The sequence below is a fragment of the Lissotriton helveticus genome, chromosome 6 (genome assembly GCF_964261635.1).
Source record: "Lissotriton helveticus chromosome 6, aLisHel1.1, whole genome shotgun sequence".
NCBI classification, from domain to species: Eukaryota; Metazoa; Chordata; class Amphibia; order Caudata; family Salamandridae; genus Lissotriton; species Lissotriton helveticus.
The window spans coordinates 26,178,996-26,467,353 of record NC_136067.1 but is presented as its reverse complement, the minus strand read 5'-3'; the positions used below and the strand labels follow the sequence as shown (position 1 = coordinate 26,467,353).

At 44.4% G+C, this 288,358-nt stretch overlaps 1 protein-coding gene across 1 annotated transcript; it reads left to right on the top strand.

Annotated features, from left to right (window-relative positions):
* The first annotated feature begins 63,783 nt into the window (after nt 1-63,783).
* Nucleotides 63,784-197,520, top strand: LOC144762175 (solute carrier family 22 member 7-like). The gene is made up of 8 exons (XM_078647334.1): nt 63,784-64,185; nt 98,362-98,465; nt 112,524-112,687; nt 156,338-156,506; nt 159,042-159,165; nt 175,760-175,869; nt 175,980-176,194; nt 197,342-197,520. The coding sequence occupies exons 1-8, from the start codon at nt 63,784-63,786 to the stop codon at nt 197,518-197,520; spliced, it is 1,467 nt and encodes a 488-aa protein (XP_078503460.1).
* The last annotated feature ends 90,838 nt before the right edge of the window (nt 197,521-288,358 follow it).

Genomic DNA, 288,358 nt, shown 5'->3' with positions numbered 1-288,358 from the left:
TGAAGTCGTGGGCTAAGTGCCCTGACGAAACACGTGTTGGCTGGGCGTTGAGATTAAAAGAAAACGTGAAGAAAAACATCACTCAAGACTACATGTGCAATTGATTCAGTTCTTTATTTATTTCGGTGGTTAAAAACCATCATAAAAATCCATAACATTACATGTCCACATATAAACAGACTGAACATTACAATATTAAGACAAGTTTTAAAAGTTATCATTATTTACAGGTTTTAACCAAAAGAAGGGAGCAGTAAATTCATATCATCCTCCATCAACCCCTTCTATTTCTTAATTTGACCACAATTTTTAAAAAACTCATAATAGAACATTATGAGTTGCTCTTTGCAGAAATAATAAAGCAGTTTTGGCCTGATACATTTTTGATTCCTTTAAAATGTCCACCAGGAATCTTCGACGCGGCATTTTATAAAAAGAACAAAATAATACCTAATGAAGGGTGTCCTGCGGAGACCTATTGTCGCAGCCACAGGCACCCTTCTGCTCAATTGTTAATGTAAAACCAGACGGGTAAGCTAAAATATTGTGTAACATATTGAGCCTAAAACGAGTCATTAAAAACCTCACATGTTGGCTGTAAATTAAAAAAAAATATGATTCCATACCCATTTCATTGCTTACAAGCGAGTGGGCTACTACCGAGGATTTATTAGAATCAAGTTCATTCCTCCTGTATTCGTAGTTTTGTAACAGCTGCTTTTGAACATAATGTTTGCAAGAGCTATCCACGTTTGAAGGGTCAGAAAATAACATTTGCTTCAATAGACTCTAGGGTTTCTTTAATGTATTTTAACCAGGGGATTTGCAACCATCTGTCTCTCCGGAGACAATCCTTAATGATCTGTCTTGTTAATTCAGCATTTGGATTTAGCCAAATTCTAAGCCAGGTCAAAATTGGCCTCACTCTAATCAGGTCAGATATATATGGAGTGCCCAGCTCTTTATGTTCGATTGCTGCCGGGATGCTCTGAGGTAGCTTTAATAGTTTCTTTAAAAATTTGTCTTCCTCCACTTGTATCTGATGAGCATCCCTAAAACCCCACACCTCTGCCCCGTAGGTGGCTTTGGAGGTACTGACCGCTCTATACAGTGTCATCACCTGTTCAGGAGACCAACGTCCCATCCTTCGTGCAAAGTTTAGTATGGCCCCGTTTGCTGAAACAAGTTTCCTGGACCTTTCCTCAATCAGTGGGGCAAACTTAATCTTTTCATCAAACAGGAGACCCAGGTATGGAAAGGTGGTCACAGTGTCCAAAACATGAGTTCCTGTTTTGAACACCAATCTCTTGTGCGGTTTTTTCCCTGCCACCATGATGAAAGACTTGGTTAGATTGACAGCGAGATCCAGATTCCTCATGAATTCAGCAAAACCAGTGATTAGGCGCTGGAGACTCACTGCGGTTTAGCGAGGAGGACCGCGTCATCCGCGTACAACAGTACCGGTATATGGCGCGATCCCACTCTTGGGCAGTCAGTTCCCAGTGTCAGCAGGGCACTCTCTAGGTTGTTTATGTAAAGAGAGAATAGGAATGAAGCCAGGATGCACCCCTGCCTCACCCCGCCAGAGCATGGGAAGGGATTGGTATTCACCCCCCCGCGCTATAGCGGACCTTGGCAGTGGTGTTCCAGTGCAGTTCCTTGAGTATATTAATCAAATCAGGATCGATTCCCAATCTAAACATAATTGCCCAGAGTTTAGCTCTATTAACATTATCAAATGCCGCTGCCAGGTCCATAAATCCCATATAAAGGGACCCGTCATCTGACTTGATATATTTAGCTGCTAAAAGATATAGGTTGAGACATTGGTCACTTGTAGACCTGCCTTTCCGAAAGCCATACTGGGTGTCCACCAAGGTGTTATGGGTACCAGTCCACTCTATCAGGCGGTTGAGAATTGCCCTGCCTAATACTTTGGCTGAGACATCAATCAGCGAGATTGGTCTGTAACACTGTGGGTTGTCCCTACAGCCTTTCTTGTATATGGGGACAATCACTGCTGTTGACCAAGATCTTGGTAAACCGGATTTAATTGCGGCATTAAGTACACGAGTCATAATCAGTGCCCATAGATCAGTATTACTTAAAAATAGGTCTGGGGGAGTGCCGTCCAGGCCTGGTGCCTTATTACTAAGCATGGGCGGATCTAGCGGATCTCGCGTATGCGAACTTGCGGATTTACGGATTCGCAATCCGCGAAGATCCGCGAACTCTAGCGGATTTGCGGATTTTCCCGTTTTTTGTGTTTGCGCGCGTTCGCGCCGATTTTGGGACAAGTTCGCAATTGCGAACTTACTTTTCAGCTCGCAACGGCCGCGACTATGTTGTTTCTACGTCTGGTTTATCATCACAGGTTCACAGCACCCTCTGTTTCACCACTGCCACCCTCTGGGACACCCATGCCACCCTCTGGTACATCCTCACTGCCACCCATTAGGTTTATTTATCACTGTAGATTATGGTGGTTGAAAAAAGCAAGCACACCTGCCCTTCTTCAACTGCCATCAATTAATTTGTGTTTCATTAATATGTCAGTAATTTTGAAAGTTCCAGTCTGGCTGGCACCTGCTTCCTTCCTTATCTGTAATTTGCTTTTTGTTGCAGTGAAATTTTTTTTTCACAGGACCTTTATGGTCTACTTGTAGCTATTCTATGAGCCTGCTGTTTGGGTCATAGCAGGGTCATAGAATAGTTGCAAACTCTGGAGGGGCCCATCAGGAAGCACTACCTTGAATGTTACTAATGTTAAGTTTGAACTTTTGCACCTGCTCATTGCTTTCAGTTTAGCTAAAATCGTTTTTTTCTGCAATTTCGCGCGTTTTTTGGGGCGCGAATCCGTGCGAGATCGATTTCGGAAGCCGCGAATACGTGCGAATACAAAATTGTTTTTTTTGCGACGTGTATGTTCGCGTGATCTTGCGCGTGTTCGCGAGGCGCTTCTAGCTATACGTTTGCCAAGTTACCCTATCGGTCGTACACGGGCGCGGCCATCTTGTTTGCGTGACGTATTCCGTTTCCGGCCGCTATGTGTAATCTCGCAAAGTGTGCTGCTCGCTAGTACAATTTCGCGCGTACTCGCAAGGAAAATCTCGCGCGAACTTACCCACGCGGTCGTGAACGGGCGCGGCCATCTTGTTTCTCATTCATTGCTATGGTTCTGGGCATGCTTTCTCTATCCTCTCTCAATCTCTGCCATCCTTTGCTTGTTTGAAGTTTTTTTGATCTAATTTTACTTATTATCTATCCCTCTATTTTTCTAGCTCTATATTTTTGTGTTTTCTGCAGCTTTTAGTTACTTTTAAACTACTTTTTTAAACTCTTTTCTTTTCTTCTTCACTATTCTATTTCTTGTTTATCATTTAACTCTATTTCTGCCCAGACCATGGTAAAGGGAGCCGGGAAGCACCCTGAGAAGGGGAAGGGTCCCGCACCCCGTGCCCGGCTCCCGTGCGGGCGTTTAAGGGGGGAGCAAGTGGTCCCGCGGGAGATCTTCAGCGCGGAGGAAGTGGCGGCACTGATCTTCCATGTCCAGCGCTGCCTCCCCAAGACGATCCTGGGAGGCGGCAAGATCGCGACTGGCTATGGCATCCGGGAGCGTCGCAAGCGGTGGGAGAAGGTGTGCCGGGCCATGTACAAGATCTCTGGGGTCCGGCGCACATATAACCAGGCCACCCACCGCTGGACCGATGTCATGGACCGGGAGCGGGACTTGCTGGACGCGCTCGGCGTAGAGGTCCCCGGGCTTGGTGAGTAGTAGTAGTAGTACATTTACTACTCTGTTTTATCCTGCTCTGTTATTTGCAAACCTTTGTTCTTTACCAAGAGCAATAATGCTGCCGATTACATTGAGGTAAATTATATTTCAAAATCTTCTATGCATTTCAGGTGCACTGCTCTCCTTCTCAGTAGCCTTGCTTGCTACTATGCTTCTTTGTTTTGTATGTTGTGTTCAGAAGCATTTCATTGGCCTGAGAAATTATGTATGAGTGTAGTGTAAAGATAAGAACTGCGTAATGCTAGACAGTAAGGGTCATATTTTCAATTACCGGCGCATCCCTGCAAAGTAGCAGGGATGCGGCAGTAATTGTGTGCCATGCCACCACCACCCATTGGCCCAAAACGTCACAGAAGCCTTACGCATCTGTGCCGTAAAGGCAGCGCATTGCTGGAGTTGCGTGCCAACGATGGCGCAGCTCCAGCAATGCTCTGGGGTACCCTATCTCCCCAATGCTGCATCAAGCCGTACGTCGGCTTCAAGCGCGCAGGGTTTGAGTCATGCATCATTGTCCTAAAAGTGACTGATTGACATCTTGTAGATTTCCCTCAGCCACTTTTAGGATTCGTTCCTGCGCAGGTACGTCCTCCCTTGCGCCGGAACGCCCCCCGATGGCGCAGGGCTTTACAACGTGATGCATCGCCCATATGCCCACATGTGTTTTTTTTTAATATATACGCCGCACCAACACCATGGCGAGTCTTTTGTTCTGCCGCTGCGTCACAAAAGGCACGCAACAATGGAGGAAAATGAGCCGCAACTTCCGCAAGGGACTTCTAAATAAGCCCCAACAGACTGAAGTCCAGTCCTTCCTTTAGACACATGGCTATAAGAAGAAATAGTGGCGGTGGTGGCGGGTGGATTGATAGTTTGAGTACTCACTGATATGCAAGCAGGATGGACTTTGTCGGTCACTTCGCGTGCTGCGCACTGCTGCCTGCAGTGCCAGGCCTAGGCAAACCTCTTTAGTAGTCTGTTTATTGAGTTACATAGGAACTTTCGAAGTCAACGTTCCGCAAATCAGGCAATACGAATAACGTAGTATACCACATGAGATAGATCCCGTGGAATAGTTGTCTATCTATTTGCTATTTTTCCAAAATATTTTGTTATTGTTCTTTTGAAATGTTTGATTTGGTTGAAAAATCTCATCCATGTTTTCTGGTTTTTCTTTCTTTCATGTTGTACATCAGCTCCCCCCAAGGGCAAGAGGACACAGGAGGAGGGTGCTGAGGATGCAGGCCAGGATCGGGCAGGCGAGGGCTCCTTTGCTGGCCCCAGTAAGTTTACATTTTAATAAACAGTACCTATTTTTTCCTAGCGTTCCTCATTCGATTTTTTCTAAATCGTCTTTGATCTTCTTGTAGACTGGATATAAATTCTTATCCTGCCTCGAATATGACTCCCTGTGGTATTACTAGACTATTCTTATTAGTCTGTCTGTGTAGCTAACTAAGATTGGACATTTGGCAATTCCATTGGACTCCCATTCTATTCAGCAATACCTCTATGCACTGTCTCCTTACTGACTAGATAGTGTGGCAGAGTCATTCAGCTCCCAAAGTCACCGATTATAGATCCCCAATGATCTCTAGATTATCGTACGCAGGACAAGAGAGTAGTACGGAGTCACAGCACAGTCAAGAAGTGTCAGAGGCACTCATGCTTGCAAAAATTCCAAAACCTTTAGCTCATCCCCTCTAGTCTGGAGGAACAAAAACCACAGAGTCTATTTAAGTTTAAAAGCTTTATTAAAAGTAAACACATTTATTAAAATCTACTTTGTCATAAAACTATTTAACTGAAAACGGAAAAGTGGTTAGTGCTGACGATTAATTGGACACATTTCTTGTGGTCGAGCCGAGCTCTCACCTGGTTTGAACTTGATCCTGGTCGTGTTCTTAGGAGTCAAGCTTCTGTCTGTTAGGAGAAAAAGTGGTGCGTGTTAAAAATCAAAAGCAAGCATTCATCAGTTGTGCATAAAAGTGCAGCAAGACAACAGCCTTCCCTGGAAAATGGGACATTTTTACTATGGAGTAGACAGTCACAAATTATTAATTGTATTCAGTTTTTTTAACATTTCTCCTAGACCAAATATTATATAGTAGTGAGTGGTGTATTCTAACATTCTTAAATGTACTTTGTAGGTGTAACATCTGGTGACGGGGCCAGCGCGGAGGTGGCTGTGTTGGGCGAGGACTCGGAGGACTCTGGGGAGGAGGCGGTGCAAGAGCCGGCGGACGGTCCTGTGGGGGTTCAAACGGTGGTGGCGGAAACAGGTAAGCTATATATTCCTTACTTATTGAGATTGAAGACTGCATAGTGTGCTTTCTGCACGGGTGTATTACAATTACAAATCAACCAGGTAGTAGCCTCCTCGAAATGTACTTCGACTTAGCTGTGAAGTTTTTGGTGATAAGAATCCCAATAAGTTCTTAGACGAACGTGATGGATGGGATGAACGAAAAGCGAAAGAAGGGTGTAAGTAAGTGGGACGCGAACTTGTATGATGGCTGGCAAAGAAGAACGATATGTGTTTGCTTGGCCCCCGAGGTGGCTGGGAAGGAAAGAATATGGTATGGTGCATGGCTGGGTCAATGATGAAGCAAGGATGGGTGGAAGGACAGCAGCCTGGGTGGGTGAAACAGAAACTGTATGTGTGCGTATACTTTGACTGAATGGATGCCTGGAGCATGGTATTCTCTGACTCTTAGATAGCACATGTGTATCTAGAGAGAGTAGATGGTCGCCAGGTGAAGTAAGTGTTACCTTGAAGAGCATGTACCACCGCACCCGCACGTCCGTTCCAGTGCAGGGAAGGCAAGGAAAAGAAATTGTAAATGTGTCCAATACTACCATGAATAGTAGCAGTACTTTGTATTGCGTTTGCAATCACAGCATATATCTGGTTATTACGGTGGACACTCCGTACCTCTCTTAATAACTTTAGTTTACTTGTAGTACGTCATTCATGTGTGGGTGTATCACTGTTCACTCAATATTAAGCAAAGCACCTAAAGTCATCTCATATGTCATCAAATACGTCCCATGTGAAGTGATAGATAATCAAATTAGTTAGCTTCTTCATTTTCCTTTTCTAGTACTCATTTGCACTGTAGGGTGAAAGGTAAATTAATTAAGCAGTAGCCCTTGTAACAGAGTATTCTCAGTGCCACCCGTAATAGAAAAGTAATAGCTTCACCACCTGCATGTACTGTACCGGTACAGTAACGCAAGTCTGTCTCACTCATCATGGTGTGCAACTTTTTTTCTCGGGTGCAAGTTCACTGTGCTGTCCATGTCATTCTGCCGGCTTGCATAAGATAACGTACCAATTTCCCTAAACAAGAGAGAAGAAGAAGAATAAGACTGGTGTACTGTCATAGTCGACTGTAATGGCAGTCCATAGTGGTCATAGAATTTGTTCATTAAACTACCACTAATGTTAGTGCAAGGATGCAGAAGTGGGAGGTTACATAGATACTGTCCTCAATAGTTATGTACTGTGCTTTCAATTTGCTACTTGTACTCTGTGACCCAACTTTCGGCTCAATCACTTTGTGTTATTAATAAGGAGCATTGGTTACAGACTATGTCTTTCTTTCTTCATATAGTTGCTCCTTCCAAATCAACAACACGGAGGGAGCAGGCTAGATTGGCCCGGCAACGGAGGCTGGAGGCCACTGTCGCCGAATATCGGCGGCTGGTGGCCCTGGAGGAGGAGGAGGACACGCAGTCGAGCGGGGCAACAACGACATCCTCGACTGTGACCACTGCATCCTCCTCCGTGACTAAGCCAGCGGGACCGAGCCGGGCTAAGAAAGACGACCGCCACCGCCAAGCAACCGAAATACCAGCTGCCCCCCACAGTAGCTGCAAGGAACGCCAACGCCGCCTACGAGTCCGCATGTCCAACCTGGAGCAGGAGGTCCTGAAGTATAAGAACTTGGTTAAGGGCCTCCGCTCCGAGCTTGCCACCCTCCGCAAGGAGTATGATGCCCATGCCGCATCATGCACCAGCACCAGCACCCTCCAGTAGTGGAGTGTCCCTTGCCCTTTTTTTATAGACTTTTGGGGGGTGGGATTTGGGAGTTGGGATCGTTTTGGGACGTTTCAAAGACAATCGTTGGGGTTAGGGTGGGTGAGGGAGATTATTTTGTTAGGGCTAAATAAATATATTTTTAAACTTTATCTGACCATACCTGTTTTTTACTGCTTTTCAGTCTGGTGGGTGGGGGGCGGGGGTGTAACAGTAACTTTGTTTTCCTGAACAGTCGTAGGACTTTAGTAGTACAACCGTCAATCTCTTGTCTACTCCGAAATAATACTCCATTATACTACCTCCCACCAAACGCTTATCTTACCTGTAATTTGTGTTAGAAATTAGTGCTAGGCCCAGGGCTGGCTCCAGGTGAAATGGGGATTAACGTTGTCAATCCTGGGCGGGTGACATTTCCTCATTGCGGTGGTACTAGTGGTGTGACACAGTGGCAGTTGCATGCCTATGGAAAAAAAGAAAACGAAACCTTGTTTGTCCTCCTTACTGTAGCATTACAACGGTTACGGTACGATCGAGAAAATAGCAGGTGACAGTACACTAGAACAGTGCCATAATGTAGCCTAACAAATGGTAAAGTATTTGCTTGCAAGTATAACTAGTACTTGCGTTGAATTTATTTGACATTGGCTACTACTACTAGAAGATATAGTACTGAAGCTGAGTAAGTCTAGAAGATATCCTCGTATTCCTTCACCAGCCTGTTGCTATGACCTTATCCTCCCCAGCAAGTGTGTGGAATTATTGATGTCATTTTAGTCAGACATCAAGCAAAACAACACAGCCCGGGGGAAGAGGGTTAGGGTTTGTAAAATGGATGGGAATGGGGGTTTCTTTTTGGGTAGGTTTTGTTGAGAGAAGAAAAAAAAAGCAGAGCATGGACAAACAATAATTGAAGATACAGACAATCTTTGGTTACAAACTAAAGATAAGCACATGCAGTCACACTCATAGAATAAAAGACAACAATGGATACTGTATCTGTATTGCGTATGTTGTTGGAGTTGTCCTGTTGAATTTGGTAAGTAAGTTGCATGCAGCAAACAATTCCTCTTATTGGCGGCACTCCTCCATTCCAGCTGACGCTTTGTCCATCAATGTGGCTGGTGACCACTGACAGAAGACACCCTGTCCACTGCCTGCCTGGCGGATGTTGACTGAAACCCGGCCTGTAATTATTGAACGGAAAACAGGAAGTGCTATTACAATACCACTGATAAATAAATAAAAGGTATGTACGCTGTGTGGTTCAAAAAGTGACACTTTGATTTCCCTAATAGACAGTACAATGTTTTTGAAATTGCGTGCTCTGTCTGAGTCACCTTTTTAAGGATCAATAAGTATGGCCAAAATATTATAGCGGATCTTTCCCCTCAAGGTAGGTGTACTGTAAACTGTGTTTTAGAACAAAATTTGACCTTCGCAGGGTTTCTGTTCTCACACAGAACTGTGCACAGAGGAGTGGAACCTCGGCGAATTAGGGTGTCCCAAAACTCACCTTAGCAACCACCTCACCCCTTACCGAGCTAGCTACAGTGTCTCATTGGGCATCTCAAACTCCCAATGTTTAGACTAACCAGAACATGAACTTATAGTACCTCAGGGTACGTGGGACTCATGAACACTCTTTCGTTATATTATCATTACAAACCAGAACATGGAGTAAAGAAGACACATGTGCATTTGAAATGTTTATTTACTAATGCCGTCTTCTCAGGCGCAGTATCTTAGATAATACAAGTATACTTGTTATCAGTAGCAAAATTATCAGCATATTTACTAAGACATAAAAAGCGAATGGTGACAGCATGTTAACATGCTGTAATGAATAAGAGTTAACAACACTTATATCTCACCCTCCCTAACACATATATTACATTATTAGCTAAGAAGGTCTCTTTGGGTTGTTTTAGGGCGGGCCCATACCTTAGTGTCCTAGCATGAAGGAATCACATCAGCATACACCAGCTCTCTCTGCATGTGCACCGCATCAAGTGTGTTCTATGTGTTTCGCGCAAAGCTATATCAAACCCGCCTGAAGCCAGAGTTGGCAAAGGCTGCACTTGTGTTATGACTATGAAGACGTGGAGATCAGACCTCATAACAATTCCATATCGTGTTGTTCCTGAAACTTCAGCACTCTTCGTGCAGACATAGTTTATTAAGCAAAGCTGATATCAGAGCAATAACATATTATTCTCACATAAACCACGGCAAACTACTAGGTTGAAAGCTAAGTCAACAATTAAGTGTCGTGTGCAGAAGTTGCAAGAAAGAAAAATGGCGTTTAAACCTCAAATGTACCTATGCTAACTTAACACGATATAAGGATATACAGGAGCTATATGACACCCCCCCATGATCGGAGAACGGACTAAATATGATAACAGAAGTGCCATCACATGAGAGCAGAACTCAACAGTAAACGAGCATGAGTCGAAACCAAACTTTAAAAAGTAATGCTAAAAAATAGCCCAAAAATATAACGTGGCTCAAGCCAATAGGCAAACGAAAACAAAAAGTTCTTGACAAATAAGTCAATAAAATCAATGAAATGCTATTAATCAGCACGTCAATCCGAAGCAGTGTCTATGACAAAACTGTATATGAAAAGTAAGTAGCAACAGCCTCCAATAGGAAGTCACTGTCCTCATCCGAAAACAGTTCAGCCATCCAATTTAAAAGATGAAAGGAACATACGTGTTCTTCCAGCACCGGATCCTCTATAACCATCAGAGGACAGCTCGGTGGGTTTTCAAGAAAACTCAGTTCCAAGAAATTCCGTGCTGCCGACAACACATCCCAGGGACCAATTAGTCCATGCGCCACTGCTAAGGCCATAATCCTCTCGTCAGAACAAACCAACTCGTGAGCAATGATAGGACTCATCAGTTGATTAAAATCGACGTCAGGAGAAACCGGTCCGCAGAGACACAAATCAATGGCCCACTGGAAATCACAGGTCAGGCAGTGAAAAACAGGTTGGACACAGGTGAAATAGGAGAATCGAAAAGATAATCCAAATGCCGTGCTCAAAGTCGCCAACGGCAGTGTGCCATAATATTCAAGCATGCGATTGCGGAACCGCGTCAGCAGCAGTTGCGCGTGGTCTTGCACAGGATGGGCATCCATATTTAAAAAGACAGAAAACCACCAGAGCGCCAGCCGCTAGCGCAAGTAAAAACGGGAACCCTCCAAACAAGGATGAAAAGATTGAATGGAAGAAAGCAGGGATGACTCCAAAAATTTTCTCAAAGGAAGTAACGAGACCACTGCTAACAACTTTAAAAAAATGTGATAGGCCCTTTGTGGAGGATGCGTTAAAGATAGTACGAACCATTGCTCCGAAATGCAAAGGCAAATCAGTATTTAATAGAGCCTGAACTTCTGTACGTGTGTTAGCAATGTGAAGCAAGAAAGTTTCACGGGCCGAGCTCAAGGCCACCTCTTTCTGGGACAAAAGAGCTCTTATTCTTGCCATGCCGCTGAATTCTGCTCCCAAGGTTGGTATTCTTGGCCAGATGGAAGAATCTCTATGTTCATGTGTGGGAGGGTAAAGCACATTTCTGCAGCAAATAACCCGCTCACTTACTGTAACTATGAAAGGGATACCTTTAATTAACCCACAACAGTCTTCATTATTGAGCATTAAATAACTTCCATTCCCTAATAATTTAAACGTGGGGATGATAGCAGGAACAGGCGTGCCCTGTAAAACGCAAGCCATATTCGGCCTGTCCTTGTTGCATGAACCGTGTAACTGTATGTGTCGACACATTAAAGAATGATCTGGCGTCTCAGTACACTCCTCCCCATTCAGATAAACCTCCTGGTCATCCTTAAAACATCTGTACGTGTATGGGAGTGACCAGACTTCATGAAGGAAACCGCTACCCAAAGGTTCATAACGACCTATTGGCACATATTTCATACAATTTGAAAATTTATATAAAGCAAAAGGCAGTGTTATTAAACCGTGGATAAGCCACGTTGCAGCAGAGGCTTCTGCCACGGAAAAAGGCAAAGATTCCAACCTCTCAATATGTAACATAGAAAAGGAAGCATCACGCATTGAAAGCAAGCGTTGTTTCTCAGTCAAATTAAAAGGGGCAAATAAAGAAGAAACGTTCATGTAACCCCAGGGTACTTTACCCATTTTCAGAGTTTGAAGGGTCCACGCAAACTGCATGATTGATCGTAATTGATTCTGACCATGGTATAACACAGATATTTCATCATGCACAATATCGACAACTGACGACACAATATTATCCAATGTGTAAATTCTAGAGGAAAGCACATTAATGCTATTGTCAACAACTGCAAGCACCTTCTCAAGATTAGCCTGATCAATAGCCCTAAGGCGTGTAGCAGCCTCAATCTGTGATAGCTTCCAAATTTCATTGTAAACCCCATATAACCACCTTTTCGACCTGCCACTAGCCGGGCCTTTAATGAAATCATTCAAATCCACTTCTGCATTCAATTTGGAAAGGTGATTCTTAACCGCAGGTAAAGTTGAATGCTTCAGCCAATTTTGACACAACTTGCCTACGGAATACGAGGTGACAGTATGACCTAAGTCAAACCGGGGATCAGATCTAACAGTCTTAAAACCGTCAGTTAAATTTAAAAATCTACTTTGACAAGAATCTGCACTACGGTGCCAAAGCAGCCAACCCTTAGGATTCATACTGGAAATGTTAAAGGAGGAATTGAGAAGCAGAGTCTGTAATTCTCTAATCGACAATTGAGTAAAATTACTCCAACCATCATATTCCTCCAACTCCGGGAAAGACGGAGTGTTTAACCTTTTAGATGTAGCCAATCCAAAGCATGTGGTCTGGGAAATTGTTTCATTTAAAAACAACATATGATTCGGGATGAGACATGCACGGTGCAAAGCCTCAGTGCCTTGTACCTGCCAGGCCCTTGAACCCCAAACCGATTTAAGGTCTATTGTTTCCTTCCATAGGTCATAGCCTCCAGTAACTAATTGATCTAGGAAGGCCTTCGAATACAACAATTTTGTATCGGTAAGTCTAACCTTGGACAGTGGCTGTTTGTGAAATTTAAAATAAAAGGACCCGGGATTGGACTGGTTAAAGTCAGTGAAATAAGTATACTTTTTAAGAAATGTTTCTGAACTCCCTTGTGTAGGTGCTGGGCAATGTTCCCACTGAGTAAAATTAACAGCATCCCTTCGGGAAGATGTTTTGTGTAAAAAGTGATTGCCATAATGTTGGTAACAGAACAATTCACCATAATTAGCAGATTCTAAATATAAATCCTCAGCATCAAAGGCAGCATAGTATTTTAAATCAGAAAACAAACTTTCCACAGCATTAACATCCCAGTCATCAGAACGAATGTTTTGTTTCACCACATCCCCCATATTCACTCTAAGTACATTAGGAACATTAACGACTTCCGTGGGGCCATGAATCTGAAACCGAACTGCATCCCACACGATTCCATCAAGGACAGGCCATGCTGTGATGTTAACCAAAGTCAAGTCTCTTTTTAATCTGTGTGTAGAATGTGAAGAGGAAAGTGGGGCCAAAGTTCCATTTAAATGAGTAATGCATGTTCTTTCCTCGACATAATGTCCATTGATGATTCGAAAAAAATAAAATACAAAACCAATTGACATAAAAAGGTAAATCGAAACAAGGAGTAGCCAAATGTAAGTCCAAGGCGGTATCAAAAAATGTTTTTTAAACAGGCTTGCATAAACTGCAACACGAGAGGGTTCCTTTGAGGCAAGAGAAACAGAGTCAAAAGAAAATCTGGAGTCTGTGGCTAAACGTGCTTGCAGGTCAGGTATGGACAAATCAGTGGGATAGGCATAGTCTGTCTCATCAATGTTAGTTCCAGGTAAATTATTTAATAAAGGACTGGAAAGAGCAGGTAATTCGATGGCCACTTCAGGTTCATTATTAGAAGCAGTAGGCATAACTGAATTCCTCACAATGGAAGGACAGGAAACAGCCGGTGTCATGCTAAGAAGAATCGGCCACTCTGTGTATCTTGACATTGTCAATTGAAATAAACCTGTTTTCCTTACGACCAGGAAGTGGTGGTAAAATGACTGTTCTTGTGCCCTTCACTCCAACGACGGGAACCGGAGCTCGATAGGAAGGACCAAATTCTTTTTTGTTATCGATCTTCTCCCGAACCAGTTCGCCAACTTGGGGTAGCCAGCCAACTACCGGGATCTGCAACGCATCATCCGACGTGGAGGGCAAATGTTCCTTTGCAAGACTGTCTCTGGTCTTTTGTAGATTCTGTAAAACATTGCAATGTTCATCTGCGTCAAAGGAAGTGGCGCGAACCACATAGTCTAGACCGTCAAGGTCAGGGACGTACATCTTGATTCCAAAGAGCATTTCGTATGGGGTCCGCCCACCCAGAGACCTTCTAGGGAGATTATTAAGAGCACGCTGCACGCCATATAGATGAGCCAGCCAGTTTCTGCCAGTGCCTATAACCCGGGCTGTCAAAGATTGCTTTAAATCACGGTTCATTCGTTCAACTACACTATTACCCTCAGGTCTGTAGGGTGACGAAAACTTGACTTGGACCCCCATCGAAGTCATGGCATCCTTATACGCCTTAGAGGCGAAAGCCGGACCCTGATCCGAATGGAAGGTACCACAGGCAAAAATCCCTATAAAGACACGCAAATCTCTAATGACAGTCCGTGAATCAGCGCTGCGATGTGGCCAAACCCACACAAAGCGTGTGCATGAGTCAACTGCTACTAAGATGTACTTATACGCAGTATCAGATGAAAAAGGACCGCAGTGATCTAAATAAACACAACCTAGCGGTTTATTAGAAATGTACAACTGAGTCTGTGGCGGACGCGTAGCAGTCGAAGGTTTAATCTGCTGGCATATGTCACAAAGCAGGACATAATCACGCGTCTGTTTGTACAGTCCCTGCCACCAGAAACGGTGTTGTAATTGAGTTACAGTGGCTGAGACGCCCGCATGCGCAGACGCCACACCTTCATGTGCCGCTGTAATCAATTCTGCTCTGCGATCCGAGTTGGGAATCAGCCGTTGCCCAACATCAGGAATTGTCACAAAAGGAACCTTTTCGGGACTTAAGTGGTATTTGTACTTCGAAGGGAATCCCGCAGGATGTTTACTTCCCTTCTCAGAGGCAGCAATCGCTGCCAAGATGTCGCTATCAATCTTGGTTTTTGACCTAGTAACCGCTGCAACTAAGTATGTAGATACTGCTGATTTCGCTGCTTCATCAGCAAGCGAGTTGCCAACAGCGTGAACTCCCACACGTTGATGACCGAGAGTATGAATCACATAAACGAGAGGCAACAGAGCCTTAAGCTCTGCCACTCGAACCCAGATCATTTTGTGTTTTATTGTGCTACCCTTGGAATCATGAAAATCATTTTGAATCCAAAAGAACAAGTTTTCATTGTAAGACTGGACACAGTAGTAAGAATCACTTACAATCAGAGTTGTAACACTTGGATCCGCGTACTCTAACGCTAGTAAGAGTGCACGAAGCTCTGCTAATTGCGCGGTGCAGTCACCCAGGGGCAACGTGTGCACTTCCCTGGAAATGAACTCATCATTCAACATAGCACCGACCACAATGGCACATGCGGAAACGTAGGCATGTTTAGAGCCATGCGCAACCTGCGCCGACCCATCAGTGTAAATGATGCAATGGAAGTCCTCCAAAGGTCGCATAGCCAGAGGAGCAGGATGAACAAATTCATACTGCAAGTACTCTTGCGACCGTAAGGAGGCGTCAAAAATAAACGTGACATCCGTGGATGTCAATGACGCAGCCCACTGAATCCACCGAGAGTGCAAAGCTTTTGAATTTGGTACACTGGCTTTCGTGACTGCCTCCAAATGAGGACAGGGTGTTACCACCAACATGCGTTTCCCCTGCGACAGTGCCCGTTCTTTAAGAATCGCCATCTGTACAGCTGTTAAAACTTTCTCCACAGTGGGAAACCGCAATTCAGCCGAAGTGTACAAGTGTGACTTGTAAGCAATAGGTACTGTGTCACCTTCATTAAAAGTCAGGTACGTGAAACCCACCGCCCCTGGAATTATTCTTATCACCAGGTTGGTGTGGTTATCACGAGTCAGTAAGTATTTAGAAGCGAGCAGATCAGCCTGCAAAGATTGCAAAATGGCCGAATGCTCAGGCAGCCAGCATGATTTTGAAAAAGTTGGTTGTATCAAAGCATACAAAGGCTTGATACGCTGGGCATATTCCGGAACATAAGTTCTGCCGAAATTCAAGAAGCCCAGTAAAGACTGTAATTTTTTCAGTGTTGTAGGAGCGCGCAACTGTGCGCATTTCTCCAGGAAGTGAAGAGCCAATCCTCGACCTTCATTGTTCAGCTCATAGCCGAGGAACAACACTGTGTGTTCTGCAATGTGCGATTTTGCAAAATTAAACTTGTAACCCATATCTGCAAAGTTACAAATTATTGAATTCACTCGACACAGATGCATCCAAATTTCGTCGTCTGTGAGATAAATGTCATCCACATAAGAACATGCATCTGGATCGATATTCTCCAATAGAGTGACTATTCTTGAGGTGAAGACACCAGGACTATTTTTGTAGCCCATTGGGAGTCGCCGGAAGCATTTTTGCACACCAGCGGACGTAAAACTTGTCCATTGGGAGCTAAAGCTATCCAGTCTGTGGGCATAAAAACCGTTGGATATGTCAAGCGTTGTCTTGAAACGCTTACGCACTAGACTATCCACTAGCGCAGAGCCGTGAGTATTCTGTACTGCACAGTTACGGCAATGCGAGTTCAAATGCCGGTAATCCAATACCAAACGATATGATCCGTCAGGTTTGGTCACAGTAAAAAGGGGATTATTCATTGGTGACACACACGTTTCAATAACTCCCTGATATTCCAATTGTTCAAGGATTTCTGCGACGGCAGCTTTAGCTTCACGCCGTATGGGATATTGAGGCTGAGGCTGCGGCTCAGACCGCAAAGGAATTTCGTGGCAAGGGGACAATTTGTCCCAACCACATTGGCTGCGGTAGAGAGCCGGTGCAAGAGCCCGAGCCCACTCTTCTGCAAAATGCTGCGCATGCTCAGTCGAGACAGTGTGCGCGAAACTGGGAAGGATTACCTCCTCCCCTCGCGGCGCTGCGAGCACAAAAGGTGGGGGCCAGTCAGCCTCGGAAAGCAAAATGTCGTACGTAGACGAAAGGTTCTCCCAAAATACCCCTCTGACAGTACGCTGTATGTCACCTTCAATTAACAGGACAATTTCAAAAAGTCTTTCAGGGGGAGCTAATCTCGTATCGGCTGTTTCTATTACAACAAACACTTCAGTCGCTGTCACCCTCAGTAGTGGACGGAGCGCCTCTCTGACTATGGTAATCTCCGCCGCGCTGTCCAGCAAGGTCAGAGCCCACGTCAGATTCCGAAGCCGCGTTCTCACTATCTGTGGCATATCTATGCGCTGTTAAGGCTGCGACTTTCTTTTTCGCAAACTGCGGACGCTTAGGCGTAGAATCCTCCTGCTTCACTGCGCCGTCCGTCTGGCGGGACTGACCACGTCCTTGTTGGCCACCACGTCCACGTCCACCCCCTCCTCCAGTGGTCTTCGGGACCGATGTTTCCTGAAAGGAACGAGGAGAGCGTTGATCAGAACCCTGAAATCGATCAGGTGATTTAATCATCGCGCGATCGCGCAAATCATAAACTTTTTCTGTTGGCGCAGGTGCTTGTACTGCAGGAAAAGAATCCTGAGTCTGTGTATTCTGCTTCCCCTGTGTCTGTTTCTTAGGCCAATTTTGTTTTTTGGACTTGGGCTGGACATCTGTCACTGCAGATAGTCCCTGAGGTTGTTTTTTCTCCTTTACTGGAAAATATTTCAGACCTCTACTTGTGCGGCCAATTGTCTTATAAGCGGCCACCACAATCTTTGCTAACTGTCGGGGTTTGTCGGCATCGGGCAGAGCAGCCAAAGCATTCGACACCTGAAAGTTAACTGCATCTCCTTTAACATTGGAGAGAATGAGATCACATACAATCTCAAAAGAACCACACAGGCGCATACCCAATTCAACCGCTGCCTCTGGACCGTGATCATTCTGAACACGTCTAATGATGTCAGGCAGGGCAGTCATAGACGGGGTGCCGAAGCACCTTGTATAAACTGCCGCAAATGTTTTTCCCCAGCTTTCACAGTCAACAAGTTCAGGAGTTAAATCCTTCGGTAGAGTAATCGTTAACATTCTATGTTTATCAGCAGGAGTAGAATTCGGAAAAACCGCCTCCAGTTGATCAAACTTCTCTGCTAGCCAGAACGGGAAGTCATCGTTGTCAACTGGACGAGCACCAAAAACCGAATTAACCATCACTGGATTGAGACGCATTCCGCCTCGATCCATGGGAACGGCCGCACCCCCCTGGGGACCACCAGGCAGGTGGCGACCGATGTATTGCACTAATGCACGAATCACGGAAATGGAAACAACATGCAGCCTACGAATTTCCTGCAGGGTACAAGCGCCGTGATTCGGGTGCGGGGTAAAGCCACCCAACGCAGGCCAATTTGTACCTGGAATTGAGAGTGGACCTAACCTCGCTGCGGACAAAGAGTGGGGGAGGGCGCCATCAAACCAAACTCGATGCTGCCAATGATCAATAGGTATTTCCAATGCCCTGTACGGTGTATACTCAGCCGGGACATCCGAGGCGGTGTAGGAGTGGAACAAACCAGAATTAGCGTCCACAGCCGGAAACGTAACCCAAGAGTAAAACAACTCGTAAGGGAACGCCGGATCTGCACATACCACGAAAATCACAGCCATCCCATCTACTGGGACCTGGTACGTCTGAAGATGGTTGCGTACCGCTACGCGACTATGCTGTGCAATAGCCACCGCCGCCATGACAACACTGGAAATAAGAAAACACAAAGAATACTTTGTAGCACAACTGGGTAGTAATTCAAAGAAACCGTTTAAGAAAATATCAAGCTTGAATAAAACCTATTTCAAAAAATAGGTAGGTTTCACCGACACCCCGCTTTCCGGAAACGGAGGTGAAGGGGTTAAGGTATGAACGATATACTACTCGAGTGTCATGATATAAGACCACCGAAACCGTTGGGCGCCATGTCGCAGGGTTTCTGTTCTCACACAGAACTGTGCACAGAGGAGTGGAACCTCGGCGAATTAGGGTGTCCCAAAACTCACCTTAGCAACCACCTCACCCCTTACCGAGCTAGCTACAGTGTCTCATTGGGCATCTCAAACTCCCAATGTTTAGACTAACCAGAACATGAACTTATAGTACCTCAGGGTACGTGGGACTCATGAACACTCTTTCGTTATATTATCATTACAAACCAGAACATGGAGTAAAGAAGACACATGTGCATTTGAAATGTTTATTTACTAATGCCGTCTTCTCAGGCGCAGTATCTTAGATAATACAAGTATACTTGTTATCAGTAGCAAAATTATCAGCATAGTTACTAAGACATAAAAAGCGAATGGTGACAGCATGTTAACATGCTGTAATGAATAAGAGTTAACAACACTTATATCTCACCCTCCCTAACACATATATTACATTATTAGCTAAGAAGGTCTCTTTGGGTTGTTTTAGGGCGGGCCCATACCTTAGTGTCCTAGCATGAAGGAATCACATCAGCATACACCAGCTCTCTCTGCATGTGCACCGCATCAAGTGTGTTCTATGTGTTTCGCGCAAAGCTATATCAAACCCGCCTGAAGCCAGAGTTGGCAAAGGCTGCACTTGTGTTATGACTATGAAGGCGTGGAGATCAGACCTCATAACAATTCCATATCGTGTTGTTCCTGAAACTTCAGCACTCTTCGTGCAGACATAGTTTATTAAGCAAAGCTGATATCAGAGCAATAACATATTATTCTCACATAAACAACGGCAAACTACTAGGTTGAAAGCTAAGTCAACAATTAAGTGTCGTGTGCAGAAGTTGCAAGAAAGAAAAATGGCGTTTAAACCTCAAATGTACCTATGCTAACTTAACACGATATAAGGATATACAGGAGCTATATGACACCAGCAATGCTCCCACCAAGACCCTTACTAAAGCCAGTCGCAAAAATGTAGAAGAACCCCAATCAGATCTCCAAAAACGATGCCTAGCAGAAAAATGGTTACAAAACGTACTTTGAAAGTAACAGTAGGCCCAAATACAGACCGTGGATTATATTCAAACCACTTGCAAGCAAGCAAAAGTATCCATAGCCAGCATCGCTCCAACAGTGCTCTACAACAACAGAACTGCGTTGCAATAGAACCCCCCGAAACACATGCAATCCTGCTGCTAGGGCTAACCCTAACGAACCCTAACTTACAAAAAGTGCCAAAACTGGTGTTTCCTTATGGATTTTGTCCAACAAACTTCTATCCGGTATTAGACCTTCCCAGGAATGCCCCAGGCAAGACCCGCCAACCCACCCGCAAAAAAACACCCGACAACACCCCCAAACAGCGAAAAAGCTAAATCTCATACTTACAATGTCTCTCGGCCTTCGGTCCAAACGCGGCGCTGTGCAGCTAGGTCATCATCATCATCAATCATCATAACTCCTGTTTTCCACCACGGATTTCCTGAAAAGCAAATGCAATCAAGATTAGACTGTCGCAGCAGTTCTTCGACAGAGACCCCGGCCGCAACCCACCCACGAACAGCAGGAAGCCCCCCAAAACGCTACATTGAGCAAGATGTCAGAAGAAATAGCAAAAAAAAAGGCTGTTCCTTATGGATTTTGTCCAAAACACTTCTATCCGGTATTAGACCTTCCCAGGAATGCCCCAGGCAAGACCCGCCAACCCACCCACAAAAAAACACCCGACAACACCCCCAAACAGCGAAAAAGCTAAATCTCATACTTACAATATCTCTCGGCCTTCGGTCCAAATGCCGCGCTGTTCAGCTAGGTCATCATCATCAATCATCATAACTCCTGTTTTCCACCACGGATTTCCTGAAAAGCAAATGCAATCAAGATTAGACTGTCGCAGGCTCGCAGCAGTGCTTCGACAGACACCAAAAATTACCCACAAACACCCGGAACCCCGCCAAAGAGCACCTCAAAGGCAAGCAAGTCAGCAAAAACGGCAAGAAATTTCCACCTCATATTTGGTACAAAACACTTTTGTCCATTATTAGAGCTTCACAGCAATGGGCCCAAATCCGTCAACTCACCCGCAAAGAAGTACAACACCCCCACAAGTGCTGAGTCTTTCTTCATTGGGCGTAATCCAGCACTCTGCTTGGAGGGAAATCGCAGTCTGGAGGAGGAGGATAGAGGAGCATGTTCTTCAGAACTTGTGAACCTGAGGAATGTAGATTGCGGCACCTTCAAATCAATAAGCAAACAAGTGAAGACAGTTCTGATGATGGTCTTGTTTTTGGGATTAGGTGATTAAAGTTTGAATTAAATTAACTGTGCAAAACAAAGAAAGAGAGACACAAAGCACACAGGAATAAAAGTGAAAAGGACGAAAAAGAAGGTTCTTGATTGATTGTCTCATTTTCAGGGCTCGGTGTCAGGGAATAAGAACAAGATTTCGTCATCATACTCTGCGAATTCAGGCTGGATGAGGTCAGTGCCACCGAACAGAGAACAAATCCCCTCATCTACGTTGCCGTCCTCCTCGTCTTCATGCTTCATGCTTTCTCGTACTTTGTAATCTGGTGGTATGAGGTGCTGATTCATCTTGATCATTGTCAGCCGCTCCACATTTTTGGGCGAGAGGCGGCTCCGTTTGGGAGTTACAATGCCACCAGCAGCACTGAAAACACATTCAGAAGACACACTTGCGAATGGGCAAGACAAATAGTTTATAGCCAGGTTGAAGAGCTGTGGCCACAATTGTTTTTTGCCATGCCAATACTGCAATGGCTCATCATTAAGAAAGACCTCTGTTGAGTCATTCAGATAGTCCTGCACCATCGACTCAAGGTCATCAACGGTTCCTCCACTTTGCTTACTTTTTGCTGTGGCTGTGACATTTTTTCGAGAACCATACCCAAGCAAACTTAGCCAATCCTCTACAACAGCCACTGTTTTTGTTGTGTGTGGTGCAGATGATCCAGTTGCCGGTGTCTTTAACGGCTGAGAGGTCACTTGTGCCCCAGCCACAGGTGCAGAAGTGGATTCTTGTGACTGGGGATGGCCTGCTGATGCTGATGCTGATGTACTGGCTTCTCCTTCAATAACCTGCCGTTCTTTTTCATACCTCTTGGCTGACCAGGCTAACCAATGTTTGTACTTTTGAACATCTGCATCAGCAAAAGGAAAGAATGCTTCGCCTGCCAGCGCCTTTTTATAGCGTGGATCCAGAATAGTAGCACAAATGTAATGCTGATCTGACTTGATCTTTTCAAGACGTTCATCACCACGTAGGCGCTCTAATAATTTCTCAGACAAAATAAAATGGTCTTTTTTTTTTTCATCTTTTTCAAACTCAGAAGACACCGCCATCAGTTGGTGCTCCAGCATGCCCAAATTACAGTCCTCCTGGCTGACTGCACGCGTGAAGAACTCAAAAGGACGAAGCATGTCTGTCAGGCTTTTAACTATGTCCCATTGCGCCGCACTCATCCGCAGGTCCTCCTTCTGAGATGTACCCTCTGTGAAGAAATAGTGATCGAGTACCGTATACTGCTCATACAGACGCTCAAGCATGTAGAAGGTTGAGTTCCAACGTGTTGCCACCTCCTGGATGAGTGCTTTCACTGGCATTCCACGTATAAATAGCAGTCTCCGCAGATGCTTCCGGGCCTTAAAAGAATGGCTGAAATGGTTGCACATTTTGCGGCAGGTGGCCATTACCTCGAACGCTGTACTCTGTTTATCCATCAAGAATTTTTGAACTACCAGGTTGATACAGTGCGCCAAACACGGCACTCTAACATGGTCACCCTTCAACATGGCCTTAACTACATTGGCGCCATTATCCGTGGAAACATAACCAATCTTGAGTTTTAGGGGGGATAGCATTTTCAACACCTTTTTGTTAAACTCTTCCAAAAGGTTTTCTGCTGTGTGACTTTTCTCCAAGCCAAACATGGCTAGTGTTGCATGTTTCCGAGCAGCTTTGAAAACTTTGTCCGGGTCAACACCTGCGTTTAGCTTTGCTATAACACCTGAAAAAGAGACCCAGTGTGCAGTGATGCACATGTAATCAGCGCCTGCGCCACTGGTCCACATGTCTGTTGTCAGATGTATTGTGTGAACAGCACTCTTCTGCAAAGCTGCCCCAATCGCCTCCAGCACATCTTCATGTAGTGCTGGAACCGCAACTCTGGCAAAATAGAACCGGCTCGGAACCTTCCATTTAGGGCAGAGCGTTGCCACTAATTCAAGAAAACCTACCGCTTCTACAAAAGAAAAAGGTAGAAGGTCCACAGCTAGCATTTTAGCCAGCTTAGTGTTATACAGTCGCGTCAGTGGGTGGTTGCGTTCATATGGCACGTCTGAAGTAAGCATTGTTCTAATGTTGCCCTGGACCAAGCATTTACGGGCTGATAATGACTTCGTTGACCCAATTTTGCTCGCTGGTGAACTTTTGTGCGTTGGTGTCTCACTCGCTCCAACACTCTTAGTGTGCCTCACATTGGGTGTGCTGCTGACAGGGGTACTGGGTGTAAGGGAAGTGTTTGACACGTCTTCTTCCTGCTCGTCATCATCAGATGAAACATCAACGTTTCCTTGAATTTGGCCTTTCTTGATCGCATCTAGGTGCGCAAACCATTTGACAGTGTGCTGTCTCCTAAGATGACCTCTCTGGCCTCCGGTACCATAGTTGGTACCTGGCTTACCACGACTAACTGCTTGCTTACAAATGGTACAAATGGCAAACTTTGGATTTTTTGGACAAACAGTAAAGAAGTCCCAAACTGGGGACTTGAAGTGTCTGTGGGACATGGAGGAGGCGGCGATACTGGTGGTGGTGGTCATGAAGCTAATGCCAGATGAAGTGGAGGATCTGGATTGCCCAACTTTTGTACGTTTTGCACTTTCACCGCCACTAATTAAGGTCGAGGTTGACGGAGGTCTCTTCTTGCCAGAAAGAAATATGGAAGCGGGACGAGTTGGTGTACTACTTAACTCCAATGATTGTGGTGTTTCCAGTGCCTCCTCATCGACAACATTATCATCATCATCACACTCAGCAGCTCTTCGGGCTAGGGTCAAAATGTCTGTTTGCTGCATGCCCGCTGGGGCTGCAGTGACCTTTATGATGACTGGGTCGTCGTTGGCAGAGTCTTCATCAGCAGCAGTATCCGCCACTTCTTGTTGAGACTCATCACACTCCATAACTCTGAGACTTTGGACGAGCTTCCTTTTAGGCTTAACTACCTTTGTCGGATCATGGTGTGCCTCACTCTCAGACGGCTGTGGTGCTGGTTCCCAAGTTTGATCCGTATCATCAGAAGGAGGTGTGCTTGAAGAAGATGTAGACACCACCCTTGATCTCTTCCTTGCTAGGGGTGTGGAAGACAATGAAGGATCATCAGGAGGAGTGGCTTCCTCAAATGATACCTCGCCTTGATTGTCGATTTCCTGATGTGCCCCTACTTCGGGAGGAACAACTATTGTGGGCACTTGTTGTGACCCTCCATGCACCTCTGCTTGCGCATCTCCTTGCGCTGCCTCTCCTTCCACATGTACTTGGGCTTGTACTTGCACATGTGATTGTTGTTGCGGCTGTGGTTGTTCAACACTCGTCAGATGAGCTACAACAACCTGTGTTGATTGAGGGACATTGCTGCTGCTTTCTTGCGATGAGCCAACATCACTGGTCGATGGTGATTGAACAACTATACTGGCTGCCTCTGCAGCACTCAAGGGCTTGGACTTAAGTTGGCGTGGTGGTGGTGGTGGCACTGAGCCCAATGGAGCGGGGGTGCTGCTGCCAGCTTGGTCCCCAGCAGATCCCGCTGCTGCTGCTGCAGGCATACTTTTTTTTTTACTCCCAAAAAAAGGGGCGGGCAGCACACCAGTGTCCTTGGTAACTTGCTTCTTCTGCTCCTTACTGGCACCTTTCTTGCTAGAGGAGCTACGGGTTACTTTTTTGGGGGCCATCTTCTTCAGAGCAGGTCAGCACGGCAGCAGTTGCACGAGTTGCAGAGGGTTCTGTGTCCAGACGTGACGTCGCGTGACGTTATGCTGCACACACACACCGCTGCAGGACTTCTTCCTGGCACTGGTGGTTCTCTTGAGTCTTTTTGTGCACCTAAAAGCAATGGAAGACAGAGGAACATCAGTTCAGTTATACACCCCAAAAAATCGACAAAGCACAGAAAAATGAGCACAATCCCATGCCATCCTTGATGTTTACATTGAAGACACCCCACAGAAAGACTAGGGAGTGGGACATGCAAGTATGCGACACTCAGTCACTACCCCTGGGCATAATGGATGAAAAGTAGGCAAAATAAGTGCAGGCCTCAGACACTGCCTCTCCTCAAAATGGCCCCTCCCTTACACCCCAAGCACATGTTGCCTGTACCAGCCAGCACTCAAGATGGCCACCACCACCACCCACATGGCCAGTCCACATCAACAGTACACCCCCAAAAAACAGAAAAACAGCCAGAAATCACCACAATCCAATGCCATCCATGATGTTTACATTAAAGAGAGTGAGACCACACCACAGGCACACTCAGTCCATGCACCACCACCCCTGGGCAAAAGGCCACACCAGCACCCCCCCAAAAACGACAAAAAACAATAAAATCAGCACAATCCCAGCCCATCCATGGCCTCAATTATGTTTAAATTCAAGAAGACACCCCACAGAAAGACTAGGCCCATGCAACACTCACCACCCCTGGGCAAAGGGCCCCACCAGCAGGCCCAAAAAAACGACAAAAAACAATAAAATCAGCACAATCCCAGCCCATCCATGGCCTCAATGGTGTTTAAATTCAAGAAGACACCCCTCAGAAACACTAGGCCCATGCAACACTCACTACCCCTGGGCATAATGGATGAAAAGTAGGCAAAATAAGTGCAGGCCTCAGACACTGCCTCTCCTCAAAATGGCCCCTCCCTTACACCCCAAGCACATGTTGCCTGTACCAGCCAGCACTCAAGATGGCCACCACCACCACCCACATGGCCAGTCCACATCAACAGTACACCCCCAAAAAACAGAAAAACAGCCAGAAATCGCCACAATCCAATGCCATCCATGATGTTTACATTAAAGAGAGTGAGACCACACCACAGGCACACTCAGTCCATGCACCACCACCCCTGGGCAAAAGGCCACACCAGCACCCCCCCAAAAACGACAAAAAACAATAAAATCAGCACAATCCCAGGCCATCCATGGCCTCAATTATGTTTAAATTCAAGAAGACACCCCACAGAAAGACTAGGCCCATGCAACACTCACCACCCTTGGCCAAAGGGCCCCACCAGCAGGCCCAAAAAAACGACAAAAAACAATAAAATCAGCACAATCCCAGCCCATCCATGGCCTCAATGGTGTTTAAATTCAAGAAGACACCCCTCAGAAACACTAGGCCCATGCAACACTCACTACCCCTGGGCATAATGGATGAAAAGTAGGCAAAATAAGTGCAGGCCTCAGACACTGCCTCTCCTCAAAATGGCCCCTCCCTTACACCCCAAGCACATGTTGCCTGTACCAGCCAGCACTCAAGATGGCCACCACCACCACCCACATGGCCAGTCCACATCAACAGTACACCCCCAAAAAACAGAAAAACAGCCAGAAATCACCACAATCCAATGCCATCCATGATGTTTACATTAAAGAGAGTGAGACCACACCACAGGCACACTCAGTCCATGCACCACCACCCCTGGGCAAAAGGCCACACCAGCACCCCCCCAAAAACGACAAAAAACAATAAAATCAGCACAATCCCAGCCCATCCATGGCCTCAATTATGTTTAAATTCAAGAAGACACCCCACAGAAAGACTAGGCCCATGCAACACTCACCACCCCTGGGCAAAGGGCCCCACCAGCAGGCCCAAAAAAACGACAAAAATCAGCACAATCCCAGCCCATCCATGGCCTCAATGGTGTTTAAATTCAACAAAACATTTGTATCATGCACCCCTAACCAACCCTGGTCCTACTGGATACTGTGGCTACCCACAATATAATTTATTTAATGTTCTGAAAAAGTTCCAAAATTTTACTTGCAGCAACTGTAATGCCCCAAACAAACTTACTTGTGAAAGTTGATTTCTAATCCAAAAGTGATCCAAAGACAGTCAAAAAGGCCTCAAATCCAAATATCCAGCAGCACCCACAAAAAGTATTCCTTCCAGCTCCAGATCCAAATGAAAGTGACCAGGAGATGGACAAAGCACTGGGAGGAGCCTGCTGGACAGGAACAGGAAGTTGGAGACTGTGGGGCACTTCCTTCCTCCCCCCCCCCAAAAATGGACTCCTTGCAAAAAAAAGGCCATGCAAATGTCAACCTGAGGAGTGATTCTGATAAAAATCATAATTTTCTGAAGGTTTATCCTGTTTGCTGGTGATTTTCTTGTGCGAAATTGCAAAATCTCTATTTCGCAAGTGCGAGATTGTTCCTTTCCGCCGCAACTACGTGTTCGCAATTGCGAACTCTCGCGAGGTGTGCTGTGCAAGGTGGCAAGCCGCGAGTACGTATTCGCGGGCGCTAAACTCCCGCGGGAACACGCAGCAAGATCTAAAATGGCACGTCACTCGCAAAGAAAAACAACTCGGCAAACGCTAAATGACGGAAAGTGAACGCCGTGCACCACGCCGCGCGTCGCAACCAAGCAAAAAATCCGCCGTGAGCGGATTCACGGATTTTCGACAAATTCGCGAGAGTTCGCGGATTGCGAATTTGCCGAAAATCCGAAAAATCCGCGATCGGAGCGGATTTTACGCCCATGCTTACTTATTACGCGTCAGCCATGACACTGCTATTAGAACTTCCGACAGAGAAAATTCTAAATCGGTTGCCCTGGGTCCCTCCCAGCTCCCATCCACAATAACTACCTCCTGTTGATTATACAGGGTTTTAAAGTGGTTAGTCCATTGGTCTGGTAGAATATTGGTACTGATTACTGGTGAGCTTGAGTCTTGGTAACAGGGCCTATTTATAATTCTCCAAAATTGGGCGTAATCCCTATTTTCTCCTGCTTCTCTAAGGTCTGCCCAGACTTCCTTTTGAAGAGCACTCTTCCTTCTCTTAACCTGCATTTTGTAATTCTGTCTACAGTGGGCGATTTCATTCTTGTCTCTCGGAGCCCTCTTTAAACTCTGTTTTAATTCTCTTAGTGCCCTCGAGCAGTTTGTGTCAAACCATCTTGGTGAGGATAGTTCCTTGAGCGGCCTTTTACTTTTTAATAGCCCATCCACTATTTTGGTTAGAGATTCATAAGCCAGAACCACTCCTCTACCTTCTATCGCAAGATCTAGGCAGGTCTCTATATGTTCTTTCCCTTTGCCCACTAGGTTGGTATAGAAATCTTGCGGGTTGATCATTCCCCACCTTATCCGCCTCCCTTGGTCCGTAGGTTGGATGACAGTGCTTCCTCCCATGTTTTTTGCTGGTAGATCATTATATTTAATTTCCAGAAAGAGGGGATTATGATCGCTCCAGGGACTCCACTCCGTTCTTGCTCTTATAATCTGGTCTTTCGCAAAGGCAGAGATTACTATAAAGTCTATTATAGACGCACAGCCTCTACCTTTGAATGTGGGTATGGGAGTCTCCCCTGCTTTCAGCGGCACCAGATCCATTGTATGGGTAAGCGCGAAGCTGTCCAGAAGCTTCATCAATAGTGTGCCCTCCTTATTGTGTTCAAAATGGGGACCCTCTTCTGCAGGGCAGGAGGACCAATCAGGAGAGATGGGGAGTAACTTGGGGCACAAATGACAGTTAAAGTCCCCCATCAACAAAATAGTTGGTTCAAGCCCTCCCTGCCTTAGATCTGTTTCCTCGTTAAGCCTACTCTCAAGCTCAAGCAGAGTAGGAAAGTTTCCATCACTTGAACCCGGGTTATAAAAGTTTAAAATCAGAAGTCTCTGCCCCTGCCCCTGCAGTAAAACTGCCTGTAATGTATCTGACGCCCAGTCCGGTTGTGACCAGTTGCCCTTTACATCTAGATCTGCATATATTACTAAGCCTCCTTCTGCTCTCCCAGAATTCGCTTCTTTGGCTGATCTAAAAAAACATTTATAGCCCTCCAGTTGACAGGAGTCTGAATCTCGCGCCCATGTCTCTTGTAGAGCTATAATATTAAAGCCCCTTATGTATTCATTCCACTCCTTGTTCTTAAGTTTGGCCCCTAAACCTGCTATATTCCAAGACAGGAAAGTTAGTTCGGCCCTATTCGCCTTCCTGCCCTCTGTGCTGGGTGCCTTTATTATACCGTCACCTGTTTTTATGGATTCTGTGGCATTTTCAGTCTCGACCCTCTGTTTAGGAGGTTCTTCCAGCCTCAGTTTTTGCTCTTTCCTTGCGCTGATAGCACTAAACTCTATTGCAGGCACTAAGAATTCCCCAGTTGCTAAAGGTATTACGGGCTCATTTTCCATCATAGGTAGTCAGTCATTTTCCTCAAGTGACTGCAAAGGGGCAAATCTATTTCTCCACTGAGAGTAGTCTTGTGGCGGTAGAAACTGATCGGGGTAGCTTGTGGATCTGACTCTTTGTGTATGCTGTGGCATTACAGGGTGCCACTCAACGTTCTCAGCGTTGTTAACGTTGTTGCTACTCCTGCTCCTTGGGTAGAAATACCCCAGCGGGAGCGCACAGATTGTGCTAGTGAGATTTCTGTTGGGGTTCTTCAGGATATAGTCCACAAGTCTAGTGTCTCTAAAATGTATTACTGTGCAATCCCCTCTTATGTCCTTCTTTCTCCCACCAAGCCAATTAACTCTTCTCACATGGACTATCTCTCCTCTTTCCCCATTATTTAATGGTCTGTGTATATTCAACCACTTGGAGATCTTCGCATGTAGTTGGGAATGAGATTCTTTGTCTGAGGCCCTAATTTCCGGGACCCCTGCCAATACTATAACAAAGGGGCGGGCATCTGGAGGAAGATTTATGTGTGGAGGGGGGCAGTCTCTGATAGAGAAGGGGTCAGAGTCCATGTAGGATGAGCTGTGGGGACCATTTCTTGGGTAGTGGTCTATCTGCCCCAATTGCATTAGTGGTTGTGGGGGGGCTTTATCTATGTTTTTAGTGCTCCTCTTTTGAATGTATCCCCCTCTCTGATCTTGGTTTGATCCCCCTCTCTGCTCTTGAGGAACTTTCGGCGCATCGTGTATCTGGGGAATTGTGTGTTGGGTATGGCTAACACAGTTGTTACTTGAGAGTGTGTTTTTGTCAATGTTGTCATTAGTGTCCACATTGCTTGGTTGGTTGGGGTCAATGGGGGGTTTCTTGGTTGTGAGTTCTAGTATCTTACTTTGTTTAGTCAACTCATTCACTATTTTATCCACCTTGCTTATAATGGGTTTCAACTGAGCAATTAAAAAGGTTTCTAGACGTTTTTTGAGGTCTCCTAGGACTTCCTCGATCCAACCTGGTGGATTTATATTTGTGTGCACGTTATCATCTACCAGGATAACCTCTTGCCTATTTTCCTTAGATCGGGCATCCCTTGTGGGTACCTTATTTTGCCTCTGTTTTCCCTTAATCCTCCCCCGACGTGTTGGTTTTCTCTGGGGGGTCAGTTCACTAAGGCCTGAAGTTTCTATCCCTGGGGAAGGTGGAAGTTGTGCACAGGGAACGGCCTCTGTTGCGTTATTTGGGGAGGCTACATTCCCCGTCATATTTGGGCTATCAGCTAATAACGGGTCTCTACAGGGTGTTGGAGTAGCTACAACGGGGTTAGGTGAGGAAGATAGGCTCCTTTCCATACATTCTATTTCCCCGGATACCTTCTTTAGCATCAGGTCAATAGCGGTGGGTTTTTACCCTTTACTTGGGGCTAAGTCTTTTGGTTTTGCCAATGTTTGTTTGGGGGTTTCAGATTGGCGCGCTTTACTCATCACCGAGCGTGTTTTATGGTGGGTGGACATGTTATGGTCTAGCTCTTTTCCTCTTATCCTCCCCCTAACAAAAATCACGAATCCTTAAAATGAGTAACCCAGTAACTCAACATTAACATACGATTTCAAAGACTTGGGCCCCAGACCCCCTTCTTCCTACGGCGGGGGGATCACAGAATCATTTAAAGTCTTGAAACACAGGCTATCAGTCCAAAACCACACTAGACAGTACCTGACCCAATTTGTCCGTGCCAAGGGGGGTGGCCCGTCCCGTCCCTGGTCGTCCCCGGACGGCCACAGACGGCCCGCCCTTTGCCCGGGCTTCGCCCTGCGCTGCCCGCGCGTGTCCCACGGGAAGGGGACTGGCGCTGCCTTTATACGCCTCCTGGCACTGTTGAGGGCGTCAGCTGGTGGTGGGAGGTGCCCGGCGGAGCCAAGCCCGGCCGGGAAACAGGCGGAGCAAGGCCCGGCCCTTTGCTGCTGGTGCTGTGCTGCGGCGGAGCTGAGCCCGGCCGTGAAGATTCCAGGAACCAAAGACAACCCCCACAGGACTAAGCCCTGGCGCTGCCTTTATGCACCTCCTGGCGCTGTTGAGGGCGTCAGCTGGTAGTGGGAGGGGCCCGGCGGAGCCAAGCCCGGCTGGGAAACAGGCGGAGCTAGGCCCGGCCCTTTGCTGCTGGTGCTGCGCTGCAGCGGAGCTGAGCCCGGCCGTGAAGATTCCAGGAACCAAAGACAACCCCCACAGGACTCGGCCCTGGCGCTGCCTTTATGTGTCTCCTGGCGCTGTTGAGGGCGTCAGCTGGTGGTGGGAGGGGCCCGGCGGAGCCAAGCCTGGCCGGGAAACAGGCGGAGCAAGGCCTGGCCCTTTGCTGCTGGTGCTGCGCTGCGACGGAGCTGAGCCCGGCCGTGAAGAATCCAGGAACCAAAGACAACCTCCAATTGATTCATTGTTTGCGTTGGTTTTGTATGTAATGAATAGTGACACTGAGGTCAAACTGAATAAGGCGTGTGCACAGATCCCCCTTTTGAGTCCTGTGTTTAATGAGACAGAAAATACCATTCAGGACTGTCTCATTCCTCCAGAAAAGTGGATGGAGCACTATAGCTGTCCTTATGCGGAAATAAATGGCTTATCTTCCCCCTCACAGGGCGAGTTTCTACAGCCGGGTAAGATTATTTTTAGTATTGAAGAAGTCTTGGCGGCTATTGAGACCACAGCCCACGGGAAAGCCCCAGGCCCGGACGGGGTCCCGGCAGACTTGTACAGAACAGACCCTCACTATTGGGCAAAGATTTTAACTTCTGTTTTTAATGCAGTCACGATAGTGGGTCCTCCAGTGTCCTGGGGCAAAGCAGTGATCGTCCCAATATTTAAGAAGGGTTCAAGTGAGGATCCGGCGTGTTATCGGTCGATCTCTCTCTTGGACTCGCCTGTTAAGATTATGGGTAAAGCCATCCTGGCGCGGCTGACTAATTGGTTGGACGAGAAATCAGTTATTTCAGACCTGCAGTATGGGTTCAGGAAGGGAAGAGGTACTGTTGGTCAATGCCTCAACTTGCACCTTGTGATAGGGAAGTACACGGTCGCTAAGCTGGGGGACATTCATCTAGCTTTTATGAATTTGTCCACTGCTTTTGACCTTGTAAATCACCAGAAATTGTGGACTTTCCTATTTGACACGGGTCTGGACCCTGCTTTGATATCTTTTTTAGTGTCCATCCATAGTGACACCAGCGCAGCTGTCCGCTATAGTGATAATTGGAACCTGAAGGATTCCTGACCTGTAAAGCGAGGGGTCAGGCAAGGGTGCATTCTTGCACCCTTGCTGTTTACACTCTATATAAATAACTTGGGGGAGGCCTTAATTTCATCATGTATAGACATTCCGAGAGTGGGTCACAAAAAGATTCCGGCATTACTCTATGCTGACAATACTGTGCTGATCGCCAGGACGGCTAGAGGTCTGCAATCACTTCTAGACTGTTCTAACAATTTTATGGACTCTTTGGATTTGAAAACCAATTAAAAAAAATCGCAGGTTATGTCACTAGGTGGTGGGAGGGCGAAAAGGGCACCTTTTTTTCTGTAAAGGGCAGATCCTCACGAAAGTTCCACCTTCCCCTATTTGGGTATTGTATTTGATGATAATAGATCGTGGGTAACGCAACGCTCCCTGAAAAACAACACACTGGCAAGGGCGACAGGGGCCTTGTTAGACTTTGCAAAACGTTTAGGCTTTAAGCCATTACCGGCCATTATGGAGATCTATAATGCCAAATGTTTGCCCATGGTGTTATATGGGAGTGAGGTGTGGGGCTATACGGATTCAAGTATTTGTATTTGTATTTGTATTTTAGACTTGTAGAGCGCCTTATCACCCCGGGGTCTCTAAGCGCTTGAATTGAGATCCAAAGGTCAGAAAATGTCTTTTTTAGAAAAGTTTTATCGCTACCACAATCCGCAGCAACTTTTAATGTGCATGAAGACTTGGTGGCAGGTTATATCTCTGATCAAATAGCTGTTGCCCCGCTACTGGGGTGGCTAAGAATTTGGGCGCAGGAAGCCCCCAATTTAAACCAATTAATCATCCAGGATTGTCTGACCCTAGACAAGGCCATGGCTATACCATGGATCCGTAACATCAAAACACAAATGAATATAATGGGTAGCTTGATCTATTTATAAAACGTAGCTCCCTAAGTAAAACCGCCATAAAGAATGTAAAACATAAATTTTTAAGCAGATTGATGGCCCAGAGGGAAGAGGAGGAATTGGCGAAACCACCTGTTAGAAAGTTTGTTATGTTAAGTACGGGAAGAGAGATTCAACCATATCTTACATTTATAAGCAAGCCTTTCCATCTCTTTGTCTTGCAAAGGTTTAAACACAATATGTCACCATGGTTGTTGTCTTTCCCCTTGGGCTTCGCCATAAGTGGGAACTTGGGCCCATGTCCATGTGATAACAAATCGGAACAAAATGTTCTGCACATGATCCTTTTCTGTAAGTTTTATAAATTTCTGCGAAAAAAATGTATCCTGCCACTGTTTAGAGGCTGTAACTTTAAGCAGGCAAGACCAGCATTGGCCTACTTACAAATGCTTGGGTCCGCTGTGGTCTGTTTTGGGGTGGCAAGTTATATTATAGGGGCTCTGAGATGTCGTAAGAAAATACAGCTACCATAACCATGTTTTTGCGCCCGTTTTATGTATCGGCCTGTTGCACAGTAGAATGTGTTTACAAGTGACGTTTACTAGATGAATTTCAGAGTCTGTATTGATTTTAGTAACAAATGTTTTATATTGTACATGTCCTTGTTAATTGTCAGCACTTTTTATTTTATAAACTGTTGTGTAATTTGTGATATGAATTCTGACAATCTATAATGAAATACTGTATGTGCTTTGATGGTTTTAAAAATGTTTTTAACCGAATAAAGCAAACTTGAAACTTGACTCGCTACCCCAAACCCACACCCTACACTTGAGGGGCCACTTTATTCACAAAGCTCCCCCTCTGTGGGGGAAACTCATGATACACCATTGCAACTGCCACTGGTGTCCTCATCAACATCATATACTACTGAAGAGTCCTCCACAGAATCAATACAGTCAGCTGGAAATGTAGTAAGTAGCGAGAGCCTTGATCTCACCCACCAGCACTCACTCAAAATCATACCCTTCAAGCACCAACTGCCTAGAGAAGCAGAGAGATTCACAAGATAATCACACTCCACTAGGCTGTGAACATCACGCATTATTTCTGCAGGCATTCCACGACCCCAACTTGCCTCTGGTTTGTGAGCATAACGCCGAGCTGCTTCATGAGCAGCTGCAGCAACAGCCCTCACCTAGTATCATAGAGCTGTTACAAAGACACCTCTCCACAACGCACTACCCATTATTGTGGGTATATTTACAAAACCACCAGTTTAAAGGAGAATAGTATTGTCAAATTTGCTGCCACCAATTGCCCACCTCAAAGATAACTCTAGGAGATGAGCAGAAAGCCCACACAATACCCAAGACTACAGATCACGGTACACATAGAGAACGGCTGTGTTACTACCCTTTCTGAGGATACATCATCTTCTGTTCAGGTCTCAACCCTAACGTGTACAGTCATCTTGACACTAATCTCAGCCCTGGGAATTGACACAACACACTTGCAGCAGGTGAGGCTGACAATAACACCCGGTGGAGTTACACCCTTCCTCCTTTCTACACACAATGCTGAAGAATAATGGCAACATCACTTCAACATGTGATAAAAACAAATCACAGCTCAGGAAAATCGTATCATGAAATATTGTAAAGACCTGCATGAGCTCACACAATATATGCTGCACCCATGGCCCAGGGAAGGTACATTCAATAATGCGGTGCTAGATCACACTGCAACATTCCTGGAGGGAAAGTACTCAGGTAGCAAACTCAAAAAACGAATAGTCACCCTTGCTACGTGGAGCGCCTTTAGGGACAATGACACACCAGCCCCAGTACCCACAGCACCTCAGGCCGCCTATGATGCAGGTTGCAAATATCCAGGACTGGTTATCAAGACTGTCCTAGAAACTTTATCAAATGACCAGGCAGGCATAGGCCATGACGATATCTCTGTCCCAGACCCCTTAGATGATTCACGAGACAGTAGACCAGAGATTACACAGAGCCAGCTATCCCCAACCCCAGTGATGCAGGGATCAGCATCAGGAAGGCCAGGCCAGATTGACACACTATTTACAATAAAACTGACACCTGCATCCAACTCTGCATCCCACCAGCAAGAATAGGACCAAGAGAGCGATGGGGCCTCTTGCAGTTCACAGCACAGCTCCCACATGCTACTCCTCAGACCTAACCACCCAATCCCCACATCCCTCACTGATGATCACAATCCCTCAGGCACAAGCACTATACATTATGGCCCATTCCGATCCCCTAGCCAGCAGCATTTTAATACACAGACACACTATAACAGAATGCAGCCCCTTAACACTGGTCCCAAGTGAGAGGAAGAGCACCTGCTACAATTCAGTGAAGAAAACAGGGACAGTGAACAGTATCCCTCTGAGGTAGTAACTGAGGGAGATATTAGCAGGAGGAGGACAGAGCACGACGAAAGAACGGGTAGAGAAGCAGGGGACATGTCACATGAACAGTGCTCAAGAAGCCCCACTGGCAATGCAATAACCATCCAGCGACTGTCATTACAAGTAGGCAGGTTAGAGGATAGAATGACTGAAATGATGGGTGGCTTGGGCCAATTTAGTAAGAAGAAACAACAAACACTCAATGAATTGGCCAGTGCTGGAAGTCTAGCAGGGTCACACAGTGGTGGGGTCCCACTATCATGCCACAGCAAGGGCCATGGATAGACTTACATCAGGAAGCCCAAAGTATACCCATACCACAAGGCAACACAGCAGCTTCTCTTACAGCCAAATTAAGTACACCCCAAGCTCTGCCAACAGTTATTAACCATACCCCAGGTGACACCACAACCTCCACTCGTACCCGAGGCATCTCCTCCAGTAGTAACATCACTCAGGCCAGTAACATCACAGCTAGACATAGACAATTTGGACCTGTCAAACATGCCCGAATGGGCAGAAAACAGGAAGAGAAGGCAGAGAAAAACAGAGATAGAAAATATTGCAGTGTCAGGTAACCATGGGCGATCTGATGACATCCCGCAGGAATATGATGTAAGCACGTCTGCACACCACCAGATCTAGAGCACTGCACCGCACGGCCCCTAACAGGCCAAGACCGTCATTGACCAATGGCCTGATGCCAACTGAGATAGTAATACTTGTGTAGAAGGGTCTGACTATTATGTCAATCCATTCTCAGATAACTTGGCAGACTGGACAGAGGCTACTGCACCTCAAATGAATGTCTGGCCCCGAGAAGGGTCTTTTGAGCCAGAAGAAATGGCCACTGCTGAAGAATGTATCTGGCAGGGGGCAGGAGATAATGATTGCGACTAAGAGTGCAATGCGCCAAGGCCTAAAGGTCTGTCAGAAATATGCACTTAGATATGACCACATAAGACCCACAGGGGTAACACACCAGCTGCCCCTGCTGTTCAAAAATGTCAATGACCCCCCCATCTATGACTCTTGGTCCCTTATGGACAAAGAAAATCTGAAGAAGGAACTCCCACCCCTCACAGAGGGTGCGGGAAAGTGGATACAAGTCTTTGAAAAGCACACTGCAGGTGTGTCATTGGCTATTAGGGATGTGAAAAGTCTGCTCACCTCCCTGATTGGAGAGGATGCAGAGGATATGTTTACACGCATCAACACAAGACTACAAAATTAGATGTTAGTCCTTTCAATAAAATAAGATCAGCGCTATGGAATGAACTAAGCCGGAAGTTTCCCGATGTCCCAGACATCGGATCTCTAATGTCACAAACAAGGTAATTAGCAATTGAAAATGTAGCTGCTAAATTAGTACAGCAAAAACTAAAAGAAAAGAGAGGCTCTAGATGCAGTTATGGAAGCTACACCAGTGAGTCAAATAACTGCTGTCACAAATTTTCCACAAAGTGCCCAGAATATACAAGGAGGTAACACACAGGTAACAGCACAACACATACAACCACAGCTACCTCAGCAACAAATGCCTGGGTACCAAATGGTGCCGCAGGCACAAGCTCTTGTACCACGGGGAGCTACGGTACTGCCCTCCATCAATTCATTTTCACAGGGCACCATCCAGCAGTACCAGGCTGGAGGATATTCAAGTTAGGACAGCCCACAGACAACCCTATTGTGTCCCGTGTTGTCGTATCGCAAAAATATTAGAGAGGACCCAGTTGTGCATGTCACGATTAACAACAACACGTATAGTTTCTTGATTGACACAGGTGTTAAATTCTCCTGTGTCAGGGAGGGAGCACTGCCCATCTCCAATCAGAGCTCAAACACACTGGATTTCTCTGGGGCAATAACAAGGGTCCCTTTCACTAAGCCAGTACCAATAGAAATAGGAGGTAAATGTATTCAGCAGCGTCTACTTTACTCAACACAGTCCCCAGTAAATCTCTAGGGACGTGATCTCATGGCCAAATTATATATGAGAATATATTTCAATGAGAACGGTACAATGATTTTGTCCATTCCTGACATACCACCAACCAGAATGATGGCTGTCAAACAGATATTCCTCAAGATATGCAATATTTTCCGATCATAGGTCTGAAAAATGCCTTTTTCAGTGTCCCATTGCACGCTGACAGTCAGTTTTTATTTGCACTCATTCAGAAATAGACAGTTCACATATCAAAGATTACCTTGAGGCTGCTGTGAGTCCCCCAGTGTGTTCAACAGCGTTGTCAAAGATGATTTGTCCAATTTCCAATGTGACAGCACTCTGCTACAATATGTCGATGACATATTTATTTATTTATTTATTTACTGCATTTGAATGGCGCACAGCTACCCAACAAGGGTGTCCCGGCGCCGATGACAAACCGAGGCGTTGGAAGAAAGGTGAATAAAGGACAGGGTGGTTATTTCTGGAAAAGTCAGGTCTTCAGGTTCTTTCTAAAACTGGCATAGCTGTCTTCTTTGCGGATATGGAGAGGGAGTTTGTTCCAAAGAGTGGGCCCTAGAGCAGAGAAGGATCTCCCACCCATTTTCGCCAGTTTAAACCTCGGGTTCATAAAATTTGCAGAGTTCTGGGAGCGCATTTCTCTTGCCGGGATGTAGGGGGTTGCAAGGGATTGTAGATACTTAGGTGCGGTGCCGGTTTTGATCCTAAACATATAGCTCAGGGCTTTGAACCTAATGCGGTTATCTACCCTGAGCCTATGTAGGTCTTTCAGATGTATTGACACACTGGATGTTTTTGGAATATTGCAAAGTAGTCTTGCCGCTGAGTTCTGGACCAGTTATAGACGTTTAATGACGGTTTGGTTTGAGCCCAGGTAAAGAATGTTGCCGTAGTCAAGACGGGATGTAATGAGTGCGTTGACTATGGTCTTTTGAGTGGCGAGGGGCAGCATCCATAGGATCTTTTTTAGCCATTTCATGATGGTGACATACTCCTCTGTAGCACCACAGAGTAAGAGTGCCATCAGGATACAATTGCTCTACTTACAACACTAGCACAGAGAGGTTACAAGGTAGACAAACAAAAACTGTAATACTGTCAGGAAGAAGTGCAGTGCCTTGGTCAGATGATTTCAGCATCAGGGAGAAGAGTTACCCCAGGAAGAGTAGAGGTAATGATGAACACACCGGAACCTCAGCCAGTCGAAGACATGCAAATGTCCCTAGGATTAGTGAACTACGTCAGACAGTGGGTCTTTGACAATTCTACAGTCACTGCACCACTCCTGAAAGCTGTCAAAATGGTTAAAGATAGGCATAACAAGATTGACTGGACACCTGAAATGACATCAACCTTTGCAAAATTGAAAGATGAGATTACAAATGCACCAGTGTCGGGCTCTCCTGACTATACAAAATAATTCTATCTGTTCACTCACATTAATGGACAGGTCATGACAGCAGTCCTCACCCAAAAGTACCCCATGGGCCACAACCCAATTGCACACTTCAGTGGCATGTTAGACTCAGTGATGGAAAGCCATTATCCCTGTGAACAGTCATTATCGACTGCAGCATTCGCTGTTGAAAAAAGTACCCCCATAGTTATGGGTTCCCCTCTGACACTGTACACTGAGCATGCTGTCTTTGCAATAATACAAAAGGCTAAAACGACTCTTACCACACAAAGAGTGTCAGGATATGAAGTCATACTGTCATTGTCATTCTTGAAGGTTATTAAATGTCACACTGTGAATCCAGCATCGTTCTTTGCTCATCCCATTGCCAATACTGATGACACTCATGATTGTGCCACATACTGTCCAGACGAGTCAGGAACAGCAAAAGAGGGCCCATTAGTAGACAGTACAGTCTACTTTGTTGATGGTTCCTCTACCATTGATCAAGAGACAGGGATAAGATACACAGGAGCTGCAGTGGTCAGAGCACAGCAGAATGACTCCTCTGACTCTCTAGACATTGTACGGCAGATATCATTACTATCACATTACTCAGCACAAGCAGCAGAGTTAGTGGCACTGATTGCAGCCCTCAAACATGTAGCTGATGAAAGAATTACTGTATACTCTGATTCTGCATATGTCACCACAACAACACAGTCCAGCATCTTGAGATGGAAAAGGCGTGGATTTCTCAAAACAGATGGCACACCTGTGATGCACAAACAGTTACTTGAAGAACTAATAGAATCATTGACATTGCCAACAGAAGTAGCTGTAGTAAAATGTGTTGCACCCACAAATGGCCAAGATTTCGTTTCCAGAGGAAATGCCTTTGCAGATTGGGCTGCAAAAGCTGTCGCTAGAGGGCCCCGACCTGTACTATCTCTATTCTCAGCACAAAATGAACGTGCCCCCATTCTGCTTGAGCAAGATGCACCCTCCAGTGCAGGAAGGTACACAAAATACAGTTGATGACCCAAGTGAGTCACCACTCTCAGATACTCCTGACCCAGCACTTCCATACACTATTCAGGATACACAGCAATATGATCTCATTGCACAACTGCACCTCCGAGAGATACAAGAGAGTACCCCACCTGAAGAAAAAGAGTTGTGGAAGAAGGGAGTACAGCAGGATGTTTCAGATTTCATTTACAGACAGACAATGACAGGCCAGCCTGTCATGCCACATGCACTATTGCAAATAGCACTCACTCAGTTACACCTTTCCTACACATGTCCCTTGTGATATCATGTCAACAACTTTGCAGACAGAGTGGTTTATCCCCAATGCATAGGAGCAGATACAACTCATCGTTCCTCAATGCCTCATTTGTAAACAGTATTCACCTAATCCAGCTATGAAAACAATTGCATCAACAATACTAAGGCACAAGGGTCCTTTTAGAGAGCTCCACATTGACTATGTAGACATGATTGACAGATGCCAGAACTACAGATACCTCATTGTAGTGGAGTGCCCTTTCTCACGGTGGATTAAAGCTGGACCATGTGTTCATTGTGACGCAAAGGCTGCAGCTACCTTCCTGCTCCGTGAGGTCATATGTCGCTGGGGATTACCAGATGCCATTTGCAGTGACAATGGCAGCCATTTTTCAAATGCCATTTTGACATAATTACCACAATGTTGGGACTAAAACATAAATTGACTTCAGCCTATCACCCCCAAAGCAATGATATTTGTGAGCACCTCAACGGCCTGCTCAAAGCCAAGATCAGAAAGATAAATGCCCAATTGAAAAGAAATGGCTCCATTGCCTTCCCACTTGCTCTGTTTACACTCAGAAACACTCCCAGTTCTGATCATGACCTCACACCTCACCGGCTTGTCACTGACAGATCAATTAATGTGGTTGTTCTCTCCACCAGACCTAAACCAGACGCTGAACTTTCTTCTGAGATTTTAAAAGCTGAATAGTTTGATTATTTATGTGCCCTAATGCGTGCTTCAAAGTTCCTTTCCATTCAGATATCAAAGACAACGGACAAGGGACCTATTTCTGATGAACCTCCGCGAATCTGCCTTGGGACACACATCTTTGTAAAGAAAGCAGTCCGGAAGTGGAGAGACTCCAAATTCAACAGCCACTTTCAAATCGTGCACTCTTCACCCACAGCTGTCTGAGTAGGCAAAATAGATGATGGATTTGTAAACGCCACAGGGTGGGATGACAAGTATATTACATTTACGGTTGTCACTGACCCATTGGAATTTGAAAGGGGAATGGCGGTTTACCCTGATATGAAAGTGCCTGCCAACATGATGCAGGTTTAGGAATATCACTTTAAGAGACTAGGGTACCTCACCTTCCCAATGCCCCCATCAAAATGCCACTCACCCGCACATCTCGGAGCTGACCATACTAATGACACGTGCCCTGTCAGTGGGGACCAGTTCTGCGCCTAAAGGCCAATATTTATTTCAAGAGCAGGTGGAATGGCCCACATGACTTGATATGTAAGGCAGCCTTCTTAGGAAGCCCAATTGTAGCACAAGAGCACATACATTATATCAATGATGATATTGGGAGGGAGTGTGCTGAGATATGGGCACAGGAAACAAGAAGATACACTTTCAATGAGGGTACAACATACAAACCAAAAAGAGCATACAAGCTAAAGTTCCTTTCCTTTGCTTCCTAGTTAACGGAACAGTTCCTGTGGGTCGGAACACTAATTACAGCAACACACTTTTTAATTTGGACCTTCAGAACGGCACCTCCAGCCTCATGGACATCTATTGGGTCTGCGGAGAGCACATCTACCTGCAGCTGTCTCCCCACTAGAACGGACTTTGCACGATTGTGATGATGCATGAACTGCATCTTGTTGTTCCAGCAGTGAACATTTCCCACATCCATACCCACCTGATGACAGGTGATGTCACCCTGCTCCACCACCGAAAAAGAGAAGTCAAGAAGTATTTCGCGCATGGCCCATTTCAGGATATTCCACATGAATTCCGCCTTTTCAATGATGCTGAACTTTTCTTAGGGGGAGCTATCCCCCTGTTCCAGACCAAAGCCAATGCCCGCCGGCTTCAGGTGACCAGGTATGAGCTACTGCAGCTCATCAAAAACACCTGTGATGTGAGGTACTGGGTTTTTAAGAACCGGCACAGAACCGGTAACCCAGCGGTGTCAGGGAATCAACACCCAGAGACCTCGGGTTCTCCTGAGTCAGACCTACAGAAACTCAGAGTCTTCGAGGTGAAGTCAAAGATTAGTTTATTGGCTGCAACCAAGGTAACAGGGTCCTAGAAGTACAATACGGGTATATTCTCAGGAGACTGCACACTTTCACGAAGTCAGGCTTCTCTCTTTATACATGATTTTCAGCCTTGGGCAAAACATTCCTTGAATTCGTGGTATTTCATTTATAGTTACTGGTTACAAAAGAAAAGCAGAGTCATGATGACATGTACATATTTCATGTTGTGCTGCCCATAACAAATCATCCGGCAAGGCTCAACATTTCATCAGATATCGCTGGACCCCCAATAAAAACGGTCACCTCCCCATCATAAAGCAAGTAAAGAAAAGGAGTGGAGAAAAAGATGTGAGCGAGATATGGCAGGTGTGCGTGCTCAAATGGTTTTATGGCCGGTGGAGCCTAGATGCTATCTTGCTCGGCCACTGGGAGGGAACTGTCCTAACGAGTTCGGCCTGGGGCAATGGTTCTAACTTGTACTGAGGTCAGGGAGAAGTCAATTAAGGAGTATGTGTCCTTGTGGAATCAAATTCAACTGGATTAAGGCCTATGTAAAGGGCAGCATGTAAATGAAGGCTAAGGGTTCAGAATGTAAATGACGATTTCGAGGTGGAATCGTCACTCGAATACGCCGAAAAATACATGTACATGATGTACTCGTCATTCTCGGACTTTTGATACCAAATTCGTCCTATTTCAACGAAGTTTTTATTCTCGAGTCCAGTACTATTATATGAATCCAGATTTTCAGAACCACAGACCCTCCTTTTGCCCTTACATAGGCAGTTAATCTATCCTCATGTTAGTCTGAGTCCAGATCTATATTCCTAAAGTCATTGAGATGTTGCTGTAACATCATTCTAGTGCTGAGTTCATTTCTTGACACAGGCTTCCTTACACATGATGTAGCACAGATGCCACATATTGCAGGAGCACACTGTATGCATAGACAGAACAGGAAAAGAATGGCTAAGACCATCCCAATGACCATCAGAATTTTCCATCCCCAGGCAGATATCAGTTCCCAGAACCATCCCATTAACGACCAATCTCCTTTATCCACATGAATAGATTCGGAAATCTTATGCAGTTTGGAGATGGCCCTGTACACTGTTGGAGCATTATCTGGGATGAAAATGCAACAACTAGACTGGATCAATTTGCATACTCCACCTCGGTCCGCAAGTATTACATCCAAAGCGACCCGGTTCTGAAGGGTCATAAGTCGATCCGACTGGAGCTCAGCAGTCAGGTTACTAAGGGCACCAGCAGTTTCAGTCACGGTGGATTCAACTACCCTTGTCAATTGCCTTATGTTCCTGCTGTTAGCCATGGTTCCCCAGAACGGCAGAAAACCCATTGCAAAGTCACCAAATTCTTGACCTGCAGTGTCTTCTTTACTCAAAACACCTCTAACTACCCTTGTCCGATGGTAATCCGCCGCTGCTGTGTAGGTGGGAGGTAACAGGAATGAAACAAAACATGAGCCCGAGAAGTCAGGGGGCAACCATGTATAGGCTCTATCATGACAGATGAAATAAGTACCCTTAGCGGCTAAAAACGCAGGGGAAGTCTGAGATCCAAAAACATACGTTTCTGTACAGACACTCTTCCCTAGCTGAGCTCTGGGATTCTTGCCAATACCTTGCAGACACAGGTGACCTTGATGGGGTACGATCCAGATAAGGGACGGTCTCTTGGCTTGCTGTTTCTCACCTAATGTAGTGCCATATCCGGTCACGTTCCAACCTACATATGCAAGTATCTCATCATCCGGGGTATCTTCGTAAGAAGTTACTTCCTTGATCATGTCAACTATACCTTTGACTAGGGCGCTAGTCTTGAGGTTGTCTTTTACAGAACGTAGGGGTTGGATTTCTCGTGCATATATGAACATTGTCCTATATGCCCAGACTGATCCATTGTGACTAAATGGAAGGACCAAATAGGGGATACCTTTATCCGTGGTGTGGGGCATGAGACCACACACCCAACAGTTAGTTGTGTTCATTACAAGTTGGTGTTGGTGTAATAACTGAACGAAGGAGTTATTAATGAACTCTAATCTCCTATTTGATTCGTGGTCAGGCAGAGGGTGGAAAGAATGAGAGGAAACAGTAGGAGGAGGTATGGGTGATGTAGTGGGCGCAAATGTCACATGAAAAGAGAATAAAACATAGCTTATCAAAAAGACCATTACGCTGAATAGCATAAAAATACACACTATTATAAAACTTTTCTTCGTCATCGTGTTAAAAAGTCTCTGCTTAAAGTTCATTTGTTTGGCAGGCCTCTCCACATGAGGAAACTCCATCCTCTCTAAGGTGCTGCCCGCGGTGGTAGGTTGCCTCTGCTAAAGGATGCTTCCGTCAGTCTAGGGCAACTCCCTTGGACCAACCAGAACCAGCGACCTAACGTCGTCAGCTGCACCCAAAAGTCTTTATTCAACCGCGACCCTAGCAGCGGAACCCGGATGGCGGTTCGAAAAAACAAAAATAAGCAAGTTACCTAGATGGGAGATCTGCACTTTCAAAAATAGGATTTGGGGAAAAAACACATTTTTTTATTAGTCCACAGGTTTTTCTCTCGGATCATAAAAGAAATCACTTTTACTTTAGTCTGTTTTTCTTGGTCGCAAATTGTAGCGTCTTTTCCCGGGTACTGTCTGGTCCAGAAATAGTAGCTCAGGTTCCACAGAGTTCAATTGTTCTGGTGGTGGCACAGTTTCTTGAAAAATGTTCTCACTTTCACAATCAGGGTTAGCTTTTTTTACACGTTCATCAGTTGTGCGCTCTGAGTCAGTGCCTCCTTTCTGGACCCATTGGTCATGTGGCAGAGGGAAGGGTATCTTCTTACAATGGATCCCGTGGACCCAATTGGCCTTCCCCTCCACCCTAACAGCCGACCTTGTAGACAGGAGGACGAGGTGAGGCCCGGTCCATCTGGGCTAGTCGTTTCTTGTTCTTTGAAAGTTGCGGACTAGGACCCATGAACCGGGTTCAATGGAGTGACCCGGAGTCTCAGAGACCGGAGGCAAGGTGTTGTGGACCTGTTGATATAAAACACGCAATTTAGCCGTCAATTCATACAAATAGTCAAGCAAAATAGGGTGTTGCAGCTCGCTAAACTTCGTGGGCCTAGGCACTCCCCATATGTTGGCTGGCCGACCAAAGATTATTTCATAGGGGCTGAGTTTCACTCGCGAATGCACAGTCATTCTGGTGGATAGGAGTGCTAAGGGTAAAGCGTCAGGCCATTTAAGACCTGTGCTCGCTTGGATTTTGGCCAATTTAAGTTTAAGCGTGCCATTGTAACATTCCACTAATCCAGCTGATTGGGGGTGATTTGCAGCGTGGAACTTCTGCCTAATGCCTAGCCCTTCACACACTCTTTTCATCACACGACCCACAAATTCACTTCTGTTGTCAGACCAGACCATTCTCGGCATTCCAAACCTGGGGAAGAACTCTTTTACAAGGGCTTTCTCTGTGGACAAGGCAGTATTGTCTTTTAGGGGATAGGCTTCTACCCATCTTGAGAAGGCACAAACAACCACGAGCACGTATTTTAAGTTGTTGCACCTCTCCATGTGTATGAAATCTAGCTGCAAAACCTCGAACGGATACGTAGGAGGTGCAAAATGACCAGCTGGAGTTGGGGTTCCCCTACCAGGATTGTGTTTCAGACATACCATGCAATTCTTGACTACGTTCTCTGCACACTTGGGAATCCCTGAATTCTTCCATACTGGGGCCAACAACTCGCAAATCCCTTTTGTGCTGATATGGGCCATTCCATGAGCCATTGTAACCACTGCAGGCACATATGCATCGGGTAACAACCATCTCTGTTGCTCTGTCAATTCAATCCAACAACCATTTGCATCCATTCTCCCTATACTTTCTCTCCACATGCTTAACTCTTTCTCCGTGGCCTCAGCTTGGATGGACTTCACACTTTCTATCGTGTCTTCACATATTCCAACATCACCAGTCCATCTTTCTGGGCTCGCAACATACATTCGGCTCATCACATTCTTTGCAGTTTCCTTAGCGGTTTCATCAGCAAAGGCATTTCCACGACCAACATCATCAGTCACCTTCTTGTGTGCACTACATTTCACAATCGCTATTTGCAGGGGCAACATCAGTGATTCAAGAAGCTCATTCACCAACTGACCATGCTGAATCTTAGCTCCTTGCGAAGTCAGGAACCCACGTTCTCTCCACAATCGTCCAAAACTGTGAGCCACTCCAAAAGCATACTGGCTCTCGGTATAGACAGTCACTTTCATTCCTTTAGACAACACACATGCTCTCGTCAGTGCAACGAGTTCTGCGGCTTGAGCTGAACCATGTGGTATTCGCGCAGTTTCAATGACTGTGTGCAAAGTTGTGACAGCATATGCTGTAGTCACGTTACCATTTGGGAGCTTAAAGCATGAACCATCCACCCATAATGTACCATCACATTCAGCAAGAGGAGTGTCGAACAAATCAACTCTCCCTTTCGTCTCTTCCTCTGTTCTAAGAAAACAATTGTGCTGTTCTAAAGCATCTGATTCCTCTGCAATTGGTAACAATGTGGCTAGGTTCAAGGTACTGCACCTTTTTATGTGCACATGGCTCGCTAGCAGCGTCAATTCGTAACTGGACAGTCGAGCACTAGTTAAGTGCTGTGTCTTGGTCCTATTTAACAATGTGTCTACTGCATGCGGGACCATCACGATTAGTGTATTATTCATTACTAGACCAGCAGACTGTCGAATGGAAACAGCTGCTGCCGCTGTGGCCCTTAAACAACTTGGCAAAGCTCGTGCTACCGGATCCAAAGTTGACGAAAAATAGGCGCATGGCCGCTGTCTATCTCCGAATAACTGAGTCAGCACAGACAATGCACAGCCTTCCTTCTCGTGGACATACAATGTGAAAGGCTTACTGTAGTTGGGGGTACCTAACACAGGGGCCGAACGTAATGCTGTGCGTAATTCGAGAAAACTTTTCTGACATTCTTCCGACCAAGGAATGGGATTGGGTGTATTTTTACACGTTAATGCCACCAATGGTTTGGCTAATAACGAAAAATTTGGAATCCACTGTCTACAGTACGATGTAATGCCCAAGAAAGCACGTACTTCTCTCTGTGTTCTTGGCACACTCAATTTTGCAATTGCCTGAATTCTTTCTGGGGTCAGTTTCCTTCCCTCCTTCGATAAGAGATGACCTAAGTAGGTCACTTCTTGTCGGCAATATTGAAGCTTGGAAAGTGACACCTTGTGATGCAAATCACATAGATGACGCAATAATGACAACGTGGCCATTTTACAAATTTTCTCAGTATCCGCAGCGATGAGCAAATCGTCCACGTACTGTACGAGAGTGGCACCTTTGGGCAAAACCATTGTGTCAAGCTGACTTTTCAGAGCTTGACTGTATATTGAGGGGCTTTCACAGTAGCCTTGAGGAGAGCGTTTAAAGCGGAAGCTTCGACCTCCTAAACTAAAGGAAAAAATATCCCTGCTTTCCTCAGCAATCGGGATACTGAAGAAAGCATTCTTCAGGTCAATCACCGAAAACCAGGAGGCAGAGGCTGGAATCATAGTCAATAATGTGGTAATGTCGGGGACAACTGGGAATTGTGGCACAACAATTTTATTCACCTCTCTAAGGTCAATAACGAATCTGTACACAGGTGGCTGAGAAGGGTCAGTTCGTTTTAAAACAGGCAGAACAGGACTATTGCAAACATTGCCTCGTGTTTCTTCAATCACATCCTTTTCAATTAATTCGTAAACGATCGCTAGCAAAGCTCTTTCACCCTCATTAGATATTCTGTATTGGGGAATTCGTGGCATTCTGACATTCGACTTCAATGTTACAACATATGGTGGAATTTCTAAAAGACCTACATTATTTGGACCAGTAGCCCAAAGAATATCTGGGAGAATCGACAATTCTGCTGGAAGTGCATTTCTCGACAAATACATGGGAGAAACCACTTTCTTACCTAAAGTAAGTTGTACTCCTGAAGGAGAACAGTACAAAGTCGCATACAATCTTTTTAGCAAATCTAATCCTAGCAAATTTTCACCACAACCTGTTGTCAAAATAAGGGGTGCTTCGAATTCACAAGGACCAACAGAAAGAGATAAAGGGTCAGAAATCGGATTTCTAACTGGGGCGCCAGAAATACCTACAGAAACGTTCATTTCGCCAGACAAAGGTGCGCCAGGGAGTTTGGAGTGCATAATAGAACTCTTTGTAGCACCAGTATCCAACAAAAAAGGTTCTGACACACCTGATGTAATCACCTCAACGTAAGGTCCACTCTGATCTACTGGAACTGAAACGACTCCCTCTCTTCGTCTATGGCTGTCCTAGCAATCCTCATTTTCCCACTGCTCATTTTCTGTGTAATACTCATCAACGTAGTATTGAGCTGTCTTGTCAGATACGTTATTTTGCTGATCAAACCTGTTCATAGAGTTTTGTGGTGGAAGGGGACGCGCGTCCTGAGGGGCGTTTCCACGCCCTCTACCTCTAGGCGGTTGCTGACTGCCACGACCTCTTACACCAGAAATTCCATTTGCACGTTGTGGTAGGGCAGGACAGTTATACTTGTAATGACCCTCCTGTTTGCAATATAAACACTGGTTAGGACCTACGCGGGGTTGAGTGTAATCGAATCTTTGCAAGTTTCTCTGATATTGTTGAGGCTGCTGAAAAGTATTCTGGTAGTGATTCTGACCATTATTATTTTGATTACCACCACCACGTGGCGGATAGGCTTGCTGTAGCAAAACCTTCATTTTGAGTTCTCTAGTTTTCTTTTCTACTTTATCTTTCTCATCTTTGTCTCTATTCTCGTAGTACTGTGCGGTAGCTAATATCTGGGCTGAAGATGAGACAGCCCAAGAACTTTCTGAATCTTTTAATTTCCTACACAATTCTGGAAGCAGATTGTGCACAAATTTATCGACAAACAATCTCTGACCACCTTCTGTGGTCATATCTTGACCGCTGTGGTCAATGAATGTTTCTTCAAATCTGGTGAAGAAATCTGAAACAGTTTCTTCTTTCTTTTGCTTGCATGCAGATAACTTATCCCAATTTACGCGTATTGCAGGCATTATCGTTTTCATGTAATCTACTATTCTACCAGGTAGTTCTGCTATCAGAGGCTCAGGCTTGGCACCACCAACTTGTCGTGCATCTGCAGCAGTAATATTAGCCCACGTGTCACCTAATTCCTGGTCATGATCTACATGACGAATTTTACCCCATAAAGGCTGTGGAACAACGTTCCCAAATAACATATCGATATCGGCCAAATTCATTATACATGACCCAGCAGTTTGCGACAATTCTTTATAGTACCCTGCAGGATTTTTACGCGGATCTGGTAATGTTTGTTTGAGTGCTAAAACTTCAGCTCGCTTCCATGGGACATGTACCCATACACGGTGAAAGTGTGGCAGGACAGGTGGGACAGCGGTCGCGTCACCCTCTCTCCACTGTGGGGGATCTTCTCTCATAGGGTATTGTCGTGCCTTTTTCCTACTAGATGCACTAGATTCCGATGGTGACCCAGAACTGTTTCCCTTACTTCGATATGATAATAACATTTCAACTGCCTTTTCCACGTCGGGACCTACAATCATACCCTCTCCAAACTTAAATCGTACACGACACATCTCTTGTGGGATGCATTCTTGATCATTGTCTTCTAAATCCTCGCCAAGAAAGACACACATCTGTTCGAAAACATATCTCTGTGTCGCTGCTTCCCATTGATGGAAGACTTCCATGACAGACTGTACATCATATTTTGCAGTGTCCATGACCCATTTCCGAGCTAAACTATTCAGGGAATCTCTCTCTTGATAATCAGGCAGTTGACTTCGCAACTGTCTTCTTCCTATGTTAGGGGTCGTAGCAGGCGACCCGAAAAGAGGTAAAAGAAGATTAGTAACACTGCTGGCCATTTTCTGCCGAATAGAAGGTGAAACTGAAGGAAAAATAGGTGGAAGAACGGGGTGTGATAAGGTAGGGGTAGAGATAGCAGAAGAGGTATCAGGGGAAATAGAGGGGGCACTAGGCAAAGTTGTAGAGGGAGCATTATGAGACGTAAAAAGTATAGTAGGCAAAATCGTAGAAAACACAGGTGAAACAGAAGTGGTCGGTGGGCCTGGAGGAGGCTGCACCGAAGAAGTAGGAGCCAGCTGAAGAACAGCTGGTGGGTGCTGTGGAAGAGCAGGAGGCGCAGCTTGTGCAACTAAAGGTTGCGGGGGTGCTGTGGCCTTCTGCGCATAGGGGGGTGGTGAAGTTAATAATTGCGACATTAATGGGTCTTTTTCACGCTCTTTTGCTGCCTCTTGCTGAAGAGACGGCAAAACTGGATAACACTTATCTATTGCCATTTTACGTTGTCTGTGCAACTGCTCATTTATCTGCTCTTCTTCATTATCTTTAAACTGCACGGCAGCTTGCATTACCGAAAGTCCTCCTTCTCTCTTATTTTTCTTAGCTAATTTAATTTCTTTTTGTTTGGCTTCTTTGCGCCATAAGCGGAAAGAGTCAAACATCGCCGGCCGGGCTTTCTTTTTGAAGAGTTTAACTTCAAGGTTGTCTAAGATTTCAGAATCAAAGCTACTATATTGGGGCCATTTTAAAACACCATCTTTCCTAGTGTATTTAATCCATACTTCGTTGTAAACGATGGGGCCTACCCCATGTTTAACATATAGCTCGTAAGTCGGAGTTCCAACTGGAGGAACCGGACATGAGTCCTCCAATCGGGAGTCCCTATTATTACTACCAAGACAAAACAAATTCCCAAGTCTAAGACTAGGCATCCTCGCTCTCTAGTCTAGTTCCAAAACTTCAAAGGATTTATCGATTACGATATTTCTCGTGAATACACGAGTCCTTCGGTTATGGTGCTTGCAAGTACCAATACAAAACCTTTTGTATCCCAAAGATACCACAAAGTAAGTCCAACTAAGGACTGGGAGACGCTCCACTTATACTTAACTGAAAATATCGATGGCGTCACCAGAAGACTCGTCTCAGTGTTTCGCTCTACCGAAAACTTCAAGGGTCAAACATCAGGGCGATAGCCAGGGCAGCAGTCCTTGTAGCCGTCGGGAAGCGGGGAACCTCGCAGCAACGACCTTCGGACCACGTCGACATGCAGGGGTCGATGAGGTGGTGGGCCCTCCTCCGGAATTTTCACACGAAGCTCCTCACGATCTTCAGGCTGACTGGTAGCACTGGAATCGCCCCACGTTGGGCGCCAACTGAGGTACTGGGTTTTTAAGAACCGGCACAGAACCGGTAACCCAGCGGTGTCAGGGAATCAATACCCAGAGACCTCGGGTTCTCCTGAGTCAGACCTACAGAAACTCAGAGTCTTCGAGGTGAAGTCAAAGATTAGTTTATTGGCTGCAACCAAGGTAACAGGGTCCTAGAAGTACAATACGGGTATATTCTCAGAAGACTGCACACTTTCACGAAGTCAGGCTTCTCTCTTTATACATGATTTTCAGCCTTGGGCAAAACATTCCTTGAATTCGTGGTATTTCATTTATAGTTACTGGTTACAAAAGAAAAGCAGAGTCATGATGACATGTACATATTTCATGTCGTGCTGCCCATAACAAATCATCCGGCAAGGCTCAACATTTCATCAGATATCGCTGGACCCCCAATAAAAACGGTCACCTCCCCATCATAAAGCAAGTAAAGAAAAGGAGTGGAGAAAAAGATGTGAGCGAGATAGGGCAGGTGTGCGTGCTCAAATGGTTTTATGGCCGGTTGAGCCTAGATGCTATCTTGCTCGGCCACTGGGAGGGAACTGACCTAACGAGTTCGGCCTGGGGCAATGGTTCTAACTTGTACTGAGGTCAGGGAGAAGTCGATTAAGGAGTATGTGTCCTTGTGGAATCAAATTCAACTGGATTAAGGCCTATGTAAAGGGCAACATGTAAATGGGAGCTAAGGGTTCAGAATATAAATGACGATTTCGAGGTGGAATCGTCACTCGAATACGCCGAAAAATACATGTACATGATGTACTCGTCATTCTCGGTCTTTTGATACCAAATTCGTCCTATTTCGAAGTTTTTATTCTCGAGTCCAGTACTATTATATGAATCCAGATTTTCAGAACCACAGATGGATTCAACGTTGTGAAAGAAGAACTACGACCTTTGCGACTTATGGTTCTGGAACACCGCTTTGTTTTAAACCAGCTAACTGCGATGAATGGTGGTGTATGCGCCAAAGTGGGGAGGTCATCCTGCTGCACTTTCATCTTGGCCAATGATGCGGATAATGGAACACTTACAAAGGCCTTTCAAGACTTGGACAATCTGGGGAGACAGATGCATGAGGAGGGAGGTGCTGAAGCAGATATTTTACCTAACTGGTTCAACTTGGACTGGATGCCTTGATGGCTGTCTGAAGTACTAAAATATATATTGCCTATATTTTATGTGTTATAGCTGTTGTGTTTCGGGACACAGATATTACTACATTGTATTAAGAGATTCAGCTCTAAGGTGATTGGGATGAATTATGCACACTCAGGAGTATACACAGGAATACGCAGGGGACAAGGGGACGGGGAAGAATTAGCATTGTTAAATATAGTAGAGCTTACCATCCCTGACTCTCACACATTGCAGGTTACTCTTGATAGTCACTACCAGGCCCAGGTGCACAGTAACCCACCACTTGCCATGGGGAGAGACTTGGTACATCCATATGAGACAATGTGTGACCAATCAGGGGGACCACATGGAGACCTGGAAACTGCCCTGAACAAAAGTCCAGAAGAGGCGCTTCTTCATGACTCACCCTGGCCAATCCCCCCGCCCCCAGCTAAATATGCAGTACAAATGGTGTTAAAAAATGAACAAGAGGAGGGAAATGAGAGAGGGACCAATTTTGCCACTTAACCCCTTCGCTGCTAGGCTTTTTCCCCTCCTGTGCTAAGGCTTTTTTTGGCGTTTTGTGGTAGTGTGCGCTTAGGCCCTTGTAACTTTTTGACCACATAAGGTATCCACGCCAAATTTGCGTCCTTTTCTTCCAACATCCTGTGGATTCTAAAGGCGCCCAGGGTTTGTGGATTCCCTTGGAGGGGTCCCCGAAATTAACCAAAGTATAGTGATTTTTTTGTTTTTTTCAGAAAAATTGGAAAAACGGGCTGCAAATGAAAGCCTCTGGGTTTTTCCCTGAAAATGTTATCAAAAAAGGGTTTGTGGGGCTGAAATCTCCATTTTCTCAGCTTTTAGGGTATGACAGTCTTTTGTCAGAGAACAGACATTTTTCACACAGTTTTGGCATTTTTCTGGGACATAGCCTACTTTTGCTATTTTTAGAGCTTTCCACCTCCTTCCAGTTAATGGTAGAAATGAGTTTGAAAGCAATAATGGATCCTGGAAAGCTGTACATTTCCGAAAAGTAGACAAAATTCTGAATTCACAAAGGGGTCATTTGTCTAACTCCATGAAGGTTTCTTTATAGAAACTAACAGTTAAATATTGGAATAATTGAAAATTTGTTGAAAAAAACAGACTTTTGTCTCAACGTTTTCACCTATAACTTTTTCTAATTTTGACAGCTCTTGGAAAGCAATATACCGTTACATCCGTTAGCACTTCCTGGTTGTGGGGATATTTAGGACTTGTAGTTTCCCGACGAACCCAGATCCAAAAACTGAGCAGCAACTTGCAATGATATTTTTTCATTTACTGGGTGTAGAGCACTTTGTCTTGGAAAATGTATACCTGGAAAAATCTGTATTAAAGACACCTATGTATTTCTGAATTGGGTACAAATTATAGAGTTCAGAAACAGTATATAATTGTGCATTTTCAAATTTGGGAATACTCATACTAGCATGAGAATTATTGGTCATTTTTCAAAAAGATTTTTTTTTTACACAATGTCTTTCATTGAAAGGGAGAAATGCATAAAAGCTCAATTGGTAATAACAGTTGATTTACAAATCTTAATTATCCAAGTCTCCCGATAAAAACGGTACCTCACTTGTGTGGGTCGGCCTTGTGCCTGCGACAGGAAATGGCGCAAAATGCAACGTGGTCACACCTAAATTTTGCAGTCACAAATTGACCCTTTTTTGGCAAAGGGCCTACCTGTAGTTTTTGCACCCTAGCTCTGCTGGCACCTAGGGAAACCTAGCAAACCTATACGTTTTTGCAAAGTAGACACACAGGGAAATTCAGGATGGGGTGACTCGACTGCCTACCACCAGGTTTTGTTACCCAGAATCCCTTGCAAAGCTAACAATTTGTAAAAAAAAACACATTTTCCTCACATATCTGTGGTGGAAAGTTCTGGAATCTGCGTGGATCAACAAATTTCCACCCACCCAGCGTTCCCCCAGGTCTCCTGAAAAAAATGGTACCTCACTTGCGTGGGTAGGAATAGTGGCTGCGACACGAAACAGCGCAAAACGCAACGTGGTCGCACCTCAATTTCCCAGTCAAATCTTACGCTCTTTGGACAAAGTGACTACCTTTTGTTTTTGAGCCCTAGCTCTGCCAGGACCTAGGGAAACCTAGCAAACCTATACATTTTTGAAAAGTAGACACTCAGGGAAATTCAGGATGGGGTGACTCAACTGCCTACCACCAGGTTTTGTTACCCAGAATTCCTTGCAAATCTAAGAATTTGACAAAAAAAACACATTTTCCTCACATTTCTGTGGTGGAAAGTTCTGGAATCTGCGTGGATCAACAAATTTCCACCCACCCAGCGTTCCCCCAGGTCTCCCGAAAAAAATGGTACCTCACTTGCGTGGGTAGGCATAGTGGCTGCGACACGAAACAGCGCAATACACAACGTGGTCGCGCCTCAATTTCCCAGTGAAATCTAGCGCTCTTTGGACAAAGAGACTACCTTTTGTTTTTGTGCCCAAGCTTTGTCAGCACCTAGGGAAACCTAGCAAACCTATATATTTTTTAAAAGTAGACACCAAGGGGAATTCAGGATGGGGGGACTCGACTGCCTACCACCAGGTTTTGTTACCCAGAATCCCTTGCAAAGCTAACAATTTGTCAAAAAAAACAAATTTTCCTCACATTTCTGTGGTGGAAAGTTCTGGAATCTGCGTGGATCAACAAATTTCCACCCACTCAGCGTTCCCCCAGGTCTCCTGAAAAAAATGGTGCCTCACTTGCGTGGGTAGGCATAGTGGCTGCGACATGAAACAGCGCAAAACGCAACGTGGTCGCACCTCAATTTCCCAGTGAAATCTTGCGCTTTTTGGACAAAGAAACTACCTTTTGTTTTGTGGTGGAAAGTTCTGGAATCTGCGTGGATCAACAAATTTCCACCCAGCCAGCGTTCCCCCAGGTCTCCCGAAAAAAATGGTACCTCACTTGCGTTGTTAGGCATAGTGGCTGCGACATGAAACAGCGCAAAACGCAACGTGGTCGCACCTCAATTTCCCAGTGAAATCTTGCGCTTTTTGGACAAAGAGACTACCTTTTGTTTTTGCGCCCTAGCTCTGCCAGCACCTAGGGAAACCTAGCAAACCTATACATTTTTGAAAACTAGACACCCAGGGAAATTCAGGATAGGGTGACTCGTCTGCCTACCCACAGGTTTTGTTACCCTGAATACCTTGCAAAGCTAAGATTTTGACAAAAAAAACACATTTTCCTCACATTTCTGTGGTGGAAAGTTCTGGAATCTGCGTGGATCAACAAATTTCCACCCACCCAGCGTTCCCCCAGGTCTCCCGAAAAAATGGTACCTCACTTGCGTGGGTAGGCATAGTGGCTACGACATGAAACAGCGCAAAACGCAACATGGTCGCACCTCAATTTCCCAGTGAAATCTTGCACTCTTTGGACAAAAAGACTACCTTTTGTTTTTGCGCCCTAGCTCTGCCAGCACCTAGGGAAACCTAGCAAACCTATATATTTTTGAAAACTAGACACCCAGGGGAATTCAGGATGGAGTGACTAATCTGCCTACCCCCTGGTTTTGTTACCCAGAATCCCTTGCAAACCTAAAAATTTGACAAAAAAACACATTTTCCTCACATTTCTGTGGTGGAAAGTTCTGGAATCTGCGTGGATCAACAAACTTCCACCTACCCAGCGTTCCCCCATGTCTCCTGAAAAAAATGGTACCTCACTGGCGTTGGTAGGCATAGTGGCTGCGACATGAAGCAGCACAAAACACAACATGGTCGCACCTCAATTTCCCAGGGAAATCTTGCACTTTTTGGACAAAAAGACTACCTTTTGATTTTGCGCCCTAGCTCTGCCAGCACCTAGGGAAACCTAGCAAACCTATACATTTTTGAAAACTAGACACCCAGGGAAATTCAGGATGGGGTGACTCGTCTGCCTACCCCCAGGTTTTGTTACCCAGAATCCCTTGCAAACCTAAAAATTTGACCAAAAAAACACATTTTCCTCACATTTCTGTGGTGGAAAGTTCTGGAATCTGCGTGGATCAACAAATTGCCACCCACCCAGCGTTCCCCCAGGTCTCCTGAAAAGAATGGTACCTCACTTGCGTGGGTAGGCATAGTGGCTGCGACAAGAAACAGCGCAAAACGCAACATGGTCGCACCTCAATTTCCCAGTAAAATCTTGCACTTTTTGGACAAAAAGACTACCTTTTGTTTTTGCGCCCTAGCTCTGCCAGCACCTAGGGAAACCTAGCAAACCTTACATTTTTGAAAACTAGACACCCAGGGGAATTCAGGATGGGGTGACTCGTCTGCCTACCCTCAGGTTTTGTTACCCAGAATACCTTGCAAACCTAAAAATTTGACCAAAAAAACACATTTTCCTCACATTTCTGTGGTGGAAAGTTCTGAAATCTGCGTGGATCAACAAATTTCCACCCACCCAGCGTTCCCCCAGGTCTCCCAAAAAAAAATGGTACCTCACTTGCGTGGGTAGGCATAGTGGCTGCGACATGAAACAGCGCAAAACGCAACATGGTCGCACCTCAATTTCCCAGTAGAATCTGGCACTTTTTGGACAAAAAGACTACCTTTTGTTTTTGCACCCTAGCTCTGCCAGCACCTAGGGAAACCTAGCAAACCTATACATTTTTAAAAACTAGACACCCAGGGGAATTCAGGATGGGGTGACTCGTCTGACTACCCCCAGGTTTTGTTACCCAGAATCCCTTGCAAAGCTAAGATTTTGACAAAAAAAGCACATTTTCCTCACATTTCTGTTTTGGAAAGTTCTGGAATCTGCGTGGATCAACACATTTCCACCCACCCAGCGTTCCCCCAGGTCTCCCGAAAAAATGGTACCTCACTTGCGTGGGTAGGCAAAGTGGCTGCGACATGAAACAGCGCAAAATGCAACATGGTCGCACCTCAATTTCCCAGTAAAATCTTGCACTTTTTGGACAAAGAGACTACCTTTTGTTTTTGTACCCTAGCTCTGCCAGCACCTAGGGAAACCTAGCAAACCTATATATTTTTGAAAACTAGACACTCAGGGGAATTTAGGATGGGGTGACTCGTCTGCCTACCCCCAGGTTTTGTTACCCTGAATACCTTGCAAAGCTAAGATTTTGACAAAAAAAACACATTTTCCTCACATTTCTGTGGTGGAAAGTTCTGGAATCTGCGTGGATCAACAAATTTCCACCCACCCAGCGTTCCCCCAGGTCTCCCGAAAAAAATGGTACCTCACTTGCGTGGGTAGGCATAGTGGCTGCGACATGAAACAGCACAAAATGCAACATGGTCGCACCTCAATTTCCCAGTAAAATCTTGCACTTTTTGGACAAAGAGACTATTGCAAAACAACCTTGATTTTGGGGGGGGGACACCTGAGTTTTCGGCCCAGGGGTTTCTGGGTAGGAAAACATTGGGGGACCCACGCATGCCATACCTCCCTGTACTCCCCCGGGTGTCTAGTTCTCAGAACTGTTTGGGTTTGGTAGTTTCCAAAGATGCCCGCCAAGCCCCGGGCCAAAACCTCAGGTGACCCCCTCAAAAAATAAGATTGTTTTGCTAAAGGTAATTTTTTGGTCTCCACAGTACGAATTGGGCCTTTTCCTGTAGCAGCCACTATGCCTACCCACGCAAGTGAGGAACGATTTTTATCGGGAGACCTCGAGGAACGCTGGGTGGGAGGTAATTTGTGTGAGCCCAGTGATGCCACGCTTTCCCACACAAAAAAGTGTGAAAAAACTGCTTTTTTTTAGCTAAAATTGAGGTTTGCAAGGGATTCTGGGTAAAGGAACGTTGGAGGATTCACGCAAGCCATACCTCCTTAAAAGCCCCCGAGTGTCTACTTTTCAGAAATGTGTGGGTTTGGTAGGTTTCCCTAGATGGCCGTCTAGCACGGGGCCAAAAACCCAGGTAAACCTTCTTGCAAATGCTTGTGGACTTGACATTGTCACCATTGTCAAATCCACCAGCTTTTGCAAGAGGAGTTACCTGGGTTTTACACACTCATATCCTACGGTCATCTTTCTTCTGCTGTGAGTTTCGACGACAGCTATCAGTTCTGGAGGGAACGATTGAGGAAGAGGTCTTTGAACTGTCTCTTGAATTTTACAAAGGAGGTGGTAGTCCTGATATGGACTGGAATGGAGTTCCATATTTTTGGCGCATTTTTCAGCGAAGGACCGGGCTGCGATGTTTTGATTGCTTGTTTTCATAGGGATGAGGAGTAGCGTGTTGGTCTTCCTGAGGTTCCTTGCCTGGCCGACTTTCTTGAGGTTGGAGGCCAGGTATTCTGGCTTCCCTGTGTGAAGGGCTTTTTGTGTTAGGCAGGCAGTTCTGAAGCTGTCCCGCATTTTGACTGGGAGCCATTTTAGTTCTCTGACTGCGGGTGAAATTTGATCGTATTTTTTAACTCCGGTGACCATTCTAGCTAGTGCGTTGAGAGTTGTTCTGAGGGGAGCTAGGTGTGATTCAGCTGCACCTTTGAGGATTGCATTCCTGTAATCAAGTCTGGACAGCATCAGTGATTGAGCCGCTTGTTTGAGATCCTAGGTTGACATGAAGGGTTTTATTTAGTTGAGAAGTTTCATGTTGGGGAAGGCGTTTTTTGCTGAGTTCTTAATGTGCTTTGTCATGTCAAGTTTTGGGTCTAGGGTGATTCTTAGCGATTTAACAAAGTCAGCCAATATGAGATTGCCATTGAGAGCATCAATAGCTTTTAGCCAGTCTAGGATTTGGGGTTCTCTTCTTTGTTAGAAATGAGTAGGATTTCTGTTTTGTCTTGGTTGAGTTTTAGATGATTTATTGTCAGCCAGTTTTGAACTTCTCTTAGAGTGTTGTTAAGTCTTTGAATGTCATTGATGGAGGAGGTTTTGAGGTAGATCTGAGTATCGTCTGCATCAAGGTGGAAGGGGATGTTGGCTGTTTTGAGTATGTTTGTGAGGCGTTCCATGAATATGTTGAAGAGTTGTGGGGAAAGTACTGATCCTTGGGGAACACCCCTGCTGACGGGGTGTAGGTCAGACGTGAAGTTTTTGATTTTTATTCTTTGGTTGTGGTTGTGGAGGAAGGAGGAGAACCAGTGTCCAGTGTAAAACCATCTCATCCACACCTACCCTTTCTTTGAGGACCTTGATGAGTCGATTATGGTCCACCATGTCGAAGGCTGCCGATAAGTCCAGGACAATGAGTAAGCAGCCTTGGTCTGCATTGAGTAACTTGTGGATGCCGTCCATGACGTTGAGGATCGCGGTCACAGTGCTACAGCCTTTTCTGAAGCCCGATTTGTGGGGGTCTAGAAGGTTGATGCTGTCCATATATTGAGTCAGTTGTAGGAGGACGCACCTTTCTGGGATTTTGGCTGGGAGAGGGAGATTGGAGACGGATCTGAAGTTATTCAGATCATTGGTGTCCAAACCTAGCTTTTTCAGTAGTGGAATGACTTGTCTGACTTTCAGGCATTCTGGAATGTCAGTCGTTCTTAGAGAGCTATTTATGATTTTGCTCCAGAGCGGGGCTTGGGAGAGTTTAAGTTTTTGGGCCATTTGGGCAGGAATAGGATCAAGGACATGGGAAGAAGGTTTGGAAGAGCAAATTAGGTTGACTATCTCCTTTGCTGAGATGGGGATGAAGGATTTCCTGTTTTTAGGGGGATGTTTGCGTGTGGGGTCTTCTGTTCCTGGTGGTGGGATCATGAGAGGGGGACTGAGGTTGTTGCCGTTGTCCAGTGAAAGCGCAATCTTGGTGATTTTGTCGTTGAAGAAGTTCGCGAAGTTGTCACATCGCTCTTTGGAGGTCTGACCTGAGGATGTAGGGGGCTTGGTAGTTTGTTGCCTAATAAGGTTGAAGAGTTCTTTAGGCCTGTTTTTATATTGTTTAGAGCATTGCAGAAAAAAGCAGATTTTTCTTTCTTTATGCGGTTTTTGTCATTTGCGCAAACTGATTTGAGTTGATCGTGAAGGATTTTGGAAGGTTTGTTCTGCCAGAGTCTTTCTATAGCTCTAAGTTGTTGCCTTCAGCGTTGATGTCTGTGTTGAACCAGGATCTGAATGGAGTGTTCCTGACTCTTTTTAGTCTCAATGGGGCAAATTGGTCCAGAATGGAGGTCATATTTGTGTTGTATAGGGCAGTGAGTTCTGTTGTGGAGAGATCCTCTGTGAGGATGGGAAGGAGAGAGCTAACCTTTTCTTCTAGGTCAGCCAAGGAAATCTGATTGAGGTTTCTTACCCATTTGGGAGGGTCATGTGTAAGGGATTGGTCTTGAGTCGTTTGGTTGATGTGGAATAGGATGATGGTAGTTGGCCAAGTCAACAGGCAGGATGTGGTTGGTGTCTCTTTGGGCAATAATGGCATCTAGGTTTGCTCCTCTGTTGTGAGTTTCCTCTGAGCAGTTTATGAGCATGCAGTTGGTGGAGGTCAGCTCTTTTTTCAGATTCTTCATTAGGGGGGCCCTAGGGATGTTCGTGAGAAAGGCAGGGGATCTTAGGTATCTCGGGGGGTGGGGTGGTAGTCTCTCCTGACTCCTGTCATCACATGTATCTTGGAGTTTTGGGTGACAGTGGAGGAGGTGTCATATCTGGAGGCAAGATCTGGCATTTCATTTAAGGACATTGGAGCTCTTGTTCTTTTGGGACTCTGTGTCTGGTTCTGGCAGGGGTTTGGGATCTATGTAGGGTACAGAACCTTGAGATGCCCATGTTGTGTGGGGCCAGAAAAGGTGGGAGTTTGGCTGGGCTTTTGGAGCAGGGCGAGGTTCTGCGTGATTTCGCTAAGGCCCTGGATTACAGTTTCTAGCTCGGTTTCTAGCAGGGCGAGACGGAGAGCGTTTCCTCAGAAATGGAGTAGGGGGAGTTCTAGGCGGAGTCGTCCTGAGAGTGGGGGGTTATCTTTGTTGAGCTGCCTTTTGTTGTTTGTGTTGACCGTATTGGCTCTGTGAGTGTCCATGGGCCCAGGGTGTGATGGGTCATGCTGTGGTTTCTGTGTCATCTTGCGAGTGGGAATAGAGAGGGCATATCCCGCAGTCATCTTTCTTCTGTTGTCTCCCTCTCATCCTGGCAGTCTACACCTCCCCTTGAAAGGGTCTTTACTCTGAACAGGCTCATATCCTGCAGTCATCTTTCTCATGCTGTCTACTTCTCATCCCGGCAGTCTACACCTCCCCTTGAAAGGGTCTTCACTCCGAACGGGCTCATATTCTGCAGTCATCTTTCTTCAGCTGTCACCCTCTCATCCAGCAGTCGACACCTCCCCTCGAAAGGGTCTTCAATCTGAACAGACTCATATGCACAGTGCATTGTATCTTGATCGGAACTGTATTTCCTGATGTTATTTTCTTTCATTTATTTGGATAGTGTTTTGTGCCACTCTAAAGGTGCCTCAAAGTGCAAAGGGGGGAAGGAGAGAAGGGGAATCATGTTTCAGTATTCACTGCCATCTTTCTGCAATACAGGGTTTGTTTCCCTTGCTTTTTTCCCTACCCTGTGTCTGTGGCTTTTGAGTAGCATAACTGTCCCACTCTCACTCTGCAGTCTCTGTGCTCTCCCTGTGACCTTCCTGCCTTCCTCTCCTTGCCTGCCTTGCCCTCTTCATGCCTTGCATATGTCTCCTTTCCCAAGCAATCTGTGACTCTCCTGCACTCTGCATGCCATCAACAGTGTCTGCCTCTGCCATAATACCTATCTTCCTTAGTATATTTCTCCTTTGCAGAGCGTATCTGCTGTCTGCGCCACCACCATTTTTCTACCCTACTGTGTGCCATCTGAGCAATATATCTAGACCCTAACTGTAACCATATGAAGACCTCATTGACACCACATTGGCTTCACAAGGTACACGTTTTGATTGGTTCCTTGGGTAAAGCCCCAGCCACACAATGGGGCTCTTTTTATTGAGATAAGTTTAGCAAGGCTGTGTGGTAGAAATGTTGGGGATCCACTCAGATCCAAAACGCTCCCCTACAGAAATATGAGGAAAAAGTTAGGTTCTTCTAAAGTTTCATGTTTGAAGTTACACCACCTAGATTTTCCTGGCTATCTAGTTTTCAGAAATATCTCAGATTGGAAGGTTTGACTCAGCACTTCCTAAGCTCAGAGAACAAATACCACAAGTACCCCCTACCCACATTGTCAGAAGGAGTGAAAACAAAAGCAAAACTATTGATGTTCCTTTGTTGTGTTCTAGGGCCTTTCCTGTTGCAGGTGGTTGGCCCAACCACATAATTGGTAAGTGTTTTACTAGGAAAAGTATGGGAATGATGGTTGGTAAGAATTATGTAGATCCCTTTCCAGCAGCTGATCCAAAGCCACACCTACTACTGGAACCCCTCCTCAACCACACACTTCCTCCATCTATGGGCAGCTCTATCTTTCTGCTCTTCTCTCATGCTTCTTATGTGGCACTTCCTGCTTGTGACCCCTTACCCCTCCATCCATCAAACACTGTTTTTTTATGTGTACTTGTGATGAATGACTTTCACATTTTGATCTTTAAAGGGTGGTCTTACATAATTTCTGCACCAGACATATTCGTCTAGTGACAGTGTGGTTTAAAAATGCAAATAACATACCATTTCCCATCCTCTGCTTACAGTGGTTTGCTGGTGGAGATAAAGTTCCCTGAACATTCACCACTCTCCAGTTCAGGATGAAGCTTGAGGAACTTCTACAAGAAGCTGGAGGCTTTGGAAAGTTCCAGATTTTCATTTTGGTTCTCTTATTCATTCACCGGGCCACTCTGTCTGCACACTTCTTGCTGACCAACTTTCTGGCGGTGGTGCCTCCCCACCGATGTGCCTTCCAAAACAAGGATGTGTTAGGGAACCTCACAGAGGAAGAGCTGCTCCTCATCAGCATCCCCAGGCTGCCTGATGGCACCTTCAGCTCCTGCAAGATGTTCAGAGACCCCCAGTGGCACCTGCTGGAGAACTCCACCTGGGGACAACCCACCAACTTTACTTGGGGACCACCCAACAGCTCTGTGATTCAGACTTGCCAGCATGGCTGGAAATATGACCACTCTCAGTTCATCTCTACAATAGCCACCCAGGTAAGAGCTGATTAAACGCTTACTGTTGGTATATAACCAGACTGCGTTTTGAAGCCTGGGAAAAAAGCCATGATGCGTAATATGTCAATTAAGCATCGGCTGAAAATTCGTTCCACTCGCTGAATTTGTGAATTTTTGGCAATTTCGCGGTCTGCAAATCCCGCGAAATTGCCCCAAAATTCAAAATTCACGAGTTGGCGAATTTTTTTTGCTTGGTCGCTCTTCAAAAATACAATCTTGCGCGGGTGGCGTTGACTTACTGTGATTCTGAGTTCGCCGAGTTGTTTTCCTCCCGGTTTGCGTGCGCTGCGCCATTTTCGATCTTGCTGCGTGATCATGCGAGACTTTTCAACCGCGAGTACGTCATGGCGTGATCGCGTGAGACTTTTCGACCACGAGTACGTCATGGAGTCCCGCCATCTTGCACTGCGAGACTTTGAGAACGCGAATACGTCATAAGGGCCCGCGATCACATATCGTGAGAGTTAACAATAGCGAATACGTGGATGCCACGCGCAGCTGACATCTGGCGGGAGATTTGAACGGCTTGCTTTCCCGAAGTCACAAAAATTCGAAGCCGCGGTGAAAAACATCTTGCAAACTCTCAAAAAAAAAAACATCCGCAATCTCTTGAAAGTTCGCGAAAGTTAGCGAATTTTGCAAACCGCGAGCACGCTTTCGCGCGCAATCGCATACATAATGTCAATGCGCTATTGTAGAGCACTAGAAACAATGGAATAACAACTGAAAAAATAAATGAATACAGAGAGCTTATTGGCTTAGATTATGCACTCCAAGGAGTAAAAGAAACAGCTAATGAGCAAGACTATACTCCAATTAGAACTAAGGCACTCGAACCGCGCTCCAGGAAGACTTTGACGCGCTTGCATTACATTTGTCAGTGCTCTCGCGCTTTTAAAACTTTAGGTTTCTTTTTTTTGCAGCGCTTTGCGCTTTTTAATAGTATTTCGTTTTTAGGCTGTAAATACTGTTTTGGGACCTGACACATAGCGCTTACCCCCACATAAAAGATAATAAGCACCGCTGTTGGGAGCGGACTCACTTAGCTCTCTGGAACACACTTTAGAACGGCGTCCGCCATCTTGGGTGAGGCAGGGGCTCCTCGTGGTGATACTCGGCCAGCGCACTAGCTTCGCAGACCGGACTCCACGCCCTACTTAAGGTGAGCTTCTAGGTTCGCTCTGCCTTGAACTAAGGCACTCGAACCGCGCTCCAGGAAGACTTTGACGCGCTTGCATTACATTTGTCAGTGCTCTCGCGCTTTTAAAACTTTAGGTTTCTTTTTTTTGCAGCGCTTTGCGCTTTTTAATAGTATTTCGTTTTTAGGCTGTAAATACTGTTTTGGGACCTGACACATAGCGCTTACCCCCACATAAAAGATAATAAGCACCGCTGTTGGGAGCGGACTCACTTAGCTCTCTGGAACACACTTTAGAACGGCGTCCGCCATCTTGGGTGAGGCAGGGGCTCCTCGTGGTGATACTCGGCCAGCGCACTAGCTTCGCAGACCGGACTCCACGCCCTACTTAAAGCTCGCTATGACGAAGCGCAGCGGAGTCGCCGGACTCACGCCGGAGTCCAGCCAGAGTCCTGCCCGTCTGGGCTCGTCCGGGCTCAGACGGGCTTAGGGCATGGCACTCTGTCAAATTTCCCACCACCGCGTATCATCTATTCACGAGATGAGTTACTTGCACTACGCATTAATTCCCCGGAAATTCATCCTGTTGGCAATTTAGGTGTGCGGATACCTCCTCGACGAGGATCGGACGTAGTGCTTCACCCCCCTCCAGACACAAGTACCTTACTATGGGGCCTGCTTAATTGCAGGTCACTTCCACGTCATGCCGTAGAAATTAACATGCTTATTCAAGAGCATGAACTAGACATCTTATTTCTGACGGAAACGTGGATTACTCCCAGTTCTGATGCAGACATGGTACTTGCCCTACCCCCAAGTTACCTTATTGGTCATTTGGATAGATCTGAGGGACGAGGGGGCGGACTTGCGGTTATCTACCGCGATAACCTTAAGTGTAGGGTCTGGAGGGGCTTGGTGGCAGATTGTGAGAGTTGCCACTTTTCCATACAGGTATCACCAACGATCACATTGGCGGGCCTGTTGATTTACCGACCCCCTGGTAAGGTCGGTAATTTTGTAAGCTCGGTGATGGAAACGGTAACACTCTTGGCAACATCCACATCTTCCTTTATCGTGCTAGGGGACCTGAACCTGCACTTTGAGGATACTGCGGATATGATCGCGGCAGACCTCAAAGGAGATTTATCTGCTTGTGAGCTCCGGTTAGTCAACACAGGAGCCACCCATGTGAAGGGCCACTTGCTGGATCCGGTATTTTCGAACATCCCTCGGTTGAGGGCCAGACCAGCTCTTCCGCTTCCATGGTCAGATCACTCCTTAGTGCCGATGGAATGGCAAATCAATCTGCCCCCAAAACCGACATCTCAAGAGGTGGTGGTGGACCGTATATGGTCCAGACTACCGATTGGTGACTGGACTCAGGCCCTGGCAAACTCGCAACCCGTATTTGAGGCAGACCCGATTAAAGGAGATGCTGACCTCAACCGATGGTTGGTTGCCTCGCTTGATGGCTTCATACCGGTGAAAACCATACAGAAGAGGGAGAAACGAGTGGGCTCCGCCCCGTGGTTCACAGCTGAGCTCCGCCGGCTTAAGAAAGGATGCAAGAGACTGGAAAGGGCCTGGAGGAAGAAATTTGATGCGGCCAGGCGTAAGGACTATTGGACAGCGATGAGAGCCTATAAAGCGGCCCTCCGCCTGGCAAAAGCACAATTTTTTGAGGAGCGAATACAACTTGCCTCAAACTCCTCCAGGGAGACCTTCAAGGTGGTGCAAGAACTGCTAAAAGTTCCTGAGCCAGCAGTCACCCATGACCCTGAGAGGTGTAAGGAGTTGGCTAATTTTTTCCACACCAAAATTGTAAAGATACTCGACTCTCTACCCCAGAGTGTTATACCTCATGGGATGCAAGAAGAACCTCTCCCTACGAGGATAAGAGAGTGTCCTTTCTTCCTTGACACGTTTGGCCCAGTCTCAGAAAGTGAAACACTAAAAGCTATAGTTTCCATAAAAAGCGGTTCTCCCACGGACTCTGTCCCTTTTAAAATTCTAAAACAAGCGGCAGTCGCTGTGGTTGGGCCCATCACGAACCTGATTAATGCCTCCTTCTCTCGTGGTTTGGTGCCACCCACGTGGAAAAAAGCTGTGGTCAAGGCTCTTCTAAAAAAATCTAACCTTGACACGGCTGAGCTGGCCAATTTTAGGCCCATCTCTCTGTTGCCAGGTCTCAGCAAAATTGCCGAGAAACTTGCTAACCATCGACTGTCCAACTTTCTTGAGTCGAATGGTCTGCTCCGAGACTCGCAGACCGGCTTCCGTCCCGGCCAGGGCACCGACACGGCCCTCCTGGCGGTCGTTGAGGAATCGAGGCGTATCTTAGATTCAGGGGGATCAGTGGCAGTGATCCTCCTGGATCTGAGTGCGGCATTCGACACCGTTGACCATCAGGTGCTGACCCAACGGCTATCAAAGGTGGGTGTGGCGGGTGTCGCCCTGAAATGGCTTAGTTCATTCCTGGAAGATCGCTCCTATCAGGTCTGGGAAGGAAGCAACAAGTCTCCATCTATTTCTCTCCAGTGGGGGGTGCCGCAGGGCTCGTCCCTGAGCCCTACATTATTTAATGTCTATATGGCCCCCCTGGAGGATGTGGTGACCCCGTATAACATCAAAATCATCAGCTATGCTGATGATACTCAGCTGGTGGTCGCCCTTCCTCAACTGGTGGAGAACCCTGACTTGTTGTCCTCATGTCTGGCGGACGTCCACACCTGGATGAGCAGTTCGGCTTTGAAGCTGAATGGCTCTAAAACAGAGATTATGCTGCTCGGAAACAAAGCGCCGCTATTGTCACCGTCATGTTGGCCAAGCTGTATGGGTGACTTTCCAACCATGAAAGAGGAGATTAAGAGCCTGGGAGTCTGGCTGGAGCAAGATCTTTCCCTCAGAACCCACGCTAAAAGAACTGCGGGAGTTTGTTTTGCCCTGCTGCGGGCTGCGCGGAAAATCTTCCCGCTTCTTCCTTTTCCATCAAGGAAGTTGCTGATTCAGGGTTTGATAACATCTCGCCTTGATTACAGCAACAGTCTGTTCCTAGGCGCCCCTGAATCGACTTTTAATAAGCTGCAGCAGGTGCAAAACGCGGCAGCTAGACTCCTTATGGGTATCCCCCGAACAGAATCCGCTAGACCCGCTCTCAAAGCACTGCACTGGTTACCAGTGCGGGAGAGAGTACAGTTTAAGGCACTGTCCATCGCCCATAAAACACTCCAGGGCGGTGGGCCTCCTCTTTTGAGGAGCTTGGTAGTGCCTTATAAAGCGAATAGAGCACTGAGGTCGGACCAGAGGTGTCTCCTTCAGGTCCCGAGAGTAAAAAGATCACGCACGGGCGGGAGACGATTCTCTGTGCAGACAGCAATGCTCTGGAACTCCCTCCCCCTAAAACTCCGTACTGAGACTTGTACCCTGCGTTTTCGCAGAGGGGTGAAAACACATCTGTTTCCCTTGTGAGTCGCTATTATTATTCCTTGATCCCACGGTTGACGCACTGTTCAGAGCGCCGGGATGCCCCAGGGTAGCTGTGCGCTATATAAGTTTTAATAATAATAATTAGTGGGAATAATGGCCAGTGAGTGAGAGTATGCTCCGATGAGTAAAAGTCATGCCAAATGAGTGAGACAGTGGCTCAATGAAAGGGATTTACAATCAAAGCATCATTTACTGCTTCAAGGAATGAAAAGCAAAGCTGAAATCCAGAAAGTGAGACTCACACCCTATGACTGAGACTTTGAACCAAAGAGTGACTCTTACATCCAATGAATGGGAGAGCCCTTCTTGGACAGGGGCTCACAACCAAAGCATGAGACAGTGTTCCAAGGAATGAGCTCACATCAGAAGAGTGAGACTGAGTTCCAATGAGGGAAACTGACACCTGATGAGCTACTCTGTGATGCAATAGGTTAGTTCTAATTCTCCAAAGAATAAGTTCAAAGCTAAAGACTAAGACAGTGTGATAAGTTTTGAGAGTCACACACCACAATTGAGATGTGAACTGACAGAGATTAAGAAGTGTATAGGGGGCGTAACTTGCATAGAGTCAACTTCTCATTAATGCCCAAGTAAATGCCATATACACCTCCTACTTCCACATCCTGAAGATGCTGAGAAAGCTGTTCAAATGGCTTCCCACCAGCACCGCAGAACCATCACCCAGGGACTCATCAAAAGCAAACTGGGCTAGGGGAAAACTGTATTCACCGAAATCAGCACACAACTGGCTAAGAGACGCAAACTATACAAAAATCAGCAGGTAGAATCGCACTTGACCTATCACATTTATGTATATTCCTCCTCATGTCAGAGAGCTCCACTAGTTTCCTATATATAAAAGAAACTCTGTTCAGACTCCTCACTCACAACTTCAAAGCCCTACACTACCAAGACCTGGCCTACCTCAACAACAGTATCAGACTCCACATAACCTCCAGACACCTCCCATCAGCAGAACTCCTACTTGCATACATCCTACGCATGCACAAAATCAGAACCGACATTCAGTTCTTCTCTTTCATCACTCCTAAAGCTTCAAAGACCTTCCGAGGGCCATCAGAGTATCCTCTTCAATTCTTGAATTCCACAAGAAATTGAAGAGGTGGCTCTTCAACTAGTTCTACTAGGCTGGTCCTATGCTAGTCCAATGCTAGGCCATTATTGCTCCAAGATAGGCTGCCAGGTAAAAGAGTGTACAAATACACATAACACAAATAAACATAACAAAATATAGCATAACATAACAACATAAAATAACATAACACAACACAACATAACAACAACTCTAGCTTTTTGCTGACACTCAGTTTGACAAACATGATCTTATCCTGTGACTCCCCAAGCCCTGTTTTGATAATATTCCAAACCTTATTGAATTGATTATATGAACTGGCTGCCAGACCCTGCTCAGCTGCACTTCCCCTACTGTCCACACATTGTAATGACATACAAAATGTGCTAATAATGACAGGGCGAGCTACCAAGACACCTTACTATAAATTACAAAGGAAGATTGTTATCATTTTGTTTTCTTCAAATATCTAGTGACCCTGAGCAACATAAAATTAATCAGCACAAGGCCTTATGTGGCAAATGGGCCTAACAGCCTACTGAAGGTAGAGCCCTATGTTGTCTTGGCCAGGCCCCTACTATGGTGTTCCTGTGCCTTATGTTAAATCCTGATGTTCATTTTTGCTACAGGACTCAAAATGTGTCAACACAAATTGTGTTTATTTTCACTGAATACAAGTTGTATCAGGAGTTGCATTACATGGGCAGGATTAAGTCATTTTGCCTGATTGGACATTTCATCATAATCTGTCTGTGTGTGGGCATTGCCATGCCTTCTCCTTCCACACCACTCACCAGTAACTTAAACTTGGATGTAAAACTATCTACCTCCAGTGTCCTTGTTAGTGTCTGGCGTCTATACTCCAGCCTTATATACACATAATCTAATATTTCAGGTACTTAAAATTAAAGCATTGTGTCTGCACACTGTTCTACTTTGTCCAAATTGGGGTTCTGAGAGAAAGGTACTCCCACCAGCTATGGGTTGCTATGGTGCATACAGTATAACATCTCCCCACAAAAAATGAGAAGGGAGAGAGATGTTTGGAGACATAAGCCAGAAGGGACACTATTTTGAAGACAATCAGCTGTGCAGCAGCTATGCAGGAAGGTAATAAGTATCAAGAATTACAATAGGCTAACAATATAACGCCAAGGTCAACTAGAATTTATTTTTGATAGACCAATATATTATGGATATGTGATATAAAATCTTTGGTTTTTATGCCTTGTTCATTGTAATGATATTCCTTGTTGATAATTTACCTGTGATTATGGAGATACTTTTAATACATATGAGTTTCATTTGTTTAGCACTCAATAACACTTAGGGCCTAATTTAGAGTTTGGCTGACATGGTGCTCCATTGCAAATGTGATGAAGTACCCCGTCTGCCAAACCCTTGATCCGTCTGTGCTACTGAGAGCTGGATGGACCTTCAGATTTCCGTTTGGTGGTGCCCCCATTGGGTGCATCAATGGAATGCTTAGCCTGACAGCCTGCCAGAGTCCTGACTGACAGAGTTAAGACATCACACTGCCCACTCTACTTAAGGTGGACTGTCTGATGTCCTTTTTCATGTCTCCCACCAAAAGGGAAAATGTGTGATCCTGGGCAAACAATTAAACTAATGACCTCGAGACACAGGGAAAAACTCTATGGGTTTGGGGGTTATTAGCTATTTGTTTTTAAAAAACAAACTCTCACTTTGGGAGATAGTTCATTCTGAATGAATGAATATTGTTCTTATAAAGCACAAACATTGCCCAAAGGCATCAATGCGCTGCAGATGGAGCCAGAGGTTGCAGGAGGCACAGAAGGGAACCTAACAATTAAGTGGTAAAGAGCCAAGTCTTTAGGGCCTTAAGGAAAAGAGAATGATACTCTTGTCCAGAAATCAATAGCAGAAGAGTATCCCAAAGCTTAGAGGCAGCAACAGAGAAAGCTCCCCCCCCCACACCTGGCTCTCCTGAAACTGGGAACTACCAGCCAGGTTTTAGTGGTAGATAGTAATTGTTTTGTAGGAACATACAGTTGAAAAAGCCTTTTGATACCTTTGGAGCCTAAGAAGAGCTTTGTGGACGAGGCAAAGGGCCTTGAATAAAATTCTCTGGCCTAGAGAAAGGCAGTTTAGGTTGCGAATGGATGCTGAAGCAGGGTGAAATTTAGGAAGATCCATCACAAGTATGGCCGCTGCATTCATTACAAGCTGCAGTTTGTGAATGGACCCCTTATCGATGTCCAGATACCGGGCATTACAATTGTCCAATCAGGAGAGAACCAGAGCAACCACTGCCTGCTTTTGAGAGGAAAAGGAAAGACACAGAAAGATCTTCCCTAAGACCCTGGTGATGCCAAAAGGAGTAGTGACCGTTCTGTTGATATGGGGGTCAAAAGAAAGAGAGCTGTCAACTATCACACCAAGATTCTTTGCTGCTGGAGCTGGACAGGGGCATGGGCCAAGCATTTCAAGCCACCAAGAGTGGGCCCACATAGATTGTTTACTACCAAAAATCAATCAATCAATCAATCAGTGGTTGGTAAAGCGCACTACTCACCCGTGAGGTTCTCAAGGCGCTGAGGGGTGGGGGGTAGGGCAGCTCAGGTCAGTTAAAAAGCTAAGTCTTGAGTGCACTCCTGAATGCCAGCAGGGTTGGTGTACGTCGTATTTCCAACGGGAGAGAGCTCCAGGCCGTGGCCGCGGTGTAGGAGAAGGCCCTGCCTCCGGATCTGCTACGGCGGATGGGGGGGACTTCTGCCAGGGCGAGGTCGGCTGAGCGGAGGTTCCTCACTGGTGAGTGGAAACTCAATCTGTCGTTGAGGTACTTGGGCCTGATGTTGTTGAGTGATTTGTAGGCGTGTGTGAGTAGTTTGTAAGTGACTCTCTTCTCGACAGGGAGCCAGTGGAGTCTGTGCAGGTGCGGGGTCATGTGCTCGTGGTGTGGTGTTCCTAAGATGAGCCTTGCGGCAGCGTTCTGGATGGTTTGGAGTCTGCATAGCAGGGATTTATTGATTCCTGCGTAGAGGGCGTTTCCGTAGTCGAGCCTGCTAGCAATGAGGGCGTGGGTGACCGTCTTTCTGCAGTTGGGGGGGATCCATTTGAAAGTCCTACGCAGGAACCAGAGGCTATTGAAACTGGTGGAGGAGACGACGTTGATTTGGCGCTTCATGGAGAGGGAGGAGTCCAGGATTATGCCAAGGTTTCTTGCATGGTCCGTAAGGGTGGGTGACGGACCGAGGGCTGCTGGCCATCATACGTTGCTCCAGGCGGAGGGGCTGGTCCCGAAGATGAGGACTACGGTTTTGTCAGAGTTGAGTTTGAGGCAGCTGTCCTTCATCCACGATGCAACGTCCTTCATTCCCTCCTGGAAACTGAGTCTGGTGTCTTCTGAGTTCCTGGTGAGGGAGAGGATGAGTTGAGTGTCGTCAGCGTAGGGTATGATCTTAAGTCCGTGTTTCCTGACGATGTTGGCGAGGGGTGCCATGTAGATGTTGAAGAGGGTGGGGCTCAGCGAGGAACCCTGGGGAACTCCGTAGATGATGTCTGTCGGTTCGGAGAGATAGGGGGGAGTCTGATTTTCTGAGTTCTTCCGGAGAGGAAGGAGCAGATCCATTTGAGGGCGTTTCCCTGAATCCCGGTGGTGTGGAGTCTGGTGGTTAGTGTGCTGGGTGAAACGGTGTCGAAAGCTACGGAAAGGTCCAGGAGGATGAGGGTTGTGGTGTGTCCCTGGTCTAGTAGCATGCGGATCTCATCAGTGGTGGCGATCAGGGCCGTCTCTGTGCTGTGGTTGCTCCGGAAGCCGGATTGGGACGGGTCCAGGATGCAGTTTTCTTCGATGAACGTGGTCAGCTGGGTGTTGACGATTCTTTCCAAGACTTTGGCGGTGAAGGGCAGGAGGGTGATGGGTCAGTAGTTCTTTAAATCTGTTGGATCGGCCAAAGTCTTTTTCAGGAGGGGTTTTACTTCTGCGCGTTTCCATTCCAGGGGGCAGGTGCCCAAGGCCATGGAGGAGTTGATAGTGTGGGTTAGTTCTGGAGGGATGACAACGGAGGCTCTGTGGAAGATGTGAGGAGGGCAGGGGTCCGTGGGGGCCCCGGAGTGAGTCTTCTTCATGGTGGCAGTAATGAGGTCGACGGAGGCGGCGGAGCAAGTGGTGATGGTCGGGGTGGTGGAGGTAGTGGCGGTGAGGTAGAGGGCGTTCATTGAAATTGTGGTAGAGGGTCATGATCTTCTGGTGGAAGAACGTGCTCAGCTTGTTGCAGAGGTCTAGGGAGGATTTGATGTCTGTTTCTTTGCAGGGGGGTTTGGTGAGACGTGTAATGATGTTGAAAAGCTCACTGCTGTTGGCGGCGTTGGCATTTATCTTTTCGTTGATGAAAGTTCTTTTGGTGTCCTTTATCAGTTGGTGGTAGACTCTCATGGCGCTTCTGTGGTCAGAGTGATGATGGGGTCTTCTGGTTTCTCCAGACCTTCTCGAGTCATCTGCAAGTGCGTCTGGCCTCAAGGAGCTCGGTAGTGAACCAGGCTGCTTAAGGAGGGCGTCTGGTGGTGGCGTGCCCTAGGGGGGCAAGTTTGTCTGCGCATCTGGTAATCCAGCTGTGGAGTTCCATGGCGGCGTGTTCTGTGTCAGTCGGGAGTTCGGGGGGGTCTTGAAGGAGGGTGGAGTTGAGAAGGTCCGTGGTGCTCTTGATCCAGTTGCGTCATGGGGGGTGAGGGGCTTGTTTGGGAGCGGCGCTGGACGTAAAGGTGAAATGAATGCAGTGGTGGTCCGTCCAGAGGTGCTCTGAGGTGTGTGTGACCCGGATGTTGGACCCGGCGGCGAAGATGGGGTCCAGAGTGTGCCCAGCCTTGTGGGTGGGGGCACCTACCAGTTGCTTGAGTCCCAGGATGGAGAGGTTCTCCAGAAGCATGATGGAGTCGGGGTCCTGGGTGTTCTCGAGGTGAAAATTCAGATCTCCTAGCAGAATGTAGTCCGTTGAGGCGATGGCGTAGGTGGAGGCTAGTTCCTTGATGGCGGCAGTGGACTTCGGTTTTATCACCATTGAGTTGAAGGTAGTTATCTACCATCCAGTAGGCCACAGCCTGCATGCAATTTTTTTAATTTGCTGCGCACCCCTCTTTGCTAATGGTGATTGACAAAATCATTTGTGATTCATATGCATGGGACAGAGTCTCCAGCCCAAAAGATCTAAGGACTTTGGCCAGAGGAGGGGCATAGATTTTAAACCAGGTTGGGCTCAATGAAGAGCCCTGTGGGACTCCGCAGAAGGTGTAAGTGGCATCAGAGTAAAATTGATCCAATTTTACTTTTTGTGACCGGTCCGTGAGAAAAGAGGACAGAATTTCTTTGAGACGGCTAACCAGCCTCGAGGGTGAGATTGTGTCAAAGGCAGCGGTTACGTTTAGGAGAATTAGTAGAGAGATGAACCCAGCATCAACTTGAATGCTGATATTATTTATTGTAGAGGTTAAAGTAGTTCCTGGGCTATGGCCACTCCTAAATCCAGAGTTAATCAAAAAGGAATGGACACTAGTGTCTACTGAACCATTGGTTCAAACTTGACAACCCTCATAGGCAGCCTGATTCAATCGATGCGGTGTATCTTTTATCCGCCCCCTTCAGGTGTCATGGCATATTCATAGGGTAGTCAAGAAGCGTGTGGTATGCCTGCCTCACCCAAGGCTACCTCTGGTCCAGGTAGAAGTGTCCAGGAATAACAGGGAGGGTAAATTATTATAAAAGGCAGTGTATCTCCAAAGGTTTTTTAATGAAAAAGGGGATGACACTGTCAATTAAGAATTGTCTATATATATATGTAATCGAGTAACTAGATTACCATATACCTATGTATATATGGATGCGTCAACATGTTTCAGCTCTCTAGGCCCAGCCGGGTCTGTAGAGCTTTCGTCAGGACAAAGAACAAACAAAACATAAATGAGGTACTCACACTAGTCGTGTAGGTTCCTTTCGCTATTTTTAGCGTTTCTTATTTAGTCACCTGAAATATAGGAGCACAAACACACACAATCTAATACAGTATGGTATGTTGGTTATGGTGATTAGGCATAATGCTTTTCTTGAAGCACACATACTAGGATTACTAGTGAACTTATATGCACCTAATTTTTAGCTACATAAATTTGTTGCGAAGGAAAGGGCAATAGAGAACAGGTTTTCACAGTGTATACAGAGGGCATGCTGCTTATACGGTAAAGTATTAGGGTTTTTTTTTGACAATTAAACTCTAATACGCATCTAGTTGGAATAGCGCGCAGTGGCATGTACGCGTTCTATTATCTAGCAGTGAAGACGCGCAATAGAAGTCAAAGCGGTACCTTAATAGGTTCTTTAGAGAACTTCAACAGGGGTGTGAGAGTCGCTAGGCGTGGTCTTTGCTGAAGGAATATTACCAAAAGTTAGAATATTCTAAGTTGGAGTTCTTACCCGTGTGCTGGCATCTTAGGCAATGGTTCTTACCCACGTGGACTACGTTCAGGTCCCTGTGCTGACTCTGCCCCTGGTTACAGGCGGGGCTCAGCTTCCTGGCCTTATGACAGCAAGGTCGCAAAACAAAAGAAGGACTCCAATGTATTTCCTTAGTACCTTCAAGATGGATTTCACCTCTGAATATTGCACGAAGGATTCAAAACTGCAGATTTTTGAACATGAAGTGTTCGTTTTTTTGAAAAATAATAATGAATATTTTGATTGTCAAAATAAAACGGTGAGGGACACAAACAGCGTTTTTTTGAATAAAAGTTTTGTATCAATATGTGGATTATGCTGTTAATGATCCAACCAATTTTGTTCAAACAGATGTATTGTGCACTACTCTAGACCGAATTAATTGTTTTCTCATGGGAATGTTAGTAGAACTGACTCCATGGAATGTTATCGTTCATCCCTGATAGGTGGGTGCCCAAACGGTCCACCCACCTTTGTTCCTTTTCAAAAAAAAAAGAACTTGTTCTGCATTGTTATTCTTGTCTTGCAACATTTCGAGTACTGTCCAGCTTAGGTCGTCACAGGTATGTCCCGCCTCCACAAAATGTGTGTAAAGTTTTGTGTTATTTCTCTTCATTCTCACGTTGCTCCTATGTTCTCCAATTCGTAGCTTAATTTTCCTACAGGTCATGCCTATGTATTGGCGTTTACAGGGACATGTGACCATGTAGATAAGATGAGACGAGTTGCAGTTCGTGTGATGTTTTTGGGTCCATTTGAAAGTATCTGTAAGTTGAAGAGTTTTAGTTGGTTTTGTAAACTTACATACACCACAGGTGCCACATGGGTAATGTCCAACAACAGGTTGCATCCTAGCATCTCTTATGACAGTGGGTGTTTGTTTCATTCTAGGTCTCGTGTGGACCAGGACCTCTTTTATGTTTTTAGTTCTCTTGTTTGCAAATCTTGGTTTTGGCCAATCGAATTGTCCGGAGGTAATTATCTGCCAGTTTTTCCTGATGAGTTTCTGTACATCGTAGGTAGCAGGACAATAAGTGGTTACGCAGGTCACCAAATCTTTTACTGGTTCCTTCTCGTTCATTTGTAAAAGGCATTCACGTGGCTGATGTTTAGCCCTTTTCATGCACTTTTTGATCACTGATGGTGTGTAATCCCTTTGCTTTAATTTCTGGCTCAATTCCATTGCTTGTATCTGATAATCACTGTTCTTGCTGCAGTTCCGTTTGTGGCGTAGATATTGACTGAAGGGGAGATTGTCCCGCAGTGGCCGTGGATGGTAGCTACAGTACGAGAGCAAGCTGTTTTTTGCTGTGGGTTTTGTGAAGGTTTTTGTCTCCAGCTTCCCATTCTCATGAAAGATTGTTAGATCCAGGAATGCTATGCTTTGGTTACTGGAGGTAAACGTGAATTTAAGCCAACGGTCTCTTGCATTTAGCCATTCCATGAATTTTATCAGGTCTTCTTCAATGTCCCAAATCAGAAGGACATCGTCAATATATCGTTTCCAGTATATGATACTGGAAACGAAGGGATTAGTAGTGTTAAGTACCCAATTTTATTCAAGTTGACTTACATAGAGTCCTGCCACCGAAGGAGCGCAGGCACTCCCCATGGAGGTTCCATGGCTTTGTAAGAAAAGTTGTCCATTGTACTCGAAGTAATTTTCTTTTAAAACTAGACGGCAACACTCCATGATGAAATGGCGTGGGGTTTTGTGTGGCCAATCTTGGCTAAACAGAAGATCTTCCAACATTTGTAAGGTATCTTCCTGGGGCAAGCTGGTGTATAATGCCTCGACATCCAGGCCCACCAGCAACATTGTGTTTGGATTGTATTCAAAGTCCACAATTTGTGTTAGAAGATCTCTAGTATCTTTGAGATATGTAGGAGTTCTTTGGACTAACTTTTTCAAATACTCATCTACGAATTTAGAGAGGGGCTCCAACAAAGATCCGATACCCGAAACAATGGGGCGTCCTGGAGGGGGTGACCTGTTCTTGTGTGTTTTTGGTAACGAATAAAAAAACGGTGTTTTTGGGCTTTTAGGTGTCAAAAATTCTGCCTCTTTTTTCGAAATCCATCCGTTCACCTCTGCCTCGTGTACCATGATAGCGATGGCATTAGTCAATCTGTCGGTAGGGTCTTCCTCAATTTTCTTGTAGAAGTTCTCATCAGATAGGAGTGATAGACATTGCTGGTTGTATCCTTCTTTTGACAGGATCACTACACCTCCTTCCTTATCTGCCGGTTTTATGACAATTTCGTCATTATCCTTCAACTCCATCAGTGCCAGTCGTTCCTTTTTGTTCAAATTTTGATATGTCTTTTTCTTAGACCCTAAGTTGTCGATTCCTTTCATGATTGCCTGCTCAAAAGTTTGTATCTCAATTGGCACTGTAGTCGATGGAGGGCAGAACTTAGATTTTCTCTTAAGGCTTGTATCACCTTCATTGTGTGGACTGTTAGATTCGTTGAAGAAAGCTTTTAATTTCAAAGTTCGACAGAATTCAGAGACTTCGCATTTCAGTTTGAATCGGTCCAATGTGGGTATTGGCACAAAGCCTAGTCCTTTGTTGAGGACAGTCATTTGATCATCAGTTATATTGATGTCTGATAAGTTCACAACTAGTGAGTCTTGTTGCTTGAGCCTGGGGCTGACGACATGCTGCGGGTCTGTACGTTTGGTACGTCTTGCCACGTCAGGTTTTTCTTTTTCCCTCGTATTTGATTTTGGCCTCTCCCTAAAAAAGGCTGTTGTGGTTGGTTCGTGGCATTAGATAACGAGTGGTTGTCTAATTGTTGTTGAGGGTGGATGTTCGGATTGTAGGGATTCATCCAACCTGTGAAGGGAGGCATGAACGGTTGGTAGTATGGTATTTGGTGCCCATGAAAGAATGCGGGTCGTTGCCATCTATTGCCTCTTCATGGACGATTAGACCTGAAATTATTCCGGCCCCTTCTTGGTGTTGATTCATCTGAGCTCCCGTCTGAACCGGCAGACGAATTCCATCCAGTGGATCCAGTGTCTGAGCCATTATCTGTTGTTAAATAGTCTTTTTTTGTATAGGGATGCATACACTCTTGGCTGAATTTCTTGACATCTTTCCCTAATTTTTGGAGTTTATTCTGCATTAAGTACTCATGTGTTTCATCCATTTCTTTCGTTATTTCTTCTAAACGTTTTTGTAGATTAGTGGATTGATATTTTTCTTCATTTCATTCTCACACTCTTTTATTTCTACCAAAAGTGTGTCTGAAAGTCGTTTCGCTGTCTTCACTATGAGTACCAAATAATCAAGGGTACACTTCCAAGAGATGGAAGACCAATCACATCTGAACGCGAGGTCATGTAGAAAGATTCTCGGGGCATTACTGATCCACAAACCTTTTGGTGCCGTTTTTGACCTTAAGTACTCAGTCATTATGATCCCGTGTATGGTGGTGCGTATCTGTTCGCTTTTCTTATTGGTCAGTGAGTCCCAGTCATCTGTTTGTGCTAAGACCTGGATCAAATCAGTATTTTGTTAAATCCATGCTGAGAGCCATCAAGCAAATGATGTTGATCCAGGTAGGAGATAGGCCGATAAGTTTTTAATTCAGAGGTATCTAAAGTAGCCTTTCTTAATAATGGCTTGACCACCGCAGTTTTCCAAGTGAGAGGGTATTGTCCAGTGATATAGCTACATTAGGTATGGAGGTATGGTGAGGAACAATCATCTCCCTTCCTAATTTCATGACCTTCAGGGGTCAGGATTCCCGGGGGGGATCCAGAGTTTATTCCCACTAGAAAGCAGTCTGTGTGTTCTTGAGAAAAGGAGGGGAAGGCAGATAAATTAGCTCCCCCTCATGGAGTGAAGGAAAATTAACGAGCACAGGGTTAATAGTAGGAACTATGACAGATGTCTACTAAACCGTTTTCACCTTCAGAGGAACCCTCAGGACTGCGGTTCCCCTGCAGGTGCTGATCTTTAAATCTGGCAGGGTGTAGTCCTTCAGGGTGATGGATTTCATGTCCTCCAAAGAAAGGAGTAGGAATGTTGTCCTTTTCTCAAATGAGAACTTGCCTATGTACATGTCTGTGGTGACTAAGGATATCTAACTGGATGTGTCCCTTTAACCCCTTAAGTGCTGCCGTCGGCCAACGGTCGTCACGGGCACTACCTCCCCAGTGCTGCGCACGACCGTTGGACGTCCAGTTCAGCACCGGATAATGGACAGCGCAGCACTGGGGAGGTTTGTTTACTAGCTTTAAAGGGGTTAAAGAGGGGTGTGTCTCAGAACTGCTGAATGAATCTAAAGAAGATAAACCTTGATAAAATGGAAGAATGACATTGAGGGGCATATTTATGAGCCCCTTGCACCACCGTAGCATCACTTTTTTTGATGCGCTGGCGGCGCAAACCTCAAAATCCAATTTATGAGGTCACACAAAGCCACTGTGGACCCGATTCCAATCTCATTCGGAAAGCATGCCGGTTAAATCAGTTCTGGAATACTTTCCGTATAACTTGGATCAGGAGAGTCCGACCTAACGAGTACCAGGCATCTATATGCATCCGGATACAATTCAGTCAGACTCCCATTGACTTCAATGGGAGCCTGTGTTCCGAACATGAACATAGGCTCCCATTGCAGAAAGGGGTGGCTGGGGCAAGTCGTGCACCATGTGGTGGGCACCCCATGGTGCCTGCCACATTGTGCATGGCTGGAAAGGGGGGAGGGGCCTGATTATGAGGGCACCGGGTGTAGCGGGCCTGATACAGGCCCCCAAAGACCGATCGGGCAGCCTTTTTGTTCCAGGCAAACCGATTCGGAAAGCCTGTCCGAGTCAGTCATCGTACTCACTCACTCGGATACCGAGTCCATAGAGCTGTATGAATCGGCTCCGGAAAGGCTTGTCCTGTCCGAATGTCTTCTGGAACTGATTGGTTCAGCCCGGACTTTTTCCAGGCATCGTACTTGTCCAACCGGAACTGGGAACGAGTCGGTTGGAAACAAGGGTTACAGTTATGTTTCTGAAAGCTGGATGCGATTCGAAGCCGGAATCGACCCCTTTGTGTGGCTTTGGAAAGCCTCAGAGGTATGTGTTTCTTTACTCTGTGCTCTGGAGGCTTTCCATGGGCATTGAGGTTGGTGTTAGCATGCAACAACCAATGATTGTGATGCTTCCCCAGATTTACAAGAGCATGTAAACCTGGGGATGAGCAAAAACATTACGCCTCCCAGGGTAGCAACAGCGAGGAGCAATAACTGAAATTCACCTATTTTTTCCTCTTTCCTTGCGTGCTGCAATATCCAATGAAAGAGGAAAAAGCCTTCCAGAATGACACCTTCCTGCACAAAAACAATCCTTCCAACAACACATACACCTTTGCACCAAGCCCGTGTGGGCGCTGGGCTGCTGAAACGGCACCAGCGCTGGGAGAAGGTCATGAATGCGCTGCATTGGATAAATAAGGTGCGTTCCTGCACTATCACTTTTATGTAGAGCAGCGCAGCAAGGGGCACTTACTGTGCTGCCCTACATCAAATCCCAATAAATGAGGCCCTGAGGATCTTAGGGGTTTACTTCACAATTTGGTTATGAGGTTAGGGAGGTTGTTTGAGGCTTTGGGTGAATAGGGTTGTTTCCTGTGTTTCAAGAAGGAGGAAGGGATGAGTGACATGCATATTGTGTGTACATTTTAGTGCTTCATGCCTCAAATTTGCTATTTTAAGCACTGTAAATAACAGTTTGTATGTTTTGAGCATAGAAGGGCAGAGGTGCTGCAGGAAGCGATTTGCCAAATACACAAGTGAGTTGATATTTAAAGGCATGGAATGTGAGGCAATTGGAGGCCTTGTGGGAAGGGGGGTTGTTCTCTGTGTGTTTTAACCAGTTATGGATGTGTTCACCTGTGAAATGGTTTCAGCTACCCTTGGCCCAGCATGGTCTAAGCCTTCTACTGTTGATTTATGTATATGTTCCACCGGGCCTGTAGTCTGAAATAATCCTTCGGATGGGGGCCTTCTTGATGGAGGCTTCCTTGGCACTCACAATCGGAGGGGCGGCACTGCTTTTATGCCTTGCAAATGCAAAGCAACGACAGTCTCCGCATAGGCCCTCTGTGCCACAGCAGTATCTCCTTGGGGTAGCGCTCTGGCCAATACAGAGGACCTGAAATCATCAGGTGTGGGAATACTAGGTTCAGATTTGCTGGGGGCATTTCTGGCGGTAATAGTGCAAGGGGGAACCACTATATGCAGGGTAGCACATATTGCACTATTCCTGTCTTCAGGAATGTGTTTCCTGGCCGCAGACCCAGAAGCAACTCTACTGCCAGGAAAACAACCTTCACATACTCACTAAAAGAAAGATGGAGAAACTGAGACACTGACAGGACATCTGCCAATTCCTGGATGATGTATTGTCACCTCCCTCTTCTCAGTGACACAGTGACCTCGGTATTCTCTGGAGTTAATGTGGCTTTATCAACACTCAGTCATAGATCACAAAAATTGATGCTTTCTTGGTGGTGAAAAACCACTCTCCAGAGCAGTGTTCTGTCACGACACTGTGATATATTAACGAACATGTGCTGTACTAATTACATTATTTATACCATATTTCTTACTTTTTAATGTTTAGTATACCAATGTAACAAGAGAAGCTATCTACATGCACAAAATATTAGATAGGATGTCCCCAACTGTAGATTGCGAGGATATTGCAAGTCTGCCTATTTCCAATTTTTTTTCCTGTTTTGTATTTTCTGCATGTTGGTGTGTTTTTTGTTTTCGCCACCTTTCCACTGAACCTGTCTTTCTTTTCTTGTTCGGACCCTCTTTTTTTAAAATTTCTAACCCATCTCTTTTCACTTTCCTGTTCATATGTCTTTGACTCATTTGCCCCCACCTACTACCTCGCCCCCGCCCTCCCCCCTTTGGACCACTGGTGCAAGGGCAATTATTCCTACTACTGGAGTGCACATGCTATGCACTTGAGACTTGATTTTTTCCCCCCGGTTGCTCTTTAACTAGGATATTAGAGGTGGAGTACTTGGCCAGGGGAATTAGTGATCACTCGCCTCTGCGTGTAACTATGACCTGGCGTCTCTTTAACAGGCAGGAGGTCAAGCGACTAGACAAGGCCAGCAAGCTGTAACTCAAGGAAAACAGGGGGACAGTGCTGAGTCCGATCACTCTGTGGGTAGCTTATAAAGCTACAATTCAGAGAGTGACTATTACAGGTGAGATGGGCAGTAATAGGATGGCTGCCCTGGAAGGGGAGCTAACATAGCTAGAAAGTGAACATGTCACCACCACTGTGTCCCACTTGAAAACTGAAATGGACCCGAAGAGGGCCGAGTAGCTGGACTGTTGCTCATAATTTCAGTGTAAATTTGTGTGTCATTTCAATGACTATGCGTGACACTTTCTAGTGAGCAAAAATCAAGCAACAAAGATGAGAGTAAAACAAATGTAAAAAATGACACCCCTTTGAGCAAGGACAAACTCTAAGAACTGCTGCAAAGCTTAAGATAATTGTTATACAGCTTTCATTTATCTGACTAGCCAAAATTGCAGCAAATAGATAAAACGGTATGGAATACGTGTATAATTATAATCAACTGAGTGCCTTGCAGATTCCCTCGATTGCCGCTGGCTATATGCACAAACCTAAACTTGCTTACACTCAGTTTTGCCAGTCACTGTCTTTGTTAGAACAGATTCACAATTGCTTCATTAACCTTTCTGCTTCTCAAATTTGCTTGGAAATGCACCATTTGCCCACTACTTTTTCAAAAATTTCTTGGGGGAGAACCCCACACCCCCCTAAGATGGTTCAGGCTTGCTCGCTGCGTTCGCTCGCGTTACCGTGTTCCTAAAAAAATATTGACAAAAAGGTGTGTCACCAACATGAAAGGTTTGGAAAGCTGTGGTCTAAGGGCTGTGTGCTTCGATCAAGGATGACCCGCTTAGGTTTTCTCTGCTTCTGATGTTTATTGATAACAGCAGGCGTAGACTGTGCTTGTAATGGTGGAGGTACGGCCTGAAGCTTATATGGAATCTTACTTGGTGCAGGTTTGAAATCTATGAAAACTACTTAGTCAAGATAGAGGAAGTGAACTATGGATTATGTTGGCTGAACTATGGGTGAATATCAGTGCTTTGCGTATCAGTTCTGGGATTGTACAAGACATGCAGCATGAAATGCTATGTGCAAAATATCGTATGGTATTGTATTTGTTTTATATAGTGCTTACTCCCACAGACAAGATGTTGATGCAGTTTTTGCTGGGCAGCTCACTGTTCTGGAACCTAAGGTTAATTGTTAAAGCAGTAATTATGACTTTTTGGGTATTGGGATTAGATATTGTGCCCTCAAGGAAACCATTCCAGCCACATGTGGTTGTTAGTGAGAGTGCATGAGAGTTGCTCAGATCATAGTTGAGTGAGAGAGATTATGTATGGTGAATTTTCAGGGGAATGTCTTTTTAACAGTGGATTTTTGGAGCACACAAGCACAAGTAAAGCCTACGTTATATACAAATCACAAGATACACAAAGCGAATTCTCTCGAAAATAAACAGTGGGGCTTTTGCAGTTCTTGTCTTTATTTTCATCACATTCCAATCCCTTTGCCAACGCGTTTCGCCGTGGTTGGGTTAATCTGCGGCTTCGTCAGGGCTGGAAATCATACAGAATATTGCATTTGTAATACACACGCCATTCCCTTAAATCCATGTTGTTAAAGCCCACAACATTGCAACCAAGTGCAAAGGAACTATTCAAAATGTGCATTGTACTTATATTTTAGTATCATCTCTTATTATCAAATCTCAAGTCACATAACATACACACATAAACACGAGGCTAGAAAGACAAGCATATCCAAGTAATCCCCACAGTTTTGTAGATTCTCTATCTTTATTGAGTTTAGGGAAGTAGGGTGTTCTCTTCCCAAATTTTGGATGCACCAGATGATCTATCTTGAAAAGGATAATAGTGTTCACTACTATATGAGCTCTGACTAATCCCATACACCCACAAGCTTTGAATGTCTTTTTAAGATGGAATTATTGCTTACCTGCAATTCTAGTTCTCCTTCAGGGGCATCTTCAACATAATATGTTGATGGAATACCCAAGCCTTGGCTTAAGTGATTCAGGGGCTACTGGGGTAGAGGTATCAGGAATAGGATGGAAGTTGACAGTGGGACAGGGGTAAGGCAGAGGTTGTGCTGACGAACAAATGCTGCAGGAGCTATGAGGACACTAGATCCACAGCTTGGTTACCATTATGGGGAGATAAAGGTTTTATTGGAACCTACGGAAAGATTGTTTTGTTTTGTTGTTGTGATTTTGCTAGGGGGTAAATAGTTTGTCTTTGAAATGGTACTAAAATTGGAAAGACAGCCGCCTTGTCTTTGTGAGGTGTTTAAGTGCTGGTCCTCATACTGGGGAAGCTTTCCATGCTTCCTATGTTTGAAACTAAAACTGTGTTCCATTATTTACAAAAGGGGAGCAGTTATTTCTAGCACTTAGTTGCAGAAATATCCTTAGTAATATCCTGGTACTATGCCACATTTAAGGTGCCTATGGAACACCCTTGTGACTTATAGAGCCTACAACAGTAAAAAGAGAGGGTTGAAGAGGTTTGTAGTATACCAACTAGTGTGACAGAGAGGATATGGTGGAGGCAAGGTGCTCTGTTGGCACTAGGCTACTAATATCTGCCCGGGCTCAGTGAAATATGCTGTCAAGCTGTGGTCTGACAACACCGGGGCAAATGAGCAGTGCCTGCACATTGTCTGCTTCCTATTCTGAGGATTCCTAATGTCACTTCTAGCTGGGCCCTACACAAATGCCTCAATTAAAGGGCCATCAGCTATCCTTTGATTGAAGTCTCATCTTGGCTTGGAGCTACCTGGGGCCTAATAACTAGATGCCAATGTAATGGTGGCAAACAAAACCACTCTAATTTTTATCATTTCACTAGAACTTGAGAAATTATGATTTGGATGTAAGCTTTTGACTTAGATCAAACCCTAAATGCAAGAGGCCTTCATGCACTGAAAACAATTACAAATGTATCTGTCTGAATTAATATTTACATTATTAGCAATTTAAATAGCACTTACCTGCCTGCAATGTTGTACTTTGAAACGCAGGGGGGTATGTGGACCCCCCACCTCCCCCTTCACCCTGGGGGCCCGCAACGGGTCCCCAAAGCAAAAACCGTATGTCTTTCCGTGGTGGGATTTCCGCCACGGAAAGGCATTCCCCAAAGCTCATCTTAATATGGCTGGCAGTGTCTGATAGACAACGCCACCATATTAGACCTTTTCTCCCACGGTCGCGACCGTGGCGGAAAAGCGGCGGACGGTCTTCCTATCCGCCGTGGACCCCCCCAGCCATCCTAATGTGGCGGGGTGTCATTTCAGAGAGGATGGCGGACGGATTGCCCTCGCCGGGCCAGCGGTGCCTACCGCCAGCCCGGCGGGGGCAATCCGTCCGCCATCCTAATCGGCCCTTGTAGGAACTGGAATCACCAGTTCCCCGGGGTAACCTGGCTTGAGCGGTTAGGCACCCGAAGCTTAGGTGTTAAGTTACTACACAGCACACACATCCACCGAGACAATAAATGCATGCAAAGACTGAGACCACACCAGAATGTTTGATTCAAATAAATACGTTTTATCTAAGGTTAAGATCAGGGCAATCAAAAATCACAGTGGTAATCACTCATTAACTTTCCTTAAAAGAGCATATCTTTCATTACCTAGTCATGGATTCATAAATAATTAAATATTAAATATTAAATAACTGTAGGCCTTTCAGGTAATACTGCATTAGACAGGATTAAAACATTTCATTTAGCATTCAGAAAATCTTCCAATGAGCATCTGCATAACATTCTATTAGGTATAAATCAACATCTCATCAGGCAAGAAGAACCACCAACTCATTAAGTAAGGATGAGCATGTTGTTAGGTGAAACACTTCAGGAAGAATAGGTAAAACATTTCATCATTCTGGCCTGGCTACAAGTACCACTATCTCTTGGGATTTAGGCAACAGGCTCGATCTAAATCGGCTCTCCTCCAGTCTCCTTATGGGGGGGGGGCAACAACAACAGGGCCCAGTTCTGCAACACCCGGCTCCGTAAACACAAGCCCCTATGCGAGGGGGCAACAGAGTAGGCCGGATGTACCCTTCAGGCTCTCGCCCAGTCCAGAGGACCTCCTACATAGATTTTGATACTCTCAGGGGGGTGGGAGCGCACCAGACACGCCCCAACGTAATTACCTCTTGCATGATGGTTCATGTAGTTCATGATTTCTCGCTCAATTCAAAGTGTTCATAGCCCGTGCTCTATTATTAGTTTCAATTCTTATCCCTAGACACGTGTTTCATGATTCCTCAATCTTCAGTAGGGAAAAAAAGCAAAGTTCATAGGTTGCAGGGCATGCTGCCTTATCTCTCAGGACCAGTTCCACTCACAGCATGAAGGTGCAGGCTCCCGAGCTCGTCAGCTCACAGGAATTTGATACTCTCAGGGGGGTGGGAGCGCACCAGACACGCCCCAACGTAATTACCTCTTGCATGATGGTTCATGTAGTTCATTATTTCTCGCTCAATTCAAAGTGTTCATAGCCAGTGCTGTATTATTAGTTTCAATTCTTATCCCTAGACACGTGTTTCATGATTCCTCAATCGTCAGTAGGGAAAAAAAGCAAAGTTCATAGGTTGCAGGGCATGCTTCCTTATCTCTCAGAAAAAGTTCCACTCACAGCATGAAGGTGCAGGCTCCCGAGCTCGTCAGCTCACAGGAATTTGATACTCTCAGGGGGGTGGGAGCGCACCAGACACGCCCCAACGTAATTACCTCTTGCATGATGGTTCATGTAGTTCATTATTTCTCGCTCAATTCAAAGTGTTCATAGCCAGTGCTGTATTATTAGTTTCAATTCTTATCCCTAGACACGTGTTTCATGATTCCTCAATCGTCAGTAGGGAAAAAAAGCAAAGTTCATAGGTTGCAGGGCATGCTGCCTTATCTCTCAGGACCAGTTCCACTCACAGCATGAAGGTGCAGGCTCCCGAGCTCGTCAGCTCACAGGAATTTGATACTCTCAGGGGGGTGGGAGCGAACCAGACACGCCCCAACGTAATTACCTCTTGCATGATGGTTCATGTAGTTCATTATTTCTCGCTCAATTCAAAGTGTTCATAGCCAGTGCTGTATTATTAGTTTCAATTCTTATCCCTAGACACGTGTTTCATGATTCCTCAATCGTCAGTAGGGAAAAAAAGCAAAGTTCATAGGTTGCAGGGCATGCTGCCTTATCTCTCAGGACCAGTTCCACTCACAGCATGAAGGTGCAGGCTCCCGAGCTCGTCAGCTCACAGGAATTTGATACTCTCAGGGGGGTGGGAGCGCACCAGACACGCCCCAACGTAATTACCTCTTGCATGATGGTTCATGTAGTTCATTATTTCTCGCTCAATTCAAAGTGTTCATAGCCAGTGCTGTATTATTAGTTTCAATTCTTATCCCTAGACACGTGTTTTATGATTCCTCAATCGTCAGTAGGGAAAAAAAGCAAAGTTCATAGGTTGCAGGGCATGCTGCCTTATCTCTCAGGACCAGTTCCACTCACAGCATGAAGGTGCAGGCTCCCGAGCTCGTCAGCTCACAGGAATTTGATACTATCTGGGGGGTGGGAGCGCACCAGACACGCCCCAACGTAATTACCTCTTGCATGATGGTTCATGTAGTTCATTATTTCTCGCTCAATTCAAAGTGTTCATAGCCAGTGCTGTATTATTAGTTTCAATTCTTATCCCTAGACACGTGTTTCATGATTCCTCAATCGTCAGTAGGGAAAAAAAGCAAAGTTCATAGGTTGCAGGGCATGCTGCCTTATCTCTCAGGACCAGTTCCACTCACAGCATGAAGGTGCAGGCTCCCGAGCTCGTCAGCTCACAGGAATTTGATACTCTCAGGGTGGTGGGAGCGCACCAGACACGCCCCAACGTAATTACCTCTTGCATGATGGTTCATGTAGTTCATTATTTCTCGCTCAATTGAAAGTGTTCATAGCCAGTGCTGTATTATTAGTTTCAATTCTTATCCCTAGACACGTGTTTCATGATTCCTCAATCGTCAGTAGGGAAAAAAAGCAAAGTTCATAGGTTGCAGGGTATGCTGCCTTATCTCTCAGGACCAGTTCCACTCACAGCATGAAGGTGCAGGCTCCTGAGCTCGTCAGCTCACAGGAATTTGATACTCTCAGGGGGGTGGGAGCGCACCAGACACGCCCCAACGTAATTACCTCTTGCATGATGGTTTATGTAGTTCATTATTTCTCGCTCAATTCAAAGTGTTCATAGCCAGTGCTGTATTATTAGTTTCAATTCTTATCCCTAGACAAGTGTTTCATGATTCCTCAATCGTCAGTAGGGAAAAAAAGCAAAGTTCATAGGTTGCAGGGCATGCTGCCTTATCTCTCAGGACCAGTTCCACTCACAGCATGAAGGTGCAGGCTCCCGAGCTCGTCAGCTCACAGGAATTTGACACTCTCAGGGGGGTGGGAGCGCACCAGACACGCCCCAACGTAATTACCTCTTGCATGATGGTTCATGTAGTTCATTATTTCTCGCTCAATTCAAAGTGTTCATAGCCAGTGCTGTATTATTAGTTTCAATTCTTATCCCTAGACAAGTGTTTCATGATTCCTCAATCGTCAGTAGGGAGAAAAAGCAAAGTTCATAGGTTGCAGGGCATGCTTCCTTATCTCTCAGAAAACGTTCCACTCACAGCATGAAGGTGCAGGCTCCCGAGCTCGTCAGCTCACAGGAATTTGATACTCTCAGGGGGGTGGGAGCGCACCAGACACGCCCCAACATAATTACCTCTTGCATGATGGCTCATGTAGTTCATTATTTCTCGCTCAATTCAAAGTGTTCATAGCCAGTGCTGTATTATTAGTTTCAATTCTTATCCCTAGACACGTGTTTCATGATTCCTCATTCGTCAGTAGGGAAAAAAAGCAAAGTTCATAGGTTGCAGGGCATGCTGCCTTATCTCTCAGGACCAGTTCCACTCACAGCATGAAGGTGCAGGCTCCCGAGCTCGTCAGCTCACAGGAATTTGATACTCTCAGGGGGGTGGGAGCGCACCAGACACGCCCCAACGTAATTACCTCTTGCATGATGGTTCATGTAGTTCATTATTTCTCGCTCAATTCAAAGTGTTCATAGCCAGTGCTGTATTATTAGTTTCAATTCTTATCCCTAGACACGTGTTTCATGATTCCTCAATCGTCAGTAGGGAAAAAAAAGCAAAGTTCATAGGTTGCAGGGCATGCTGCCTTATCTCTCAGGACCAGTTCCACTCACAGCATGAAGGTGCAGGCTCCCGAGCTCGTCAGCTCACAGGAATTTGATACTCTCAGGGGGGTGGGAGCGCACCAGACACGCCCCAACGTAATTACCTCTTGCATGATGGTTCATGTAGTTCATTATTTCTCGCTCAATTCAAAGTGTTCATAGCCAGTGCTGTATTATTAGTTTCAATTCTTATCCCTAGACACGTGTTTCATGATTCTTCAATCGTCAGTAGGGAAAAAAGCAAAGTTCATAGGTTGCAGGGCATGCTGCCTTATCTCTCAGGACCAGTTCCACTCACAGCATGAAGGTGCAGGCTCCTGAGCTCGTCAGCTCACAGGAATTTGATACTCTCAGGGGGGTGGGAGCGCACCAGACACGCCCCAACGTAATTACCTCTTGTATGAAGGTTCATGTAGTTCATTATTTCTCGCTCAATTCAAAGTGTTCATAGCCAGTGCTGTATTATTAGTTTCAATTCTTATCCCTAGACACGTGTTTCATGATTCCTCAATCGTCAGTAGGGAAAAAAAGCAAAGTTCATAGGTTGCAGGGCATGCTGCCTTATCTCTCAGGACCAGTTCCACTCACAGCATGAAGGTGCAGGCTCCCGAGCTCGTCAGCTCACAGGAATTTGATACTCTCAGGGGGGTGGGAGCGCACCAGACACGCTCCAACGTAATTACCTCTTGCATGATGGTTCATGTAGTTCATTATTTCTCGCTCAATTCAAAGTGTTTATAGCCAGTGCTGTATTATTAGTTTCAATTCTTATCCCTAGACAAGTGTTTCATGATTCCTCAATCGTCAGTAGGGAAAAAAAGCAAAGTTCATAGTTTGCAGGGCATGCTGCCTTATCTCTCAGGACCAGTTCAACTCACAGCATGAAGGTGCAGGCTCCCGAGCTCGTCAGCTCACAGGAATTTGACACTCTCAGGGGGGTGGGAGCGCACCAGACACGCCCCAACGTAATTACCTCTTGCATGATGGTTCATGTAGTTCATTATTTCTCGCTCAATTCAAAGTGTTCATAGCCAGTGCTGTATTATTAGTTTCAATTCTTATCCCTAGACACGTGTTTCATGATTCCTCAATCGTCAGTATGGAAAAAAAGCAAAGTTCATAGGTTGCAGGGCATGCTTCCTTATCTCTCAGAAAACGTTCCACTCACAGCATGAAGGTGCAGGCTCCCGAGCTCGTCAGCTCACAGGAATTTGATACTCTCAGGGGGGTGGGAGCGCACCAGACACGCCCCAACATAATTACCTCTTGCATGATGGTTCATGTAGTTCATTATTTCTCGCTCAATTCAAAGTGTTCATAGCCAGTGCTGTATTATTAGTTTCAATTCTTATCCCTAGACACGTGTTTCATGATTCCTCATTCGTCAGTAGGGAAAAAAAGCAAAGTTCATAGGTTGCAGGGCATGCTGCCTTATCTCTCAGGACCAGTTCCACTCACAGCATGAAGGTGCAGGCTCCCGAGCTCGTCAGCTCACAGGAATTTGATACTCTCAGGGGGGTGGGAGCGCACCAGACACGCCCCAACGTAATTACCTCTTGCATGATGGTTCATGTAGTTCATTATTTCTCGCTCAATTCAAAGTGTTCATAGCCAGTGCTGTATTATTAGTTTCAATTCTTATCCCTAGACACGTGTTTCATGATTCCTCAATCGTCAGTAGGGAAAAAAAAGCAAAGTTCATAGGTTGCAGGGCATGCTGCCTTATCTCTCAGGACCAGTTCCACTCACAGCATGAAGGTGCAGGCTCCCGAGCTCGTCAGCTCACAGGAATTTGATACTCTCAGGGGGGTGGGAGCGCACCAGACACGCCCCAACGTAATTACCTCGTGCATGATGGTTCATGTAGTTCATTATTTCTCGCTCAATTCAAAGTGTTCATAGCCAGTGCTGTATTATTAGTTTCAATTCTTATCCCTAGACACGTGTTTCATGATTCCTCAATCGTCAGTAGGGAAAAAAGCAAAGTTCATAGGTTGCAGGGTATGCTGCCTTATCTCTCAGGACCAGTTCCACTCACAGCATGAAGGTGCAGGCTCCTGAGCTCGTCAGCTCACAGGAATTTGATACTCTCAGGGGGGTGGGAGCGCACCAGACACGCCCCAACGTAATTACCTCTTGTATGAAGGTTCATGTAGTTCATTATTTCTCGCTCAATTCAAAGTGTTCATAGCCAGTGCTGTATTATTAGTTTCAATTCTTATCCCTAGACACGTGTTTCATGATTCCTCAATCGTCAGTAGGGAAAAAAAGCAAAGTTCATAGGTTGCAGGGCATGCTGCCTTATCTCTCAGGACCAGTTCCACTCACAGCATGAAGGTGCAGGCTCCCGAGCTCGTCAGCTCACAGGAATTTGATACTCTCAGGGGGGTGGGAGCGCACCAGACACGCCCCAACGTAATTACCTCTTGCATGATGGTTCATGTAGTTCATTATTTCTCGCTCAATTCAAAGTGTTTATAGCCAGTGCTGTATTATTAGTTTCAATTCTTATCCCTAGACACGTGTTTCATGATTCCTCAATCGTCAGTAGGGAAAAAAAGCAAAGTTCATAGGTTGCAGGGCATGCTGCCTTATCTCTCAGGACCAGTTCCACTCACAGCATGAAGGTGCAGGCTCCCGAGCTCGTCAGCTCACAGGAATTTGATACTATCAGGGGGGTGGGAGCGCACCAGACACGCCCCAACGTAATTACCTCTTGCATGATGGTTCATGTAGTTCATTATTTCTCGCTCAATTCAAAGTGTTCATAGCCAGTGCTGTATTATTAGTTTCAATTCTTATCCCTAGACACGTGTTTCATGATTCCTCAATCGTCAGTAGGGAAAAAAAGCAAAGTTCATAGGTTGCAGGGCATGCTGCCTTATCTCTCAGGACCAGTTTCACTCACAGCATGAAGGTGCAGGCTCCCGAGCTCGTCTGCTCACAGGAATTTGATACTCTCAGGGGGGTGGGAGCGCACCAGACACGCCCCAACGTAATTACCTCTTGCATGATGGTTCATGTAGTTCATTATTTCTCGCTCAATTCAAAGTGTTCATAGCCAGTGCTGTATTATTAGTTTCAATTCTTATCCCTAGACACGTGTTTCATGATTCCTCAATCGTCAGTAGGGAAAAAAAGCAAAGTTCATAGGTTGCAGGGCATGCTGCCTTATCTCTCAGGACCAGTTCCACTCACAGCATGAAGGTGCAGGCTCCCGAGCTCGTCAGCTCACAGGAATTTGATACTCTCAGGGTGGTGGGAGCGCACCAGACACGCCCCAACGTAATTACCTCTTGCATGATGGTTCATGTAGTTCATTATTTCTCGCTCAATTCAAAGTGTTCATAGCCAGTGCTGTATTATTAGTTTCAATTCTTATCCCTAGACACGTGTTTCATGATTCCTCAATCGTCAGTAGGGAAAAAAAGCAAAGTTCATAGGTTGCAGGGCATGCTGCCTTATCTCTCAGGACCAGTTCCACTCACAGCATGAAGGTGCAGGCTCCCGAGCTCGTCAGCTCACAGGAATTTGATACTCTCAGGGGGGTGGGAGTGCACCAGACACGCCCCAACGTAATTACCTCTTGCATGATGGTTCATGTAGTTCATTATTTCTCGCTCAATTCAAAGTGTTTATAGCCAGTGCTGTATTATTAGTTTCAATTCTTATCCCTAGACACGTGTTTCATGATTCCTCAATCGTCAGTAGGGAAAAAAAGCAAAGTTAATAGGTTGCAGGGCATGCTGCCTTATCTCTCAGGACCAGTTCCACTCACAGCATGAAGGTGCAGGCTCCCGAGCTCGTCAGCTCACAGGAATTTGATACTATCAGGGGGGTGGGAGCGCACCAGACACGCCCCAACGTAATTACCTCTTGCATGATGGTTCATGTAGTTCATTATTTCTCGCTCAATTCAAAGTGTTCATAGCCAGTGCTGTATTATTAGTTTCAATTCTTATCCCTAGACACGTGTTTCATGATTCCTCAATCGTCAGTAGGGAAAAAAAGCAAAGTTCATAGGTTGCAGGGCATGCTGCCTTATCTCTCAGGACCAGTTTCACTCACAGCATGAAGGTGCAGGCTCCCGAGCTCGTCAGCTCACAGGAATTTGATACTCTCAGGGGGGTGGGAGTGCACCAGACACGCCCCAACGTAATTACCTCTTGCATGATGGTTCATGTAGTTCATTATTTCTCGCTCAATTCAAAGTGTTCATAGCCAGTGCTGTATTATTAGTTTCAATTCTTATCCCTAGACACGTGTTTCATGATTCCTCAATCGTCAGTAGGGAAAAAAAGCAAAGTTCATAGGTTGCAGGGCATGCTGCCTTATCTCTCAGGACCAGTTCCACTCACAGCATGAAGGTGCAGGCTCCCGAGCTCGTCAGCTCACAGGAATTTGATACTCTCAGGGTGGTGGGAGCGCACCAGACACGCCCCAACGTAATTACCTCTTGCATGATGGTTCATGTAGTTCATTATTTCTCGCTCAATTCAAAGTGTTCATAGCCAGTGCTGTATTATTAGTTTCAATTCTTATCCCTAGACACATGTTTCATGATTCCTCAATCGTCAGTAGGGAAAAAAAGCAAAGTTCATAGGTTGCAGGGCATGCTGCCTTATCTCTCAGGACCAGTTCCACTCACAGCATGAAGGCGCAGGCTGCCGAGCTCGTCAGCTCACAGGAATTTGATACTTTCAGGGGGGTGGGAGCGCACCAGACACGCCCCAACATAATTACCTCTTGCATGATGGTTTATGTAGTTCATTATTTCTCGCTCAATTCAAAGTGTTCATAGCCAGTGCTGTATTATTAGTTTCAATTCTTATCCCTAGACACGTGTTTCATGATTCCTCAATCGTCAGTAGGGAAAAAAGCAAAGTTCATAGGTTGCAGGGCATGCTGCCTTATCTCTCAGGACCAGTTCCACTCACAGCATGAAGGTGCAGGCTCCCGAGCTCGTCAGCTCACAGGAATTTGATACTATCAGGGGGGTGGGAGCGCACCAGACACGCCCCAACGTAATTACCTCTTGCATGATGGTTCATGTAGTTCATTATTTCTCGCTCAATTCAAAGTGTTCATAGCCAGTGCTGTATTATTAGTTTCAATTCTTATCCATAGACACGTGTTTCATGATTCCTCAATCGTCAGTAGGGAAAAAAAGCAAAGTTAATAGGTTGCAGGGCATGCTGCCTTATCTCTCAGGACCAGTTCCACTCACAGCATGAAGGTGCAGGCTCCTGAGCTCGTCAGCTCACAGGAATTTGATACTCTCAGGGGGGTGGGAGCGCACCAGACACGCCCCAACGTAATTACCTCGTGCATGATGGTTCATGTAGTTCATTATTTCTCGCTCAATTCAAAGTGTTCATAGCCAGTGCTGTATTATTAGTTTCAATTCTTATCCCTAGCCACGTGTTTCATGATTCCTCAATCGTCAGTAGGGAAAAAAAGCAAAGTTCATAGGTTGCAGGGCATGCTGCCTTATCTCTCAGGACCAGTTCCACTCACAGCATGAAGGTGCAGGCTCCCGAGCTCGTCAGCTCACAGGAATTTGATACTCGCAGGGGGGTGGGAGCGCACCAGACACGCCCCAACGTAATTACCTCTTGCATGATGGTTCATGTAGTTCATTATTTCTCGCTCAATTCAAAGTGTTCATAGCCAGTGCTGTATTATTAGTTTCAATTCTTATCCCTAGACACGTGTTTCATGATTCCTCAATCGTCAGTAGGGAAAAAAAGCAAAGTTCATAGGTTGCAGGGCATGCTGCCTTATCTCTCAGGACCAGTTCCACTCACAGCATGAAGGTGCAGGCTCCCGAGCTCGTCAGCTCACAGGAATTTGATACTCTCAGGGGGGTGGGAGCGCACCAGACACGCCCCAACGTAATTACCTCTTGCATGATGGTTCATGTAGTTCATTATTTCTCGCTCAATTCAAAGTGTTCATAGCCAGTGCTGTATTATTAGTTTCAATTCTTATCCCTAGACACGTGTTTCATGATTCCTCAATCGTCAGTAGGGAAAAAAAGCAAAGTTCATAGGTTGCAGGGCATGCTGCCTTATCTCTCAGGACCAGTTCCACTCACAGCATGAAGGCGCGGCCGGCCGCCCCTGTCACGTGGAGATGGTGGGGGTGGCTTCAGGCCTAGCGCGGCCGACTGGAGATCACGGCGGCCCACCTCAGGCTCCGGAGGCCGCCGCGGATACTCGTCACTCGGGGGCCGGGCTCTGGAGGTGATATGTTGAGGGCAGCGCTGTTAAGGGGGCCGAGCTGCCAGGTATCCTACAGCGCTCAAACCGCACAGCGCCTCGCGGGTCCAAGGAGCGCTTGAAAGTTCCTCACAGGTTTCGGCAGGTGAGTGCTTGAGGCGCGATTACGGCGCTTCTCTGAAGGCACACACAAGAGCGCTTTAGGCGCGATTACATCGCTTGATGGCCTATTAGCACTACAACCAAATTAGGCAGTTCTTGGGGCCAGAGCACTCGTAAGATATAGCGCTTGGAGGGGGATTACAGCGCTTCAGGCAGCAACAGTCTCTCGGCTCACAGTGCTTCTCAGGGCATTGCAGGGGAGCACTGAGGAGCAGCACAGTTCAGTTTCAGCAGAGGAGATAAGGCAGGACAGCGTTGGGGCCACAGGGCAGACAGAGGGGCAGAATTGGCACAGCCCAGTACCTGGCTGATACCCAGAAGTCCCGATTAGCGCACAGGAGTTTCTTCTTGGCGCTTGTTGGTTCTGGCGCCCTTGGGTTGAAGTTACTTGAAGAGAAGGGGGGGGTTTGAGTTGAAGGTTGGTCAAGCTTCCTCAGCAGGTCACTTCAGGTGGTCCCTGGGTTCTCCTCCCGCCGGGCCAGATCAGTGGGTTAGATCAGTGTTCTTTACTCAGCTTGGTGGGCAGCGCCTAAACCCTGTCCACCCCAGTGGTGTAGGTTCCTGACTAGGCCCTACCGCCAAGTCTCCTGAGTAGGGTCCCCCAGGTCAGTGATGCCCCAACTGACTAGAACGTTTCGCTCCCTTTTCTTTTATAGTGGCAGTTGGCAGTTGGTGAGCACTCCCCTATTCTGGAAGGTTCCAGGAGCTCCCTCACTCTAGCTATGGGCAGGCAGGCAGGCTGGCATTGCTACAATGTTTAGTGGTTCCAGCCAGCTCCTGGCAACTAGAGTGTGTCTAATAAGACCACGCTGCAGTAGCAGGGGTCAGTGGCAGCCATTTTGGGGGAAGAGAGCACCTGCACCTTAGCATTGATTAGCAATGGGAAGGTGCCCAGAGACCTAAGGCCAACAAAAAGAGGGTGGAAAAAGTAAGGCAAGGGCGAAAAAAACAGGGAGAGACCACCCTAGGGCTGACAGGTCTAACAGCCCCTAAATGTGGTACCAGGCTCTTCTGCCTTAGTGTCTGAGACTCTGGACTGTCTGTTCAAAAACAACATTCAGTGAAGATGGGGAGATACACTACACCTGCTCTGCTACATTAAGACATGGAGAGGATACTATAGCTCTGTAATTTATCTGAAACAGTCTCAGAGGGAATCAACTGGAGAAGAGAAATCCATCTCTGACACTGTCTCCTTTCTCTTTCAGTGGGACCTCGTGTGCGAGCATAAATGGCTCAATAAGGCCTCGGCCACCTTCTTCTTCATCGGGGTCACCGTGGGAGCAGTTTTGATTGGTTACCTTTGTGACAGGTACAGTATTGTATGTCCATTAGTTCCAAAATGTGTTTGAATTCTCCTACAAGAGGTGGACCACTTACTGATACTGATTGCAAAAGAGTTGTGCACAGCTGTGTTTGCTGGGGTTTTCCTGACTTTTTTAGGTGTATTTTAGGTATGCAGAAAGCAGCTTTCTGCCTGTTGGAGTGTGGCTGAGGATCATTTAGGGAAAGGTGTTCAACAAGTGGACAGATGTTGCTCTAACTCACTGGTAACCTTTCAGCATGCTATTGATGTTGCAGGTTCACTCAAATGTTATGTTATGTTATGTTATGTTTTGTTATGTTATGTTATGTTATGTTATGTTATGTTATGTTATGTTATGTTATGTTATGTTATGGTATGTTAGCTAATATATATAAAGCGCACGGCCACTCCTCCGAGTGTCCCTGCGCTGAGAAAAACATAGACCACATAACGTCGGCCTGAGCATTCCATTGCTATGAAGCTCACAACTGAAAGAGCCGCGTTTTCAGACTCTTCCTGAAAGTAAGGAGGTCCAGGCTCTGTCTAATGCAGAAGGGTAGGCTATTCCACAGCCGAAAGGCCACTGCATGAAAAGATCTACCCCCTACCAGGGAGAGCTGAACCCTTGGGGTTGAGATCAGAAGCTGGAAAGAAGATCTCAACGTACGCTGTGGAATCTAAGGTTGGACTCTATCCCTAAGGTAGGGGACTCCAATCTTGTGGAAAGCTTTAACCTTTTCCGTGCTCATGACGAGCTCATGACGAGCTCAGCTCGTCATGAGGCACGGCGCTCCGGTGCTCATGACCATCTGAGCTCGTCATGAGCCGTGAAACGCTCACACGTGGGGATAATTCCCCTGCTGTGCTGAGCGTTTCACGGGAACGGGTGTGGTCATGACAAGCTCAGCTCGCCATGAACACATGAGCACTGTGCCTCATGACGAGCTGAGCTCGTCATGAGCACCGGGGCGCTGTCCGCGCCCCCCGCCCCCAGCACAGCGGGGGAATATGCCCCTCACGGAAGGGGTTAAAGACCAGGGTTTTAAAATTAATTCTTATCCGCACTGGGGGCGAGTGTAGTGACGACAGAGCTGAGTAGTGTGGATTCTGAATCAGGTGACTGCATGCAGTTAATTTTCATTGGCCCGCAGCAGTCCGCCTTCAGCCGTGGGTGTCACCCGGCTTTGAAGTGGGTGGATTCAGAATTTTTATAGACAACTCACACCACTACTGGAGCACGTGAGCACATGGCACCTTGGCCCAAAGTGCCCATGTCAGGTTCGATGGCTACCTTTCTCCAGCCAGCCCAACATTCACATTAGAGGCCTCTCTCCACCCGCACATTAGAGACTGGGGGTTGATCAAATCCGTAACCCCTGGTATCCTAATGAGCTGTGAGTTGCCCTGCTCAAGCCAATCCTGGCACTGCTTTCACGCTGTGTGACAGCAAGGGAGAAGTCTCTGGATTTGCTGAGAGATGCTGCTAGACCAGTGTGCTGTTTGATTATTTAATTGCAAAGCCAGGAGGCGACGGCAGAAGAAGGATGGCATAGAGTGAGGTGGAGACCTCTGGACAGTTTGAAAGTAAATACTTTGAGTCAGGGGGAAGATGGAGGAGATCGCTGATTTTACCACCAGGGAAATTATATCTGGATAGTAACAAACATGTCCTAAATCAGATAATGGTGTGAGGGTGGGGTGTTATTTGCCGAGGGGCATGGCAGTGTTGTGGCACATTGTGCATTCAATATCCTACTCATTTTTTATGCCTGCGTAGAGTTAAGATTTCACTCATTTGGTACTGTACAAGTTATGTGTGTCTTCCTCCCAAGCTGAGTTATCAGAAGTTAGTTCCCCTCATTCTCTCAACATGGTAAACTCTGGAGCGTCAAGTTGCTAGTTCACATGCAACTTAAGGTATAGCAATTTCTTTTGGAAGACCAGTGTACATTTTCTGCTTTTTATGGGTTTCTGGTTGCTTCTCCTTTATCATTCCTTCTGCCCCAGTCTTAGACTTGAGCTGCGGATTTGCAAGTAAAGTACTCAAGGCATGCCAGCCTACGGATGTGCAATAGGAAAGTCCACTGAAGTCTAATACATGTTAAATGCAAAAACATAGCAAGCACTAAAAATACTTTAAGGGCCCAATTATGATGTCGGACGGATGGCCACCGAAGGCCTGTCAGTGGCAGTCCATCAGGCATGTGGTTCCGCGGTCCAACTCCTTCATTGTGATGTGCGGCGGTCAGAGGCAGCAGGTGAAGGGACCAACCGACGCTTTCAACGTGCTCAAGGAGCCTGCCCAACGGCCGGTCGGAATGTAATACCCTACAATGGGTCAGTGCCTGTTCAGACACCGACGGCCTTTCTATGGTGGTCTGGCCGCCACAGAAAGGCAGTCAGAAAGGGACTTTGGGGGGCCCCTAGTAGATCCCCCATCCTCCTGGGCCTCCACTATGGGGTCCCGGGAGCACCCATGCTGCCCCCCATACATCCATGCCCTTTGTGCCAGGCATCATGTGGTGCCTGGCACACAGTGCCGTGGTGTTTCCAAACATGCATGTATGCATTGCGACTTAAGATGTAGGCCTTTTGCAAAAAGTCAATGTTCCAACTGCCTACACGGCGGTCTGATCATAATTTGGAGGTTGGGACCGCTGCCTACTTATCAGGCGGTCCTCATGCCGAATCTATATTGCTCAATGAGGGCCTTTGTGTTAATTTGCAATTTCAATGGACCACAGCTATGAGCCAAGCATTATTTTTATGCCCGAAAGCACTGTCCACTTAAAGTCCTTTTCTGTGTAATTCTTCTCTAAAAAATGTTGGACCATTGGAGCAGTCAGCACTTTTTGCTTAATTCCTGAACGATGTTGAGACAATCTTTGATTAATTTGTTGACTGGTCTTTCCAATATATAATTTAGGACATGGGCATGTTATGGCATATACTAAATGCCAACTTTTGCAGTTTGTGAACTCTTTGTGAGTCCACTTGATGGAGTTAAAATAATGCACACAATTTGGTAGATCTTTAAGCAAAAATGAAAAACAATGTCATGTTTCCTCGTATTTACAGTGCAAATCTGTCATTTAGTTCTATGGTTTATTGTGACCTCTTTCAGTTTTTATGAGAGGACACATTTTGCACTAAGAAAATAACAATAGGAAACAAAAGCACTGTTATTTTGTTCCTATGCGTTTGTGTTAAATTTCGATCGCGAATGGACAGTTTGCGGTAAAACTTTACAGCGAAGTGGCATTATTTCCAGAATTTTGTGTACCAAGCATAACATGTCTTTATTTCTGCAAACCTGTTAAATGATGCGTAAGTATAAGCATAGTTGGTTAAAAAGGAATATGCTTAGAATAATTAGAAATATTTCCAAAATATGAATACAATGTAGATTAATTTACAATTTAGTATAGGTCAGTCTCTGAAAGATCAGTTGTGGGCTTTGTCAAATATTCAGTTACTACGAGGCAATCGTGGGGTTCCCCCTCTTTGGCGGGGGGCATTAGAGAAACCGGGTGTACAGTGGGGCAGAGAACTAGGGTGATGGGAGGAGCAGAGAATAAAAGCACCTTGTATCTGGACAATCTGGCATTGGAAAAGTGTTGGGTCTTGGTGTTGAGAGCAAGAACAGAATGAGGCAGAGCGAAACTCAAGGTATCAAAGTTTCAACCAATAGAATGCTTTCAGGGTGCTTCGTCAGGAGGGCAGCAATGTCTACAGAGCAGAGGCATTGAGGAATACCCACTGCTACCTGGGGGAATGTGCAGGAATAGCATGACTTTTTCTGATCACCATGAACTTGCACCAGTACTCCAAGAGCAAATCCTTGTCAGACTCACAGGGGCATATTAACAAGGGCATTATTGCCGCTTTAGCGGGAATTTTTCCCACGAAAGCGGCGATAATTTTATCGCCCTATTAGCAAGCTGTTGCTAACAATAATTAGCGACAGCTTTTAGGAGATAGCGACCGGTTTGAGGCCCGCTTTGCATGTCAGTGATATTTATCGGCATGTAAAGTGGGCGTACCCAACCTGTTAGCGACTGAAAGCAGTCGCTAACACAGCTATCGCCTATTAGCAAGGCAGGCGATGCGATAAAAAAAATTGCAAGCGCGAATATCGCCAAAACCTAACGCCTGCTCTGACCACTTCTTAACCTGTATATCCAATGAGAGGTGGATATTCAGGTTAAGACCCTACTGGCGATAATGCCTCAATATCGCTATCGCCGGATATTTTATCGCTTTCGAGATAAACGTTGCTAATAGCGCGTTATCTCAGCGATAATATCCGGCAATGCGCGGCGATAAAAAAAATGCGCTAAGCTCATTTAGTGATAAATATCGCTATTTGTTGCTAATAAGCCCCACAGTTCCCTTGTACTGATGTCTGGACTATGATGCTGCCCTGTTTTACCAATCTTGTACTCGGAGGAGGATAGGAAGCCCCTTTCACGTAGGGTTAAAGGGGAATTGGAAGAGACACATCACTGCGTAGCACCCACAGAAAAAATGCACAAAATACATTAAAAACATCATATTCCAAACACACTGCATGTAAGTATAAAATCAATAACCTATACATATAAAACACTCCAAACACACAAATTAATTTCTTTTTCAATAATACGTATAATTCAGCAGCAGTAGGGTGTCTTGATAATGGCTTCACTCCAACATAAATTCACTAATGTTATTCACTCCAAAAATGCATGAATGAATCGAATATCAAATCATAAAAATAACTGCATTAAAAAATCGACCTTTATGAAATTGTGAAATTTGCAAAAATTCTAAAAAATATGTAAATCAAAAATTAAACCAAAAGCATTGTTTGAAAAAGAAGATATAATAAAATATGTCTGCAATCAAAACCAATACAAAAACACCAAAAACAAATTTTCTCTTCAGTAAAACTAAAAGCAGAGAAACACAATACATCCAATGGAATCGCACATAATTTAAATGGAAAGATTACATAGCATATAGAAAATGACTGTTTCCCATACATTGCAATACCATAAATGGATTTTAAAATGGAACCAAACTTCGGGCAAAAATCCTGAAACACATTGAAACCTATTAAAACACTAACTAAAACCAAACCAACACTAAATAAGTATAGCACAGAAGCCTACAACATAGCAGTGCTTCTATTACATTAGAATTGATCATGCAATCCAAACACATTACACCAAATCAGCAATTATATAGTAGACAGTGCACAAAATAATGCTACCTACATCCAAAACACTACTAACTACACTAGAATGCACTTAATATTAAATACTACCACCTATTTTATTAGTAAAATTAACTTAAAAAAGTCTTACCTGAAGAGATGGCACACTGACCCCCCCTTTGACCATGACAGCTCGAAACTAGAGAAAAATATTTAAATTCATTTATACACAGGAAAATATAAACTAAATATCCATAGAAATCAATGAATCCAATGTTTAAATTGTATGTGCAAAACAATATTTGGAATGCTGAAATATATATAACATAGTAACGAAAAATAAGTAAAATAAACAGTGTTGTAAATTGTTTAAGTATCATCTCTGAAAACATATTATATATATAAACAAATAATGTTTAAAACATTTAAATAAATAATTAAAGTTTATTGGGTTTATTATAAGTTTGACAGTCAATGGACCGTCGCCCGGCAGTGGGTTCCAATGGCGGTGAGCCGTCCGCCATATAACGAGTTGAGTGCATAGGCTTTGTGAAGACGGCTGCAAACCACTGGCTCAGCCAGCACACCACCGACTGCCGGGGACGTGGTGAGCAGAAAGCAGTCACCATAGGGTGGTACTGAGGCACATTACTGCCATCCGTATTACGAGTTGGCTTCCCCACAAGCTCAGCATGGCTGCCGGACTGCCACCTAAAGTTTGGCGGAGAGGAAGGATTGGGGTGCATACTCACCCCTCTCCAGTTCTTCGCAGCAGATTTCGACTTTGATCCCTTTCTCCAGGTCCCCCATACACAGCAGCATCTTCACCCTGAAAGCATATTTCATTATGTAAAAAGTAATAAAACTGTTAACAAAAATAAACTGTAGTTTTAAGTGCCGATGTTGGCCAACACTTCCTCTACCTCCCCAGTGCATGTGTCAGCCTTTAACCAACACTTGGTAGGTTTTTAAAGGTCCCTCTGAGGGCTTTTTGCTTGCCTGAAACAGCCTGATTGTCTATATTTTTTCTATAATGACACTTAGTGATCACGGCACGCTGACTTAATTCTCAAAAAGTAAAATTAAAATGAGCCAAAGGAGAAATTACACCTCATCTGCCTCCACCCGATGCAATCGATTGATTTCCAAGCCTCATCGCGGTTTCATTTCTGACTGCCGTATTACAATGCAGGTGGCTGAAACTGAAAATGGCTAGTCCTTCCGGCCGGACTTTTACGGGCTCAGTTAGAGACTGGTATGCAATTCCACTGGATGGCATTACTGCCGTTGGGATTACGATGATCGGTTTCCGACAGTCTTTCCATGCTGGGCTTACCTACATGGAAAGCCTGTCGGAATGCAAGTTTGGCGGTCCCTTAGCAGGACGCCTTTCTCTCTGTGGCCTCCAGTTGGGACCAGAGGGGCCCTGATAATCCCCGCAACACGTGGCAGGCATCTTGAGGAGCCTTCCACGCGCTGCAGGGATTACCAGAATCTCCAGTTTCTCTATGGGAGCGTGTGCTACGGCCTGTATATGACAACACAACAAGCTCCCATAGAGAAATGGGAGTATGCGACCACACCATTGTGATTGTGGTGTCGGGATTGGAGGTTGGTTGGGCCCGAGACTGAGACTTTGTCGGTAAGAGGAAACTCTGAAGATATTGCAATCAGGCCCCTAAATGGGGCATCAGTCTTTCTGTCCCTGGGGGGGATATATCATGGGCATGGTCATGTTCCCCCCAAAATAAATGGGGCATCAGTCTTTCTGCCCACCCAGGGGGTGTATTGGGTAAATACCCTTGATCTGCCCCCCTGCTAAGGGGACAGAAAGCCCATTAGATGCTAGGGAAACATTTGCAAAAAATAGAAATGGAGGTGGGGCTGCCCATTATGGGCATAACCATGCATCCAACCCAACAAAATAGGGAATCAACCTTTCTGTATACCCTGGGTTCGCAGATTAGGGTAATTACCCTGGATCTTCTTCATTGGGGTTTGAAAGCCCACTAGAGATGCCAGGGAAAGTTTTTCCTGAAAAAGATATAAGGGTGTGGGCTTCCCATAATGGGCTTTGGAATGCCCCCATACCAGCTAAATGGGGTATCAGTCTTTCTGCAGCCTCTGGGGGTGTATGGGTGTAATTATCCCAGAACCACCCCCCCCCCCCCCCCCCCAGGGGCAGAAGGCCCACTTGAGGCCAGGGAAAACATTTTTTTTAAATAATATGGGGTGGGGACTGCCCACCATTGGCATAGCCATTCTCCCACCCCAACTAAATGGGTAATCAGTCCATTTGGGGTGACTATCCAAACCTGCCACTGCAGGGGCAGAAAGCCCAATAGATGGCATGAAACAATTTTTTGTGAAGAAATATAGGGGCGACCCCCTACAACTCCTAAAACAGAACCGACATTCTGTCTGCCCCCATGAGGGTCCAATGGCATTTATTACCCCCATCTGCCCATAATGTTAAAATAATGCCACCACGGGCATGGTCATATCCCCAAACCAGTGCAGCCATTTTTTCTGCCCTTCAAGGGGCAGATGGGACTGATTAGCACCAAGCTCCCCCCAGGGGGGCAGAAAGCCCACTAGTTATGGCGGCATTTTTGTTAAATATAGGGGGCAGGGCTGTCCACCATGGGCATGGTCATGTCCCCATCTCATAAAGGAAGGAGGCATCCTTTATGCCCTTCCTTGGGGTGGATGGGGGATATTACCACAATCTGCTCCAACTAGACAATAGGGCCTGCATTCAGGAAAAATTATTTTTGGGGCAGAACCCCCCCCCCCTCTTCGGCATAGTATGTGCTCCAGCCTGGGTCCAATAGGATTTCTGCCCTTCCTGGTGGATGGATTGGGTATTTGTCTCAAATCTGGCCCCCTGCGTGGCAGAAAGCCCCCTATAAAACAGGAATTTCAAAATGGTGCCAAACATAACAAAGGAATGGGGCGGCCTACCCTGGCATCGAGTTGTACTCTTGCCCCAGTGGTGCCAATAGTGTCTTTCAGTTCCCTGGGACAAGTAGGAGGTTTGTTCCATTTGGGAACATTGCCCCAAACTTGCCCTCAGGGATAGAACATCTACCAGACACCAGGGTTTTTGACTTTGGGGCAAAACAATGTGCTGCAGCTGTGGCACTCTGGCATTGGCTACACTCCCACCAAAAAAGGGCCAACCCTTTTTTTCTCCCAAGGGACAGACAGGAGGTGTATCCCCAATTTACTCCTGTGGGGCAAAAAGCCCACTGCATGGCAGGAAGATATACGTTTTTCATAAAATAACAGGGGTAGGTCTGGCCAATCTTAACCGAACATCAGGCCCCATCCTCATGCCTAAAGCCTACTAATCAGTCTTCCTGCTCCCCTGTGGACTAAAGCATCCCATGGCAAGTGAGAGGGCATTTGATTTTTTTCGGTGTTATTTTTACATTTTGGTCAGGAGAGTGTGGCTGGCTCCCAAAATGGTGAACTGCTGTAAGTTTTGAGCCTGGGTAGGCTGCCACCTGGAAAAACCTACCAAACCCAGACAGTTCTGAAAACTAGACATCCGGTAGAGTCCAGAGGGGTATGCTTCATGTTGATCGCACACCATGTTCTTTCTCACAATGCCCTGCAAACCACAAACTTCTGGAATCTTTGGGGAGCCACACATTCTCTTCCACAGAGCATTGTCCCAAGTCTCTTGAAAAAAATGGTTTCCACTTGTGTGTGTGGGCCAAAAGGCCTTGACACAAAAGGCCCGTTAGGACTACGTTGATAGATAAGATATAGGGGTAGCTGCTGTATTTGGAGTTGTGGTGTAGAGTGAAGTAGCATGTAGTGTACTAGAGTCTAGCTTATATAGACATAGCGTAAAAGCGAAATTTGGTATGGATATAGATTATGGGGAGGAAAGGGTAATTTTTGGTAGTAGCTCTGAATTGGTTAAACATTGTTAAAGTTCTAAGTCCCAAAATATTTAGGGCCTGCTTACAATGGCGGAGGGATATGTCATGCAAGCGCATTTTTGGCAGTGCAACCACCGCCTCCTCGGTAGTCCAATTGCCCGGTTACAATCTATGTGGTGACAAGGCCACTAGAACACTACCACCACTGATACTTCTGCTCCTGCAGCAAGAGAAGCAGAGGCATCCAAAGAAGAGGTTCCCACAAAGCTTCCCGCTGAGCCAATCATGACTTGCCTTTCTGCCAACCTTTTCCTGGCGGGGACACGCCAAGGGTGATTGTGCCTTTGTGTACAATCACTGTTGAACATGTAAAGCGCTCCAATGCATTTGGGTAGGTTTCTCTCTATGTCAAATTGCTAATTATTTTTTAAAGAACTAATTACGCCAAACTCGCTGCATTCATGTGCTGAGATATGCATGTCCATTTAGTTAACCAACACCGCAGCGAAATGTACTGCCGTCATGCCACCACGTGAAACCACCAGCCTCACGGGAAACTCCAAATATGGCGTGCGGCGAGGCCAGCTGCTCAGCAGGGTACTCGGTCCCTCTGCTGCAGCGGTCTGCCAGCCTCACCAGTGAACTTGTAATTGGACCATATGTTATATATCGGACCGCAGTATGCCACTGTAACTTTGTGGTATACCACGGTACATGCATATCCCATGGCAGTATTCACTAATGGCAGGGATTCACAAAGTAAATGGCAGCTATGTAGTTTTGACCACAGTTTGGATGAGTTCTGGGTTACGGCCTTACCTATAATTAAGTAGTAAGTTTTGTTATTTTTCCCTACCTATTTTCACTTTACTAAAGTGGTAATAGGTAGGGAAATGTGTTTTTACTCATTTGTTTTTTTAAACTAGTTCAATACTTTGTAAATAGTGTGGTGGCACTATGTTAACTTTTTTAAATTAAATAGGTGAAACATTGAAAATATACAGTAGTACTTTTGCATTTGTTGTACAGTGTATTTTTACATTTTTCTAATTTGTATTTTTTATTAATTGTTTTAAGTAGGGTGGTACCTCCTAGGTGATACTCTGTGACTTTTCTTAAAATAGAAAAAAACATATCCTTAATTTTTCCTAAAGTAGTGATAGGTGGGGAAAATATAAAACCTGCTACTTCCCTTTATCTTAGGCCCAAATCCAGAACATCACCAAAGTGTAGAAAAAACAACATGGTGGCCTTTTGCAAAGTCATCCATTAGCCAATCATACACTGATTTTTTATCTGCAAGTACCAGAAAATTACCATGGTTTCACTGATATATCACTACGTTTTAGTGCCATGTAAGTTTAAAATACTTACCCTACCTCCCTCTACTACCAGAAAAACAAAGTCAAGATACCATAAACTATATACCTGCCAAATTTCATCGAAATTCGTCTGACCATTTTCCAATTTGAGTACAAAGTTTATGAAAGATATTGGTGGAAAAATGTGTTTTGTACCCTTCTCTTTTCTTTGCTACCCCTTGATAAATCACTGCAAAAGTTTCTATCGTCTGCCAATCAAGAAAGATCAATAGATCTGCAAAGTTTCGTGGAGATTCGTCTCACTGTGGCCAACTTAATTAGCGAGCAAACACCCATGATATTCCAATCTCTGGGAATTCTAACTATGACTACAGAGTGACTACCACCACTCTGTAATATATATAGTGTGCTAAGGATACATTTAAAATCACATGATCATACCAGTACCAACTTATAATAGGGTGACATGCTTTTAAAGTAGTTGCACTTGACTAAAGAGGGACATCTGTTTTTAACTTGAGATTCTGCAGCTTTATGAAAGAGTTTCTAAACAGTTGCCTCTTGAAAAGGGCAGCTAGGACTATCTTGAGGGACAGTAGTCTTGTTAAAGACTACAAGCTGTTGCTCCTTCCTACAAAGGGACACTAAATAATGACTTGAAGTATTGCAGCTATGCCAACGGCCAGACCTTTTGGCTTTGCTAGTGCCTATTTTTGAGTGTTACCTCTCTATAAAGTGAATGAGCTGTCGAATGCTGTGTCTGGTCATGTTCATACTTATAGAGTGGTCTGAGGCATTCTCCCTTGGCCACTTCATGACAGTACTATCTTGACAACTGACAGGTGTTCCATAGAAATTTAAGAATGGTCTCAGAAAATATATAATTGCATGTAGAATAATGTGTGATGTTGCAACTACACATAAAATTACTTGCAGGGCGCACAAAGGAGCCCAAGAGAAGTAAGTGGCAAGACACGCAGGCGCCCTATATAGCCAATTTGGTGGTTCAGGCACTGGGGCACTCACTTAAATGTATTCTCAATGGGCGTCTGTAGTCCATATTCCTGGTGGTCTGCACAGTACATGCCAAGATATTTTTGATTTAGACATCTCGTGCAACCAAAAAAGAGTAGGAAAAATATAAACACCATTTTTTGCATTTTTGGCAATCTATGCAGCTGATTTTGAAGATGTGACTGCTGGTAAGGGGAACCAATGGAGTTTATCAGGATGGAGGGGTGATGTGATCATATTTCATCAGGTCCTGGATAAGACCTACTGAAGCATGTAGAAAACCCTTGGGGTGCCAGTGTGGGTTCTGTTGGCAACTTTGCATTACATTACCACCATCCAGGTGTAATAGGAGTTGAGTAGCAGTGCGGTAGTCACTTTCTGGAAGAAACTGTTCAATTTCTTGATGCGAAAGAGCTGGGAGTAGGCTGTCTTTATTTGTTTGGCAGATTGATGTCAGTTGGTAAAACAGGAGAAGAACTAGATCAGGAAAATACAGGTGAATCCCAGGTGAGACTTTGTGGTACATATGTGGGTGGGATGGTTAACAGTGTTGAAGGCAGCTGAGAAGTCAAGCAACTTTAGGAAACACATGCCATCTTCATCTGTGGTCCGGAGGGCTATGTCTGCAATGTGTGAGTTAGTGGACCCTTTGCTACAGCATGATCTGAAGCCAGTTGAGGAGGCATGCAGGATGTGGTTAGCATTAATGTGACCTTGGAGTTGAACATGGACTACTTTTTCAGTGATCTTGCCGGTGAATGGTAGGTAAGTGATATGCAGGTACTGGGTGTAGTTATCAGGGGCTACTGTAGTTTTGTTTAGAAATGGGAGGATTTGTCCAGTCTTGAAATCTTCTGAGAAGATACCTTGGCCCCCATTAGGATGGCGGGCGGACTTTGCCCACCCGCCATCCTCGCGGAAAACGGGACCGCCCGCGAGCTGAGCGGCGGTCCCGCCTTGCATATTATGATGTGCCCTCCACAGTGGCGGGCGCATCATGCATTTATAACATTGCGGCGGGCGGTGTTTACACCAGCACCAGCCGCAATGCTATAAATGCATGGCATGCATTTGCATACAGAATGCGGCAGGCTCCGCGCGGTGCACACCCCACCTCGCCTTAACCATGGGGGCCCACAGGGGGCCCCCAAAGTGAAGACCGCCTGCCAATGCCGCCACGGAAAGGCATCTCCCAAAGCCTATGCTAATATGGCTGGCGGTGTCTGATAGACACCGCCACCATATACACCCTTTTCCGCCCCGGCCGCAGGGCGACCGTGGCGGAAAAGCGGCGGATGATGTTCCGCCCGCCGTGGTCCCCCCGCCATAGTAATATGGTGGGGGAAAACGGGTGGCGGGTGGACAAGGATGTCGGGCGGATCGCCACCGCCCGCATGGCCTAATCCTAATGGTCCCCCTAGACTGAAGGAGATATGGCAAGCAGGGCTGAGAGAGCTTCCCCTTAGAGAGCTTTAATGAAGGGCAAGGGTGATATTCATATTCACAGGTAGTGGGTTTGAGGGAGTTCAGCTGGTGTGTAGGATTTTGGAAAGATAGACTTTTGAAGGATCTATATTGTGGGATTTTACGGAAATAGGCGGGCGTGGAAAATGTAAGCGGGTCGGCGTTTTCACTAAAAATGGATTAATGCCAGGATTTCTAAAGTGCACGCTTACTAAGAAGTGTCCAGACTCTATTGTAGAAAGTAACAAAATTAGAGAGTGTAAAAAAAGTTTTTAGTTGCTTTCTGAAAGACAGTTCATTATCCATTTGTCGTAACTCAGCAGGCATGCTTTTCTAAGCTTGCAGGCCAAGTAGGGAGAAAGGTCTTCCTCTGGGTTTTGCTCGTTTACCCCTTGGATCTTTGGCAAAATGGCCAAAGTAAGAAAGAAAGGTTTTTAGGGGAGAGTAGAATGAATCCTGGAGGACAGATATGCTGGTCCAGACTGGTGCAGAGCCTTGTTTATAGGAGTCAGGATCTTAAACTCAAACCTTTTTTTAATAGGAAGCCAGTGTAGGTTCCTCAGATGAGACAAGATCGCGGCTCGCATGAGTAACTGAAGAGCCAAATTGGCTGCTTGCCTCTGAAGCAGGTTGATGGCATTGTACACTTCTCTTCAGTAAGAAATTGTGGGTCTGGCAAGGTGCTGATACAGTGGTTGATTGTGTTGAAAACTGTTCCAATTCGGTTTCTGGTTTCCTTCATAGTACTTTGCTTTGGCTGATGTGATGAACCACATGTTGCACGGAGGAACTTCAGTAACATAAGCTCTTTTTCCAATTTCTTTTCTGACTGTTGATAAATTGTTTATTGCCATCAAGGTCTTTAGAGTACCAGGGTGCTGAAGGCTATGCCTCGCACCCGCGTGGTTTTTTTTGGGACATGGATTTTCACATATTTTTCCATTATTGATTGTGGTGAACACCTCAAATTCTCTCAAGCACAAAATTAATTAATTTTCATATTCTGACTTCACACTAACACTGTACAATATGACTCGCTTGTGTTCAGTTGGATTGCTTGCTAGTTCCTCAGTCATAGTTTTCAGAGTCTGTGAATGAGGAACAGCGTATCCATCAATACCAGTGGAGAGGAAGCAGTTTAAGGCAGCCATGCTTTTCATGTGTTTCCCCACAGGTATGGCCGGCGAACCATGGTCCTTGCGTGCTTTGTGTTCGCAGTGATTTTCGAGATGGCCGCTGCAGCATCTGTCAATTTTCCCATGTTTGCAGTCTTTCAATGTCTCGCTGGGGTGGTACTGTCTGGATTTCCTATGATCACAACATCTTTGGTTGAGTTAAGTTGCTTCGTTTGAGCAGAGTGATTTTACCAGTGTTGAATCGGGACCTACAAATGCCGCAACATGTGTCTCAAAGTTGTTGATAGCACACTTTTGCAAGCCATGCCTTGCTTAGTGCAGGAATTAATTTATGAAGAGATGTGAGAAATAACAGGTACTTTCTCCAGCTTTTCTACCTGTTCTCATACCTCGTCCATTCCCCATACCATCTCATTTACCTACTTATCTTCCCCCAGCTCTTCACACTCCCTTTTATCTTATCAGTTCTCTTTATATCCTCTCACTTTGCACCCCTTTCTTTCCTTCTGATCAGCCTGTTTTTCTTTCCTTCCTCTCCTCCCTCCTTGTCCTGCCTGTACTTGGTGTAAATGATAGTACCGTGTGCCCATACCTGCTTTCAACCCCTTCTGTGGCTCCCTGATAATGATTACAACTCCCATTGACCATCCTATGTCTGGCTCCTCTTTACTCCCTCTGGAAAGGTTGCACTGATGGCTCTCTCGCATGTCCCCTGCCCCAACAGCGCTCTAAACTTTGATTGCCCTTCTGTTCAGAACCCTTAAACAGTCAAGTGGTAGGGAGATTGAAGATAACTTTGACCTGACAGTGTAGGTGGCTTTATTGAGTCTTGTGACAATATGGATTCCAGCTGAGGGCCATATGATGTCGCCACAAACCAATGGGCATACCAGCAAGGGCTGGAGATAATTATAGCTAAGCGCACTTAGCACTAGGATAGTTCTCGCCGGCCAACTCTGAATTTTATCGTGGAGATAGCGTGCTTTCAGCAACGCTTATCTCCAAAGCGATAAGATTCAGAGCGCAAGCTGCCAACTGTGCGATTATCGCTGGAAATCCAGCAATAATTGCACAACTTTGGCAATAGCTTGCTGATAGGGCTACACATACTTAGCCATGATATCCATATTCCATAGGACATCATGGCTAAGTCAGTTTCAAAGTAGGCGTAAGGAAAGTAGCGATAACAGAGGTTATTGCTACTTTTCTTGTCACTATGCTTCTTTGTGTGAGGCTTGATATTAGGAGAAATGCTCCCTTTATCCTGGGGAGGAACGCCCACTTTGCATCATTAGAGATGCAAAGTTGGGCGTTAAGGGAAAGGGCGAAGAAGCATGGATTCACGGGTTAGTGTGTCCTTGCTAATAGGGCGTTAAAATTATCGCCGCTTTTCGTCCAAAAACAGACGCTAAAGCGGCGATAATTTTAACTCAGGCCCTTGCTGATATGCTCCCCAGTTGGTTAAATCTAAGGAGGTAACCAAGAGGAGGATCCCCAAGGGTATAAATTGGAAACCACCACAATAGAAAGGCATAGTGGAAAGTCCACCATGAAGAAACTGAGCGGGAAGCAACCAACCAACACGAGGGTCAGAAAATCAGTGTGAAAAGGTAAAAAAGGAAGAAGGTCACAACTCATAACACGATGCCAGGAGAAAACTGCATTTCAGGAATGGTCTCAAATACAGATGCGCCCCCCAGCTGTGTGCTGTGTAAAGTGCACAAATGTTTATCATATAAAGTTTACAATATGCTTAACACTCAAAACCCATGAAATTAAAGATAAATGAGATAATTAAGGGCAGCCATCTTAAAATGTGTAAACTGCATGAGAAAAATCTTTAAAGTGTTAAATCTGAAAACACCATTTGGATGAGAACTGAGAAAAACGGCATGATTTATATCTTGGGGGACGGGTTACTCCATCACAATGATGACGGAGATCCCATCTAGTGGCGTAGGATGGGGGTGCGGTGGGTGCAGGCCGCCCCAGCTGTCATCACTGACAGGGGTGACAAAATGGCAAAAATATGTGTTTTTAAAATATAAAAAAAGAATTTGGGCTCACAACACTTTTTGGTGAAAAAATAATATTATTTAAAACAAGTTTAATAACTTTGTCTGACAACTTCAACAAGTCAACAAAATATGTATTGAAACTTTTTAGTTCAGTCAACAAATGCAATGAAAGGCTGTTGAACTCGACGCTGTGTAGTGGAGAGCGTATTGATAAGGAAGGGGAGGGGGTGTTTCTTTCCACCTAAGTCTGTCTCTGCAGTTTGTACTTGAGCGAGACGTACACAACCAGTGACTCATCATCCCTCAACCCACAACCAATCATCCCTTCTGCAGCAGTGCAGGTCAGTCACCCCATGTCATTCTGTTGAGTTAGTTGTGCATTATTACTGAAGCTGGTGAGTGCTGTGTTGAATTTATTTTTGTTACATTTTTTAGTTCATTGATTCATTGTGATCATCCTCTTCTCTATGATATTGAGTTTGGTAAATAATGCAAACGTTACGATGCATGCTATTTGTTTGTATTTGTACGTTAAGCCAGGGGTGACAAGAAATGTTCCACACCGGGTGCCACCTGACCTTGCTACGCCACTGATCCCATGCCCTAAAATATAAATCCCATGATATCATATGGGATTTATATGTCAGCGGATGGGCTATCCATCACCTTTGTGATGGACTAACCCGGCCGCCAAGCTCTAAATCAGGCCCAAAGTATAAACAAAAACACAATTCCCTGTGCTTGAGTCAACAAAACATGATTCCATTTATTAGGCTTAAGATAAAATGCGTAATCCCGACTGCAATGAAACACATTAAAGAAACCAAGATAATGCAATGCGATCATAGAAAACCTTTGGTTGTATTGTGTCCAATCTTTTTATCTAGTAGTTTTTTTGTTAAGTTTTTTTGTTAAGTTTTGTTATGCTATGTTATGGAAAACAATACATTCATTTATGAAAATGAAATCACATCCCTATCAACTAAATCACCCGTAGTGAACTCCACATCAAACCCGACTCACAAATACATAGCAAGCTCTGAGACCCGGGTCTGGGGTTACTGATTTATAGGGGACAACTGAGGTGGCACATAGCTAGCCGATAACCGCTACATTATAATGGTCAAGGGAGAATTACCCTACTAAAGGACACATGGATAAAGGTGGTATGTGTGCTCTGAAAACAGTCAGATGCCACATGAGTTAGGAACATATAGCCAAGCAGAACACAACACACGCAGTGATCACATGTTCTGGACATGTTACCTACTGCCCACATAGTGTCCACGCAAGGATGAAGCCCACATTTAGTAAACATTTGCCAATTAATTGTCTAAGGCAGCAACCAACATCCCTCACCATATATGGTTCACTGAAGAACTTTACAACCTGATGAAAATTGTATTTAAGAAGGATGCCAACTGAATGTAAATTGAGACAGACCTCAGACCTTGTGCATGTAACCATACTCCTGGCTGCTACGTTTAATTAAACAAACTATTCCTGTTTCACCTCTTATTGCTTGTTTTCAGGTATGTTGTACTTAAGTAACATTATGATATGTTATTTTATCGTATCCTAACTTATCCTATTGTTAGACCTGTTAGCCTTAGGGTGTCTCCGCCAAACATTTTGCTTGCTTGCCTCCTTGTTTTGCTGACAGCTGTTTATGTTGCCTTAGGACTCTGTGCACTTTGCCCCCGCTAACCAGTGCTAAAGTGTTTGTGCTCACTCCCCTAAACATGGTTATATTAGTTTACATCTGATTGGCATATTAAATTCACTTATGGTGCTTTGTAGAATGGTGTACCATATACCCAGGACATGTAAATTAAATGCTACTAGTGGGCCTGCAGCACTTATTGTTCTACCCAGTCAAGTAGCCCCTTAATACCTGTCCTAGACCTGTCACTGCAGCCTGAATGCAGTTTTATACTGTCAAGTCAACTAGCCAATATAACCTCCTTTCCAAGCCTTAAACCCTCATTTTCTAGCAAATAAGTCATCTTTATGGTAGTTCTTGGGCAGGGTGCATTGTAATTAAAATTTCGGGCATGTAAGTTTGTTTTACATATCCTGGTAGTAAAAAACTTCGTTTTTCACTACTTAGAGGCCTATTTGTCCCAAAGGTTAAAATTGGGTTGCCTTATAACGTTTAATAAAAGGTAACTTTTGATTGGGAACAGATAAGCATATCATGTTTGGTATCTATGAAATTGTAATTGAGAATCATTTTTAATGATAAAGTTGGATTTTAAATTACAAAGTTGGCATGTTTCTGCTCTTGGTCATTTGGTGCCTGCAGTCTCCCATGAGTCACATGACTGGATGTACCTGGCTGAATTCCTCCCAGTCACACAATACAGGGCTTAAGTGTTCCTGAATGGGCCATCTGCAGGTAGGATGGGGCAGACAAAGCTGGGAACAGCCCCACTTGGTACTGAATAGGCTGTGTTCTGCCTTTACAAAAAGGGCTTGTCACCTCCACATTGTCTCCTGTTTGAAGTCAGGCCAGGGGAGTCAGGACATTTCAAGTACTTCATAGAAACCTTCACAACCTTCTCCCAACTTCAAAGAAGGCATCAGGTATAAAAATAGGGCCTCTAGACCCACTCTTTAGTTCACTATCTGGACCTGTGGAAAGACTCTTAGGGGGCGGTCTACTGCTGTGGCCTACTGTGTACTCCACAATCCTGCTTTGCTACACCTGGAATGACTGTTTGCTGCCTGTAGCCTTCCTAGTGTTTGTATTGTCAACGCTCCGTCTATCACCACCTTTGGTTTTTCTTTGTTCGCGCTAAGTTGGCAGGGTATGCTCAGACGTGAGTCCCTTGCTCACTTTGCCACAGGAGTCAAGCAAGCCCGGCTGAAGACGGCTGTAATGCCAGAAACCGGTCCTGGGAAGCTTGATTCTGGTCCAGGGAAGACATGGCTTGGCAGTTCGGGCTGGACTGTTCCCATGAGGCACAGGGTCAGACTGATTTGCATATGGCCATGTCTGAACTGGGGTGGCAGAGTGAGCTAAAGAACAGTGATGGATTAAACCCAGATCAGTTGACTGGGGGTGAGTGTTTGTATTGTCAACGCTCCGTCCATCACCACCTTTGGTTTTTCTTCGCCTTCCTAGTACCTTCAGAGGCCAGCCCGGGTTCCAACCTTGCATCTTCACCTGAAACCAAGACTTCCAGAGTGACTCCTAGGGCTAGTTTACTGGCTTCCTGTTCAGAGCCACAGAGACATAAAAGGCTCCCACCATCTTGAACCCACACTTGAACCCAGCCTGAGTGAGTCCTTTACCCCTTACCCCAAAAGTGTGTCCCTCCCAATCCTGGACCCTTGGTTGATTTCCAAAATCCAAAAACTGCTCTGAGAACCGAAGGAAGACCAGGACCAACATGCTGATGATCCACCCACGGTGCTTCACTGGTCTGCCTAACTTTGCAGCTGATCCCGCTATGCTATTCTCTGCAGCAGCAAATCCCCTTCACTAATGGGGTTTCTGACCTTCTGTGACTGTCTTTGGCAAAAGCCTCCTGTCTCGTCCTGCTGGAGATTTTCGACTTCCATAAAAGTGACTACGTCCGTACATAGAAATCTTCTGTGTGACTCCATCAAGCGGCTCCTTGATGACGATGCTCTTTCCTCGGACACCACCTGCACCCTTGGCCCACTGAACTTTACATCCTCAGAACATTTTTCTTGAAAATTCTTCTAAGTTCGAAGATAAGGGCTGACCGGGCGCAATCCATGTCATGTATCAGACCCACGCTCCAGCACTTTTTTTTAGCACATCTAGATGTCCGCGGTTGGCACTTTTAGGTTAAAAAATCTATGACTTCTACTGATTGTATTTTGTTGATTTGGTGTCAAATAATTTAGGAAAATGTACTCTATTTTTCAATAATGATGTGGGGTTTTTCTTGTTTTCTGTTTTCACTGTAAAGTGCACTCTCACCAGGGCCACTGGAATATGCAGCAGGAGAGGCCCACATTTTGCTGCACAGTTGAATAAATTGCCCAGCAAGAAAAGGCCACTAATGTGACATAATGCAGCACATTATTAAATAGTTTACTTCATTATTTTGTACTTTTTATACTTGTTAACACTGTCTGGGCATTAGATATACCTCATATTACAAGTTTAATACCCACATCTAGCAATAAGCAACAGAAAGGTGACCAGGCAAAAAGTCTTCTACTGTGCAGCAACATGTGCCACTGTGTTTTTAGAAACTTTTGAACCATTTGAGCCATAAACAAATATATTTTTTTGATAAAATCTGCAGATTATGCCAAAATCGCCTCAGCCGCACAATCACATAACTCCAGTGGCACTTACTATCACCCACTAGAGTATGCTAGCGATAAACTTACAAGAATCAATTGGAACTGGACATAGAAATATTCAAATCTATTAATCAATCAATCAATCATATCATTTGTAAAGTGCACTACTCACCCGTGAGGGTCTCAAGGCGCTGTGGTGGGGAATGCTGCTACTGCTCGAATAGCTAGGCCTTGAGAAGCCTCCTGAAGGTTAGTAGGTCCTTGGTCTGCCGTAGGAGGATGGGGAGATTGTTCCAAATCTTGGCAGTGAGGTGGGAGAACGATCTGCCGCCGGTGGTTGCTCTTCGGATGCGAGGGACGGTGGCGAGGGCGAGGTCGGCAGAGCACAGCTGTAGGTTCGGGGTGTAGAAGGAGAGTCGACTGTTGAGGTATGCCAGTCCGGTGTTGTGGAGACCCTTGTGTGCGTGGGTGAGGAGCTTGAAGGTGATCCTCTTGTTGATGGGAAGCCAGTGCAGGTATTGCAGGTATGGTGTGATGTAGCTGTGGCGCGGTATGTCAAGGATCAGGCAGGCAGAAGCGTTCTGTATGCGTTGTAGACATTTCAAGAGTTTGGCTGAGGCTCCTGCATAGAGGGCGTTTCTGTAGTCCAGCTTGCTGCTGACGAGGGCTTGGGTGACCGTTCTTCTTGTTTCGGTGGGGATCCACCTGTAGATCTTGTGGAGCATGCGGAGGGTGTTGAAGCAGGAGGACTAGATGGTGTTGACTTGCTTGGTCATGGAGAGTGTTAAGTCGAGGATAAACCTCAGGTTGCGTGCATGGTCGGTGTGGGTGTTGGTGCAGCTCCCAGTGCGGATGGCCACCAGGAGTCCTCCCAGTCTAAGGGGGTGGAGCCGAGGATGAGGACCTCTGTCTTGTCCGAGTTCATCTTCAGACGGCTGTTCTTTATCCACTCTGCAACTGCTTTCATTCCTTCCTGAAGGTTGGTTTTGGCAGAGAGGGGGTCCATGGTGAGGGAGAGGATCATCTGGGTGTCGTCGGTGTAGGAGATGATGTTGTGGTCGTGTAGTCGGGCAACGTGGGCGAGCGGTGCCATGAAGACGTTGAACAGTGTCGGGCTGAGGGATGATCCTTGGGGTACGCTGCATATGATCTCGGAGGCTTTGGAGCAGAAAGGTGGGGGTTCTGCCGGAGAGGAAGGAGGTGGTCAATTCCAGAGCCTTGTCTTGGATTCCTGCATCGTGGAAGCATGTGCATAGGGTGCAGTGGCAGACAGTGTCGAAGGTGGCTGATAGGTCCAGGAGGATTAGGGCAGCGGTTTTGCGTTGTCCAGCAGGGCCCTAATGTCATCGGTGGCGGCAATGAGGGCAGTCTTTGGTACTGTGGTTGCTGCGGACCCTGGACTGGGACGGGTCCAGGATGTTGTTCTCCTCGAGGTAGCGGGTCAGCGGTCTGTTGACAGTCTACTCGATGACCTTCGCCGGTAACGGAAGCAGGGAGATGGGCCGGAAGTTCTTGAGGTCCCTTGGATCAGCCTTGGGTTTCTTCAGTAATGCGTTGATCTCAGCGTGCTTTCAGCTGTCTGGGAAGGTTGCGGTCGGAGATGGGTGCAATGGTGGCGCTAGCTTTGTTGAAGATGTGGTGTGGGCATGGATCTGACGGAGAGCTGGAGTGGATGGTGTTCATGATTTTGATTGTGTCGTCATCGTTGATGTTGGTCCAGGTGAGTAGGGGAACGATGTGGGTGGTGGCCGCGGGGTCTCAGGTGTCAGTTGTTGTTGGGGTGGCCAGGTTGTTGAAGCTGTCGTGGATGTCTGTGATCTTGCGATGGAAGAAGGTGGCGAGTGAGTCGCACAGGTCTTGTGATGGTGGGATATCGTTGATGTTGGAACTGTGGGTTGGAGAGTTCCTTCATGATGTTGAAGAGCTCTTTGTTATTGTGCGCGTTGTTGTCGAGTCGGTCCTTGAAGGAGACCCTTTTATTTAAGCAGTTTTATAACGCGCTCTATTACTACCAGAGTATCCTGGCGGATCTGATGAGGTGATGGTGTCTGCGGATGGCGCTCTTGTGGGCTGCTTAGCTGTCTGGTGTCTATTCGCTGTGCCATTTCTTCTCTAGTGTACGGCAGGTTTGCTTGAAGGCCTGGAGGTCTGCGGTGAACCAGCTGGCTTTCCTGTTGGTGTGTCTGTTGGAGGGTTTCTTGATCAGGGCGAGGGTGTTGGCTCAGTTGTCAATCCAGCATCTGAGAATGCGGGCACCGGTGTCGGCGTCGGTGGGGTCAGCAGGTGGGCTTTGGGTGAGGGTGGTGTTTAGCTTGTCTTCTGTGATTTTGCTCCAGCTGCAGTGGGGGATCTGTTGAGTGCGGTGGTGCATGGTGGGTTTCTGGAAGGTGAAGTGGATGCAGCGATGGTCGGTCCAGAGGGGTACGGTGGTGTGGCTGAAGGTGACGTGGGGGCTTGCTGAGAAGATGGGATCAAGCATGTGGCTGGCAGAGTGGGTGGGCATTGTGACAAGCTGTCTGAGTCCGAGGTTTTCAAGATTGTCAATCAGGGTGGTGGAGTTAGTGTTGTTGTTGTTCTCAAGGTGGAAGTTCAGGTCTCCAAAGAGGACATAGTCTGTGGAGGCCAGAGCGTGCATGCTGACAAAGTCGGCTATGGAGTCCCTGAACTGAGGCCTGGGTCCGGGGGTCTGTAGAGGTGAGTTCCTCTGAGGGTGGTGTTGGGATCGGTGTGGATCTGGAAGTGCAGGTGTTCAGCGGTGCTAAGGGTGTCGTCGGTGCTGGTCGAGACCCTGAGGTTGTTCTTGTGGAATATGGCAATTCCACCTCCGACACCATTGGTGCAGTCCCTGCGGGTGATCTCGTAGCAATCTGGGATGGCTATGGTGATGTCGGGTGCCAAGGAGGCGTTCATCCAGGTTTCTGTCAGGAAGGCGACGTCCGAGGAGGATGTGTCGAGCACACACCAGCCATATTTTCTTTAAGAACTATTCCATTTTCCGCTGCCCCTCCTGCCTGACATACTTTGCTCATAGGTGCACACCCACAATAATATTTGTAAAGAATTATTCTATTTTCTCTTGCACCCCCGGCCTGCCATTGGTGTCTCATAGGTGCATCCTAGCAATTTTTTTTTTTAAGAAGGATCTGGTTTTTTCCTGCACCAGGCATTTCATATCCATTAGAGGCTCATAAAATACCCATTTCAGTCTATATGTTAATATGTTAATCAATGGTGGGTAATGGATACACTTTAGTTAATTTTTTAGTTTGTGGTAAACTCAACAAATTATATTGCCTGTAGATTCTAAATGCAAATGCCATGTTCCACTGAAATTTTTTCTTTGTTGTTTGCTTTTAGGTGCATAAGACTCAGAGACATCACACACAGTACTGTTAGACAGAAAATGGGCAGTGACAAAACCTGAGTCCTCCACTGCTTCCGCTTCTGCAGTTAAGCAATCGCCAGAACTAGCTGTCCCCAAAGAAGAGTGGGGCATATTTACATGAAAATGGTGCAGCATGGTGCCACAAGCAATTCTGCTGCACCGAGCTCTGTCATTTTCAAAATGCAGGGATGCTCTGTATTAGAAAGAATACACGCAGCCCAGTGCTCTACCATGCACCAGTGCTAAAATAACTGCCTAGCACCAAAGCATTACCGAAGGGGATGATGGGCGGAGCGTTAGAGCAAATCAAACACTCACCCCCAGTCAAATGATCTAAGTTTAATCCATCCTCATTCTTTAGCTCACTCCACCGCTCCAGTTCAGGCATGACCATATGCAAATCAGTCTGACCCTGTGCCTAATGGGAACAGTCCAGCCCAAACTGCCAAGCTATGTCTTCCCTGGACAGGAAACAAGCATCCTGGGACCGGTTTCTGGCTATTCAGCCATCATCAGCCAGGCTAGCTTGAATTCAGTGGCAAAGTGAGCATGGGACCCACGTCTGGGCATACCCTCCCAACTTAGGGCAAACAAAGCGATACCAAAGGGATGATGGACGGAGCGTTTGAGCAAATCAAACACGCTAAAGCAGGCAACCTTGCACCATGGGATGATTGTGTTTGTGCAGGAAGGGATAGCTTTCTGCACAAAAACAATCATTAATAGCACTTTGCACCTTTTATGCGTGCTGCAGAATGCAGCACACTTAGAAAGAGCAAAAAACAAGGAAAAATAAAAGTATTTCTCCTCATTGCGCCACATTAATGCCTTCTTTTGAAAGCCGTTAGTTTTTGCTGCTGTCTCAGATTGGCAGATCCTTGTGAATCTGGAGCAGTGTCAAAAAGCCATGGGTGCAAACACCCACAGCAACACCCAATGCATGCCCCTATGTCACAGAAAACTGCATTGCTGAGGGCTATATTTACAAGGCTGTGTTAAGCCATGCAAAGTGGCTTAGGCCGGCCTTGTAAATATGGGCTGGCATAGAATGCCACAGGAGCATAAAAAAAGTGATGCTTCAGTGGCACAAGGGACTTGTACATATGCCCCAATGTTCCCACCAAGAAAGTGGCCAGTGGGGAGAAGAAGGAGATTTATACCAGTGGAGTGCACTCTCCAACTTTTTCAGTAACTGTGGTGTACCTGCCGCCCCCTCCTCTAGGCATTGGCTTCACGGTCTCCAGCACAAAAACGATTCCTTCTGATGGCTTGGACATGGACTAGACCTTGGCCAAGTCAGAGACCTGCCACAAAAGACAAGGTAAAACAAAAAATCCTAAAAGACTTAGAATTATGGAAAGTGACAGTGATGACGAGCCAGTGAATGTTAGTATGATGGGTGGCTCACAGGATACTGAGATGACCCCTCCTATTCAACCTACTCAGAGGGATGTAGTTCCTCCATCACCAGCTCCTATATTTGTAAGACCCCCGCCGACAACTAAATCCGCCACTAACACAGTTGAAGTACACCTTAGAGAGAGAAAAACACACACCTACCTCAAGTTCTTTAGTCATTTGCAGGAGCACACACACTCAACAATTTACCACCCCTAGACTGGGACTTCAATACAATTAGCAAGCAGGAGGATACCACTGTAATATGTGCCATTTCCCACTTGAGTGTTCATAGAGGTAAGCCAGGTTCACACTATGGTACTGAAGGCAACATTTCCCATCATGCAATCCGTTGGGAGGAGCAACTTCAAAAAGATATCTGCTCATAGTGGTGATGAGAGAGAGGAAGCAGCTCAGATCACAGTGATAGAAGAAGAAGTTGATCATGAGGAAGAAGAGAATGATGGGATTACACAAAGTAGTCCAGTCTCTGTAGTGTGCCAGCAGCAACCTCCAAATGGCACAAGAGTCAGATACAAACACCACTGCATACAGTGATTCCCACGAGATGCACATTGAGTCTAACACTTCCTGATTCTTTCCAGAAGTCACCTGTGTCAGTGGCTCCACAAAAGAAAAATACTCAAAACAACTATTACTGACATGTTTAGGCAGGAGGGGGCCTACACAAAGAGTTAAACCTGGCTGTTTTTGTGCCAAGCTACTAAAGGGTTAAGTACAGGTTCATTTTGTGACTTTTGTGGTTCCCCCTGAGAAGGATTGTGGATGCTGCCTGAGTGGGGCTTCCACCCCCTCAATGAGTAACCCAATTTCTTATAGATGGCAATCCTTTTGTCCCAATAATGAGGGCATTGCATCAATGATATGGAAGGTTTTGTTCTATAGCCTGTTTCACCCTTTCAGTTTGTCTTTCTGTTTGTGGATGGTGATGAATAGATTTAAAATTGACTGCCTCCAAATGTTTTAACAGGTCCTTCTGAAAATGTTCACATAAACTATGCCTCTCTATCTATACTAATGAAGTTATGGTCCTTTAAGGTGAACAATCTCTTCAAAAATTACCCTGGCTTATTCAGTCTGTGAGATAAGTATAATTTATTTATTTATTTGTATAACGCGACTAATACACTAGGGCATCTAGGCGCTTGGCATCCAAAACCTAAAGATAACAGTCAAGAGAAACTAAAAATCTAGCAATAGAGAAGGCTATAGGGTGAATTACCAGGTCTTGAGACTTTTCTTAAAGAAAGCAGATCAGGCAAGTCTTTTTAGCTCAATAGGCAAACGATTCCATAGTCTGGTTGTGATATTAGCTTTTACCACCCCAGTTCAAGAGTCGAGAGTTGGGCACCTCTACAAGCTTGTGTGATGAAGACCGAAGATTTCTGGAGGGAACAAACCAGCAAAACTGGTTTATCAGATAATCTGGACACAGGTTATGAAGGGCTTTGAAGGCCATGCAGAAAGCCTTAAAGTTGATACGTTTTTCCCGGGTAGCCAATGCAAGGATTTAAGGGCCCGCTTGGCTTAAGAGTGTTTAGGAATCCCGTAGAGCAGGTGATTCACATAATTTTGAAAAACCTGCAGCTTGTTAAGGAGTCCATTCTGTATACCAACAAGAAGGGCCTTGCAATAGTCCAGACTGGAGAAAATGAGTGCCAAGACCACTGTTTTGTGCAGATCTGGTGGTATAAAAGGAAAGACTTTTCTCAGAATTTTCTGTGTGAAAAACATAGATGATGTAAAAGACTTTACTTGATAGGAAAAAGACAGAGTTGTATCAAAATTGACTCCCAAATGTTTTCCCTTTGTGACCGGAGTGGGGAGGGGGCCTCATTCCTGAGGCCACCATATGAAGGACCAAATGGACGAATCTCTGCCAAAAAGTAGGACTCCGGTTTTATTTGAATTTAGTTTAGGCAGTTCTCTGACATCAACCTACTTAGGGCCAGAACAATCATCCACCCAGGTTTCTACGACAACTGTAATGTTGAGGGCATGGGCTTCTACAAATTCTGCAAATTCATGCTTATGTTTGATCAATGATCATGCATTTATAAGTGGGCCATTCTTCCCTTTGAGTCGAGTATGTCATTAGCCTTTACTTTCATGAGTTCACAGGGATAAATATTAGTGTTTGAGGTTACCTTAATATTTGTAAGCGTAAGCTTGCAAATAGGGCAACCCTGCATCCCTGTGCTATTACAGCAGATTAAAACTGGGCCTGGACAGCAGGTATTATTATTAAATAATTCAAAAATCTTACTTGGCGAATAGGGAATCATGGTTTCTGGTAAGACCCCAAATCCGGCAGAGCGGCTGGTGCTGAGCGCGGTCCCAGCTCGGATGGCACAGGTGGGCTTGCCTTTGGCGCAACTTCAGAACGCCTGCGGAGCGGACACGTCCAATGCCGATTAAATCTCCCCCCGAGTGCGGCGGGGTGTCTAAGCCAAATGCTAAGAATATGCGTTTAAAATCGAGGAGAAAAAAAGAAGGTAACTGTGGTCAGGCAAGTCCTTAGTCCTCAGACAGGCTCCCTTGCTGAAGGCTAATACTGGTAACTTAGGTGCAACTACAATAAGAGTGCAAATAAATAGACCATACATTTATTAAAACCTGGGTAAAAACCCACTAAAAGATGGCACCCATCCTAAACAGAGCCAGGCACCTCCCAAAATGGCACGTCAGTGCCTACAAGGAAAGAAAATTGGGCTGCCACGTAGGCGACCGGAGCTAGGCATCTCCATGCACAATAGTGCTACAAGAACATAAAGGGTAGGTTGTCGCCACACAATTAAAAGCATTAGTTTCTCTGTTACCTTTCTGAATGAGAGGTATTAAATGAGAAAGCTTTGTAAAATCATTTATTTCTAATAAAAAAGTGTTAGGGTCCTTGGAAGACAGCAGTTCTACAATAAAATTCAGAAATTTGAGACCATATCTGTGTGAGTAAAGGAAGCGGTTGTAGACCTTCAGTTCTATTATGATCTGCTTTGGTTTTTGAACATGCACTCTTCCACTCATGCTCACATATTTGTATCAGTAATTCTGGATACCTGGATACTGGTGTGTCATGACATAAAATAATCAATTAATTTTGCACACTCCTTTCTGGTATAATACAATAGGGGGTTGTATGATGTTACAACGCGATCTTTTAGATCGCGGTACATCACAACGCATCTTTTACAACGCAAGTCGTTACCACGACTTGCGCTGTAGGGTGCTGGAATTAGGAATAGTATAATTTACTATTCCAACTCCAGCCTACATACAGTAGGGAAGGTGTTGGAATAGTAAATCTACTATTCCTTAGTCTAGAGCGCCCTCCAGTGCAAGTCGTGGTAACGACTTGCGTTGTAAAAGACGCGTGGTAATGGCAGCGTGGTGTTTTGACCGCGTTGTCATGGATGTTCCCCCAATAGGGTTACGTGATGGATCCCCACTTGCATTTGCCACACATGCCTTTACACCTAGTCAGTACCCCGACATTTCCATGCGTTCCTTTACCGTGCAAGTTGTCACAATGACTTACCTTAGGGGGCACTAGTCTTTGGAATAGTATAAATTACTATTACATCTCCAGTCAGTGTCTATCAGTAGGGAAGGTATTGGACTCAAAATACAACATCAGTCCAGCAACACATCCCCTAAAGCAAGTCAATGTAATGACTTTCATGGTAACGAACACATGGTAACGTCGCAGTCGGGTTACTGACTGCAGTGTAAAGACACATCGTGGTAAACGGCATGGCAAACGGTGTTTTGCGTGCAATACAACACTTTTCTAAACATTTCATAGGCTATGATCCTCTGCTATTAAAACGTTAGCGCCCATCTGGTGTTGAGCCTGACAAATCCCTTCTAATATCTGTGTAGACTATCTTGTTGGCTATGGAATGATGTAGTAAAAGAAAAAACTTAATTTCTTTGTTTTGGTCCTTCCTATAAAGAAAGAGCATTTGCCTTCCCTTGTCTTTTCACAAGTCTATCCTATAGATTTATCAAGCATCCATTCTGCGATTCCCTATTAGCGAAAAATAAGGATTCGCTAATAAGGAATAGCAAAAGGCAATGCAAGAAGTACTCACTGAAAAAATAGCGATTTCTTAACATTCCTTAATTGCTACTCGCAAATTGCAAGTCGCAATTAAGGAATACCTCCCCATTCATTCCTATGGGCCTAGAGGCCCATAGGAATGAATGGGAAGACATTCTCAATTTGCGATTCTCAATTAGAGAATCGCAAATTGAGATTGCAATTTCAAGGTTGCCAGGGTGTCAAAAGAACACCCTGTTGCACCCCTGAAATCTGCATATGGGTACCTCTTGCACACACACACATGCCCTAAGGGCATGTTTGTGTGTAAAACGGACCTTTGAAAAATGCACTTTAGTGCATTTTTCAAAGTTTTTGCAAATTACCATGAAGTTCAACTTCATGGTAATTTGCTCCCAATATTAATGAAATCACATTTTTTTTTTACTTTAATGCATTGCATTTAAGGAATCTTAATTTGAGATTCCTTAAATGCAATCGCAATTTAAGTAATCGCAATTTTGTGATTTTTGCATTTGGGATGATGCATCCCAAATGCAAAAATACCGGTCGCAAAGGGCCAGATTCTGAGAATCAGCCCATTTGCGACCGGTTTTTAGCTTGATGCATCTATGCCATAGTATCATCTCATAGTTAAACCAAGAGTAGAACAAAGTAAATCTAGCCTGACTCACATATGAGCACTTTATATTATCCGACTCAAGCCACCACTAACCTGTATATCTGAAAACTGTTGCAGGAATTACACCAAACCTCCAGCAAGCAGGTGCAGGGACAGTACAGTGGCCTAATAGAAGTCCTATGATTCAAACAAATATGATCTTAGGGTAAATAGCTATCATTAACCTGAGTTTTCTGAAGACAAAATGAGGAGAGGTAAAACAAATTACACAGATGCAAGGAAAGTCTGTGAGAGGATGCTACAGAAAGAAACCTCTGGACATATGTGCTTGATATTTAGATTGATGAAATATGGACTGGAGAGTCAAGAACATAGATGAAGCCCTGACCCAAAGTAGAGGGATCCATGTGAAGAGTAGAGCCCTGGCAGATCCTTCCTCTCATCAACACAGAAGGAAATCAATACCCTGGATTTGACTTTTATAGACTGCAGGATCCTCTAACTTTGCAGTAGATTCTTGAATGCCAAGATCCTAAAATCATGCAGAATATCCTCGACCCAACATATCCAGTGATCCTCATATCAGGCACTAGCAGTAATCATCGCATCCTATTGCAGTCGGGCACTCAAATGGGGCACACAGTCACAATAGTTGGGGTTCCCTCGTGTAGTAGACAGGTCACAACTGGGCAGCGCATTGAAAAGGTGACTCTAGATAGAATGAGTACCAGACCAGAATCGTTCAGCTGGCAGAGCACGGCATCAAGAGCAAATGACAATAAAATGTTCTTGACAGTAACTCGTAATAGATTTATCTTGTTCTGGACATTATTTCATAATGGAACTCACTCAAACACACACCAACATGTGGCACATTGAAAGCCGGTCCAAACACATCTTACCCTCACACACAATGGACATAAAACACAAACATAAAACATCCTATGAAACAAAATCATTCAACCTTATAGAAATCCTACAGTTTCTTTGTGATGTACATGCAAGTTGTGTAGTCAAAGGGGAATTATCCATGACCAATGTTCTCATTTCACCACCGACAGGAGCATACTCAATCTCGGTCACAGCCACCCTCTCTTTAATATGCCATTTACCATCGTACAACTTAACTTCATACTTGTTTTCCGCCACCACCCAATTTGGATAGATAACTTACTTTGTCCCTTAGATTTGGCACCAGACAAATTCACTCTCACTCAATCACCAGGATTGACCCCCCCAAACATCAATCCCAAAGAAAACATGCTTCAATTGCCCTTCCCTCGTGTTTACTCTAACCTCTTCCAGTTTATCAAAAGGTGCCCTCATAACCATTTATTTATTTATTTACTTATATAGCACCTGAATCGACCCTGAAGGGGTATCTCTGCACTTGGGATGGACCGCAAGAGTATGTAGCAGCTACAGACTAATCAGGAACAGACAAGAGTAGTCTTGAGCAGCTTCCTGAATTGGAAATGACTAGTTCGTTCGAATAGCAGGGGCCAAGATGAGAGATGGCCTTTCCTCCTAATCTAGCCTTCTTTACTCGAGGGACTACAAGAAGATGTTTGGAGCCCGAGCGAAGGGATCTGGAGGGTAGGTATGGTGTAAATTCCTCCAAGAGGTAGGTGGGACCTAGATTAAACAATGCCTTATGGACAATGCAGTCAAGGACAGAAAGCAACCTAGATACACTCAATTACACAAATATTCAACAGAAAATAATACAATATATACAATTGCGTGCAAAAGGACAAGGGCCCTGCAAGCCTGTGTTCATACAATGAGAAAATTCACCAGACCGTGATCTGGAAAACCTAATGCACTGCTCTAAACACTCAAGCAGAGTGTAAATAGGTAAATCTTGGAGTAATTAACCATAAGATTAAACCACTCAGTCAGTAAGTCACCATAATGATGTAAAACACAATGAAATGAGCAAAGTGGAGTCTTCTGAATTTCAGTTGAAAAGTCTTTTTATAGGAAATCAAAATATTCGAGGATAATGTTTAGAGTTCACAAAATCCAGACGTGAAATATTCAAACAAGTCTTCAAGAACAGTTCAGTTTAAAAATCCCAATGCATTTCGGGCTAAAGGGACAGCCCTTCATCAGGGGAATCTAGAGAAACAGTACAGTATTTGAATGAAAATACGGCAACTTCGAACAAACATGAGCTCAAAGGGGCAGAGGAAGACTTAGATCAGGGAGGTGAATATGAAAAGAAAAATGAAATTAAGTGAGTAAAAAACTAAAAATAGATTCGTGAGAGGAAAGTAAACGAAGGAAAGAGGTTAAAAACCTATACGATCCCTAAACTGACATGCGGGACATGGTTGTGCCATAGGTGTGGAAAAAACTATAACCTGTTCCTTGAGTTACATGCAGGGCGTGAAGGTGCATTCAGTGGCGTGGGGATAGTGAACTGGCAAGCGAATAAGAGGTCTTACCCATATGAACAGAACGCTCATTATGGTGAATTACTGACTGATTGGTTTAATTTTATGGTTAATTACTCCAAGATTTACCTATTTACACTCTGCTTGAGTGATTAGAGCAGTGCATTAGGTTTTCCAGGTCACTGTCTGGTGAATTTTCTCATTATGGACAATGCAGCACATTTTAAATCTTACCCGTTGGCGGAGAGGAAGCCAATCAAGTTGCAAGAGGAGAGGGCGGGAAGCAGTCCTAGGGGGAGCATTGAGGACCAGTCGCGCCGCTGTGTTCTGACTACCTGCAGTCTGCTGAGCGAAGCCTCATTGGCAGAGATCAACAGACCATTACAGTAGTCCAGATGGCTTAATACAAGTGCCTGAGTCAGAATTTTCGGGGTTGAATCAGGAAGCAAAGGAAAAACTTGACGCAGCAGGTCCATTGTGTGGAAACAGGAGCCAGCTCTCTGGGCAGCATGCTCTTTCAGAGTAAGGGCTTGATCCAAATGGATACCTAAGTTCTTAACAGTAGATTTGGGGGCAGGATGTGGACCTAAGTTGGTCGGCGTCCATAAAGAAGGGGCTTCTCCAAAAAGCAGGGTCTCTGTTTTCCCCACATTGCACTGCAGGGAAATTACTCTTCATCCAGTGTGAAATGGCTCTCATACCAGAGGAGAAGGCAACCGAATAGATAGAGTTAATGTGTCAAATGGAAAGAGTATCGTCAGCGTAGGATATGGGGATAAACCCATGTGTCCTCAGCAGATTGGCCAAGGGTGCAACATAGATGTTAAACAGTGTGGGACTCAAACATGAGCCCTGAGGTACTCACTTGGACAGTTCCATAGGGGCCAAACGGTACGGGCCTAAGTTGACAGTCTGGGAGTGAGCAGATAGAAAGCTCGTCATTCACTGCAAGGCCGAATTTTGTAGTCCGATCTCCTTTAGTCTTCTGAGCAATATCCGACGTGACACCATGTCAAATGTGGCAGATAGGTCCAACAGCACCAGAATCGTAGAGTGGCCCTTATCTAGGGTCATCCTGATGTTATCTGTGATCGCTAGCAGGGCTGATTCAGTGCTGTATTTGGGCCTGAAGCTGGACTGGGAGGGATCTAAACTACCAGTAAGTTCGACATGGTTGGAGAGATGATTGTTGATATGTTTCTCCAATAATGTGCTCAGACACAGGAGAAGCAAAATGGGGCGGAGATTAGAAAGATCCGTCCAAGGGACTTTAGTGTTTTTACGGATTGGCCTGACCTGCGCAGCTTTTCCATTCTGACGGTACATGGCCTACTCACAGAGAGAGATTAATGAGAGATTTGATCGAGGGAGACAATTGATTGGCCAAGAAAGTAACAACTTTGGCAGGGATAAGGTCCAAAGGGGACCCTGATTTTATCTTATAAATCAATAATTCAGCCTCTGCAGATGTCAGTGTAGGAAAACACTCTAGCAGCTGAGGGGTTGTCTGTTCTAATTGGTCAAATGCCATTGGGATCAGGGGCTTATTTCCTGGCGAGACAAATTTTTCATAGATCAACTCTATTTTCTGAGAAAATATAAAGCTATCATTACATAGCATTTGTGTTGGTGCCTTGAAGTTTTCACAGGCCTTGGGGTTAATAAAGAACTGGAGGATCTTATGCAAAGTTTTAGGGGTGTTATGAGCTTGGGCTAATTGCGATGCTATATGGGTTTTCCACGCAGTTTTTATATTTTTATATTTTTATGATATTTGGACAAGGTGGATAAAACCGGTCTTTGTGCTTTTCATCATGAGTAATGCGCCAACTTCTCTCATGTTTCCTGCAGAGTTATTTCTGAACTCGCAGCTGAGGTGAGAACCAGGCTGCCTGTGGGCGTTTGGGAGGGCTTGGAAATGATTTTAATGGTGCGATGTGGTCAATAGCTGTAGAAATATTTCATTTGAGATGTCATCAGTGATGTCATGAGTGATGTCACTGACCATGTCATGAGTGATGTCATTTGTGACATCATCAGCAGTGCATTGCGGGCGCACGAGTTATAGTTAGCTGAACTAACTATAACGGGGGAATATCAATGGTTTTGTATGAGTGAAATGTCCAGCTAACTATAACATGTGAAAACTATGTTTTTTTCAGTAAATTTCTAAGGTTTTTTAAATGTTGATTCCTAACTATACCATGGCTGAAACGTATGGTTTTTTCAGTGAATTTCTAAGGTTTTTTAAATGCTAATTTCTAAGTATAACGTGGCTGAAACCTATGGTTTTTTCAGTGAATTTCAAAGGTTTTGTAAATGATAATTTTTAAATGTATTAATTATTATATTTTTTTATACTGATTTACTACATTGTTTTAAAGTATTTATTTTTAGATATTTTATTTTTTATATTACATTACATATTTTTAATATAAATTGAAAAAAATATTTTTAAAAATGTTGAAATGGTAACATTTATTTTTTTAATTTTATATATTTTTTAATTCATATATATTTTATATAGCAGGCAATGATATCCTATGGAAGGAAATTCAAGTTACTGGTAAGTACGGTTAAAATTACTTTTCAGGATCAGGACTGGGATGAAAGATGCAGCACTGAGGTCTCTCCTGATAACAGGTGAGTACATAGGAATTCGTACTTCGGCTGATTTTAGAGGAATTTCTAAAGTTCCAAAACTCCACACTTAGAAGAATTTCCAAGTGAAACCAGTCAATGTTAGCCCATGGAATGAAATTCAAGTTACTGTAAGTATGGTTAGAATTACTTTTCACGATCAGTGGTTGGCTGAAAGATGCAGCACTGAGGTCTCTCCTGATAACAGGTGAGGAAATCGGAATTCGTAGTTCGGCTGATTTTAGAGGAATTTTTTAAAGTTCCAAAACTCCACAGTTAAAAGAATTTCCAAGTGAAACCAGTCAATGTTAGCCCATGGAAGAACATTCAAATTACTGTAAGTATGGTTAGAATTACTTTTCAGGATCAGAACTGGGCTGAAAGATGCAGCATTTAGGTCTCTCCTGATAACAGGTGAGTAAATTGGAATTCGTACTTCGGCTGATTTTAGAGGAATTTTTTAAAGTTCCAAAACTCCACACTTAAAAGAATTTCCAAGTGAAACCAGTCAATGTTAGCCCATGGAAGGAAATTCAAGTTACTATAAGTATGGTTAGAATTATTTTTCAGGATCAGTGGTGGGCTGAAAGATGCAGCACTGAGGTCTCTCCTGATAACAAGTGAGGAAATCGGAATTCGTAGTTCGGCTGATTTTAGAGGAATTTTTTAAAGTTCCTAAACTCCACAGTTAGAAGAATTTCCAAGTGAAACCAGTCAACGTTAGCCCATGGAAGGAAATTCAAGTTACTGTAAGTATGGTTAGAATTACTTTTCAGGATCAGGACTTGGCTGAAAGATGCAGCACTGAGGTCTCTCCTGATAACAGGTGAGTAAATTGGAATTCGTACTTCGGCTGATTTTAGAGGAATTTTTTAAAGTTCCAAAACTCCACAGTTAGAAGAATTTCCAAGTGAAACCAGTCAATGTTAGCCCATGGAAGGAAATTCAAGTTACTGTAAGTATGGTTAGAATTACTTTTCAGGATCAGGACTGGGCTGAAAGATGCAGCACTGAGGTCTCTCCTGATAAAAGGTGAGTAAATTGGAATTCGTACTTCGGCTGATTAAAGAGAAATTTTTTAAAGTTCCAAAACTCCATACTTAGAAGAATTTCCAAGTGAAACCAGTTAATGTTAGCCCATGGAAAGAAATTCAAGTTACTGTAAGTATGGTTAGAATTACTTTTCAGGATCAGTGGTGGGCTGAAAGATGCAGCACTGAGGTCTCTCCTGATAACAGGTGAGGAAATCGGAATTCGTAGTTCGGCTGATTTTAGAGGAATTTTTTAAAGTTCCAAAACTCCACAGTTAGAAGAATTTCCAAGTGAAACCAGTCACTGTTAGCCCATGGAAGGAAATTCAAGTTACTGTAAGTATGGTTAGAATTACTTTTCAGGATCAGGACTGGGCTGAAAGATGCAGCACTGAGGTCTCTCCTGATAACAGGTGAGTAAATTGGAATTCGTACTTCGGCTGATTAAAGAGAAATTTTTTAAAGTTCCAAAACTCCCCACTTAGAAGAATTTCCAAGTGAAACCAGCCAATGTTACCCTATGGAAGGAAATTCAAGTTACTGTAAGTATGGTTAGAATTACTTTTCAGGATCAGGACTGGGCTGAAAGATGCAGCACTGAGGTCTCTCCTGATAACAGGTGAGTAAATTGGAATTCGTAGTTCGGCTGATTTTAGAGGAATTTTTTAAAGTTCCAAAACTCCACAGTTAAAAGAATTTCCAAGTGAAACCAGTCAATGTTAGCCCATGGAAGAACATTCAAATTACTGTAAGTATGGTTAGAATTACTTTTCAGGATCAGAACTGGGCTGAAAGATGCAGCATTTAGGTCTCTCCTGATAACAGGTGAGTAAATTGGAATTCGTACTTCGGCTGATTTTAGAGGAATTTTTTAAAGTTCCAAAACTCCACACTTAAAAGAATTTCCAAGTGAAACCAGTCAATGTTAGCCCATGGAAGGAAATTCAAGTTACTGTAAGTATGGTTAGAATTATTTTTCAGGATCAGTGGTGGGCTGAAAGATGCAGCACTGAGGTCTCTCCTGATAACAAGTGAGGAAATCGGAATTCGTAGTTCGGCTGATTTTAGAGGAATTTTTTAAAGTTCCAAAACTCCACAGTTAGAAGAATTTCCAAGTGAAACCAGTCACTGTTAGCCCATGGAAGGAAATTCAAGTTACTGTAAGTATGGTTAGAATTACTTTTCAGGATCAGGACTGGGCTGAAAGATGCAGCACTGAGGTCTCTCCTGATAAAAGGTGAGTAAATTGGAATTCGTACTTCGGCTGATTAAAGAGAAATTTTTTAAAGTTCCAAAACTCCATACTTAGAAGAATTTCCAAGTGAAACCAGTTAATGTTAGCCCATGGAAAGAAATTCAAGTTACTGTAAGTATGGTTAGAATTACTTTTCAGGATCAGTGGTGGGCTGAAAGATGCAGCACTGAGGTCTCTCCTGATAACAGGTGAGGAAATCGGAATTCGTAGTTCGGCTGATTTTAGAGGAATTTTTTAAAGTTCCAAAACTCCACAGTTAGAAGAATTTCCAAGTGAAACCAGTCACTGTTAGCCCATGGAAGGAAATTCAAGTTACTGTAAGTATGGTTAGAATTACTTTTCAGGATCAGGACTGGGCTGAAAGATGCAGCACTGAGGTCTCTCCTGATAACAGGTGAGTAAATTGGAATTCGTACTTCGGCTGATTAAAGAGAAATTTTTTAAAGTTCCAAAACTCCCCACTTAGAAGAATTTCCAAGTGAAACCAGCCAATGTTACCCTATGGAAGGAAATTCAAGTTACTGTAAGTATGGTTAGAATTACTTTTCAGGATCAGGACTGGGCTGAAAGATGCAGCACTGAGGTCTCTCCTGATAACAGGTGAGTAAATTGGAATTCGTAGTTCGGCTGATTTTAGAGGAATTTTTTAAAGTTCCAAAACTCCACAGTTAAAAGAATTTCCAAGTGAAACCAGTCAATGTTAGCCCATGGAAGAACATTCAAATTACTGTAAGTATGGTTAGAATTACTTTTCAGGATCAGAACTGGGCTGAAAGATGCAGCATTTAGGTCTCTCCTGATAACAGGTGAGTAAATTGGAATTCGTACTTCGGCTGATTTTAGAGGAATTTTTTAAAGTTCCAAAACTCCACACTTAAAAGAATTTCCAAGTGAAACCAGTCAATGTTAGCCCATGGAAGGAAATTCAAGTTACTGTAAGTATGGTTAGAATTATTTTTCAGGATCAGTGGTGGGCTGAAAGATGCAGCACTGAGGTCTCTCCTGATAACAAGTGAGGAAATCGGAATTCGTAGTTCGGCTGATTTTAGAGGAATTTTTTAAAGTTCCAAAACTCCACAGTTAGAAGAATTTCCAAGTGAAACCAGTCAACGTTAGCCCATGGAAGGAAATTCAAGTTACTGTAAGTATGGTTAGAATTACTTTTCAGGATCAGGACTGGGCTGAAAGATGCAGCACTGAGGTCTCTCCTGATAACAGGTGAGTAAATTGGAATTCGTACTTCGGCTGATTTTAGAGGAATTTTTTAAAGTTCCAAAACTCCACAGTTAGAAGAATTTCCAAGTGAAACCAGTCAATGTTAGCCCATGGAAGGAAATTCAAGTTACTGTAAGTATGGTTAGAATTACTTTTCAGGATCAGGACTGGGCTGAAAGATGCAGCACTGAGGTCTCTCCTGATAAAAGGTGAGTAAATTGGAATTCGTACTTCGGCTGATTAAAGAGAAATTTTTTAAAGTTCCAAAACTCCATACTTAGAAGAATTTCCAAGTGAAACCAGTTAATGTTAGCCCATGGAAAGAAATTCAAGTTACTGTAAGTATGGTTAGAATTACTTTTCAGGATCAGTGGTGGGCTGAAAGATGCAGCACTGAGGTCTCTCCTGATAACAGGTGAGGAAATCGGAATTCGTAGTTCGGCTGATTTTAGAGGAATTTTTTAAAGTTCCAAAACTCCACAGTTAGAAGAATTTCCAAGTGAAACCAGTCACTGTTAGCCCATGGAAGGAAATTCAAGTTACTGTAAGTATGGTTAGAATTACTTTTCAGTATCAGGACTGGGCTGAAAGATGCAGCACTGAGGTCTCTCCTGATAACAGGTGAGTAAATTGGAATTCGTACTTCAGCTGATTAAAGAGAAATTTTTTAAAGTTCCAAAACTCCCCACTTAGAAGAATTTCCAAGTGAAACCAGCCAATGTTACCCTATGGAAGGAAATTCAAGTTACTGTAAGTATGGTTAGAATTACTTTTCAGGATCAGGACTGGGCTGAAAGATGCAGCACTGAGGTCTCTCCTGATAACAGGTGAGTAAATTGGAATTCGTAGTTCGGCTGATTTTAGAGGAATATTTGTACGTTTCAAAAATAGACACTTAGAAACTTCTGGTGAAAACCACACAATAGATTCCTATGGAAGGAAATACAAGTCACTGGTAAGTACACTTAGATTTACTTTTCAGGGTCCGTACTGGGCTCAAAGATGCAGGACTGACGCCTCTCGTGATAACAGGTGAGTAAATCGGAATTCGTAGTTCGGCTGATTTTAGAGGAATATTTTGCTCAATAGTGAAGGAAGGGGGCGGTGCCTGAGGTGACATGTGTGCAAACACGCCCTGTGACGCGTTTTAAGTTGGGGAATTAATTCCTCTTCAATCCTGAGGTCCCCGGTGGGCCAACTAGCAAACCAGGTACCTCCAGTATGCGCCAGGGAGCTGCGTTGCAGAGAGGTTTTCAGAGGCCACGCCCCCTTTTTACAACACTCTGCAACGCAGCTCCATGGAACTTACTAGAGGTACCTGTTGGGCTAGTTGGCCCCTAGGGGACCTCTGGATTGAAGAGGAATTAATTCCCCAACTGAAATGGGGTCTGCGTTGCAGAGAAGTGTAAAAAGGGGCGTGGCCTCATTACACCTCTCTGCAACGCAGCCCCCTGGTGGTTTCCAGAGGGGGAACTAAATCCCCTTGAATACTGGGGGTCCCTGGGGGCCAACTAGCCCACCAGGAACCTCCAGTATGCGCCAGGGGGCTGCGTTGCAGAGAGATGTAAAAAGGAGGGTGGCCTCATTAAACCTCTCTGCAACGCAGCCCCCTGGCGTGTTTCCAGAGGGGGAACTAAATCCCCTTGAATACTGGGGGTCCCTGGGGGCCAACTATCCCACCAGGAACCTCCAGTATGCGCCAGTGGGCTGCGTTGCAGAGAGGTGTAATGAGGCCACGCCCCTTTTTACACCTCTCTGCAACGCAGCCCCCTGGCGCATACTGGAGGTTCCTAGTGGGCTACTTGGCCCCCAGGGACCCCCAGTATTCAAGGGGAATTATTTCCCCCTCCGCAAACGTGCCAGGGGGCGTGCAGGGAGGGGGCGTGGCCCCCTCCCCAATCCAGTTTTTTTTGGGTTTTTTTTGTTTTTAAGAAGGGGGGCTGTACAGCCCCCTTTCTTTTTCTTTTTTATGGGCCCTGGGGACCCCATCACCCAGGGCCTCACCCCGAAAAAGTATTTTTATTTTTTTTAATGGGAAGGGGGCCGCGGGGCCCCCCTCCCATGGCTACTTAAGGCCCCTGGGACCCCATCCCCCGGGGCCGGCCTCCATCTTTTTTTTAAATTGAATTTTTATTATTTGGGGAGGGGGGCCGCGAGGCCCCCCTCCCGGGCCACTTCTGGCCCCGGTGACCCCATCCCCTGGGGCCTGGCCCTCCTCGCTGGGGGCCATTGGGGGTCCCCAAGCCCCCCACAACACCTGCCAGCTCCCCCCTCCGGCGGGAGCCGCTATTGCTTTTCTGCTTGGGGAGCAGCTAACATGCTGCTCCCCATGCAGAAAAGCAATCCTCTTTGATTTTTGAAAGAGAGAGCAGCTTTCCTGCTCTCTCTTTCAAAAACCAAAGCAGTTTGCTATGGTAGGGTGGGAGCCGCGAGGCTACCGCCCTACCATAGCAAACAGCAGTGTCCCGGGGGTAGGCACCCCCGGGACACTGCAGGAGCCAGCCCTGAGGGGTGGTGGTCCCCAGGGCCATCAAGGCCTCCAGGAGGTCGGCCCCCCTCCCAACAGTTAAATGCCCCGGGGGGTGGTGGTCCCCGGGGCTGGGGGGTCCGTCACGGACCCCCCTATTTTGAATATTAGTGACCCTGGTAGGTGGCGGTCCCCGAGCGTGTGGGGGGGGCTACACAGGTTTTTTTTTTTTTAAAAGAAACCCCGGGGGGTGGCAGTACCCGGGGCTGCAGGGGGGCCGTGAGCCCCCTGAATACATTTCATGGAAGCCCCGGGGGTGGCGGTCCCCAGGGCTGGGGGCCCTCTGGGCCCCATATTATTACAAATAAAAGAAGCCCCGGGGTGGCAGTCCCCGGGACTGGAGGGGCCTCAGAGCCCCCCCAACCTATGAAAATAAGCTCTGGGGGGCCCCTCTGGGCCCCCCTTTACAAAGAGACAATTGCGCCCGGGATTTGGCACCCCAGGGGCTTATTAGCAGTGTACGCATACCCTACGCATATCCCGCGATTTTTAATCCTTGTGGGACCCCCTGAGCAGGCCTAGGGGGTCAGGGTGTTTCTACCCTGCCCCCTTTGCGCCTTTTGCGCACTTGTTTTTCAATGTACTTGTGCCTCAGTTCTACTGAGGCACAAGATGACTGCTAACACTTCCTGGTTTGGAGTGTTGAAAGACAGTTTACAGCCAATTAGCATACAGCTCGTGCTCGTAATGGTACGCGTATAATCCTCGGACGGTACGCAAATATATCTATCAATCAATCAATCAATTTAAACTTATAAAGCGACTGATTGCACAAACCTGTGCGTCCCCGCGCTGCGACAAGGTCCCATAAACCAAGGGAAAAGGAAGAACAGGGGAGGGATCAGACAATGGAATTATCCGTTATGATTTTGCTTTTGATTTTCTCAGGAACTACTGAACGGATTTACACCATTTACCAAAAAGCGTGATCTACGAACAAAACTCTACCTTTTTGCCAAATTTGGTGTAATTCCGTTCCGCAGTTCGGGCTGTAGCCGTGTCTAAAGGTCCCTATAGAAAATTGCATGGGGAAAACACGTTTTGGGACCCCCCTTTTTTCTTGGTCCCCGCTTCACAAATCACCCCGAAACTTTCAGGAGAATTTCGTGAAGATTCGTCAACCGGCGCCAAAGTTATTCCAAGTAGAATGTTGCAGATTTCCTATGGAAACTAGGTCCTAACTATAACTACCTACTGGCGACCGCAAGTAGGTAATATATATACATATATATCATCTAAAAAAGTCCCTTCTGATGGTTGCTTACAACAACACACAGGACGTGAACGTGCCCTTCATACAAAGAAGAATCACTAATATGATACTAAACCATTAGAGGGATTTAATGCAAATGACAAACAACCCAATGCATTTCGGCGTGGGACACGCCTTGATCACGGATGGGAAAGACTTTTTAACAGCACATATTTGAACTGCGATACATTGACATAAACAACAGACATTACCACAGTCCGCATGGATTGGCTGGAAAAGCTGTTGGCCATCTTAACACGTCTATCCATACAATGTAATACATGTGCTGATATTGGAGCTACACTGTGCATACATATCATACAGCAACGCGCATAATGGTGTAACCCAAAAAAATAAATGTAAAAGAGCTATGTATAAATTATACAGATAATCTTATACACGATAAAGCCATAACATTGCCCTGGAACTAAAAAGGTTAAATTCCTAATCATTATAAAATCATCATGAAATCTCATGGTCATCTTGATCAAATTAAAGCATGACCAACACAAATGATCATGACAAACTAATAGTAATTATATCTCCAAATGGGACAACTTTTAGAGATACACTGCAGATAGTTCCCAAGGTTACACCCAGGATTAGGCAGTACAATGATAAAATAATGTCAATGAATGTTTGTTTAAGTAAGTGTATATTTATATATATTTTTTATGGTATATAAATACATTTAATTTACATTATATTACTGTTACATGTTAATATATATATATATAACTTTTGCTATGTTTACCTATATATCTTACAACCAATATTTATATATTTCTTGATATTAATTTACAACTATATTCTTTTAAAATATTTGTCATTTAATTTCTTAGTATAGGAAAACCAATATATTTGTGCTCAATATTTCTGAGAAAATATTTTTACCCATGATATTTTGGACTTTGATATTTTGTAAGATTATATGAATAACGGATGATCTGCAAATTTTTCTGTTCGAGCCAACCAAAAAGGCAACACCCACCCTTTAACACATACATATGCTGCAAGTGGAGTATCCTTTGAGAGACACAACTGTTTCAAACTCATCAATCACCTTAATAAGTTTTTCCACACATGGAAATGGTCTAATACCAATACAGCAAAACTCTTCATATTCTCCACCTTGGCTAACTTTGAAAGGGAGCCTGAGTCTGCCGTCATGTAAACCTTAATTCCATCCCCATCAACATAGTAAAATGGTGTCCTCATACTCACACAACCAGTACGCATCACTCAAGGGTGAGGATTCAGCAGGAAGATCACTTACTTGGTAAATTCCAGCTCATACAACATTTTCATCACTTGGCAGTCAGATGAGTCACCACCTCACCTACATCACCCAGTGAGCACCTAAAAAAATGAATCAGAACATTAAAAAGCCATTGACAAGTCTTCAGATATAAAACATGGGGACTGAATATGATATCGGCGACACACCGTTGCTGTGTGGAACCGCCCGACCTTAGGAAGGCGGTTCCAACCACATGATTACAATGCGACTGCCCTAAGGGCAGTCGCAAACATCCATTTTCCAATGGAAGCTTGTGCAGTGGCCGAAAAAGGCTTGCAGCACAAGCTTCCATTGAAAAATAGATGTTTGTGAACAACCCTGCACTGTGTGGCAGGCACTACATGGTGCCTGCCACACGGTGCAGTGATGTTAAGGGTGGCACCATGGTTGCCCCAGGCCCCATTGTGGAGGGCCAGGGGGGAAGGGGGCTCTGCTAGAGGCCCGCAATGTTGCTTTCCGACAGCCTTTTCATGTCAGAAAGACCAACATGGAATGACTGTCAGAAACCAACATCATAATCCCGATGGCGGAACCATCGTCATTAAGGGATTATGCTGTCTTTCCGATGCACCTACGGCTCCTTGAGCCTGTTGGAACCATGTTAGAAGCCCCCCGCAGGTTTAACTGCGTTTGGAGGCTTTCCGCCCTTCATGGTAGGTTTATAGTCCAACCGCCATATAAGGATGACAGCGGTTGGACTATAAACCTACCATGAAAGGCGGAAAGCCTCCAAACGCTGGTCGGAGGCTTTCCGCCCGACATCGTAATGCGGCTTTCGTCTGTTAATGAAAAAAGCATTGCACATCACACACCTGGCACGTAAAGGAATCAGGTATTATTCTGGGGATAATTCTTGAAAAGAGCATCTCTGATGATTTAACAGAGGTGAACGGATTTGTACATGTGTTTTGTGAAGCAATAGGAAGTTTATTCTTCAGAAGTATGAACTTATTAAGGACAGAGCTCATTCAGGAGGACTCAAAGGAGAAATCAGGTGTTTAATTCAAATGAAGCAGCAGCAAATTGCATTGTGTATAGTGTAATTGGACGTTTGTTGTATGTGTATCTACTTCCTTACAGGAGAATGCAATTTAATATTAAACCTAGTGACTTTAAGAGCACAGAAAGGAATGAAGACTATTGCTTACAGGTGTGCATGCACTCTTTAATGTGAATAAGCATTTATCAATAAAGTGCTTTGTTTCTTGAATGAATGAGAATTCCATATTTGTGTTTTAAAGATTGAGATCCACCACACACTCTAGGTGGGGAGAACTACAGAACTACCATGGATGACAGAATTGTTGTAGAACAATGCAAAAAATACTTTTATCCATACATCATCTTTTTCTCTTAGTTACACAAATGTTACCTCTTTCTTGTGCATCTACTACTGCAGATATGAACCAATTATACTTTACATCAAACCACTCACACAGTTAGAGACACCTTTTCTAAGGTCAAGCTATTAAATATGAAATATGTTGACGCCAAATGTACTCCAGAACCTTGACATTGGATGTGGTTTTCCAAGAAATATAACAGTTTAAAGTGATTTAATGTTTTATTGGATAAGAGGTCATTAAATGTTTCATGTCTCCCTGTTAAACCCTGTACATGTACACACAAGTTTTGCACTGCCATCAGATTCAGTAAAAACTAATAAAGATGAGGATGAAGTACATACAATGTTGCTGTTTTGAATATGTCAAGAACGTTTGCATAAGTACATTGAATGGAAAGGGAATAGACTAGAGGCACTTACTTGAAAACTGCTGCTAACATTTCTACCCTGGCATTATCAAAGTTAAATACACAAAAGGCGATGCAAGAAATTATTTCAAATAGTCTAAAACGCTTGCAAATATTGTGATACTTTTGATAGAGGCCTTCTTTATGTAAATCAGTACTGACCCTGCTTCTCCTATCAACAATCCATGCTGTACCAGAAGGTAACTAAAACAGCCTCAGATAGGTTTCAGCATTTTGAGGCCTTTTCAGTGAGGTATTACTTGTATGCTGTGATGTAGCAAAAAAGAGATCCACACCAGGGCATACCCTGGACCACTTAGGGTATCACATCAAACACCCTAAACTATGAGGCAAAAATACTTACAAATAGTCTAAACCATTTGCAAATCACTCTGGGTAACATTACAATCCATTGTGTTCACCCACTTACCTACTGCAGGTAGAGGCAAGTTTTATGTAAATCGGTACCGACACTACTCCTCACGTGTCTGAACTGGGTTGGCGTGGTGAGCAAAATAACAATGGATTAAACCCAGATCTGTGACTGGGGGTGAATGTTTTGCCATTGTGCAACATTCTGTCCATCATCTTGTGTGTTTTACTACTCCTCACTGCAACAAACCATCCTGAACTGACAGATGCAGAAAGGGCATCTGAAACAACCCCAGACCAATTTCAAACTTGTGAGGCCTCTTCAGTGAGGCATGGATCAGATCATGTGGCACACCTTAAATCACTTAGGATATTCCATCAAAGACACAAACAGTGATAGGTGAAATTATTACAAATTGACTAGACACTAGAAATCATTTTGGATATTATTCAAACCCTTAGCTTTTTCACCCACTGTGCCACTCTAGACAGAGTCCCTTTGTGTAAATTTGTACAAACCCTGCTCTTCATGCGCATAGTCCACTCCAAACCACCAAAGGGAGGCTCCTCCAGAAGTGAATAGAAGCAACTTCAGCTAGGTTTTGGCATTATTAGCCCTCTTCAGTGAGGTATATCTTGGATCCTGGGTCACAGTGACCAAGGAACCCATGTCTGTGCATATACTGGGCAACTTCAAGTGTCACATTAGGCACACAAGAACTGATCAGAGGAATGTTGGCAAATAGGTTAATTAGTGGCAACAGCTCAAGGTAGCATTCTAACCCATTGTTTTTCACCAACTGTGCCAATCTAGACATTTTCATGATATACATCCTAAGAAACCAAGTATGACGGGTAATGTGAAGGACGATGATGTCAGACTTCATAAGATTCTTCCTCTGGTATGTTGTGCCAGAGCTTTGTTATGTTTCTGTAAGGAGACACAGTGGAACTGTTTCTAGAAATGAACTGTAGCAGGCTGTCTAGTGTTGCCACTTTGACCAGTGTTGACGCTACCCACAACAACTGAAAAAGAAAGAGATGCCTATACGAAGGAGAGGCAACAACACGCATCATATCCAGAAGTCAGCAACACCATACATCACATTTGGATGTCAGGCAACAACACATTTTGATTTGTAAGTCTGTTCAGGAGTGTCTCCATACTTTGCAAGCAGTTTCTTTGCATGTTCTTCAGTCTAAAGCCTTCATCATGATTTCCAGGTTACAGTATCACTGCAGATGCACTTGATCTTGGCTATGGATTTCCAAAAGTGATATTGAAAATAATCTGTCAGCCTTGATAATAACATTTGTAGTGAAAGAGAGCATATGCTCCATGGACAACAATTTACATTGTCAAAAAAGCAAACACCTTACAGTTCAGAACAAGAATGACTTGTATAGGGATTTCCATAGTAAATCATTAACATCAGTCCGAAGAGCAGAACTCTTGTTATTTGGCAACAGGGCCCCTATGATCCCTTAAGCTGGAGGAGTCACCCCAAATTCTGCATAGAACATTTTTAGAGAGTGACCTCACACACGTTTTGTTTTTAAACAGTGAAGCCTTTCACATAGTGGTCTAAGAACTAACTCAGTTGGGGCTTTGGAAGAGAGGCTAACATCACCTCCTTGAATGTTTTACATGCCTGAAATGTGTTTTTCAGACTGAGAGAAATGAAGTATAATGTTTACAGTGTGATGATGGCATCTATAAAAAAACTGGTATCTCGACCAAGGTAAGCCCAGCCAGCAGGTTCTAAAGTTCAGAACCCTTTTGGAAAACTACACACTTATAGCAAATACTCAATTAATAAATGCCAGCTCTCTTAAGAAAGGGTTAAAACATAACAAAAGAAGCGACCTTGAATATTCCACTATAAATGTTGCAACAAATTTTGTTTTGATATACACAACATTTTATTTCGTATAAATATTTAGTTTAAGCATTTTTGTGTCATAGATATTTTCATTTTCTTTTTCAGTGAGTCATACAAATAAATTGGAATTTATCAACACATCACATAGATATATATATATATATATATATATATATATATATATATATATATATATATATATATTCACTGAAAAAACCATAGGTTATAGACCATATATAGTTAGGAATTAGCATTTAAAAAACCTTATTTTACTCACACAAAACCATTGAAATTCCATATATAGTTAGTTGCACTAACTATATATCGCGCACCTGCAATCCACTGCTGATGATGTCACATATTACATCATTCATGACATGGTCAGTGACATCACTGATGACATCACTGATGACATCTCAAATGACATCACTGATGACATCTCACTTGACATCAATGATCACATCACTGATGATATCATTCATGTGACAATACAATGCATCTCCTCACATTTTAATATAACCTCTGTTTCACCCAGTGTTAAAAACAGAGTATAATTTTTGAAACCATTGACACACCAATACTAGTTACTACATACGTACTCACTGATTCCTACGTCTACACACACATTCACTCATTCACCCATACAATCATTCATACATACAATCACTCATGTTTACAACACAATCATATGCACTCATACACCTATACAGACACTCACACTCTGCCACTCATCCATGGAGTTACTCACACACCTAGTCAGTCCTGTAAAGAATCAATCACACTTCCATTTTCTACTCTATACAGTTAAACATAGAGCACCTTACGTTTTCAACCATATACTAACACATACTTACTCTCTTATACAATCATTGATACAAGTACACATTGATCTGTACAGAGTCACACACCTCCCATCCAGCCACACACACACTCAGTCTCCCATGCAAATACTTGGGCAATCAATCAATAACCCATATAGTTAATCATATAGCTACTGATCAAAACATGCAGCAGTTTACAGAACAACAGACATAATGATGCACAAATTAAGACACTTTAGTCACTAACCCATGCACTCAGTGAGACACATTTAATCACTCACTCATGCATTCAGTCATGCACCTACTAAATCCTTTGTCCAGACACTTATACTTCCACTCATTCTTCAATATGTAAGACACATTTTAACTTTACAGAAACATACAGTCACTGGATGTTGTCATCAGTGATGTCATCAGTGATGTCATTTGAGATGTCATCAGTGATGTCATCAGTGATGTCACTGACCATGTCATGAATGATGTAATATGTGACATCATCAGCAGTGGATTGCAGGTGCGCGATATATAGTTAGTGCAACTAACTATATATGGAATTTCAATGGTTTTGTGTGAGTAAAATAAGGTTTTTTAAATGCTAATTCCTAACTATATATGGTCTATAACCTATGGTTTTTTCAGTGAATTTTCAAGGTTTTGTAAATGCTAATTCCTAACTATATATGGTCTATAACCTATGGTTTTTTCAGTGAATTTCAATGGTTTTTTAATAGCAAATATCATAAGCTGTCGAATGTCAAGTACGTGGTAAGTGAAAACATTTTCGTGTTTATGCACACTGATCTGCTTTGAATGGTGCCCCCCCCCCTCATTTCTATTAGGAGTACTCTCTCTTTGCAGATAGTGAAAGGTAGTTAACGCAGGTCTTTGCCCCCATTGTAATCCGTCGTGCCTGCTTCTCTCTCCATTTGATTCATTGTTATCCAAGTATTTACTGTTTTAGAATTAGTTCTCTTTGGTTCATTCTCTATTTACAAACAAACACAGAGTCGCAATACTCTGTTTAGTCTTTGCAGATAACGAAAAATCGTGTAAAAAAAAAGAAAAGGAATCGAGCAAAATCAGTAGGCCACTAATGGGATCTCTTTTTGACCTCGCTAAAATAGAAACATTAGGAACAACCCCTCATGACAAATACAAAACTAGTGAGATGAACTGAACTCCACACAATGATGGCTGCAAAACAGCTCTGCTCCGCCACCCACCCCGCCCAAAATAACGATAAAGAACGGCTGCCATGATTGGTTGCGGAATGACCACGACGGAGCTACGAAATGGTGCTGCTCTCATGCTAACCCCAGCTTCGGTCTGAAACATCCAGAAACACTGTAGACTACCAATTCGATCAGTTCCGATAGCGCCCCAATGTAACCCGGTAGAGAAGAACTAGCCCTCCCCTCTTTGACTAATAGTTCTTGTTGCCTGTCCCTTCTGTTGTCATTTAACAGAACTATTTAGCCTGCTGAAAGGGGTTGTGTTCCGACCGCTGGTTGGTGGAGACATTTTGACTATATTCTGTACCTGCGTTGTCGCGTAATGCGTCATATGACGCGCCGCGTTAGCGCATCCGGAAGTCATCCGGGGCGCGCAGCGCGTAACGTAAGCATAACAAGTCATGTGACTTGTTAATAAAACTTTTCATTGGTTCATTTTACTTTTCTTATTGTAATGATGAAAGGCTTGGTCATATGACCTAAAAATTACGCTTTTCATTACTTCCGAACATTATTTTTTCTTAAATATATGTTATAATGTTCCAGGCTAATGTACTTTCCCGGAAATTTTACAACTGTCCTGCAAGTAAAATATATTCTTTTTTCGAGAAAAAGAGCGTTTCTTCGTCCCATGACGGAGCCGTTGAGCAAAAGAGGGTCGACCTGCTGTCTTAGTCGCCGATACGCCTGAATATGAGATTCTTATCGATCACTTTATGTTGCAGGAATAGAAAACACAACAGCCCTTGACCATTTATCTTTACTGCGTTCCTTCGTATTATACCTTTTACCCTTCATGTAATTGGTCTGCTTTATTTCACTTGCCTTTTAATGATTCTAAAACAGTCACTATTATTAAAAACTTTACCAATGTATATACTACTACCATGTTTTCTTTTAAAAACCTTTATTGTGAAAATTTCATTATAAAAATACGAGCCTATAACCACGTGGGCCTGCCACGGAGCAAACTGTAATCGTATATGATAAATAGACATTTACACTGTAGAGGAACATAACGGGCGGGCCATTAGGTTGCAAGAACTAAGGTGTCTAACAGTTACGGAATCGGTGGACGTACATTTTATAATTAAAATACGACAGGGCCAGTTACAATAAAATTATCTAGATATACATTTGCGGGCAAGTACCATGGGTGACGTTAATTCGAACTTTCAACAGTACAGTAATCAATAACACATCAGAACTTAATATCAATAGGGATGTCGAAATATTCAATCAATTCTCGTCCCCGCCCGCCATATGCTTCAAAACTGCATACGTATCTCGTGATTTCAAGGTTCTGCAACCAGTACACAACAAGGAGTTACGAGTCCCATTTATTCCGGCGCCATTTTGGGCGAGGACGGGCAGGTCCAGGATATAGTCAAAATGTCTCTACCAACCATCGACTATGATGATGTTCATATGCTGTATTTATTAGAGTAACACTCAGATGTCCACATGAAATAAATTTGCCACAATCTAAACATGTCATTTTAATCTTTCCAAAGTTCTTCTAAATATTTGGGACCGTTTCCCTTGCCTCTGAAGCTCTCAGTGCCACTTCTTTGATGAATGTACTAGCAGGTCAGGGGTTCTCCTCCAAATCTCTCTTTTATGCAGCACTATAATTAATTGGTGCCACCTCTCCATATGACGATGCATGGTATAGTTACCACAACTATATTTTTTTTCGGTTCCTCTAGAGAGTTCATCGTGGCAGATGAAGCGTGTAACGTACCGGGCATTTACCTTTTTTTGCATGTACAGGAAAGGAAAAAAAAATCGAGCGTCCGAGTTCTAAGGTGTCCCAGGGCCATTTTAGTGGACCAGGCCCAAATCCAAAGAACAGGCCGCCATTTTGAGAGTCCTGTTGCAGCCGCCTGTCGCTGTAGCATCAAGAGCAGCCGAAACTCAGCTGAATGGCAACTGAAACGGTAAAGGGGCGCCCCACTACAGCAGACGAGCCAGGCCCAAATCCAAAGAACTGCTATCTCACAGGCTAATGGGGCGACCCACGCCGAGTTTCAGCATTGTAGGATGACCACACAAGTACAGCAACTTGCTAGACATCACCTCGGTGCCATCCGGATCTCGGCGCCCCACTGCAGATGAAGTGCCTCTCAACTATGAAACCACCACGGTGACATCCGGATCTTGGCGCGTTGTGCTGCCTTCGGCCTATTCGCACATCGGTCCGCTACTGACGCCATCTCACAGGCTAATGGGGCGACCCACGCCGAGTTTCAGCATTGTAGGATGACCACACCAGTACAGCAACTTGCTAGACATCACCTCGGTGCCATCCGGATCTCGGCGCCCCACTGCAGATGAAGTGCCTCTCAACTATGAAACCACCACGGTGACATCCGGATCTTGGCGCGTTGTGCTGCCTTCGGCCTATTCGCACATCGGTCCGCTACTGACGCCATCTCACAGGCTAATGGGGCGACCCACGCCGAGTTTCAGCATTGTAGGATGACCACACCAGTACAGCAACTTGCTAGACATCACCTCGGTGCCATCCGGATCTCGGCGCCCCACTGCAGATGAAGTGCCTCTCAACTATGAAACCACCACGGTGACATCCGGATCTTGGCGCGTTGTGCTGCCTTCGGCCTATTCGCACATCGGTCCGCTACTGACGCCATCTCACAGGCTAATGGGGTGACCCACGCCGAGTTTCAGCATTGTAGGATGACCACACCAACTTGCTAGACATCACCTCAGTGCCATCCGAATCTTGGCATCTCAACGCCTAGTGGTATCTTGCATACAAAAAATATTGTTACGCTGCCTTTGGCCCCATTCGCACATCAGTCCGCAACTTAGACATCACCTCGGTGCCATCCGGATCTTGGCATCTCAGCGCCTTGTGGTGTCAGTCAGAAAATATTGTTGTGCTGCCTTCGGCCTATTCGCACATCGGTCCGCTACTGACGCCATCTCACAGGCCAACAGGGCGCCCCACGCCGACTTTCAGCATTGTAGGATGGCCACACCAGTACCACAACTTGCAAGACACCACCTCGGTGCCATCCGGATCTTGGCATCTCAGCGCCTTGTGGTCTCTTCTACACCGGAAATATAGTAGAAAATATTGTTGCGCTGCCTTTGGCCCCATTCACACATCAGTCCGCTACTGACACCATCTCACAGGCCAACGGGGCGCCCCACGCCGACTTTCAACATTGTAGGATGGCCACAGAAGTGCGACAACTTACTAGACACCACCTCGGTGCCATCCGGATCTTGGCGCGTTGTGCTGCCTTCGGCCTATTCGCACATCGGTCCGCTACTGACGCAAACTCACAGGCCAACGGGGCGCCCCACGCCGACTTTCAGCATTGTAGGATGGCCACACCAGTGCGGCAACTTCCTACACACCACCTCGGTGCCATCCGGATCTTGGTGCGTAGTTAAGCTGCAGCAGCTGCAAATAAGCTTCAGACAGTGTTACAACCGCTGCTCAGAACTCTCAACTATGACACCACCTCGATGCCATCCGGATCTTGGCGCGTTGTATTGCCTTCGGCCTATTCGCACATCGGTCCGCTACTGACGCCGCCTCACGTGCCAACGTATTTTCTCCGCATTTTATACCCTATGCCGCATAACAGGTCATGTGACTTGTTTATAAAACTTTTCATTGGTTCATTTTACTTTTGGTTTCCTAATGATGGAAGGCTTGATCATATGACCTAAAAACAACACTTTTCATTGGATGAAAACTTTTTTTCCCCCCCAAACGATGAAAGCCCCACCTTGTTTCTGGATGTTTCAGACTGAAGCTGGCGTCACCATGAGAGCACCACCATCTCGTAGCTCCGTCGTGGTCATTCCGCGAGCAATCATGGCAGCCGCTCCCCACCAGAAGCCTGCAGGAGTCGGGGACCCCAAAACTTTTGATGAATTCTCAAGGCGGAGGGGACGCTTTCGAGAATGGGGTCCAAGACCTAGCAGACAAGCGTCCGATTTCCAAGGTGTCCCAGGGCCATTTCAGTGGACCAGGCCCAAAAAGGAAACAGCCTGCCGCCATTTTGAGAGTCCTGTGGCAGCCGCCTATCGCTGCACCGCAAGAGTGGGCGCAACTCAGCTGAATGGCGGATTTTGACACAGTGGACCAAAAGCGGACGGAATGGCAACTGAAACGGTAAAGGGGCGCCCCACTACAACAGACGAGACTCCACCTGGAGAGGCCCGTTCACGCCGCCTCCCCCGGGGCGCTCCACGCCGTTATTCGGAGCAGCATTGTAGGATACCAAAACCAGTGCGGCAACTTACTGGACATCACCTTGGTGCCATCGTTCTGCTGCCTTGGAACTATTCGCACAACAGTTTGCTACTGATGACCCACCCCCCGCGACGCCCCACGCCGTTATTTGCTGGGTGGCAACTTACTAGACATCACTTTTGTGTCATCTTGATTTCGGCGCGTTCTGCTGCCTTGGAACTATTCGCACAACAGTTTGCTACTGATCACCCACCCCCCGCGACGCCCCACGCCGGAAATCTGGACGTTGTGCTGCGTTGGGACTATTCGCACAGCCGACCGCTACTTCGTTGTTTTTCTCTAAAAATGTTTATATGTTATTACTATTTTTGTTTTCTTGTATATATTTATAAATTATTAAAGTTTTATAATCTTACTACTTTGTCGGAGTGCTATATATTTTTAATGTGACACATAATTGTAAAAACTTTGATGTACAAAGAGTCATCCCTGGAATCTTCCGCTTCAGGCTCGGTCCCCTCCCCAATCACAATACAGGATGGTTTTCAGATAATAGCAACGCTTCTGCTGTGACGGATCTCATCGAGTGTGGGCCTTGATCTACTATAACTCCTTTGAAGAGGGGTGATTCTTTACAGCTGTGGCCATAAACTACATCTGCAGGGCTAGCTGATACCCTAGGACCAGCCTGGACAATCGGACACAGAGGAAAAGGAGTGTCAGAGGGTGCGGTAGTGAATAGGGCGAAAGGGAGGTGTCGGGCGGGCACAGGGTGTGATTCTCAGGGAAGAACAGCGCAGATGGGGGGAGGTTTATTACCCATGCATAAAACAGAGAGCGGGGGTGACCACTGCCTGGGGGAGATGCTTGCGAGGGTGGGGAGCCATGCTAAGGATCGACAGCGTTCACAGAGTGGATCTGGTCAAGGCATCTAAAATGGCTGCCGTGCACGACAAAAGTGTGGCATTTGAAAAAAGACAAGATGGCGCACACAATGTTTTTCAACAATTCCTGATTTCCTTCGAATCGAACGTTAACAGACGTTGGGGCATATTACCAAAGTTAAGCGATATTTATCCCTAACGATGCATTGCAAAGATTTTTTTACCGTCAGAAATTATCGCAGATAAACCTTGCTATTATCAAGGTTTATCGCAAATACGATAAAAAACGAGCGCAATGCATTAATGTCGCTGAAAACTCCGCGATATTCATGCATTACCGAGCTAATGCTCTTAGCCATGTTATCCACCTCCCATTGGATAACATGGCTAAGAACTGCTCAGGGCAGCTGTTACTTTTTGGAGATATTCGCGCTTATCTCGAATATTTCCAAAAGTTGATAATAGGAGATAGCGATGTTAGCGACTGTTTCCAGTCGCTAACATCTTGGCATGCCCACTTTGCATGTCATTAGTGATAAATATCACTCACATGCAAAGTGGGACCCAAGATGGTCGCTATCTCCTACTAGCCGTCGCTAACTGGTGTTAGCAACAGCTAGGTAATACACATATAATTTTATCTCCGCGAAGCGGAGCGCTGTTACAGATATATATCTTGTTTTTGAACGTTAATTTCTCAAAATGCACTGAAGCACATATATTGAGACATAGCAAAGGCACATCGGGCTACCAGTCCCTAATATTTTGCCAAGTTTCGTGCAAATCCATTCAGCCGTTCGATTATTGACATTTAGATACGTCTACAGCCTGAATGGCTGAACGGAATTACACCAAACTTGGCAAAATGGTACATCAAACCTAAGAGGTCAGGGAGGATCTACTATGCCCCCTTATGGTCATTTGCCCCTTCGCTTTGGCCTCCTCTTGTCTCTCGATCCTACCGAGAGACAAGATGGCGGCCGCTACGTACTGTTTGGAATGTTTACAGACACCGGAGAGCCAATCAGCTTCGCTTCGCAAAGCTCCGTAACGCGAAAAGTACGCGAAGCGGTGCGCTGTTACAGATATATATCTTTTTTTGAACGTTAATTTCTCAAAATCCACTGAAGCACATATATTGAGACCTAGCAAAGGCACATCGGGCTACCAGTCCCTACAATTTTGCCAAGTTTCGTGCAAATCCATTCAGCCGTTCGATTATTATTATTATTATTTTTTTTTGCCCCGCGGGGCCCTTTTAAAACCTCCACATCAAACCTAGGGGGTCAGCGAGGATCTACTATGCCCCCTTATAGTTATTTCCCCCTTTGTTTTGACCTCCTCTTGTCTCTCGATCCTACCGAGAGACAAGATGGCGGCCGCTACGGACTGTTTGGAATGTTGACAGACGCCGGAGAACCAATCAGCTTCGCTTCACAAAGCTCCGTTGCGCGAAAAGTACGCGTAGCGGAGCGCTAACCGGTCCGCTGTTACAGATATATATCTTTTTTTAAACGTTAATTTCTCAAAATCCACTGGAGCACATATATTGAGACCTACAAAAGGCACATCGGGCTACCAGTCCCTACAATTTTGCCAAGTTTCGTGCAAATCCATTCAGCCGTTCGGGCTAAAAGTGAGGCCAACCGCCCTATGGAAAACTCAATGTTAAAAACACGTTTTGGGACCCCCCTTTTTTCTCGGCCCCCACTGGACGAACCCCCCCCAAATTTTCAAGGGCTGCTCAGAAACAAAATGTGCCATTTTCCTGAAAATTTCAGCCAATTCCGTCCACAAACGCCAAAGTTATTAGACATAGAATTTTCAAAAAACCCATAGAGAAAAAATCCTAACTATATATACCTACTGGCGACCGCCAGTAGGTAATATATATATATATATATATATATAAAAAGAGGGAGAAAACAAGCAAATATTACAACATGTCACACTGGACCGGTCAATATTCTATTGTAGTAGGCAAAGCGGTTGGATTTGACTACGCGCGTTTCGGCATTCTGCCTTCATCAGGTGGCCGTCATTCGCACATACACTTAACAGGACATAAACTTAAATCTTCTATGGTACCACCGTCTGACTTCTATATTTATTTTTATTCTTTATTTGACATGAGGTTAATCCTCAATATAGTCGGAGGGTTTTGCACTAATTGATGGATCAGGACACAAACGATACTGGCCAAGGTTAATGTAGACAAGGCGGCAATTTTCTTTATATTCAGAATGCTCTCCGATGTAGACAGGTCTCTGCCGTAGTATTCTATCATGTATATTGGCGATATCTTTTAGTCCGTCATTTTCGCCTGTATATTCAGACACCAGAGATCCCGACAGTCGTCCGCATTGAATACTCCACACAGTGAAAAGCTTGTTATTGGCAACAGGGCCCCTATGATCCCTTAATCTGGAGGAGTCACCCCAAATTCTGCATAGAACACTTTTAGAGAGTGACCTCACACATGTTTTGTTTTTAAACAGTGAAGCCTTTCACATAGTAGTCTAAGCACTAACTCAGTTGGGGCTTTGGAAGAGAGGCTAACATCAACTCCTTGAATGTTTTACAGGCCTGAAATGTGTTTTTCAGACTGAGAGAAATTAAATATAATGTTTACAGTGTGATGATGGCATCTATAAAATCTACTGGTGCATAAGTAGGCTTTTTTATAGAGGTGACTTGCTCTTTTCATACCCTCTTACATCTATGCTTTTTACAGTGACTGAAATAGAATTCAAGTCTCCCTTCAATAATCACACACTTAGTGCAAGAAATGGCACTGTTGTGTTATGGGGGACTGTATAGAGCAAACTGGGTTTTTGTTTCTGTTCTTGACACTGTTTTTGGGTGGTAAAGACAAGTGCTAAATATGACTAATGGCAAATAGATAAAGAGTTTAATAATCATCTACAACCTTGGCTGACCAATGAGCAATCGCTACTTTGTTTAAACCAAATGGTCCAAGACCTATCTTCCGTTCCACTGCAAGGAATTGCTCCTGAACTTTCCCGTTACTTAAGGTACAAACCTACTGTGTATTGTGATGGCAGTATGGGTTGGTAGTTTGTGCTTTTAAAGAAGTAATAATTAGATACATTCCTACTCAAAAGGTAAACTAAAAAGAAAACCTCCATGATGGTCTGAAGAGTTTGGTATATGAAGTATTTCCATGATTTAGTTACAGAAACTTGAGTTACAGTGTGACCACCAAGATTCAATGTCTGATCAGTGTCTCTTATCTTCCAGCTTTGGAATGGGTGGATACAAAGCACCGCACCTTCATTGGGTGCCTGATGAGCCTGTACTGGAGCATTGGGTTTATGCTTCTACCGTTAGTGGCGTACCTGATCCGGGACTGGCGCTGGCTGCTCGTCGCTGTAACATCCCCCTATATTTTGGGGATCATTAGCGTATGGTGAGTGAGTAGACCCATAGCAGGAGAATATATGTTTTATGGTCACCTTGCATATTCAGGACTGGGATCCCACACCTCACTCTTCCAGTAGACCTAAATGGAAGTAGAAAAGGAGGTAATGTTGAAAAAAGGCTAAAGGCAAGGGAGGCTTTTTGGATCAAAAAAATGAAAACACTAAAATTTGGTATGAATTCAGACAGGGAATTATAAGTTTTACTTTAGAAGACTTTTAATTATTTTTCTTCTGGATTGTATTGTTTCATGATATAGAAATAAGTGGTTGGCAATGAGTACATTTTCAACACTTGTTTTGTTTATTGTGATGCATTGCTGATATATTGTTTTAAGAAACAGTTACAATCATGGTATTTAAATTGTGATAATGGTGAGTTAGTTAAGTAATGATCTTTGTTAATCATGATAATTTCATGATCAATGACAATATAATATCAATGTCAAAGTGGTTTTTGTGATTAAGCTCTGAACTCTACCTTGATCTACCATGATGCCCATGAGGTATGGGATTCCAATATAGAATATTCTGTTTTACATATTTTTTTACTTTATTGATATTTGTATTTTCAGGTTTACATTACTTTTTTGATTTGAGTTTATGTGATTTGTAATGGATTATTATATTTGTTGAGGTCTTTTGATATTTGAGTCAAGAAATCGTTTGGGGTCTGAGTTGCAGTGCTAACCATCTAGAGATGGAGTGAGTTTTCTTATGGGGTCAGACAGTGTGCCCATTTGGTGGGGAAATTACAATGGACAAAAAAAAGGCAGCTTGTACTGATGCTTGGTTTACTGTGGTGTAGTTGGATCGGGACCTTATTTTATTTGTGCATTGGTATTGGGTAAGAACTAAAAACTATGGTAGTTTATCAGTCAATAGTTTAATTCTTAATTTGGGCAATATTTTTCATGTTTTTTCACTGTGTTATCGTGTTTAGATACTCTTAACATGATGCCAAATGGATGGACCTTTTAGATAAAAAGAGATTATTTGTAATTCAGGATTATAAGGTAAGCAGAGTTTTGGGTAACAGTGATCATTATGGAAGGAAAGGTTATTAATTTTGGGAAGCTACTGATTCAGTTGCATGAATTTTCACTAATCACATTGTTGGGCTGAATGGAATGTTTGATATCTGGATGGAGTAATTTTTCTTTTTGTATCCAAGACATTTGGGTATTAGGAAACAGGAATGGGCAAATTATGACTTACTTATGACTTCAAATATACATCTCAGATTAACTATTCAACACCACACTAGAAATCAAATGTTTTTTCCATTGAAATTATAATTCAAATAACTATAAACTTAATTATGCATTGGACCTTGGTATATTATTATTGTAGTCATTCCGGGTTATGAAATTTGAAAGATCAATTAAATTACTGCTCTGATTTGAAGTATTCTGGATGAGTATAGATGTAATACTATTGAGATTGTACAGGAATGGATTGAACAATTTATGCTGACAAGTCTGTGATACTACTGTTTTTGATTATATGACGAATAAATGGTTTTTACTTTGGACGTTTGCTACTGCCACTGTTTTGGCTTATGTTTGATTGAATTGACTGTGTGTTTTCCAATGGGTATTGACCCAGAGTTAATTTCATGGACAGGAGTATTTTACAATACTCTTTTCAGGGAATTGAACTCTATCATACTATGGAAATGTGATTTCTTTTCAAAACAATCGGGACTGATATGGAGTTTTTATTCGACATTTAGATATTTCTCTAGTTTAAATATGCATTTAAAATCAATAACAAGTTAGAAAGGAGATCTTTATATCTAATATTAAGTGAATATAAGAACAGTTGGCTGGAGTTTAAGAAGCACTTTCTGACACCTTCTTGTGACTTTTTTCAAATAGAAAATGTTATCAACTTGCTTCTCTTTAAATTATAAACAGTGTAACTAAGAGGAATAATTATCAATCAATATTTGATTATTGGTTAGTTGTTGTAGGAACTGATTATTTATGTCCAATTACGTAACTGTTTTTTTCAATGTAATTTCTCATATATGATGGAGATTTTTGTAACGGTTTATGTTGTTTTCATTTAACAGCACTGAATAGGCAACAGTGTTGTGAAACATGCATTGATGTGCTAATCATTTAATATTAAATTGAAAAATGGTATTATGATTAAGGGCCTGATTACAGTCTTGACGGACAGGATACTCCATTGCAAATGTGACGGATATCCCATCCGCCATTTTACAAGTTCCATAGTATATAATGGAATCGTAATTTGGTGGACGGGATATCTGTAGTGTTTGTGACAGAGTAACCCTGTTCTTCAATATTGTAATCAGACCCTATGTTTCAGAATGTCAACTTGTTTCTAAATGAATTAATGTTCGTTCATTTAATATTACGGGCTGATTATTTTCTTCACAGATCATTAAGATTATATCTCAGTACGGACAATGCATCAGGTGATCTGAGAGCTAAGCACAGCACTAAAATTGATTATTTTATAACACTGTTACTTCAGTTTCCTTAATTCCACAGGTGGATTCCTGAGTCTGTGAGGTGGCTGTTGACCAAAGGCAAGGTGAAGGAAGCACACGCCGTCTTAGTTCAATGCTCTTCAATGAACGGCCAGGCACACTTGTCCTCCAACATAAACATTGAGGTGAGTGGAGTCTAGCACTAAACTATAGTGATTATACATGAAACTGATCATCTGTGATGATTCATTCTTTATTCGTTAACATTTGTCTTGTTGGTTCACTTGTGAGGCTGAATGTCAAGTGCCATTCAAGTGGCCTTAGAGATGCAGTGAGTTGAGTGAGTTGAGCGAGAACTGTAACTTACCATGGAACAACCTGATCTTTAATATCCCTTCTCGATTCTACGTCTAAACTATGGGTAGCATTATGTTGAACGGACTGGAATGTTGGGTGGAGGAGAAAAATATTCTAACTGTAGCCCAATTTGGTTTTAGAAGAGGTATTGGTACAGTTGAGCAATGCGTTAACCTTGAGATGTTGATAGGGAAATATACGATAGTTAAGGAAGGCCAGCTTCACTTATGTTTTGTTGAACTTACCAGGGCTTTTGATTTAGTACATCACGCAAAGGTTTGGCAAACTCTGGATAGGATGGGTGCCCCACACGATATATTAAGTCTCCTATCTCAGATATATGCCTACCTAACTTCAAGGATACGCTATGGCTCTAACGGGGAATGTACCTCACAATTTAAAGTTACCCATGGAATTAGACAAGGCTGGGTCCTCGCGCCTCTTTTATTTTCTCTTTATATTAATGGTATCGATTCTTCATTACAAAATTTAAGGGCAGATGTCCCAGTTTTTGGCAGACGTATAACCCCTGTTTTACTTTATGCAGAAGATACAGTCCTGATTTCGAGGACGGCAAATGGCCTACAAAGCCTAATAGATCATTTCTAAGATTGTATACTGCAAAAGATCTAAAAATCAACTTAAGTAAAACTCTAGTTATGTCTTGCGGGAAATGCGAAACAACGATTAGAAGACCTTATGGTGATGGAGTACCCATCGAACGGACTACTACTTTTTCATATCTGGGGCTCCTTTTTAACAGTTATGGATCATGGAACACACATATTAATCTATGTAAATTAAAATGTATAAGATTGAATGAGGCAATTTTTAGATTCTCTCAAAAAATAGGCAGTAAGCCAGTAAGCGAAATCCTTAAGCTATACGGAAGTATATGCATAACCAGTGCCATTTATGGTGGAGCATTATGGGCTAGGACATGTATTACTGCACTACAAACCCTCAAAATGTTTCTTAAAGGAGGGTATTATCGGTACCAAACTCAAAGGCCACCTTTATTGCTCACAAGGAACTAAACACACCTTATATTGGCGACTTGATTGCGCTTACATTGTGGTTCAGAATATGGTCCAAAGATGAGACGCATTTTACTAAAGACATAATAAAGGACTGTCTTACACTAGACCAATATAGGAAGATACCATGGTTAAAGTATATTTATAGCCTTTTATCAGAGTGCAATGTGACAGCTGATCCCCGCGACCTCAATACTATTTTGAATTATACAAAAGGGGAGTTAAAAAAGAGATTACTGGAATCCAGAGAATCTGTAAGAGAGGTGGAAGCAATGAAAAAATCACTTGTTAGTTCTTACTGTGAAGGCCCGATTTTAGGAGGCATTAAGCCACATCTAATAGGAATAAATAATCCGCAACATACATTTTTTCTAACTAGGTTAAGGTTGAGCACTCTGCATTTTCAGGTCGCCTTCCCCAAGATGGGCAAGTGGAGTGCCAACCTACCCAAATGCCAGTGTGATGGCAAACGCTTCAGTCCACTTTGCACTTTTTACTTTTTTGCAAATTTTATAGGGACATCAGAAATGCAATTTTACTGCCTTTGTTTATGGTTAACAGATTGCTTACGTATAAATTAGCTTTTTATAATAGTAATTTGGAAAATGTAACAACATATCTTAAATGTATTCTCTTCGTACAATTTGCTATAAAGAAAAGAAAGGCCCGCTCATATCTGGAACTGTTGAATTATGAAAATGAATAGCTCCTCATCTTGATGAAATTGTTTACATTCTTAGATTATTTTCATCTTCGGATAGTTCTGTGATGCCAAGTAATATTAATTATCTTGTCTGGTCTGAATTTATACCTAAATGTTTTGTGTATGGAATGCTCTATTTTTTATACTTCACAAATGAAATGATTTTATCAGCACTGAAAATTATTTTGACAAACACTAAACAGATTTCCTCTGCATCCTTTCTGGTCATTTTTGGATTTCGATGTCAGAGTGGGGAACTAGAAGTGTTTCTTATTGGTACAAACTGCAAGAAAGCTTTAAGCGGTTCTCTCATGTGCCAGGATATTGTTTTGCACAGAGCATGTAATGGTTCAATAGCGAATCTGTCTTGCCACAAGAAAGGAACTCCAATTGCCGTGATCACGCCAGTGTTCGAGCTACTTTCGAATGGGAGTTTCTTGATGCTGAATGATCAAGGTTGCTGTGGCATGCTTCCGGGCATCGCCTATCTGGTCACCGTGAACACCAGGGTTACTTGCTGTATGCAAGTATTGTTTCCTCTGACAAATACAGTCAGGGAGGCGCTGATATGGCCTTCACTGAATGTTTCTTTCATACAGTTTGATGCTTTGAGCAGAATGAAAGCCATGGTTTTACAGCAGAACGTATCCATAACCTCCTCTTGCGAAACCTTTGAACTTCAAATCACAAGGGCCTCGACAGAGATACAGGCACATATTTGTACCAACTGCCTCCTACACTTCGAAGAAATGGTGGGTCGTATCTTTAATATGTCAGATATGAATGGTATTGTACACCTATTTAAGACCTTAGGGTCAGGATTCCTTAGCACCTATAAAACAATCCTCTGAGTTATTTCTAACTTTATACACTCTGTATTTGGAACCATTTTCGGGGGTCTACCTCTGATCCTGCCCGCAATAGCTGGAATCCTGATTGTCAATTACCTGCTACTCAATGAACGGACCAACCACCAGCGAGATGGCAAAAGCTCTCCTGGAAAGATATTACCCTGAGCGCAGGGTACAACATCTGCGTGCACCTTGCCTTCGGGAACTAAGTGCTTCTTGGTTCCTATCGTTCAGACCAGTCTTTGACGACTGCATCAGGATGCCTGTTTAGTGGGGGAGAATTCAAGTTGGACATCTGTCTGACACCTCTAATGGAGACGCCAGCGGCCTTAGACTCCAGGCTGGAACCACTGCGGTCCCATGCCCGACTATGTCCTCAGCGTATTTCCATCTTGACAAATGCATTCCTCGAGGATCCGCAGGTGCCTTTTACAACTGAGTTTAACTTCAGCTCCACCATTAGCACCGAGGTATCAACTACAGCACCAGCTGCCTCTCCACCAGCTGTTGGCTGCCCCGAATTTCATCTATACACCCTTGACGTGCTATGCAAGGTATTACAATGTTTGTCTCCTGCGGCTGCAAGCAGCAATAATGTTGCATCTCCCAGCCAGGACATTTAATCTAAATCTGTCTCATTGTGTGCTGGTAACGAATTCTGATTTTGTTTCCCTTTAATTCAACAAAATTCCTCAAATTGACACTTTACATAACAAAGCATGGCCTTCTAAGTACGCTTGCAGCAGTTCAACGTGTATGATCGAACTAATTTTAGGACTGTGATTTGCGGAACTTTAAAACAGAAATCCTGTTTCAAGAGAACATTTTTCTCTCCTTGCTTTTTAAACTGTTATTAAGATGATTTTTTAACATTTTAGAAACATTTTAAATGGCTCACTGATAATTTTATGCACTGATACCTGGTTAAAATGTATATCTCAATTGTGTATTATTATTTTTGAGTATTAGGAGGAGTGGGTGCTATGTTTCATATTGGTACTCTAATATAGGTCTATTGAACATTGTACGCTTTCCCTACATCATCTCCCCTACATTTCCATGAACAAGCCTTATAAGGACATAACTCCTAATAAGGTCAGAACGCCTTATAGGGACAGAACGCCTTTTAATGTAATGTAATGTGTATACTTGTAAAGCGCACTGTTGCCAGCCGGCGTCCTGTCGCTGTATACTGCTGGGGAACCCGTCCTGGCTTTCCCTGTGGGATGGCCCCTTTTGGGAATCCCCAAGGTGGAGACAGGCATCCCCGGCGTTGATGGGGCCGTTGTGGAGATTAGGCAAGCTAATGCCCAGAGTTGCCGAGTGCGACCCCTGGAAGAAAGCAAGTCTAAAATTAGCACAAACAACTGGGGGGGTTATCCAAGATGCTCAGAAAGTGCACCCATAAAACAGTTGGACTGGTGATGGAAATTTATAAAAACCCAAGCCAGGGGCGCGGTCCTGTAAGGGGCAGAAATCTGGGGCCAGCGGCCACCTGACTTCTTATCCGAAATCGAGCATTCCTTTGTCAGGCAGCTCCTGGGTCTTCCCATAAGCACACCACTTATGCCACTTCGAATGGATCTTGGGGTTAGACCAATTGCAGAGGACGTTGCCCTTAGACCCCTTCTATTCCGGCGACGCTTATGAAGCACTCCAGAAATAGCTGCATATAGGGAAGAGCTGAAGGAAGTGCTATGTTTGCAGGGAATGAGTAAAATCCCATGGCTGTCTTACATTAAAAACTATTTAGCTGCAATGGGACTGGGTGTCCTGTGGGCCAGTGCTGAAGAAAGCTGTCGGACATATCTAGGAAGGTCTTGTCAGAGAGTTTCAGGGAGTACAAACTCACCCAATTACAAAGGACCTCTGCGACAGGTGCACTGACCGCAGCATTCTTAGAGATAAAACATCAATACAAGATGGAACCCGTACTCGATAATATCCAGCCAGCTCTTGCCTAAAAGCTCTATTTACAATGTAGATATGGGATACTTCCACTACGTGCTTTTACAAATAACTGGGGGTACACCAACACAGGGATGCCCAACATGCAATAATAATACACCAGAGACGGGCCAGCATGTACTATTTTTCTGTCTGGCATATAAGAAGGCAAGAATCCAATGGTTACTGCAGTAATGCAGAAATCTCGGAACGGACCATTGCGCTCAGGTTTTCAGGATACTAAAATTTGACACCAGTATCCCTATTGCATTTTCAGTTTCTTTATACTTATTTTCCATGTGGTGTGCACGTCGAGTCATCTTAAAGTTAGGGCTTGCCTGATCTGATCATTTTATTCCATTACTGTGATTGGTCTCTTTTTAATTTCATTCTGTAATATTTTTTATGATGTATGTGTGCATTTTGTATTTATTTTTTCTATTTTTAACCTCTATTTTTATAGGATTTTTATAAATAATATTGTCATGCACATGTACTTTACTAAGCTATTCGTATCTCGAATAATGAAAGTCATCTTAGAATATTCGAAAGAATGAATTGTACTGTATTTTTTATCTGTGCTTTTATGGCCGTAATGGCCGAAATAAAGAACTTCTGACTGACTGACTGACTGATAATTCTTGTAAAATGTTCTGTTATTGGTTGTTAATTCATTCATACCAATTCACTAAATAAGGATCATTTTTATTGTCAAATTTTGCTTACCCTGTAGAATGTCCTGTCCTTCTGCTATTGATTAGTTATTATCTTTTTTTCCCCTTGCATGAATTTTCACCAGTTTTCTTACATATTTATATGTATCTATTCTGGTTTCTATGTGGTCAAAGTGCTGATCTGGCCAAAAATGAGGACTTTATTGAATAATGATCTTTCATCTACAATATAGTTTAATGAATCTACGAACTCATTTTCATTTTAAGTGGCTAGAGTATTTTTTTAATTTATGTTGTATGCCTAGCTGGTACTTTCTTTTTTTTACTTCTCCTGGTTTTCCACTTCCTCTTGTTTTTTAAAGTCCCCATCCTCTTCCACCAGTGTGTTTGCTGTATATATCAGTCTCATTTCCTCTAAAAAAGAGATAGTTTGTATTGCTTTATCATATCAGCTTAATGTTCCTTCCTTTTCCACAACTGAAATCTATGTCAGATTCATTAATTTCCTCTCATGTTGAAGGCTCCATTACTGTCTTATCCAATGCATGTTTATTTTTAAGTAATTCAAACTGTTTTGCAAGGTATGTATTTTGCCTTCCATGCAGTCTCTCCATTGTCCTGTAAATTTCCTATGTATTCACTGTTTAACATCCTCTTCATATTATTTGTTTGATATTTTCCTCTATATTTTTTTATTTCCACAAGTATCTTGTTGTGATCCTTTTTTGCATGTTTTATCAAAAGTCCATCATAAGTTTGGAACTTTTCATATTAATGTCATTCCATTCTTCTAATAATTCAGAGCAGGTGTCAGAAGGATTAGTCACCAAATTTTGTAATCTTCAAGGCTTCCTTTTTCAGCATACCTTAAACTCAGCTCAGCAAATACCTAGGGGCATATTATCAAGGGGGGCGATAGGAAGTTATCGCCGCTGCCGCAAAGCGGGGATAATTCTATCGCCCTATTAGCAAGCTGTCGCTACCAGTAGTTAGCGACAGCTTGTAGGCGAAAGCGGGCGGTTTGGGGCCCGCTTTGCATGTCAGCGATATTTATCGCTAATGACATGCAAAGTGGGCGTACCCAACCAGTTAGCGACTGAAAGCAGTCGCTAACATCGCTATCGCCTATTACCAACACAGGCGTAGCGATGGAAATATTCGCGCTAAGCGCGAATATCTCCAAAAACTAACACCTGCTCAGACCAGTTCTTAGCCATTTGATCCAATGGGAGGTGGATATAATGGCGAAGACCCTGTTAGCGATAATGCATGAATATCGCTGTATTCTCAGCGATATTCACGGATTTCGCCGCTATTGGCGGAAATGTTATTGCTTTTGAGATAAACGCTGCTAATAGCACGTTATCCCAGCGATAAAATCCAGTTATGCGCGTCGATAAAAAAATTGCCGCTAAGCCTACTTAGCGATAAATATCGCTATTTGTTGATAATATGCCCCCTAGATATTAATTTTTCGGGGCAAAACCATCCTTCTGGTCTCAATCTCGGTGGCCGTCCGAGATAAAGTCTCCTCTCGTCCCCATTAGGATGGCAAGGAATCTCCGAGTAATTTTTAATGAAACATTACATTTCATGCAGTTACATCAGCTGCTTTTTTGTCTACCGTTTATCACAGCACAAGTGAGTACATTTGCCGTCACAGCTATAGTGATAGCAAAGATTGACTGTTGCAATGGCCTATAACTTAATGCAACAAGACAACAATGGGAGAGGCAGGGAGAAACAAGGAACTCTCTCTTAGTCCCCGATTTTGTGCAAATAAACAACAAAAGAGAGGTTTATATAAGTTTCAAAGACACCACAGAGAGGAGCAAAATACTGGGAGATCACACACCCAATTTGGGTGGTCTAGAAGGCCCTCACACACCGACCTGGTCAGTGTCATGCTTCATCATCGGGCCCCACAAAAGAGGCCGAGTGTCTCTTTCGTGTGCTGCGACGCCAGGAGACTGCGGAGCTGGTTGTGTGTGAAGGGCGTGCAGTGAATTATATACATAAAAGGTGCCTAGAGGGTATCAAAAAATTTAATTTTAATGTGTGATCCCTAAGACACGGATAAAAAGAAATATGTGTCTGAATAAATTGCCAAAGTTAATGGTTTGGTTAATTCAGATTACTATTTAAGTCAGTCAACATGTTTCTGCCATTAAATGGTTTTAGTTTACCTTGGCATTCGTCAGGACTAGTAAACCCCGGCGGTATGGACTCTCTATTCATCCACCCTGATCTGGGGACGTGAAAGTGAAAAATCAAAAAAAGTGTGATAAAGTGCATTAAAAGGTGGGGAAGAGCAAATGGCTCATTCCAAAACACTCCAAGTTCAGGAGTATATCTGCACCTGTGGATAAAGAAGTACAGACAAACACAAAGAAGACATACATACAGTTAATCATTTGTATAGCTCGTAGCGTTTGTCCAAGTTGCTCCATAGTAGTGGCATAGATCGTGATCTCAGTTAGATACTAAAATTAACACCATCCATATAGCCCTGCATGGATATTACCACTAATTCTGGGTTGGTGACGTGGAGAATCTTGTGCCTATGACAAAATAGTGAGGCTAGAAGGGGTTAAAAATAAGGTAAAAGCACTCCATAGGAGGGATCAATGGACCAAAGGTCTATGACCCCATCACGAAAATCAAGAGTATTAAGAATGTCTCACTTTATACGATGGCGCTAATTGCACCATGGGTCTCGGGAGGGGGGTTGAAGCGTACCTGGCACATCCTAGAAAATAAAGACCGAAGGTTATTTTGCACGCGATCAGATTGTACTTAGCTCGATCGTGTCGATGTTGGTACTAAGAATAGGATCAGCACTCACGCCCTCAACGCATTCAGCCCGCTTCTGCCACCTAGCATACCCTCTGTACCGGACCCCGACAATGGAGAGCGGGGCCGGTCGCTGATTGATAAGCGTTTTCTCGTTCCCAGCCGCTCTTCCGGGTGGGCGTGTCCCACTTCAGAGAGAGGCATGGTGCGCGCCGGCCCTGGAGGACTGGGCGTGGTGTGCCTCAGAGCGAGGCTTGTATCCCAGACGTTGTATGTTGTCATGGTAGCGCAACAGAGAGACACTTGGGGCGCGCCGGCCCTGTGGGACTGGGCGTGGTTCGCCTCAGAGCGAGGCTTGTGTCCCAGACGTTGAATGTTACCATGGTAGCGTATTTTCTCGGCGATGTGCCAGGAGGGTCCCTTCCTTATCTAGCAGCACGGTACTTAATGTATTGTAAACGTTCGGAACAGAGCTTATTGCACGTATGGGAGAGTTTCTATTAAATGAACACCTATCGGTGGGCGGTGGATTATCACGAGCCTAATGTTATCATCAACGTTGGTACAACGTGGGTGCTTACATGCAACAAGTGTTTTTGTGCCACAGTGGTCGAAGTGCTCGAATAAAAAACGATAGCATGGGGAGGTTTAGGATTGTTGTGCTAATGCTACTCAGAGTGGGCAGGGATGGGAAGGTACTGTTTCTCAAATACAGTCATTCCACTGATATTTAGTATTTAGCAGTTTGTGGAAACATCAACAAGGATGGAAAAATAATTTGAAGTGACAGTTTTTCACCCTCAGCACAGCGATCAACCCAGGACAGTGTTCCATGGGATATCATCATTTAAACCTGCTGTGTTGGTACGTAAACGGTATACCCAGCGCTGCTCTTTCTCAAAGAGTCTCCTGGTGATGTTCATTGTACCAGAAACTGATTCAATAATGGACCATCTCATGTCGTTGGTGGTGTGGTTGTGGTCCAAGAAATGGCGACTCAATTTGGTTGTTGCCTTTTTGCACCGGATGTTGCTTCTGTGCTCGCAGATACGTTGTTTCACCTTGCGTGTAGTCATCCCAACATATCGCAGACCGCAAGGGCAAGTGATCAAATACACCACATTCATGGAATTACAGTTAGTGTGTGCGACCTGGGTCCAGATTTTTCCTTCCTCCAATGAAATTGTTTTTGAGGCCTCTGTAAGGTGACACACACTGCAATCCGAACATGGGTAATGGCCGGTTATTTTTGGTAAACCCCAGGCAGCCGTTACTGTCGGGAAATCAAGTGGAGTTTTTTCTTTAGGCCGGGTATGGACAAGGGCATCTTTCAGACTGCGTTCCATTTGAAAGAAAATAGTGGTTTTTCCCAATCTTCCTTGGATGATTTTATTATGTTCCAATGTTTGTTTATTGTCTTTTTCATGTAATTAGACAAGCTGTTGAAGGTCGTGACACAAGTGAGAGGAATTAGTGCCTGGGTCTTGGTTTTTCTTCCAGTAAGGACTCCCTCGGCTGGTTTCTTGCTCTCTTCAACCCTTTGTTTAGGATTGATGACGGATAGCCTCTCTCTCTCAGTTTGGCGGTCAGGTCAGAGGATTGTTCTTTGAAATCAGTAATCGTACTACAATTTCTTCTCAGTCTGAGAAACTGCCCGTACGGAAGATTCTCTTTTAGGGGGCGTGGGTGAAAGCTGCTGAACTCTAGTAAATTGTTCTTGGCCGTCGGTTTGTGATGAGTCTTTGTGCTCAAACATGTGCCTGATATAGAGATCACTACGTCCAGGAAGACTATGTCTGTTTTGCTCGTGGTGTAAGTGAACCTCAGGTTATTATCAAGAGTGTTGATCCATACTAGGAAAGACTCAAGACCACTATCACTTCCTGTCCAAAGCAGCAAGACGTCGTCAATATAACGTTTCTATAGTAATATTGACTGGGAGAAATTTGTTGAAGGTGGTAGGATGTACTTGGCCTCAAAATCGGCCACATAGAGTCCAGCCACGCTCGGGGCTAAAGTACTGCCCATAGATGTCCCTGAGCATTGGAGGAACAGTTTATTCTTGAAGGAGAAGAAGTTTTCTTTTAGTGCTATGGTTGCACAATCAATGATAAATGATTTGGGTGTCTGATATTTCCACTCAATGGTGTCCAGTGACTCTGCCAGGACCCTGATGGTATCGTCCTGGGGGATGCTCGTATAGAGACTTTCGACATCCAGGGTCACTAGAGTGACTGTGTTTTCCCTGAAATTGATGTCTGCTAGGAGCCTTAAGAGGCTCTTGGTGTCTTGTAGGTAGGTAGGAGTCGCCTGCACCAATGGTTTGAGAAATTGATCACAGAAACGAGAAAGAGGCTCCAACAGGGAGCCTATCCCTGATACTATGGGACGTCCGGGAGGTGGGGACCTGTATTAATGCATCTTTGGCAGCGTATAAAAATATGGTACGATGTTACTGCTACCATTCAGAAAATCTGCTTCATTTTTGGACACATGTCCACTGTCTTCTGCTTTCCTGACTAGGGTTGTGATCTTTTTAGTTAGGTCAGCAGTTGGGCCTTTGTTCAGTGGAGTGTAATTCCTGATGTCTTGTAGTAACACCTCACAAGATTGTTCATAGTCTTCAGTGTTTTGGATTACAATCCCTCCACCTTTATCTGCAGGTTTTATAGTTATTGTCATGTCGTCCTGTAATGCTTGGAGATCTTTGTGTTCTGCAGCGGTAAAGTTGCCAAATGTTCTGGGATTCTGGCAGGTCTCTAGCTAGCTTAGTACCAACATCGACACGATTGAGCTAAGTACAATCTGATTGCGTGCAAAATAACCTTCGGTCTTTATTTTCTAGGATGTGCCAGGTACGCTTCAACCCCCCTCCCGAGACCCATGGTGCAATTAGCGCCATCGTATAAAGTGAGACATTCTTAATACTCTTGATTTTCGTGATGGGGTCATAGACCTTTGGTCCATTGATCCCTCCTATGGAGTGCTTTTACCTTATTTCTAACCCCTTCTAGCCTCACTATTTTGTCATAGGCACAAGATTCTCCACGTCACCAACCCAGAGTTAGTGGTAATATCCATGCAGGGCTATATGGATGGTGTTAATTTTAGTATCTAACTGAGATCACCATCTATGCCACTACAATGGAGCACCTTGGACAAACGCTACGAGCTATACAAATGATTAACTGTATGTATGTCTTCTTTGTGTTTGTCTGTACTTCTTTATCCACAGGTGCAGATATACTCCTGAACTTGGAGTGTTTTTGGAATGAGCCATTTGCTCTTCCCCACCTTTTAATGCACTTTATCACACTTTTTTTGATTTTTCACTTTCACGTCCCCAGGTCAGGGTGGAGGATTAGAGAGTCCATACCGCCGGGGTTTACTAGTCCTGACGAATGCCAAGGTAAACTAAAACCATTTAATGGCAGAAACATGTTGACTGACTTAAATAGTAATCTGAATTAACCAAACCATTAACTTTGGCAATTTATTCAGACACATATTTCTTTTTATCCGTGTCTAAGGGATCACACATTAAAATTTAATTTTTTGATACCCTCTAGGCACCTTTTATCTATATAATTCACTGCACGCCCTTCACACACAACCAGCTCTGCAGTCTCCTGGCGTCGCAGCACACGAAAGAGGCACTCGGCCTCTTTTGTGGGGCCCGATGATGAAGCATGACACTGACCAGGTCGGTGTGTGAGGGCCTTCTAGACCAGCCAAATTGGGTGTGTGATCTCCCAGTATTTTGCTCCTCTCTGTGGTGTCTTTGAAACCTATATAAACCTCTCATTTGTTGTTTATTTTTATAACTTAATGCACATTAATCAGTTACATAGAAGTTGAAAATACTGCAGAATGCAGCTGACAGGCTTCTCTTCAAGATTCCTAAACATCAATCTATCTCCAGGTATCAGTAGGAGCTGCATTGGCTGGGAAACAGCCATTACAACGCAACTTTCACAACACACTACTATTATAACAAAACTTTTACAACGCAGGATCCATTACAACGCATGCCATTACAACGCAGCTGCTATTACAACGCATGCCATTACAACGTAAGTATAGGTAAGTAGTTAATTACATTTTAACCCCTACACCATCCAACACTTACCCTACTATTACACCCCCTGGAGTTAGAATAGTAATTTTAAACCCTACACTATCCAACACTTACACTACTATTACATTCCCACTAATTAAAAAAAAATACTTACCCATACTTACGTTGTAATGGCATGCGTTGTAATAGCAGCTGCGTTGTAATGGCATGCGTTGTAATGGCAAGCGTTGTAATGGATCCTGCATTGTAAAAGTTTTGTTGTAATGGTATGCGTTGTGAATGTATGCGTTGTAACAACATACATCCGCTTCTAGATTCCAGCGTATATCCTGGGGAGGTAGGAGCTTTGTGATCGGAGCGTCTAGAGCTCGGAATGCACTCCCTCTTCAGGTAAAATCCATGCCAAACCTACTGCCCGTCAGAAAGGCTCTGAAAACGTGGCTGTTCTCAACAGAATCTCAGATCACAAGGATGGTATAAATACTCAGTCAGTATGCACTTCAGATCTCAAGTTTAAATAAACATGCGGCTGCTTCCAGCTAGCGCCAAGACGCCCTACGGGGTAATTGAGTGCTTTAAAAAAAACTAAATAACATAACATACCTCTTTAGCCCAAATAATCCTGCTACATTTTGTATACCTGGGCAATTATGGAGCTACTCTGATGCAGGTACACGAGCCAGTATCAATTTAACATCTTACTGTTCTTAATGCCCTACCTGGGGAGACTGCCATTCAGAAACAATCTTCTGACGCTGGTTGCACAGCACTCAACCCAGGTAAAATTCCTTCTAGTTGTCTAACTGTGAATACAACAGGAAACTGAGACTGAATATCTCACATTAGCAAAGTGGTCGCAAATAGCGGCACACTCAATGTTGGTGTCCATTTGAGGTTCACCAGTCCCTCATCACTGTATATAATTCAAAGATTTTAAGTACTCGAGGAGGTTTTGCCCATAATTTAATGTATTTGTGACAAAATAATTAGAAAACACTGACACATCTTAACCATACTTGGTCCTATTCACAGGTAAAGATTTAGTACTTTCACTTGTTGTTAATTATTATTGTTAATTGGTATTTATATAGCGCTAAATCACCGTCAGGTCTCTTAGCGCTCAGGGGGGGAGGGCGTGGCTGCATAGACGACAGTCATGTCAGGTGAAAAGTTTAGGGTTAAGCTGAGCTTAGGGCTTCCATAAACAAGATTGTTTTGAGCTGTTTCCTGAACTGGGGAAGGTTGGGTTCCTTTCAGAGTTGCTCAGGTAGCTGGTTCCAGAGCTGGGGGACAAGGACGGAAAAGGCTCTGTCCCCTTTTGAGGTGAGCTTGTAACGTGGGCAAGACAGGAGACAAGCCTCAGTGGATCGCAGAGAGCGTTCCGGGATATAAGCCTCCAGACGTTCTTTTATGTAGGTAGGGGCTAGGCCGTAGAAAGCTTTGTGGGCGATGCAAAGGCCCTTGAATTTAGCTCTTTGCCTTATAGGAAGCCAGTGCAGTTTATGCAGTATCGGAGTGGCATGGGACCTTCTAGAGAGTCTAAAGATCAACCTGGCTGCATTATTAAGGACCACCTGTAATCTGTTTGCCAGTTTCTGAGGGAGGCCAATGTATCGGGCGTTGCCGTAATCTAACCTCGAGACGATAGTGGCCGAGACGATCGTCTTGTATTTTCTTTACTTTCTTAATGTCTGTTGTTAGGTGGCATGCTGGGAGATGTAGTGCTAAAACAAATTTGGGCATTAATTCTACTTGTTATGCCTTTGATCTTTTTTACTTATTTAGTTTTTACAGCACAGTGTGTGCATATTTAAATTCAAATCTTGTTCCTTGAATAAATGTCTATTGCCACAGTAATTCATTGGGAAGTTTTATTGTTATTTGCACAGCCATTGTATTGGGGCTTAACCAATATTAGCTGAAATGTAATTTTCAGGTCTTACAGCACCTATAAGCTGTGATCTCTTCAGATCAGCAAGAGCTTGATAGATGAATCAAATGGTTCCACAATAAAAAATATGCAATGACAGTGAACGGGGCATCATCTCAATAGCAGGAAATCGGGCAAAAACCTATGTGACCATCTGGGAATCTTGAGGTGTTAACCCCTTCCATGCGGGCTAATTCCCCCGTGGTGTGGGGGGAGGAAGGCCGCACGCAGGTGCCGCTGTGCTCGTCATGCTGCACAGTGGAGCTGTGCTCATGACGAGCTGAGCTTGTGACGACTCCGCCCACTCCTGTGCAACGCCCGAACAGGAGGGGAATTAGCCCCACGTGGGCGTTCCACGGCCGTTATGACGAGCTCAGCTCGTCATAAGCGTCGAAAAGTTTAATATAGAAATTCAAAGTGTACAATGTGGGTAGGCATAGTACATGATCAGGGAATGAACGCATCCCTGTCACTTCATGAGTGAGGAGGTACTTTGAGTCTTCTCTGTTCTAGAAGCTACAGTAGATTTGCCAGAGCCTGGGACTTGTCATTGGTCCTTTAGGTATCCAGCAAACAGTAAATGTCACTTAGCATTAATGTGCAAAATAGTCCTTGGAAATTTGCAGAAGTTTGAAATTCCTAGCCGAGGCAGCCATTAATTATTTAACGCTTGAGCCACTTGCAGGAATGGTCAACCAAAGCATTACCTTTTCAAAGTTTAAAATCTTCAGTTTATCAGGAGGAAGTTTACCTTATTCCTTTATCCTTGTTTTTCAAGCTCTTGGGCTCTCATGTATGAGATTTTGGCAAAGGTTAGAACAGCAAATCACTGTGCTGCACAGTCCTACGCCAAAGGGGAGAGCAGGAATGCATAGTATTTATGCAATACGGTACATTCCTGTTCTTTCTCCCTGTGCTGGTGTCGTTTCAGCAGGCAAGTGCCAACGTAGGGGTGTCTTCATTGCATGCTGGATTGTTTTTGTGCAGGAAGGGGCACCTTCCTTCAGAGAAACAGTCCTAGGAGGTGTATTCCTCTTTGAAAATGATGAAGAGAAATAAACATATTTCTTCTCATTATGCCTCACCTCTGGATGCGTAAAGATTTGGGACTTCACCAGATTTACATAATTTTGTAAATCTGGGGCAATGTCAAAATCCATGGGTGTTGCATGCACACACCCACTGCAACAACCATGGAACGCCTCCTGGGCACAGAATAGGGTGACACAGCGAATTATGCTGCATCGCCATACTCAAGATTTCTGGACCACTCAAAGTTATGCAGGGTGGTTTTGCGTGGCTTCATAAATCAGATTCAGAGCCCTGCGTCACACATGTACCGCTTAACGTGGTGCAAAAGTGATGCGTGGCTCTCCCCTTAGTGTATGTTGCAACAGGTCCTATGAGTCACAACTAGTCAATTTAAGGATCTCTGAATAACTGGCATTTTTATTAGAAATTGTTGAGTACTGGGTGAGAACTGCAAAACTAATTTAAACAGTTATCATTCCAATAATGAAATGAATGAAATGAATGAAATGAAATGAAATTAAATGAAATTAGATTTGTAAAGCGCATGGCTGCCCGAGAGCGTCCCGGCGCTGCCTAACAGGTAACAGAAAACTCAAAAGGAACCGAAATTTTAGGGAGTTTTAGGGAAAAGAAAAAATTTAAGCAACTAATGGAAGTAATGGAAGCTATAAAATAAGTACAAGTAATATCAGCTGTTATGGGAAATCCCTGATTAAGCACCATGTGCTTGATTCACAGAACTAACTTAAGACAAAATCCTAAACTTACTACTTTTGGTATTCACAAAAGGTAGGATTTTGTCTTAAGTTTGTCTTAAGACAGACTTAAGTTAGGATTTTGTCTTAAGTCTGTCTTCAGACAAACTTAAGACAAAATCCTAACTTCTGTGAATACCAAAAGTAGTAAGTTTAGGATTTTGTCTTAAGTTTGTCTCAAGACAGACTTACGACAAAATCCTAACTTAAGTCTGTCTTAAGTCTGTCTTAAGTTTGTCTTAAGTCTGTTTTAAGTCTGTCTTAAGTCTTTCTTAAGTTTGTCTTAAGACAAATTTAAGACACAATCCTAACTTCTGTGAATACCAAAAGTAGTAAGTTTAGGATTTTGTCTTAAGTTAGTTCTGTGAATCAGGCCCCATGTTGCAGAGAGCCTGGGAATGAGTGTTCGGACTTTAATGGAGTGGCTTGGTTGTATACCTATGACCATGTAATGATTATGGTGACATGCACCCAGTCTAGTAAGAGCCAGATTAAACCCTTCATCAGTCAACAATCAGTAAACACCATGCTAAGCTGCAGACACACACATGCAGACAAGAGTAATTAATTTAACTAAATGACCAAACGTATCTGACTTTTTAATGTACTTCATTGTTCCTAGGTACTCAGTAAAATGGCAGAAATTGAGAACACTGGTATAAATTACACATTCATAGACGTATTCCGAACTCCGGTACTGAGGAAAGTTTCCATCTGTATAGCAGCTGCATGGTAAGGAAATTAATTATTTTGAGGTTCTAAAATGTGTGATCATTCCTTGTTTTATGATGCAGCAGAGTGGCCAGCTTATTCCAAGTGATTGCTTGTCACCTCTCTTGTAGGCTCGGTGCATTTCTCTCTTACTACGGAATCAGCCTCAACATCAGAGGCTTTAAGCTGGACATGTACATGACCCAGTTCTTCTTCGGAGCCATTGAAATACCATTCAAGCTGGCCGTATACATCTTCCTGAAGAAGGGCGGGCGGCGTCATGTACTGGCATGGAGCCTGCTGATCTTCGGCTTCTGCATTGGCATAAATATAGTCATTCCAGAATGTACGTTTTTTTGGAGAGCAGACTTTTGTATAATTGTCTTTTTCTTCAAATTATATTTCCTATTAAAATTTATTCAATATTGTTTCATAAATAACACAAAAAAAACAAACAATAACCTAGCACGCTAACATGAAGGCAATCTAGGGTGCTCATGCAGGGCCTTGGAACAAACTCACAGCTGTGCGTAAGGAGCCCCTCACCCACAGCTCAACTAATTTTTGACATAATTTCCAACAAGCTTTGAAAATGCAATAGGTCTTTCCTTTGATTAAGTTAAGGCCATTTGCTAATGGTATTGTATAGCTTTTCCAAAATACACTTACATTTTCAAACCGGAACTTTCACTTAACAAAACAAATTTTCCATTCAGCTGAAATAAAACAATTTTTAATGAAGGACTACACATGTAGCTTAGACATTCATTTCTAATTTTAAAGATTCACCTTCTTTACTATTATTAAAGACTTCACTGTCCATAATCTCAAATCTTATTTAAATTTGTTAGTTAGAAATAACTATGCTTCCACTAACCTGAAAATCAACTACAAAGCAAGGTGGAAAAGAGATCCTTCTGGAATGTCTTCAACACAGGCCAAGACAAGAGAATACAATTAAGTTGCCCAACTTTCTCCATTTCCCCATCATTTATCAAAATATGTAAGTGCCAATTTCCTGAGATTCATTGGCTATCTCACTTAACTGACTGACTCACAGCCTTGTGCCCTATCTCAGACAACTTCTCAGCAGCTTCATTCTGGCTTCAACCGCTCTCTGGTGATCTTTAGGCTGAATGCCTCCAACTTCGTGGGATGTCGGCTCCCCCATCCCTGGAGGCTGACGGAGTGAAACAAGGTCAGCGGAGCCAGGGTATGTGCCAGCTTAGCCCTCTGCCATCATTTACCAAGAGAGGACAGAGAGAACAAGGGTCAAGAAAGCTGAGGTGCCCCTCACCCACAGCTGAACTAATGTTTGACATAATTTCCAACAAGCATTGAAAATGCAATAGGTCTCACCTTTGATTAAGTCATGGCCATTTGCTTTGCTAATGGTATTGTATAGCAAAGCAAATGGGTTTAACTTAATGGAAGGTGAGACCTATTGCATTTGTAATGCTTGTTACATTTTCCTGGCTGCAGGGTTTGTCTTGAAAACTTCAGGGCATGAAGTGCTCTAGGTACATGCCTCCCACCCCATAGAATCATGAGCTATAACTATATTATGATTTAAAGAGCGATAGATAGCTCTTCAATGAGATCACACGTGGTGTGGGCAGTGAACTTGCAACCAGTCCAAAAACAGTGCCTTAACCGCAGAGTAGGGGTGGGCAGAATTCGCGTAATGGCGTTACGCAAACCTCTGCAAAACGGTAAAAAATCTCCGCGAACAGGCAGAAATTTCGCGAACACGCAGAATTGCTGGTTCGCAATGCTTTTTTCCTGTTTGCTTGCTCAGCAGGAAATATCTTGAGAACACGCATTTTGAGAACGCGAACAAGCAAAGAATTTCGCGAAGTCGCGGAACGCAGAATTTTGGGCAATTATGCGTTCTCCGCGGAATAAGAAATTACCCATATTCCGCAAATTCCGCGAGTGGAACGGATTTTACTACCCAGGCCTACCGCAGAGGGGAGGAGGCTGCGGGGGAATAATAGGAACATAAAAGAGGTGCCATGGAGGAGACAAGGAGAGGCCGCAGTAAACTTGGAAAGCAGAGGGCACAGCTCCCCTCCAGACACAGAGCAACCAACGAAACAGGAAAAACAACTCGAAAGCATGCAAGCGGCCCAGTGAGTAACACAAACCCAAACTGACAAGGGGCAGTGCACAGCCAGGGCGGGGCTCTCCACGCCCACAGGCACAGGGGCAGAGGGACAGGATCTACAGGCCCAGAGACTATGGGGCAGAGAGGCAGCTTTTGAAGGCCCACAGGGTCAGGGACAGAGGGGCAGGATCTACAGGCCCACTGGTTCAAAGGCAGAGAGGCTCTGTCTACAGACCCACAGAGGCAGAGGAACAAGAGCTACAGGCCCACAGGTTCAGGAGCAGAATCACAGCATCTACAGTCCCACAGGGGCAGAGGGACAGGATCTACAGACCTACAGGGGCAGAAGGACGTGATCTACAGGCCCACAGGTTCAAAGGCTGAGAGGCAGTATCCTCAGGCCCACAGGGGCATAAGCACAGGATCTACAGGCCCAGAGAGACAGAGGGACGCGATCTACAGGCCCACAGGTTCAGGGGCAGAAACACAGCATCTACAGGCCCACAGGTTCAGGGGCAGGACTCTCCAGGCCCACGGGTAAAGGGCAGAATCTACAGGCGCACAAGTACATGAGAATATGGCATGACTCTCCAGGCCCGCGGTTACTGGGGCAGAATCTACAGGCACACAGATACCTGAGAAGGGTGGCGGAATCTGTAGGCCCAGAGGTGCACCGGGAATGGAAGGAGAGAGGGAAGGGGAGAGTAGGGCAGTACATAGGAGGAAGTAAACCTATGTGCACACAATTCTACTTAGCTAAGTGTTTTAGGATCAACGTGACGATACAGCTCACCCCCTGCAGAAAGCAATGAACTCTAAGAGATATCTCAGTGGTTGAGAGTAGCTGTGGTGGCCACGCATTAGAGCTGCCAAGGGCTTGTCCATCGGAGACCCATAGAATGAACATTATTTACCAGTGGGCTGTTCCTTGAGCCCAAGGGATGCGCCAGTGCAAGGCAGAGGCTGCATTATTTAAGTTGAATACAAGGCCGGGCAGAAGGGAAGGACGGCCTCTGAGTGTCAATGGACCGGCTCGGTCTGTTCATGACCTCCAACACCAACACTAGTCACCCTATAAGAGGACAAACACCAGCTCTGACACACTTACACACGCTCACGCTATCCTACACAGCAGCTACATACAGAGGTATACTGAATATGCGCTGAATGTAGGCGAGCGTGCCCGCAAATACACAGATATACTGACATATACATATTAACAGACAGAGTAACACACGCATACTCACTAAAGCACCCACACAGACACACACATAGCAACGCACTTGGGACACACACACATACTTACACGCTCATATTGACACAGACAGTAATGCGCACACACACAGAGTAACACAGGTTCACACTCACTAACACACACACACAAAAGCATTCAGACGCACACACACAGACTCTCTGTCACTGCTGATACACTGCCCTCTCAGAAGGACACACATGTTTGATATCAGAATGGGGCATGGTACACTGACTGCAGCACACTTAAGCCAAGAACAGACACTCATTTTCATGTATTGTCTTCCACCCACAGTAGGGGCAATTCACCCCATAACCCCTGGGCTCGAAAGGAAGGGGTTTGTCCACAGAAAAAAAAGTATTTTATGGCAAAATAAATGTATAAAGCCCGGGAGTGGTGCACGCGCGAGGCGCTTGTGCCTGCCGCTGCAGGAGAAGACTGCCATCTGTTTCCAATTAACGGGTGTGATAATTGGAAACAGATAGCGCTCATGCTCGCTCCCGAGCACCCTAGGCCACAGAACAGAGAGGGCGAGATATACACCCGCCTTGGGCCAATTGCATGCTGTATTTCTTAGAAAGACGCATGCAAAGCCCAATAGCAAGTGATAAAAGAAAAGCACACACACAAGCGTGTTTGGAGTTTAAAAGGCCTTACTAAATGCCTCGCAGAACCGCTCATGCACACCGGCGCATGCGAGACCTAAAAATGACTACCACTTTGGGAGACCTACCATGATTCTTGTGACCCTGGAGTGGCCTGCTCCAACACACAGTCCTGCTTGCTCTTTTGTCACTCACTTTGTGCCTCAAACTTTTTGGATCTCCACTAGTGCTGAACCCTGTTCATCTGAGCAACAATGTAGAAAAGAGATGAAGGGTCTTATTTAGAGTTTGGCAGCTAGGATCATCTGTCAAAATCCTGGTGGATGACCCGTCTGCTGCATTACAAGTGCATATATGATACAGCAGGTGGGATATCCATCTCGGTTAGCATTTAACCAAAATAATTGTAAAGAATGAACAGATTATGGAGATTGCATACTATATAATGAGAGTCAAATTAATAGCAGATAAGTCATCCACTCTTAAAAATTATTTTGAAGAAACACTTTCATTGCTGGATGTGTCCCTGTGAAAGTAGAGTTTCCAGCTCAGTTTTAAAAGCACCACTGAATGATTTTTTTGTAATGTCCAGTGAAATGGAGTTCCAAATCAGAAAAGGATTTTTTTTAGCTTTGTTTTTTTTTAATCCTTGTGTTTCACTGAGTTTGGGTGTGTTGTCCTCCCAAGATTTTTCGGGCAAAACAGTTGGGGTTAGAAAAAGTGTGGCCTTGTGTGTGAGGCAGGCCAGTTTAACCCCTTCCATGCGTCGGACGCGTGGGAGCCGTCTGACGCATAAGTTCTCCTGTGTGCCGGACGGCTCCGTTGCAGAAGAAATCTCTCTGGTGCAGGCACCAGAGGGATTTCATTTACTTCCCCAAAGAAATGTGAGGAACAATTTCTTAGGTTTGCAAGGGATTCTGGGTAACAGAGCCTGGTGAGAGCCAGTCAAGTCACCCCCATTGTGGATTCCCCTGGGTGTCTAGTTGTCAAAAATGTATAGGTTTCCTAGTTTTCCCTAGGTGCCGGCAGAGATAGGGTTAAAAAACTACAGCTACGCACTTTGCAAAAAAAATGAGTAATTTTTCACTGTGAAAATGTGGTGCGTCCACGTTGCGTTTTGCGCCATTTACTTCATGGGAACTAGGCCTACCCACACAAGCGAGGTACCATTTTTCTTGACATTCAGGAACGCGGGATGGATTTTGTGAATCCACGCAGATTGCAGAACTTTCCACCACAGAAATGTGAGGAAAATGTTTTTTTGGGATAATTTATTAGGTTTGAAAGGGATTCTGGGTAACAGAACCTAGTGAAAGCCAGTCAGGTCACCCCATCATAGATTCCCCTGGGTGTCTAGTTTTCAAAAATGCATAGGTTTGCTAGGTTTCCCCAGGTACCAGCAGATCTAGGGTTTAAAAACTACAGCTAGGCACTTTGCAAAATAAGGGTAGTTTTTCACTGTGAAAATGTGGTGTGTCCACATTGTGTTTTGCGCTGTTTCCTGTTGCGGGCACTAGGCCTACCCACACAAGTGAGGTACCATTTTTATTGGAAGACTTTGGGGAACGCGGGGTGGGTAGAATTTTGTAAATCCACACAGATTCCAGAACTTTCCACCACAGAAATGTGAGGAAAATGTGTTTTTTTGGATAATTTATTAGGTTTGCAAGGGATTCTGGGTAACAGAACCTGGTGGGAGCCAGTCAAGTCACCCCATCCTGGATTTCCCTGAGTGTTTACTTTTCAAGAATTTATAGGTTTGCTAGGTTTCCCTAGGTGCCGGCAGAGCTAGTGTTAAAAAACTACACCTAGGCACTTTTCAAAAAAGGGGTCATTTTTCATTGTGAAAATGTGGTGTGTCCACATTGCGTTTTGAGCCGTTTCCTGTCATGGGCAGTAAGTAGGCCTATCCACACAAATGAGGTACCGTGTTTATCAGGAGACTTAGGGTAACACCGAATTGTAGAGCAACTGTTATTACTTATTGACTTTCGATGCATTTCTGCCTTCCAAATGAAAGACAATGTGTAAAAAAGAAGTCATTTTGAAAAATGACATATAATTCTCATGCTAGTATGGGTATTCCCAATTTCGAAAATGTGCAAATATCTACTGTTTCTAAACTCTATATTTTGTTCCCAATTTCAGAAATACATAGGTGTCTTTCATACCGATTTTTCCATTGATACATTTTCCCAGAATAATTGCTATATTCCCGGTACATAATAAAAAACCATTGCAAGTTGCTGCTCAGTTATTGGCTCTGGGTTCGTCTGGTTCTTGGTGAACCTAAAAGTCTTATATATCCCCACAACCAGGAAGCTCCAGCGGATGTAACGATATATTGCTTTCAAACAGCTGTCATAATTAGATGAAGTTACAGGTGAAAACGTGGACACAAATGGCTGTTTATTTCAACTAAATTTCAATTTTTCCTATACTTAACTGTTAGTTTCTATAAAGAAACCTTGAAGGATCTACACAAATGACCCCTTAAATTCAGGATTCTGTCTACTTTTCTAAAATGTATAGCTTTTCAGGATCCATTATTACTTTCATACCCATTTCTACCATTAACTAGAAGGAGGTTGAAAGCACAAAAAATAGCAAAAATAGGCTATATCCCAGAAAAATGCCACAACTGTATAAAAAAGTTGGTTTTATGTCAAAAGTCTGCTTGTCCCTGTAATGTCATCTTCAAAACTGACCTTAAAGCTCTTCTCTTTGAATGATATCTGGGCTAAACCCCTCCTACCTCATCACGCTCCCTCCATTCGGAAACCATCCTCAGCCTGCACAAATTATTGATAAACCTCACATAGTACTGCACCACCTGCTTTTATGTTTTGTATCTGTAAAGTGCTCTACCTCCAGAGAGAGGTTATCCCAGGGATCAGTCCACCTTTAATGTGCATGTATATTTTCTATTTGTTATTAATATGTTCTGGCTTTATTGTGGAGTGAAATAATCAATGGGGAAGTGGTGCCACATTGACGCCTCTCCTAAGAAGGAAATCCTTAGGATCTTTTAAAACAACTCTCACCCACTTGAGTTTCTGCTAGTGGCATGCTTCCATCATCAAGTCCTCACCCAGGTCTCTCATTAGGAGAGACGTCATGGTGGCATCACTTCCTCTTCGATTAATTTCTTTACAATTGAAAGTTGAGTGGTCCTGATCTCAACACTTCTAACTTGCCCCCTCTTGATTATATTTTATTGTGAAGTACTCTTATGCCTTTGGACTGTCCTCCACCAACTGAGGACTTGGATGCAGATTATTCCCCCTTTCCCATAATAGTAATAAGGAGGTTTGCTTGAATATGCCTGTGCAAAACAACGCCAACACCACTTGCAAGATGTGCATGATAAGCCAATGCCTGCCTTTTTTCAACTATTTGATCCAATCTTTCAACGCCACTTTCTGACGTTTACTGTTTTCTTACAGTAGTCATAGTTACTGCTCATTTTTATGCTCACCAGTATGCTTACAATCACACCACCTTGAATTAACTATCCTTGCTCACGTGTGCACTATTATACATGGGTGGCACTTATCAATTCAATGGAGTCTTTGACCCTCCTGATAAAATAGACATTGTGTGCTTGCCTCTGTCCAGGAATGCGTGCCAATCCAGGGTAAAACACAGGTTGGCTGTTGCTCTGATACCCGATTCGGGTCAAGTTTGCGCTATAAAAAACTCTGCAAAAAAAAAAAACAAGCATGAAAAAATGAGAAAAAGAGGAAAATGTCTACAAATCAAAAGCTCATCACTTTCTTTCACCTGCTTATCATCTATTAGGACATGTCCCTAAGAGGTGCAACAATTTGGGCTATTTGTAACTAAACAATGACTAGGCATTCAGCACAAATATATTAGAAGAAACTCACATTTGCTGTAATATCTCGCTCAAAAGGGACTGGCACTCAGTACCCTTTCCCCCTTCAATCACATCCATAATGAAGCACTAGAGGCATAAAACAGCCTGCAGGGCTTCAACCAATGTATCTTCCTACAGTCCAATAAGCCGGTCCGTGCCAACCTGTGAACGCTACTAGGCAGCGAAAGAGGTCCTTGGTTAAAACGTACCATAAACATCCCTGTGAAATGCATGATCTGATTAGCGACCACATATTTTATCTGATTAAACTGACTGAAAAATGGGTTGGTGACAACACAGTAAACCATTTCAAGGGCCTTTATTCAGCTTTCAAGATGATCTACAAGAAGAGAGAACAAAGGACAGGAATCCGGTTGTGATAGTATTCTCTCAAAAACCGATGCTGCATAGAAATACCTAAAGCGCACTACACAGCCGTCAAATGCAGAGAATCCATGTGTTTAACACCTCCAAATACATCTTTTATAGTATTAATTTGCTTTTAGGATATGACAGATCATTCTTACGCAGTCTACTTGTCGTGAGGTTAAATAGGGCCATGCACATACACTCCTATTTTTCATGTTCATGTTTAAATTGAACATCTTTTTAGACGATATCTTTAGCACATTTTGTTTTTGTACTTGCAGGCAAGACTGTACACAAATAGTGTTCTGCTTACAAACACATTTCTTCAAAGGCGCATACTATCATACACTTTGTTCAATGGCAAAGTACACTGCGCAAACTGCCCTTGTTTGTTGTTTTCTGTTTGACGGCAGCTCTGGGTTGGTAGAATCAAAAATGACAAGGGGACTGGAGTTCAGGTACAGAACCAATGGGTACAGGTTTCATTATATAAGCTGCACCAAGCCTTTGGTAGCAGAGGAGTATTTCTATCGATTGTCCTTATCACCCTCTGCCTGAGTTCCAGCCCAGCTGAATCTCACCAGTATCCTGAGAGGGACGGCGGCCTGTTCTACACCAGACTGACTTCCAGATGAAATACGTGCAAAGATAAATGGGGAGTTAGACCACTCTCAGGTATCTGGCAGAATTACATTTCCCGTATGCTCTCTAGGATAGGCAGTATTAGGTTAGAGTACGTAGACATTTATTCATATAAATCATCCAATAACTATAATGGTGGAATTATTATCATTTTTACCAATCTCATAATGCTGGTTACTTTGCTTTGTTTTATTCTACTAATCATTGCACCTCACATATTTTACATAAGAATTCTATTGCTTCAATAAAAGTTTGAAATTTCAATTTGTGTATTTCTTGTGTTCCCCTTTGGGCATGTCTGAGATAACAATGATAGGGTAGATCTGTTTCCAAAGTTTCCTTGGGTTAATCAGGGTCATCATGTTCTGAGGTTGCAGAGACCATCCGGTACCTTTTTATGCACAGATGGGGCACTGAGAACAAGGTCAACATATTCTGATGGTAAGAGCGAGCATAGACCCCCAAGGTTTTGATGCTTATGTTGCCCCAACGCACAGTCTTACTGAAATAGTAGGAACCGTACAACAGAGTTGGACATAGGCAGAAAAGAGTTATAGAAATTCTACATCACTATCACATTAAACAACTGCAAACTTCAGACCCTCCTTCTGCACTTAGAAATATCTATCAAAGTATAACAACTACATGGGATGGACTGGTATCTGTTAATTTGGGAAGAAAAACAAAAACTGCCTGATGCCTAATAAAAAATTACTCAACAAGGATTTTCGAGAGCTTAATAGATCTTTTCACACTTTGGAATGTAATTAGAACAAACTCAGTTCAGATACTGTTAAGACTAAATGGAAAACACATATAAGGGACTCCAGAAAGCCATCAATTGAAGGAAATCTTCAAGGCGTCCATAAGGGATCAACCAGAAACCCATTGATATTCAAATATTCTTATTCTACTATTCAAATCAAAAGTAGCAAAAATTGTAGACTCTAAAAATTCTGATCCATTGGCATCTGATTACCACTGCTTTATCCATCAACAACAAGTTAGCATTCTTGATTCTTTCAAACTTCTGAACTTGGGTGAAACTTAGAACTAGCTCATAAAATTCAAAGAAGTTTAGCCCCCCATTTAGAGCCTTGTACAGCATTGCTCATACCCCAGTTCCTCCTATCTAGCTGATGTTATCATAAATGGAGTTAATTCTTCAATGTCAATGTGTAAGTGCTAGACCTTAAAAAAACGTGCAGGTTTCATAAGGAGCTATGGTAGTTGTACAATCATACTTATGAAATTACACTCCAAAAAGATACCTTTCCATTAAGATTGTATTCAAATGCTTCCTTATTTAGATATCAACTGCAATATATTTTGAAAAATTGCTTTTCATACATAACAGTCAGATAATTAAATTGGTATCTTTTTTTCCAAGGATATTATTCCATACAACCTGATTTTCCAAGATTATTCCATACATTGTTGTCTGACCAAAATAAATGCCAAAATTAGTACAGTCTTCTCTTAGAAAATGTTTTTTAAATCAAGTTATGTTCAGCTCGTGGTTTTCAGCTAACACATGCTTCACCGCTCTACACACAGGAGCAGCCCATGCATGTAAGATCAGTAGGGCTGGGTTGGGGGGAGATTCAACAGACGACCTTGAGGGAAAATGTAATAAATAATTAATTTTCCCTTGTCACCGTCTGTTGACCCCCTCTCCCCCCCACCGCTCCTACCTGCACGGGACACAGCTGTTTGCTCACCACTTCTTCAGGGCTGATATAAAACGAAAACACAAACACTATTTACACGCATAATACAACACTCCAGAATATTCTTCTGCAGGCTTCAATAACTGTGTAGTGCGGCTATTGTCTGTGTTTATTTCCCGAACATTACAAGTCCTAATATATCTCTCTTTATTTTGGATATTTGGGGGATACTACCCACAAAAAATAATTCACGGCTGATAAATCCTTACCAATAGCACGGTGTATATGGTGTCACTTGCCATACGTTCCTTGAGAATATACCTCCTTTGAAATCAAAAGATCCCCAAGTAAATAGGCAAAGTTCTAGATGAAAAGGTTGCAAAATAATAGAGGTAAAAATAAAGTAGATCCTATTCAATTATCATTTAGATGGTGCCTCATACAAAGGTTATCCTTCTAAAAGAACAATATCCATCCTTTTCCAATTTGCTTAGTATTCTTGGCTGACTAGGTACAATACACTCACCTGGAATCCCATGAAGTTGGACACAGTAAAATTCACCCTAATCTATTAACCGATAATAATCACTCTAATGTTCCCACTCACCCTCAGAAATAGAGCTGAAAAACTTGACCACTGTTGGTTGTGGGTGATTTCTCCAATTTAAGAATTTCCATGAACACTCTATTCTTAATTCATTACCTTGTGAAAAATGAAAAATATCTATTGCACTGCTCAAAACTGGCAGAGAGATCTACTGAAAACTGAAAACTCAAACTAGCAACACACACATTACAGTACTCTTGATCTCCGATGTGTCCTTCAGATAATGTATTGCAATTTGATATCATTTTCAAGGTGGAAAGCTTAATCAGTAATTTTTCTAACATATTAAATGATTGTGATGTAATCTTAAAGTGTTACAAATGTGGATTTAATGCAAAACACAAATACCATCATCTTGATCTAGATTTCAGCTTAATATCACTCACATTTACTGCCCCAAACATCAAAATACGTTCACATGCCAAAACCAATTAAAGCTGTAGTTTCCACCTGCATCTGATACAAAACATCTATGATCGAAAGCTGCACATTTTAATATGTCTTCACAACCTTGGACCCAAACATAATATCACCTTATGCTCTCATTATGAAACCACAAAAGGAAAAAGAGATTTTGAGAGGCTGGCTCAGTATATGATGTACACCTATGTAAGTGGACACCTTGCACTGATCAGACATTATTTATGGTGATTTTAGTAGTCTTAGACAACCTTAAAGCTCTCTAAGTGGTAGCTGTGGAGAGTAGCCTTCAGGCTTAGTCCCGAAGGAGTGTAAAGCAGCTTGTTTTACCTGTAGATAATCTTATAAGTAGAGATTAAATGAAAAATAACCACACAGTGTAATTATAAAAATATGGATTTTGTTATAAGACACTTACTAACCCATTTAGATATCTCCTAGCCAGAGATACATACAATACACACAATACCTTTCAATAGAAACAGTTAAGTAGCACAGAATACACAGTGGTCACCAGAGGGTGACTAAACCAATGCCGGGGACACAAGGAACCACCCAAGGTGAGTATCTAGGAGCCCCACTGAGGTTTTGTGTGGTATAGGAACACAACCATGTTCTCCGTACCAATCAGCAGTCGCAGTTGTAATTTTAAAGAAAGAGGACCCGTCCCAGTGGACCTTGAAGAAACCCCGTAGAGGACAAGAGGTTGGAGAGCCACCCCACCCGTGGATAACCTAGGAACCAGGTTAACTGCACCAGGGAAACAGGGTACAAAGGTGTGAAGTGGCGTCAGAACCGCCGTCGAACCCAATGGACGACTTCAGAAAGATGCAGATGCTGGAGAAGGTGAAAGTGTCCTGTGGAAGCCAAAGGTGGATTCAAGATGTGAAGCACCTGCAAGCAGAGGGAACAGAGTCTATGGCACTTAGGAGTGACCAGGAGGCAAGGAAGATGAATTCCCTCCGATGTCGGGTGTTGCAGGAGGGCTGACGGTGACCTTGGAACTGCAGCTGTGTGGACCAGATGACACTGTGAAAGACCAGGAGCAGTACAGGAGGTTTCCCACATTGGATGTGGAGAGTTGAGGGGTCAGTGTCCAGCAGGAGCACCAACAAGTCTTGCAACTGCAACCAACGTGGAAGTAGAAGAAGGTGCAATGTCGGGACCAGCAATGTCCAGGAGACTCACCACAAACAGGGGAGTAAGGGCAGGCCCTGAGCAATCAGGGGAGCCCAAAAGAATTCAAAGGTGACCCCCAATAGGACCCTCAGGCCGAAGGCACTGGAGTCATAAGAGGACCTCGAGCAGATCAATAAGGAATCAGGCCCACAATGCAAGTGATCCAGTGAGGATGAAGATCGTGGTCACTGGAGATGCTTGAGGATAGGGCAACTCGGAGCTCAAAGATCTTGGTGGAAGGAAGCGAACAAGCCTTTTTTTTTTTGCAGAGTTTTATATAGCGCGAACTAGAACCAAACCGAGTCAGTTATCAGAGCGCTTTACATAGCACCAGTTACGTTACATGAGGACACACTTTCATTTTAGGCACAGGGAGATTAAGTGATTTGCCCAGAATCACAGGGGGGTTTTGGCGTCGTTACCGAGACTCGAACCCAGATCCCCAGGTCCGAGTTCAAGCGCCTTAGCTGTTAGGCCAACCCCTCTCCCAACTGCAAGTTGAGGTGGTGTACAGTGGCTTGATTCCTGCTACTCTGACGAGGGATACTGGCCTCAAACTTGGTGAGAGGACAGGGCAGGCCTGAGGGATGTGGAGAACCACCACCTGTGTAGCTGAGCCTTTAGGAGTCCTTGGGAACACAGGATCAGCAGAACGGTCAGCTTAGTTGCAGTGCCTGAAGAGGCGGGGACATTTCTTCAGATGTTTTGGATGCCCATAGGCCTTGGAAGGTTTCCTGTATCAAGCACAGGCACGTATGGTACAGCAGACGAGCAGGGCGACGAGATCAGGAGCTGCAGGATTCTTCCCGGTTGTAGCTTTGATGCCCTGAGCGAAGTCCAGCAAAGGCCAGAGTACCCAGACGGTCGAAGTTGAAGTGGTGTCTGAATTGTATTTTGCCCCACGATCAATCTAGGGACCCACCAACAGGTAATCCCTTAAATCCCCTCAGGAAAATAGGTTAAGATGATACAGGGGTCCCTCCCTAAGGTGGAGCTGGACAAGGGGGAGGATACTCCCCTGTCCTTTGTATAGTTTCACACCAGAGCGATACCCAACAGCTTCCTGAACTGTTTTGAGTTGGACTATGCATCGAGGGCACCAAATGTGCCCTGCATGCAGACTATGTGGCGCTGGCACGCGATCCCACCCTGCCCCAATACACTAAACCTGTCGGGGAAGTGGCCACACCTCCCTGTGACAGGATTCCTATTATTCTGCCTTCCCCTGCTTGAGCTTGGCTCAGCAGCAGGAGGGCAGAATCATGTCTCTGGTCGGAATCAGCCATGTTGTGCTGTCCGAGTCTAGAAGACTGGTATCGAGAGCACTGAGGGCCTAACTGAGGGCCTTTACAGTGCTTGGACTCATACCTCCCACACCGTTTATGGTGTGGGGTTTTGATTCCAACATGTTTGATACCAAATACAACAGAATTATATGTTATATGGCTGTCTCACTTACAACCGGGAGAATGGACTCCAAAGGCTGTAGGGGTGTCCTGCTCATGCAGGGGCACCCTCACACTTGGAACCTAGCACCCTGCCTTCAGAATTGAAAAGGCCTGTGGTAGGGGTGACTTATAGGGTTTAAGTGCATTAATCATAGATATAGGAAAAGCTATATCTTTTGTAAGTGGTGCTAGCACCAGCTTACACAGGCTACAATGGCAGTCCTGTAGCTTAGTGATAGTTTGAATGGTCTCCCATAGGTGGCAATAATACATGCTTCTGTCTGGAGGACCTCTGGGGTACCTATGCCCTGGGTGCCTTTAGTACCATATACTAGGGACTGATAAGGATACCCCAGTATCCAATCTGGGATGTACCTAAATACTTACCATAACAATTTAGGGGAGAAAGCAGAGAGACTGGGGTCCTGATTAGCAGGATCTCAGTCAGAATTGTCAGAAACAGCATTACATCAAGCAAAAAGAGGGCTTAGCCATAAAAGCAGACCCTTCTTTCCTACAGAGACCATTTTTAAATTGAAGCGTTTCTAATGTCCTGAACCCGGACTCAAACCCTAGTAAATCAGATTGCTCACCATGCGCCTCACCCACTATGTTGCCTTCCAATACAGTTATCCCCAGATAAAAACATTATATCACCTAATGCTCATTTTTGGTTTTCACAGTCAAAAAACAAAAGGAAAACTTTCTTTAATTTAAAATGTAAATTGCCTTCTTAAAGCAACAAAAGCAAAATCCCAGCCACACAAAATATCAGCATGCAATGCTAGGCAGCAGTTATCAGTCATGTTGAAACCGCAAAGATACGCATCCATAGTAAGAGCAGAAAGCTTCTAAACCAAAACAAGAGTTACTCTGTACATAAATGGATAGATAACCTGTCATGTACAGAGCCATTTCACCACACTAGTTCAGTTATGATAAAGGTAGAAATCATAATCTACAATGCAATCCTTCAGATATAGATTCAACCTATGATAATGGCGATTCTATGATTCTGGTGCTGTTGGACCTATCTGCGGCGTTCGACACAGTCTCCCATAACATCTTGACTAAAAGATTGGTAGAGGTTGGGTTAAGGAAAACAGCCTTACAATGGGTGATGAGCTTTCTATCTGATCGCTTTCAGAGTGTCAATCTAGGCCCGTACCAATCGGCCCCCTCAAAGTTGTCCAAGGGAGTTCCTCAGGGCTCATGCTTGAGCCCTACATCCTTTCATTTAGGCATTTCAACATTTTAAAGGAAAACCTTCCCATTAGTTATGCATTAACATTTTATTCATGAAGTAACCTCTTCCCGCTGTAGGAATAAACAATTCGTTAAGTGTAGGTCAAACATTTCCTTAAATATGAAACATCATATTAGAGGCAACCTTAGCTGTGCATAACTCTTCTCCCATATTGGGAGCAAAACATCTCTTAAATAAATAAATGATGTATCATAACTGACTGTAGGTCAAAGTTATCATTCTCCTTACGCAGGGGAAAGACCTCCTGAAAAGTCAATGTAAAACATTTCATTACACCAACATTACCCCATACAACAGGTACAACAGTTAAAATAGGATGGTTAGTAAACCAGGGTACCCTCTCAGTAAATAGGAACACCCCTTCCAATAGTTTCCCGCCGGCTCTCAAAGATTGCAGCACCAAACAGGGTTAACATTTCCTTTCACAGATAAACATTTCCTCATGAAAAGGAAAGCATTTCATAAATTTTTATTCCCAATGTACACCCCTGCAAAGTCAGTTCATTTCATTAGTCATAAACTAACAAGGTAGTTAATGACCAGTTTCACTTGGGGGGAATAACCATCCCATTACCCAAACTACACAGCTGCTGGTGCATGAATGAGTAGTAAATTGCTCCTATTAATCAGGGAACGTCCCCATAAGGTAAAGGAAAAACATTCATCAACAATGCAGCCCAACTAAATAACTATTTTACTGTAAGAGTAAACGTTCCCACAGCAGAGGACCAACAGTGATCTGCGTGGGCCCAGTCCCCATGCCTGAAGGCTTCTGTAATTAATCAGGGTCAATGGGACCCAGTCTCCAGTTTTTCTTAAGAGAAGACCGATTCCGAGGCCAACTTCCCTCCCAGGGCTTTACCTTGTGGGCTTTGGGCCTATCAGGCCCCTTGCGGAGGCTTCCTGCGTCCTCATGGAGAAGGCTCGTACTCCTTCCCGCCCCTCCAATGTGCAGGGGGCTAGACAGGGGAGGCCTGCGCCGCTCCGGCACTCTTCTGGGGCCTCCCTGCAGCTCCGGCGCGGCTCCGTTCTTCTGGGGGATTCCCCCAAGCTGCGGGTCGGGTCCCGGTGGCGGCGACCAACCACTATGGGGCAGAGGCGGGGGCGCGGCCGATGACGCGGCTCGCGTCCCCCGTCACGTGATGCAGGGCCTGGTTTCGGCCTGCTTTCAACGCGGCGGCCTAACTCAGCTTCCAGAGTCCGCCGTGGAGATCTCGTCAGTCGGGCCGGTGGGGGCGGCGGTGAACACCGCGCTGGCTCCGCGGACTGCTTTCCGGACAGCGGTGGCCCTCCCTCGGCACCGGGGGCCGCCAGGGCAATGCTAGCGCTTCTGTGAGGCGCTACAGGTAAGCGCTTGGCGGGGCTGTCACGGTGCTAACAGGCTAGTCGGCCGGACGGCTCAGCAGCGCTTCACAGGGGCCCCAAGTTACTCACAGCAGGCGAGCGCTGGGGCACGAGGGATCAGCGTGTCACAGCGGTACGCAGGGGTAAATAGAGGTGCTTGGCAATTTCCTTCACAGCGCTCCTCAGGGGCACAGGATACGGCGCTTTTCAGGACACACAGTCTCTAGTGCTGAAAAGAGGAACAGAACACATCGCTTTACACAGGCACTGTTCCCAGCGCTTAGGAGACACTTCAGTTGGGCACTCTCCTCAGGACAGTCCAGCCATTCAGCCAATTCAGTCAGGGGGGAGTTAACCAGGTGCAGCACAGTCCAAACAGCACAGGGATCCAGCACTTGGGTAGTTTCAGCAATAGCGCTACACCGGTAGTTTAGTTAAGGTGTAGGCAGATCACAGGACAAGCAGGACAAGCCACATGACAGTGACAGGTTGGTAAAGGGGACTCAGGTGGCGTCAGGAAGCGCAGGGGAGTGTCTCAGCGCAAATACCTGGTCAATCCCTTCTTAGTTCTGTGTGAAGAAAAATTCCTTCTTGGCGCTTCAGGTTTCTTGTGCCCTTGGTTTAGTTTCTTATTTTCTTGGTTCCTTTGGTCTCTTGTTTCCTTGAAGGGGGTTAAGTTGGTGGCTGGTGTTAGTTCTCCTCAGCCAATCCCCTCAAGTGGTCCCTGGGGGTTCCCTTCCGCTGGGCTAGGTCAGGGGGGATTTACAGGAGTCCTCAATACTTGTAAGGCAGCACTCTAAGCCCTATCACTTCCAGTATCATAGTCCCTGACTAGGCCCCTCTGCCTAAACTCCTGTGTAGGTTCTTCCCCAGGTCTCCCCTCAGTCACTCTGCCAGGAAGGTTTCCCTCCCTTTCCTTATAAACTGCCAGTTGACAGTTGGTAGTGGCAGTTGGTGTCACCTCACCTCTTCCAGAAGGTTCCAGAGGCTTCCAGGAGGTTCCACCATTCTACCTGTGGGCAGGCTGGCAGGCTAAGATGGATACATTGTTTGGAGGGTTCCAGCCAGGCCCTGGCCACTAGAATGCGCCCACTAAACCACGCTGCAGCAGCAGTGGTCAGTGGCAGCCATGTTAGGGGTATAAGTCACCTGCACCTTAACATCAGTTTCACAGTACACAGGGCTTTCCTCACTACACAAGGCCTATACATTGTTGTTACCATGAGGGCATTCTAAATTAAAAGGGGAATAAAAGGCGAAAATTTTTGGGGAAAGGGCCAAGTCTCACAGTATGTGAGAAGCTGTATATGAGAGAGAGTTTGGTGTACGTCATGTATGTGTCAGTGAGAACGCGTTATGCGTATATGCGACTGCGAGTGGGGTGTATAAGACAAGTGTCAGATAGACTGATATGTTTGTGTATGTGAGGGAGCATGGTGTTTGTGGAGGGTTGTGGGTTTGTGTGAGTAAGTGTGATGTTTGTAGAGGAGTGTGTGTTTGTATGTGAAGGAGTGATGTTTGCGAAGTGTGGGGTTATTTGTGAGGGAATGTGATTTTTGTGGAGTTCATGTGTGAGGGAGTGTGATGTTTTTGGGTTTGTATGGGAGGGAGTGAGATGCTTGTGTATTGTGGGGTTCATATGTGAGGGAGTGATGTCTGTGGAGTGTGGGGTTATTTGTGAGGGAATGTGATCTTTGTGGAGTGTGGTGTTCATGTGTGAGGGAGTGTGATGTTTGTGGGTTTGTGTGTGAGGGAGTGAAATGTTTGAGGAGCGTAGGGTTAGTATGTGAGGGAGTGATGTTTGTGGAGGTGTGTGAGGTTGTATGTGAGGGAGTGAAATGTTTGAGGAGCATAGGGTTAGTATGTGAGGGAGTGATGTTTGTGGAGGTGTGTGAGGTTGTATGTGAGGGAGTGAAATGTTTGAGGAGCGTAGGGTTAGTATGTGAGGGAGTGATGTTTGTGGAGGTGTGTGAGGTTGTATGTGAGGGAGTGTGATATTTGTGCAGTGTGAGGTTCTCATGTGAGGGAGTGAGATGCTTGTGTAGTGTGGGGTTTGTATGTGAGGGAGTGATGTTTGTGGCGTGTGGGGTTATTTGTGAGGGAATGTGATCTTTGTGGAATATGGGGTTCGCATGTGAGGGATTTATGTTTTTGAGGGATGAGGTTAGTATATGAGGGAGTGATGTATGTGTGATTGTATGTGAGGCAGCATGATATTCTTGGAAGTGTGGGTTTGTATGAGAGGGCACAAACACCACCAGCGGTCGGTGCACGCTTTCACCGGGCACAAACTCCACCAGCCGCCAGTGCACGCTTCCACCACACACACACCCAGACGTCAGCGCATGCTTTCACCAGGCACACACACACCACCAGCCGTCAGTGCACGCTTCCACCAAGCACACACACCCCCAGCCAGCAGTGCACACTTCCACCAGGCAAACACACAACCAGCCATCAGTGCACAATTCCTACAGGCACACACACCATCAGTGCACACATCAATTGTTAACGCATCCACAATTAACTTTTATAGCAATCGCAGTATGGCACACTTTACCTTTAAACATGTCAGTGCACGCTTTTCCACCAGGCGCACACACCACCAGCTTTCAGTGCGTGCTTCCAGACACACACACCATCATCCGTCAGTGCACGCATTGCCACCAGGTGCATAAACAAGCACTTTGTACTTATAGTCCATGCTTATGAGAAACAAGGCTGACAGTCCCTTTTACTGCCAGCCTTGGTCATCGTAAGCAAGGACTGTACGTTAAAAGTGCGAGTTTATGCACCGATTGCATGTTTTAAAAACAAATGAATAAAAGGCATTGTCATTTACAATGCCAATAGCTCAAACTTTAATAATGCGAGACCTATTGTATTGTAAATGCTTGTTTGTTATTGCATGGTTTCCACCTACCAGGATTTACACTTTTTGTTCCTTCACATACTGTGTGCTTATTGCTTATGTTTGAAAGGTAAGACAAGTAACGTACTTGTGCAGTCGCGCACTGTTCACTCGGTGTGAAACACCTAAGTTAATAATTCAAATAAAAATCCAGCACAAATTTGCAATTCATAGTCTTTAGTGTATGTCATTATCTAAATCTCATGACATTCAAAAATAAATGCATTTAAACTGTGAGTAATAATCAATCACTGATCATTTCATCATATTATAATCATAGTACATTATATGTATTTTTTTGAACAGTTGTAAAATTCAACATATCCATCACAATTTGTATTTCATTCCCAATGCATTTCGGTACCATTATGCTACCTTCTTCAGGGACCAATCTGAAAAAAATGAATAAATGAAATTTGATTTAAGGTGCCCATGGTAGTCTGTGTTGTAGTATTCATGTAAATGTATCAACTGACGGTACCAACTAATTCGATCAACATACCTGTATGTGATGATATGTCGCTATGCAATCTAGAAAAACAAAGTGTAGCTAAATATAATGTCGCTTGAAAAACACTGTTGGAATCTAAAGCATCATAGTCATATATGGTAATATATTTGCTGTCAGCTTACCAAAATCGCCGCAATAAAAGCTGTTATACAACTGTAAGAGATAGAATGTATGCCATAATCAATATCAAACTTTGTCAAAAATTTGGGGATCTACAGGGCAATCTCTCGCTAAAAAAACGACATACCTGTATGAATGTGCTCGGGGTTTTCACTCTGTTTAGAAACAAATGCCACAATCACTATGCGGAATGTCTATAAACACGCTCGCCAATTATAACAAACAACCTGTTAAACCACGTACCTTGTGTGATGTATATCCGTCGAAAACCTACAAGGCACAAAAGTCCAAACGCAACTCGCTCAATAGCTGACTCAAGCAATGAACAATGTAATGAAACTGTATCGACCGATGCTTATGTTTGGCACAATGGAAAAAGAAAGCGAGTGTAATCTCGGAGAACAAGTTTCCATTACTTCTAGACCAGTCTCACTCAGTGTTGTGTCCTTCCACACTCAGTGGCCATTGCTCTTTATTTGTCAATATTTAGTACTTTCGTTATTGTTTCTCATTGGGTATCCTGCAAGGTTGTGCTGCTATCACACATCATTGCTGGCATACACTCGCCTATGAATTGCATATGCCTCCGTCACTCACTCACTCATCCAACCATTTACTCATTCTCACACCCTGCCACGCCATTACAAATAAATTTGACAATCAATGAAGAAACACTTTCACTTGGAAATTGGCCATGCATGTTCAATTGACAATGCTTCTTTTGTATATACATCCTCTTCAATCATAGCTTCCACTATGCCCGAAGAAAAACATTCAAGCATCTCCTGACCATTCTTCTTCACAAACCATACTTTTGCTTTTCCTTTTTGATTGCACTCTTAAATGCATGACCTTGTTTCTCCTTTTCCAACTTTCATAATCCGCTGGACCACTGGCCATATCACCGTCTTCATCCTCCAGCTCCAACTTTAGAGTTATGTTTATACTTTAGAGACTTCTTAAAATGACAAAAAAAAGTCTTGAGGTAGTTTGTCGTATTTAAAGTATAGCGTGCAGTCACTAGTACTTACAGAGCGTATATTTTTTTAGGAGGATGACACGACTTTCTAAGTCTGTAAAGAGTCCCAAAAATGTTGCAAAGTGATTCTAGTTTGTTCAGTAGTTATCTGAAAGTAAATTCTATGTTACTTTGTTTTACAGCACCTCTGGTTAAGATAAAACAGGCTTTAACAAAGCTGAATCAAGAGACTACTCAGATGGACATTAGAGTTGGTGTGGTGGAACATACATTGCTCCAGTCGAAGCTGAAGGAAAAATCAAACATGACTCGAGATATGCACGCGACTAGTATCCCAGAATCTTCATTAGGGGTGTACTAATTTAACTTATGCAAATAAAATTATAATATTTTTTGGAGTTGTAAACATGTTTACCTTTGTCTAAGTATTTATGCAGCATTTGTAAACCTTTAAATCTGTTCAAAAGTATATTTGTGCTTTCATTTATAATGTCATTTTCCATTGAACGCCAGGGGTTCCAAATGTTTTGAAATTGTTTGTAATCAATATGTGCCCAAGACACAATGATTTTTTGTTAAATCCATCAAATTCATAAATCTGTTCCAGGCACAGGAAAGAACCTACCAACATGTTTTTTTTCAAATTGAACTTTATGAATCTAACCCTATGTAAATACTTTAGGTCAGCTATTTCAAATATTTTTTATAACCTCCTAATAAAATATAGAAAAACCTTGTTTTGCTTTATTTCTCAAGATCATTCATTCAGAAACTCAGTTTTACAATTGATCTTAATCTGTGTAAAGAAGACTGGAGATATGATATCACCTCAAAACTTGCAACTACACACCCCATTAACAGTGGGATCATTTGATAAATGTCACTTCTGGGTAATTATCTGCCTCTTCATTAGACTAACAGAGGGAGGGGCAGTGAGATGTAAAAACATCCTTTATGCCTTGCTTTGTATACACTCCATTGGAGGAGGAAGGCTGCACTCAAAAAGCCAATTTCAATAGGTCAAAGAGAGGTAGGCTTCTGGGCTGAAACAAGATGTGACAGTCTCACATCAATTGTCTGAAAGAAGCTGCTTAAAAAGGGGTGGGACCAGAGCACATATGTATTGGAAACAATAGGTCTATTCAGACAGACAAGCTATGGAATAATAACCTAACAAGGACTGAATCTAATGTATTATTATTTAAAGAAATAGTTTTTACGCTGAATTGTAAAGAAAATGTGGTTAGCCTCTGACAGAAGGGACTACGGGAAAATGTTCTAAGGTGGTGTGCCCTATACTGAAATGTTTATTGCCCGATGACATAATCAAAGTTGGGTACTTAAATTAGTTTTGGGGTGTTATATGGTGTTTTGAATACCCATAGACCTTAATTTTCATCTTCATAGGTTCTTGGGTGATCCCCAGTAGTCCAACAAATTCTAGCTCTCTGGTGGTGAGCCTAAGGCCAATATCACATAGTGGACTTGTGAAGAGACTTGTGACAAAGGCCTGTTACACAAGAAAACATACTGATTCTTGCAAAAAGAGACTTTTCACCCATAAAGCCTGCCTTTCCCTTGATGAGACCTTTTGTAGGAAGCTGGCACTTTATATAATATTCTAAAATGAGGTATACCGCAAAGGCCTAGAAAAATCCACTCAACCACTCGCAATTGCAAGTGAAATTTTAGCTGCTCGAGCTATTTTTAGCACTTACTCGACCTTGCTGGTGAGTAAACTTCAGCTGTAAGAAACAGGTGTTCTGTTCCTTCAGAAAGTGAATGAGCAATTAAAACACCTTTAAATCTTGTTTTATCTTGACACATTTGCCAACTGCTCAAGGACAGAGGTCAAATGTCCATTTGTCTTTTTACTAATTGTTTCTCATGTGTTCCTGGAAAATGGGGTTTACTTTTCTTTCTCTTCTTACAGTTAATGCTTTTTGTCAAGTTTGCTATTTGACAATTGTGAAACAAAATGCAGAAAAATGTCAGTTTCTTTTCTCTAAAACAACATTTGAACAGCGTGTAAATGAATAGTACAAGTAGATCAGAAATTATGAAATATCTTTTTTTTGTAAATCAGAAGAGTGATGCAAACAAAGAATTGGAGGAAAACAAATCCGAACACTTTACTTGGTGATGTGCAAATGACAAATAGTTGCAGAAAGTTTATTTCCAAACATTGTACACTATATAGTTGTAAAACCACATGTTAGTGGCACATTCTGTGGCCAATTTCAATGTAAAATCTGCTGATTGTAAATAACAGTGGGCTGCTACTTTATGCTTTAGATATGTATTTATTAAAAGTGATAGGTTTTAAACATGATGTGAAAGACATTCCTGTCCAAGCTCTGATGACAAAGCATTTAATGAATGAAGAGGCAAGTCTGCACTCAAGTGTATCTTATATGTGGCTAGATTTACGTTCTATATGGAGCAAATATTTAGTCTATTAAATCAAACAAAGCGTTTTCTGTACCGTAGACATGCTGAACTTGCATATTTGAAGGTGCTCTCATATGTGATAAAGAAGAAAATGGCGCTGCTCCATTGCCCCCTACCCCTGTCACACGGCCCCGGGTTTTCCTGCTCCCTCACTTGGGGAGTGGTGGGTTGCATGGAGGGTGATAGTTCTGCAAAAGACATGATCACATCAGTGAAGGAAGACTTTCCTGGGCTCACAGGAGGATTGAAAACAACCTCATTGTCTGCGCTCACAGAGAATTGTCCCTAAATCAGGGATGTAGTTGGGAAGCTGAGTTTATAAGTTGGATAAGATTGTCTGACGTTTCCAGTAGAGACAATGTTTTTCTGCAGAGGATAGGAGCCCTTTGCCATAGGTTTGTGTTCTCCACACTTAATACTTTCAGTTTTTTTTGTTTTTTGTTACATATTATCTACCCCCAAACCTGCCCAAGAGGGGCAAAAAGCCAGTAGACACAGGGAAAATGCAAACAAACTCAAATAGCATTACAATCTTTCTGCCCCGCTTGGGTCAGTTCGGGACAAACTCTGAATCTTAACACTCCCCAGTGTTGGAAAGCTCACTAGATGCCAGGGGCCTCATTTATGAGCCCTTGCGTGAGTTTTGCGCTTCCGATGCGTCACTTTTTGTGACGCATCGGCGGCGTAAAACATGCCTCCTGATGCGCACTATTTACAAAGTGACGCATCTAAGCAGATGCGTCACTTTGTAAACCCCTGCGCTACATTATACCTGCATCAGGTATAATGTATGCAGAGGGGGCGTTCACCCGCAAAAAGCCTCGTAATAGTGACGCAGTGAAATCTATGAGATTTCACTGCGTCACTTTTAGGATGCTGTTGCATCAAAATCTTGCGCCTGCCTCACAGCAGGCATAAGACTGACGCAAGCCCTTTCACATGGGGCTTTCCCCATGTGAAAGGACGCATTGCTGGAGTTGCGTCTCTTTTGTGACACACTCCAGCAATGCGTCACTTTTGCGCCTACAGATACGTCAGAAATACTGACGTATCTGTAACTCCTTGCGACATGATGCGTCATATTATAAATATGACGCATCAATCATGTCGCAGGGAGAGCGCAGTGAAAAGTGACGCATCGCTGTTTTCACGCAGCGATGCGTCACTTTTCATAAATGAGGCCCCAGGGATATATGTATAAAATATTAGATGGTTGTTGGGTTTTTACATTCTCTGTGAAGCCTTGCAGTTGCCAAGGGAATGAAACTGGGGGATCGAGGCAGTTGGAAGACTCGAGGTGGCTGTGTGCCCTCGTCCTATCTACTACGCACTTGAATTCAGGACCTTTACTCTTACTGCCTGCGTATCCTGGTAGTGGTTACAAGCTGGACTGCGACAGGATGAGTCCCCCACGTATTGCCTCCTAATTTCTACCAGATTTTCAAAGCAACTCGCAACTGCTTCTTCTGCCCAGCTGTTCAGCCCAGCTGGAGCGCTTCTGGCCCGCGGCTTCTCATCAGCTGTCAGCATCCTCGAGATTGGCCCCAATTCACAGGTACTCCGTTTCTTTTTTGTGGCAGCAGAGTTGTGGGCGCTGTCTGTTGCTCGAGCTCTCTGCCCTGTGGTCGAGCATCGTCAATGACGTCAACATTCTGACATCATCGGCCATGTTTTCCGAGGCCATTTTGGGTGGAATCTTTGTGTCTTCTTGGCGGCCATTTTTTGTTGGGCACCCCATCAGTGATGTCTGGGTTTTCTCTTCGTCTGTCAGAAGGCTTCTGACAGTAGTGTGTTTTGGATACCGAGGCAGTTGCCTCATTACTCCACATTCTTTTTTTGAGTTTTATTGTTTATGTTGTCGGTTTTCTTATTGATCTGTGGTTCTTTGTCACAGTTGAAGTTGGTTCACAAAGTCAGCTCAGTGATGGGCAGCATCAGTGATGTGCACACTCATTCTGCATTTCACTATCAGTGATACACACACTACACACACTTGGCCCCACGTGGTGCACTCCCCTTTTCTGAGGCCATTTCAGCTGAGGTTTTCGAGGTACTTCCTTGGGCGGCTTTCATGCTGGTCGGCAGATCAGTGATGTGCACACTTACCTCTTGTGTTCACCATCTGTTATACGCACAGTTGCTTCAAGCTGGAGAATTACGCAGCATCAACCTGTTTCATTGTCAAGAATGTTTCCAGTAAGTATGGGCGAAATTTGTGAATTTGCGTTTCGTGAATTCTCGTGAAAGCGAATTTGCGGTCCGCAAAATCCGCGAATTTGTGCAAACTTGTGAATTTTTTTATTTTGGCGTGTTCGCTGGGTTTTTTTTCAGCGCGGCTACCGCGAACTTACCCATGTGGTCGTTTTTGGGTGTGACCATCTTGTTCGCGGGAGAAAAACAACTCCGCAAACTCAGAATCAAGGTAAGTCAACGCAGCGCGTGCGGGATTGTATTTTTGAAGCGCGAACAAGCAAAAAAAAATCGCGAACTTGCGAATTGCGGATTGTTTGGCGATTTCGCGCGATTCGCGGAACGCAAAATTGCCAAAAATCCGCAAATTTCTTGTGGCCAGAGAAGGAGAAGGAGAGGGGGATAGTGTAATTGACCAGTATGCCTTGACCATACGAGCTCTAGACTTGAGGTTTAAAGCAAGGAAAAATGTCATAATGGAAAGACATAAGTTTTATCTATTCCAGATTTATTCTGAAATGTGACGAGAAAACTTATAATATGAGGAATGTACTACAATTTGTTTTTATGTTTGTGGGGTGTAATCTCTGAAATCAGGAATTTCTGCTCATTAAATAAGAAATAGTACATGTCATACCCTTGAAACCTTTCAACATATGTGATGAAACCATCATCATGATGGATGCCAGCCGGATGGGACTAAGTGCCGTCCTCATGCAACGTAGGGAGGTCAAAGATGAGGTGGTAACTTTTGATTCGAGGAGTTTGAGAACTCGGTGGTTGAAAAAGAAGCTTTAGCATGATCGTGGGATATCGTCCATTTTAGAATGTACTTGTGGGGTTCTAATTTCACTGTTCGAGTTGATCATAAACCTTTCGTTCATTTATTCACTACAAAAGACTTGGTACAAGCCACACCTAGAATTGCCAAATGGTAGTGATAGAGCGCGCAGGTCACCCAACCAACAGTTTTACCATACACGTATCAGGCCCATATAATTCAATTCACTATTTTATTAATCGTGTGACCATACACTCTACTACCAGTAACCCAGTTTCTTCCTATATATTTCTATTGTACCCGACTTACCAATCCACCGTCACGGGTACCTAATGACCACGATGAATCAGGGAGCTAGCTGTAATGAAAAAGGCAAAATACCCAAATACTTCTACTTTATGTATTCTGTTTATACTCTAATAACCACAAACTCAAGAAGTTTTGAAAACCTTTATCTAAATTTCATCCAGTTCAGAAATCATGAGATTCACTACAAGCAAACAATCAATTACCAAAATTACAAAGAGCACATATCCATAAAGGAAGTATATTAAGCTAATCATTTATGAGGCTAAAGGGAGGTAAGAACAGGGAACATGTTAGGTGTCAGTTTCAGAATTTAACTTAGTCCAGAGAGACTAAAAAATGAGGAGAAAATAAGGACATACGAAAATGCTACAGTGAAATCTTTTCCCATAAAGAGAAACTATAGATAAAATGCAAACAGACCATACTAATAAACAGGTGCAATTACTTTGAGTTAGCTGAATAATGAAAAGGACAAAGAACAGTTATGTATCATAAATTTGAAACAAGAATTTACTAAGGATGGGTAAGAAAAATGGAACATGCTAGAATAACGAAAATAACATATGAGCTTTCCATTCGGTGGTTTGCGGAAAAAGCATGGAAATTCAATATATGCAAAGATATGTCTTTATTGAAGCAAAAGACAGAAAAATAGAAAGGTGCAGTATAGAGTTTCAGCACTATATTTACCTAAAATGGTGTGAAGACCAACCCTGGCCACAGGTCAGTTAAGAACAGGAGGGACCCCAAAGGAAACCCGTCATCAGCAGGACAGCAGGTGCAGAATGGACACCCCAGGACAGGACAGGAAAGCCAGATTAGGATCAGGACAGGACCACCAGGATAAAACCAGCACCCGCAGTATGGAGGAAATGCCTGCGCTTCACCCTCTCTGCAGCTATCGGCCAGAACCCCGATTGGGTTATCGATTTCCCCAGCAAAGTTCTCCGCCAGCACTTAAGGTTTTCTTTAAGAAAACCCTTGAGTCTATGGAATTTCGGACAGAGTGCTCTGCAGCCCTCTGTATCAAGTCACCTATTGAGTGCGTTGGGTCAGTGACAGGTCAGCTAGTCGGACAAGTCGGACAATTTCTCTAGCTAAACCTAGGCTAGTTATACTATTTTTGGGTCAGTGTACCACCCCCCAAATGTTGCAAGTGTCAGAATTCCCAATTTTGATTGGTCCACAAGTAGGATAGGTCAACACACCAATTACATTAAATTTCTACAAGCCTATATTTGCATATTCTGGGACCGCCTAGCAAATTTGGGGTTCCCATGACAAGCTCTACAGAATACAATGGATGAATTACAATTGTTGCTAATGCAGGACATTTTAGCTGCTTCGGCTGGGTGAAGGTGCATCTTCCCAGGCACGTTTTGGCCGCGACCTCTGGTTGGCAGCCATTCAATGCCACCGGCAGAAGACAGTCATGCGCAGTGGTATACTTCAATATGGATTCCTGCGTGTTTTGCAGACCCTCAAGAACCCGGTACATGAAAAGTAAGCGAAAACAAATTAAAACACAGAAATAAATGAATACACTGTATACCATGAATTGCTACTCTATACCCCTTACTAAAAAAAATATACTATGGCGTTAGATTTTAGTGCAACAGACAATGACATGAGAGCATCAGTGCAAGTTTCACCATGTGAGGACATACAGCAGCCATTTTAAAGCCCAATGCGCAAGCGCAAAGATTCCCACCAGAACTGCTAGTGCGTCACGTGAGTGTGACTAACGCATGCGCAGAGGAAAACCCGCCAAAACAGCGGCCATTTTGGATACAAGAGTTATTGAGTTAGTAAACACATAGGCAAGCTTCACTAGGGCAATCCTAATGTAGAAATAAAGGGAAATTAGTAAGACAAACAGGTTGAGTTATTTTGTTACATGTTACTCGAGGTTCATAAATTAGAGCAAGTCGCGAGATATGCGAATCCTTGCTCCATCAGTAGTATAGGCTTCAAGAGTATAATTATAAGGTGGAATATTTTCCTGGTGCTAAAAATGTGTTGGCTGATTGCACGTCTTGCTTTCACAGTCACAATATACTTGTGAAGGGGGAAACATCAGAGGACATGGACACCGATCTTATGTGTGCTGTTTAACTGCGATGTGATGGTGCCATATTGGAAAGTTAGTGGCACCCTGCCTGTGATTAAGACAAAAAAATGAATGCGGTGAAGGAAGGTATACCGCAAAGGCGTCTCAGTGGTAGTCAGATGGCGTGAAGAGTGATACCTACAAGCATATCTTTGGGGATTTGTCCATCATCAATTAACTTCTAAACCGGTGCAATGTGTTAGTAGTTCCAGAAGGTATGAGGAACAGAATTCTGAGTTTGGCTCATGAAGGGTACATCGGTATGCGTGCAATGAAAAGGAGGATAAGGGAGAATTTCTAGTGGCCTTAGTTGGGCAGGAGTGTTGAGCATTTTATCAGATATTGTGTCAGTTGTGCCAGCAGTGACAAGTGTCAAGTCACTGTTCCCAGTCCTGTGGAAGCAATTGAGGTACCCAAAAAGCCATGAGAGAAATTAGCCTTTGATATTATTGGTCCCATTGTTCGTTCTGGGGGCACGTTGGAATATGCTATTGTTGAGGTGGATTTCCATAGCCGTTGGCCAGAAATCAAGTTTGTCCAATCTCCCAATAGTTTTAAGGTCATTGTGTTTTCGGAATCCATTTTTCTGAAAGAAGGCATTCATGATGACATTTTTTTAGACGTCAGTTGTCAATTCACATCTACCCAATTTTCTTAAGGTTCTTAGACAGCAAGCATACCAAGGCTTCTTTGTATCATCTGAGAAGTAATGGTCTCGCAGAGCAATTTAATAGAGTTATCAAAGAATACATACAGTTAGCCAGGACTAGTGGCTTAAATTGTAAGGAAGAGTTGCGAAAGTTGTTGTGGGCTGTCTGCACTCCTCCTAATGTGGACACAGGTCTATCCCCCTTTGCGTTATTAAGGAGAAGGATGCCGGCTTCCAAAATGACAAGACAGTGGATGGGTCAATTCACCATTTCCAAGCAGAAGTGGGAAGATTTAAGCAGGACAAGACATCAAGCTCAGGACAAATATTGGGTGTAAGAGAGTCCAAGGTAGTTGTTGGTGATTATGTCAGAGTCAAAATACGTAGGATTTTCTCCAAGTATGAGTCTAAGTTTTCTTCGCCACAAAGGGTTTTGGATGTAAGGATGCATGTGGTCAAATTGAAAAATTGAGAAGTGGTGGAACAAGGAGAAAATCAACATTGCACATGAAGTTGGCAAGAATGGTGTAGGTTCCAAAGTGGAGAGTGGAGGAGATGGCAAAGTTAGCTGCGGAGAGAGAAGAGTTTCCACCAGGGAAAGGAAATCACCTTCTAAACTGTGATTTTGCACTTTAGGGATGTTGTCATTCTGCTGGTTGAATATATATATAATACTGTTGCCTCATTTAAGCATTTCACAGACACTGGCTGCACGTCAGCAAAACACACACACAAACCAACAGACCCAGAGAGGCCACGGGCTGTGTGCTTCGACGACAGGCTGGCTGCTGCCAAAATTAACACCAAGAAGGGGGTGGTGATGGACAGAGTATCTGAGTTAATCAGAACACTCCTACCCAGTCAACAGATCAGGGCTTGATCCATGACCGTTTTTTAGCTCACTGCACCATCCCAGTTCAGAACCTGGCTATATGCAAGTTAGTCTGTCCCTGGCCCAGTGCATCATGGGAACAGGGCAGACCAAACTACCAAGCCAATTCTTCACTGGAAAGGAAACAAGCTTCCGGGGACCAGTTTCTGGCATTACAGCCGTCTTCGGCCCGGCTTGCTTGAATCCTGATGGTGCAATGAGCAAGGGACTCATGTCTGAGCATACCCTTCCACACTCATGGTGGCCAAAATAATTACAAAAAGGGGGTGGTGATGGACAGAGTATCTGAGTTAATCAGAAAACTCCTACCCAGTCAACAGATCAGGGCTTGATCCATCACCGTTTTTTAGCTCACTGCACCATCCCAGTTCAGAACCTGGCTATATGCAAATTAGTCTGTCCCTGGCCCAGTGCATCATGGGAACAGGGCAGACCAAACTACCAAGCCAATTCTTCACTGGAAAGGAAACAAGCTTCCGGGGACCGGTTTCTGGCATTACAGCCGTCTTCGGCCCGGCTTGCTTGAATCCTGATGGTGCAATGAGCAAGGGACTCATGTCTGAGCATACCCTTCCACACTCATGGTGGCCAAAATAATTACAAAAAGGGAGTGGTGATGGACAGAGTATCTGAGTTAATCAGAACACTCCTACCCAGTCAACAGATCAGGGCTTGATCCATCACCGTTTTTTAGCTCACTGCACCATCCCAGTTCAGAACCTGGCTATATGCAAATTAGTCTGTCCCTGGCCCAGTGCATCATGGGAACAGGGCAGACCAAACTACCAAGCCAATTCTTCACTGGAAAGGAAACAAGCTTGCGGGGACCGGTTTCTGGCATTACACCCGTCTTCGGCCCGGCTTGCTTGAATCCTGATGGTGCAATGAGCAAGGGACTCATGTCTGAGCATACCCTTCCAAACTCATGGTGGCCAAAATAATTACAAAAAGGGGGTGGTGATGGACAGAGTATCTGAGTTAATCAGAACACTCCTACCCAGTCAACAGATCAGGGCTTGATCCATCACCGTTTTTTAGCTCACTGCACCATCCCAGTTCAGAACCTGGCTATATGCAAATTAGTCTGTCCCTGGCAGAGTGCATCATGGTATGGTGCAGTGAGCTAAAAAACGGTGATGGATCAAGCCCTGATCTTTTGACTGGGTAGGAGTGTTCTGCTTAATTCAGATACTCTGTCCATCACCACCCCCCTTTTTTAATCGTTTTGGCCACCACAAGTGTGGAAGGGTATGCTCAGATGTGAGTACCTTGCTCACTGCACCATCAGGATTCAAGCAAGCCGGGCCGAAGACGGCTATAATGCCAGAAACCGGTCCCCGGAAGCTTGTTTCCTTTCCAGTAAAGAATTGGCTTGGTAGTTTGGTCTGCCCTGTTCCCATGATGCACTGGGCCAGGGACAGACTAATTTGCAAGTTGCCAGGTTCTGAACTGGGATGGTGCAGTGAGCTAAAAAACGGTGATGGATCAAGCCCTGATCTTTTGACTGGGTAGGAGTGTTCTGCTTAATTCAGATACTCTGTCCATCACCACCCCCCTTTTTGAATCGTTTTGGCCACCAAAAGTGTGGAAGGGTATGCTCAGATGTGAGTCCCTTGCTCACTGCACCATCAGGATTCAAGCAAGCCAGGCCGAAGAAGGCTGTAATGCCAGAAACCGGTCCCCGGAAGCTTGTTTCCTTTCCAGTAAATAATTGGCTTGGTAGTTTGGTCTGCCCTGTTCCCATGATGCACTGGGCCAGGGACAGACTAATGTGCAAGTAGCCAGGTTCTGAACTGGGATGGTGCAGTGAGCTAAAAAACTGTGATGGATCAAGCCCTGATCTTTTGGCTGGGTAGGAGTGTTCTGCTTAATTCAGATACTCCGTCCATCACCACCCCCCTTTTTGAATCATTTTGGCCACCACAAGTGTTGAAGGGTATGCTCAGATGTGAGTCCCTTGCTCACTGCACCATCAGGATTCAAGCAAGCCGGGCCGAAGACGGCTGTAATGCCAGAAACCGGTCCCCGGAAGCTTGTTTCCTTTCCAGTAAAGAATTGGCTTGGTAGTTTGGTCTGCCCTGTTCCCATGATGCACTGGGCCAGGGACAGACTAATTTGCAAGTAGCCAGGTTCTGAACTGGGATGGTGCAGTGAGCTAAAAAACGGTGATGGATCAAGCCCTGATCTTTTGACTGGGTAGGAGTGTTTTGCTTAATTCAGATACTCTGTCCATCACCACCCCCCTTTTTTAATCGTTTTGGCCACCACAAGTGTGGAAGGGTATGCTCAGATGTGAGTCCCTTGCTCACTGCACCATCAGGATTCAAGCAAGCCAGGCCGAAGACAGCTGTAATGCCAGAAACCGGTCCCCGGAAGCTTGTTTCCTTTCCAGTAAAGAATTGGCTTGGTAGTTTGGTCTGCCCTGTTCCCATGATGCACTGGGCCAGGGACAGACTAATTTGCAAGTAGCCAGGTTCTGAACTGGGATGGTGCAGTGAGCTAAAAAACGGTGATGGATCAAGCCCTGATCTTTTGACTGGGTATGAGTGTTCTGCTTAATTCAGATACTCTGTCCATCACCACCCCCCTTTTTGAATCGTTTTGGCCACCACAAGTGTGGAAGGGTATGCTCAGACGTGAGTCCCTTGTCCACATTTTCCAGTGTAAATAAAAGTATTTAGTTCAACCTATCAGTTGCTTCTACAACATTTCATAATTAAGATTGTTTCCCTAGGTTCCGAGAGCCGGACTCCGAAAATTCACGTAGATAGTCCTCCGCCTGTATTTCTCTATTAAAGCTTCTTGTTGTGCCTTTAAATATTATTTTCAAGTGTGCCGGATTTTGCAAAAATACTTTTGCTCCAACTTTTTCAAAAGGTCCAAATAGCTGACGCATTTTCCATCTTTGCTCCACGGTAGCGTGAGCGAAGTCCGGTCTGGCAAAGAATTTGAACCCCTTGTAGTCTCTTTGGGCAGTGGGTCTTGCTAGATCATAAATTTTTTCCCTAAGAAGAAAATTACCAAAGCAGACCAGCATTGCCCTGGGATATTAATTTTGCTTGTTGGAATGCTTTGATATCATTAAGGTAAAGAAATGGACCCGCAGTACTTCCCTTTCCATATCCCAGGCTTGCAGCTCCGGAAATGACGTTTTAAGAATGTCAATCATTGCCCCTCTAGCGTCATTTCCCTCAAAATTCTCCGGAATTCCAAGAAACCTTAAATTGTTCCTTCTGGATCTGTTTTCCTGATCTTCCATTTTGAGCATGAGATCCCTTATTGCTCCATCTTGCTCTTTTTCTTTTTTCTGGAGCATCACAACATCGGTTTCAAGGTTCTCGGTACGAGTTTCGACCATGACCATTCTCTCAGAAATCTCAGAGCAAATACTGCCCACTTTCTTCACTGCGACTAGTAGCCGAGCGATTCTTTTGGCTATCTTTCTTTACATCCGCGTGAAAGTGTTTAATTGAGCTAAGCACCTGGCTCAGGGAGGGCTCCATTGTTTTTTGGTATCTATCTTTGCTATCTTGTGAGTTCGAAGTTTGACATGGTTGTGGTATTGGGTTTCGTCAGGTCTACATACTGTGCAAAAACTCTCGAACACCATAGAATAGAAGTTGGCACGGAAACTGGAAAATGCAAAAGACAAGTTTATTACGACCCCATGGGGTGGTGGTACATTCCTACAGCACCCTTCGGCAATGCAAGAAGTATCACACCGAACATCGGTGCGCGACCTCTTTTATACAAGTTTAACAGTCATAAAAAGGTAGGTGGTATACTTTTGCACAGCTTAGGTACATATAAGGGCATTTTTGGAACACAGCCAACATGTGGGAGGAGTTTAGTACCACTGGTCAGTTTCAGAGAACATTCCTAAGAAGTGAACACTCATTAACCCGAATGTTCAAGTACGCATGCGTGAGCTTGACCAGTGCTAAAAATAGCCTGTTGCTGGGCAAAGAAAATGATCATTGGTATAGAGGAAGGACAAAAGGGCATGCTGACCACGAGGCCGCATGTTCATACAAAATGGAAGCCAGAAAATAAAAAATGGCCTCCGCACGTTTGGTCAAGTTAACAATGAAAGTTCGTGTAGCTGAGCTAAATGCTAACTCAGTTGCTGCCAAATTACGACAGACGGCCCTTTTAGCATTTAGCTGAAGCTACCTCATAACGGAAGTAATCAGGATACTCGTCATCAATATTAATCATCATTATTTTCATTACTTCTGTGTTAATCATTTGCTCATTTTTGGCAATAACTCGTTTGGATGGAATACAGGCTGTAATACATACAAAGCATAAGGTAGGGCCATATTGAATACATAAACAAAGGAAGAAGAGTATTCCAATAATCATACATAGGATCGTCAGTAATTTCCAACCCCAGGTACTAAGCAAAGTCCAGAACCAATTAGAGAATGTCCATGTACCATTCTCGGGGTGAACTTCAGCAGCAATTTTATGCAATTTGGAAATGGCATCATACACAGAAGGCGAATTATCTGGGACGTAAACACAACAACTACTTCCGATAATGCGGCATGCACCCCCATGATCAGCTAGTACTACATCTAGAACCATTCGGTTCTGGAGCGTTACAATCCTGGTAATTTGGAGTTCCTCTGTTAAGTTCCCTAAAGCAGAGGCAGTTTCATTAGCAACAGCTTCCACAACACGTGTTAGCCGTCTTATTTTTCTGCTGTTTAAGGCAGCACCAACAAAGGAAAACAGGCCTAAATTAAAATCCACATATTGCTGTAAGGAGGTGTCAGTTTGGTCGACATTTTCAATCTCTAATGTTCTCTTAACCCTATTTAATATAAAATCATGATATAGTACAAAATCATTATGGTACATAGGCGGGGCAATAAATACAGGGGGTAGTACAAAAGATATATAGCAAGTTCCTAACCACCCAATGGGAAGACGATGATATCCTTTATTTCCACAAATAAAGTAAGTGTTTCGGGAGGCTACAAAGGTAATACCATTTGGTGTGTCAAATGTGAGAGTAGTATTACATTCACTTTTCCCTATCGGAATTGTACCTTTATTACGCACACACAATTCAGCCTTGCTATCAACAACAGTAATAACATGTAAACTAGACATATTTGTAATTTGTTGATTAGTGAAAATACGAGGCGTAGATACATTGTCCGGTCGATATTCTTCCCATTCAAATTTAGTTCCTTCTGCCTGTGGATAACCATCTCTATCATTATAGCATATTTTATTTAGTCGAAAAAGTAGTCCACCTTTTGTTGGCCATCTCAGGGTGAAAAGAAGAGTGTACCAAGCATTACAAGAACCATTATGAGAAAAAGGAAGAGGAATAAGTGGAGTTCCTCCTTTCTTTTGATGTCCAGGCAACATTCCACATACCCAACAGTTCGAAGTGCTCGTCATATTATGGGTATGATGTAGAATTTGAATGAAGCTGTTATTTAAATAAGTCTGTCTATGTCTCTCTTCATGATAAGGCAGAGTAAAATGGAAATGTTCAGATGGGATTGGAGTGGTAGGCAGTAAGTATTCTCTTGCAGGAAGCAATAGTTCCACAGTCCATGCTATTACTGCTATTACCACTATAGTCACAACAAAAAGCACTGCACCAAGAATTCTTCTGTTCCTCATTATCGTAGGTGCCATAGTTCAAAGAACAAAAATTTCAAAATCAACTAAAAAATAAAAATTGAGTGCTAAGATCCGAGGTAGCCGCTAGTGTCGCAGCAACAGACGACATTCGAACTCTACTGGACAATGGAGACACAGTCGCCCTCATCCTCCTCGACCTCTCCGCTGCCTTCGACACAGTCTGCCACAGCACCCTTCTACAACGCCTCAATAACATCGGAATCCAAGGAAAAGCACTTGAATGGATCACCTCGTTCCTCATCGGAAGAACCCAGAGAGTTCGCCTTCCTCCATTCAAGTCCGAGGCCTCTGAAGTCATCTGCGGCGTACCACAAGGATCCTCACTCAGTCCCACCCTCTTCAACGTATACATGAGCCCCCTCGCGGCCATCGCACGCCAACACAACCTCAACATCATCTCTTACGCGGACGACACTCAACTGATCCTTTCTCTCACCAATGACCCCAACACCGCCAAAACTAACCTACACGAAGGAATGAAAGAAGTGGCCGAATGGATGAAACAAAGCCGTCTGAAACTGAACTCAGACAAAACAGAAGTCCTCATCTTAGGTACATCCCCCTCTGCATGGGACGACTCCTGGTGGCCGGAAGCCCTCGGAAAAGCACCCATCCCGACAGACCACGCACGGAACCTTGGCGTCATCCTGGATTCTTCACTCTCAATGAACAGACAAGTCAGCGCCGTATCCTCTTCCTGCTTCAACATTCTTCGCATGCTCAGAAAAACATTTCGCTGGATCCCCTCCGAAACAAGGAAAACAGTCACTCACGCTCTGGTCACGAGCCGACTGGACTACGGAAACACCCTCTACGCGGGTACTACCGCAAAACTCCAGAAGAAACTCCAACGAATCCAAAACGCCTCAGCCAGGCTCATATTAGACATCCCACGCAACGAACACATCTCTGGTCACCTTAAAGACCTCCACTGGCTACCCGTCAATAAGAGGATCACTTTCCGACTGCTTACCCACGCACACAAATCACTCTACGACATCGGACCAGATTGCCTCAACTCACGACTGTCCTTCTACACCCCCTCCCGCCAACTACGTTCTTCCAGCCAAGCCCTCGCCACTGTACCTCGCATCAACAAGACCACCATGGGAGGCAGATCCTTTTCATACCTGGCTGCTAAAACATGGAACTCACTCCCCGCTTACCTTCGCCTTACCCAGAACCACCTAGCGTTCAGAAAGCCACTTAAAACGTGGATATTTGACAAGTAATCCTCCTCCCCTTCCTAAGCGCCTTGAAACCCTCTGGGTATGTAGTGCGCTATACAAATTTTATGACTTGACTTGACTTGACTTGTCTTCTCCGAGATTCAAGACGGGTGTCGCTACACTGGCCAGAACTGATCCCCCCCTTGATATTCTCGGCTTCCGTTTTCGCAAACCTCAGAACGGTAACTCAACCAGTCTCGCACAAAAACTATTTTCTTGGAGGTAGGTTATACTTCACTCCACCAGAAACAGTGTGGTCCGGGAAGGCTTCCTCCGACTCATGAGGCGTAGTAGCTGGGCTCTTCTCTGCATCCAAGATGTCTCGATAATCAGACAGCACCACAGGATTCACCAGGTCCGGAGAGACACGACGACAGTGAGTGGAATGTACCCACCGCTTCTTATTCGTGACTCGCACAGCCGTCCGAGTTGCCAACAATACTTGTTCAGGGCCACGCCACCTCGGCTCCAAACTGCTGGCTCTCTCGAACACGCGGACCATTACATGGTCCCCAGGATGGAGATCGTGAGCCTCTCCAATGGAATTGTCGGGGAGCGCTTTGCGAACCTGTTGATGAATAGAAAGTAAATCATTTGTTAATCGTGCCAAATAATCGTTCATCATTATACAAGGCACATCATGTATTAAGCGAGGCTTAGGAACTCCCCAGATATTCATAGGCCTTCCAAACACTACTTCATATGGTGTGAGGCCAGATCGGGAATGTGGCACCGATCTAATAGACAATAATGCCAAAGGCAAAGCGTCCGGCCATTTCAAAGACGTAGATGCCACGATCTTTGCTAACTTCAGTTTCAGAGTTGCATTATACCTTTCCACTAGACCTGCTGACTGCGGGTGAAATACAGCGTGGAATCTTTGTTTAATTCCCAATCCTTTCAGGACATATTCCACTACTTTACCAACAAAATGAGGACCATTATCATTCCACAGAAATTTACAAACACCATAGCGTGGGAAGTACTCTCTGAGTAACACCTTGGCTGTTGTCAATGCAGTATTATCCTTCGTGGGGTAGGCCTCAATCCACTTACTGAAGGCACACACCACCACTAAGACATACTTCAAGTTGTTACAACACTCAAGCTGGATGTAATCCATTTGTAGTACTTTGTATGGTGCAGTAGGTGGAACAAACCCTCCTTTAGGAGTATAAGTCCCTTTTGCAGGATTGTGCTGTAAGCATATCAGACAGGTCTGAACCACTCTCTTAGCCGTGATGGCAATCTCAGGATGCTCCCAAAGTCGTGTAAGCAATTTAGTAATTGCAAGAGCTCCAACATGTGCCAGCCCATGTGTCATTTGAACCATTGCTTGCAAATAAGCGGCAGGCAATTTCCATCTCTCCATGTCTTTGCTGCGCCAACAACCCTCATCATCCAACACTCCCTCTGTTGCCCAGGTTGCAAGTTCAGCTTCAGATGCTGATTTTTGTATGTCTAATATTTCCTCTCTGGCGTCATGCCATCGCTCAGCCTGTGATTTCACCACATACATAGGAGAGACATTCTGTAACATCGCAGTCTCTCTCGCTATGCGATCTGCAAAAGCGTTTCCTTGTCCTATTTTGTCTGTCACCTTCTTATGTGCACTACATTTGATTATCGCTACTTTCTTTGGACATAATAGTGCATTCAGGAGGTCACGTACTAATTCTCCATGCATGATATGCACTGCATGTGAGGTCAAGAACCCTCGTTTCTTCCAAAGTAGGCCAAAATCATGCACTACTCCAAAAGCGTAACGGCTATCAGTGTAAATATTCACGCATAATCCAGCACTTAACTCACAAGCTTTCGTTAAGGCTATCAATTCAGCTGCTTGGGCCAATTTTTGCGGTATTCGTGCTGTTTCTACCACTGTCTTAAGTGTCGTGATCGCATAGGCTTCAGAAGTTGTACCATCTGGCAGCTTCAAACACGATCCATCAACCCACAGTTCCCCATCTACATCTGGAAGTGGCGTATCCTGTAAGTCAATACGACCCTTTGTCTGTTCTTCCGTCAGAAAAACACAATCATGTTGTTCTTCCTTCTGGGTCTCAGCAACAGGAAATGGCAATAAAGTAGCAGGGTTCAAAGTGGGGCACCTCTTCAGTGTAATATGTGGCGCCAACAGCGTTAACTCGTATCCTGTTAAACGAGCACTAGTTAGATGCTGTGTTTTCGTTTGGTTCAATAAAGCATCTACAGCATGGGGAACTAACACCAACCATTTGTGTGACAAAACTATCCCCTCACTCTGTCGTATGGCCACAGCTGTTGCTGCGACTGCTCAAAAACATCCAGGCAATCCTCGAGCCACAGGGTCGAGTACTGCTGAGAAGTACGCACAAGGCCTCTGTTTATCTCCGTGTGTCTGTACTAAGACTGACAATGCACACCCATCCTTCTCATGTACATATAGTGTAAAGATCTTTGTATAATCCGGTGTACCTAACACTGGTGCAGAACAAAGGGCTTGTCTCAATTGTTCAAAGGCATTCTGACATTCTTCTGTCCATTCAAGGGGAATTGGTGTAGTTTTGGACAACAAAGCTAGCAAGGGTCTTATAATGTGTGAAAATCCTAGTATCCACTGTCTACAAAAGGACGTCAAACCTATGAAAGCACGAACATCTTTCTGAGTGCAAGGGACTGGTGTATCTAATATTGCTTGAATTCGGTCTGATGTCAATGCACGTCCCTCCCTAGACAAAAGATGACCGAGGTAGGTCACCTTTGGTCTACAATATTGCAACTTTTTCCTCGAGACCTTGTGATTATTCTTGGCAAGAAAAGAAAGTAGGGAGAGAGTACTCTCCTCACATTGTTCCTGCGTGTCTGCTGCAAGTAAAATGTCGTCAACATATTGAATAAGAGCCACCCCAGGCTGTAAGTTAAAAGAATCAAGCTGTCTTTTTAAAGCCTGGCTATAAATGCTAGGGCTTTCTGTGTAGCCTTGAGGAACCCGACAAAATCTATATGATTTGTTATTTAATGTGAAGCCGAACAAATATCGGCTATCGGAATGAATGGGAATCGAGAAGAAAGCATTCTTCAAGTCAATAACAGTGAATGTAGTGGCGGTAGGTGGAATCAAAGTAAGTAAGGTGGTAATGTTAGACACCACCGGGTACTGGGGTACGACTATCTTATTAATTTCCCTCAAATCAATTATAAAATGATAGATCTTAGTGTCTGTGTCTTTCTTAAGGACTGGAAGAATTGGGCTGTTACAAACATTATAGGGAACTTCCTCCACCACCCCTGCCTCAATCAAGTCATTCACAATATGTGTCAAAGCGATTTCACCTTCTCTGCATATCTTATACTGTGGTACGCGGGGCAAAGACACTCCCTCCTTTACGGTAATATGTACGGGAGGAATATTCATTTGACCCACATCAGTATCAGAAGTGGCCCATAAAGTGCTTGGAAGAGAAGCTAACGCATCGGCCTCCTGCATGAGGCACAATCCCTCAACCTCTGGGTAGTTCTCATTAAAAATAACCCGTACCCCTTCAGGGGCACAGCGTATAGTTGCTCGCAAATGTTTAAGCATATCAAGTCCCACAATATTATCTGGCGTGTTTGGAGATAACAAAAACGGGCATGGGGTAGTGAATTTATCAATGTGAAATGTAAGGTGTTGAGACAATGGGCTAAGAGAAGGTGTTCCATCTAACCCTATTGATGTAATTGTTTCGCCAGACAGGGGAGCCCTTGGAACCAAGTGTTTGGACAGAGCGCTACGAGTAGCTCCTGTATCGACCAGAAACTGATCAGTAGAACCCAAAACATGTGCTGATATATATGGACACCTTTGATCAACTGGTACCTCAACCGATTCCACACCCCATCCTACGCACTCCTATGCATAATTATTATCTTGAGACTCAGTAAACTCTCCTTCAGCTATCTGATACTGATTCCGTCGATCAAAAGTATTATAATCAGCCTGACCACGACCCTTCGCTTCAAACCTACCGCGATAATTCGCTCCACCTCTCGGTCCTAAATAACTATTCCTTGACCTTCCACTTCCTCGACCACGCTGATTACGCTGTTCTCGAAGCACCGGACAATCTGAAGCCCAATGTCCAAACTGTTTACAGTATGCACACTGATCCTCAGAAATGTCGGAACGGGTGGAAGACGTACCATACGATCCTCGTCTACCCCTATCATTCCCTCTCGGCTGTGTAGCATAAACCTGAGCCAACATCACCTTTGTTTTCAAATCCTTCGCTTTCTTATCGCTACTTTCCTTTGCCTCCAATTCCTGTCGTTCATAATATTGAGCCATAGTCAATAAAGAAGCAGGGGTTGCCGTGGTCCATGAACTTTCACTAGTCTTTAATCGTCGTGCAATCTCCGGTAGGAGATTAGCCACATACTTATCAACGAACAAATGCCTGCCCGTGTCCTCTGTTAGTAATTGCCCACTGTAATCATGAAACGCTTCCTCGAATCGTGAAAAGAAGTCAGAGACCGATTCATCCGGCTTCTGTTTACAAGAAGCCAACATTGTCCAATCAATTTTCTTAGGGGGAACAAGCGTTTTTAATTTATTCAAAATAGCCATCGGGAGATCTAAAATCACTTGACACGGCTTACATGCGGGTTCCCTATCCAAATCAGCTTGAGCTAAGTCCTTCCAATCTGCACCTAAAATCACTCGATCATCAAACTTACGAATAGCTCTCCACATATCAGGGGGCAATATTAACCCAAAGAAAAGATCAATATCGACTAATGTCATAACACACGAAGAAATAGCACCTTCCACTCCTTCATAAAAAGCTGCTGGATTTTTGCGAGGGTCAGGCAAAGCATTTTTAAGTGTTATAACATCTGTTCTATTCCAGGGCGTATAAACCTAATTATATATAAAATAACCCTTCGCATTCACAGATGTCTTATCATCGTCTGTGCCTTGCCCTTTAGGAGGGACATACAAAGGCGCGGCTTCTCGCATAGGCATAACATGAACCGCAGCGCTCTTATCTGTTCCAAAGATAGGACACTCTTTCGATACTTCCGTCGATCCAGACGCAGGCGAACCCGATGCCTTTTTCGCCGCACGTAGTCATGACGCTTTATCCCGCAGCTTAACCAAACGCTGGAAAAACTCATCCGCATCTGCAAGAACAAAAGTACCTTTACGTAAATTATCACGACCCACTGATATATCCTTAGGTTCCAACTCAGATGAATACTTTCTAAATCGTTCAACAACTTCATCTCCAAAATCATCCAGAAAATACAATTGTTCTCGATCAGGCCACTTACACATAAGACCATCAATCTCTGAAACAGTTATAGAATTTATATTAAGTTTACGAGCAAACCCGCGCAATTCCGAGGCTCGATCAGCACTTAGCCTGGTACGCTGATCTCCCTGACTATCCTCGTCGGAGTCCTCATCTGGGGCCGTAGGCGGAACATACGGAGGCGGGCAACGATCTAGTAATGAGAAATCATCGGATTCATTAGTAAGTACAGGATAAAGAGGACGTTGAATAGGAAACTGACCATTAACTTGTAAATTACGTTCTCGAATCTCTCTCTCATCTGTTCCTGCAATTCTTTTTCCTGCAACTGTAAAGCTTTATCACGAGCAGCGTTTCGCTGCTCTTTATCCGCCAAGGCTTGTTCACGCTTCATCCGTTCACGCACCGCTTTCTCCCACATGCGCACACAATCAAACATATCCTGTCTAGACCTTCGCTGAAACAAACACTGCTCCACATATTGAACCTTTCGCAGATCAAACGACCCATGTAGTGGCCATTGCAATTCACGATCAGTTTTTGTATATTTATGCCACAATGTACTATACATTATGGGAGGAAGGCCAAATTTTACGTACATTTCACGATTAGGTGTCCCCTCGGGGGGAGCCGGCTGAGATTCATTTAATCGATAATTGGCACCATTTCCAAAACAGCACATTCCTCGAAGTGTGCTGAGAACAGGCATGTCAAAATATCACGAAAACGCGATATTACATAAAATGGCACTTAAATATGTCTTACACACGGTGTGCCGTTCAAACAAATACAAAGTCAGAGAAATATCTCTACATGCCTGTCTATGTGAGGTGCACTCCACATATAACTCAAATCATAGATCCAAATGTTAGCTAACTCAAACAAATCAAAAAGCCACAGTAAGTGTCAATAGACTACCTTACCAATCACAAGCTTACCAAATATTCTCAAACGTCCAGATTCCAACTGCCAAGTCCCTTAATCGAATCAGCCAAACGGGAACTGCACAACGACCCAACCGATCAGGATCTCAGTCGAGGACCGGCGCCACCTGGAAGGTCGGGTCAGAAGGAAAGGAAGAAACACAGTGGGTGCCAAGACTCGGGTCACTCAGTGGCAGCGTACCCATCCATGGCGAGTTTCCAATCCTTCGTCGCGACCTCTCCTTCGGGCATCCGAGTCGTCGATGAGTCCCTTCGTGGTCGCCAATTTGTGGTATTGGGTTTCGTCAGGTCTACATACTCTGCAAAAACTCTCGAACACCATAGAATAGAAGTTGGCACGGAAACTGGAAAATGCAAAAGACAAGTTTATTAAGACCCCATGGGGTGGTGGTACGTTCCTACAGCACCCTTCAGCAATGCAAGAAGTATCACACCGAACATCGGTGCGCGACCTCTTTTATACAAGTTTAACAGTCATAAAAAGGTAGGCAGTATACTTTTGCACAGTTTAGGTACATATAAGGGCATTTTTGGAACACAGCCAACATGTGGGAGGAGTTTAGTACCACTGGTCAGTTTCAGAGAACATTCCTAAGAAGTGACCACTCATTAACCCGAATGTTCAAGTACGCATGCGTGAGCTTGACCAGTGCTAAAAATAGCCTGTTGCTGGGCAAAGTAAATGATCATTGGTATAGAGAAAGGACAAAAGGGCATGCTGACCACGAGGCCGCATGTTCATACAAAATGGAAGCCAGAAAATACAAAATGGCCTCCGCACGTTTGGTCAAGTTAACAATGAAAGTTTGTGTAGCTGAGCTAAATGCTAACTCAGTTGCTGCCAAATTACGACATGGTGTTTCTCCGGGTGATTTATGCTTTGGACTCTTTCGGGGAAGGTTGGGTCTGCTTTTGACATAGTCCGTGTTGTTACCAGGATCAGTAGTTTCCTCATTCAGCAAATTTTGTTCTCTTTTGTATTTTGACCTTTTTTTTCCCCCACTCCTTTTTCCCCCTGACATTGATTTCGCTAAGTAGTCTCGAGTCGTTGGGGTCAGAGATCTCCAATGGTACTGTGTCCATTTGTGCGCTTGGGCTAGATTCTCTTGAGTTGCTCACTTTGCTAGAGCTACTTGAATCCCTTGAGTTGCTTGAGATAGACATCCCTGTCTCATATAGATCGGATTCAGAATCTTCATCTGAGAGAGAGTGGTTTGCTGAGTGCGATTCTTTCCCACCTGGAGATGCGACCTGATTTGGAGAAGTGTTTAGATCCCCCCATTCCTCCGGTGTATTTTTTTGATCAGAGTGTTCAGTTTGCTCTTGCTGGTTGGGTACCATTACATCTATTTCTATGGATGCTTTTGCCTCTTTACTACTCATTTTTGGTTCAGTATTTGGGTCCGCATACCAAGTTCCTCCGCTGGAACCTGTAGTTTGGCTTTCCTCCAAGTTGGTTGCGGGCATGCATTGAGCATCTTTACTCCTTCCACTGCCCTCTTTAGAGGTCTTATTAAGAATTGTGATCGATATTTTTCCATTCATTATTGCATCATTCTGGCAGTCTTTATGTAGAGGGCTAAATATGTTAGAAATTCTTGGTTGGGAAGACGCAGATATGCCAGTATTCTTTGCTGATGCTTTTAAGTTTTTTATAGTCTGTAATCTCTGTGCTTTTTTGGCCATTAGCTCCAGTTTGGAATTTTCTTCTGTCTCACCCCCAATCTCCTCCCTGTGTTTAACTGCTCTCTCCTTTTCCTTCTCCTTCTCTTTCTCTCTCTCTCTCTTCTTCTCTATCTCTTTCTCCTTTCGCTTAGTTTTTTCTCTTTCCTTTTCCAGTTTTTTTTCAATATTTTTATCTTTGATTTTTCCCCCTTTTTCTTTTTCTCTCTCTTTTTCTTGAAGCGCAAATCGTGCCGGGTCTTTCACCATGTCTTTTTCTTTTGCTCTGGCTCCTCTAGTTTCCGGGCCTTTAATTCTATTAGTTATGTGTTGGACAGGTGTTTTGTCAGTTTCTGCATTCTCAAGATACGGTAGGGTCGATATCAGTGTCTCTTCCTCTGAGACATCGCCTGTTTCACCCCCCCTTTTCATTGTTTGCTGCACCTGCTTGCGTTTTCTGCCTTTTCTGTTCCTTCTGTAAGGTTGCCTCTTCACCTTTGTCCTCTCTAGTATTCCTTTCCATATCTGTGCCTTGGGAGGGCGTCACAATACAAATCAGATGATTTACTGGCGTCTGTAAGCACCGCTGAGTTCCATTTTGAGACTTACTCTCATACCTGTAGTAGAACTTTTTCAGAACAACACTTCGTTTCCTATGGGCTCTTGTGTCTTTCCCTTTTTTTAAATGGTTAATTTTTCTTGCACAGTTAATTAATTCGCCCTGTGAGAGGCCGTTAGTGAGAGGGTGAGAATAGCGTTTAGGTTCTGCTGGTATATCAGATATATATATACAATTGGAGAAATAACAGTACCCGATCCGGCCAAAGCAGATAGAATTGACAGAGCAAACAAAGCAGGCAAATCAGATAAACCAGTCCCAGTTCCCTTTAAAGTCTCACTTCCAAAGTGCAGATGACAAGAGAGCCCCTTTATCCCTGGTTTAGATGTGTATCTGAGCACCATTCGCTCTTCCAGTTTCTCTCTCTCCCTCCCTCTTTACCTGCTCTTCTACACCAATGTTTTCCCTGGATACGGGACACGTGGTGCACGCTGGAACACGCTGTGCGCGTGAGCTTAAAGACACCTATTCCTGTGTCTGCAGATGACATCCAGGAACCAAGGTAATCAGTCGAGGAAACGGGACGCCGAGCATGTAGGGGAGAGAGGAGCAATCCGCAACACGGCAGGAACAGGTTGCGGCTTCCGAAGGTAAGCTAAATACTGAAAATCCGTTGCAAAATAATCTTCAATAATAATGATAATCTTTCAATATCAGCAGGAGAGCAGCGGGTAATGGGTATCGTGCCGTGTAGTGCCGTAGCCAGCGAAATACAGAGCGCGGAACGAAGTGGCTGAGCAAGTGTACTTGATAGTACGGGATTATGCAAGGTACCCTGCAAGGTGATGCTAGGTGATGATAGCGGACGATAGCCAAATTAGTGCTGACTACCACCGTCGTTTTAAGCAGATGCCAAAGTAAAGTGATAAGGTAGCGCGATTCGATGTAATTTAGCACATAGCAATGTCAATGCCGAAATGCCGAAAGTCAAATGTAAACATTTCAATGTCAAAAATATAAAGAAAAAACACTTGCGGCCGGGGCTTATTCATCAAAACCCATCCGGTTTGAAGTTTCATCTTTCATCAGGTATGCGGTTTCGTGCGTTTATCATTCCAAATCTTCCTCACCTTCCTTCTCCCAGCTGCGCCTTTAGCATTCCGGTGTCTGAAGGGTCGCAGATAGATGATTGATAGGCAGTTAACAAGACTCATGCTGATATTAACCGTGATTTTTCAGGCGCCAGGTCCGGAGCGAGCCCAAAAAGGTGCGGGAATTTGGAGTCATTAATCATTCATTCAATGTAGAAAGCATTTGTTGACAGAATATGGCCCAGCGCCACAGAGCACCACCACAGCAACCGCTCACGCAGACGCCATCTTGCCTTCTGAACGTTAGTGTCAGATTCCTAAGTATAAATGGTTAGGTGTAAGGGTTGTGCATAAATTATATAACATTGCATTAAAAGGACTGTGCTGATATAGCACTGTCAATGACTCACCCGTGTGGAAATTAGGGTAGTCCGGGTAAATAATATTCCGAACAGGGCATCTTATGATGTCTCACAGGTATGTGAGATGCCAACATCCATGTGTGAATCTGTGACTGTTTTCGTAATCTGTATGTGGAGAAACTCTAATCAGAGTCTAGTAACTCTCATGTGGTTGGCTCACAAAGTCATAAGAGCAGTGTCCCTTACCCTGTACATGTATATACAACCCCCAGTTAATTGGGTGTATAAAGCGGATTTGGTGACAATTTAGTTGTGTCCATCAACTTTAGGAGGGCCGGGGGGTATCCTCACCTATGGCAAGAGGAACTGCCATCAGTTAAAACCGTAATAATGACAAGGGGTTCACAATTTCCATCACGGTGCATTGTATGCACTTACCCCAGTCAAAAGAGGTGAACGCTTCCTCTTGGTGTCGAGTGCCGGGTTGGGTCACTGTTAAAGAAGGATACGTGTTAGATTATCCTAATATTTTTTTTTAAAAAGGGGGAGGTTTAAAACTAGTGGGAGACGACCCAACAAGGATCGTGCCATCAGGGAGGAGACCTGCTCGCCTGCGCGATTCTGCGTCTCCGTTCCACTTCCCCAAGAGATGAAGACGGAAGCACAGCCGCGGGGACATTTTAAGCATCTCTCTAACGTATACGTGTGCCGCTGACATCACGTGTGTGTGTTTCGTTATCGGCGTATAGTTAACAAAGGTGGAGGAAAGACTAAGATACTCGCACCAGCAAGCGTGTGTTTGGGTGCACTCTGCTCAAGTTTTATTAACCCGTAACAGTGGTTGTATCTTGATGGTATAATTGCGGGGTAAAATAAGTCCATATATTCAATGAACTTAAGGCGCTATTCAGTGAATCAGCAAGGTTAATTTACAATTGTGGCAGCGCATGTAGGTAATTGTATAACAAGCGCATGTGATACGACAATAAGGTTAGAATTATGGGAACACATTTGAATGGCACGGGTGCTCAATATTGTCGTATTGTGGTTAGTCTCTTTGCTAGAGCACAGTCCAAACAAGCAGAGGACATTGTATAAACATACATCTTACGTGGAATACAGTATGGTCTATTAAGAAATCAAACATACCTGACAAATTCGTAATTGTACGCAGAACATAGTTATAAGTCTCAATAGTACAGCATGAGTGTAAAACAACAGATTGTCCTCACACCTCATCTACAGCTTGTAATTAGTTTCTATGTATCTTTTGGAACTACTGAGGCACAGATTATCCAAGCAAAAGACAATACTTAAACATATATCGTATGCAGTACTCAGTATGGTCTGTTAAAGAAATAAAACAATATTCCTGACTGCTTGGTCATTGTGCGAAGAACATGACTCAAAAACACAATAGTACAATATAAATATAAATCACAATAATACAACAAATTGTCCAAACATATCTTCTCAAGCTTGCAGTTGTGGTGCTTGGTGCATATTGTGCAATTGTTCCAATGTCATTGCAAAAATATGTAGTGAACTTACTGGTTCACTTGACATGTCTCCAGTCATAACTAGGTCCTACTGTCCGGTGTATCTAGCCATTGTTCAAAACGGAGACCTGTTTATTAAACTCTTCATACTCGTTTAGGCTGTGTGCGATGGTATCAAACAAATGTATGAAATGGCATTCGCGAATATTCAAAACATTCACAAAATCCCCACCCCTGGCGTTGGGTTTCACCTTCTCTAACACCCACCACTTCGTACTTTCAGGTTTATGCCCAAACCTGGTGAAATGGTCGACCAGGGGTGCCCCTGGTGTCTGGCATCTGATGCGGTTGCAATGCTCCAGGATGCGGCATTTGGCTTTTTGGACTGTTTGGCCTATGTACATGAAATTGCATGGACACACTATAGCATATATGACCCCTGCATTGTTGCAATTAGTGTGTTCCTGTAGTTCATGTGTAGGATTGTTGTGTGTGAACCGAATGGTCTCCTGACCAAAGTGCATGCTTTACATTGCCCGCATTTCGTATGTCCTTTGACAGGTGTGCCCCCCCCATTGGGTAGACTGGGTCATCTTTGGGTTAGATGGTAGTAGTGACTTCACTACATGATCTCTGACATTTTTTGCTTTTTTGAAAGCATGTAAAGGTGGAGGCGCCTTTTCCAGTACGTCTGCCACCAAATGCCAGTGTTTGTTGATAATTTTCTTCACTGTATTGCTTTTCATGGAGAAAGTAGTGACGCAGACCAGCCGGTCCTCACTAACCTTCCCCTTGGTTTTGGGCTCTAGGAGATGTTCTCTATGATTGTGCCAAGCCCTTTTGCGTGCCTGTTTGAGTAGTCAAATAGGATATCCCCTTTCAACTAGACGGGCCAGCAAGCCTGCTGATTCGGAGAAATAATCCTCTTTTTTGGAGCAATTCCTCCGCAACCTCAGGAATTGGCCAAAAGGTAAGTTATCCCTGAGGTGGCGTGGGTGGTGACTAGTGTAACGTAGAAGCATATTACGCTCACTGGGTTTCCTGTACAGACTTGTGTATAGATTGCCTTCCTCTGCATTAATGGTGATGTCTAAGAAATGTATTCTGGATCTGTTGTACTCAAGCGTGAATTGGATGTCCGGCGAGCAAGTGTTCAGCCAGACGTGAAATTTATTTAATGTTTCATCATCAACCTTCAATTTGACGAGAACATCGTCTATGTAGCGACACCATAATACCACGTGTTCCATATATGGATTGGAGTAGCTCAACACATGTGTTTGCTCAAAGAAGTCCATGAAGAGGATAGCTAGATTAGGGGTAAAGCTAGCCCCCATCGCTACGCCCCTAGTCTGGACGTAGTATTGATCCTGAAAACAGAAGTAGTTCTCTGTCATAGAAATAGTTAGTAGCTCGATGATAAATTCTGTGGGTACATTATGGGGGGCCGAGCATTGGTTTAGTGCTATTTCCATACATCTCAAAGCCTCAGCTTGAGGGATGTTGGTATAAAGGGCCGTGATGTCCATAGTAGCCAGTAGGTGATCGATAGGGTCATATGGGCGCTGGTCCACCAACTGTATAGTTTGCATGGTGTCCCTAATATATGTCGTGGTGTTCTCTGTTAGGGGTCTGAGAAAGGTGTCAATATATTGGCTAATTGGTTCCAACAATGAACCACAGCCCGATATTATTGGCCTGCCTGGGGGATCCCTCATCCTCTTGTGTACCTTGGAGATGGTGTATATAGTGGGCATTCTTGGATGTTTGTTGTTCAAATATTCGAATTCATTTTTGCTAAGGAAACCATTCTCTAATCCCTTACATGTCGTGGTTTCAATTAGTTTGCTAAGTCTTTTTGTGGGATCTGAACTCAATCTTACATAATGGTCAGCTACTCCTTGTTGGGAGAGTATCTCATTCTTATAATCTTCGCGGTTTTGTACCACGATTGCTCCCCCTTTGTCCGCTGGTTTTATCACTATTGACGTATTCTCCCTGAGGGAAGTCAATGTTTGTCGCTCGGCTCTCGTGATGTTGTATTTCACATATTGTCTTTCCGATAGGGTTCTTTCCACATCCCGCATTACAACCTGTTCATAGGCCAGAATTCTAGCTGGCATGAGGTGTGACGCTGGGTGGAATTTAGAAGGAGGTCTTAGGCCACTCCCTGTAAATGTCGGATTATTGGGAATCTTTTGGAAGTAATGTTTTAATCTGACCTTTCGGAAGAATTGGTGCAGTTCCACCTTTAGATTTAAATTTGTTGGGCATCGAGGTCGGGACAAATGAGAGGCCTTTACTTAAGATTCTCTGTTCCTCTACGGTGAGGGTGTAGTCAGACAAGTTGATCACAGGGGTTTGTGGTGTGTATTCTACCATCTGTAGTGTTGTCTCCTGGTTCGTATGTCCCCGTGTACCTCCTGTTGGAACTGGGCGTGTCTCCTGGCACGTCCCCTGCCCCTATTCCATGTCTGTGTTCTTGCCCACCTGGGTCGACCCCAGGGTCGTCCCCTGCCTCTCTGGCCCCACCATGGGTCCTCCTCTAAAAAAGGTTGTTGGTCGGTGTATGGGTACTCAGTGTCTGTGGTACCTGTGTTTGCACTGGTGCTAGGGCCAGGGAGATCTACCTCAATACTTGAGTTGCTGTCTCGTGAGGACCCTGCGAAAGTGGTGTATCTTCTGTATCCCCCTCTGCCTCTGCTAGAATAGCTGCCCGGTTGTTCCCTTTGGTAATAACCTTCTTGCAAGTAGGGGTAGGTCAAATTCTTATCATAGGTGTTTATATCCCTTGCTACTTTGTCAAGTTTTGTGGTTTGTGTATAGATATCAAACTCACGTATTGTCCTCTCTAGCCTCTCCAGGGCCTCTTTCGCATTGATCAAAGTCTTGTCCTCGATAATTTATTTTCTGAGATCCCCTATTTCTTTAATCAATCGCTGGACCCCCTCTACAGCTGTTGACAGTGGGCAGCTTCAATGTATTGGGGGGGGCATTGTACTCCTCAGGAGAAGAGAGAGAGGAGTGAAAGACACTCCTGCCCTGCCCCAGTGCTTTGCGTACTTTGCTTTTGCTGTTTTTGCAGCCAGCCCTGACTTTGCGGGACATAGGGCATTAGAGCCCCGGCGAGAGGCCAGTTGGCCTGGGGCCAGTTTCAGAGTGTTGTGCCCCCGATTGGGGCGAACAGTGTTTATGCTGGTGAGGCCTATTGCCCCATATGATTTCTTGCATAATATTGTTGCATAATGCATCTGTACCTAGGATGATACCTAATGCTTTTCCCTCCGGTTTGCAGGGCTGATTTTGGGCCATTGGTAATTTGAGAGCCCCCGAGTAGGGGCTACCCAGGCGCAATAGCGCCAGAAGCGAATCTGCAACCTTGGGGCAGCTATTCCAGGTGTATTTACATAAAGTGTACTGTTAATGTTGCTTATGCCTAATGCATGTAGTTATATTGCTAATGGTTTCTTTTCCGCCCTAATGCTTACAGGATGTTTGGGGGTTACTAGGGATGTACCATTATGCTAATGTTCTGTCCTAATGTGCGCCATGATGAAATGCCTCATGTTTATGCCCCATTCTAATATGATTAGGCCCCATGTACCGCAGGAGGTGCTTTATGCATCTGCTAATGCCTAAGGTGATGTTGCCTAGTGCTTTTACCCTTATGAGAATGCTTCATGCCTACTATGTTTATGCTCACAAGTTGATGCCTAATGCTATTCCCGCCTAATAGGTTATTCATTCTGTTTGTATGCCTAATACACTAATGCTGGCAATGCTTTTACCCTAATGCTACCTTGTGGGGGTCCTGCGTAAAGTGTCAAATCTATGGTGATTTAATGCTCCCATGGTTTAGGCCCCAGCTGAGTATGGTGTGCCTAATAATATGCAGAATATGCTCACCCGTTATGCCTAATGTATTCGTGTTTTCAGGTCCACTGTGACGGTAGGCCTAAGGTGTTGATTCAGGCTTTATGCCTGACCACTGTGTGTTTTATGCCTAGTGCTAATGGTTTCTTTTCCCCTAAGGCTGCGATGCTGGTGTTCTGCATACTATGCCTAACCTGAGGTTCCCATTCCAGGCTACGGGAACGATGATTTATGCCTGAAGTTATGCGTAATGTGTTTTTATGATTAATGCTTTTATGCTACTGTTTTTCCCTAATGCCTACGTGGCTGGTTTCATGTTTAGGCCTACCTTGATAAATGCCTGAGGTGATTTATGCCAAGTGCATTTCTACTCACCAGGAGGTACGGCTGGTGAGACGTTATTGCTTATGGACTTTCAGTTATCCTTGGACTTGTGATGGTCTGGCAGCGGCCCGATTGGCGCTGCCCTGTATATAGTCCCCCTGTGAATTATTCCGCAGTGCCGGCTGGCACAGTTTATCTGCACCTGTGATTCCCTTCTGATGTGTTTTTTTTAAAATACACATACTGTTTTTCACCTAAACTGGTGTGGAGTCTCTTTTTGTAGTGTGCCTTGTGTGTCGCCTGTGTGTGCTGCGCGGATGCTTTACACATTTCCTCCGGAGTTTGGCCCGCCCGCTCTGCATCACGATACCCCATTTCTAACAAATACCTTGCAATGTGTGCCGTAAAACTACAGTAGGTTTTTATACCTATATTTTAATTGACTTTCAGTATTAAATCAATGCGGACCATAACTTGGATTTTGGGAATTTGACACATTCATGACGGCCCAGATTACAAGTCCTCCGACTCAGATATTGTTATACAGTACCAATTTCATATACCATGCGCCCAGAGGTGTCTTCTAAAAAGGAAATAAAACCTCAACCGTAGCAGTTGGTTATGACCATAAATGGAAAATTGTTGACTTGTTAAAGGCTTCGATTTTTTGTTGCATTTGTAAATCTCCAAGCAGCATTCGATCTTGTGCCCAGGTCAAAACTCTGGGAGGTCCTTGTGAAAATTGGGTTCGCGACGAGTACATCGTCTCTGATCCAGTAAACTGTATACAGTCAATTTTGCTACAGTTCGATGTGGCCCGAGGGGCGAAACCAATAGGGATATTCTTAGCAGGCGAGGTTTCCACCAGGTATGTGTTGTGGCATCGATACTATTTCTATTGTTCATGAATGCATGCATCACTTATCTACAGGACTGTGTGAATGACTCCCTTAAAATCGCAGGATTTTAAGGGAGTCATTCACACAGGGAGCCTGCTATTTCCTGATGAAACACTTCTTCTTTCAAAAACTTTCCAGAGCTTAAATACCCTTTCAGGGAAGTTCAGCCTATTCTCCAAAGACCACTGCCTAGAAATTATTAATAGCAAAACAAAATATATGGTATTTAGCCTTTGGAAAAAGGTTAGGGGTAATGTGGTTTTGGAGGGAGCTGGCCTAGACAGGGTCTCCAAATTTGATTATCTAGGGGTGCAACTCAATGACTCCCACAGCATGTCCCCCACAAATTGAAAAAAGCACTGATTCTTAAACACAGAGCTGGGTCTATAGTCAGGTTCACTAACAGGGCTTCTACTTACCCCATTTCACCTGCACTGGAGATATATAAGGCCAAAGAGTGCATAGCAAACCTTTTTGGGGCAGATCTGTGAGGTCATTGCAATCTCAACCAACTTAACAGAAGTGAAAACTCCTGCGTTAAACCCCTATTGAGGCTTTGGGGCCTCATAATTGTTTAACCATGCAATAGTTAATGTTGTTGCACAAAGGATATTGTGCTGCATGACTAAATACTTATAAGGTCCCAAAAGCGAGACCTATTGGCTTAGCCAATGCTTGTTAAACTTGTAGAGGCCCCTTTGGGGCCTTGTCCTCAAATGGATGGATGGGTGGGGAGGGGGAGTGGGATGGGGCCAGTCATACCCTGCATCATTGATGTCCGCCCTGACTACTGAGCCATGCTCGTGTACATAAATCTATCTCTTCACTGCACCTCGAGTCCGCTCAGCAGCCTCTTTACATAAAGCCACCTTTATTGATTTGAGTTTTAAAGTGTTCTATTGCACCAACGGCTCACTCAGCGCCAGAGGCTTAAAGGTAAGAGCCAGGCGGGCCTTTTTAAACTTGTAGAGGTTTCTTTGGGGCCTTGTCCTCGCATGGATTTATGGATGGATGTCTGCGGAGGTGGGGTTGGGAGGGGAGGGGTCAAGGCAAACCGTGCATCAAGGGCCCTACCAAGGGCCGTCACAGCTGCCAAGGTTTCAGATTCACATCTGACATTTTCAGTGTAACTATGAGTGACCGACATTTCAAAGAGTAAGAGTGACACTTTCTCACAAGCACAATGATTATTTAGGCAATAATCAGTGGCTTCGATAACTCCAATTTCACTGTAGCAATTCCCAGGATTTGCCAGATGATGAAAGTAGGATCGCTGCATATATATTACGTTTATATTCTGAATTAAATTGATTTAGTTCCTTTCTACACCTTGTCTTCATTTGTGTTACCTTATATTAGAAATCCTTAGCTCTTCCTTCAGATTTGGAAATTAGTGACTTATTGGTAGAATGCTTTAGACACTTGTTTGTTCAGCTCTGTGAAGTCTAGCATAAAGTGTAAAAGAAATTACTTTGATTTCAAGACTGGCACATAGACCCTTGAAGCTCCAAGGAAAACGAACCATGGACTTACTGCACTTTTTTTTTTAACATTTATGCATGCCCTGGCACACAAAGCCTTTTTTCCAGTCTATTGACTGAATAGGAATTGAAATAAAATATTTGATCAGAAATGTATTTTTGTAATGATTTTAACTAATCAAAAACAATAAATGTTTACTTACTTACTTACTTTGATTTCAAGTGATTAAGAAACCTCTTGTCCTTGGTGAAATAGTAACCTTTACAAGCACAACGGCCGGCGCTCAAGTTAGAATACTAAAGACTCCCATTTTGTCTTGAGATCTACCAGTGCAGTGTGCTGACATGCTAATTGTTAGATACGATCCACCAATTGCTTTCACTGCTCTTCAAGATTGTCTGTTTCCTGACGATTCCTTCCTTGCTTGCTTAGGTAAATAATAATAATGGTTAAATGTAAATGTAGTTGAGCTTATATAGCGCACAGCTACCCGCAGTGGTTTTCCCGGCGCTTGCTTAGGGAACCCTTCCTGGTATTCCCCTGTGAGATAGCAGGGTATCCACAAGGTGAAAGTCAGGCATCCCGCCGCGAGGGGCCGTTGCGGAGATTAAGCAAGCTATTGCCCAGAGTCGCAGAGTGTGAACCCGTGAGTCGAGGAGGCACCGGGTCGAGAATTATCGAGTCCGTGGAATTTTTAGCCCAAGACCCCGCCGAGGCGGGGAATTGAACCCTGGTCCAGGACCGATCTCAGCTTCCGGGTCTGCTGCCTCTAACCCCTGAGCCACACTTCTAACGCATCATGTTAGTACTTCTTCGAAACTGTCTAAATAGATGCTGCTTTTTTTGCATCGCACACAGCAAGTTCTACATTATAAAAACTACATAGTGCACTACTGCAATGTAGCCGTGGTTGCCTAGTAAGCAGACACGTTATCAGGTAGCTGCTTACCACTTTCTGATGTGCTGCCAAGTTCGTAACTGTGCCATCTTCATTCAGACCAAAACATTTCTAACCAGGTATCTCCAGTGATAATCCCACATGTTGCAGAGAATTAGTAAAGCACCTTTGACTCCTCATGCTCTGGAACTTTTCATGTTTACACAGTCTCCCATGTGTAGTAGGTTTTGCATCACACATAAATCAGTTCTTGTAGTAATATTCCTTTATCAGTTGACCCATCCGACAAGAGACTAATAAATCTGGCGTTTTCTATCACTTCAGTTATTTAAATGTTATCTGAAACTGCCAGCACAGCGCCTTTGCATCTGTAGTCATAGATATATTGGTCCATGGTCCAATTGAGCCTGCAAAGCTTTGTGAACATAGCTAAATGCACCCCATCTTTTACAGCCTATTAGACTCTATGAAGTCTTTTAATTGCATTATCATGTCAGATTTTGATAGGAAGCCTGCTTATTCTTTTGTGTTGCATCTTTATGTAAACATGTTTTCCATGTCTTATACTTTTATTGTGCCTTTCCAAATTCTTCCTTTTTTCGTTGTTGGTTATAGACCGCTTTAGCTGTCTGCAGGCAGACCTAGTGTTTCTAACACAAAACATATACTTGGAGTATGCGTGTTTTGTCTCCCCAGTCATAATTGAACGGCTTTGTTGTCCCTCTCGGTAGTCTACTCTTGATTTCAGGACTATCCGCTCTTTTCTTGCTTGTCCCACCCAGGAGCATTTCTGTCTCACAATGTTCTGCTTATACGAGTTGTATCCTTTCACTGCTGAAGTCAAGGAACATGTTTTTGCTGTATTTTTTTCCTTGTCATTTTAGATTTAGCACTCTGGGAGTACGCATTTTCAGCAATGCTCTTCAATGATTCTCAATCTCACTCTCTTTCTCTCTCTTGAGAGAGAAGGAGCTCTCCTGGTGTTTAGCTTACTCCTAACACCCCCACTACAACCCTAGTAATTTTCTGTAGACCCCACTCTGCCTCCTCTGCCTAAGTTCCCCTTCACCAAGCACTGCTGCAGTTTGGTGTCACGGTCTGATAGCAAATATATTACTTTCAGTTAAATTGAAAGCAATACTTTTAAAATTGCTATTGTAAAACATCTCATACATTGGCACAGAAAGGGTCTATAGCCCTGGGCTACTAGAGAATAACCACTGTTGTGTCATTTGGCTGTTTTCAGTAGTAGATTTTCTAACCTATAAGCATTGTGTGGGTTTGAAGTTATTTGTATAGTGTGTTGGGCTTCTTCTCTTCTGCCTATCACAAACGGGGCCAGTGTGCAATAGGGAATCCTATTAAACTCCTCATCAAAGACACATATATCTTACGATATTACAGCAGAGCACAGTCCGCAGTAGCAGGATTCAGTGTTGTTTCACCAAAGAAGGGTGCCAGGTCCAAAATGCCACTCACAGTGCCTTCCCAGAGGAGAATTACAGCTAGTTTGAGTTCATTCAGGCGAAGTGGTGAACCCCGTCGATATTCTTTATTCGCGACCTGATCAGGAGAACCTCAGAAAAAAGTTTAATTAGAAGTGAGCTTGAAGGTTCTGTTTTCAGGTCTTTTCTGAACTAATTGTTCAGTTTAGCCTATGGACACGGGAAGTTCTACACTCCGCCATCCAGAACACTATCCTCAGTGCTGTCTGCAGAAGAAGAGGGGCCTTGATGGTCTTATCGGTGAATGTTCCACTTCAGAGAACAGTACAAGATCTGTGGCTCTTAGTATTTTCCACTGGCTCTTGCCGTACAGTCACATGAAATCTCTGTTGATCTGTGCCTCGAAGTCAGGAACGTCTCTTCAAATTATTGTGCGTATGGTGTTCTGTCTTCTGTTGATCTTACTGTGAGGGTTGCCATGTCGTCTTTGCAAATCAAATTTATAATCCTCCGTGTCACAATTTCTCTTCCTCCTGTTACATTTCTCTACAGATTGGTCAGGGCGAATGTAATGCACTCTTCTTAGCATGTTTTTCCATCATTCAACCACAAAGGACACTTATCTGTCAAATTTTCATTCTCTCTACGTAAATGCTGTTTAGCCTTTATGCACGTTCGCTACAGTTTTGTATGGAACCGGAAGTCAATTCACCAATATGCCAAGGTGACACATAAGTGACCGCTCATGCCCTTTGACCTTAATGACATCAGAGGTAGTGACATATATGAGCTTTGAACTGAATTTTCCCATGAGGTCAGGACCAATAAGTGACATTGCTGAAGTTCGATAATAACTGCCCGAATATACCCAGACAACATGTAAACGTCTATTTAGATGCGACTTAGAACAAGGTGCTGACATGATCTTTGAAAGTTCTGTGGCATCATATTAGCCCTGAATTGTGGCAAGTGAATGAAGAAAGTGAGACAGACTTCTTCTAAGAGGATTGGGAATTTCCACCAGTGTTAACATTTTCAAAAACATGAATTCAAATAGTGCATTTTGAAGCACAACTTTAAGGTAAATTTGTGAAAAGTCATAGGCTCTAAAGCAACATTCCTTAAATATTCAAATCCTCTGATGGTGAGCATAGCCAATGAATCCTGACACTGCCTAGGAGCTGACCCACTTTTTTCAAAATGTGCTATGGTTTCCTCCATATGTCAAAATACATTCATAGTGCCAGGGCTAGTATTTTGACATGGGTGACCAGTATTCCAAAATTATATGCAATGTACCAGAGCTAAAATGTTGCCATTAATAACATCTACGTAACATGGGTGACCCTTCTGTCAAAAACGACCTCCGTAGCTCAGGTTCAGCATTTTATTCATGGTTGCCCCCTCTCATAAGCCACAGCTGTCCTCTCATGACAATAATGCCCTCCGGTGTGCTAGTGCCAGCACTGGACCATGGGCGCCCCTGTGCGAAGAATTCCTTCAAGTTTGCCTGCTCCAGCATTTTTCCACTCTGCCAAGAATGACCTCCAGTATTTTATGAATATGCAAAAAATGACCTCCTGCCTGCCAGTATTTTGTCACAGGTTCCTGTCATGCTTAAGATTGCCAATACTATTATTTTACCATATGTGGCTCCATTGGGCAATAATTACCATCACTATGCCAGCGCAAACAGCAGACCCAAAAGTATAATACCACATTCTCACTCGTACTCATTTACATTCACTTCTCACACTCAATCTTACTCAATCACATCTACTCATTTTCACTAACTTGCAATCATTCCATAATTCTCACTCACCCACTTATCACTCATTCTGAATCACATAGAATCACTCATTAATGCTCACCCTTACTCAGATTCACTCTTACTTTGACTCAATCATACTTCCCCACTCACAGTAACTTGGGCTCCCTTTCCCTCTCACTAAGTCTATCTTTTTCACTCACTCTGTCACTCTCACTCATTGTCACTCACATTGATTCACAATTTCTAACATTCCCTCACACTCATTCATTCTCACTTACTCACAGTCCCTCTTACTTTGACTTACTCACAATCTCTAACTGACAGTCACATTCACACATTATCACTCACTATTTGTCACTGACTCTCACTCACTTTAACTTACACACATATGCTTACACATACACACACACTGACACTTACACACACTCTGTCATATCAATGCACTCTCGACATACACAGCTGCCAGGTAAGGTTCCATTCCAGATAATTGTACTCTATTTTTTTGCACGCTACTAGTGAATAGTATAATATTATTTACTAGTAGTGTAATAAAAGATTGGTAGAAAACCAGAGGTGAGCCCTAACTTTTGCCCATAAGAACAAGCTGCCCCTGTCTTCCTGGGACTGATTTTGCCACCTCTTGGCACAGGGTTGAAAAGGCAGTGCCAGGGGTCGCAAGGGGAAAGACAGTTGCGACCCCTGATCACTCCTAAATGATTTCATACTATAGAATACTACATAGAAGTGTATTTGGAACATCAGCAAGGCACACACTCTTTCTATCTACACATTCACAGGGCTAGCCCCACTGCTCTTCAGCAACCTTTGAAAGGAACAAGCAGATGGGCCCAAACAACCTCCCTTTTTACCAACTTACACCATAGTGGCATGAAAGAATGCTCCTCTTTTCCTGACTGCCCCTCTCCTTTTGTGAGCAACATGAGGTGCTGCCTTTGTGGATTGACCCAGTCTGTGAGTAAGAAAGACCATGGAAAAGAAGATATATCTATTTCAAGGCTCCCACCTCCAGCTAAAGCTCTCTACCTCGTCTTTGCTTTCAGACACATTTAGTGTGTTTTGTTCAGTATCCAGTCTTTTTAACTACTCCAGACCACATATACATAATAGATATGGATTATCAGCGTGTAGTCAGGCAAGTTGGGTGTCTTCTGACCATAAATCTGTTTAGGAGAGCTACCTGTTTTGCAAAATAAATTTCGTTATATTTTATCTTGGGAGAGGATATGACATTATGGCCAGAGAAGCAGACTTTGAAACTGCGGAACCAGGTTCAAGTCTTGGTATCGTCTCAGCAGCCTGTGATTCTGGACAAATCACTTCATCTTCCTGTGCCAAAAAAATAAATAAATGTGATCTTGTGTAATGTAACAGGTGCTGATGTATAGGTCACAAATTCCTTTGGGTCGATTTCCTGCTATATAAAGCTGTAAAAAGAATTGCTTCTAACCATGCTCTCACAGCCTCATAGAATAGAAAATTACAGGGGTTAAAAGTATAAATATCCAGTATGATATGAACCTTTAAAGGATGAAAAGCAGGACCTGCAAAGTTTCAAACTGTGACATCCAGGTTGCCTTTGGCCTTTTGCAGCAGATCTCTTGACTCACTGACATACCCTACATTAGGCTGGTTTTGATAAAGCCATGCTTGAACTTTATATAACGTAGCTTATATTAATATCACTATTTTACTTCAAAACTCTGATTGTACAGGTTTATCAGAGCCAGCGGTGCGAAGATAAATCGCAGTCGATATGATTCGGGTCACCGATTCTAAGCATGTCCCCCCCAGAAATGTAGTGTCTCCTACGCACCTGGATTTGAGGTAGAGACAGCGGGTAAATAAAGGACCTTCATGCTATCTCACTTTTCTTCCGCTAGCTTCATGCGAAAGTAACCTAATTAAGACCATGGCGGGTGACCCTGCTTTTGATGTAATGCCCGTTTGGCTGAGGTAGTTGTAGGAAGGTGGATATCTGACTATGGTTACCCCCAAACTTTTTGCCTAGTGTTTAGCTGGTTTTTGACTTAGTTGGCCTGGGATCCTGCTATTCAGGGCCCCAGGCTGATTGCTCTCTCTTTAAAATGGACTCCATGTACCTTAGGTACATACCCAATTGGAACTGGTTCACCTTATTGGCCCCTGTAACAGTGTACCCCAGGTACACAGGGCATAGGTGTTTCCAAGGCCTACCAGGGGCTGCAGCATGTATTATGCCACCCCTGGCCTGGCCTCCATATTTGACACAACTGGCTGATCACTCATCTGGGGTAAGTCAGTGTAATCACCCCTTACTTAGGTATAGTATGTCTATATCTAACTTAAAATGGACACATATGTTCCTATCAGCCACTCCTATGGAAGGCCTCATCAATCCTGGAGGCAGAGTGCTTGGAAATATGTGAGATGGTGCTCTAGCATGAGCTGAGCCTGTCTGCAGCTTTAGGAACCACGTCCTTTAGCTGTTCCATGATACTGCCATACCATATACTCTTAAGTGCATTATGAACCTCGCGGTTAAATGCTATCTTGGGTTTGGCTTTATCAAAACATGTCGAGTAAGGTGTCATACGAATTGGAATACTACCCCCTCGCCAGTTCTGGCGACGGGGGTAGCATTCCACCCTTCTAGAGGGACACGACATGTACATAACCTGAACCCCGGTTAAAGTTAAACATGAGCCTCAGCATCACAAAATGGATGCTGCCACCACAGACACAAGTCTGACCTCCTGCTGCTGGGAGTCCTTCCAGCGAGGGAGGCTTGGAAAAAGGGTTTTCTGCCTTGGAAGGTGCTAGCACCACCCCAGACAGGATTTTGTGTATTGGGTAGGACAGGGCTGAATAGAATGAGACATGCCTGGGGCACACAAGGTGTCCCTGTGCATAAGCCAGTCCAAACTGGTGCTGGGGCTTCCCAGCCCCAGTCCTGGCGTGGAGATGGACAAAGGAAAGGGGGTGTACCCCTCTGGGTGGGACCTGCTAGGTCCCACCCAGAGGAGGGACCTAGCAGGTAATCCGGCCCCTAGATTTGGAATAAGAGTAGGAGCTGTGTCCCAAGACTTCAGATTATCCTGAATTTGACTTGAAACTAAGAAGAAAACTGGACTTCGACATTATGCTGCACAGGAGACTGAAGATAATCTCCCTTGTGGCCAAGGAGTGACCACCCTGTGAATACAGACACCAACCAGCAACTCGACATCTGCTTTGCTGCTGCCTCCCGCTGGAGCCCGAGCCCAGAGCCCAACAAGACCTGGATTCTCAGACATCTCACAGCCCGATCCACAGTCCCTGAAAAGAAGAGACCCATGGAGGCATCGAGAGACGTGGGACTGGCCATCTTGAAATACCCCCGAGAAGCTGACTGCGCAGCACTCGAGGCTCTCTCAACACTGTGCTTTGGGGTTTGAGAAGCCCCACCACCGAGCAGCATCTGCACCGAAGATCAGCCCCCCAGCATCTCCACGATCTGCGTGGGGCCCTTTTGCACTTTGCCACTCGATGCGTCATCCCGGTCACTAGCCCATTGGCTGGTGGCCATCTTGGCAACGAAATCTACAAACAACACCGTTGGTCTGGTTGCTCCAGACTGGCCCTCGCTCCCCTGAAAAGGAGCACCCGCTCTGACCTTGCTGGTCCGAGTAACAAGCTTTCTTTACTTCCTGCGTGGCTTGCATTAGCCAAGGGCTGTTTGCTCCAATCAAGTTGCCGACACCGCCATCAGCTAGAGACTTCATGGGACAGCTCGTGGACGACTCCTGGACGTCCTTGACCTCTTCGTGTCCACATAGCTGCAGAGACAAGCTACACCTCTTCACCTGTTTGCACCCGACATCGCCTGGTTCCAACCTGGTTCCACGGTAGTCACTGGCTAGTGAGTTTGAACATTGTCCCCTCTGCTTTCAGGTCTTCACAACTTTGGATCCACCCTTGGATCCACCGGAACTCTCCTTGACGACCCGCCTGCAGCATCTTCATCATCAGGCACCATCGACCTGCGTGACGAAACCTGACACAACTTCGCACCTGTGCACCCGCTTCCTGTGGGTGAGGTAACTCAGCAGCACCGGTGTTCCTACACTGGTACACACCTCTAGTGCCTAGGTCTAAAGTTTTGTCCTTCTAGGTCAGTCGGAAGGTTCCTTAAACAGTAACTTTATAACTTTTAGGCACCATTGACATTGCATTGGTGCATGCGTGTGCTTTAAGTGCTGCACCCGAGTCCCTAGGCCCTTTCCTGACTTCTTCACTGTTAGTCCCGAACAGCTCCAGCGATTCCCCAGGCCCTATGCCTTCTTCCTTTCCGATTGGTGGTTATTATACCACTATTTTAGTATATGGTTTAGGTGGCCCCTAGGGCTCATCCATGTGCAACTTTTTTATATTTAAACTGTGTTTTGTTTTAACGCATTTGCTTCTGTGCTCATAAAGAGTATAGGGGATTTTGTAGTAAATAAATATATATATATTTTCAATATATATCTGTGTGGTGTCCTTTCATTTGGTATTCAAGGGGATTGTGCATGGTAAAACAGCTTGCTTCACATGCCTTTACAGAGTTTAGCCTAAGACTGCTTTGTCCACGCTACTAGGATAGCTGGTCTATAAGGTTGACTTACAACCAATCATCATAAGGGTTGCTTGGCATGGTACAAGGTTATCACTAGAACTAGTGAGCATCATATACCAGGCCAACTTCTCACAGTAGTTAAGTAAGTGATCTAGGGACCTCTACATGTCGCAGAGAACTAAGAGAGGCCCTGATACTTGATAGCTAAATGTTTCCTAAACAATTAGAAGCCAAATGTATGCCAAAACCAAACAACATTTGAATGATATTTAACAAATATATGACTTCTCTCTGCCATCTTCCGCATAGGGCCAACTGAGCTGAAAGAAGTTAACATTTGAATGAGATAACGGATTTGTGAATTAATTCTAGCATCCCCGCTCAAGGCCAGTGCTAACGATGTTTTTTGAGTGCGCGTGCAATGAGTCCTGGTTTACAATTCGCCTCCTCTTCAGACAGGTTTTGCATTACGCTCTGCAGCGGGTAGGGAGGTAGTGGTAGGCATAAGGTGGTATAGAGAGAAAGGGTACAGAAAGGTGTTTTGAGAGGGAGTTGATCTAGCTGAGGTAGAGAGAGTGAGACGGGCAGGTACGTACAGATGTAGCAATAGGTTGAGGGAGAGCGAGAAATGAAAAGAGAGAGAGGGTGAGAAGAGATGACCTGGAGTAAGGGCAGAAACTTCAGACAGAAAGAAGATTTTTTTAATGTAATTCACCTGCCTTCTAACGCAAGGCTAACGTGTGAGCAGGTGGGGTAAACATGCTAGGATTCCTTGACTTCTGCATGCCCATCTCTCACACTTAAAATAATCTTTTTTATGGACTCCATTGTTATAGCGGGTTTGTTCTGACCACTTCACCATGGGCTGCTTGGAAGGTGGAGACCCCAGGTAATTGTTCATTTTGCAGATGTGTTAAAGCAGCTCTGCTCATGATGCCACTCTTCCTCGTACCCTGAATTTCACGTGGGCTGACTGTGCCCCTTCCATTCTGCACTTCCTGTGCCCCCACACTGCCACATCCTCTTGTGCACACCTCCTGTTCCCCAACTCACAGTGACTCATGCACCCATGCACTTATCCTGCATCCCATCTCCCCCTGCACATCTTAAATCATTACAGTGGCCCACCCGCCCCAGTAAACAAACCCTTTAGCTCAGTCTCCAGTGGTCCCAGGACTGAGCCTCCCCAAGAATGGAACCCAATGATGGCTATTCAGGTGCCCTGTGTTCAAGGACAAGGCCCAGGGGTAGAGGCCTTGGAGTATCTGAGGTTATTAGGGAATTGTGTGTAGGGAGGAAAGCTAGGGCTCACAGAAGGCACTGAAGAATTGCATGAGAAACAGAGACCTTTTGGGGGGGTCTGCTGATTCCCCCACGAGGATAGTGTGCATACCCTACCACCAGTGTAGTCTCTGCATTTGTGCACAGGCATCTGTGCTGTCCTGCTCATTCTCTCTTGTCTGGTAGCAAAAGGGCCTGAGTGCTCTGTCCTATGTGGTCAGGGTGAAACACCCCCGCCCAAGTTCAACCACACCACTATCAAACTTCACCAGCCGCCACTGCCCGTGGGTATCACAGCACTTTACATACACAAAGGAAAAGAAAAATTGTGTAACATCGCAGCACATGAGGGTGCCTAAAGATAAAAGCAAAGACTAAATACTTACGTATCCAGTGAGGGGCGAGAAACGCAGATAGTTTACACCGTCAGGTAATCACTATCTTTGAAGTTCAGAGTGAGGGGTGAAGTCCATTAGGTTATTGATGTCTAGGATGGTTGACCCTGGTCGGTAAAGTATTAGTTGAGGAGAAGTTTCAGGTCCTTTTTGAAGCAAGACTAGGAGGGGATGCATCGGAGGTCGATAGGGAGTGTGTTCCACATCCTGGGTACATTGCCAGAGAAGGACCGGCATTGGGGAGTTTTCTTTTTCAGTTTTGGAGGGATGAGAAGAAGTGAGTTGGTGCTTCTCAGAGTTCTGGATTTTCCTACTTTTACTAGTTTGCTGTTTAGGTAGTTGGGGGATTGGGCGTGAAGGGCCTTGTGAGTGATGCAGGCCTGTTTGTAAATACATTTACCCTCTATGGGAAGCCAGTTGAGAGCGTTGGTGAGATGTGTTCAAATCTTTTTACACCAGTTCCGAGTCGAGCTGCCATGTTAAGGACTGACCTTAGTGAGGCTAGGTGAGATTTCGGAGATCCTGTTAGGATAGCGTTTCCATAGTCTGTTTACAAAAGACTAAGGATTGTACGATTGTCTTGAGATATGAAAGGTTTAATTTTCTTGCTGTGTTTTAGAGAGGAAAGCGCACTTTTTTCAGAGTTCTTGTTTTGGTCCTTCATTGACAAGTTCTTATCCAGGGTAATGCCACGTGACTTTACCAAATCGGAAAGGACAAGGGAGCCATTTAGATCATCCAGCTCCTAAGCCAGTCTTAAATTGTTCGGTGGTTACTTTTCGGAGAGAACAGTATTAATTCCGTGTTGTCTGGTTTCAGTTTTACGTGGGTGTGTTAATCCAGGTTTGCATCTAGGTTAGTGTGACATTGAGGTGTCGGACGTCATGGGGTGATTTGATTTTGTAGTAGATTTGTGTCATCTGCATATAGGTGGTATTGAAGCCCTGCTTGTTTCAGAATAATTGCAAGAGGTTCCATCAAGATATTGAAGAGGGATGGTGAGAGCATTGATCCTTGCGGGACTCCCAAGTTTGACTCATGTTGGTACAGATAGGCAGGAGTTGATTTTAATCTGTTGCGAACGGTGCTGAAGGAAGGACGTGAACCCTTCTAGTACTGTGCCATTAATGCCAGCGCGCCTCTTTAGAGTCTCAAGTAAAGCTCATTGGTTGATTGTGTCAACTGCTGCTGATAAGTCAATAAGGATGAGGAGGCAGGCTTCACCTTCCTCTTAGGCTCTGTGGATATCGTCTGCAATATTGAGCTTCGCTGTTTCAGTGCTACAACCTTTCCTGAAAGCCGACTGAAAGGTGTTGAGGAGGTTGAAGTTATCCATATGTTTAAGTTGTTGGAGAATGCACTTCTCCAATGTTTTAGCTAGGAACGGAGGGTTGGAGATAGGTCCAAGGTTGTTGAGCTCGTTTGGGTCGGCCCCTGGTTTCTTGAGTATAGGGGTGATTTGTCCTAGCTGATGGAAGTCTGGGACACGACCTGAAAAGAGAGGAGTTGATGATTTTTGTCCAGAAAGGGGTAATAATGTGGTTGAGTTTTTTTTACTATTGTGGATGGGAGGGGGTCCATAGTGTGGGAAGTAGCTTTAAGCTTGAAATTATATTGAAGACTTCGATTTCCGTCTTGTTTCCGTTGAGTCTTAGACAGTTATCTGACATCCACCCTGCTAAATCTTTTAGGTAGCTTGCAGAGAAGGAGGTCATGGTTGGAGTGGTGCCAAGAAAGACCGGCTCTGCTCAAATTTTTGTAGACAAAGCATCAGTATAGACTATTAAATAAAACACAATAGGTTTTTGTATGCTGGTACTCTAAACACACAGATTTGAAGGTGCTTTTAATGTGGTTTAATCCCACCCCTACGAGCCCTTTAAATACATTTACGTATGCAGGCCCGAGCACTGCAGAATAGGTATCGTCAAACCAATTCCTCTCCGATTTAGTAATTTGTTGTTACCTAATATAAACCCACCATCTGGCTTGTGTCTGTCTTGTATGCGATTGTTCTTTTACAAAAGCTCATTAAGCAGCAGATTGTGGTCTGTCTGTTTGAAGGCCTTTATAAAAATAAAAAAATATGCTGAACTTGATTAGTCACAATATAGCAAAGCACATCTAACATTGTATCAGAAAGTTGCTCCCTTAGGTTAAGTATTGGCAGCATAGCAAAGTCAATCAGACATTTTATTATATCTAGTTTCTTAATTAAGTCATCTCAAAGTTCAGTTGCAGTTAAGGCAGTTTAAAAATGATTGAAAAAAATGAAATTATTAACTGAAAAAGGTCACGCATTTGCATCCAAGACCACCCATGTAAACTGTAATTGGAATTGTTAGCAGTCTTTTTATTTGTGCAGTAAAATGTCTTTTGATATGCATCTGTAATGTTGTCACTGCAGCTCTTTTGAGTGTTTTCATACACGGCACATTATGCGGTTGTATATTCCCATGCTCAGAGCTTCCCCAGGTGATCTCTTTGAGATTGATTTATATGGGTAGACCCATGGGTGGGTACATACTGTAGGATGAAAAGTAAAATTCAGCTGTTCTAGTTCTTGCTGGTTATAAAATGAGTCGCATTTGGAAGAGCTCTGGTCAGCTAAGCGAATACATGTTACCTTGCCTGTATCCAGGAGGCATCTGGCCTTATTTCGTTTTTAATGCAGCGGTGTATGAATCGTAATGCACCAAATCCCAGTGGCGGCTGGTGACATTTGAAAGTGGTGAGACACGTTGTACTGCACTGTGGTGAGCGTAGCGAGCGAGCGAGCCCAAACAACCTAGAGGAAGGGGGGGGGGCAACATTTTGAAAAAAAACTGTGGATAAACTGCATTTTCAAGCAATTAAAATAATAATACATTTAAATGACCTAACACATGAAGTCAAGTTGGAATAAAGTAATTAGAAGTAGCTATAAGAAGTAGACCTTAAAACATGTAAAATAAATTACAGCATGGGTTTTAGTGAAAATGTAAGTGGTTCGGAGAAGACTGTCGCTCCCAGCTACGGTACTCTAAAATGAAAATTAACGTGTTTATTATATTTTTGTCCAGATATGTTTTTTTTTGCTTTCTGAAAATCAAAGCGTAGGATTTATTATGCCAGGCTGATGAGGAGTGTCCAACTTTAAAATGGAAAATGGATGACAGTAATGTTTTTCCTGACCCAGAGTCAAAAGGTGTGTGACGTCAGTCCTGTACTCCGTTCTAAACGAGTAAGATGCAGACATGCCAATTAAATAAATATATATTTTTATTTCACTGTGTGAATTTCTGTCAAAGAGGCATCAAACAAAGAAACGTGCAGTGCTGGGGCAGAGAAAAGCTCATTTAAAATGTTCTTTTTTTTATTTCAAAAGATTTTATTAGAAAGAGATTTTTACAATCACAGTACAGAGTCAGACAGGTACGAAGGCAATTACTGTTCTTGCTGTCGCTGTAAACATAGGTGTTAGTACATTATGGTTAACCATGAGCTTGAGTGATGATTATACATGATGGACTAGTAACCTTGGCAGCATTACAGCGTTTGTTTGCGTTGCGTTGCCTTCGTGAATAGGAAAAGACAATGTGTAGAGGTGAGTAGGATAAAAGCATAAGGAAGGACGAGAAGAAACGGACACGGGTGTGGTGTGTGGTAAGTTGTTAGACAAACAGAGTTTACTGACAGCAGGCGCTGGGGCAAGGGGGGGCGGGCGGTGATGATGACTAGCTGTGTGATGTGTTCATGGCGGTTTTTGCAAGTCGAGGTATTTGCCCAGGGAGTGCCACATCTCGCTGTTCTTGCCAACTTGGGAGGTTTGGCTCTTTGTTATGTTGTCTGCTCCCCTTAGGAAGATGACCCAGTTGAGCCAGACTTTGAAAGTGGCTTTTCCCGTGTCCTTCCAGTTTGAAAGGATTGTCTTGGTTGCTGCTGTGAGGAGTAGGTCAATAAGGTTACTGTCGTTAGTGGAGTGTATCTCTGGGGCCATGAAAGCGTTTGTTAAGCTGAGGATGTCTAGTTGTGGTGTGAACCCCGTTACGTTATGTATGAAATCTCTTACCTTCCCCCAGAATGTCTTTACTTTGGGGCATTGGATGATGATGTGTGCTAAGTCTCCTTTCTGTTTCTGGCAATTCCAACATAGGTCATTGTTTCTCAGCCCGACCGCTGCTAGGTGCGCCGGAGTCCAGTATGCTCTGTGTAGGAGCCAGAAGTTTAGTTTGTGCAAGTGTGGTGGTGACTTTGTTCCTGCTTGCTGAAGACCAGAGGTGTGCCTTTTCTCTCTCGCTAAAATGCCAGGCGTACACTGTTTCCCAATAGTTCATGGCCTTCCTATTTAGTCTAGTTGATTTTGTACTTAGGAGCTTATATAGGTAAGATGTTTGGTGCCCTATTTTGTTGAGGTTGGTCAAGTATTGGTGGATTGTTGGGACCTCTTTGCTTAGGCCTGCCTTGGTGATTGCTGCTTTTATTTTAAGGAAGTTATATAGTTCTATGTCCGGGAATTTGCATGTCTGTTGGGGGCTGGCGAAGGTGGTGGGGGATTCGTGTTCCTCTAGTTGCGAAGGGTTAGAGATACCCCTCTGGGTCCATAAGGCTGAGGTAAGTATGTTGTCTTTGTATTTTACTTTTGTGTTGAACCAAATGGATTCCCATTTTGTGTTCCTTATGCTCCTTTCCATTCTGTTGTCAACCTGTAGGAGTGCGTTTTTGGTGTTTTTGAGAATTGTGTTTTTCGCCTCTGGGTGTTTGTTGGCTGTGAGGAAAGCCTATGGGTTAAGGCCTCCTAGCAAGGCTCTTTCTAGCTGCAGCCAAGCCGGCGTGTACTCCTGTTCGGGCGTGAGCCAGTGTATGCCTTGTCTGGCTAGGCAGGCTGTCTGGAAAGTCTTACAGTTTGTGACGTTGAGCCCTCCTAGGTCCTTGCTCAGCCTTTGTTTTTGGAGGCTTATCCTGGCTTTCTTTCCCCTCCAGAGGAACGTATTTGTCATAGTGTTTAATTTTTTGTGAAAATCCTCCGTGACTATTAGTGGGAGCATGCTTAGCAGGTAGTTAACCATGGGTGTTATCATCATTTTTATAGTTTCAACCGTGCCCCACCAGCTGACATACTTGGGGGACCACGTGTCTAGCCTCTCTTTTATCTTATTAATTATTGACTTTTCGTTGTGATTGAGTGTTGTCTTGAGGTCCCTGTTGAAACAGATGCCTAGGTATTTTAGGGCCCCTCTTTGCCAGTGTAGTTCTGATTACCCTATAACTTCCTTAGTGGTGTGAACGTTGAGTGGTTTACATTCGTATTTGCTTCTGTTAAGCTTGTACCCGGCTACTTTTGCGTATTTGTCTATGGTGTTCGTTAGTGCTTCTATCGAGGGCTCTGGGTCTTCTGTCATGATGAGTATGTCATCTGCATATGCTGCTAGTTTGACCGTATTGCCATTGACTGTCACCCCTTTTATCCCAGCGTTGTTCTTGATCATGGTCAGTAGGGGTTCTAGGGTAAGTAGGAACAGTGCCGGGGAGAGTGGGCATCCTTGTCTGGTGCCTCTTTCCAGAGATAGTGCTTCCGATGTGCCCCCGTTTACTACTACTCTGGCTTTGGGGTCTTTGTACAGTGCCATCACCATTGCCCTATAGTTGTCACCTAGGCCAAAACTCTGCATGCATTGGTCGAGGAAGGTCCATGAGACTCTGTTGAAGGCCTTCTCTGCGTCTAGAGCGATCATGACTGCTGGTTTAGTGTCGGCGGACGCGTGGTTAATTATGTGGCATAGGAGTCTTGCATTGTCTTGGGATAGCCTATTTTTGAGATAGCCTACCTGTGTGTTGTGGATGAGGCTAGGGAGCTGTGCGTTGAGTCTCCCTGCTAGTATTTTCGCGTAGATCTTGCAGTCTACGTTGATTAGAGAGATAGGGCGGTAGTTCTGCGGGAATTGCGTGTCTTTCCCCTCTTTGGGGATGACTATAATGTTGGCCTCTGCCATTGAGTTTGTCATTTTCCCTCCTCTGATGCAGTGTTCGAAAACCTCTTTCATTGTATTCCTAATTAGGGGGAGGAAGTGTTTGTAGAATTTTGCTGTGTACCCGTCCGGCCCCGGTGCTTTATTTTCTTTTTAAAGGATATGCTTGTCGGTTATATACGAAAGGAAGTGTCTGCGTATTTGCAGGTCCCCCTGTCCCAGGGTGGGTGAGGTAGTCGTGTCTGTCCTAAGGCAGATTCGGTATCACGGGGTAGAGTCAGAAACCACCCCGGGACTGAGGTACCTTTCCTTGTTGCAGACTGAAGTTCGAGGTAGATTGTGCACTGAGGTAGTGGTTGCTTGAGGTATTGTTGTCTTAGTCGTGGTTGACCTTCGCGTGTGGCTGCATTAGTGCCCTTGGCTGGAGTGACCCGCAGCTCCTGTGGTGACCAGCGAAGCTCTTCTCTTTGCAGTACCTTAGAGTTGGGCTTCCATATCCTCTGGAGGAGGACCGCGGAGGTATCTTCTTAGCTCGTCCGGGTCATCGAAGATCAGGGTGCGCCCTTTGTCCATGATTCTCATTTTTGCTGGACCTGCGAAGCTAAAGGTAATGTTGTCTTTCCTCATTCTTTCTCTCAGGGCAAGGAAGCCTTTCCTGGTGTCTACGGTTTGGCGTGAAAAGTCTTGTGTGATTATGATTTTGTTGTCTTTTCATTTTAATGTCTGATTTTTCCTGGCCGCTGCGAAGAATGCCTCTGTTTGCTGCGACCTTAGGGGTTTGCAAATGATCGGGCACGGGCCCCGGCTGTTTTGGAGTTTCATCGCTGGCACATGACATGCTTTGTCCAGTTCGAAATGTTTGTCGAACTTAATGCCCATGATGTGAGGTATAAGCTCTTCTAGGAGGGCCGAGCAGGACCCTGGCCCATCCTCTTCCCCTTCCGGGACTCCGAGCAGCCTGATGTTCCCTCTTCTGGTACGGTCCTCTTGCTCAGCCAGCTGCTTCTGGAGGATACTAGTGGCCTTGGCTACTGAGAATAGCGTCTTATTTGACTGTGTGTTGGCATCTTCGATGTCGCTGATTCTCTTTTCTGCAGTGTCTATCCTGCCGTTTGTTTTGTGTTGATCCGCTCTTATGGCTGCTAGTTCTAGCTGCATGTTGTCGATTGTTTGTTTAGTGGACTTTGCGACCTCATTCACCTCGTTGACTTTCTTGAGGATCATGTCCAGGGTGGTGTCGTGTTTTAGCTTTAGGGGCGAGTCTGGAGGGTTGTTTTTATATTTCATTACCTCGTTTGCTCCTTTGCCTTCTTGGCTTCCCATTTTGCTGAACCCCCTTCTGACCAAGTAACTTTCTAGCCTGCCGCCCTTCCGCAGTGCTCCTGCTGCTGAGCCGGACTTTTCTCCCAGCGGTCCTGGTGGGCCCTTCCTTGTGCGCTGTCCGTCGAGTCTGTGTCTGCTTGGCTCCCGGATTGTCCTTGTTCTGGTTTTTGCCACCGTCAGCTCCGCCTCGGGCTACTGGCCAGATGCCTTGTTTGCTGCTCTATGGCTTCTTTGCTGCTGCTTCTGCCTCACCGTCAGGTTGCGGCTGACCCGGCGGCCTTCTTGCCCTTGGTGGTCTGCTTGCTCTATCTTCGCTGCAGCTCCTGGCTTCTTTGTTGGTCACCTCCGTTCCGCTATTTTGCTTACTGTTCGCTCAGGTTATTTAAGATGGCCGCTCCCTCGTGGCAGGACTTTCGGTTTCATTTCGTTTCTTGTTTACCGTGCTAGATTGGGACCTAGGTTGTCTTATTCCTCCTTCTCTTCCTAACTTGGGCGATCTTGCTATGCGGTGACACCGCTGCAGAGCCGTGCTTATCTCGCCGCTGCAGTGTACCTTATTGTTTGTTGATCTGCGTGATTGTTTCTTCGGTGCTTGGCTTCCTCAAGATGGCTGCCTCCTTATATGCCTTTCAGTTTCACTTTGTGTGAGGGGATTAGTCGGATTGTTTGCCTGATTTATTCCGCCTGCTTACGCTTCCTTCACGATTGCTCCCCTGACCCCCGCTGCTTCTGCTGAGCGCTGCGTTGTGTGTCGCCAGTATGCGCCGGTGCCTTCGCAGCCCTGTTTGCGCTCGCCGGGGAGTGTGGTCTTTTGGATGAGTGTGTTCTGCAGCTAAGATGGCCGCTTTCCGTGTGCTTTCAGTTTCGTTTAGACCCCGATGCTTATTCTGGCCCCTTCGGCGTTTGCCGTTACCGCTTGCTGTCTCTGCTAGCACTTACTTTGCTGTTCAGGTTGGCGGCTGGCTCTGGGGGTGGTTGAGGTTTGAGCGCGGGGTATCTTTGCTGCCTTTCTCCCCCTTTCGCCCGGTCTGTTTTAGCCACTGCGGTGTGGCGCCATCTTCTCTGTCAGCTAATGCTTCGCTCGCTCCGGCGTTGGGGTGGCTTTTTCCCTGCGTTGCAGCTTCCCTCTGCTGTTCAAAGTTTCTCCTTCTTGGTCCCTCTATGTTCTGACGTCCTTTTGCGTAGTTTGTTGGTCTTTCAGTTGCTTGTTTCGCTCATTTATTCGCGTTATTTTCTCGAGTTGGTGGAGGTTACGGACTCAGGCGCCCGCCCTCATTGCTGTTCAAGCCACGCCTCCCATATAAATGTTCTAATATAAGATAGGGGCCCGCTCTCAGTCCCACGGCTTGGCCAGCCTCATCCGTGTGGGACAGTTAGCCTCAAGCAAGCCTACCTCAGCCTGTATAAAAACATGAAGCGACGCCGACTTACCTGCTGTTGAAAGTTAACTTGTTTGTGCAAATCTGTAAGTTAACTGAAACTTGGTTACATTTATGGTTTAAACTGTACACAATGCATAATTACAGCACAGTACACTCAAACCGACTTCGGTTACAGTTAGTAATAAGCAGAGATGTTACTGCTAAGCTCAAATAGCAAAGAAACGGGCGGCAAGAAGAAGTTTAGTGCAGATGACAGTGGCCAACCAGCAGGTAACAGTCTTCTTTGGGCTTTTTATTTATTAAGTACTGCCTGTATAAAAAAATATGTTTGGCCAGTTTACAAGGATTAGTTAATATTTTAAAACTGCCACCAGATTACTCTTCTCCTTGCTTGAGTAAGCACGCAGGTTACTTAAAAAAAGAAAAACGTTTTGTGCAACAGGCGGAGGTTAATTGCAAATGCTGTCGACGAACTGCTCACTCGATCTAGTTTTCCATTAAATGTGTGTAACTTGATACCAATGAGTGGCCGAAGAAAGTACTTCGCCTGACCTGCACAATAACGCCGTCAGACCAGGCGTCTTGTCTTCCGTGGTTTTACTGCCCCCATAAGAACAACATTTCACGTGTTCAGTGACAAAGACATGCCAGAAATGCTCCACGGACTACTTGCCGATCACCTCACGGTACAATGTATCGGGGTCCTGCACAATGGGAGATTCAAGTCGCAGCACCGCTGTTATCGGCTCAACCCCGATCATCAGGGGCTCATCTGGTAGCTCTGGGGGCCGTTTCTACCATTAGGCAGGACTAGGCGGCCGCCTAGGGCGGCAAAAGGGGGAGGGCGGCAAAAAACATGCGTGCATTAACATTTGTTAAATAAATATACCCCTTTTATGTGTGCTGTACTAGTTAGAATAGAGCGTACCGCTCAGAGAGACTGTGATTAAAGTGAAATGTGAAGGCTACCATCGGCAAAACGCATTTAGCGCATCTCGTCGTTTTTTTCATGCTTTTATAATCCTGCCATATACATGGAGAGCGTTATCTGTAAAAATATGATAATAAAGAGCACAGACTCGCGTTTGGGAAGAAATCATTCCAGCCCCAGGGCCCGCTAAAAGAGACACGATTTAGACTTCTTGTTGGAGAGATCTGCAACAAACCTCCGTGAAAGGCAATACCGAGTGGGCCTGTGAACGAGGTATGTTCCGTTATTTTTGCGGTAACAGTTTGTATTGTGCTAAACACAGGCCTGTGCGACGTTGCATTTACCTATCATATTATTCCAAGTTTAATGCAAATTTTCAGTCTGCGTAGTTTTTGAAAAGAATTTATTGGCAATTCCGACAGTACAGTACAAATAAAAAACACTACAATTGTAGCCATCATCCCAAACACGTAGTAGATCAGGAATATTCCCACAGACAAGGATTGTGGTTGTCGCCCAAGTGGGACTTCCATGTGTGTCCAGCTTTGAACAATGGTGACCTCACTGCTATACAATTCTCAAATACATCCGGACAGCCACGATTAGGGGATCTGTGACACCTGGGGCCTCATTTATGAGGCCTTGCGTGAGTTTTGCGCTTCCGATGCGTCACTTTTTGTGACGCATCGGCGGCGTAAAACATGCCTCCTGATGCGCACTATTTACAAAGTGATGCATCTAAGCAGATGTGTCACTTTGTAAACCCCTGCGCTACATTATACCTGCGTCAGGTATAATGTTTGCAGAGGGGGCGTTCACCCGCAAAAAGCCTCGTAATAGTGACGCAGTGAAATCTATGAGATTTCACTGCGTCACTTTTAGGACGCTGTTGCGTCAAAATCTTGCGCCTGCCTCACAGCAGGTGTAAGACTGATGCAGGCCCTTTCACATGGGACTTTCCCCATGTGAAAGGACACATTGCTGGAGTTGCGTCACTTTTGTGACACACTCCAGCAATGCGTCACTTCTGCGCCTACAGATACGTCAGAAATACTGACGTATCTGTAACTCCTTGCGACATGATGCGTCATATTATAATTATGACGCATCAATCATGTCGCAGGGAGAGCGCAGTGAAAAGTGACGCATCGCTGTTTTCACGCAGCGATGCGTCACTTTTCATAAATGAGGCCCCTGCTTTTTAAAGACTGTTTCTTTGGAGTAGTTCAATGTTGTGAAATGTTTCTTGGGCCTCTACCCGAATGATGAGAGGATTTTCAGGGCTTCAGACATAAGGCTTTTTTGAGTCCCTACATGTTTTTGTTTATTGAACAATGTATAGAACTCGTGAAAAAATACAAAAGAATGACTTTTGACTACTGACCAATTAAAAATACCAAATGAAAGTAATATAAACAATTTGTTACCGATTGCCAGTTCGTGATGGAATGCATCTGCCTCGCATGTTCCCCCTAGCAGGTCAGTTGATGTCTAAAACACATATGCTAGCTATTGGGTTCAGTAGAAACGTTGTGCAAGTGGAAGTGGGAATTTCCACCGGGTCAGCTTGAGTACAACTTACTGGAATCGTGTAAATTCAGAACCAATACAATGTTCTTTGTACATTCATTTACATGACCCCAGCAATAGATTTCTGGGTTGACCCAGGACCTTCCCAATTCAAAGTAGTCCCTGAGCTCCTTCCCCTCACATCAATAATCTCCCAGAGAGAGCATAAAGAGTGAGAAATCCCTGGGTTTATAAAAGGCTTCACCACTTTCAACTTGGTAAATTAGTACCTGTCTGTGAGCACCTAGCCTTCTGCAAAGCTTGCATCCTGTGTACCCTGTGCACCTCGAGTGACAGCTGTGCACTCTACCTCTCTGCATTTACTGAACTGTACCCCTGGAGGTGCAGCTGTTCCCTGGGAATCTGTAGCTCTAACCCTTGACCTTCTGAATGGTCAGTACTTCTAGAGCACCATAGTCGCTTTCATTGATACACTTGTTGCCGGACGGTATCCCTGTTTGATTGAGCTCTGCCTGTGTCAACCTGCAACCCTTGACGAACTACGCTCCTCGCTTCATTTTACACAACTCATCACCAGTCTCATCACCCGACAGGCATGCCACATAGCATGGCCTTTCTCTCCCTAACCTCCAGTTAAAAATTTGTGACGGTATTCCACCCTTCTCATTCTACACGACTTTCTACTTTTTTATGTTCTTCTTCTCCAAGGCTCAAATAATGTACTTGATAAAATTCTCTGTGGCTGCCGTGTCCTTTCCCTTGATATATTTACACCTTTTTCCATTGTTAGGAACCTCGGTGTACAATTTGATGCCAACATGACATTAACATAATAACTCCACTACCCTAGGTTCCAGCTACTGACCATCAGGAGCATTCCTCCACATCTTCCCTTTCACCAGTACCACGCATCTTTCTAATCAGGCTCCCTCAGTCCCCCCTCTCAAGCCTGGACAAAGAACCACCTTTGCAACCTGTGCACTCATTTCCATAAGCATACACCTACTTCTCTGTGTTGTCATCATGTCAGCTAAACACGTGGCACATCCAAGCGCCTAACCTGGTCCTAAGTAGAGTAAAAGGCGTTTCTTGTCCCTGCCCGAACGTCTGCGGCCACGTCCCAGTGTGAACAGTGTAACCCACAAACCATCCCACCTCTCCGCCATGGCCAAGTTTAGCCACTTTGATGGAAATAGCAGGCCGCGGAATCTAGGGAGTCCCACTGCAATATCTCTCTGGAAAGACACAGTGAACCTTCACTGAGCAGAACTGGTTTCAGGTGACATCTGGCCAGTCTGATCTTTCTATAACCACTGCAGGTGCAGAGCGAAATGCTCCTGCCTGTGCAGAGGGTTAATAGGCCTGCAACGAAGAAGGTGTCCTTTGACATCACCGCACTGTATTTTATGTAGATAGCTCAGCAGGTTAATGCTTTTGCCACAGAGATCCTTTAGTTGCTTGTGGTTGAGCTACACCTGCTGAGCTGAGGGAGGGGGCTGTTCTTAGACATAACTTATGGGTGTAAAAGCTCCTGCTGGAGAGTTACTTGTCTGGTAGCAGTTTTGACTCACCAAAAAGTAGCGCAGAGGGTTACAATGCATTTTGCAAAGATCAGTTGCTTTGCACCAGTTTCAAGATCTTAGAGTTTCTCGTTGCTCAAATGGGCGTAATTTCTAATATTTTTTTGTTTCCCTCTTCTTCATTGCGTGATTGCCCACGAGAAAGTGTCACTTTATAGTTGTTGAAATGTCACTCATGATTACACTGAAATTCTGAAAATGTCACACATAGCAATCTGAAACCTTGGCGGCTATGCACTCCCAGGCACCAGTGATTACATAATAGTTCATTAGAAATGTACCATTCGTATATCCTTCTTCTCAGAAAGGCGCCTCACTCCCCATGATTGCCTATAAGCCCCTACCCCTCAGTTTCTTAAGTCTGCACAGTTATTTCAGAGAGTAAACAGAGTCTAAAGATTAGACTAAGAGTGCCTTTTCGGATATTGAGAGAGAAAAGTGGCAGAAAAGAGCTTGAAATACATAAGTGTTGTTGAGCTGTGACAGTGCCAGATCAGTATGTTCAATGTAAGACTGCAAACCCCCCTCCTGTTGTCTATATGTTGGATTCTATAACTATCTGGGATGAGGATGTCCAGGATGTGTGTGAAGGAGGGAGGTTGTGCACTAGGTTTCGGTGATGAAGAGGGCATCTAGGTTATGTTGGGGGAAGACTGAAGAGTGCACATTGATAAGCACTCCTCACACAACACCCTCAGTTAATGCTTATCAAACAGGCAGAAGTATTTGCATGCCTGAATCCATAAGTGGCCCCGAAAAAGATTAGCCTGGCATTGCTTGATATCTTCTCTAAGATAAAGCTTGCTCTGTCTTGAGAATCTCGCCCCATAAAGCAGCATACTATGGGTTGGTTTGATTCTGCGTGGGTCTGTGAATCTGTGTTGGGTGTGGTTGGAGGTGGTAGATGCGAGTAGCACTACTGTTCTCCCAACTCATGCCCATAATAGCATAACTGAGTTAATACCCTCAGAACAGGGTAATAACACTTACATAGCCGCAACAATTGACACAGATGACTTACTTTAATACGGATTTGACAGTCCATATTAGATACAGAGGCACCAAAGCAGGCCTCTATTCCCCAACACCTGGATGACAGGGGGAGAGAGTGATGGTAGTCAAAGTGAGGGGCGGCATTTTTTAATTCTCGCCTAGGGCGGCAAAACACCTAGAAACGGCTGCACGTTATCGAGCTCCCCGACCCGCGAGCAGCTTGAGTGCCGGGCAGCAAGTTGTGTGTTGAACGGCTCCACAGCTTCAGAGTCAGGTGGCCATTTTGGTCACCGGCTCAGCCATGCCTCTTAGTTGTGCCACTTTATCGATTGTGTTGCATTCTTAGTAACTTCATCTCCTGCTGGGAGAGATTGAGAAAATGTGTACTGTACACGCATTGTCATTTTTATGAATTTGTCTGAAATTATTAACATTGTTCTATGATAAAATATGGCATTGAGTTTGCAATGAATGTTATTTATTATTCACGGTAATGGGAGGTGACTGCTGTAAAAAATTATTTGGAACTGTATTCCAAGCAATAAATCAAATAAAAAAAAAACATTAAGATACCGAAGCACTTGTCCCTGTGAGCTCTGCTTACTTCAGTGAAACAGCCTTTATCACAAATTGAAGTGTGTCAAGACTCAGGTTGTACCTCTGGGAGAGTCTGAGCTTCCATTGGTGCAGCGGGTGCAGTGGCACCGGGGCCCAGAGTCCTTGATTATTGTTCTATTTTACCTTTCAAACAGTGGTAAAGGGAACCACTTCCTTCCTTTCTCCTGGGCCCAGGACACACTCTCTACTCACTGCTGCTGGGCACGAGGCTCCGATGGGGAATATTTCAGAGGAGTCCTCGAGTTTACTCGGGTTGGCACAACCTCTAACCTCTCACTCCGACTTTCCTTTTTCTCTCTCACTGACATGTTCTAGTTGAAATCAAATTACTCTGGCTTTTTGAAAGATTGAAAGACACATTTGTTTAACTTGCTTTTTAATAAAGCTGTTTGTTTTTATTGAATAGAATTGCCCTTTTCAGCAGCTTCAAGTATTTTGACTTTATCGTGATTTCAAAATATCATGAAGAAGAAACAATTTATCAGACACACATGTTTAGCCTTTGTGTGATTACTGCAGAAACATTTTTTTTCCGTCCGTCAGGCAGATGTGCGGATATATTTTCTCTTTAAAGGTGGCGGTGAAGGTGTAGATGTGCTTCTGTGTGTCGGCATCGTAGAAAGACACCAGCCCCTCCTCGTAGTCCACGAAAATGCCCACTTTGGAAAGAATGCCAATAAAACTGTGGAATTTGTTAGTTTCATCCCTAACAGTATGCGCCGATATCCCCTGGGTGAGGACCCAGATGCCATTACTGGGGGTATAAAGCAAGTGGTCCCTTGTGTTCACGGATGCGATGGCGACCCCCAGCCTCCAGTGGTACAGCATCACATACTCATCCGAGATGCGCATAGCCCGGTCTATGTTCACCACCCAGTACCACCTCCCAGAGAGGACCCCCGTGGACCCCCGCACACAGCGGTCCTGGCCGAAGTTGCGGAGTTCCTTCCCGTCACTGCTGATGAGGAGGGTCCCGTCTGCAGCCGTCGGATCCACCGAGAGGGGTACTGTGGAGAAACAGAAAACAGCATCAGGCCACTCACAAAACTTGTCAACACTTCCAATAATGCGCAGAATTTGCTGTCAGAAAAAATATATTAAAAAATAAGGGCACTAGTTATGAAGGCCTTACATCACTTTTTGTGACGCTGCAGTGGCATAAAAAACGTGCCACACTGCGCCACATTTACAAAGGTATGCGTCTAGGCAGATGTGTCAGCTTGCAAACCGCTGTGCCACATTATACCTGCGGTAGGTATAATATATCGAGGGTGGGCGTCCGATACAGGAAAGCTGGCTAGAAGTGATGCAGTGAAATCTATGAGGCTTCACTGCGACACTTCTAGGGCGTCACTATGTCAAATCCTTACACCTGCTTGAAGAAGGTGTAAGACGTGAGGCAGAGCTTTTCTTATTGCTGGACTTGCATTTGTAAATCCGTGTGACATACAGCACAGTCGTGTTTTTACTCAGAGATGCGACACTTTCCATAAATGAGGAACTGAGGGGCTTAATTTCAAGCCCCTTGCACCACAGGTGCCTCAATCAACCAATCAATCATATCATTTGTATAGCTCACTACTCACCCGTGAGGGTCTCAAGGCGCTGGGGTGGGGAATGCTGCTCCTGCTCTAAAGGCCAGGTCTTGAGGAGTCTACTGAAGGTCAGTAGGTCTTGGGTCTGCCGTAGGTGGATGGGGAGGGTGTTCCAGGTCTTAGCAGTGAGGTGGGAGAATGATCTGCTGCTACAGGTCGCACTTCGGATGCGGGGGACTGTGGCAAGGGCGAGGTTGGCGGAGCGGAGCTGGCGGGTTGGGGTATAGAAGCTGAACCGTCTGTTGAGGTACGTTGGTCCAGTGTTGTGGAGTGCCTTGTGTGCGTGGGTGAGAAGCTTGACGGTGATCCTCTTGTTGACGGGAAGCCAGTGCAGGTCTCTTAGGTGGGGTGTGATGTGGCTGCGGTAGGGGATGTTGAGGATCAGGCGTGCGGAGGCGTTCTGGATGCATTGAAGCTGTCTCAGGAGTTTGGCCGTGGCTCCAGCGTATAGAGCGTTCCCGTAGTCCAACCTGCTGCTGTCGAGGGCCTGGGTGACCGTTTTTCTCGTTTGGGTGGGGATCCATTTGTAGACCCTGCGGAGCATGCAGAGGGTGTTGAAGCAGGTGGAAGAAACGGCGTTGACCTGCTTAGTCATGGAGAGGGTGGAGTCGAGCATGACCCCTAGGTTACGTGCGTGGTCAGTGGGAGTTGGAGCTGTTCCCAGTGTGGTCGGCCAGCAGGAGTTGTCGCAGGCCAAGGGGATGAATCCGAGGATGAAGACCTCCGTCTTTTCTTAGTTTAGCTTCAGTCGGCTGTTCCTCATCCATTCTGCCTTCATTCCTTCGTGGAGGTTGATTTTGGTGGTATGGGGGTCCTTGGTGAGGGAGAGGATCAGCTGGGTGTCGTCGGAGTAGGAGATGATGCTGAGGTTGTGCAGTCGGGCGACGTGGGCGAGTGGGGCCATGTAGATGTCAAACAGCGTTGGGCTGAGGGATGAGCCCTGGGGTACGCTGCAGATGATCTCAGTGGCTTCAGAGCAGAAGGGGAGAAGGCGGATGCTCGGTGTTCTGCCGGAGAGGATGGAGGTGGTCCAGTCCAGGGCCTTCTCTTGGATCCCAGGGTCGTGGAGGCGTTTTTGTAGTGTGTGGTGGCAGACCATGTCGAAGGCGGCTGACAGGTCCAGGAGGATGAGGGCCGCTGTTTCTTTGTTGTCCAGCAGGGTCCTGATTTCATCGGTGGTGGTGATGAGGGCAGTCTCGGTGCTGTGGTTGCTGCGGAACTCGTACTGGGAAGGGTCCAGGATGCTGTTCTCCTCGATGAAGCGGGTCAGTTGTTTGTTGACGGTCTTCTGGATGACCTTCTCCGGGAACGGGAGCAGGGAGATGGGCTAAAAGTTTTTGAGGTCCTTGGAGTCCTTGAGTAAGGCGTTGATCTCGGCGTGCTTCCAACTCTCCGTGAAGGTTGCTATCTTGAAGGAGTTGTTGATGACTTTCCGGAGATGGTGTGCGATGGCTGTGCTGGCTTTTGTTGAAGGTATGGTGTGGGCATGGGTCTGACGGAGATCTGGAGTGGATGGTGGTCATGATCTTGATGGTGTCGTCTTCGTTGATGTTGGTCCAGGAGAGCAGGCGGATGGTGGGCGTGGGGGTGGGGGTCTCAGTGGTTGTCGGGGCATTCGTGGAGTTGAAGCTGTTGTGGATGTCTGCAATCTTGCGGTGGAAGAAGGTGACCAGTGAGTCGCACAGGTCTTGCAAAGGTGGGATGTCGCTGGTGTTGGAGAGTTCTTTCACAATGTTGAAGAGCTCTTTGCTGTTGTATGCATTGTTGTCTAGGCGGTCTTTGAAGGAGGCCCTTTTAGTGGATCTGATGATGTGATGGTGTCTGCGGGTGTCGTTCTTGTGGGCTACGTAGTTGTCCGGTGTTCGTTCATGGAGCCAGTTCTTCTCCAGTTTTTGGCAGGTTTGCTTGGAGGCATTGAGGCCTTCAGTGAACCAGCTGGCTTTCTTGCTGGTGTGACTGTTGGAGGGTTTCTTGAACGGGGCGAGGGTGTTGGTGCAGTCGTTGATCCACTGTCTGAGGTTGCGGTCAGCGGTGTCAGGGTCAGTGGGGTTGGCAGGTGGGCTCTGGGCCAGGGTGGTGGTAAGCTGGTCTTTGGTGACTTTGCTCCAGCAGCAGCGAGGCATCTGTTGGGTCCGGTGGTGCTTGGTGGGCTTTTTGAAGGTGAGGTGGATGCAGCGATGGTTGGTCCAGTGGAGTTCGGTGGTGTGGTTGAAGGTGACATGGGGGCTTGCGGAGAAGATTGGGTCAAGCGTGTGGCTGGCAGAGTGGGTGGGTATTGTGATGAGTTGTCTGAGTCCGAGGTTGTCGATCAGGGTGGTGGGGTTGGTGTCGTTGTTGTTCTCGAGGTGGAAGTTCAGGTCCCCGAGGAGGATGTAGTCCACAGAGGCAAGGGCATGAGTGCTGACAAAGTCGGCGATGGAGTCGCTGAACTGTGGTTGGGGTCCGAGGGGTCTGTAGACGAAGGTTCCTCTGAGGGTGGTGGGGTCGGTGTGGATCTGGAAGTGCAGGTGTTCGGCGGTGCTGAGGGTGTCGTCGGTGTTGGTCGAGACTCTGAGTGTGTTCCTGTGGATGATGGCGATTCCTCTTCCTGTTCTGTTGGTGCGGTCCCTGCGGGTTATCTTGTAGCCTTCCAGGACGGCTATGCCGATGTCGAGTGCCGAAGTGGGGTTCAGCCAGGTTTCCGTCAGGAAGGCGACTTCTGGGGAGGTTGAGTGGAGTAGGTCCCAGAGTTCAACGGCGTGTTTGCAGGCAGAGCAGGTGTTGAGGAGGATGCATCTGAGGTATTTGGGTTCTTACCTGGTCGGCGGCTTGGCGGGGCGGATGCTAGTGAAGCTGCAGATCCGGCAGGTGAAAGGTCCATGGGTGCGCTTCGGGGGACTGGGGGGGCAGAAAGCAGGTGTGTGCTCTCTTGTACTAGTGCCTCACTTTTAATATCTGAAAAATTGATGCTCTAGTGGGGCAAGGGGCTTGTAATCAAGCCTCTCAAAGCACCTAACAATGACTTGTCCCTCACATTAATTGATGCCTTCAACATCTGGAGTGTGAGGGAGGGGAAAACCTCTTCATGTAAGCACAGAGCTTTGGTGCAGCAGGTGGAGTGGCACTATGCGGTGGCGGCGATACCATGCCTATACTAGTACAGTGTGAGCGTCAGGGAACCTATCAATGATTCAACAGGTGCAGTGGCACCGGTCCAAGCTGGCTACGCTTGTGCAGTGTGAGCAGAGGTGTAGGTCTCAATGGTGCAGCCAGTGCAGCAGCACCGGTCCCACTCAGCTGCTTTCTTGCACTAGTGCAGTAGGAAAAGAGTGGCAGCAATCAACAGTGAGGAAAGTGCAGTGACACCAGTGGCAGTTCCTTTTTGGGAGCAGAGGATCTTCGCCTCCCCACATTAATGTGCAGAAAGTATCAACAATAAAATGATAATAAAATGAGTTTATTTCCATTTTATTTATGATGCTTTTTGCCATCAAACAGAGTACGATGGCAGGGCGGGGCCAGTGGGCCACTGCTGCCAATGATTGGATGCAATTAGGAGTGGCCACAAAGTTTGAAATGAGCATGTTGGTTTGGCTGGCTACCTTTCCATGGCCAAAATAACATGGAGAGCTCCCTTTTGGAGCATGGAGCCAGCCTGCTCCAGCCAATCAATACACTTACTCATGCTGCTTAACAGCATAAGAACAGCGTCTTGATTGGATGAGAGAGTAGCCTGTGGGCTTTGCACTCGGAGGATGTGCTGCAGAGCAACAAGGACCTGCTTCAGAACATCAAGTGGCAGTGTAATATAAGTGATTTTTGTAATGGGTCTATTTATAATATTGTGTATATTATTGTGTACATTAGTATGTGTATTTGTTATGTTTATATTTTTTGCATCCCTCCAAAGTGATTTGCCACCAACTGCGTAAAAGTGGCCCCCGGTCCAGCCGGTTGCTCTCCAATCCAAACACCAGTACTGCATGAGTTAGATGCAGGTTAAACTTCTTGACAAACCTACAAACAGGTCTGTGCTATCATCAGAGACAAGTTGTACTAAGGTGTATGTGCAGCAGATTAGTGGGGTAATGTGCGGGCAGTTGTACCTCAAGTCTAATGTTACTGTTGTGCGAGCGGATTGTGTGTTTAGTGGCTAGGAACCCCCCTCGAGCCGCTGCACATACGGTCTCATATTCTGAGATGGTGCCCATCCGCCGTTCTTCCTTCAGTGCACAGAAAGGCCAAAATAACTAGTTATGAGGTAAGTAACACTTTTTAAAGTTGCCATGGTGAAAAAGATGCCCCCCTACTTCTGGCCTTTAGATTGGTCTCTCTAGATATGGAGAGTTTGTAATATAGCTCTTCTGGGTAACAAGTCTCACTTGTTACATATGTACCTGGCAGGGAGGGGACGAAAGATTTATTTTCAAGGATGCAAAACAACTAATAGACGTACCACTGAAGACTGTCGGGTCAAAAACACGACTCTCTGCAAAGATAAAAGAGAAACATAACAAGATATTATTTTTTACATAGTTCCTTGGTTATATGCTGGCGATATATAAACATTAATCAGCTGTATTCTTATGATCTCCTTCACCGACCTTCTAGGGAGGCTTCCAGGGAGGCATTACTGTAATTACCACCCTGTCCACCCAAGATCGAAAGGGAAAAATACGCATCCAGTGGTATAATGAAATGATAGGGCCCCCCTGCAAGGTTCTGTGAGGGGCCACACATACAAAACTCGGTCACCCGTTTGTGCCCCACCGATCTAAGGAAGCATTACTATATTTACCATGTTTACCTCTCACGTCTACCTCTCATAACTTCAACAATGAATAGCGAGCACGTTAATAAGGTATTTAATAATTACTTAGAGATTTCCTTCATACTAAGGGGCTTATTTATGACAGGCTGACGCCACCTTTTTCTGACGCTCCTGTGACGCAGGCCTCTCAATCATATCTAGGAGGCGATGCAAAGATTCTGCAGGGTTTAGGTGGCCTCATAGATATGGAGTAAGACAAAGCTGTGCCGGCCACTACCTTGCCTTACTCTGACCCAAGGAGGCCTTCCATGGCCGTTACAGTTGGTTTCTCCTCGCAGCACCCGTGGATGTTGACGCTGCTCCAGATTTACCTAATCATGTAAACCTGGGGCAGCACCAACATCTTACTCCTCCCCAGAGCAGGTGTAACAAGGAGAAATATGTTCATTTCTTATTGTTGTTTCCTTTTTCCATGTGAAAGAGAAAAACACCTCTTGGGATTCTTTCTTGTGCAGGGAGTTGCCCCTTCCTACACCAAAACAATCCTGCCTGCAGCAGAGGCACCCTTGCACCACAGTGCATGCCCGCCTACTTCGGCACTGTGGAGCACAGGGGGAAAGGCCACAAATGCACAGTATTTCATAAATATGGTGCATTCCTGCCCTTTCACATTGGTGAAGGGCAGTGCAGCAAGAAGATGTGCAGCACTGACCTTCACCAATTCCCCATAAATGAGGCCCTCAGTGGTAAAGAAATCATTTAGGTTTTATTAAAAGTCCCCTCGCCCACTAACCTATTTGATTGCATGCTTCATTATTGGAATCCCACCTGAGGCACCTAGCGTATCGAGGGTGCTTCAACGCCTGATCACAGTGGAGTGGTTTTTTTTTGGCTGGGGAGGTTGGTTATCTCACAAAAGGAAAGTGGGAGATTACATTTTCTTTGGGTTACCCAGCGATGTGATTTTTTTTTTTATAGTGGCAACCTTTGAAAAGTGTTGGAAGCAGTGGTGGATGTGTTCCGAGAAACTCTCACTCCTCAATGAGGGTCTACATGTTTTAGCAATAATGTCTTCCAACACGCTTAGAGGCTTATTTGCAAGCACAGTGCACCACCAGAACACCCCTTTAATGACGTTCCAGTGGCAAATGACCCCGTAGACATGGTGTGAAGCAACGCAGCACAAGTCACTGCGTTGCTTTACACTGTGAGGAGAAGGCGTGCCATGGGCATTACGGTGAGTGCTCCCATGTAACACCCATAGCATTTGACACATTCCCAGATTTTGGTTTTTAAGCCTTTTTATTAAACATAAACAGGCTTCTGTTCAACCCATATACAAGTAGCATTTAAGGAGAGATAGCCGAGACAAGTTCACAAATGTATCCTGTGGGCGATCCCCACCATGAGACACCCACACTCTCCCACCGCAAACCATAACATCCAGTCTCCCACATCAACACATATCAGTTCACAGGGCTCGCATCAAAGTTCTCTATATTCGGCACATGCACTCCAGATCTTTTCCCCTTTACGAGGGCAGCCCCGGCTCTGGTAGATAACCCGCTCTGCCCCACAAAACCAGTCCAGGTCTCTTTTCCAGGCTGTTAGAGTAGGGGCTATCTCTGCTCCCCATGCTCAGGCAATGTTTCTCTTGGCTACTCCACCCACAAGGGCAAGCGAGGTCCTGGCCCACTGTGGCCACGTCATTTCTCCAGTCACCCCTAGGATGAGTCACCTTGGGTCAAGCTGGACACTCTCTGCCACCTCAATTCCCAGATTTACAACATGCTTTAAAAACTAGGGTGTGTGTCAAAAGCTTGCGCCTCACCAAGGGTGGTGTAGGGTTTTTGTGAAGGAAGGTGTCTCTTCCTCTACAAAAACAACTTGATTTCATCACAGACATCCTTGCACCAAGGCAGTCATTGTGCACCAGCACTGCAAAAGAGGACAGCAATGTGCAGTATCCCAAAACTCTGAGCAGCTTCTGCAAGCTAATCTCATACAGAACATTGAAACTATGAGCAGCACCCGTGCAAGTTTCTCACTTAACAGACACCGGAGGAGGAGAAATAGCACTGTAAACATCCCTCACAATAGGGATGCATCATGGGAAGCAGGCAGCAATGACACCCACCTTTCAAGAGAGGAGTAGTGCAGGTGTTATCTTTACCAAAGCAGGTGGATGCCACAGCAGCAGAGTAACTTTAATTCTGTAAACAGGTGATCCATGTTTAGTGTGAAGGAATAAATGTGCACAGCTGCCAAAAGCAAAAAGTCCGGAGTGATTCTCAGCCCGTCATGGATTTTTATCCAAAAGCTTGAGTCCTATCCATGTAGGAAATCGCTCTTTTATGACATGGTCACCCCCACTTCTTGCCTGGTATTTGATGTGATTTTGACTGGAAGTGCACTGGACCCCTACAAATCCGGTCCCCAGTGCCAGATCTCTTTCCCAACACTGTACAGTTATTTTCCTCAATTGGCAAAACCTTTAGTACTCTCTGTAAGTCCCTAGTAAATAGTACCCCAGACACCTAGGGCATGAGGTACTAAAGAAGGTTTTCTCAGCGATGTAGCACAAATTGTGCCATCTTAAGTGACAATTCACCAAATGCACGCCAGACAACCATTTGCAGGCTGCGTGTTTTGGCACATACAAAAGTAAAACATAACATAACACACATCCCTGGGTGCAATGTCCTCTAACACTGCATCATGGGCCCGATGTAGGTGGCCATTACCGGTCGGTAATGGCCGAATTCGGCCGTTACCGACCGGTAAATGGGTCATTGAGATGTAGGGGACCTTTTTTACAGAATTGGTAAATTTACCGAATCGGTAAATTTACCGATTCTGTAAAAATACCGAATCGGTAATTTTACCGATTCGGTAAATCTCACATGTAGGTGGCACTGCAAACAGTGCCACAGGCCTTTAGGAGTCGGTATTTTACCACCCAATCCAATTGGGTGTTAAAATACCGAATCCAGGTGTGCATGCACATCTGTGCATGCACACCTGTGCCATGTGACACACAGACATGCCCTTAGGGCATGTCTGTGTGCCACATGGCACACATGCCTGTAATTGGGGTGCCAGAGGGTGTCAAAGTAACACCCCCTGCACCCTTGCAAAATTCGGTATTTACCGATTTGGTAAATACCGATTCGGTAATGCCCATTGATTCCCATGGGCTTCAATGCCCATAGGAATCAATGGGCATTACCGATTTGGTATTTACCGAATTGGTAAATACCGATTCCTTCCGATTCGGTAATTATAAAAATAAAATTACCTACATCTGCCCTCCTCTTTTTTACCACTTCTTAAATACCGATTCGGTATGAATCGGTATTTAAGAAGTGGTAAAAAAGATTTACCTACATCGGGCCCTTAGTATTTATAAATCACCCCTATAGCAGGCCGTACAATTCCAAGGCATGCTGTATTTTATTACATGTGAGAGAATACATGCATGAGCAGATATGTCCCTCTGCTGTTCAATTCCATTAATGCCAATGCAAGTGATCAGGGAAGCCATTTTAGAATGTGCTAGACACTGGTGAAAAGGAATTCCCCAGCTACACAATGGCTTCTCTGACAATAGGGATGTTTGGTATCAAACATCTTGCATTAATAAACCCACTCTGATTCCAGTGTTGGAATTATTAATTGCACCCAGAGGGCACCTTAGAGGTGCCCCTGAAAACCTACCAGCCCCTTGTGTTTTGTCTGACTGGTTTCTGCCACCAGAGATGAGTGTCTGACCCCCAAGGGTAAGAGCCTTTTCTCTCAGAATTTCAGAAGTAAAGCTTGCTTGGAAAAGGGCATTTACACCCCCTGCCACTGGATGACCTGCTGATTAGCATTCCCAGGCAGATTAACTTCAAATAAGATACCACTTTTGAAATGTGAAATCTGGTTTGCTTCACAGGAGATGAAGCCACCCGCTGTTGTCTAGATTCCTTTGTCAACTGAATAGGCGGAAAAGTTAGCTCGTCAGGTAGACTTGCAAACCCCAGGTTAGTACAATCCCTAAGCAGGCCTAATATGAGGTGTTGATTCTGTCTTTAGGACGCAGCATCCATTGATCGCAATGTCTTTTGATTCAATAACGAACATTACTGAAAATCAAGCAACCACTAAAGCTTATACTACTGATGAAGCTAGTGACATTTATGCTCTTATCCAAGAGGTTAAAACTGCAGACACACATGGTGGGACCATCACACAACAATTACGCCAACTGGAGTTTATCACAAGAAGACAACTCAATCAAAAATTACATGCATCTACACTCGTGCAATACCATAAGACGAAGCGCATACCGCGGAGTCTACGACTGGCTATTAAACCTCTTCTATTTCGATTCCATCTTAATCCCGCTTTTATGGAAAAGTGGTATGCTGTTCTAAATAAATATTCGCTCGATTTAATTATACTCATTATTGAGGAGTTATCTAAGACAATCAAAGCCAAAGAAGAGGAAATCTACACACTCAAAAGTGAATTGGAGATACAAATGGAATCTAATGCATGGAAGCTACAATTGGAAGTGCTTAATCAGAAACTTGATAAATACGAGAAAGAACTACAAGAAGGTAAACTTCGTAAATACAAAAAGGACACAATCGATTACAAACTCAACAAAGTTTATATTTGGGTGGAAATCTATTCAAAAAGAAGATTTGAACATCGGAAAGCTACCACTACCACCACATCTTCTGAGGAAAATTTAGTATCTGGCAAAGACACCACCACCGGTCGAACACCAGCGCAAGTGATAGCACGTTCACAAAATGCAGGACCATCGACCATTTTGGTCGAAACACCACAATCTTCTAAATCTGTCTCTTTTTTGTCCCAGGCCCCGGACCAAGGCCATCCACCAGCCGCTCTAGAAACAAGTATGACACCCTTAATCAAGGAAAAAAGCGGCAAGTTCTTACGCAGCGGCAAGACAGTAACCTCCTAATGAATATATCATCAAAACAGTTAAACCCACAACAAATTGCCATCTTGGGTCGAGGGATGTCTTTTGTACCGACCGGAACCACCACACCTTTACAAGTGCAGGCTGACATATTCAAATTCATGAGATTGCTGAGTTTGAGACACTTCTTCACCAATACCTGGTGACCAACAGAGTCAAGACTCAATTGATACTCCATTTAAACCCAAAAGCACATTTATAACTCCGGTGTCACACACGATGCTAGACATCTTTGAATCTTTGGTGAATAAGGATATTTAAAATGTACCAATCAACACTAAGAAACATGATAATCTCACAAAGCATGAGCGGAATACCATCAAGTCACTAGTTAATGATTCTACAATCACTATGCAACCCGTGGACAAATGGGGAGCAATTGTTGTCATGGACACCCAGTACTATCAGTCCAAAATCAATTTACATGGTGATGATCACAATACATACATGAAGCTCACTTATGATCTAATGACACAGCTTCAGGATATGCTCAATAAATTATTGATTGAGGCATATGAAAATGACTGGATCAAAGATCATACCAAGGCATTTCTCACCACAAAGAACCCGCGTAGACCCAAACTTTACATCACCCTGAAAATGCATGAAGATGCCCAAGATCCACCTTTTCGGCCAATTGTTTCGGGATGCAGGTCCATCTTTGACCCAGTTGGGAAATTCTTGGATTTCTATCTACAGACCTTTGTACAAAGTTGGTGCACGTATCTTGAAGATACTACTCACTTTTTGAAAAACACTTTCTACATTGGATATTGACCGACACTCATCGATTCTATTGTGCACTATTGATGTGACCGCCTTGTACACATCCATACTGCATGCAGCAGGATTAGAAGCTATTGAATGGGCGCTTCTTTGATAAGAACACATCTCTATGGAAAAGGTCTACATTCTTCAATTGCTCAAATTTTATTTACACAACAGTTATTTTGAGTGGCAACAGCATTTCTATACACAACTGACGGGTACCTCTATGGGTTTTTCGGGGGTCCCGTTGTATGCCAACATCTATATGTCTCAATACAAACACAATAACATCATTTCTCATACTACTTGGTGGCAAAAAATGTCCCTATATTGTCAGTACATCGACAAATGTTTTTACTTTGGAATGATACGGAACAGTCATTAATATCTATGATCAACACTTTGAATAACATGAATCCCCACATCCGGTTGACTTACAATATACAACAGGAAACCATTCACTATTTGGATGTCCAGATTCACAAATTGCTTTTCAACCAGTTTCATACAGCGGTTTACACTAAACCATCAGATTGGAACAACACTTTGGCTTACTCCATTTTCATCCTAAAAGTTTGATTAAAACCTTGCCATACTCTCAATTCATAAGGATACAGAGAATTTGTTCAGATCCTGTTGTTAGCACCACCAAACTTGAGGAATACAACGATTTCAAGCCTGTGACTATCTGGATGCTATCATACAAGATTGTCTGTGAAAGGCACTCACTAAGTCACTTAATGAACTTCTGCAAAAACAACACTCGCAGACGGACCAATGAATGGTATATGTGTCCAAATACTCCACGGTGTCACAGTCTGTTAAACAGATTATAATAAGCCGTTGGGAGTTATTGCAAAGCAAACAAGAATTCAATGGTTTAATTTTGGAAAAAACACTTTTTGCATACACTAAGGGTAAGAATTTACGCACCTTTTTAGCTCTCAACACATTGCCCAGAATCAGCAGGAACAACATGGGACTAAAAAATGCAACAGTTGCATCCACTGTAATAACGTCATTGTTGGAAATACTTTGACTCACCTCTTATCAGGAAAAAAGATTAGGCATAGACACACCAGTGATTGTAACTCTGCAAATGTAATCTATTGTATCAAATGCCCTTGTGGGAAAGCCTACGTTGGCAAAACAGAATGTAAACTCAAAATCTGCATTAAGGAACACAAAAGTAAAAGACGAACAAAGAGAACAACATCCAGCATAGCTACTCACTGGGATGATGCCAAACATACTATATCCCAATTACGTTTCCAAATCATTGAGCAATTGCTTGTGAAACCAAGCATGGACACCACAAAAATGTTGCTCCAGAGAGAATTTTTTTGGATCAAAACATTAGGTATAATGTGCCCCGCAGGTCTTAACGTTCGATTAGATATGAGTTGTTTCCTATACCAGGACTGTTCTTAATAATTCTATGGCAGGACAGGAGGCTCAGATTATGCTTTCTCGATTTCTTTACTACAAACAGCAGCCAATAGGAACACAGTAAAGAAACGAAAAACTACAAATCCCATGAGCACTTAGGCAACCATAGAGAGCATATCCCTATATAAACAACCATAGAGGGCAAGACTTCCTCTTTCTTTGCTGCTTCGCAGCCAGTTAAGTCATTTTTCCTTCATTGTATTTGACTATTGTACTTCTTATATTGCTTGCTTTGTGCTTGCCTTGTGCGCGCTCCTTGCGCTTGACTGCTTGCAGCGTTTTCTAATTTCGCCGCCTTCGGCGTCTGCCTTGCCACTGCTGCGCTCGTTGCGCTGTGTTTATTTCGGCTTCTCGTTTCACCGTCAGTGCTGTGACAGCGCGGGTTCGCCCCTCGTTGTGCTCGGGCGCTTTGTGCCCAAGTCGCCTGAGGAGTGGGACTGGGGACTCGAGCGGTCGCGCGCTACAGTCGCGCGTCGCTCTATTTCCGTATTGCAGGCGGGCGTCTGCGCATGCGCGACTGCCCTTTGTTTACTTTCCGTGTCCCTCACGGATTTCTGACACGCTAGAGGCGGCGTTCTTCTCAGCCTGTGCCCACTGCCTGCCTGAGTGTTCCCGATTGACACCCTTTCCTCTTCAGGGTTGGGGTTGTATAATAAATAGAGGCATTGCCTAGAGTGGCTTTGGTGCAAGCCTGTCCCTCCACATTTTACCAGTTCTTCTGGGGAGCGTGTGCCTCTCCATATTTGGCTTGCTGAGGGGTTGTCACTTCCCCTGACTGGGTCCCTTCTGTGTCCTGTTCCTTCTGCCTGTGTGGGCCTTTGTCTATCTCTCCTTTCAGCCTCTATATATTTACCATGGCTGGTTATGAAGGGGAGGACGACTACTGTTACGACGTGGAGCCTGAGGGCTCCTTTGAATATAATTTAGTCGATGCACTTGACCAAGGGGTGCAACACTCTGTAAATTCCGCGCTGGTCCGTGCCATTGGGCCGTTGAAGCGTCATCTGACTGACTATGCGCAGCAACAAGGTTGGATTCCTTCTTCTGCGTCTGCCAAGCTCTCTTCCAAATCCCCAGGGAATCCTCACAAATCGGATTTTGTGAAGTTGGCTAAATCTTTGTCTAGCTCCAGTGGTTCTAAGAAGGCTGTACCCTCTACCCCGGATACTGATGATACCTCTTCCTCGTCCTCCTCTTCTGGTCCCTCTGGTCCTCCTGCTAAGAAGTTTAGGAAGGAGCATTTTGTTGACGCATCTGCGCATCCACCGGTGCTTACCTTTGACCCTGCGGACATTGTCCATCCGAATTCTAAGTCCTGGCTCCCTGCTCCTGAGGTCGCAGAGTACGTCCAGGCCCACATTCGAGACTCTTTTGATCAGGAGGTGCGTTCTCGTCTTCGATCCGAGTGTCCTCGCCCGGATCTGGCAGACAAACTCTCAGAGACTCCTGAAGTAGACCCCACTATCCTTACCTACCTTAAGAAGTTCACGAAAGACCCCAAGAAGGGCATTGATAGATCCTGGCGTCTGTGCCAAGATAAATTGTTGAATCTACTTGGCCCGCTCACAAAATTCTGGACCTAGGTTACCAGACTCAGGGGTCTGCTTCTGGCATCGACCCGGACGAGCTGATTGGTTTGGCCCAGCGGGCTATTTGCCAGTTGGGGAATGCGAATTGTGCACTTTCCACGGAGCGTCGCCGTTCCATTCTTCTTAAAATGGACCCACGTTTGACGGAACTGGCTTCTTCAGAGTCAGGACCCCTTGCCCAGGGCCTTCTCTTTGGTCAGCCGTTCCTCAAGGAGCTGACGAAGTTCGTCTCTACGTTCAGTGGCCTGGATAAGGCGCAATCTTCTCTCCGTAGGGCGTTCTGCTGGTTTTTGGCAGGGCCGGACGCTCCCAGGGACGTTCGTTCGGCCGTGGTTCAGGCCAGGAACGCGGCAATCAGTCCCAGCAAGGAGGAGGTCAGCATTCTTCCTATTCCGTTTCGAAATCCAATTTCTACCCCTCCCGCAAATGCCGTGGGCAGGCCTCTAAAGGCGGTTATGGCGGACAACAGGGAGGACGTCAGGATTTCGCAAACACAGGTGAGCCTAATTCCTTACGATACAGTTGTCCTGGGGGGCAGAGTGCAATTTTTCCTTCCCAATTGGCGTACAATCTCCAGTAATGCTTGGGTGTTACAGACAGTTCAAGGTTATCACATAGAGTTTTACCATCCTCCCCATCAAACTCTCGTCCCTTCTCCCCTTGTTTTTTCCCAACGAGATTAGGCCATCATCTCCACGGAAATCGAGTCCCTTCTGGTGAAGGGAGCCATTGTGCGGACTTCTCTGCATCCTCAGGGGTTCGTCAGCAATGTGTTCCTGGTGGAGAAGAAAGGGGGAGGTTCTCTCCTGGTGCTCAACCTCAAGGAGTTCAACAACGGAGTGGTCTATCGCCACTTCAAGATGGAGGGCATCCATCTTCTCAGGGATCTCCTTCGCAAAGGCGACTGGATGGTTCGCCTGGATTTGAAGGACGCTTACTTGTCCGTCCCCATCTTCCCGCCTCATCGCCGTTTCCTCCAATTCCAGTGGTTAGGGACGTGGTTCGAGTACACGGTTCTTCCGTTCGGTCTCTCGTCCGCTCCGTGGTGCTTCACAAAGCTTCTGAGACCAGTCATGGAATCGCTGAGGGCACGCGGGGTGCGTCTGTTCGTGTATCTAGACGACATTTTGTTGATGGCTCAGTGTCCTGTCCAACTGCAGACCCACTTAGCGTGGACGGTCGATCTCTTGCAGTCTCTAGGATTTCTAGTGAATCCTCAGAAAACTCTTTTACATCCCCCTCAGTCGATCGAGTTCCTGGGTTTCCTAGTCAACTCGGTCTCTTGTCAACTGCTCTTGCCCTCCCAGAAAATCAGGTCTATCAGGAGGGAGTTGACGTTACTGTTGTCCAAACAGAGTGTGTCCTTACGATCAATCGCTCGGATTGTCGGACTGTTGGCTTCCTCCATTCAGGCGATCTTTCCGGGTCCCTTGCACTATCGGGCCCTGCAACGTCTCAAGATCAGAAACTTGCAGAAGGGTCTTCGCTATTCCGATCTTGTTCCTCTGTCACCAGACGCGAAGTCGGAGATGGTGTGGTGGCTCGACCACATGGAGGCTTGGAACGGGAAAGCCCTGTTCGGCTCGACTCCGGATGTGGTGCTGGAATCGGATGCGAGTCTTTGGGGCTGGGGAGCCCGGTGCGGGTCGATGACAACGGGCGGCCGTTGGTCAAAACACGAACTGAGTCTTCACATCAATTGTCTGGAGCTTCTGGCGGGATCATTTGCGATCCGCAGTCTTGCTCCTCAAGCCACCAGCTGTTGCATACTGCTCCGCATGGACAACATCTCTGCGGTGCGGTATGTGAACAAACTAGGTGGGACGAGGTCGAAGCTCTTGGCAGAGATTGCAAAGGACTTCTGGCACTTCTGCCTTCAGAAGAAGATCACTCTTATTGCAGAGTATCTCCCGGGTCGCCAGAATCAGGTGGCCGATTGGAACTCTCGCCATCTTCTGGATTTCAGCGATTGGCGGCTTCATCCCCGAGTGTTTCGGAACCTGTCTCGCCTCTGGGGTCGGCCTTGGATTGATCTCTTCGCCTCTCGCCTCAATGCTCAGTTGCCCAGATTTTACAGCTGGCGTCCGGATCCGGAGGCTCTCGCCACAGATGCCTTTCTACAGACTTGGCCCCCTCATCTTTGCTATGCGTTTCCCCCGTTCGCGATGGTTCTGCGAGTCTTGGCTCGAACAAAGCACTTCCAGTCGGAGGTCATTCTGATAGCTCCTCTTTGGAGGGCTCAGGCTTGGTTTCCGGATCTTCTGGAGATGAGTTGCTCGACGCCGTTCCTGCTTCCACAGAAGTGGAACTTGTTGTTGGATCCTCTGCTCATCCGGCATCCTCTGATTCTATCCGGTCAACTCCAGCTGGTTGCGTGGCGCATTTCGGGGAACGCTGGAAAGTCCCTGGCTTATCTGGAGACGCTACACGATTTATCGGGGAAGCTTGGGCCCCCAACACGCACAAGCGTTATGCATCAGGTTGGCGTCGATGGTGTGGTTGGTGTTCCGAACGGAACTTGGATCCCGCTTCAGCGGATGTTACTTTAGTTGTTAATTTTCTTGCTTCCATAGCTTCTTCTGGTTCTGCTTATAGGACAGTCAATTCCTTTCGTTCCGCTGTTTCTGCGGGCCACGATTTTGTTGACGGGAAGCCTGTTAGGGAGCATCCCTTGATTTCAAAATTGCTTCGGGGCATTCGGCTGGTTAAACCGCCTTGTCCAAAGTATGTTGCTCTTTGGGATGTCTCCATTGTGTTGCGTTTTCTGGAGGCTTGGCCTCCCAACTCTTCCTTGTCTCGTTAGCAACTTTCTGCAAAGTTGACGATGTTACTTTGTTTGGTGTCTTGTAAACGCATTTCTGATGTGCGGGCGATAGACCTCGCTGGGCGTTCGTTTTCTCCGGACGGGGGTCACTTTTACAATTTCCCGGCGCACCAAATGTAATATGTCTTCTGTGACATATCCGGCTTTTCCTCAGAATCCACAGTTATGTGTGGTCCAATGCATAAAGGATTATGAGGTAAGTACTGCTCCTTTTCGTCAGGATTTGTCTGGTCAGTTGCTGATTGCTTTGCAGAAGCCTTTTAAGCCTGTGGCGCCGGCTACCCTGGCCCGTTGGGTGCGTTGGCTTATGTCTGAGGCTGGAATTGATATCTCCATTTTCGGCGCCCATTCCACTCGGGGTGCCATGGCCTCTAAGGCTTTTACTGTTGGTGTGAGTTTGACGGACATTATGAAGGCCGCTGATTGGTCTTCCGATACTGTGTTTTAAACGTTTTTTTTCAAACCCATTGTGGACATTGCTTCTGTTGTGGTGGCTCAGCTTTAAACAAGCATAATCTGAGCCTCCTGTCCTGCCATAGAATTAAAAATTTGCAAACATTCGTGACAAGAATTTTCAATTCTATTAAGGACACGGAGGCGAGGATTATCCCACCCAAATGTATTTTTTTATGAATTTTTCATGTATATTCTCATTGATATGGCATTGTGACATGTTTTCTTGCACATTTTCCCTTCCCTTTGTATTTTACCTTCCATGGTATTGGGATGGCGTATTACGGCTCTGATTTTCTTTTAGGTTCTGACCAGAAGTGAGATTCTGCAATTCTCTCCTGCCTTGGTTCCAGCCTTTTGGATTCTGGATCTGTGGAGTTTTGCCTGCTCCAGTCTCCTGCTCTTTGGTTCCTTGGCTTGTCTCTTGCTGGTCGTTCTCCTGCTCCCTTCGGATGTTTCCTCCGGGCTGTTTTTCCGTTCCACGTGAATTGACTCTTTATTGATTTATTTTTTCCTGGACAAAGAAAGAGGAAGTCTTGCCCTCTATGGTTGTTTATATAGTGATATGCTCTCTATGGTTGCCTAAGTGCTCATGGGATTTGTAGTTTTTCGTTTCTTTACTGTGTTCCTATTGGCTGCTGTTTGTAGTAAAGAAATCGAGAAAGCATAATCCTCGTCTCCGTGTCCTTAATAGAATTGAAAATTCTTGTCACAAATGTTTTCAAATTTTTAATTGTGTATAAACTATTTTTGGCTTGTTTCATCTTGATGCATATATCTAGTGGAGGTCCTCTTTCACTATCTATGTTAACACTGACAGTTCTCATGCATCTTTACACACTTTTTGTCTCTAATTTGCTTTCATTTATTTTACTGGGTACTAGTTTACCTTTCTTCATTTAACCCCTGTCGGCTTCTTTTCATGTAAGATGGCTACCACGCTTTTTTGCGCTAGTCCGTTTTCCAGCTCCATTTCGCCTTAATACGTAGGGGCAGATTTATGTTAACTGGCGCATCCCCAGGGATGCGCCAGTTAATGTGCGCCACAGTGCGCCACAGCTCCGCCACCCATGGTGCGCCGCATTTACAATGCGGCGCACCATGGGGCAAAAACGGCACAGATGCGTGATGCATCTGTGCCGTAAAGGCGGCGCATTGCTGGAGTTGCGTCGCAAGCGCGACGCAGCCCCAGCAAGGCTCGGGGGTGCCCTATCTGACCAATGCTGCGTCAAGACCTACGCCTGCTTCAAGCAGGCGCAGGGTTTTGACGCAGCATTGGCCTGAAAGTGACTGAGTGAAATCTCATAGATTTCACTCAGCCACTTTTGCGAGGCGCACCTGCCCCGGAACGCCCACCCTGCGCCGGAACGCCCACAAGTGGCGCAGGGCTTTACAACGTGACGCATCTGCCTAGATGCGTCATGTTGTAAATGGGTCGTAGGGATGCGCCACGTTTACGCCGCAGTTGTGTGACGTAAACGTGGCGCATTACCATCATAAATCTGCCCCTATATTTATATATTACATCACGCTTCACATTGTGTTGGCCTAGTGTATATATTTTTTGCATTTACGTCAGTTACCTGTTTGCAGATTCTTTGGCCATAATACTATCACGTACAGCTTTGGAAGTCAGCGCCCGTCAGATACGGGTGAGTGTTTTCTTGCATCTGTCCTACATTTTGGCATTGTTCATTTAAACGGCCGCTCATGGTTTGCTGTTTGTCATGTTTCAGCTACACTAGTTTCTTTAGCACTGTGGCACTGTGTAGGTTCTGCTTCTTTATTACCTCGTTATTATTCAGGTGAGCATATTTTTCAACCCTCCAGCGGGATTTAAACAGTTAGCACAATTTTTCCCCCTCATTGTAGTTTTTATTCTTTCAGAATTCGCGTCTGACAATAAGTGCTCAACCAGGTATCCCTTGATATACCCTTTCGTTTACTTGGGAGTTCCCATTACTTTTAGTTCCTTGGTTTATCATGCGGTCTCTTTGCTCTCTTCACTTAAACACGCTGTTCATGTTTTTTGTGTTGAGTACTTTCCACTCCATTATTGCACTTGGGTGTATATTCTTCTCTAAACAACACATAGGATTTTTCTTCCAATGGATCACTTCTAAATTATGCATTTTGTTGAATGCATGTAATGGCACCCACGAGTTGTTGTCTCAAAAAAACTAGTTAATAAGTTATTATATTATGGTGACATTGATGTTTTTTTCAACAGGTTTCCCCTGACGAAGGGACGCCCCAGTCCCGAAATGCATTGGGCTCTCTTATAAGTATCTATGTATTATTTCTTGTGCTGTTCATGATGTAATATGATTTTTATGTGATTTGTTATATATTTGTGAAAACTGGTTATGTTCTTGACACCATATGTTGCTTGATTTTGTATTAGATGATAGAATACAATACAACGCTTATGTAACCATGTTGGTCTACTTATTTCACTGTTGGATTATAATTCTGAGTACTATAGGGTCCGATCGGACTACAGGGCACAGTGTATAATGCCACTTCAGTCAGTATATTTGTTTCTCTAATATGAGGTGGACATGATTTTTCAGATTAAGCCATCTTTGTGTTGGCAAACTTAGGAACTCTGAGACACGGTTATGCCCACTTCCCACAAGAAGTGGTCAGATAGGGGGCATAGTTCCCCCAATGGTCAGTAGCCCATTGGCTACTACCTTACACTCCCTTAACACCCCTACATTCAATATTCAGGAGCCCCTGGCACCAGATAATCAGATCCTACTGACTTGAAAGAAGATAGGCGTTAAGATTTGCAAAGAGCAAGAACTGAAGATTCAACAACTGACTTGGTGACAACCCTACCGGCCTGCCTGCTGACTTGGAGAACTGTGCCAAAAGACAACTTGTCCTGCAGCTGCTGTGTCTCCAAAACCTGGGAGACCTGCCAGTACTTCATCCAGGAACCAATACCTCCTGTGAAGCAGCGAACCTTCCCTGCATCCTGCAGGCACCCAGAAAGAACTGAGAGGACTCTGAGATCACAAAAATTCTATGCCAAAGGACACCACTGTGCCAATTGCTCCAAGCCCGAGTTGAAGACGGCCAAAGGGGCCAGTGTGGTCTGCCAACAATCGTGAAACAGAGCCCACTGTTGTTTTTTCACCCCTTGTGAACTCTCCCATGTAAGTAACTTTACTGTACCTGCATGCCGTACTTGTCCTTCCTCCCATTGGATGACATTGCATCTTCTGGAAATTGCACTTTGTCAACTTTTTGAATACAAACGAATTTCTATTGAAAAATGTAGTTACCTCATTGTATTTATTCTGGTGCCTACATATATATATATATATATATATATATATATTCACTGAAAAAAACATAGGTTATAGACCATATATAGTTAGGAATTAGCATTTACAAAACCTTGAAAATTCACTGAAAAAACCATAGGTTATAGACCATATATAGTTAGGAATTAGCATTTAAAAAACCATATTTTACTCACACAAAACCATTGAAATTCCATATATAGTTAGTTGCACTAACTATATATCGCGCACCCGCAATCCACTGCTGATGATGTCACATATTACATCATTCATGACATGGTCAGTGACATCACTGATGACATCACTGATGACATCTCAAATGACATCACTGATGACATCACTGATGACATCTCAAATGACATCACTGATGACATCATGACACACCAATACCAGTTACTACATACGCACTCACTGATTCCTATGTCTACACACACATTCACTCATTCACCCATACAATCACTCATACATACAGTCACTCATTATTACAACACTATCATATGCACTCATACACCTATGCAGACAGTCACACACTGCCACTCATCCATGGAGTTACTCACACACCAAGTCAGTCCTGTAAAGAATCAATCACACTTCCATTTCCTCATCTATACAGTTAAACACAGAACACCATACTTCAGTGACATCACTGATGACATCACTAATGACATCTCAAATGACATCACTGATGACATCATGACACACCAATACCAGTTACTACATATGCACTCACTGATTCCTACGTCTACACACACATTCACTCATTCACCCATACAATCACTCATACATACAGTCACTCATTATTACAACACTATCATATGCACTCATACACCTAGTCAGTCCTGTGAAGAATCAATCACACTTCGATTTCCTCATCTATAGTTAAACACAGAACACCATACTTTTCACACATATACTAACACATACTTACTCTCTTATACAATCACTGATACAAGTACACATTGATATGCACAGAGTCACACACCTCCAAGCCAGCCACACACACACTCAGTCTTCCATACATCCACTCATTCCTCAATATGTAAAACGTATTTAAACTTTACAAAAACACACAGACACTAGATGATGTCATCAGTGATGTCATTTGAGATGTCATCAGTGATGTCATTTGAGATGTTATCAGTGATGTCATTTGAGATGTCATCAGTGATGTCATCAGTGATGTCACTGACCATGTCATGAATGATGTAATATGTGACATCATTAGCAGTGGATTGCGGGTGCGCGATATATAGTTAGTGCAACTAACTATATATGGAATTTCAATGGTTTTGTGTGAGTAAAATAAGGTTTTTTAAATGCTAATTCCTAACTATATATGGTCTATAACCTATGGTTTTTTCAGTGAATTTTCAAGGTTTTGTAAATGCTAATTCCTAACTATATATGGTCTATAACCTATGGTTTTTTCAGTGAATTTCATTGGTTTTTTAACAGCTAATATCTGTAGCTGTAAAATGTATTCTTCTTTAAATCCCAAAATATATTTTATATGTTTATTAATAAATTTTTTTTTAAATATTTTTTTTTCTTCGTTCCCGCTTCGCGAATCGGGAAGCTTCCCGTTAGCTGACCTTGATGCCGCGAAATAGACCGCGAGCCGGTAAACGTTCCTTTACCGCAACTGCCGCGTTAGAAAACAACATCGTGACGCCTCCCGTCCGCATGACGTTTCGCGTTGTCGCGTGATACGTCATATGACGTGCTACGTTAGCGAACTGGTACGCTTACCGAGGCGCAAAGCGCAGGTTTCTGGAAGCAAACCGGGAGGCCCTGCAAAGCGCGTAACGTAAACACAGCAGGTCATGTGACTTGGTAATAACACTTTTCATTGGTTCATTTCACTTTTGGTTTCCTAATGATGTAAGACTAGGTCATATAATCTAAAATGAACACTTTTCATTGGTTGAGAACTATTGTTTTTCCCAAATGATGAAAATCCCTCCTTCTTTCCTCACTCTGACTTTCATCATTGTGAGAGAAAGACCCTTTGTTACCAGTGAGCAATGGCTTCTTTAGTAGCTTCAGCTGGTGCTTCCCCACCACCTCCACCACATCCAAGGAAGAGTGGATCACCTGCTGAAGTTATAATTCAGCAAGAAGAGGAAGAAGAGGAACAGGAGGAAGAGCACGAAGAGCGGCACTTTTTGCCTGAGGAGCCCAGGACGTCTCACCGGAAAGAAAACTTCATTTGGCAATTTTTTTAAATTCCCAAAGGTCAGAAAAAAGTAAATGCAAGATACGTAACTTGCCTTATATGTCAAGATAGACTGTCCAGAGGGACCGACAAAAAATACAGTTTCGGAAACTACACAATGCATCGCCATATGACTAGGTGGCATCCTAACAACTACAGTGCTGCACAGTTTCGTAACGACCTAGATAATCTCCCTATTATGGCCAGAAGATCTGTTGTACCGGAAGTAACGGGACCAGAGGGCAGGGAGATGGTGCCAAATATACAAACGAGATTTCGTGAAGTAAAACAAGTCTGCGTACATTGCAGTGGATTCATTTGCTACGGAGAAAGTAGCATCACTCTGATCAACAGAGCTATTGACTATCATATGCAAGTTTGTACGAAACGCCCCAAATAATAAATTCTTTTTTTTTGTTTTGTTGCTCCTGTTGAGCCCTTTACAATGAATCGTTTTCGTTGCACAACAAAAAAATATAAAACTGTTCAGAAAAATTCAAAAAAAGTAAAAAAATGTTCAGAAAAATAATAAAAAAAATATAAAACAACAAAAACAATAAAAAACAAGTTCTTTTCAGAACTACCTCCCCGTTATTAAAAAATTGGTACAATATTTGGAACTGTGCCAACCTCTATTTCTCAAGTTCGCTTCCCAGTTCGCTCCCCGGTACGCGAACCGGAAGCGAACCAAAAATTTTTTTTTTTAAAAAGAACAGTAAGTATAAGGGAAGGAAACAGACAGTTATGTTAAAAGAAAGACAGCTATAGGGGAGTAAACTAGAGATACTATTACCCGTAATCCACTGCTGATGATGTCACATATTACATCATTCATGACATGCTCAGTGACATCATCAGCAGAGGATTGCGGGTAACAGTATCCCTAGTTTATTCCCTATAGCTGTCTTTCTTTTAACATAACTGTCTGTTTCCTTCCCTTATACTTACTGTTCTTTTTAAAAAAAATTTTTTAGATCAGTCAGAAACAGTGAAAGTAATGAAATATAAAAGACTACGTAGAATATGAGCACTGTATGCAACAACTTTGACACTTACAGAAGCCTCACCTTCTCCATGCCTCCTACACAGTTCTACATGTACATCATAAATGCAAACAGAACAGAATTAATTATACATGTTAAATGGTTTATTTTTGCTGTTCTCAGAATGTATCAAATTTCACTAAAACAGTGACTTGAAGGTATTCATCATATAACAGCGGGGAAAAAAAACCACAATCAAAATGATTGTGTTTAAAAAACCCATACAACATAACAAATCAGAATTCAGAACTCCTTAAAGTTAACTTACTTTCCATGACGGCCAAGGATGTCCTATGAACAGCTTACACTCTGTTGTGCTGTTATTACTTTCAACCCGCCACTTTCTGAAAGAAAACCTCCATCGTTTTCAAAAACATGTTACATACAATAAATGACTTCTCGCTCTCTACCACACGTTTCCACAAGGCCAAATCGTGTCTGAGCCATTTATAACTCTTAGAATTCTTTTAAGCCAATCCCGTCATGTTGTATTTCCGCAACTTTCACAATTAAAATGTTGAAGATCATTTTCACAATCCTGGACTACTAATATCTTCCCCTTCTTGCTCAATCATGTTCTACATTTCCTATCACACTGATACTGCTTACTATGAAGCAGACTTACACTACCTTTATGACTAGTACAATTATTTAATTCTCTACATCACTTTTAATCACAAAGCAATGTAAAACAGTAGACAGCATTGCAGACTTACATTCCCTCTACTCCATGTTTTGATTGGCTGCTTCAATTAGCTTATAAAAAGAAACAGTTTTTCTGAACTCATTCAAAGTGCACGTATTTCTCCATGACGTCCAGTGTTATGGTAAGAAGTTATGTCTCTGTACTACACTTATCCTCAAGGCCAAATCGTGTAGGAGCCATTAGAACTTCTTGAAATTCCTCAGAACACATCCCGAGATTCTTTCCCTAAAATTTTGGTTTTAAAAACACCAGGTAAGAGTTTTTAAGGTCATACGGCATTTTTTTTTTGAAAATTAAAACAGAATCATTGCAGAATGACCAGCCATTTCTACACTTTAAATAAGCTGTATAATGTCCTGATGTTATTGAAGGACCATCATGATATATAATTGCTACAGTTACAAAAGTCCTTCCTGATATTGACAACTGTGAAGCCACAAAATTTTTAATTAAAGTTGTCAATTTTGTTCCATCAGGCCTACATCGTTGGAACATTAAAATGACATACTGGCCATATGTTCGTATAAATAATGTGGACATCATTTCAGATTTACATTGGCTACACTCCATGTTGTGATCAGCTGCTTTTACTAGCTTATTAAAAGAGACTGATTTACTGTCTGGCAAAGTTAAATATATAAATCTTTCTGAGTCTACACTAGTACTACTTGATACCCTACAGTTCTCGCAGTCATGCTGCCATTGATAAGAAAGCCCAAACAGGTGATCTACATCTGCACCTTCATCATGCAATACATCAAGCATATACATTAAAAACTCCTGACAATCTTGCTGACTATTTTGAGAGAATTGTGTTTGGCCTGAACATCTGTCTAACAGATTTCGAATTTCAGACACACTTTCTATGTTTCTTCTATCAGTGCTACATTTCTCTAACACAGAATTTAACAAACTGCAAAATCTTTGATCAGAATTGACCACAATCTCTTCTTTTACATTTTCTAGAGAAAACAAAACATTAACCACTACATTAGCATAGCAGTTGACACCAGAACTGTTTTCAAATTGAAAACCAACAACATCTTCAACAGAATCCTTTTTGTTTCTGCTTATAATTTCAGGTTCATCGACTTTTCGTCTTTTTGCTACAACCTCCCCAGTATTGGTCACATTTCTTCGTTTCCGGCCTACCACACGTTTCTCAAACAAAGGATACTGAGGCAAATGTGGCGCATACTCTCTTCTTAACCTATTGTATTCCTTAACACAATCTAGATCCGCACAAATGTTTGTGACATCACACTCAATCAAGTACAATCCCGATAAAGTTCTAACTCGTGACAATGCCACATATGCCATACCCTCCTTGAACACAGAACTGCCAATATTCACCAATGCACAGTCTACACTTAAACCTTGCGATTTATGGATTGTCACCGCATATGCCAAGCAAACAGGAAACTGCTTACGACGAACATATAAGTCTTTTACAAGCAAAAATCTAGCAGAACATCGACCAATTAGCTGTACTTCCTCAATGCCATCAAATTTAATTTTTAAAAATTCAATTCCATCTCTATTTCTGTATTTCACAAAATCAACAACATTACCCATTGATCCATTTACCAGACCTCTTTCAACATGTAAATTCCTTCTTAAAATTATATGGCAGTTCAAGCACACATTCAGAGTCTTTTCAAAACCCGCAGTTTTAGATATACTCTTCTCTAATGAATCCAATTTTGTTTTCAGATTCTCAGACAAAATAATTGTTGATCCCATATGCTCTACTCTGTCAATAGCTTCCAGTTTCACAATCTCTTGCTTTTCTAAATGCAACATTTTGTTGTTGAATTTGGCACATTCTGCAAGAGTTGGCATCAAACATATTCCAGATTTTTTCTCAGTAACTTTCTGAAAAATATTCTCAGGCACAACATCTTCGTCTGGATATAAATTTGTCAGTAATCGTGCATGTAAAGCTTCTTTCCCATGCTCGGTCACTTTTCCAATTCTAACATCTTGTAGAATAGTCTTGTAAACTTCATCCTTTGCCTGACGCATATTTTCATGCAGTTCAGCATAATTGAAGTTTAACCATATATTGACGTTGCCAATGCTCCCTAAGCACTTCCTGGTATCTTCATGCGTGAGCATTTTGAACACAGGTTGCCCTTTCACTGGTGTCAGCTGCAGAAGATCTCCGAAAACAATGATGTGTTTGCCACCAAATAACACATCATACTCTGTTTTGAGAACTTCTTGCATTCTCAAATGCACAAAGGCAAGCATGACATTGGAAACCATGCTTACTTCGTCAATGATAAGAAGTTTCATTTTCCTCAAGACTCTTGAAACTTCAAAACAAGCATCTCCAGATAGCTTGTGATATTCTAATTTGTTGTCATGCTCCACTGGCAGCATCAGTAAACGATGTAAAGTAATCCCTTTAATGTTATGTGCTGCCAGTCCAGTTGGAGCGGTGACAACACAAGACAGCGATGACTCTGTCCTTTCCTGCAAATAACATGAAATTGCTTTAATAAGGAAACTTTTTCCAGTTCCCGCTTCTCCACTCACGTACAGTCGGACAGGCTTCAACGACGTACATGAGCACTCTTTCTTGTCATGACTTAATCCATGATCAATTTGCATGGTAAGTTCGTCATATATTTTCCTCTGCTCAACGTTGAGTTGTCTTTCCAACTCTTCTAAGTTAACCGCATCCTCCTGAGCATGTGCCATGGCTCTTTCCACTTCATTCATAGCAGTGGCAGCTTCATTTTCGATAAGAGGTCCTCCTAGTGGATCCTGACTCAATGAAGCAGTACTCTGACTGTCCTGAGAACTGTCTCTGGCAATCTCGGCTGCAATCGTTGCTTCCTGCTCGATTTCCACATTCAACATTTCTACATATTTGGGAAAAGCAGGACATTCTATGGTCTCCTTGGCAGCATTGAATGAGTCTTCGTAACAAAGGAAATCTCCAAGCAGTTCCTCTTCTGCACGCCAAGGCTTAAAAAGTTGCAAAAGTGCTAAATAGAAAAACTCCTTTTTTTCAGGAGATTCGCCACTCAATTTTCGATGGTTTATCAAGTGGCATTTTCTTTGCTTGACCAGACATCCCTCACTTCCTATTACAGCATACACTCCTTTCTCAGTATCTTCTTTCATGTTCCTCTTGAATATGTAATTTTGCAGAACCTCATACAGACAAACATTCTCGAGGTGACTGCTTCGATTTGGATAATATGTATCCAACATGTTGCTCTTCAAAATGTCGGTACTGTTTGGCTCCTTTTCCGCCAAATACTCAATTTCCCGCACAGGTTTGAGAACTCGATTACGCGTTGCAGCAAGACCAACACTCGCCCAAACGATACTCCTGGACTTGGCATAGAGACTTGCTGAAGACAACCGGTCAGAACATTCGTAAGCTCCAATTTCTCGATGCGACAACATCTTCAGACTGAAACTGTACAACTTCTTGCTGAGGCTCTTTTAATGGGAAATGTCCTCCCACATATCCTTCAATTCTGTCTTCTCTTTTTTGGTGATGTAAGATGTCACATACCGAGCCACAGCCATACAGTTATCAGCCACAAACTGTATATCCATGTTAGCATTCCACATGGACAAAATCACCGGGTTGTAGTCGTTGATGTACTTAGACTCTTCGTTCCTCTTCAAATTGTATGTGTTTTTAGGTGATTTCTTCATCACATTATGTCGCAGCGAAGACATCAAACTGTTCACTCTTCCTTTAGAAATCACCGGTCGTGGAAAGCCGAAACGACATTTGGTGTAGAACTTGTCTTTGTTCCGGAATTTACGACAACAGTACTTTCCACATCGATGGCTTTGGAAACGTAGAACTTTTTCTCTTAGGCTTTCTTTCTCCTTTGCGTTTGGAACAGCACACGTAGAATACTGTTCTATGAAACTCATCACTGAGTCTTCTGCATCCGTTCCAAATTTAGGTGCATCCTTGATCCACAGCAACATATGTATATGAGGAGCACCTCTTGCTTGGTACTCCTTCCTCCAGAAAAAATCCAACACCTCTCCAAGAGGTGGATTCTTCTTATTCATGATGAAAGACATCATACCTTCAAATCTATGATTGAAGTACCTACATACATTGACTGGATCCAAAGAGCACAGTTCTCCGGGTGTCTTGAATTCGATGTTTTCTACATTAGCATTTGCCTCTCGTAGAAATTCAAGTAAGTATTCCCAGCCATACTCAGCACAGCTCAAAGTGAGGAACCATGTGGGAGTTCCTAAGTTCCTCAGCATACATTTTAAATCACCATGACGACGGTACCAGTACTCATTAGTACCACGCTGACACGCCATGAGATTAATCAGGTGAGAATCCAAAATACTGTCTTGGACATTGACTTTATCCATAAAGTCACTTGCCGAGATGTTTTGCATGTGTATACCACTTTTCAAGATGTGGTTCACTGCATATGACAGTCCAGACAGATCGCTTTCAAACAGGAGATGAAACAAATAAGGAATGCATTGTCGAAACCTAGGATCTCCTGCATACAATCGCAAAGTCCGGTATTCAGAAGCAGGAATTTGATGAGGTCGCTCATCATATCTTCCTCCCTGACCTGTTGGAAAAAGCTGTGGGAAACACCGAGCTTCCAAACTTTCCTCCCAAACACTAATGGGACTCCCTTTCGCTTGTTTCATTTGAAACAACTCAATAGCATTCCCCATGACTTCCTTGGAATGCAAAGGATGAACACTATAATGTTCATATATTTCTTCACTAGTACAGGGTTCTACTTTCTCAATTTGACCAGCACACAAATCGCTATCCTCTTCCTCACTTACTTCCTCTTCTGCAACATATACATTTTTATAGTATTTATTATATTTTTTCAAATACAATGTTGCCCTTTTGACTTTCCTAACATCTACTAAATCTTGCCATATTTTCTTATTCTTTGTCGGAACCCCATTAACTAAGATAACAAGAGGTTCCTCTTCCACTTTTTCAACTCCAATTGTGTTAATGTTTTTCTTCAAATCTAGAGGCAAATAAACAACTCTTCCCTTTAATCCTCTCTGTAAATCTGATGGAGGCAATTTCCCTGTCTTTGGCTCCATTCTTACAATAGCCTGAAAGGGATGGATACTTTGAATCAAAATAGATTCATAAGTATTTAAATCCTTCAATTCAGAAGGAATCTCAACCAATTCCAGATTATTATGAACTGCTCTAGCAGGCATCTGGTTTTGATTTAATTTGTTACAACAATAAGTACACACACGTTGATCCAATCCCAAATCAAAACAATTTTCTACCATCAAGTATGTTGTAAAATCCTTCCATTCACTATTATTTTCCCTTTCACTTTTTCCATATAAATCCACTAACTTAGTCTGATTCTTATAATAAGTGCGTCGACAACACACACAAGTGAAATTTGGCCTCTCACTTGATTTCACCTCAAACGTCGCAATTTCCCTCTGGAAATTATCTGTACTGGAAACCTGTACACTATCTTCCACATTACTCTCTTCTGCTTGGTCAATTTCAACATTCTCCTCTTTACTTCCAAAGTAACAAAACTCAATTTCTTCACATATATTCTTCACATCTATTTCAGAACCATGCAAAAGAGCAGCGGATAATTGTTTAAGCATAATTGCTGGACTCTTAGCATAATACAACATTCTAACTAATTTCCTCACTTTATTATGATGCACTGCTAGCATCCTGAAATGATGAAAAACACTCTGGCATACTCTCCTGGAAAGACTAGCCAGTGAATGACCATGCAAACCTATCACTTCTCTCACTCTGCAAGGATCTAATTCTTGCAACAACTTCATTTTCTGCTTCAAACTTTTCTTATTAAATCACCGTATAAAATCACAAAGCAAATTGATGGAATCCTGTCGTACACTGCAAATACTACTACACTTCCAGGTGTACACAGGACCCTTAGGACGTCTCCCTAAAACCTCATTACCTAACACCTCTTCTATCTCTGTTGTCACAAGTTTTTCTTTTTCAACTGGACAACCATCTTTCACTTCATAAGCTCGACCACTGGTGTCAACTGCATGCACCAAATCATTATCCTGGAAATAACTCTCCTCATTAAAAAATGCCTCAGAGCTTGAACTATGCATCCATTCTCCAGAAAAAACTTCACAAAAATTACTACGATTAACTATTCTCTTCCATCTACTATTTCTTTTGAAATCATAAATTGCCTTGTTTAGCTTCCTAATTCTATTGATTGTCAAAATAAATAACTTACGTTTAATTTCAAATGCCTGATCAATAACTTTCTCAACTATTTTTTTTCTCTTATAAAAAACCACTTTCTGTTGACCTTTCTTAATATTTTTTAACAAATTGCCAATTATCCTGTTACGGAACATTCGTTTACGAATGTCCCTAAACTGTTGTTTCCTTCTACTTTCATGCATAGAGTTATCTCTTACTCTAGCAGTAACATTTTTCATTGGCCTTTCCTTACCGTTTGAATTGCTTCTCCTTTTCTGGACTGAAACATTTTCTGTAGTAATATTTTTTTTACTACAGATATTTCTTATGAATGTTTTT

Excerpts from the sequence above, each read along its gene's own strand:
- LOC144762175 (XM_078647334.1), top strand. The coding sequence starts at position 63,784 with ATGAAGCTTGAGGAACTTCTACAAGAAGCTGGAGGCTTTGGAAAGTTC. Across the intron at positions 98,466-112,523 it reads ATTGGTTACCTTTGTGACAG|GTATGGCCGGCGAACCATGG; the intron begins GTACAGTATTGT and ends GTTTCCCCACAG. Across the intron at positions 176,195-197,341 it reads AAATATAGTCATTCCAGAAT|CACCTCTGGTTAAGATAAAA; the intron begins GTACGTTTTTTT and ends TTTGTTTTACAG.